The 288,358-nt window shown below is 42.4% G+C and overlaps 1 protein-coding gene across 1 annotated transcript; it reads left to right on the forward strand.

Moving 5' to 3' along the window:
- Window positions 1–2,147: 2,147 nt before the first annotated feature.
- Window positions 2,148–163,036, forward strand: MLIP (muscular LMNA interacting protein). Its single transcript, XM_065402009.1, has 15 exons — window positions 2,148–2,210; window positions 43,150–43,233; window positions 59,465–59,623; window positions 62,309–62,695; window positions 71,001–72,635; window positions 85,756–85,827; window positions 95,648–95,713; window positions 95,803–95,886; window positions 95,984–96,043; window positions 98,255–98,299; window positions 103,342–103,386; window positions 122,702–122,827; window positions 137,695–137,883; window positions 159,322–159,375; window positions 162,878–163,036. The coding sequence occupies exons 1-15, from the start codon at window positions 2,148–2,150 to the stop codon at window positions 163,034–163,036; spliced, it is 3,228 nt and encodes a 1,075-aa protein (XP_065258081.1).
- Window positions 163,037–288,358: the final 125,322 nt, after the last annotated feature.

A 288,358-nucleotide genomic window follows, 5' to 3' on the forward strand; every position in this document is an offset into this window, starting at 1 on the left:
TTACAATACGAGGGCAGACTATTTTGACTTGGGACCGTTTTTACTTTCTGTAAATCTGAAATTACTTCAAAGTGCCACATTAATAGTAATAGAGATTTCAGTTTTTCATATGTGCTATGGGAATTTTCAGAAAGCAGATGGTACAATTTTCTAATCCACCTGGCTCTGGCATACTCAAATTAGAAAATGTCTGGAAGAGAACAAGGAACATCGTTGTGCTTCTGTGGCACTGCTCCATGGAAGGATTAATGACTTTGGGTGACATTCACCCCTTTGCAACAATGTAATATAAGCTGCTGTTTAAATCCCACTTAAGCACTATTTTGATGGCATAAGTGGTGCATAGGCCTTGTGCTAGTCCCTCTGCCCAGGGAGGAATTTCATCCTCACAGAAGAGAGGTGAGTCGTCTTAGTACTTTTCTCATTCCTGACCAAGAGAGAGGCGATGCTATTTTTTCCCTGTGTTTATGCCACTTATTTGTGTTTTTTCTGCCCCAGCTTTTTCAGAAGAATCAATGAGGGTATTTTTTTTTTTTAGCCTCCCAATTTTAAGTAAATTTATATATATATATTTTTCTACTAGTCCTACCTTGTAAATGTGTGTGGTTCTTTAATTTCCCTTCCGTCACTCTTCCAGCCATGGTCTTGTACTTCTATAAAGCAAAGATAAAAGAGAGACTAAAAGATAACTATAGAAAGAACTTTTTCTTTGTTATGAACAAAGAAGGAAAAATGTGAGTTTTGGCAACTTTTTCTTTGCCAGTTTTATTTAATATCCTCTCATAATTTTTCTCCACTCTTTCCTTCCCATCTGAAGCTCTGAAGATCATGTGGGTACAGTTCTCAACAAAAAGTAAGCAATGCAGGAAGAAATATGTGTTTAGCTTTGACTGTCACATCTACAGTGGCACGCAAGTTAACAATTCCATGAAGCCAAAACTAGGTTTTTACTAGATAAGAACCAGAAGCAGGTTTCAGAGTGCTTCAGGCAAAAGAGGATGGTCCTCTAGTAGTAATTGAAATTCTCTTAATATAATCTGAGCATGTGACATCTACATTGCCAATTTCATGAAGGAAAGTTTAATTTTTCTGATATGTCTCAGAACCATCAAAGAATCTATTCTGATTCAGTAGCAAAGTATTTTTTTTTTTACAAGACTGTGTTTGCAATTGGACTTTTCCCTATTAGTTACTAGGAATTGCAGAACAAACTGTGCATGCGAATCACTCAGAAGATATCAGCATTGACCTAGTTGATGTAGCAACCAGCGGTTGTGTTGTAAACCTTGGAATCTACAGCACAGCCAAGGAGAGAACCTCCTCCCACCACAGTTTCTAATATTGGACTCCTGACTTTATCATCATGAACCCAAGCCAGGTTATTCTTCTATAGTTAACTCACTTTAAAAGCCCATCTCCCTTGATATGTAATGGGCTTTAAATACAGTGATATTTTATATCTACACTGACCAGTTCTTGAGTGTATTAACACTTGTAGCACAGATACAATGTTCTGATTTTGTTTTTGCATTTCAGAAGATCAAGAAGACATTTAATATAGCATGTCCTATTATTAGAAGGACACGAGGAGAATACATCTCTACATTAAATTCTAATGGGACTGCTCAACAGCACACTCTGGTAACTGAGAAAGATCAATAGACAAACGTATGTATCCTTTTTCAAATGTTGCTCTGGTTACTCTGTGTCTATGTAACATCATATCATACAAGCTAATCATATTTGTCATTTTAGTTGGCTAATAAACTGTGCATTCAAGAATAAAGTTCTACTGCGATCTAGCTATTACTTTCCGGTTCCTTTTCAGGGAGTCTTTAAACACAAGCTTATTTTGTGTGTGTGGGGGTCCAGGTAACAAAAAACCTGCTACAACAGTACTCACGTTAAACAGTTTGCTTTGATGCCAAAATAATATTTATTGTTATCTGAGGCCAGCTGCCTGCCTTCTCTCTAGGATTCTATTTGTGAAGTTTCTACGTCTATAAATGGAAACACTAGCTAACCAGAAATTATCACCAGCACTGCCTGATAGAGTTCTGTCTCACAACTTGTAAAGTACAGTGATATCTAATATGTAGTCAGATTAAATCACTTCTACCCAGGATCTGAGCCTCTTTTTCTGGGACATGGAGTTAGAAAAGCACGAAAAAGAAATCTCAGCAAAACACACCTTAAAGGAGAAGCTGACGGTAAGACATGTTGAGGTTTACTCTACAAACATTTTAAACTTAATGGTGAGGAGGAAAGGCAAAGCAACTGTTGAACCTTAGAAAGATTCCAGTAATATTTCTATGCTTCCTCTAGCCAGTGACCTTGAAGATTAGCAGGCTTAGTGGTGCATGTTGAAATGAATTATGAATGATATCTTTCAGTGGAAATGATGGAATTTCATTAGTGACATTTGTGTAGTTGCAGAGTGAAAAACTAATTCAGTACAATTATATAATCCAAACCCAGGCCGATTACTCAGTTTTCTTCCAGGATTTCTGTATCAGAGTGTTTTCATGTTCTTGCAGTTTATTTTACATCAATAAAGGGCAGGTTGATTAGAAAATCTTGTCAGCTCCTTCATTGGAAACTTGAAAATGAATTTAAACCAAAATAGGTGACCACAAGAAAAAAGAATGGTCAAAAATGCAATTTTATATTTGAGTAACATAGTATTTAAATACAGCTCTACATTGCAAAATAGAATTTGTTAATACTAAAGGTCATTTCCCAGACATCACCAAAGTGTCATGTTATTCTTGACTTTATTAACTGATAAGCTGTACTTAGTGCAAGTGATTGCTGATTTGTTTCTTAAAGAAAGATGACAATGTACTCTGATCCTGAGAGCAAGGTAATGCTATTATTGTTATTATTATTATCTATTATTTCACTTCACAGTGGGCAAGAGTTTACTCATGTTTGGCAGTAACTTATTCCTCAAGTAACCCCATTTAAATGAGACTACATGTGGGGTGATGTGTTACTCAGTGAGAATATGGGTATCCAGAATCTGACCCTAAACTGGTAATTACACATAGAGCCTGATTGAGACAGAGGGTAGGTTGGCTAGTGAGTCTAGGAGATCTTGAAACAAAATGTTAACTAATTTCTCTGTCTCAACTACTATGAATTTTTCAGGTAGAAAATTGTTTCTTTAAACAGTATTATCTGAAGGAGTTTTCAGATATTAGTGTTAGTATTTTGTAAGAAAGCTAGTCAATCATTATTAACACTTCAGACTATGCAAGAAATACTGCATCTTTCTTATCTTCATGGCAAGATCCATAAAATGTAAAGAAAAAATATCAAAGGTTAAATCACTTAGATAATTCATACAAGCTGCAGGAAAAAAATATGCCTTGAAGTTCTTGTTTTGTATAGATCCTGTGGGAAAAAATAATATAAACATGTAATTAAAGATTGTATCATAATGCATACACACAAGGGGGCCCAATTAAGTTTGCCCAGGCAACTTTAATTCTGGCATTTCCTCACTTTTAAGACTTGATTTTGCAACCTTAATGTTCTTCTAATGTAGTTTTTAAAAAATCTTACTGAGAAAAACAAATTCCCTTATGTTGAATCATGTTGACATCCACATGGGTCAGCCACAGGGTTGGATCCACAATACAGACCTCTGCCACTTGAGCTAACAAAGTAACTGATAGAGGACAACAACCTACTATTTCTGTGTGGACCAGACACTAGAGAAGGATGTGAGTGTGAGAGATTTTCCCAGTGAGTTTCATAAATATTTGGTGACAGCAGAAGAATGGTGAGACTCAGGAATCTTGGACTCTATTTGAGTTCTGGAGGGAATTGTGCTGAAGTTGTCACAGACCCTTCTGCCTGTTCCCTCTAAAACTGACCCTTTCTGCTCCTGTCTTCTCAAGCCTATCCCAGGCCTGTCCCTTCTCTCTCATCCTCCACCTCTTCATTCATAGGTGCCGATTCCGTGGGTGCTGTGGGGCTGGAGCACCCACGGAGAAAAATTAGTGGGTGCTCCGCACCCACCGGCAGCCAAGCTCCCCCCACCCGCACCCCCTCTTCACCTCCTCCTCCCCTGAGCATGCCGCGTCCCCGCTCTTCTCCCTCCCAGTGCTTCCCGCCCACTGCCTAACAGCTGTTTGGCGGCGTTTGGGACTTTCTGGGATGGAGGGGGAGGAGTGGGGATGCAGTGTGCTCCGGGGAGGAGGCAGTAAAGCGGTGAGTCAGGGCGGGGCCTTGGCGGAAGGGGATGGGGCGAGGGTGGGGCAAGGACGGGGCCAGGGGTGGGGGTGGGGTCGAGCACCCACGGGGCGGAGGGGAAGTTGGCGCCTATGTTTTCATTCCAGTCCCAATCTCCTTGCCCACCCAGTTCCCATCTCCCAGACAGGACACCCCCACCTGAGTCCCATTCTTCCCCACACAATGGTTCCCAGTCCAAATCTCCACTTCTTGTAATCCACCCTGGGCTTCTCATCTGATCTGAGTCTCTCCTCTTTGAAACAAGCAGATCAGCTCAATGTTCAAACATAATTTAAGAATCTGTCAGTTTTTAATCCAGATATCCTGTATAAACATTACTGTTGGTGTTTCCACGTATTTGTATTCAGTGTGTAGTGAATGTGTGAACTAAGATAAATGCTGTATGAGATAACAATTCTATATTTTAAACCCTATGAATTAGATTACACTGCAATATTTTAAATTCTGGTTTATACTTTGCTGATTGTTCCAAATATTTCCACCCTTTTGTTCACTAGAACAAAGATCTGATCACAGGTTTCTACAGTTCTTAGAAATGTTCAGCGACTACCCAGAGACCAGTTCATACTCAAGATACTGTATGTCTCCAAAGTGGGACAGCCTCACTGTACATAAAGGAGTCATTGCCTTCTGACTCTTTGATAAACAGAAATTATTGTCCTCCTAAATTTCTGCAATCTGGCTCTGTAGCTCATTCAAACCATACTGTGGACCAGATCCTCAGCTAGTGTAAATCAGTTTTTATTGAAAGTGTGGATGATTTACTCTGACCAGTGAGGATCTGGTCCTACATATCCCCACACATCCTGAAAAGTTCTCTTTGTACACATCTCATAAATATATGGCACTCTCTACCATCTCACTTAATAATGTCCAGACTTGACTTTAAAGAGCTCCCCTTATCTTGGCTCGTGGGAGCAAGTATTTCTGTTGTCAGGGTCTCTGGGAGAATTTTTTAAAAGTGACTGTGGAAATGGAAGGTTATACTGGATCTATTTTGTGAACAGTAAAGTCAAATGAGATGGATACAGATATTCTAAAAACCCCTCTATCTCTGTTAATCTTCAATAGATCAGCCTAACCTGACTCATGGAGCTATCCTTTTGCACTTGTGACTTTGTTATACACACACAAGGCAGAGGCATTTCTGGAACAGCCCTATTGATATGAAGGTAGATGCTGAGTTCAAAATAATCTTCCTGATTCTATTCCTGATTTCTCACCCACTGATACAGGAAGAATTCTCCTCCCAGCCACTTGTAAGGCTTTTATTATATTTCACATTTTATCTATTTCCTATTTGAACAATTGTAGCAAATTGACACTGGCATCCTTAACAGAGAACATTCAATCTTTGCACTACCATTTTTCAGGTTTATAAAACACAATTGACTTTTAGGGTAAATTAAATAATGGTAAAGAAGGAAAAGCCACAGAGGGACAACAAATTAAGCCAAACCAATCTGTAGAGTGGAAAAAAATAGCATGTGTTGCTCGAAGAGGCATTAGGATTATGCTTTGAATGAATACGTGTGCTCTATATAAGAAAGGACTGAAGGATTTAGACTAGAGAATCATTATTTGCTTTTCACAAGTCATATCTGGATCCAGCTAGTCCTGAACCAAATGATTTAAATCAAATCCCCCAAAGTCAAAAGTTGTTGTTCTGTGCTGGTGTGAAGTGGAGCTTGTCACAACTCTCTTGTACAGATTTCTACAATTGTCTAAAAGACACTTACATTGCCTGTGCATCTGCCTGAAAAACAATGGAGGTCCCTGAACTGATAGCTGTCTATGCACCCCCCTATTAGCAAAATGATTGCTCCCACTTGGATGTCTCAGGGACAGTGGGGATCAGGAAGGTCTGGCTAAGTGTGCGGGAGTGAGAAAACGGGGATATTTTCTTGATAGTCTAATGTGCTGTGGCCTTACTGATGAACCTTTTTACTTCTTCCCTCCAAACAAATTTCACCCACTCCTACTCTTCAGATTGCTTCACTGACTCCTCAGAGCACTGAGCTACCTATTCTGTAAATTGTAATTGTAAATTGACAGGTGAGTACCCAGTGCATAAATCCTCATGGAAACTGGAGGCAAAATGCAAAAAAATAAAATAAAACAAAAAAATAAAAAGCCACCATTCGTGAATGACCCTGATCCTGTTGCCAGTGAACAGAGGACAATCTCCCTATGGAGTGGACCAAAGAAGAGCCAGGGGCCCTCATACATAAAAGCAAGTGCCACACCTACTGGAATAGTGGTTACAATTCTGTAGCATTTGTCCATTGTTTGCCCCATCCTTTTTCCCTCTCAATACCAGACACACTCTTCCTGCACTCCCCACTGGTCCCTTCTTCTTCCCTTCAAAATCCCTCTTACCCTCCCTATTCCCTTACACATTCACACTCCCACTACTGCCATTCCTTTTAACCTTCCTCTACCCCCAGTCAAAACAAACAGCAAAGTAAGTTGAAACTTGTACCAGTGATCATCTATATATTCTATCCCCTCCATCCTCCACTCCTCATCTGGTACTGGATCCTTGAGACTTCAAAAGCTTCAGGCTGTGGTCTGTCTCTTCCTATGTATTTGTACAGTGCTTAGCACATGAGGCCCTGATCCTGATGGGTCTTTCTTTTGCGGCTACCATCACATAACCAGTAAATGATAAATAATCCTAACCTATGCTACAGGCCTTAGGCTGTGTACTCCATCAGTGCAAGTCCCATCACCTGAACTTCTCTTCCAACGTATCTAAATGTAAATAGTGTAACAGAGTTGCTGTGCTGGCTGGGGCTGTGTGTGTGCCACATCCACAGGCAGCCCCTAAAAGACGTGATGTCCTCCCAGACGGGAAGGACCCCTTACTCAGAGAATAACCCTGGGAAGAAGTTCAGGGTGGGGCATGGTTTCTGCCCCGGGAAAGAAGTGTTTTGGAGTCAGGAACAGGAGGGGAGCTGCCTCTGTCCCCTCTTCCAGGATTAAATAGATTCTGTGCTTACTGAGCTCGTGTCTGTGTCGTCATTCTGGGGACTGCTTGTTTATGCTAACCCACCAAGAGGGAGATTGAGGTCATGCAGCAGGGCAGCCCTCACCCCAATGGGATATCCTCTCGTCTTTTGGCAGATCGGACACAGTTTCCATCTACTAGAATGCTACTGCATCAGTGAGCTGGTACAGCAGGCAGCTTGGGTGGAGGGAATCGTGCTGTGGAATCCTTGTCCTCTGCATTTGTTCTTCTCTCTCCTGCCTGCAGAGGGAGATCACTTTGGTTCAGGAGTGGTGGTGGTGGTGAACAGACAGCTCTGCCAAAAACTCTTATTTGTTCTGTTTTCTGAGCAGGTCTCTCCTTTGACTTTTCTCTCACTCTGTTCTAGTTGGGTGAGACCTAAGCGGGAGCTTGTAGAAATATGTTGTGTGTCCCCCACACTTTGCAGTCTCAGCTTTTCTTTACTAGATTCCCTACTGAGAAGGATACATTGTTTTCAGAGCTGTTAGTGAACCCCCTTCCACAGTGAGAACTGCAGCGCTGTACTGTCAAAGTGCACAATGCATATAATGTATTTCCCATTCAGTACCAGGGCATCGCTAAATTTTTCACCCTTCTTTTAGGGGGCTGCCAAGTCAGTATTGAATCAGTTCAGATCTCCAAACACTCCGAGAGTTTTTATCCAACAAAAATGCACTTGGATTTTGAACTAGAGACTTTTGTTGAGGATCATGTTTCCACAACTATTGCAATGTTATTTATGTTAACACAGGCAAGTCCCACATGCCTTGAAAGGAGTCCCATTAAAGTCCATGGAGCTGCTCTGAGGACTAAAGTGAGCAGTGTTTGACCCTTAGAAAATTAGGTTAAACTTCCTATATATCAACTCTCCAGGGTCAAAGTGTGACACTAAGTTACTGTTGCATAACAAAGCATGAGCTCATAAAGGGAATTATGATGCAGAAGAATTAACCTAAAATCATTTTGGATTTTTTTGGTAACAGTTTCAAGCTAATCCATGGTCAGATACAAAACTGCAAAGAGAAAAGAAGCCTGAGCACAGTATAAAATGCACAATCAATTTTATCGTCAATTTGACAGATACAATATATAACAAAAGTTGACAGTACCAGTAAGCAAATATGCTCTGGAAAACTGGAGAAAATACTGGTGTCAATTAAGTAGAACATTACATTTAAAGGAGATTGAATTAAAGATTTTATTTCTATTATAGTTCAAGTCTCTTTGTTCCCCTGACTTTCATTGTCTAGTGGGTTAACAATGGAGTTATTCTCAGCAGTGTATATCAAACACAGTACATCCCATATGCAGTTAGTGCAGCTTTGTGTGTGTGTGAATAGATTATCCCAGTTTATCAGAGGGGAATGAGTTACAGCCTTCTCTAACCCTGGTCAGACTCCACATCAGTCTGACTTTATCCGGGAGCTTGTCATAGCTGAGTGCCCCTCATTCGGGGATGTGTTATCTGCAGTTCCTATGTACTTTGGGGGGTTCTGAGATGCCTTGTCCCAAAGAAGTGCAATTGTCCTGGTGGATCATAAAGGGAGACCGGGTCACTGCAGTACCTGGTCCATACCTCTGAATGGCTTTGAAGATCAGGACCAAAGGCTTGACCTGGCAATGGGAGTGGACGGAGAGTCCAGGAGGGAGCTGAGCCACCCAGGTGGCATGCTTTAAATGTCCTGCCTGGCCAGCGGGGTGGGCTGCTGCACTGCACAAACCGGAGCTTCTGCATTGCTGCCCCGTAGAGCCCCAGACATAGTGAGATACAACAATCCTGCCTGGAGGTGCTGAATGTGTGGGTCATCTAGGAAAGTTCACTCTCAGCAAGCTGCAGGTGCCAGAATGCTTGTCACCACTGATACTGGTTGCCTAGGATCAGTGATGAATCAAACAGGACCAGAGCTGTGCACCATTTTGACAAATGAGGGGGAGATTCCTTTGATGAAAGGGGGAGGAGAGAGAGTCCTGGCAAGTCCTTGAAGTGTTTCCCCTTTCTAATCAGCATCACTTTACTCTTGCCTGAGTTGGGTTAAAGCCAGCTGCTCTTCATCCAGATGCTAGTCACCTGCAGGCATTGTGAAATCCTTGTGGTTGCATCGGTGGGAAAGGAGAGCTACGGATGGTATCATCAGCATAGTCTTGGCAGCAGGTTCCTTGAATTGTCACCAAGTGGTCTCATGGAGATGTTGAAGAGGAGGGGGAAAGGGCCATATCCTAAGGACCCTGCAGCTGAGGCATTTCAGGGATGATCTGCAGTTGTATATTTGTATATTTACTCTCTGGATCTTCTTGGTGAGGAATGACTGGAACCTTTGTAATCCTGCACCATCTACTGTAGCAAAGTCATGCAAGTGGATCAGGGACACCTTGTGAGCCACTGTAGTGATGGCTGCAGATACCTTGAGTATCATTAGCACTGAAACATAGCCTAGGCTATGTGCTTGTCTGAAGCCTGATTGTGAAGCATGCAGAATGTTGACAACTGTCATGTGTTTCCAAAAGATTTCCCCTAGTTATGTGAAATTGGAGATAGGGTGATGTTTTCTGTACGCAGTGCTGGCTTTTTGAGCGTTGTGCAACAAACAATTGAATTTTTTTTAAATGGTAGTTTTCATAGATTCATAGATTCCAAGGCTGGAAGAGACCGCTGTGAACATCTAGCCTGACCTTCTATATAGTACAGGCCTTAGAACTTCCCCAAAATAATTCCCCAGCATATCTTTTAGAAAAACATCCAATCTTGATTTTTAAAATGGCCAGTGTTGAAGTATCCACCATGACGCTTAGTAAGTTGTTCCAATGGTTAATTACCTTCTTCTGTTCCCAAGCCCTCTTTAGCCATAGATAATAAAACTGCACCTGTCATAAAGACAACCCCTCAGTATAGCTCCTGCATAAACCGATTTTAAAAGCACTTAGCGTTACAGCAGCAGTTGCTGCAAGTCTGTCAGTGATACATGTTGCTGAAATGAACTTTTGGAAATAGCCTTATGACAGTAAATGAGAGAAGAGAAGGGAGATGATTAATGAGAAGGGAAGATGCAATGGGGACCGTCAGAGTACTGTGCTTTCACCATAACATTTATTACATACAGTACATGTGGCAAAAATATTTTCCATATTCTCTTTGCAGCAATTGTCAAATACCTAAATATGTCGAATCATTTTGCCAATATTATCCCCATTGGGAGAGGTTTTAAATAGAGTGGTATTTAGGATAAAGTTAGTTTTAAAGGTTTTAAAGACTAGTTTTAAAGGTTCTAAACTACTTTAGAAACTTTACAGAGCTGTATAGCTATTTTTCACATTTCACCGCCTGTCTCTTGATGTTTGTCCCAAGGTAATTTTTAGACAGCAGTGCTCCCAAACTTCCTCCCTAGAAATGGATTGAAACTGATTCAGAAAGATAGGACAGAGATGGACAGAAATGAAGACATTTTTATTTTTATTTTTGTCAAACTCAGTTTTTCCCTTCTCCACATCTGTGGTAACCTTCTTTATTCTCTCTGGATTAGAAAGGATAGCACTGACTGCTGAGGTACGTACCCTGCTGCCACCCTTGTCTCTCTGGGGGCCCCAGTACCATCAATCCAAGTGGGGAGCAGATCAAAATTAGGAGTGGCATGATGGGCATGGAGCCAACGAGGGTCCCCATGGCTTGGTGTAACCAGGGTCTCAGATTGCCTTAATCCAGTTTTGCAAACATCATCACACTGTAACACAATGTCACCCAACCAAATCTGATGACCCTGTGTTTGTTCATCAGACTCAAGCAGGGTTTGTCTGGATCAGAATGAATTTCCACCAGAAGCATTTGTCCAAACTGAATTTTTTATTGTGCTTTATCGTGGTACAGCTCAGAAACTGACATGCTTGTTGTCTGATAACAAGCACTGGAGTATTGGATTTATTATAAACATAGCTGGTCATGTCAACTCTAAGGATGCCGAAGACTTTCTATTATAAGATCCAGTTTTCAGTTGCTTATAACTTTGCCAGACTTTAAGTGTTTGGACTAAAATGTTGCATGCTGATTGTCTGCCTCAGGCTGTTCTTTTGTTTTTTGTTTTTTGTTTTAAAGTTTCAGCCAAAATAACACTGGTCTACAATTTTTGAGAAGTTGTCTGCTTCAGAGATAAAATGTGCTATTTATTTGTATTTTGATGTGCTGAATTCAAATATGACAATTAAAACAACTGATTGGCTACTGTTTCTAAGATATTTAAGTTTTTACATTTTATGTCTATGTATATTGTGTAGATAGTAGAGTTTTAATCATAAATTGTAAACCTAGGTCTTTTCATGTGTTTATGGTTGCTTTACATGATAATATTTCACCTGTCCTGTTTATGTAACACTTTAAAAATCAGCAAAAGAGTTATATAAATAAAATTTATTATGAAACAAAAGGCAAAAAACTATTATGTACATAGTTTAGTCCTATTCAGTGTCTACTCGGTGCTTCTTGGCTTGTCTCTTGTATTCATTAAATGGAGCATCTCTTGTCACTGTCCAGCAATAGTCTGCAAGCATTGATGGGCTCCATTTGCCCTGATAGCGTTTCTCCATTGTTGCAATGTCCTGGTGAAATCGCTCGCTGTGCTCATCGCTCACTGCTCCGCAGTTCGGTGGAAAAAAATCTAGATGAGAGTGCAAAAAATGTATCTTTAGTGACATGTTGCAACCAAGGCTTTTGTATGCCTTGAGGAGGTTTTCCACCAACAACCTATAGTTGTCTGCCTTGTTGTTTTCGAGAAAATTTATTGCCACTAACTGGAAGGCTTTCCAGGCCGTCTTTTCCTTGCCACGCAGTGCATGGTCAAATGCATCATCTCGAAGAAGTTCACGAATCTGAGGACCAACAAAGACACCTTCCTTTATCTTAGCTTCACTTAACCTTGGAAATTTTCCACGGAGGTACTTGAAAGCTGCTTGTGTTTTGTCAAGGGCCTTGACAAAGTTCTTCATCAGACCCAGCTTGATGTGTAAGGGTGGTAACAAAATCTTTCTTGATTCAACAAGTGGTGGATGCTGAACACTTTTCCTCCCAGGCTCCAATGGCTGTCGGAGTGGCCAATCTTTCTTGATGTAGTGGGAATCTCTTGCACGACTATCCCATTCACAGAGAAAACAGCAGTACTTTGTGTATCCAGTCTGCAGACCAAGCAAGAGAGCAACAATCTTCAAATTGCCACAAAGCTGCCACTGATGTTGGTCATAGTTTATGCACCTCAAAAGTTGTTTCATGTTGTCATAGGTTTCCTTCATATGGACTGCATGACCAACTGGAATTGATGGCAAAACATTGCCATTATGCAGTAAAACAGCTTTAAGACTCGTCTTCGATGAATCAATGAACAGTCTCCACTCATCTGGATCGTGAACAATGTTGAGGGCTGCCATCACACCATCGATGTTGTTGCAGGCTACAAGATCACCTTCTATGAAGAAGAATGGGACAAGATCCTTTTGACGGTCACGGAACATGGAAACCCTAACATCACCTGCCAGGAGATTCCACTGCTGTAGTCTGGAGCCCAACAGCTCTGCCTTACTCTTGGGTAGTTCCAAATCCCTGACAAGGTCATTCAGTTCACCTTGTGTTATGAGGTGTGGTTCAGAGGAGGAGGATGGGAGAAAATGTGGATCCTGTGACATTGATGGTTCAGGACCAGAAGTTTCATCCTCTTCCTCTTCCTCGTCTGACTCAAGTGAGAATGATTTTGGTGCATCAGGAACCGGCAGTCCTTCTCCGTGGGGTACTGGGCGTATAGCTGATGGAATGTTTGGATAATGCACAGTCCACTTTTTCTTCTTTGACACACCTTTCCCAACTGGAGGCACCATGCAGAAGTAACAATTGCTGGTATGATCTGTTGGCTCTCTCCAAATCATTGGCACTGCAAAAGGCATAGATTTCCTATTCCTGTTCAACCACTGGCGAAGATTTGTTGCACAAGTGTTGCAGCATATGTGTGGGGCCCACCTCTTGTCCTGATCTCCAATTTTGCAGCCAAAATAAAGGTGATAGGCTTTCTTAACCATAGTGGTTATACTGCGCTTTTGTGATGCAAAAGTCACTTCACCACAAACATAGCAGAAGTTATCTGCATTGTTCACACAAGTACGAGGCATCTCTGCTCACTTTGGCTAAACAGAAATGTGTCCCTTTGCAAAATCAAACACTGACAAATAAGAGAGCACGACACTGTATGATTTCTAGAGCTGATATAGGGCAATTTGTTCAGCAGAGTAATGTAAGCTTCGTTATGATTGCATCATCCATGACTTCTAGGAATAACATGATGCAATTCATATCATGTATGACGCAATACCAGCTTCAGATTGCATCATTCATTGTTTTGCCTAAAAAGCAAGTACTGTCCAAACCCAGTCATAGATTTATTCATAGATTCAGTCAAAGATGTATTTTAGTCATTTCTGGTTTAAATTGAGATCCCCTCCCTTTATAACTCACTTATCCTCCGTCATTCCCAAGTCAAGGGTCGTATATACTGACCCAATAGCATATCTTGAAAACTAGAGCCAATCAACAATTTTAAGCATCATTTTTGTTCTCAGTGACCCAGAATTAGTAACGTTTGACTACATTTATTTCAGAAGCATTTTGGCTGTAGAGCAGTGTAATTAAGCCATTTCAGAGAATAGAGTTAGGGAAAAATACATTGTTTTGGACACGCTATAAAATCCAAAATACTCTGAAAAATTAGTCTCTAGAGCCTGGAATCAAAAGATACTTAGAAGCCTCTCTGCCTCTTGTGCCTTAGCCTACCATTTAGGCACCACTGTCATTCTCAAAGCCTCTGCTCAGCTGCTGCGTAACCCCCGATGGTGCCTAAGTCTCCATGGTGACAAAGTTTCTGCTGGTCGGCATTTGCAAAGCCACATAAGCTCTGATGCCACCCCACAGCTAAGAAGCAGCTCAGAGCCCTAGCTCAAACCAGAGGCCAGGGGCATCATTTCAGAAAAATTCTATGGGCAGGTGGGGGGAACGGACACATAGAACATTGTGTGTGATTGTATTATATCCTGCAAAGTCTGGGGGAATAGGAGGCAAAAAGTGGAAGACATAATGGAGCATATAGACCTAAGAAAAGTCAGTGGGGGCAACTGCCCTCTTTGTCCCATAGCAAATGATGCCTCTGCCGGAGGCCCTAAAGCAGGATCCTCAAACTAGGTGAGGGAATACTATCTTGGCTGTGGGGCCTGATCCTGTTGGCGTGCTCTTGAGGTACCTTCCGATTCTATGATTCTATCTTCTTTTGAAGTGTATCAAATCTTTTTGAAGTGATCAAAGCAAATAATCCTATGAAGCAGTTACATGCAATGAATATTAATAGATTATTGGGCTGCACACAACATGTCAGCAGCCCGGGGTTGTTTAGAAAGTCTACTAATGAAAGCATAGGTGAAACAATGGATACAGAATGAAGATACACACCCTCACCATTTAAAAAAAAAACACATGCTAATGTAAAAACACTGGAAGGGGAAAAGAGTGGGAGAGAGATACAGGGATCTAAAAACAACCTAGAGAAAACCAACTCAGAATTATTTTGGGGAAGTTCTATCACCTATAGGCGTGTGAGACTATGATTATAGTGGTCCCTTCTGGCCTGGGAATCTCTGAATCTATTAGGAAAGAGATGAAAAGCACAGCAATACTGAAAACTATAAATGCAATCCGTCAATAAGCCGGAGATTTCAGAAAGATATTGAAGAACAGGGAGGGAAAAGAGAGAACAAAAAGGAGGGGACACGATGGGTTGGACTTTCCATCTTGCACCTTGTGTAGCCATTTACATCTGTGCAAAGTGCTCAATAAGGGTTTTTGATTAATTTAGTACAGTCACACTTTATTCCATTTATAAATCGTTTACAGAGAGTTAATAAATAATTACTAGATTTTTTTAAAAATGGGAAATCAATTATTAGACTCCAACAGATCAATAGATTGCTTATAAATGTGGCGTATACCCATCTATAACACCTTCTACTGATGTGTTTACAACTGTCTGACACACAGATCATGTCAGTAACATGCATTAACATCTATTAATCATTAAATATTTATAAACCAATCACAAGTCCTTATTGTAAAATGTGACCTCCCGCATTGTGTCCTATATGGCATAGGTAGGATGTTTAGATATATGGAGTGAAATCCTGGCCTTATTGGAGTCAATGGAAGTTTTGTCATTGACTTCCTTAGGGCCAGGAGTTGCCTCATCATTGGGAGTGATTCTGGAGAATTACTCTTACTTACCATTAACAAGCTTGCTGTTGAGTTCCACACAGTCTTCTCCAAACTGAGTTTTACACAGGACTTACCTCTCAACCTCTCTGGCATACCAAACATGGAACTTGGCTGCATTATTTACTCGTCTTTCAGACTGTCTTCAGGCATTAATAGTTTTTTTTAAAATGGCACCTCTCCTTGCAGAGATTCTAAGGGTAGCTATGTATCCAGCAATAAAACTTTCCCTCATGCCCTCGAGTAACTGTCTGAGTACAACCTTGCTCTGTGTGAAGGAAAAATGTCAGCATAAGAAAGGAGCAAGAGATGTGCTGCAGTAAAGAATCCATTCCATAAATGCATAGGCACTTTGCTCGATTTACTTTACTATTATTATTTCCATAGTTAGTTTCCCTTTAATTTTAGGTTATGTCCGTCCTTGGCTGCTGTTACTTCAGTGTTGAAGTAGCCTTCTTACTCATCATCACGTTGTCCCAAAGCAATACATCACATTTTCGTGTGATCTCTCAACCTTCCGTTTCTTCTGAAGTGATTACAGAAGTTTGTAGCACCATAGTTCACCGCACACCTCCAGAGATGTGAGACAACCGATACATTCCAGCCTGACTTTAGTCTTGGGCCTAGGAACGATATTGCCCTTTGCAGCATGCTGATTCAGGGGTATGTTCTATATTAGTAACCAGTCATTTCAGCATAAATGACCATGGAGCAATACTGGATGATATAAATATAATGGTGGGATTGCCTTTGTTTGCAACACGTTGAACTACATCATTGCCAGTTTATTTCCATACTCATTCTGATAAATGTTTGGTTGGTTCTCCAGGAGCTAGGCAACTAAACCAAGTTAATTTCCCCCTCTGCCTGATGAGGAGCAGGGTCACAAATTTGGGTCTCTCACCTCCTATGAGAGTGTCCTAACCATTGGACTATGGGGCATTGTGAGGGAGGGCTTTCTTAGCCTCTCTTGTTGAAGCTGTTCCACTGTGTATAAATAATTAAATGTTTTCTGGGTCAGAGAGACTGTTGTAGAATGCCTCTTTAACCTAGTGGTTAGAGCATTCAGCTAGGAGGTAGAATACCGAAGTTCAAATTCCTGTTTCCTGTCAAGCAGATGGTGTAATTGGACCGTGGTCTTTCATGTCGTGTGTGAGTGCTGGTAACCACTGGGCTAAAGGTTGTAAGGGGGCACCACCTTTTCATCCTCCCCTTGCCATTTTGTGTTGGTTAAGATGTGCTCAGAACACATCTACTGGATCAGACTCCAAAAGCAAGATAGATGGGGAATGCCTAGCTTTGTGAAACCCATTGGGATTTAGCCGTAAATTGGGGCCAAAGTACGGCATTAGATGCATTGGGGACTTTAAAGGTGGATACTTAGGCACCAACTGAGAAGAGGGTTTGTGAATGCCAATGACTCCTAAATGTTGGACTTAGAAACCTAAAGTGCCATCACTGAATCCCACCCCTAGTTTTCCCTGCTGCTTCTGTTTTTCGGTCATTAATAGAGCCTCTATAAGGCTTGGTAAGGTGGAGAGTGAGCAAAAGGGTCCATTTTCAGTCTGTCACAAGAGTTCACTCTTATTATACATCTCATGTAACAGATGTTGTAATACAACAGTTCAACTTATGGCTGACATTGCAAATAAGGAGGCTGAGCAAGACATGAAATACTTTTTGACACAAATGGCTCCGAGATGTCCATCCAAGCTCGAGTGCTGCTTTGGTTGTGCCTAAAGCTGACCTCTGAGCTTCGGTTTAGAAAAAACATGCTTATACATTTAAACAAATAACCTATGTTTTAGTGCATGAAAGCAATTAATTCTGATGGAAGCTGCATGGCTAACTGACATCACTGCTTTGAAATGGAGGGGATAGGGCCGGTTTCTAGCACATATTAAACATTTTAAAGAGCACTTCTTCCCTTACTGTCCCCCTCCTTTCTTAATAGTAGGGCTGCAGCAATTCAGTCACCAGAGTGAGTCACACAAGATTTTAGTATACCCCAGCAAAATAGTCTGTAGTCAAGTTCTGCCGCTATTCTTAGCAGTGCCCCAAAAGAGGAAAGATGAGCCTATTGATGATGAGTCATATTGGTGACAAACAGACTGGATAGTATCAAGTAGATGTTTGGCTTCTACACCAACTACCCTTATGAGTAAACAGCTCTACTAAAATAACGTACAGGGAGCAGGGAACCAGACCAATGTAAGGGAAGCTGTAACACTAAGCCAGATCATGGCTTTCACCGTGACTACTTTTGTGTCATTCCATCAGTGCAAAACTGGCTTAGTTTAATTCAGTGATGCCCAACCTTATTACACAGGAGGGCCACATAAACCTAAGCACAATCTTGTGTGGGTCAAACACATTCTACATATTTTACTAAGATTTAAAGTTACCTGTATTGATCTATTATTTTAGGTTCAGCTTGTTTTGGTCATATTTAGATAGGTTGTTTCTATGTACTGTACTGTCCATTTACACACTTGTGTAAACTAAAATGATGTAAACATGATGACAAAATGCTAATGAATCGACCATTAGTATATTGTGTTGAAGCAGGTCTCGGGCCTTATGAAATGCTCTAGGGGGCCATAGGTTGGGCTCCCCTGGTTTAATTGATTACCTGAGGATTAACTCAGAGTAGGGGAATCCCTGGGTGGAGTAGGGCAGACATAGCAGGCTTTATGCTGCTCCATCCTGGACTATTCCCATGTAAGCATGTTGTGGGGCTCCTGTGGGACAGCCACCTTTCTTCTCTCTGGGTCCTACACCAAGCCTGTTTTGGACAGATCTGAGTGTTGAGCCCAGTCTCTTTAACTCACCTGTGTTTTGCATGAGTGTTGCAGCAGGTATAGCCCTGTTTTGGGGAGTTTGGGCTCAGACCACTGTGGAATCTTACACACTATGGTCCAAGTTGTGGCATGTAATCACTGGCCCTCTTTGGGAGCTGCATCGCTCCAGGAAGCAATTATGCCTCAGGAAGTCAACCCCTCACCAGGCAGCCTGGAGAGCAGATGGTGCAGCCCACATGAGGAGAAGCCCATTTTATGAAAAAAAGCTTTGGTGTGGCCTGTTTTTCCTTGTTGGTCTCATTTGCCGGTTTCTTGAGTGTGTGGAATTGGTGCTATATATTCTCTCAAAGGCTTAGTCCTCCCATGCAGCAGAGAGAGAGAACTCACAGTGAAAACTCATCCATCTTAAAGCAGTGGATATGGAACTAGATGGGTTTTACTCCCTGCTTAAAAATATTGTTGCCCCTTTTTGACCTGAGCAACAGACAGGACCTTCTGTCCCAGAGGAAGACCTCAATCTTTAGGGAAGGGTTGGAAGGACTGACACTGACCAGAGCCCTTGTTAGGGATGGGAGAGTGTGATCTTTGGTAAGTGTGCATATAGATTCTTTTGTTTTTAATATATTATCTCTGTAATGCTTTCACCTTGAGAATAAATGTGCTTGCTTAGGAAGAGTGGAGTGGTAACTTAAAACCATGGGCAATTACAACTGTTCATAGCTTTTGAGGAGAAAGCAAAGCAGAGTTTGGCCTTTTGGTTGGCCTTACTCATAGGAGAATTCACAGGGCAGGCAGGGAACTGTGAAGTCTGGAAATATCATGGCCAGGAGGAAGAGACATGCAGGTCTCAACCCAAGAGAGTGGACATATAGGGAGCCAGAATCATAAGAGCTGGTGTCCTTGTTGGACCATGAAGGGGGAATATAGGTGCAGTTGCCCTGAATTGTGACACCAAGAACAAAAGGAGCAGTTTCTTAGCTTATAGTCCCAAGTCTTTTTAGCTAACAGACCCAAAAGCATGTGTTCTAGCTATTTCCAGGGTCAAATTGTGTATACAGGTGCTTGGCTCTCTTCCTGCTTCTTAGCCTCCCCTAGTTTCCAGCTTGTCTTTCTCACCCCTCTTCCCCCCGCCCCCAGCCTGCTCACAATACCCAGCTGAATGAACATGCATACACAAGCAACTTCTCCCCCATCCCCTATCTGGTCACAGTACCCAGTCAAAGGTTATGTCTATGCTATGAACCTTACAGCAGCACAGCTCTACTGCTATACCTATAAGGTCTCCCATGTAGCTGCTCTTTGCCAGTGGGAGAGATCTCTCCTGCCGGTGTGTGCTGTCCACAGCAGCACTTTTGTTAGTGAAATTTATGTTGGAAATTTAGTGGTTTTTTTCACACCCCTTACCGACAAAAGTGCTAGAGTAGACAAAGACAAACCCTTAGCCCGCATGGTGCTAGTTTATGGGCAGATATTATTAGGCCTGGTTTTAGGTGTGGCTCCGTAAATGTTCCTTTCAACTACCTTAAGTGAAGGGTTAACATCCATTTCAACAAAGTTTTAACTCAACCCATAAGAAGGTTTCACCCAACTCATAACAATACTTTTCAAATGACTTTAAGTTTTTTTTCCACTAATCACAGACAACCCATTTCTGGGAAGATTTAAATGTTTAATTAGGAATTTAAAGAAGGTTCTAAGTACAGCTGCTCTAAAGGTCACAGAGAACTTTTTTGATTAATGCTTCCTCCTTTGTGTGTGTTCTCCCTCCTTCCTTTTAATTTTTCTATTTTTGTCCCTATTGTTGGCAGCTATTCTGCCCCTTACTCTTCAGCGGGATGGCAGGTGAACATTATCCACAGAGGCAGATGCTGCTGATGGATCAGTGAGGAAAGGTTACTGTGAGAATAAAAACAAGGCCAGTCTCTGCCTCTGAGAGTGTGAACATTAGCTTGTAAAACCCATGGTGGCATGCTCTTGGCTCTGAGCTTGACAACGCAAATCCATTCCAAAACTTTTCTCTCTCTAATGGCAGAAGAATTAATTGCTTCAGTGATGGGGTGGCAGAAAGTGCTACTTACTGCTTTGCAAATGAATTTACACTTTGATGTCAAGTCTTTACCGAGCCTGAGCTATTTGATTTCTTCTAGGTTATTAGGAATGATATTTTCACTTTAATTAGTTCAAAGTGCAGAAACGGTAGAGGAAAAAATGATTTAAGTACATAACAAGTCATCCCATGTTCAGCTGAGTCAGTCAGCAAGCATCCAAGAATCTCCAGCATTAGAAGCATTCTTGTTTTGCGGAGTGTCAGTTTGTGCAGCTACTAGGGCAAGGGCGGGCAAACTTTTTGGCCTGAGGGCCACATCGGGTTTTGGAAATTGTATGGAGGGCCGATTAGTGGAGGCTGTGCCTCCCCAAACAGCCAGGCATGGCCCGGCCCCCCATCCCCTATCCAACCCCCCTTGCTTCTCGCCCCCTGATGTCCCCCCTGGGACCCCGACACATCCAACTCCCCCTGCTCCTGTCCCCTGACACCCCCAGAACCCCTGTCCCTGACTGCCCTCCGCCCCGCCATCCAACCCCCCTTCCTTCCTGACTGCTTCCCCGGGACCCCTGCCCCCATTCAACCCCTGTTCCCCGCCCTCTGACTGCCCTGACCCCTATCCACACCCCCGTCTCCTGACCACCACCCCAAACTCCCCTGCCCCCTTACCGCGCTGCCTGGAGCACCGGTGGCTGGCGGCGCTACAACTGCGCCGCCCGGCTGGAGCCAGCCATGCCACCGCGCAGCACAGAGCACCGGGTCAGGCCGGGCTCTGTAGCTGCGCTGCCCCAGGACCTCACAGCCACAGGACCTCACAGCCCCACCACCCTATTCCCGGGCCAAGAGCTCAGGGGCCAGGCAGGAGGGGCCCACAGGCCATGTAGTTTGCCCACCTCTGTACTAGGGTGTTGGCAGCCTCTTGAGCAGCTAATGAGGAAGTCAGTTTTACTTCTGGTAGAATATTCTGGTGTCCCAAGGATGTCCCACCTCCAAAAAGAGGAGAGAGAAATTATTTATTCATACCCATTTCTATACAATGACTGTGTCAGAGCATTCATTGCCACAGTAAAGCATTCATTGCCACATGAAGTTCAGATCTAGAACTGTATCCAAACTACCAGAGTTCCTGTTTGGCTCCATCATATAGAGAAGGGTCTGTACCATGAAGTCCAGATCTAGATCACAAGTTGAAGATAGTTTAGAACTACTGTTCTGGTTTGGGGTCTTGTCTAACTTTCAATAAATCATCATGATACAAGTGTTTTGTACTTGTCCTCTCAATCATACCACTAATGAGAAGATAATAGCGTAAATATATATAGTGCCTTTCCTCTCCAAGGATTCCAAAGTACTTTTCAACTTGTGCTGTCTAATGGTCTAGAGGAATAAGCAAAGGGTTGGGGGTCATGAGTCCTAATCCTGTTCCTATTACTAACTTAGGGCATAGCTTTGTACAAATCACTTCCCCTTTCTGTACAGTGAAATACTTCACAAAGATCTTATTAATGATTAGATAGTAAATGTATGTAGAGTGCTTTGAACACATTAAATAAAGCTGCACTGATTAATGCCAGCAGAGAATTTGGCCCATAAATAGCTATTATCAATGCTCACTTTTATTGCCTGTTTATAAAAGGATTTAATTCACCACTGAAATACAGCTACCTTTGGGTTAGAATGTGGGTGGCAGCTGTTTAATAGTGCATGTGCGCAACCTTTTAGGTGGGAAGTTAAGGCTACTATAGACAAATGAAGCTTCAGGGAAAATTTAGATTGAAATATGGCCAGCGTCCCAGGGGAAATATTGTGAATATAGATTGAAATATGGCCAGCGTCCCAGGGGAAATATCATGGCCAGGAGGATAGCACTGTTGTGAAAAGTGCTAACATTTTCAATGGGCACGATTTTTAATGGTGAGCACTGTGGTTTTAAAATGGTTCTGAAAGAGCTGAAACTGTGACACCCCAGTAGGTACATCAATGGCATGTAATAATTTACATACATTTTCCCTGATGCCTTTTATCCTTTTCTATTTGTTTTCATATTTGTTATTTCTTTCTTTCATAATTTTATTATAATTTATATTTAGATTTGCCTATTTATGCACCTCACATTTTTGAATAATTCATGCTGATAGTTGTTTTTTCTCAAATAACCTGATTTCATATTGTACCATGTCCTGATTCATAGATTATAAGGCCAGAAGGGACCAGCTGGTCTCACTTCCCGCATAACACAAGCCATGGGACTTCCCTGGATTAATTGCCATTTAAACTATTTTAGAGGAAAACATCCAATCTTGATTTAAAAATTGCCAGGGATGGAGAATCCATCACAGCCTTTGGTAAATTGTTCCTTGCAGTGCAAAAATGGGGCGTTATTTCTAGTCTGAATTTCCACTTCTAGCCCTTGGATCTTGTTACACCTTTATCTGCTAGACTGAGAAGCCCTTTACCATCAAACGTCTGTTCCCCATGTAGGTACTTACAGACTGGGATCAAGTCACCCCTTAACCATCTCTTTGCTAAGCTAAATAGATTGAGTTCCTGGAGTTGATCACTATAAGACATGTTTTCTAAACCTTTAATCATTCTCCTAGCTATTCAATAAACCTGCCCCAATTTATCAACATCCTTCATCAATTGTGGATACCAGAACTGGACACAGCATTCCAGCAGTGATTGCACCAGTAGCATATACAAACATAATACAACCTCTCTGCTCCTATTCGAGATTCCCCTGTTTACACATACAAGGATCTCATTAACCCCTTTGGCCACAGAGTTTGCACTGGGAGCTGATTATCCACCATGATCCCCAAATTTTTTTCAGAGTCACTGCTTCCCAGGATAGAGTCCCCCATCCTGTGAGAATGGCCTACATTCTTTGTTCTTTAGATATATGACTTTACATTTGGCATATTATTTGCTTGCACCTAGGTTTCCAAGTGATAAAGTCAGTAGTGTTGATATAATATACTTAGACTTCTGTAAGGCATTTGTCTTGGGGCCGAATGACATTTTGATTTAAAAAAAAAAAAAAGATGATACAAAATCAACATGGGACATATTACATGGATTAAAAACTGGCCAGCTCCTGGCTTTCATGGAAACCTGGGCCCCTTTGTCTGACATGGTCTGTGCAGCTGTCCTCTCCTTCGCTCACACTCCCTGCCCTGATCAGACTCTGGTGGGGTGTTGGGCTTCTCTCCTGTTCCTGCCACTTCCAACCCCCCCTCTCTCCCCATTCTTTCCCCTCTTTGTAACGACATCCAAATCTCCGCTCCCCCTCCTTGTTGCTGTCATCTACCGTCTCCCATCTCCTCCTCCCTCCTTCCTCTCTGATTTCAAATCCTGGTTCTCTCGCTTCTCCTCTCCTCACTATCTCACACACTCATTTTTAGTAACTTTAGCTTCCATGTTGATGACCCATCTGATGCCTTAGCTGCATGTTTCCTTGCCCTCATGTCTTCACTAATTTTTAGTTTTGTGCTCATTTCTTCTTTATCTGTCAAGAGGGGGTCTAATACTGAATTCCCCCATGTTGGATGCAACACTTTTTGAGTAAGAAAATTATCATCTATAACACTTATAAATTCTGGAGCATGAGACCTCCAGCATCTGTCCCTATAATAACACAGCTTTTTTCCCTACACAATATAAATAGGTACTTAAGGAGCCAGTCATCCTCGAACCTAGTGTGATTTGGTGGTCTGTAGCAGACACCAACTAATACCCTGTCCTGTACTTTATCTTTTTGGACATTGGTCCATAAGTGTTAAAGATAATTTTCTTCGGATTACCGGTTTCAGAGTTACTGACAAATGTCATTTATGAAATGGAGTGCCACTCCCCATCTCCTTTTGTCCTCTCGATCCTTCCTAAATAGGTTATAACTGTTGATTTTACATTCCTATCACATAAATCTTCCCACCAAGTTTCAGTAATACCAACTGGATCAAATTTGTGCTCATAACTGATCAATTACAGTTCCTCTTATTACACAGGCTCCTAGCATTGGTGCACATGCAACTGAAGAATTTCTTCTCTTCACGTCCTTTAGTATTGCGATAAATTTAGTTAACTTTTTGATTTTTTGCTAAATAAATGTTCATTTCACCCTCCCCTTTTATTATTAGTTTTAATGCCCTCTACCCAGTCTGTCCCCTGGCTTCTCTTTTGCTGAGGTGAAGGCCACCCAAACTATAGAAGGTGGACCAGTGTTTCACAAAATCAAAACCCTCCACCACTTACCTAGCCAGTGGTTCACTTCCAAAATCTTCTGCCCATTTTCCTTTGCTCATGGGACAAGTAGGATCTCTGAGAAGATCATCTGGATTTTTTTTTCTTCAGAACACTTTTGAGTTCCCTGAAGTAATCTGTTATATGTGAGTATCCCGTGACATTGACAGTGCCAAGATGTATCCCATGACAATGTCATCAGTGCCGATATGTACCACTGCCAGTGGATCTTTGCCCATTGACTTCAGAAGCTTGTCCAGTTTTAGAGTGATGTCTCATGCCTTGGCTCCAGGAAGACAGCACATCGTCCTGTTGTCTGCCTGTCCCTTGCAGAAGGTTTTTTTTTAAATTCTTCTGAGCAGTGAATCCCCAGCAAGGATGGTGTTCCTTGGAGAGTTGTAGATCTTTATGGACACACTTGATTTTCTTGCAGGTTGGGCCAAACAGCCATTCACAGGTGTGTCCCATGCACTTCTCCATTTAATTTGGCCAGCTAGATCTTCAGATGTCTTCCTCATTTTCCATTATGAAGACCTAGTAAGGATTGGAAATTCATTCTGTGAGCAATTCATCCCTGTGCTCTTCTGTTTGGTAGTCACAACCTGTCCATTCTCATCTGTTTCCAGCCGTGCAGAATGCAGCCTCATCTTCTTGCCTCTGGTGGCTAGGAATTGCCAAACCTCCTTTCTGATTTCCTCTGATTCCTTCGAGACCAGTTCCTTTCTCTCTGGAATCTGGTGTAGTAATGCTTCTTGAATCTACTTGTCTAAGAATTCCTCAGCTTCTTTGCAGTGCTGTAGAGTCTGTACTTGTCCTTCCAATTCAAGAATCTTTTCCTTCAGCACAGCCACCAGCTTGCATTTTAGACACAGGAAGTCTCTCCTGGCTCCAGGCAGGAAAGAAAACATGGCATGTTTGTTGCAGGTCACAACCACTGATCTACCGCTGGCTATCACACTATTGAGGGTATCACTGAACCTAGGAGGAGAGCATCTCACATGCTATTCAAAACTCCCAGTTTGCCGCATGAGTTCACCAGGCAAATGACTTATACAGTAAGCTAAGCTCAGCTCCATTCCCTTGCTAATGGAGAGCAGTTAAGCACGCAGACTTCAAACAGCAGGTATGATCGAAGAGCCATGGGTCATGGTCCTACAGTCCTTACCAAGACACACAACGACCTGACTGAAAGGGCTGTATCACATGTACTGGTATATCTGACAAATGCACAAAATCCTATTTCTATTCCTCATTAGCGTGATAAGGGATACAATGGCCGAGAAGAATAACATAGGGGTATATACTGCAGTTTGCAGAGGTAAGAGATAGAGAGTAGGGAGCTTGTTTTTGACACCTGTTGGTGAACAGGGAGAAAAACAGCCCAGAGCTGCATCAGAACTGCATGCAAACAGATGTTCCATAAGGGAAAGAGCTCACTGATGCCATCTGTTGGTGAACAAGGGGAAATGACTGAATGGGCCAGTCCTCATTTGCATTTCAATTCTGTGACAGTTTTGGGCATGTTGGTAAAAATTCAGTTCAATTTTAAGCTTGGGGATAATAAAACATTATGATCCCTTTTGGAAAATCAAAGTACAAGTGAACTGCACCAAATATGCCTGGGGTGAGGGTGACTCTACCTGAAAGCACAGTCTGGCATGGTTGGGTACTGCACTCTGAACATAGTTAAAGAGGGGACTTCATGTAGTGCCCCTCTACCCAGAAATCAATAAAAGCTGTAATCATTACACCTGGGATATTTGGTAGAGCACCAGAGCAGACTAGGCAGCACTTCTCTGTGGAGCTGGAGCTGGTTGTGTCTAAACTCTGGAATTTCCATCCCTGGACAATAAAGTGCGGTTGCATGGCAGGCAGGGGAGGAAGCGATTAAAAAAATTAATCGCGATTAATTGCACAGTTAAACAATAATAGAATACTATTTATTTAAATATTTTTGAAAGTTTTCTACATTTTCAAATATATTGATTTCAATTACAACACAGAATATATATATGCGTCCATGCTGATGATGGGTTCTGCTCGATAACGATCCAAAGCAGACAGACCGACACATGTTCATTTCCATCATCTGAGTCAGATGCCACCAGCAGAAGGTTAATTTTCTTTTTTTTGGTGGTTCCAGTAATAATGAATCAAGATTTTTATATTTCATATAGTTTAAATCGCTTGAGTTTAAGGCTATTGCAGAGACACCCTGGGAGTGAGAGGAGCCTCACTTAATAGCTTTATACTGACATTGCTGATTAATTATTACTGATTTTTCTCAAGTTTATGCTGGGCCCCCTCCCTTCACGCCTCCCCCCAAAAATTTATTTGTCTGTACAACAGACTCAGTACTTGAGCAGGAGCAGTGTTACCTATCAAGGTTTCCAGGGGAGGGTTTATTTTTCCCAGGTTTGTGGGTGGGGACTTGAGCTGCTGCTGTTTAAGTTTGTAGAAGGAACACCTGAATAATTGAACCCAGTTTTTTGCTGCTGACAACATCTGGCAGAAGGGTTACACACATGTAATAATTATTTCCTTCTTCAGAGGCAATTTAGTCATCAGTGTGTCAATCCTGCAAAGGGGTCCATTTGTGCAGTCCCTCCCATCAGGGCCGGCTCCAGGCACCAGCTTAACAAGCAGGTGCTTGGGGCGGCCAAGGGAGAGGGGCGGCATGTGCGGCAATTCGGGGGCAGCAGGTCCCTCGCTCCCTCTCGGAGCGAAGGACCTGCCGCTGAACTGCCGCGCCGATTGCGGCTTTTTTTTTTTCCAGTTGCTGCCGCCGATCGCAATTGGGCTTCCTTTTTTTTTTTTTTTTGCTTGGGGTTTCTGCAGCCGGCCCTGCCTCCCATCCATATGTTGTCCCACTGAAGTAAACTAGCTGATCCCTTTGCAAGGTCTAGGCCACGGAATGGTCACTTATGCTAAAATGTTTTGGGTATTCAGGATGTCGAGCACAACTAAATGCCAACCTGACAGCGAAAAGAGGAAAAAATTGTGCAGCGAAGAGCGGTACTTTTGAGATTATGCAATCACATTTTCAACTCTTTTTCCTAAACGTTTCTGTTATGTGGCTGAGGGAGCTATCTGCTTCCTGCTTGGTACTTGGGAATTACATTCTGTTTTTAGAAGATGGAAAGAGAGATGTAGAGAAGAAATCCTAATGCTAATGACAAGTGTTTCATACAGTTTATATACAATTCTTTCTCAGTAATAATTTTTCATAGGGAATATGTAAGTAGTTAACTGCTTATCAAAGTAGTTAACTAAAGTATGGTCCTGTCCTGGATTAGATCAGTTGCTCTGTTTTTCTTGGAAGTAGACTGTGCATATCAAATACTCCATGTGGGCTGCACTGAAGAATCCAGTAGTACATTCATAAACGCGGGGAGCAGAAATATGTGGTATTTAGAGGCTTCTGGCTCTTAATACTAAATTAAATAATAACTTTATATCTCAAGCCCAATAGTGAAATGAAAAACCCAGGCACTGGAAGCCAAATCTCAGTTGGAGTCAATGCAATTAACCTAGAAGAAAATCTGGCCTATTATTCTTGGTTTATTTTCCATTTCTGTTATATAAACGGAATGCAGAACAATTCAACAGTTACAGAAAGAAACATGTGAAAACGAAAATCATTCTGGCAGACAGGATGCCTTTGATAAAAGATGTTTTTGTTGCACATAGGGTACTTGGGTTACAAATAATATACAAGAGAGGGAGGGCACCTGGGGCAAATGAGTAAATGTGTTGCATGTCTCCTGATGCAGTAATGGCTCTCATCAGAGCACCTAGCTAAACAGTGCTGTGCATACACAGCACCTTTCAAGATCTCTCAGTGCCATACCAATATTAATTAATTCTCCAAGCACACACACATTATTAAACACGTTTTCCTAAGGGATAAATGTGGGCATTGAGCGGGTGTGATTAGCCTTTGGTTATACCATGAGTCAGTGACAAAGGCAGGAATAAAATCCAGGAATCTTGACTCCTCGTCCCTTGCTCCAGGATCTGAACCACACACCTTCATATGACAGGTTTCAGAGTAGCAGCCGTGTTAGTCTGTATCCGCAAAAAGAACAGGAGTACTTGTGGCACCTTAGAGACTAACAAATTTATTAGAGCATAAGCTTTCGTGGGCTACAGATATGCATCCGAAGAAGTGGGCTGTAGCCCACGAAAGCTTATGCTCTAATAAATTTGTTAGTCTCTAAGGTGCCACAAGTACTCCTGTTCTTTTTACACCTTCATATGTTACCATAGCAGATGAATCCATTTAGCAACAACATAACATACCTACCTCATTCTCTGCATCAGTGCATCTGTCCTAGAACTTGTCTGTTTTGCTCTACAGTTAATTCTGATGTGGGAAAATCAAGAGTCTTTGGTTGTACTCGCTTGTATATTGAGTTGATATATACCCAACCAAACATTGGTTAGTTGCAATTTGCCACTTTTGGTATTTGTGAAATTTTTATCTGGTGCTGCTGTGGAGGTGTAAGGCCTCTACACTGATGGTCTTATGTCTCCAGTGGATCCACAAGGTCTTCAGGGATCTTGGTAGACCTGTGGGACTCAGATGCTGGACCCCTGACTTCTTTTGTGGGGAAAGAAGGAGCCCCATTTACCCAATGCAAGAATTTGAAGGGAGCTTCTCCAGAGGAATGTGAGTTTTCTCTTCTCCTCTACTCCCTCCCCAGAGGAAGGCACAATCTGGCCCATTTTTTATTTGGCGTATGCAATCCATTCAAGCCAAGACACAGCGTTCTTATCAACAATGTTCAAAGCATGAAGACCTCCAGGAAGTTGTCATTTTGCAGTCTTCAAAATGTGTTGTGGTTTGTGGCTGCCCACAGTGATATAGTGGACTGTCTTTGGCCCATTTAGCCCAGTCTTATAGTCCAAATCTCTCATTGGTTTCATTATGTAATAATGCTTCTGGTTGAAGCTCATCTGCAGGGGCTGAACCCCCGAGTCCAAAGGCATGAGCCTCTACTGCTCAAGCTAATGCTCCCTTGGCTTGCAGATAGTAACAGACTCACAGACTGCTCTATATGTGGTCTAAGCACTTGGAGGAGACAAAGAACCACAATGTGTTAACATGAATTCTAATGAGTTTTATCTGGGTGAGGACAGAGGCCACAGCTGTACAAAAACAAAACAAACCAAATTATAGAAGGAAAGGAACTAAATTGCATATAGATCCTGCCCCTTTAGTCTTTATTCAGTGGACTACGTATCCACCCTCTCATCCCATGGGCATCAATAGGGCTGTTTGTGAGAGTAACTTCTCATCAGTGTGAGTAAGGCGCTCACAGCCTGGCTCTATGTGAGTAAGGATGACACGATCAGAGCCTTACTAAGTGAAACTTCTCTCATTAAATTCAACACTCAGATTTCAGAAGTAGAAACAAAATACTCACATGCAAAAGGCGAAGAAAGGTCAGGATATAAAACATGCTGTAGATGACCACCGGGAACAGTGAGCTCTGCCACCTTTTGTGATGGGAGGCTCATAGGATTGTGATCTGGTTATTGCAGGAGGAAAATCTCCTGTCGATGTTTTAATGCATCTCCAATGCCATTCATTAGCCTATTTTTTTACTACACTATTTCACAGCCTTTGTACAGTCTAGTGAGAATAATTGGGTATCAGACAGGGACCTATTATCATTATCTCAATGTGTTTTCCAAAACAATGGGCCCAAGGTTAGAGCTGCTGAAGGCCTTCAATTCCCATGAGTTTATTAGCAGATGGGGGTACTTAATGCCTCTCTCCTCATGCCATATGTTCATAGAATGATTTGCTTAAGGGGATCATGTTAGTTTCCATTTTTTCTATTATGAAAGAAGTCCCTGAGAGGATCCCACAAATTCTAGGATAAAGTATGAGCAATATATCAAAACATCACACATAGCATCATGATACACGGATTATTTTAGGATATTTATTCTAAAATAAATCTAGTTTCTTCCTGTTTATTTTCAAGGTTTATATGGTTTATATTACATTACTTTAGTCGCAGTGGCAAAATGGCCAGGGACAAAAAAATTAAACAGCTATAACACACACACAGTAGCAAGCTGGGTCACTGAACAAGGTAAGGCCCACTTTAGTCCTAGTGTTAATGCTAGCCATACACGATATACACTGGCTACAAAAAATCTTGCATTTACTCTGCCTTTGCACAGTGTGCAAAGTGGGTGTAAAACATTACCAAATTGGAATTCTCTATTCTCACGAGTGGGACCTATTATCACCCTGCTTTAAAATCACCCTGCACAAGGCGATACATGGTGCAAAACAGTGGGAAGTCAAGGTCTAGTCTTAGAATCAAATCCAGGAAGTTGGCATTTCTGCTGTCACATTCTAGTCAACAGGCTTGCATGTGTGTAACTGTACAGGACTGGCGATGATGGATTGCATCCCCTTCGGGGTGCTACCTGATGTACTGGGGTACCACTGAGCCTGCCTGTTCCACCAGCCTGGACTCCCTTACACTGTCCTGCTGAGCCAGGCCCTCAAGCCTCCTCCAGCACACACATACGCACAGGTGCAGAAAGACACAGGCACTGAAATCAGCTCTGTGTGGGAAGACTCAGCTCGGGAATTGTCCAGCAGTCAAGTGCACACCCCCTCTGGAGTGTTTACCCAAAATTGTATTGTCTTGCGCTGCACAGAAATCTGTACAGCGTAAGCTCATGAAAATCGCCCTCTCCCTCAATGTGGAGGAAGATATGCACAGCTTTTTGCCCCCCAGTTATGAGTTGCACAAATTGGTTTAAAGAAAACAAAACAAAGTTTATTAACTATAAGGATAGATTTTAAATGATTATAAGGGATAGCAAACAGAGCAAAGCAGATTACTAAGCAAATAAAGCAAACACACAAACTAAACTTAATATAGTATGCTAAAAGAAACTGCCTACAAGTAGTAATTTCTCACCCTAAATGTTGTTTTAAGCAGATCACAGAGATTCTTGAAGACAAACTGCTCTTGCTTGCAGCTTAGAACTCCGGATATTCCTTTCAAAGGCCAGACACCTTCTAGCCTGGGTTCAGTCCTTTCTTCCCCAGTTTAGTCTTACGTGTTTTCAGCAGTCATCTTGGGCGGGGATTCAGTGAAGAACCGACCCTGATTAACTCCATTCTCTGCCTTAAATAGGATTTACATATGGCAGGAATCCTTTGTTTCCCAGTTTGATCCCCACCCCCCTTGGGGAAAAATACTAGCAGTCCAAGATGGAGTCCAGTACCAGGTGACATGATCACATGCCCCTGCAGTGTCAAAGCAGCATCCCAGGAAGCTTCTCAGGAAGGTGGGCATCTTCAAAGTCCTATTGTTCTCCTGAATGACCCATTGACTAACTAGCCAGACTGATTGCATTTTGTCTGGCGGGTGTTCCCCAGGTGCAAACCCACTTGTAATTGTTACATCAGATACAGAAATGACATATGCATACAAATAGGATAATCACATTCAGTAAATCATAACCTTTCCAGTGATACCTCATATGACCCATCTTGCATAAAATACAACTTAGTTATGCCATATTCATATCACAGCAATAGATCTATGAAGAATATGGGGCATAGCGTCACACTGGCCATATAACTTTAATTCAGTGTTGTCAGATGCAAAGTCATTCAGAAATACTGCAAATAAAACAACACTCTGCATTAAACTCCAAACACAAAAAGCAAGAAAATATCAGCTGTAACTGTTGAGCTATGTTATCTTTACCTACCTTTGTACTGAAAACCTCACCACTTGTGGGGCAGAAAGAGTAATTCAGCTCTACAAATGCCGGTAGAATCAAGCCATAAATATTATGCATACTACAATAATGAAATGTGATGGCAAAATCTCAGATACCAGCAGTGTTTAGAAAGGGAATATGGGCTAAATCAAAATGTTTAAAGAAAGAAATATAAGCCATAGCTATAGATTTATGGTAATTAGAGATGGAAAATATCTGTTAGGTCCTTATCTACTTTCCTCCGCCACTGAAGGATTGCTCTTGCCCATGGATTATTGAGTACTCTCTCCAGTTTTAAATGACTCTAGCATAAAGCTTTCATCATGCTCCTTGGCATCTAATAGATGCCACTGTTTGGAAATGTTTCCTGATAGCCAGCCTGTAAACACATACTCTCCTCCCCACATTCATTCAGCCATATTGTAAAGTTTTAGTTCTGTTAAGCTTCCCCCATAAATTAAGCCCATCAAAGTTAACAATGTTCATTGTTCTCCTCTGAATTCCCCCTAATTGGAACAATTTCAGGTTTATTTTAAGATTGGTACTATTGATATAACTTGAGACCATAAAAAAGAAGACAGTATTATGGCATAAATAGTAAATGAGCCCAACATTGCACCACAGTATTCCTGTAACAGCTGGTTTAATAGTCATAAAATATGGTTGTTCTAGAAGCAATGATCTTCAACCCAGTATATCACCGTAGCCTGGGGGAGAGCAAACAGCTAAACCCTGATGCTGGTATTCAGCTGCTGGTGTCACTTGTTTAACACGGACTCAATGATTTGTGCTAATGAAAGCAGTGTGGGTTTACCTATCCCAAAGGGTTTAATTATTGGGATCATGTCTCAGCTAGACATTCCAAAGCAGGGTTAATGGCTTATCTTGTTAGCTGCATCAAATGTTTGACATATAATTTAGAAGACAAAGAATACTTACAAATCAGGGTGAATAGGGCAGAGAATCAGGTGTTATTTCCTTTTCCTTTCTTTCCTTTCTTTATACAGCAATTTGTATAGTGGGGGGTGCTGAGAGCCATTGAACCAAACTGTGCATCTGTATATGGTGGAAACCACTTCAAATCAGGGGGTGCGGCAGCACTCCCATCACCCCTAGTTCCAGCACCTATGCAGTTACATAGATTAATCTATCAGTTCTGATGCGATTAGGTTTACTTTTTAGACCAGTTTCCACAAAATGGTTATTTTATGGAGCAAATACATTTTCTGGGATATATTTTGAAGTCTGTTACAAAATATAATTCGACTAAGTGTGTTAATTTTTTTTTGCACGATTTTTAGTGTGAGATTGGTTATGTTTGGAGATAATGAACTAAATGTATCTCTGAGGCTACTCCCCTGATGTCAGTGTAGGTAAAACCAGGAATGAATCTCTACTGCAATGAGGGAAATGTAATTGGCTTTGTAGTACAGCAGAACATTCTGCATGGGGACTGGCCTGCGAATATGTTTTGCTACTGTTTACAGATAATTGCCTGGGATGACCTTATAATAATGATCACTATAAACCTGAAGCCTCATTTTAAAGGTAAATAAAGATGGCAAAGGTCACACTTTACATTAAGGTTAATTAGTTTAGTTTATAATGGGTTAATAAATGATTGATGTTTTAGTGGTTAATAAAATGGTTATAGAGTCTTACAGGTCATAGCTTATCCCCATCTATAACACTCTCTCTAGTACTGTGCTTATAACTATCTATAGCATATATTATTCCCATCTGTAACATGCTCATGGCATCTATTAATTATTAATCTTATAAACTATTTATGAAGGTACCTTAATATAAAAACATGAACAAAGTCCCTAGAAGTATTTATAACTTATTACCAGGGCTGGCTCTGGCTTTTTTGCCGCCCCAGGCAAAAAAGCCTCCCGCCGCCCCTCCCCCCCCCCCCCCCCCGCGGGGAGCGTGGCAGGGGAGGGCGCCGAGCCTGGCCGCGGGCCCGCTCTCTCCAACCGGCTGGAGTGCCAGGGGGAGGGGGGCGAGCCTGCCGCGGCTCCGCTGGCGGCCGGAGCGCCGGGAGGAGGGCGGAGAGCCCGGCCGGGGCCCCGCTCTCCCTGACCGTCCAGAGCGCCGCCCTCCAGGTGCTGCCCCAAGCACATGCTTGGTGGGCTGGTGCCTGGAGCCGGACCTGCTTATTACCTTTCCCTTAGAGTTCTGCATATGGTTATAAAAACATACCACCTTTCTCTGCTCTACTCCTGTGGCACTCATCTCAGCCGTAGGGAAAGTTCTCACCCCTACCTAGGGTAGGATTGGGGTGTGTGTACATAAATAAAGGAACAAAAGATAAGGAAAATAAATAAAATAAGGGAAAACATGGAACAGAATCACAACAAGGCAGAAAACTGAAGGAGTAATGCAGAGATGGTTGCAACTGTGCCAGGTGCTTCACCGAAGCAAATCATATAAAAGGTCCAAAACAACTTGACAAAGTAAGCAAAGCAGATGTCACAGTTGCAAGTGCTTTGGAGGGTAGGATAAAATTCAAAATGATCTGGACAAACTGGAGAAATGGTCAGAAGTAAACAGGCTGCAGTTCAGTAAGGACAATGCAAAGTACTCCATTTAAGAAATAACAATCGATTGCACACATACAAAATGGGAACTGACTGCCTAGGAAGGAGTACGGCGGAAAGGGATTTGGAGGTCATAGAGGATCACAAACTAAATATGAGTCAACTGTATAACACTGTTGCAAAAAAAGTGAAGATCATTCTGGGATGTATTAGCAGGAATATTGTAAGCAAAACACAAGAAGTAATTCTTCGCTCTACTCTGCGCTGATTTAGGCCTCAACTAGAGTATTGTGTCCGGTTCTGGGCACCACATTTCAGGAAATATGTGGACAAATTGGAGAAAGTCCAGAGAAGAGCAACAAAAATGATTAAAGGTCTAAAAAACATGACGTATGAGGGAAGACTGAAAAAAAAAGGGGGGGGGGTTGTTTAGTCTGAAGAAGAGAAGACTGAAAGGGAACAAAACAGTTTTCAAGTACATAAAAGGTTGTTACAAGGAGGAGGGAGAAAAATTGTTCTCCTTAAACTCTGAGGATAGGACAAGAAGCAATGGGTTTAAATTGCAGCAACGGCGGTTTAGGTTGGGAATAAGGAAACACTTCCTAACTCTCAGGGTGGTTAAGCACTAGAATAAATTGCCTAGGGAGGTTTTAGAATCTCCATCATTAGAGATTATTAAGAGCAGTTTAGACAAACCCCTGTTGGGAATGGTCTAGATAATATTTACTCAACATCAAAGAGACCTATTCGCCTATTGTTTTACCTATGTTTGGCATTCCCTACAAGCCTCTAGGTTGACATGACTTTAGCCTTGGTGTTCCCTTTCTCTCTGGGCACAGTTACAGCTAACGTGGCTGCAGATCCTGGCTCCAAAGTCAGTCAGTCAGTATGTGCGTCAACCTCACTGCATGCTCACTGTGGCCCTGTCAGCGTCCAGCTGAGCTGACTGCTTCTCCCCTCCCATTCTGCCAGGGGTACCTATTAATTCCATATGGTCTTCTGATCTCAGTCTGAGGAAGAGAAAAACATCCTAATCTGGATGGTACGAGCCAGGTAGGTTCTTCCCACAATCCTTGGCTCAGTGATTGCTGTCTTAGCTCCTTTGAAGCAGCTATTTGAGAGGCTTATCTGGGTCATTGTTCTACCCTTCCTGGGTTCCTTAACAACCCCCATGTATAGCCTCTTTTGATTTGACTACATGCATTCAGTCAGGCAGCAATATAAAATTGAACAGGGAAACCAGCCATACATAATGTTCCTAAAATGTAATTCAGACATTTTCCCAGTTTGTCGCAAGAGGTGTAAAGTTAGCTGTTAAAACAAAACCAAAATCAAAAACCATCATTCAGAATGTCACTCTTTAGTGTTCTAGCCTTTCAGTGGCAATTTTTCTGAATTCCTTTAATATAATTCTCTGAATATAGTGCAGTATTTTACCTTTAACAAAAAGATATAATTATAATCTCAAAGAGAAGAAAATATTTTTTAATGTGCTAATGGAATTTTGTGTTGCTTTTCTCCAGATAGGAATGGTGCTTTCTGTGCATTTCAATATAAAAGTACAATTAGTACCCAAATAAACCCATGTAGCTATTACAAAGCAGGTCTTGGGTAATTTTGGCAAAGATTTTGCAACTGGCTGCATTTGCTTTTTGAAAAGCATCAGATTCTCTAGGTAATAGTGCAATTAGCACCTGTTACCAATGATACTGTACCTCAAATCTTGAGACACCTATCCTCTTACCTTTTGTCATAAAGTTATATAGTCGGAAGCACTCATGAAAACAAGAAATACATAACCAAAGCCCACTCGTTACCACCCTGGTGTCTTCAGTAATTTGTAGACCACAATATTTTCCTGTGTCTTTGTATGATCAGTGTCAAATGTCAAATAGTACAAATGTGTAGCATTACTTGGACTTTACAGTAGCTCCCAGCAATGTGATCTTGTTTCATAATCCATACAAACTCTGCTCTGGAAGAGAGCTGTTAAGGTTTTCTGGATGCTTCTAGTGGAGATTTTATACTTCAAAGTGGGAAAACAAAATATGTATGTGGATATAAATTATTCCCAGTACACACAACCCAAATCCAACCTGTGGGTTTTTGCTCACTGCAGAAAGCATTATCCCTGCCTCATTTAATAGAAATACTTTCATGAAAACACTTAGGGTAAAATTCTAGGGTAAAGTCTTTTTCTCATTGAAATCTCCTACCGACTTCAATGGGCTACAATATCTACCCTTACTCTCCATTACATCCATATAAATTCAGAACACCATTGGTTTCATCTAATTTTTTAGCATCCATGTATCTGAGATCAGAATACAGGCCTTAGTTGTGTTACACTTCAGAGCTTCTAGGACCTGAGCACCCTCAGCTTCCACTGAAGTCAACTCTCGCTGAAGTTTGCTTCAGTGAGGGTTAAGAGTGCTCAATACCTTGCAGGATCAGATCCTTAATCTGGAAATTATACATTTTAACAGCAGAGGGACCTTTCTTTAATTCATGTGATTTTTGTATGCAGAAAAACTGTCATCGCTCAAAGTGGTTCTCATTTAGGAGGCTGCATTATTTGAAGCACCATATAAAATACATAATTCAAAAAGCTGATATTACAGACATTTCAGTGTATTCTTACATCATTTTGTGGCCGTCTCCTGTAGAAAGCAATAACATTAGCCAGAAAGATAGCACAATGCACAGTGTCTCCTTTATTTATCATACATTCAGGGAAGTGTGCAGAAAGTGGTGTAACAAAGTATAAAAATGAAATATGTGCCATCTGCATGTCCCTTTCTGAATGCTTCCACTCTTATGAATCCCATATTGGGACCAACACTCACTTTGAAACTTATGTAATATATTTTCAGGGTTCTTGTATAGATAGTCAAACATTCTAACACTGCAGTTTTGAATTTTACAGTACAATTGGATGATACAGATGTTAGTGCAGACCTGAGATATTTTTTCAAACAGCAAAAGTTTTTTATGTATCATCCATTCTTTGCTAGTATTTTATGGTCATACACTGAGATTCCTCCAAATATGTATTTGTAATACTTGAAGATTTAGGCAAGTGAACCTTTCTCATCATTTACTGATAATGTGCAGAGCCTTGATTCCTTCACTTTCTATTAAGAAAGCATACTGACAGCTAGTATGGTCCAGAAGAGATTGACATAAATTATGTTTTTCTAATCACTGGTTTGATACTTGTGGCGAAAAGTGTGTCATGTACACAGTACATTATCACTAGTGAATCTTAACTGTTGATGTTCACACACAGGCAAATTGCCATTAATGCTTCTTGATAATTGACACTGTTATTATAAGTATCACTTTTTACATGAACTAGTCAAAACTTTGCCCTAGGACTCTTGATTTTAATGTGTATGCATGTACATATCACATTGACATCCTCATGACATATCCCTTAACATTACTGTGATTATTATAGACTGCTTTTGCTGCTGCTCATTTGCTGATATTGACCTGTCTGTTTCAGAGGACAAGGCTCTTCTTCATAACAGTGGCAGGTAGCGCATGTTGATTTAAACATAGAATCATAGGACTGGAAGGGACCTTGACTAAGTATTATCTAGACCATCCCTGACAGGTGTTTGTCTAACCTGCTCTTAAAAATCTCCAGTGATGGAGATTCCACAACCTCCCTAGGCAACATGGGCTGTCTCAGGGCTGACTGATCAGTTATTATACTACGAAAGGTTGTAATACAACTTCACCACCTCATTACAAGCAGCTCAAGATATTACATACAGGATTTGGCATTGGTGTGTGGCTATTTTTTTGCCAAGAACCACTGAAACAATTTTGAACATTTCCATCAACGTGAGCTCTAAATGTGTGAAAAAGTATATATTTACAATTGAAAGTGAAATCCTGATACTATTAATAAAATAATATATTTTGTAATGCATCTTAAAACATCTTAGTCACCCAGTATCAGTTTGAAGTTACTTTGGAATACTAACTTCGGCAGTCTGATCCATCCATTCAGAATCAAAATGTTAAGTTGATTTGATGTTGATATGTGGGAAAAATACCTTGCAAATTGCTTGAGGCTACAGTGTCAGTAGAGAAATTCCTCTCAGATGGAGTTGGCACATAATCTGAAGGTGGTATTGAGAAGTTGAGTACTTTTGTATGCACAGTTGTATTGGTGTAATTTACACAAGACCAAGATATACTATAATTGTGCCTTCTTGGGCCACAACCGAGAGTGCCAAATTCAGGACAAACTGCTGAGAAATAGGGCAGATACACCCCAAGATTGGTGGTTAATCCCCCATAGGATATACCAAACCAGCAACAAAAGTAAACTCCTGTTTTACCACACTGGCTAACAAGAAGTCATAAAAGCCTAAAGTTTCCTTAGACATACCGGTCCTTGTATTATCACTGAAAACACTAGACTTAGAGATGAGTGGTTCTTTAAAACCAGTCTCTTCAAATAAACGGTTCTTCTGATCCCAAAGGACCAGCCACACACCCAGGTCAATATATAACTTAGATCTTACCCAAAAATCATGCTGATGCCAATCCTTTAGTATCTAAAATCTAAAGGTTTATTCATAGAACGAAAGAAAGAAAGAAAGAAAAGTGAGAGTTAAAATTGGTTAAAGGAATCAAATACATACAGTAATTGCAAAGTTCTTGGTTCAAGAAGAATTTGGCATTCTCAGCTGTGTCCCACAAAGGCACGGTTACAGACCCCTACAGGAAGGGCCGACGAGAGGGGGGGGAAGCCGGTACAAATTACCGGGGGCTGGCTGTCCGGAAGGGGGCCCAGGGTCTGGCTTCCCCCCCGTCTCATTGGCCCTGTTTAGCCGGTCCGCTCTTACTGGGGGGCCCCAAAAATTTTTTTCACCGGGGCCCGAACCCGCTCTTGGCGGCACTGCCTACAGGTTTGGCCAGCAGCTAAGCAGGGGTTTACAGGATTTAAAGTTTGGATTTCGGCACGTAAAGTGGGAGTGAGGCACTTAAAGCTCTTTGTGGATCTAGTCCTTAGTTGCTTTTGATAATTCTACCCTAGATGCTTTGTAACTGCACATTTCTAGTAGGCATTTCCGTTATTTTGTCAAGTGAACACACTAGTGCAGCACCATTAATGTGAACTTATTTCAGAATGTATCCCTCCTTGCTTCCTCAGTAAGTGTTCTTAATTTGAGTTCTCTTACTCTAGAGGCTTATTACTCATCAGAATGCTTTACTTTTAATGGTCTTCGGGTTGTTAAGATATTAAATATTTTTAACAGAAATAGGTACTGTACAAACTCCTTTGAAAAAAATGAATTATAGGTGATGGAAAGAACAAATATTGATTGCTACATTGACTAGCTCTGTTTCCCTTCCCTATCCATCACTCTATTCAGATAGATTGTAACATTTACTCTCACATGAAATGCTTGGCCTACTATTGGATGCTCCTCAGAGCCATTCTGAATCTTTATACTCTCTTTTTTAGAGTCACATACCATTAGTCACTAGGGGTGAAATTCACTCCTGTGCAGAAGACAAGCATGAGAAGACAAATAAGTCCTTGAAGCTCTGCTTTTGCAGATTTAAGTTTCATAGATCTCATGCTGACCTTCTGCATAAGGATGAATTTCAGCTTGAAATAATTAAGCAAGGTGAGGAGTCTGATCAGAGAGTTGAAAGCATCTATCTGTGCCTATATATCAGATACAACACAAGACAGTATTAGCAAAAATAGACTTTTTAAGTGTGCCCCTGTGTGGCAGGTATTCTAACATGGACCTCAAAAGGATAGAGATTTAAAGTTTATGCAGCTACTTGATGCTGAATCAAATCCACTGTAGCATATTGCTGAATGACATAGTTACCTTTGATTTTCTTTTCTTTTGTTATTTTACATTGCAACCTTTGTTCTAGACTTGCAACATGTAGTGTGTGGGTGGACTGCTGTGCCCAGACAGAGCCCCATTGAAGTCATGGGGCAAGGGCAGTACTGGGGCTCTTCTAGTTATTGAAATGCAATTTAATTTGGCTTCCTGGAGAGAAAGCAAGCTTTATAAGGCACCGTTATTGAAGACTCTTAAAAATGATTACCATGTGAATGCATTACTGTGTACAGAATGAAATTCTGATCCCATTGACATAGATGTCAAAACTCCCATTGATGTTGGCAGAGCCAGGATTTCACCCATAGTATTTAAGAATGCACAATTTCAGGGCTGAGCAATAAGCCTGGTTCTGCAAGAGAATCCGAAGTGAGACAGCATGTTCTTGTGGTATTTGTGGTCTGACTGGAAGTAAGAAGAGTAGGAAATCTTGCAAGGAAGCCTTTTGCTTCTTGAACATCTAAAAGATTTAGATAGCTTGGCTAAACTTCAGCTAAAAATCCAAACCTTTGGGGGCTTATTCAGAATTAGACTAAATGTCCAAAACGTTGAGGTTGCTCATTCACAGAAGTGCAAGGGTTGGAGAAGGATCAGTCATTTAGTATCTGGTCTATTGACATGAATTGGTATTTTACTTGCAGGATCAAGGTCTTAATTTGTATTTATAGGAAGTAACATCTTTTTCATGTATTCCGTTATAATAAGTTTGCAAACTGGGTAGGATCCATTTAGGGGTCATATGTATTTGACATAATGGTGGGAGGTATTACTAGACGTGGAGAGATTTGTGGACAAAAATAGGACAAAAAAGAGAAGACAGATGTAGATGAGGGACAGAAGAGACACAGAGAGTAGTAAGGGTTGTATAAAAAGGAGGGGGAAAGGAGAGAGAGGTTGGCCAGGTGACAAACTAGCTGACTTGGGAATTTGAGGCCAACCAATCAGGAGAGGACAGAAAGGAGGAAAACCTGACTGCTAAGATAAGTAACATAATTCATATTTCAGTCTTGCCAGGGACATGGCTTGCCTTAAGGAGCATTCCCTGGCAGAGGGGCATAGATGGAGCTTAATATGGATTGCCCAATGGAAAAGTGGCAACCTTAATTGGATCCTTCTAATTCTCAAAACCTCTCCATTTTGTTCAAATGGGAATTCTGCCTAAGTAAACTATTGTAGTTAAGAATTAGGAATGCAGAGAGATTTGAGTTCTTCCGATCCTTTTAGATAAAACTGAAGCGATTCACCAACATTTTTATCTGATTTCCTAGGGAGAACTAATAGCACTATTGCAGCTGTTATGCTAGCACTTGACTGCACAGTCACTGGGATATATGACATGCTGTCATCTTCAGAGCAAGTGCAGTCACTACAACAGTGTGAATACATGTGTACCGTTGCAAACAATTTTGCCGGTGGATACCTAGTGAATTATATGCATGCTAGAGAGTTACAATTATACCAGCATAGACAAAATACTCTAAGGTAGATAAGGGTCCAGTGACTTGCCCAGGGTCACACAGGAAGTCTATGGTGGAGCTGGGAATAGAATCCCACTTGCCTGGTGCCCAGTTTTGTAGCTACACAACCTTCCACTACTAATTATATTGTTTTTCTCAGTACAAAATATACAAACAGCTTCTTGAAACTCTATTTCTGTTCTCTCTCCCACACTCTAAAACATTTGGGGAATGGAGAATGACTATGTTTAGTGGACTGATTGAAGCAGTTTGCAAAACAGAAAATATATCTTTTCCAATGAGGCAAAGTGAAGTTTGGAATAAACAACTGAAAATTTCAAACACGATCACTTTCCTATTAAAGGAACATTTAGTAGAATGATGCCATCACAACATGTACAGCTGTTCCTGTAAATAAGTAAATCCATAACCCAAATGAATCCATTCGGGATGTATTACTTCTGTGGTGGCACTGATACACATAGAGTATATTTGGCATGTAGGGACATTAACTTTACAATTCAAGTGAAATATCAAATGTTTAAAAATCAACTACTTTTAATGATTAGCCCAATCAAAGAAGAAATGGAAATTATATGCTAACACCCTCAGCTCCGTGTAAATGTATTAAAGAAGCAAACAATAATTTCATCTTTACCATGTTACATTTTAGTAGTTGGGTGCTTGAACAATGTCTCTTTGTATCCAAAATTCTTTTTGGCCCACACACACCTATTCAGAAAATATCTTGCTAGAAGTCCCTCTAGAAATCATTGCTGAACAGTAAAAAAATATCATCTCTCCTTCAATCGATCATACATATCCATATTGTTTAAAACCGGTCCTTTTTCCCCACCGCAAGCGGCATCCTACACATCATGGACAGCAATTTGGAAAAAGAGACATACAAGTCACCAGTACACTGAGTTTCCTTAGCACAGAACGGGTAAGAAGATTTTTTTTTTCTTTTTTAGACCATGCTACATTGCATCTTTGTAAAATACCTTGTAGAGACAACTGAAGGATTGATATTGGGTTTTGTTATGTGGTAAATATTTTGAGATGATTGTTTTTAATGTGAAAAATCTGGCTTTAAATCTATTGTTAATTACATCTGGCTGCAGTCCTTAATAGAACAAAGTCCCAATTTACTTCATTTGTGCTCAGTTAAGAACCAAAAAATTTAATCTCTGATATTTTTCATTAGTCTGAAATAGTGTTAATGAGAACACCTTTAGGGCTCAGTTGTACTTTGTAATATATGGATTTCTGTTTTGTAAGACCAAGCATCTGTGGTAGATGGTTGTATCAGACACTCATAGCTGCCTGGTTGTGTGGTAGAAGGCTGGGCAGACCCTTAGACTCTGATCACACAATTGATGCTTTGCCTAATCCACTGAATTAAGATAATTTGGAATAAATTACTCTTATTCTGGACGAATCATGGGTTTAATCATGAATAACTCACCCTGTAGGGAGGGATAGCTCAGTGGTTTGAGCATTGGCCTGTTAAACCCAGTTCAATCCTTGAGGGGGCCACTTAGGGATCTGAGGCAAAATCAGTACTTGGTCCTGCTAGTGAAGGCAGGGGGCTGGACTCGATGACCTTTCAGGGTTCCTTCCAGTTCTATGAGATAGGTATACAAGCCTTGAGACTCCTTTGAAAATCCAAGCCGTAGTGCTGTAAATGTATACAGCTCTTTATACACATTGGTTCCCTGCCCCATGAATTTGCAATCTTAAAAAGATGCCCAAATATAAGGCATGGCACAGGTCTGCAGTTCAGAAGAAAAGAGGAGATAAGAGGAGATATCTGTTGAAAAGCTGATGTTTTAAGGAGGGATTGAAAGAAGTGTAAACGAGTAGTTTGTAGATGAGGACAGGGAGAAAGTCTGAAGCATAGGAGTGGCAGAACGCGGAATATTTTTATCTGCTTTTTGGGGGCAAAAAGTTACTTTTTGAGGAAACAGAAACTTGTCCACATTTTTCAAGTTTTCATCAAAGCCCCCAAATCCTCAAACCATTTTTTTTTTGCTTTTGAAAACTTTTAAACCAAAATACGAAAAATTCCACATAAATAAATAAATCTACCTTATTATATCAGCTGTAGTGAAAGTAAATTAAAAAAGCAAATGGGAGCAGTGGGTTGACAGAATTAGGGATGTTCATAGGGAAGACTAAAATGAGAGCAGAGGTGCAGGTGGGGGACAAATGAAAGTAGTGCCTACGGTGTAGACAGTAAAAACCAACTTGTGTGTGGCTGTACCCTTTCTCTTTTATGTACAATTTGCCTTTTAACTTCAGCAAAACAGTATAGGTGAGAATGAATTTGGGGCCTGAGTCAGCAGTTCTTAACGAGGGGCAAAACTGCCTTTGTTTTGATGGGAATTTTGCCTGAGTAAGATATACAGGACAAGGCAATCTGTGATGTCATCCTTCTGACGAACCATGCCTGGTTCATCCTGCCTAATGGTTGGAGCAGGACGCAAGCCAAGGATTGGAGCAAGACTCACCAGAACAGGAAGACTGGGGCAGGACAGGAATACAGCTGAAGCAAGGCTAGAACAAGGCAGGCACAGAAGCAATCACAGCTGCAGGCATAAGTATCGAGCAGCCACTGGGCTTAAGCACAGGCCTGGTGACACCAACCAGCCAGTCAGGGAGTCTCGCTGATCAGGATGTTCCGCTGCAGGTCAGCTAACTGGTCCCAGGTCCATCTGCAGGCCCAAAGTCCTGACAATCTTACCCTTCCTTTGTTGGCACAATTCAACATGATCATTAACTTCTTGCTGACAAGAGGCTGAGGCCTGGACATTCGGGATGTTTTAAGTCAGTACTGAGATGTCTTGGATAGAGTTATATTTTAGGGAGTTTGCAGTACCTGCCCACCCTGTGTCATACTTTCAACAATACTATTAGTGCTTCACTTTCAGCAACAAGTTCACTCAAATATAAGAAGAGGAAAAAATATTGTCTACTCAGGGCAGGTCTACACTACCGGTTAAGTCGATCGAACTTACCTCACTCAGAGGTGTGAAAAACCCTCCCGCCCGAGCAACACAAGCTCTGTGCTGTCCACACTGGTGCTACGTAGGTGGGAGACACTATCCTGCTGACATAGCTTATGCTTCTAGCTGAGATGGAGTAATTATGCCAATGGAAGAGCGCTCTCTCATTGTCATAGCGTGGCTTCACCAGATGCGCTACAGCAATGCAGCTGCATCAGTGCAGCTGTGCCGATGTAGAGCTGTGGTGTAGTCTTGCCCTCCGACTAGTATTTCTACCCCCCTTGGACAATGACAATCATTTGACACAATTCATTGCCTTGGTTTCATTAGCAGACTGTAGATTGTGGGGCCTGAGTGGTGGAAAGTCCAAAAGGAGCAGGATAGAGTAGTGCAGAGCACCCATGGCCCCACTCCAAGCTGGTCAACCCACAGAGTGGGTAGAGCTGGACAGGACCAGGAGGGAGTTGGGAACTGGGAGGTGCACTAATTAGGTGCTGTTCTGCCCCAGCCCTAGATGTTATTTAAAGCTGCCCTCCTCCAGTAAAATTCCTAGTGCAGTGAAATTGCTGTCTGCCCTCCCCCAGGGATGACTCCTCTTCTGCTGCAGATGTTTCCACAGGTGGAGGAAGAATACACTTTGCACTTCCTGGGGCTGAGGGATGATTTTGGCCCAATACTTACAGCAAACGTTCAAATCCCAAATAAAGGATAGCGCTAGTTAGCTAGAGTTTCCTGTGCCTCACACGTCTAGTGAGATTACTTTTAACTTATAAATGTAACAGTTCACATAGTATTTCCTGTCAAATGGAAAATTGAAAAGATGTTACATGAGACCACTGTTGGGAATGCCTGGTATAGCCAGTGCCTAGCATTGTTGTTACAGCGACCTAACCCCCTCTTTTCCACACATGCACATGTGCACTTACCAAAGCCAGTGTTGGGCTTCACATAGAGAGTGGGGAGTTGGATCCAGTTGGAGCTGGCTGCTTAAAAAATGGGGTCCTTTCCCATTTTTAAAAAATTACCATTGCATTTTTAATAATATCACCAATAATCAATAGAAAAGTAATCCTTGAAAAATAAACTCAAAATTTTTCCTCAGCTGGGTATCAAACCGCTCAACCTCCCTCAGAAGAAGTGCTCCTCCCTACTGGGAGCATCATGCTGGTATCTCTAATGCTGATCCTCCAGGGACCCTAGTATTGAAGCACAGGAAACATCATGATATTAGTTCTGATGGGAGTTGAATATGTGTGGAAGCTGTGGCACATTAGGTAACCATTGTGAAATGACTGGCAGTGAGAATATCACAGCAGGCCATGTTGGGAGATCAGTGCTCAGGTGCATGCAGGTCTGGTACTGACTTCACTGAAAAGAGAAGCAATTATGGTGAACTCCCTCTGGCACCCAATCATCTAGACATGTTTAGAAACTAAAGTGCAAATGACTGATGCATGCTGACGTAAAATTAAATTAAAGTTCCTCATTAACATCATCCCGGAGGACTGATCTCTCGACCATGACAGATATAAGCAGAGATTTATTTCTGTTCTCTATGCTTGACTTGATAATTATGTCTCCTTAAGAGATACTAGGTGTAGCTTTTAGAATAGGAAAATAAGAAAAATTATGTCATGGAAAATTATTAGAGAGCACTCCTAGAACATTGTGTGACTTACCCTGGGAGAGGACAGGTGGAACTACAGCACTACGTTGTAGGAGTGTAATGCAGTTTTCTCACAGGCAAACTTCCAGTTGAAGTTAATTTTGAAACTCTCACTGCTATAGCACTAAGTATCAGAGGGGTAGCCATGTTAGTCTGTAGCCACAAAAACAACGAGGAGTCCGGTGGCACCTTACTCCTCGTTCTTTTTGCTATAGCACTGTTAGCAGAATGAAGGCCAGTTCAAAGCCCTCGGGGCTCCTGCTTGCAGCACAATACAATATTATATATATAAGTCTCCTCACTGCAACTGAAACAAGAGGCTTTGGATTATCTAGTGCAGAAGTTTTCAAACTTTTTTTGCTGGGAACTCTTTGGAAAGTATTTCAGGCTCTGATGACCTCTGCCTCCCAAATAGTGATGACTCCCCCCATATCATGATACCCTTATTTCTGTTCTGCTGCTAGTGGTGAAGCTGCCTTCAGAGCTGGGCACCTGGCCAGCAGCCACCACTCTCATGACTCCCCTACAATAGTCTTTTGTCATCCTTTTGGGTCGGGACTCCCCGTTTGAGAAATGCTGATCTAATGGGTGCAAAAATAATACTTCACACTTATAGAGCATTTTACAGTGAAGGATCTCAGTGCCTGATGAACACTGAGTTAAACATCACAATCCCACTGTTTATCTCCATTTTACAAGAAGGAAAGTGAATCACAGAAGTAAGTGACTTGCCCAAGGTGTCACAGCAAGTCTTCGGCAGAGACAGGAGAAGAGTCCTATTGCTTTTTTATATATCCTGCGCTTTAGCCATAAACCTATCTTTACCCTTTGAGTGCATTGCTTGCTTCAACCCATGTCGACAAGTCTGAAACAACAGCTACAGTTGTATGAAATGTACTAGCAAAATCTAATTTAAATATTTTATTGTTGAAAGGAACTATTTCACCTGCACGTCAAATAACAGATTGCAATTCTAGAACACCTTTTATCCAACTATTTTCTAGCTCTTTAGAGACATTAATTTTCACAACACTTTTGTACTGAGGTAAGTTTTATTATATCCCTCTTATTATTAATTACATCCTTCTGGCACCAAAGCTGGTGCACAGAGCCGAAAGGAATGTTTTCCATCCCTCCCTGTCATTGGCTGTTGCTTCTTTCTGCTCTATGCTGTTGAGATTGACTGACTGTTCTGCCCTCCCTGCTAAGGGTTCTTCCTAAGGTTTCTCTTGAGCACCCTTGTTTCCTCACACAGTTGATTTCCATTTGACAGCTTCATGAGTGAATCTGTATGTTGGCATCTGGAGTACATGCCCCAAACCTGTCCAACACTTCCTTCTATTCCTGTGGAGATGAGCTGCTGGTTTGTAATTTCTTGAATCTCTTCATTGGCAATAGTGTCTCCATTCAATGCCCAGAATCTTTTGTAGGCACTTGTTTACAAAAGCATCTAGTTTCTATCTAACATTTAATAGATTTCCAGCTCTCACAGCCGTATGTTAGCACTGAGATTACGTTTGAGTTACAAAATCTCAGTTTTGTTTTGGTACTGAGTATATCTTTGATTTCCATATATTGCTGAATTTAGTGAATGTTGTGGATACCTTTCCTATCCTTGATGTCACTGCTTTTTTGAGGTCTCTGTTGGCTAGTATGGTGCTTCCTAGGTAAACCAACTGTTCTACTTTCTTGAAGTTTTTGCCTTCTAATATGACATCACTGCCTGATGTTTGGGTTTGCTTTGGTGTAACTGATTTGAGCCCTGCTTGGCCTGCTATTTTCGCCAAGGTGATTTATAGATACCCATTAATGGCTATTAGCCAGGATGGGTAAGGAATGGTGTCCCTAGCCTCTGTTTGTCAGAGGGTGGTGATGGACGGCAGGAGAGAGATTTACTCAATCATTACCTGTTAGGTTCACTCCCTCTGGGACACCTGGCATTGGCCACTGTCGGTAGACAGGATACTGGGCTGGATGGACCTTTGGTCTGACCCCGTACGGCCATTCTTATGTTCTTAATATTGCTGTAGATTTCTTCTCTCTCACTTTACCCAGTAAAAGCTAACTATCTGGAAGATGAGACATCAGTATTTGCATCTGTAATAATAGGTGAGCTTAGTATTTTGTCTACAAAAGGTACAAGATTGATTCTGAGGTATGCCTTCGACTAAAATAACTACTGCTTCCCCCCTATACTCTAGGCCAGTAGAACTGTCAGAGAAAGAAATTAGGTTGATTTGGCATGATTTGTTCTTGACAAATCTACACTGGCTATTACTTATTACCCTATTATCCTCTAGGTACTTACAAACTGATTGTTTACTAATCTGTTCCAGTAGCTTTCAAGGTATTGAAGTTAGGCTGACTGGTCCTCTTTGTTCCCCTTTTTGAAGATAGGCACTATGTTTGCCCTTCTCCAGTCCTCTGAGGTCTCAGCCATCCTCCGTGAGTTCTTAAAGATAATTGCTAATGATTCTGAGATTGCTTCAGCTAGTCCCTTAAATATCCTAGCATGAATTTCATCAGGTTGTGCCAACTTGAATACATCTAACTTATTTAAATTTACTTTAACCTGTTCTTTCCATATTCTGGCTTGTGTTCCTTCCCCCTTTTTCTTAATATTAATTGTGTTACGTGTTTGGTCACAGTTAACCTTTCTAGTGAAGACTGAAGCAAAATAAGCATTAAACACCTCCTCCCTTTTTTCCCTGCCTGTTCTTCTGAACAAGCTATACTCCTTTATACCAATATCCTAATCATGAGATTTATACCACCAAATATCAGTGATATCATTTGTCATAATTTAACTTGCATACTATCATAACGAGCACTATGCCATCTGAGTGTACATTATCACTTCTTGTTTATTCCCCATACACCTTGCATTTATGTATAGACATAAAAATGCTCAGATTCCCCTACTGTTTCCCTCTAGTTGCTTCCCATCCCTCCCCCAACATCTAACCCTCTGTTAAGGTCACATTTTTTTATACCTTCCAGTCAACTTTGTCACATGCCCCCTTGGAACGTAGTTTAAAGCCCTCCTCACTAGGTTGGTGAGTCAGTGTCTAAAGATGCTTTTCCCCTTCTTTGTCAAGTGGACCCCATCTCTTCCCAGCAGTCCTCTTTCCTGAAACAGCATGCCATGGTTGAGGAAGCCAAAGCGCTCCCATCAACACCATCTGTGCATTCAACTCCAGGATGCGTCTGTCCCTGCCTGGGCCCTTACCCCCAACTGGGAGGATGGATGAGAATACCACCTATGCCCTGACTCCTTCACCTTTGCTCCCAGGGCCATACCTGACAGTATCATTAGTGCCCACAGTGATGAGCACTATGGGATGGTCATCTGAGGGATAGACGAGCCTCAGCAACCTTTCCATGATGTCGCAGATGCAGGCTTCAGGAAGGCAGCTCACATCTTGTAACAGATGTCAGATCAGCAGATGGATGCCTTTGTCTCCCTTAGAAGAGGGTTCCTGAACACCACCACCATATGTCTCTTCCTCTTGGGTGTAGTTACCTAAGCCTCTCATCCTTGGAGGGATGTCCAAGTTCCCTCTAAGCTGCGCAGCCATGCAGCAGGCTATCAAGGGCCACTCAGGTGGGGAGAGGTGCCTCTCCCCTGGTCCCAGCCCCGGAGCTGCTGCGGCTGGGGAGAGGCACATCTCCCCTGGCCTCAGGCTGCTGCAGTGAGGAGGGCGGGGCGGGGGGAGGGTGGTCCTCTCTCCCCAGCGCAGCCCCAGCGCAGTTTACACCCCAAACCGCCTCATCCCCGGCCCCACCCTAGAGCCCGCACCACCCCCCCTGCACCCCAACCCTCTTCCCCAGCCCTGAGACCCCTCCTGCACCATGAATCCCTCATCCCCAGCCCCACCCCAGAGCCCTCACTCCCAGCTGGAGACCTTACTCCCCACACCCCAATGCTCTGTCCCAGCCCTGAGCCCCCTCCAGCACCCCAACCCCCTCATCCCTAGCCCCACACTAAAGCGCACACCCCCAGCCAGAGCCCTCCCCCCACCCCAATGCTATACCCCAGCCTTGAGACCCCTCCCACATTCCGAACCCCTCAACCCCACCCCCACCACACATCACCTCTATATTGGTGCACATAACAAAATTCATGCTGCACATGGATGTAAAAAATTAGAGGGAACATTGGGGGGATGTGCCTCCTCTTCCTCAGCCTTTGAGGTCTTGTCCTCACTTGAGGACTGGGGTGAGTGGGTTCAGCACTGTCTACTGCCTGAGGGGGCCAGAAGCCAGTCTCCTCCCTGCAGAGCAGCCAATTCTCCTTCATCCTCTGGTCTCGCTGCAGTCATCTGTAGCTGGCTAGCATCCTCTATGTTGGATGTCTCCATATACATCCGGTTGGTGAAGTGCTTATGCTACTGGATGCTATGCAGATGTTCTGAGGGACTCCACTAACAGACACCTTTCACACTGGGTGGTTCCCTGTGCCTGGCTTTCATCAGCAGGGATATGCAGACTGAATTCCCACCAAGTTAGGACCAGGGTCTGGGTAGAAGCTTCCAGGGTCAGGATGGCTGTCTGGTCAGGACCCCTCACAGATGCAGGCAGAAGAAGAGCTAACTGTGGTGTGGACAGCATACCATTTTCTTCCCATTGCAGGTACTTCATTATACAATAACTCCCTGCTTTCCTTCGCTGGTGAACTCAGCTGGCTAACTCTCTTCATTTTACCAGCCACTGAGAGCCTGTGTGCTTTTTGTAACATGGCCCCCACCACAGCTGGAATAGTGACTCATCCTGTCTCACTCAGCTGCCTCTAATCGTTGCCCTATTCAAAAAGCCCTGAAATGCTCTCATATTAACCATGAGGAGTCCAGTGGCACCTTAAAGACTAACCGATTTATTTGGGCATAAGCTTTCGTGGGTAAAAAACCCACTTCTTCAGATGTATGGAGTGAAAATTACAGATGCAAGCATTATTATACTGATACATGAAGAGAAGGGAGTTACCTTACAAGTGGAGAACCAGTGTTGACAGGGCCAATTCAATCAGGTTGGATGTGGTCCACTCCCAATAATTGATGAGGAGGTGTCAATACCAAGAGAGGGAAAGTTGCTTTTGTAGTGTGCCAGCCACTCCCAGTCCCTATTCAAGCCCAAATTAATGGTGTTAAATTTGCAAATGAATTTTAGTTCTGCAGTTTCTCTTTGAAGTCTGTTTTTGAAGTTTTTTTATTGAAGGATGGCTACTTTTAAGTCTGTTATAGAATGTCCAGGGAGATTGAAGTGTTCTCCGACTGGCTTTGTCTCTTACTGTTCCTGGTGTCTGATTTGTGTCCATTTATTCTTTTACGTAGAGACTGTCCAGTTTGGCCAATGTACGTGGCAGAGGGGCATTGCTGGCACATGATGGCATATATCGCATTAGTAGATGTGCAGGTGAATGAGCACCTGATGGTGTGGCTCATGTGGTTGGGTCCTCTGATGGTGTCGCTAGAGTAGATATGGGGACAGAGTTGGCAACAGGGTTTGTTACAGGGAATGGTTCCTGGGTTAGTGTTTCTATGGCGTGGTGTGTGGTTGCTGGTGAGTATTTGCTTCAGGTTGGGGGGCTGTCTGTAAGCGAGGACTGGCCTGCCTCCCAAGGTCTGAGAGTGAGGGATTTTCCAGGATAGGTTGTAGATCGTTGATGATATAAAGATCATATTAAAGATCCCTGAAAGGAAGCAGGCATTAACACACCTAATTGCAGGGCAACTTAGCATTGACAGTTAGCAACAAAGCATAGGTTTCAAACACGGCAAACCAGTAAACCAGCCCAGAGTCCTGTCAAATTCGATGGCAAGTTCTCAGCACAGAAAAGTGCTCTGTTTTTGTCCCCCAACATTAATCAATAGCAATAAGACAGAAGTGCTCCAGAAATACTCACCAGCTGACTAACTCCCATATTTGTTATTTGTTACTTTCCCCATCAGGATAATAAATTAATCTCTGTGTTATCTTTCTCTCTCTCCTTAATTTCTTCAAATTGCATTGTTGTGAATTAAATTTACTCTGTGATTTCTTTCATGACTAAAGATTGTTAATATGAAATTCATTACTGTTGTTAATGTAACCATCTTTTCCAGCTGTTTGCTAATGTAATCAATTTCAATAATAGCAGAATGGCAGTTCACTGCTCAGGGCCAGCTCCAGGCACCAGCTTAACAAGCAGGTGCTTGGGGCGGCCAAGGGAGAGGGACGGCACCTGCGGCAATTTGGGGGCGGCAGGTCCCTCACTCACTCCCTCTAGGAGCGAAGGACCTGCCCCTGAACTGCCGCTGCCGATCGTGGCTTTTTTTTTTCCCCCAATTGCCGCCACCGATCGTGATCGCGGCTTTTTTTTTTTTTTTTTTTTTTGCTTGGGGCGGCAGAAATGCTACTGTGTCAGGAAGTCTAACTATTTTAATAGCTAACATTTCTTCTTATGGGTTTTAATGTATATATCTAACATATCCATACATATGAATGTATCTAATAACATATCTTTTATATTTGTTACATTATTAGACATTGAGGTATTTCTGTCTCTTTCCTTTAATTAAATAAATTAAAACCAAGAAAGGAAATATTTGCTATTAAAATAGTTAGACTTGCTGACAGTGGCAGTGAACTGCCATTCTGCTAATTTTGAACTTGATTACTTTAACAAATAGCTGGAAAAGATTGTTACTTCAACTACAGTGGTCAATTTCATACTAACAGTCTTCAGTCATGAAGGAAATCTAAAGGAACTAGTCACTGAGATTAAATTTAATTCACAACAATGCAATTTGAAGACATTATAAAGGAGAAAGGGACATTTAATACAGAGATTCATTTATTATCCTCAGGCTCATGGGAAACAGAACATGTTAATTATGCATTACTGCGGGCAAAGAAAGGAAACCCTGGAAATCATTTACCATAAATTTCTTGTATAACTACTAAGCACTGTGTTATGTTGCAGCCTGGGTCCTTCCAGCAGAAATACTACATGGAAAAAAATATTCAGATTATGCTAAATGTTGATATTCTTCAAAGGCCTAAATCAGATAAAAAGGCACAATTAAAGCTAGGCAATTATTTCATTGTTAATAGAGCGGGACAGATAAATACAAAAAGTGATTGTTTAATGTTTTCTTGAATAAACATTGTGGGCCAAATTCTTTGCTGCCATAACTCCTGGGTTCCAATGGAGTTAGGCCAGCTGGATGTGTGGGCCACTGAATTCATTCTGCTATTATTTTTGGGCTCTGGAATCTAGACCCCAGTCTGCTGCAGGTTTTTGTATGTACTCTGATGAAATTCAGGCTATTTTCTCTTTCTCAGATTTGTAACCTATAGAATCCAGAGACGCTAGTAACAGAAATATTATGTAAGTGCGAACAATAGCCATTCTATCCATTTCCTTCAAACTTTCAGAGATCTGGAATGTCTGCTAGGAAAGTGTAGCAAAGTAAGGAAGTATAAATAAGTTAATTACATTCACTTCCTAAAAGTGATGTCTTATTTTATGTATGCCCTGCTCACATTTCTTCACCCTTTTTCCCCTCTCCTTCCATGTCTTACCATTCTGTCCATCCCATTATTTTATTTCTGTATTATTTCTTGATTTTTACTCTTTTTCTTTCTATTACTCTGAAAAGCAACATCTCACTTCCTCTTGTTATTGCTTTTTTTTGTAGTCACCCCCATTATTTTGAATGAAAATAGAAAATAAAAGTTAGACAACATTTGATTTTCCTTTTCCAGGATCAGTTTGATCTAAACTGAAGCCACATTTTAACGCAAATAGAAATGAAAATATTCATTTTAAAATGTGTTTTGAAAAATAAATGAAGTGACGTTTTTCACTGTGCTTTGAAAATTCCCATGGAAAACCCATTTTTCAGTTGAAAAGGGGATTTTTCCAATGAAAAACATTGGGTTTCTGACCAGCTCTGTTTATCATGTATCTTCTAGTTCTGTTGCTAGTATAACTTAGCCTGATTTGCATGATCATGGTTGTATTCGCTACACGTTCCTGTGTCTGTTTGCAAGTCTGAGTGAATCAACAGGAAGTGTGGCACAGCATACTGTCCTATGCAATATGTGACAACTTGAAACTTCCTGTATTAGCCTGAGGCTATACAACATAGGAAGAAATTCTATGTGGAGGTCGACACAATCTAATTTTTAACAAAATTAAAATATGTTGAATTCAAACAAGCGTCAATTTAATGCCATCCTCCAAAGAAGAAAACTATGGTGAATGGACATCATGGAGTAGTTGGTGGATGATGCTGTCTAGTCTATAACGCAAACATCTTGCACAAACCTCTTAAATTTAATTTTTCAAATATAATTTTATCTTTCTATTAATTGTGATGGTTAATTCCATCATGTATTTAAGTTAAACAGGCCTTCACCAGTGTTTTAGTCCAGTTTTGCACCAAAACAATGAAGATATACTGGTGGTATACCAGTGGCAAATCAGGCCCAGGGAATCTGAGCTGGGCTATATTCAATATCAGAAGGATGCCATAGTATAATGCACTAGTCCTTATATTCCTACTTCTTGCTTGCATTCCCACTTTGGAAGTCTGCACATAAATGATTGTGAGCTTAGTTGTACAAAATGTTTTTTAATTTTTAAAAAAATTCTATAAATGTTGGCTCTTTGTGTACTTGGTATTCTCTCTCTGCTTCGTTGAGCCTTTAAAAATTATTAGTTTGAAAACTAACTAATAACCCCTATTAAATATTAATGTTACCTCCATGTCTGATCATACAATATATCTGATATCAAGTGTCAAACAACTGCATTACAAGTGGGAGGTAACAAGGGAAAGCATTAGCAACTGTGTCAGGTAGCTAGGGTGCTGCAGTACCTTCACTTCTTAACTAGAGGTGGAAGGGTAAAGAACAATCACAGATCCATAAAAAATCCATGTGTGTTTTAAAAGAGGTTTTGAAAGGCTGCCTGCAGCAGTTTGCAGTGAAGAGCCAGGTGCTCTAAAGACTGTGATGGATGGTGTCAGCTTTACAAAGCTTACTCAACAGCTAGCTAATATGATTCATGTCCCAGCTTGAGCGAAGGTGATCGCAAATACCATCATAAATATTTGCTCAGGAAAGTCCCTGGTGATAACAGTCTTTCTGTAAGTTTCTATAAATCATTTTACACATTTATCCTTTCACTCCTTGAAATGTTATTCACGGAGATTGTGGAACAAAGAAGATTTAAGGAAATGCAATCTGCATGCATGATAGTGCTCGTTCTGAAAAGTACCAGTGGTCTTTGGAGTGGAGATTACAGACCAGACTGCATTCTAGTCACTGGATCCTGAAAACAAATATGCGCATGCTTAACTTTATGCACATGTGTCAGGGTTCCCTCCCCAGTCTGAATGCTGGGGTACAGATGTGGGGACCCGCATGAAAGACCCCCTAAGCTTATTTCTACCAGCGTAGGTTAAAAACTTCCCCAAGGCACAAATTCCTTCCTTGCCCTTAGTATCGCTGCCATCACCAAGTGATTTAAACAAACATTCAGGGAGGGCCACTTGGAGCCCTACCTCCCCCAAAATATCCCCCCAAACTCCTACACCTGCTTTCCTGGGGAGGCTTGAGAATAATATCCTAACCAATTGGTTACAAAGTGAGCACAGATCAACCCCCCTGGGTCTTTAGGACACTGAAAAACAATCAGGTTCTTAAAAGAAGTTTATTTTTTTTAAAAAAAGATAAAGGAATCACCTCTGTAAAATCAGGATGGAAGATAACTTTACAGGGTAACAAAAAGATTCAAAACACAGAGGATTCCCCTCTAGGCAAAACTTTAAAGTTACAAAAAAACCAGGAATAAACCTCCCTCTTAACCTAGGGAAAATTCACAAGCTAAAACAAAAGATAATCTAATGCATTTCCTTGCTATTACTTACTATTTCTGTAATATTAGATGTATCATTTCAGTAGGAGCTGGATTACTTGTTTGGTCTCTCTCTTTGTCTCAGAGAGAACAACAACACAGAGCACAAAGCAAAAACCTTCCCCCACAGATCTGAAAGTATCTTCTCCCCTTATTGGTCCTTTTGGTCAGGTGCCAACCAGGTTATTTGAGCTTCTTAACCCTTTACAGGTTAAGGAGGGATTTTATGCTACCCTTAGCTGTATGGTCATGACAACATGAGTAGTCCCAAAATCAACAGGATAGTTTGCAAGTGTCCCTGTTTGCAGGAGCAAGAACTAAGTATTCTATTGCGTGCAAACTAATTGCCAAGCTGCCTAGCTGATAATTGCATCTCTGATTCATAAAGACCAAGGGCCAGATTGAAACACAGCCCCCCCCCCCACTGGGGAATGCAGAGCTGCCTTGTTGCAGGGCATGCTGAAAGAAGCATTGTGGCTCCTTGAAGCAAAATACCACCCAGAGCTCCCCATGAAAAGGAATATCTAGCATTCACTCCCCTCTGCAGGAGCCTATAGGTCATGTGCCTTGTTCTTCCATGCATTGCCAGTCAGCCCTGCTCGCTGAGGCTGGGGCTCAGGCTCTCTCTTTCCCCCATCCCTTTGTATCCTGCATCTGGAAGCAATGAGTAATTCTAGAATGTATAGCACATTCACCTGAGTTTGTGAACAAAAGGGCCCAGTTCGACTTGTGAGGTCATACTGTTCATAAGCATTGTGGTGACTGCCATGTGTTCAGTGCTTTTACCTTATGAAGATCTTAAAACGTTGCTCATTAGATCTGATGAAATATAAAATTGTTCTTGACTGTGTCTTGGAGAATAAGGCTCTTATCGTAAACTGCAAAACAAACTCCAGTGGGCTATGGCTGTGTAAATAATCTGATTGCTTTGTGTAGGTCATGTAGGAGGCAGTTTTCTGATAATGAAATCAACATCTACTTAAATTGTTTTAGCTGAAAATCTGTGTTTATCATTTTTAACATCCTGGCAGCTACAAGGCTAGTCTTGCTTTGAGTTATATTAGTGTTTTTCGTCTCTATGTCCTAAAATTGCTACTTGCTTACAGATGCAAATTACAAAGGAGTATAACGAGTAGCACGTTGCTCAAATTTCTCTTTCGTTGTAAATGAGAAAACCACAGGGGAAAAAACTCATAGATTGCTGCTATTATGCTACAGCATAATTCAATTCAGTTTAGTCCCGTATTACTTTGTCTGAAAATTAGATTAACTGCTACAATCCTGAAGTCAGATTTTAGAGATAACTTCCATGAATTCCTTCCATATTCTTCCATCGGGGGGATGGGCTTGCACCCTTTATCCACCCATGGAAGAATCAATGGAATCTGATCCATAGTTGTCCCCAGATCTGCTATGAGGTCCTGTTGAGGCTCCACACTAGAGGGGCTGTTTGCAGCTCCTCTCACCAATCTCTGCTGGCAAGACAGCTTTATTCCAGCTTCATTACAAGGGCTTCTTCTGCCAGCACTTGCCTCCCAGGACCTCCTATGAAGGGGGATTTCACTGATTGGAGGGGACTGTGGAAAGTCTTGTGCTGTCTTTTAGGTGGAATTCCCATTATGTGCTGAGGTGAAAATTGTACAGCCCCACCCTCTTGACCCCAGCCTGCACTCTTCCTTCCCAGACTTTTTGTGGTACCCCAAATGGGCAGGAAAGGATGAGAAGGAGGTGGGGCCATGGCTTACTCTGACACCTTCCCATATACCTAGACAATTGGCCTCTGGGACTGGATGGCCCTGATGTGGAGGTGAGGGAGGAAGTATACTGTAACCTCTATTTGCCTGGGACTCTCCTGGAGGCAGAATTCATCCCCAAACTCATCCATGATTGGCATTGGCTCCATGCCAACTTTTACTCTAGGAAGTGTGTCATTTGCACATACTAGTGGTGTGGCAAAAACAATGAAGCAAGTTTGGGTTTTCTTCTATTTCTCAAATTATTTTCACAGGTAAACCACTTGGGTGCGTTGATTTTAGTTAGGATGTAATTGTTTTAAGAGAAAGCCGTGATAAATGATTGTGGTTCCATTAAGCTGCCAGCTCTATTCCTACGTCGTTTGCTACAGTTAAAGGTCTCTTGTTTCTAAAACAACTGTTTCAATTTATGGTCCATTCATAAGTAAAAGGCTTTTTGGCCATAGCCTGTGTTCAGGCTGGTGTAAATCTGCTGAACGCAGTGGAGTTGCACAGTGGCACATGCAGACTAGTGGAGTGCTGATGCAGGAGAATTATGGAACATCAAACTGTGGGCCAAACTCACCGCTGAGATACCCACAATGCAACTGTACCGATTCAATATGGTGGCACTAGGTGTGAGCCAGGACAAAATTTTGTCATTTATGAAAATAATTTTTCAGATTCGATTAGAAAATACATGTATTGCTAGGACACAAAACCCATCCATCAGTAAAGCTAGTGTAATGAGCATAAGGCATGAGGATGTATATTGGATCATTCATAAGAATTAAACAGACTCTTTCTTCTTTGGTAAAAATAATCTTCATCAAGATTAAAAGCTGCATTCATTATGTATCTTGTAGGTCCCCTCTGGAGAATCCGGAACCAGACCTTTGACCGTCACATTTGTTCCATCTATCGGACGACTTCCAACTCACTTTCAGGTTGTAGATGTCTGTAAACTCCTGGTCAGAACTTCAGAGGAGCCAAACAATGAAAGCAGTCAAGAAATTATAAATAGGGTAGGATTTTATATTGACATAGTTTTACATTTACTTGAAAGGTATGGTAAAGTCTTCCTGACCATCACTGAACTAGCTTATGTTCCTCCTTAACCTTTTCCCTGTTGGAGTTTGATTGTAAATTCCAGGACCATCAGAGAAGCAGCCATGCAATATACATAGAAACATGGGAGTTGCTATAATGGAGCAGACTGATGGTCTGCCTAATAAGGTATTTTGCCTTTGGCAGAGTTTATACCTGAAGTAAACCACTCCCCATCTCCATAATGTGTTCTGCCAATTATGTAATGATATATCATGATGATGTGATGAGGGTGGAAAGGGGACATGAATAGGTACATTCAAATTATCATAGTGGAATACACCAATAGTAAGTCACAGAATCCTGATTTCAGCAATGGCCACCATTGGATGCTCCATATGAAGATGCCAGTTCCCATAATTATTCAAATTCTGCAAAAATACTGCAGTAAAATTTATGTTTCTTCTGTTTTGAAACTTCCTATGAGTTTGAGATGGGTGCTCTACACTTGAAATGGGGAGTACCACAGGAAGCAGGTATCCTTTGCTAATTGGGACAGTCTTTGAAGTGCCACTGCTGAACAGCATAGAGGACATGTCTTACTGACTTCAGCTGGTGATCATCTTATCTCCTGCAGACCAATATCCTGTGTAACTTTTGAATTTAGCTAGTATAACTACAACTGTTCCTCTTGATCATATATAAATAATTTTAAAAAATGCTGCTAAACCATTTGCCTCAGTGATTTCCCATGCTAGTGAATTCCCTAGGCTCACATTACGCTGCATAGGGAAATATTTCCTTTGCTTTTCATTTATTCTTGTGTTATTTAAAAGCATAAATATGATCCTCTGATTAATTTCCACACTCCTTTTGGTCTTGGCCCTTCAAGTCCTTGTATGCTACGTAACTGGCACTCCAGTTTAAGTAAACATAAGCTACACATGAGGGCAAGTAGTGCGCAGCGCTAGGAATAGTTCCTGAACTGAATGGAAGGCTCAAGCACTTTGAACATCCTCTCCCCAGGGCACAGCATTAAAAAAAACAGTTGAATGTGGGCAGAGAATGGGCATGTCTGAGGAGGTTGAGTTTAAATGTAATCCTCATGTTGCAAATACACCTCTACCCCTATATAACGCTGTCCTCGGGAGCCAAAAAATCTTACCGCGTTATAGGTGAAACCGCGTTATATTGAACTTGCTTTGATCCGCCAGAGTGCGCAGCCCCGCCCCCCCGGAGCGCTGCTTTACCACGTTGTATCCGAATTCGTGTTATATTGGGTCACGTTATATTGGGGTAGAGGTGTAGTCACTTAGTTACTTGCTCCTTCCTTTGACCGTGTAGCTGCTACTAGCAGCAGGAGTGCCAGAAACTCCCTAGAAGTGTGTGTGTGGGGCACCGGCACCCGAACCATGCCCCCATACATGCTCCGCCCCTTCTCCCGAGGCCCCACCATCACCTCACCTTGCTCCACCCCTTTCTCCCAAGGTCCTTGCTCTGCCTTTTCCCCTGAGGCTCCCACTTTTAAAAGTGATGGGACTATGGCCCCATGACCTCTCCACCCCCCACCCCCCGTTTCAGCACCCCTGACTAGCAGTGCTCTCAGTATGCAGAATCAGGTTTCCCTGAGTTCTGTGTCCATCCATCACGTTTCAATATGCTCTAATACAGGCAGCACTCACGTATGCTGAGCAGCATTAGGACCTTCATATTCTCCTTTCCAAACTGAGCATGGCCAAGTCACCCAAGCTCATATTTAGATATCTAAATAAGTGGTCTGATTTTCGAAAGAACTTATTTCCCTGTAACTCCCATTGCAACCAATGGGAATCTAATTCTGTAGCATGCCCCTGGCAGAGCATGTATATGTAAGCCCTATTGGTTATTTATTTCATACATCTATTCCTCTGCCTGATCCCTTCTTCTAGGGAAACAAAATACATCAATAGTTTCAAATATTGGGTGACTCAGCAATGCATAAGACATATGCAAAGGATAACACTACTGCTGCACTTGTCGGGTTAAATACTAGAAACTGAAAAAGCAGAATATTATCTGCTGTAAAAAGAACAATTGTGCTTTGTGCTAAAATGCTTACCCTTAAATGTACAATAAAGCGCCCTGATCTCAGATTCTTTGTTTCCTCTTTCCAAAGAATGCCCTGGATTCTAGTCCTTTGTTCCTTTGTTGCTATGTATGGGTTTTGCCCCAGATTTCTCTGTCAGATAGTTGTGAGCAGTATTGTCTGCTCTTGTGGATCCCACAGTCAGAATTCCATCCCCATCATGTCTGCTTTAGGCTGGCCTCACAGCTCATTCTGCTTGACTGCACCCTATCTTCCCTCCCAATTGCAATGTTATTCCCAACATCAAATCCAATCTATCGTTTTGACTTGAGTCTCCCATTTCAGTGCTATGTAGCTAGAAAGGCAAGTGTCTCCCATTATAACAGACTTAATGTATGGGCCAGTGTGTTGGTGGGAGAGAAGGTGCTGGGAGTGGGAAAGCATGCTAGTGGAACAATAGAACAGCCAACTTCTGTCTCTCGGACACACCCAGCCTAGGCTGGAGCCTGAGATCTTGGCTTATCTTCTGGGAGATTGGTAGCATAGTGCCAGCTAGTGCTGCAAGCTAAATTAGAATTTATTTTAATGTGTTTTGCAGTCTACCGTAGTCTCTGATGACCTGGCCTTAAAAAGTGGAATCAGGCAAGACAGTGAATCCACCTATCACGCAGGCACCAGCCAAAAGATTTTCCGGCCAAACGGGTGTAAGACGAGCAAAGGAGAAATGCAGGAGAGTGACCTTTTCAAGGCTGAGTTTGTCTTTATTACGGACTCTGATGAAGGAGATGAAGAGACCATTTCCAGAAACAATGTTCAGCAGCCTTCCGTAGGTCATGGCACTGGGCATGCGAGATGCCAGTTATTGGCTACCTCCCACATTTCTTCTGGTGGTGAGTCAAGCAAACCTCATGGTGACCTGAATGTTCCTGAGACACAATGTGCTGTGCTGTTGCACAGTGCTACCCGTTCCCCAAAACACCACCAGGTATGTTATTATTTTAACTCTCCTGTGTGGGTGGGGATGTGCATGTCAACTTTTACTTGCCATCTCTTTCGGGATGTGGTCATCCAATTCAGCTCGGGATGGATGTCGATTACTGGCTGCTTTTTGTGGATTATTAGTAACTTCTCTCTTTTGCCACGGTCAATAGTTCTACATTTCTAGCTAAAAGTGGGTATGTGTCTCACAACAGAGAGGATGTATAAAGGGAGCTGTTAGGAGGGGTGGAGGTGAGTAGCTGGTGCAGATCTGTTAATCTTTTTCTTCTTGCCTCTCTGATCTACTCATCATAACACAATCTAAAGGTGTAGGGCTAGATTCTCAGCTTGTGAAAACTGGCATAGCTCCATTGAAATCAATGGATCTTGGAGCTAAGCTGATTTACTGCTGAGGATCTGGTTTGTGAATTTTCCCTTCTTTGAACCTTATGCAGTCATTTACTTCTGTGAAAAGAGGGTGTAAAATGCTTCTGTTCTATTTTAGTGTCATTTTTCATTGTCTTTGCACGGGTGTAAATGACAACTCAAAGGGCAAGGCCCATTCTGTGGGCTTGTCTTTGCTGCAACAGTTAGTACACTTGAGTTACTGCACTTAACTAACTCAAGTGAGAGTGAGCCCACTTCAAAATCACACTTGCAGTTACAAATAGTGATTGGATTAGCAGCAGAGAGTGACTGCTTTAGCAGAATGATTAGATTGGATTAGTTGATGATCAGTTGCTGTAACTTGAGCTGCAACACACCCTCCTCCCACTCCCCTCCCCACCCCAACTGGCCAGGGAGTTTGAGTTCAAAGCACCACTTAACTCAAACTACAGATTGTTTTGTGTGGATGGGAGTCGAGTTAAGGGTAACCCTTGAGTTATAATTCAAGCTAACTGTGCTGTGAAGACACACCCTCTGTTATCCTATACATGGCACATGATTTTATATCAGGCAAAATTTAGGACTCTAAAGAAAATATTAACAAATGGTGCTCAGAGTTTATTTTATTTGGAAATGGATGAATTTAAACCAGAGGGTAAATAAATTGTGAATACATTCAGAAACTTGACTTCTGATGTTTCTGGAAGGAGCACAGATAGTCTCCAGGGAATTGTAGATGGGGAAATAATTTTCTTCTTTTTTTAACATAATTGGCCAGATCCTCAATTGGTGTAAATTGATGTAAATCCCTTCACTTCAATAGAGCTATGCTAGTCCAAAAATCCAGTCCTTCAGTGTTTTTAAAGAGAAAATAAGACCTGTTGCTTTCTCTGTCTAACAAAATGAATAATTCTTGATGTCCAAGGCTCAACTCCTGATTTCCTTATTCAGTTTTTATTCAAGTTCCCAGTGATCTCAATGTTCTCATGTGACTTTGTGACTGAGTAAAACTGAACAAGAAAGGACCTTAGGATACAACCTCCTAACACGAGGAATTATTCATTTGGATGTGCTCAGTCCCAGTGAAGTCAATGGAAGTATGATGGGATATACAAACCCCACACTGGGCAGCACAGGGCTAAGGAGCTAATGTGGGCTTAGGCAGGTCTGCCCCCTCCACATCTGGGAGAGATGTCAGTATTGGAGAGAGGAGCTTAAAAGGGAGAAGCCCAGCTCAGCCGGTGGCACATCAGTCAGGAGAGCAGGTCTCCAGTCCTCAGGTCCTGGAGCAAAGACTGGCTAAAGGCAAGAAGTCCTCAGCTGAGCACTGCCTGGAGACCCCTCCCTGAAAGAAGGAAGGAAGCACAGATCTGTTGTGGATCCACCAGGGATGCGACTATTGTTTTATACTACTGGTGACCTTCGTTTGGCCCACAGCTTTGCAGAAGCATTCTGGATGAGAGCTTTACCACATCTGTGGGATGACTTGTTGGTGTGGGTTTGTTGACAACCACCAGGAGGGTGGACTATCTGGGGCTCAGTCTGAGGACAGAGCCTCGTGAGACTGGACTGGCATACAGGAACACCTGGACACTGCAGAGCAGAGGCCTGGGTGAGTGCTGGGGCCTGGTCCAGGGCCTAGGGGGTGCCCTGGGATAGGAACCCTGGTGACAGGAAGTTTTGCCTGAGTAAGAAACAAAAGATTTGGTCCTTGATGAGGCAGCTTACAAGAAATGAAAGATCTAGAAAATGAAAATTTAATTGTGGTACTTTGAGTCCACACAGATCATGGAAGGGTTAGTTAGGAATTTTCTCCAATAGCTGCTATCAAATATATGGCAAAGTTTTTATAAGGGAAACAGAGAGTAATATACATGCCATAGTTTCTTAATGAGTTTTTGATGGTCTGACAAGCAATAGGAGACTTGATTGGCAGTGCATGAAAAAAATGTAGCCTCTGGCCTTCTATGCAGAGTTTGGAAGAATTCAAATAAAGTCTGTTCAACTGTATTAATCCTATACCTAAGTTTATATAGGGTAAATGTGTATTATGCCTGATATGTATGCCTCAAGTGTATACCTTCCTAGGTCATTGTTCTAAAGACACATGGCTGACAGATCAACAACTTTATGTACTCTTCCCATCTTTTTTATTTTCTAAATAATATCTGTTACCCTGTGTGTGAAAAATAGAATACATTTTGACTAAGCTGCTTTTTTCTGGTGTTCAAAGTCCATCTCTACTGAGCCCCTCTCAATATTTCTATGGTAACTCTCTTACTCTGAGTAGTTTAGTATTTAGTGTAGTGGTCAACCCTAAAACAAAAGGAAAGTATGAAAATGTAAAATGGCTACATTACTTATACCGGGTGTGGTGGCACGCGCCTGTAATCCCAGCTACTTGGGAGGCTAAGGCTGGCTGATCACTTGAGCTCAGGGGTTCTGGGCTGCAGTGTGCTATGCCGATCGGGTGTCCGGTGCCACTGACAGCCTGGCCAGTGGGTGGCTGAAGGACCGGCTAACAACATGAACGATGCGCTGTGATCAGCACTCTCTTTGGGAGGACTGATCGGACAAGGTGATATTACTTATCTGCTAGTAAATTTACCGGTATTATTCACAGAGGCTTCTCTTACATAGGAGTCTACATTGTAAAAGGATCTTGGTTACAAAATCAACATCATGGTCAACTTTGGTGATTGTACATATACTACAACATTTGTTTAAAAGAATCATTAACCTCTTCATTTCCTGTCGGTGGGGGAAGGAGAACAATGACGGACACTGAAGTAAATAGATGTTCCAACCACCCTTGGAGGCTTAACTTGCTTGACCGTTGCTGCAAAAAAATTGTCATATTCAAAGTATGAAAAGCAGCTCAGTATTTCAAATTTACTAACTTATTAGTTATCACTTCTTCTGCTCCCCTCACTTCTTGTAAGCCAGCAGTGTTTGTTGAAGTAGCCGGGAATCATGTAGCAGGCAGTGCTCATAAAGCAGCCAGTTCTCTCCCTTTTCTCTTCCATAATGCTCATGCTCCACCCACATGGCATAATGGAGCACCAGTTGCCCCAGAAGCGAGAAGCCATTAGATCAACTCATGTGTTAATGAATTACTAACAGATCAAATGTTTAGTGAATAGGGAGGAGCAAACAAATAATGTTCCATGTTAAAACATGGCAGATGTGAGTTTAGATTCAGCTGATAAATGATGGCAGATGCACATAAGGCTGCAGGGTGGCCCATCCTTTGTAGTTGTGTAGGAGGGCATGGAGAGGACATTCCCTCATTTTCCCCCTTGTGCCCCTATGCAAACCCAGACACCTTGTGACTGGAGGGTATAGGTTCTCTCCAACTCCTTCTGCATCTGCCAGTGAAGCTGGTCATCCATAGATGGGAGTGAATGGTGCACCCACTCTTTGTATAGGCTCTCGCTTTAGGCTGTAATCTAGCCCTTATTAGACAAAATAAACTACAATAATCTGTAGTTTATCAGCATTCTGGATTCTGCTCTCATGCAGGGGCGGCTCTAGGCACCAGCAAAGCAAGCACGTGCTTGGGGCAGCCCATTTGCAGGGGCGGCAGGGATCCAGCATGGGAGCTGAGAACCAACAGGGGGCCCTGGGAGCTGTAGTTCCTTGGTTAGCTCCCTGCCTATAGAGCCAGCCCTGGAGCAGGGAAAGAACTACATTTCCCAGCATTCCCTTGGCCACTACCAACAGAAAAGAGGGGGAGGGAGTGGGGAAGCTGAGACCTCACGCTGCAGCCTGCTATGAATGGAGAGCTGCACTGTGAGTAGGGATACCATATTTTAACATTCAAAGAATAGGACACTCCACAGGGAGGGAGGGTAGCCCCACCCTGCCACCATCCACCCCCTCCGACTGCCCCCCACAGAAACCCCAACCCATCCAACCCCCCTGCTCCCTGTCCCCTGATCACCCGCTCCTGGGACCCCTGCCCCTAACTGCCCCCCAGGATCCCACCCCCTATCTAAGCCTCCCTTCTCCTTGTCCCCAACTGCCCCCTCCTGAGACCGCCCCAACTTCCCCCCTAGGATCCCCCCCCACCTGTCCCCTGACAAATCCCCAGGACTCCCATGCCTATCCAACTGCTGCCTGTCCCCTGACTGCCCCCCCCTGAACCCCTGACCCATCTACCCCCCCCTTCTCCCTGCCCCTGACTGCCCTCCCGAACCTCCGCCCCATCCAACCCCCCAGTCCCCTTACTGTGCCACTCAGACCAGCATGTCTGGCTCCGCGCAGCGCCAGACACGCTGCTGCATACATGCTGCCGTGCTCCCCCATGGAGCCACAGCCCCCTCCCCTGCCCATCACCTGCCTTCCAGATTTGAACACCTCAAAATTCAGGAGTGCTCAAGCTCAGTTTGGGCAGCTGTTACTTCATTTCTCCCAAACCAAATATACTGATCCACTGTAACTTGCTGTAGAAAAAGTAGGATAAAATTGAGCAAGAAATGCTTCCCAGTGGTTATTAGGACTGGAATTGCTATTTTCAACAGTGTATGTTTGTTTGTTTGTTTAAAACGAAGACAGTGATATTGCATTGGCAAATTCTCCATAGAAAGAAAGAGTGGATGAAAAGAATAATAAAGGCACCTCAACTTTTCCTCATTTATGTAGGACAGTCTTATAATATGCATCCAGATATCCTCCAATCACACAAGCTGAAAATTGTTCCACTTTACTGCAGTTCTGTAACCATATGGGAACCAATCCTGTCTGTGTTCTGTGCACATCTAAAATTCATGCTGAATGACCTGCCGTGGGAGCGAGTTACCAGTGACCCGGTGCTGCAGGTGGGGGAGAGGGGGAGAGAGCCCAGGGCTGGGGCGGCAGGAGATGTGTGTGTGGGGCAATGGTGGGGGGGGGGAATGAGGGAGCCCAGAGCTGGGGCGGCAGGGGGTGTGGGTGGGTGGGGAGAGCCCAGGGCTGGGGCAGCAGGGGGGTGCGGCGAGGAGCCCAGGGCTGGGACTGGGGGCAGCCAAAATTTTTTTTTGCTTGGGGCGGCAAAAAACCTAGAGCCGGCCCTGCTCTCATGTATCTTTGAGAGTCTGCTTTTCATATTGGCTTCCACTTCACAGACACAATGAAATTTACAAGAACACTCACTTTTTAAAGGAAATGTAAGAGTTTCAATATCAGATCTCTGTGTTTGTCTTTGGGTTACCTACATGGAAATCCCAGGTTATAAAGCAGGATGTCCCAGATGTTCTTTTTCTGACCCTATTATGACCGGAGATTCCATGAAATAGCTAATAGGAAAGCTATCCATTAAAACTTTAAAAACGTATTAACCTTTTGATGAATCCAGCCCAATGTTTCTTGTCCTTACTGATCATAAGCAGAAGTAGTAGAAGAAATACAGTCTGTTTACATACCTCTTACATGCCCCACACTGTATAAGCACCTCACAGAAACAAACACCTAAAATAAAAGACTAATTCTTATTATGGCATTGGATTTCAGGTTTGGTAGTCTCGCCAATAGTTTTGTAAGGTCATAGTTTGTCTGGTGCAATCTTTCTTTAAAGGTGTATGTGTATATATATAAAATATAATATATATGTATATACATGTATATACCATATATATGTGTAGGTGTGCGTATTTAAAACTCAGTTATAAACATAATTATGAGAAACCTAAAAAACAAGGTGCCCATCAAAGAGTTCAGTGTTGCTTCAGCTAGACTGTAAGACCCTTGAAGCAGGGGACATACTGTTTTATGTTTGTAAACTGCCAAGTCCATTGCTCAATAGATAAAAATAGTAAGAAGCAAACAGAATGCCAGATGACATTCTTCCCTCTAAACTGCCACTGAACTAATTCCTTATCCTGGTGATAGCACAGTGCTGCAGGAGGTGCTGGTTTTAGCATGAGACATTAAAAATTAGGACCTAACCACTTCTAGCATCTGATTCTTGTTTATACAAAGGCACTTTCTACAGCTCTGGCACTGTAGAGAGGCACTGAAGTGGGAGCAAATTACATCTACCCCCACTTTCAGGCCAGTGGTGAAAAGAGGCTATAAAGAAATGGGAATCAGGCTCCTAATCTTTAAATGTCCAAATATACTTTCTGTAAGACAGCAGATCTCCACCAGGGGTCCGGGGCCGCAAGCAGGTTTCAGGGGGTTTGCAAGCAGGGCTGGTGTTAGACTTGCTGGGGTCCAGGGCAGAAAGCCAAAGCCGGGAGGTGCGGTGCTAAAGCCTGGGGGCCCAAGCCCTGCCACCTGGGGGTGAAGCCAAAGCCTGAGCAACTTAGCTTAATGGGGCCCCCTGTGGCATGGGACCCCAAGTAATTTCCCTGCTTGCGACACCCCCCCCCCCAATGCTAGCCCTGGCTTTTATATGCATTAAAAGAGTTGTTGTGGCACAGCTGGGCTGTGGAATTTTTATGGGGGGGGGGGAAAGGGGGCTCAGAAAGAAAAAGGTTGAGAACCCCTGCTGTAAGCAATAGGGTCTTAGCCCTAGCGCCCTGAGCAAATTCCATTTTCCTGCAGGTACTTGTATTCTCTCGTTCTATGCGTCCTCCACAGACTCTGCTCTTCCTTGCAATCCTTATGTGTTGGTTGGCAGCTGATGCAGTCAACCTGAGATGAAGCTGCATTTCAGCAGAGTGTGACTTGATCTATATACACATTCAGTGGTCACCTTTTAAAAGGTGAACAATCGTGACCACACACTGTCACAGTTTCTCCCTGTACTAAACACAGGAAATACAATAATGGTTAGAAATTGCTGACTTGGTTTTAACCATTATGTTTTCATTTAATTCTTTTCTGCAATAACAATAGAAAATAGAAATGGTGCTCACTGTAGATCAAGGGCCTAGTCTCACTCCTATGGAAGCTAGTGGCAGTTGTTCCATTGACTTCAGTGGAAGCAAGATCAGGCCGAAAGTTTTTTAAATGGTTCAGGATTGTCTGGAATTAAAGATGTTCTATCAACCTCAGATAATAATATTATTTAGAAGTATTGGTTAAAATTTGAAAGTAGATGAGTAATGTGTAGAAATTGTTTTGTTATAAAAACTGAACAAGAACCTACAAACCTCCTCCTCCTTATTTGTCTGACACAAATGTAATACAGTAGTAGTTATTCAAGTGTGGTATGATGCAAAGACTAGTTTTTATTTTAATTGCAAACCCAGCAACATATCAGCTAATTATCTGACAAATTCTAAACCATATGGATTAAATCTTGAAGTACTTACTCAGGAAAATCATTGCCTGACTAAGGACATCCATACGTAGTCATATAAACTGTAGTGGGTTTCTACTGTATTTTCAATGGATGGAGATATCTTTCCATGTAATTATGACATTACAAGAGGTAATCCTTTTGATAACAGAAGGTCTGAATTCTATCACCCTTATTCATATTGAGTAGGACCTTATTTCATGAGGAACAGAATTGGACAGTAAATATATTATAGATATTTAGGGCCACATTCTGCTCTCACATCAATGTATCAATGTAACTGTTATTGTGATCACTGATCACAATGTGTGTGTGTGTGTGTGTAAAATAAAATGTACACTGTTGGGGTACCATAACTTCTAGTTGCATCATATGCTTACTGACAGCATAATTACTTCAGTTTTTTGCTTAGATGGGAAATACAATAGCCTTGAACCTAGAGAAGTGGTAACTTGTTTATATAAGCAAAACAAAATCTCCATCAAAATAATTCATGTGCACGAGTTGTTTGTTCTAAATCATGTCTCATTAGAAAGGAGCCCACCAGGCTGTATCACTGACAGTTAAGATATCCCTGTGCTGTTAGCCCACAATAAAGTGCTAATATAATACTTTACGCATGATCATGCAACTGATATGTAAGATTTTAACAGTTTCCCTCATCTCACCCTATTTTAACACTTCTTTCTTTTTTCCCCAGTTAACTTCTTCTACTTTTGATCATCTTTCTCATAAACCACCTGCTGCCTGCTTAATTTCTCCAACTAAACTGAAAGTAAAATGTGACATTGTTAATCCGAAACAAGTCTCTTCTCTGGAAGAATCCTATAACAAGTGGCAGTCTGCAGCTAGGTCTTCTAAACAAGATTCATCTACGTGTTTTCAGGCTACTGCTCACAGTTCACCTCTTTACATGCCCCAGAGATCACCATCTGTATTAAACAGCCCTTCTTCCAGTACTCAATTCTCCAATAACCTTCAAATGCCAAATATTGCTATGCCTAACTATGTTTACAAAATGTCTGAATTCACAGCATCATCCGTTCCAAGCAAGAGTCCAACTCCAGTTTCATATTTTCCCAATTCAGCAGGAACACCAGGTTCTCCAGATCAGCCCGTATCTCCCTGTTCTTCTAATAGATTGAACACATTTTTTGCCACCCCTGTCCATATCACAGCACATTCATTATCACCTAGTCGTAAACCACTGTCCTCCCCATTTTATGGTTCCTCCTCAACCATATGTAGTGTAAATGAGCCTGGTAGCAGGATGTCCTCTAGTGGAAATCTGATGAAGTCCGGAATTAGATCCCCTCTGCCAACCAGACTCTCTCTTTTAACTGCTATTCTGAAGTCAGGCCGGTCTCAGCAAAGACCACTCTCCTCTGCATCCTGTCCTCCTACCTTTTCTCCTAACTCCCTTTGCTCCTCAACACTCACAATAGATCAAAAGTTTAAAACAAGTCCCCCTACCCCTAAGAAATCTGCCTCAAGCTTTTCTATTAGGTCAAACTCTCCAAGCCAAGAGGAACATTGGCCTTCACTATTTTCTCACTCGCCCATTCACGTGCCTTTGTCCTCAAAGCCTGTTTCTACTCCTCGGGCTAGATCCCTTTCCCCTAAAAAGCACCTTCATGCCAGAACACTTTCTCCTGACTCATTATATCCTCTGTCATCCACCATTTCTTCCTATAGGAAAACAGTTGTATCCCCCCTATTACAACCTAAATCATCTTCAGTGCCGCCCCCTGTCCCAAGACACTCTTCTTCCCTTAACCCTGCACTTTCTCCTACAAAACTGTTGCCTTACCCTGTCCACAAACCGCAAAGGCCTGAAAAGTCTAGGAGAGTCCACACCTACTCACCCACTTTCACTTGTAAATCATACCCTTTGTCCTCTCCTGCCAATGAAAAAGGCACATTCTCCCCTATCCTAGAAAAATGTTCTTCCTCTTCTCCAAATCTTTTGCATCCAACCTATAAATCAAAAGCAGGTTCATCCCAGCTGTCTGCTCAGGAACTGAATCCTGTCTCCCCTACCCCTTCAAATGTCTCAACCCATTGGTCTTCCTCACCTGCTAATTCTACATCACCTATTTGCCCACCCTATAATATTCATTCCCACTCCCCACAACTTAATTCCTCCTCACTGCACCCAAAACATAGTTTATATTCCTCAGCTGCAAGACCTAAGCAGTTGCCCACTATATCAGTAACACCATGTAGATCTCCTGTCCCAGGCCAGTCACCTTGTACACCGTTGTCAAGATCCAGGGAGCTGCGTTCACCAAAGTCTTTTTCCCAGCCTCCTGATCATGAAAGCCTGAAACCCAAGGTACTTGTCTTGCATGCTTATTTTCTAATAGACCTTTGTCTTCATACAAAAATTACACCCATTTTGAATGGTGATAGTAAAATTATGCAACTGGGTAAATTTTTTTAAAAGAGAAAAACTTACTATATTAATGGTGTAAATGCAAAATCATAACATCACATGTTGCTAACACCTTTTTTTACATTATGGAAGCAGCCACATCAAGAGTTTGTTGAGTAAAAAGATATTGTCAATGGGTGGGAGGAGGAGCTGGTGGAGATTGACTTGTTGGTCGTTGTTTGGCAATAGAGTTGATTATCTTTAATTTTTATAAAACTCAGGTAAAACAGTGCTGGATATAATATTAATAACTAAACATATTCTGTGCAAGTTAAGAGAGCAGATCCTCAACGGATGTAAGTCAGCATAGTTCCCCATTGAAAACAATGGAAGTGCACTGATTTATATCAGCTTAGGAGTGGCAGAGAAAGAATCTGTCTGTTCTCTCAGTTTTCACTCTTGATCTCTGCTGCTGTTATGCCCAGTCCTGGCAGCCTGCTACAGTTTTTGCTCAAATCCCAGCTCTTCTGCAGCTCTGTCCTTATCCTTTTGCCTCATTCTGCTGTGTCCACATGCTGAAGAAGAGCACTGTGTAGCTTGAAAGCTTGTCTCTCTCACCAACAGAAGTTGGTCCAATAAAAGATATTCCCTCACTCCACTTGTCTCTCTGCTACACTGTAGATACGCCATCTCCACTAACTTGGTTGGTAAAGTGCTGACTTGATTCTTGTGCAGCTTCTGTGTCCTTGTTGTAAATTCTGTATTACAAAAAAAGAAACCTCCCAAGTGCATTTGCTGCTTCAAATACATTTGCCCTGCATTCTGCTGAATCAGCTGTGCCTCCCGCTTTTTGTCCCTCATAAGAAGAGGGGGAGAGTCCCAGCAGAGGGAGGACAAGCAGTAAAGGCAATTGCTGTAAGAGGATTTTGACATCAGTGACTTTTAAAATGCTTAATGTAGAGTGTGGAGTAAGAAAGAAGGAATGGGAGGGGGAAAGAAAGGGAAAGTGGGTGGGCCAAAAAGGATGCAACAGATGTGTACATGTGAGAACAAAGGGAGCTAGAAAACACAAAAGAAAAGATGATGACAGAAGTAAATAGAGTTCATGGTTTTCTGTCCTCCTTAGCCAGGATTATACACTCTCCATTTTACTTTATTCCTCTTCTTTCTTACCCCTCAGCTTTCCTCTTACAGCTGAAGTACAGTTACGATCTTAGGAACGATGTCCTACTTTATTGAATTATTCACAATCCAGCTACAATATGGTTTCCTGGATCAAGTTGCGTCAGGTAGAAGCTCCTAACAACCTTTAGCGTGTCCAAGAAGTTGTGACAATTATAACTAGCTCAAGCTAGTCAAATTCAGACTAGAAATACAGCACAATTTTATCAGTAATATTTACCAATAATTAGGGGGGGGGATAGCTCAGTGGTTTGAGCATTGGCCTGCTAAACTCAGGGTTATGAGTTCAATCCTTGAAGGGGCCACTTCGGGATCTGGGGCAAAATCAGTACTTGGTCCTGCTAGTGAAGGCAGGGGGCTGGACTCAATGACCTTTCAAGGTCCCGTCCAGTTCTAGGAGATAGGATATCTCCATTAATTTATTTTTATTTATTTAACCATTGGACCAACTTCCCCAGAGATATGGTGGATTCTCCATCTCTTGAACTCTTTAAATCAAGATTGAATGTTTTTCCAAAAGAAATGATCTTATGCAGCCATAAGTTACAGGCCTGATGCAGGAATCTCTGAGTGAAATTCTATGGCCTGTCATTATACAGCAGGTCATCACAGATGATCATAAGGTTCCCTTCTGGCTTTAACATCTATGAATTCATTAACGGTTGATAACAGTATCCATTCAAAACCTCCCTCCCCTGTTTTCATGAAGTTGGTCCAAGAGCTCCACAAGCTCACTGGTTTGGTAGGCCTTTGCTCATTTGTTGATGCTAGTTACCACTCTGTCTCAAATATTCCCTTTTTTTGGAAGGCTTGAGGTGAGACAACTCCAGCAATATATGGAGTCCACAGGTCTCTTTGAATCATAGAATCATAGAGTATCAGGGTTGGAAGGGACCTCAGGAGGTCATCTAGTCCAACCCCCTGCTCAAAGCAGGACCAATTCCCAACTAAATCATCCCAGCCAGGGCTTTGTCAAGCCTGACCTTAAAAACCTTTAAGGAAGGAGATTCCACCACCTCCCTAGGTAACCCGTTCCAGTGCTTCACCACCATCCTAGTGAAAAAGTTTTTCCTAATATCCAACCTAAACCTCCCCCACTGCAACTTGAGACCATTACTCCTTGTTCTGTCATCAGGTACCACTGAGAACAGTCTAGCTCCATCCTCTTTGGAACCCCCTTTCAGGTAGTTGAAAGCAGCTATCAAATCCCCCCTCATTCTTCTCTTCTGCAGACTAAACAATCCCAGTTCCTTCAGCCTCTCCTCATAAGTCATGTGCTCCAGCCCCCTAATTATTTTTGTTGCCCTCTGCTAGACTCTTTCCAATTTTTCCACATCCTTCTTGTAGTGTGGGGCCCAAAACTGGACACAGTACTCCAGATGAGGCCTCACCAATGTCGAATAGAGGGGAATGATCACGTCCCTCGATCTGCTGGCAATGCCCCTACTTATACAGCCCAACATGCCGTTAGCCTTCTTGGCAACAAGGGCACACTGTTGACTCATATCCAGCTTCTCGTCCACTGTAACCCCTAGGTCCTTTTCTGCAGAACTGCTTCCTAGCCATTCAGTCCCTAGTGTGTAACAGTGAATGGGATTCTTCTGTCCTAAGTGCAGGACTCTGCACTTGTCCTTGTTGAACCTCATCAGGTTTCTTTTGGCCCAATCTTCCAATTTGTCTAGGTCCCTCTGTATCCTATCCCTACCCTCCAGCATATCTACCACTCCTCCCAGTTTAGTGTCATCTGCAAACTTGCTGAGAGTGCAGTCCACACCATCCTCCAGATCATTAATGGAGATATTGAACAAAACCGGCCCCAGGACCGACCCTTGGGGCACTCCGCTTGAAACCGGCTGCCAACTAGACATGGAGCCGTTGATCACTGGAGTCGTTGAGTCCGACGATCTAGGCAGCTTTCTATCCACCTTATAGTCCATTCATCCAGCCCATACTTCTTTAACTTGCTGGCAAGAATACTGTGGGAATCAGTTTGATTTTAGCACTAAGTACTGCATAGAGACTGTAGTGGCTGATTATTACTGCATGGTGTAACAAACTGTATATTTGAGTATGTACAATGTGGCTAAGCTAACACTGAAGGAAAAACCTTAACTTTTGGAATGTGTTGACTTTTGAGTGCTGATTTTGCAGCCTTATTGCTGCATCATCACTAGTTTTGCATTTATTAAAATGACTCTTTACTAACTGACGTGCTTTCTGCAATCCCGTCCAAACTGTTTCGGTAACACAAAATCAAAGTAATAATGCTTTCTCATCAGCAGAGTATGGTTTACAGGAGAAGTGTCTTAACGTAATATGACAGTTTGGGTGATGAGCCATTTGTGCTGCTATTAATTCAACAAAGATTTGCTACAAAGAGGACAGGAATTATACAGAACATATTGATCAGATTTAATTTTTACTGAGGGGAAATGTCAATTTTAATGCAAAATGTTGATTAAAACATTCAGCTGCCAGCTCTGCTTTTCTTTTCTTTCTGATTGTAAGGAATGTACCATGCTAGTTTTATATATATACACCCCCTTTGTACCCACGGAGGAGAGGGCAGGATTTGCCATGCAGAGTGTAATTGAGGGGCCTCTTGCTCAGTCACAGATACAGTGGAGTACAATTATTATGGGGCTCATGTTGAAAACATATATTTCAATGTCAAAATATAAATGAGAATATACAGAAAAATATTTTTAGCTTCCACGCAATGACAAATTTCAATAAAAATGCTGTCTATTTTTAAATAAGTTTGAGAAAAGTCAGTAGCGACTTTATGACCTCTCATGCCTATTGATTGACAAAAACTAGGTCAGACCCAGCTTTGCAGTGGGTCTAACATTCTCTGTCTTATTCTCTCCTTGCTTAGAAAACACTTCTTTACCAAGATCTCTAAAGCCTGGAAAACTCACAGAATAGCAGCTTTCTCAAATTTAGGGATGTCTGAGCTTGTCTAGTCCAATTTAAATCACACTCAAATATCCCGAGTTTGAAAGTTTGACTTGAACATTAAAGAGATCATATTCTGCTTACATGAGAATGTGAGTTGAAGAAGAGCTCTATGTAAGCTCAAGAGCTTGTCTTTCACCAACAGAAGTTGGTCCAATGAAAGATATTACCTCACTCACCTAGTCTCTGTGAGAAAAAGGGCAGAGAAAGGGGGAGAGAATATCTCAGATGGAAAAATTAAAACAATATCTAAACCATGTTACAGCATGTTATATGTGTTGTGAAGTGTGCAGCTCATTTTGGGGGACCATGTAATAATAAATATAATGAATTAGTGTTTGAATCAAAAGGAAAATGACTCCCTCTATAGCAGTTCAGCCCTTCTCTGGATATCTTTAAATCATCCCTGCCAGTGGCACTTCTGTCCTAGTCTCTTAAAAGATATGATTCAGCAAAACACTTACACATGAATATGACTTAAACATGTGAGTGGTTCCATTGACTTGCTGGTCTCATATCCTTCACCTGAGTGCTTGACTTCAACAGAACTGCTCGTGTGCTTAAAATTACATATGTGCTTAAGTGTGTTGCTGGATGTGGCCACAGATTCTCCTGAAGACCATATTTTTTTACCTATGGTACAGACCATCCTTCGTGTATTTCCCACAAAATTTCTTGGGGGATAATAATCCCAATCCTGTATATCCCCATTCTGGAAATAAAACTAGTCTTTCACCTCTAAAGACCTAGGGTGAAACCCTGGACCCGCTGAAGTGAATGGGAGTTTTGCCATTGAATCCAGCTGAGCTAGGACTTCACTCCTGGAGTCAAATTTTTCCGTAGGTCACAGATGACAAGTAGGCCTCAGTGCTGCAGGCATCATTCATGTGAGTAGTCCCACTGAAGTCAGTAGAAGTATTCATGGAAAGGCTGCAGAATCATACCCTCAGTGTGTTGGGCTCAGCTGAATTGCCAGTTGTCCATATTACAAAGAACAGCACGTAATTTAGTAGTTGGCAGGCTCTACTTATGCGTAGCTGAGGACTGGGATAGGAGAGGGATGTAAATCAGGATTTACTGCAGGTGCATTGACACAGCAATGTAGGGCTGCACACAGTGCACCTGTCTGCACTGTGGACCTGATCCAAAGTTAATTGATGTCCTTGGAAAGACTCTGGTTGACACCAGATCAGGTCCTATACCTGCTTGAAGTCAATCCTGTTAGTTTAATGGATACCATATTCATCCATTAAAAGAAAAAAAACCATATATTTTAATTTTCACAAGCACCTGCTACCTGTAAAAAACAAAACAAAACAAAACCCCAGTTCTTTCTATTGTCTGTTTTTTATAGTGGCCCTCACTGTACAATCTAAACACTTTTGTCAGGTTTTAATAACTGTGGAATGGCAAGTAATAATTGAACCTGCAACTCGCAGGCACTAACTGGATTATTTTCTTTCAACCCTCTAATACATGTGTTCCTAATTTTAATCACTTGCAGATTAACACATTTTCTCATCCCATGCAAGTTAAACATTTTCTCGTGTTTATATCTGGATGGTATATGACCTGTTCTTGAACCGTGCTTTCACAGGTGAATCATCATTCTATTTCAGAAACAGGTCTCAGTAGCACTGTTTGCACCCGGCCCTCTTCTTGTTTTGTGATCACAGCCTGTGAGAATAAGAGCTTGCAAAAACACATGGCCCCATCCTGAGCGGTGCTGAGCACTTGCAACTCCCACTGAAGTCACAGGTATTCAGCTCCTCTCAGCATCAGCCCTGCAGAAAGAAAAGTCTTGTGCAACTATCACCTTGCCTCAGTGGGTCACAGCTGAGGATACCAAATTCAGGACAAACTGCTGAGAAATAGGGCAAGATGACCCCAAACTGGGCATTACTCATTATGTTATACCAAGCCAGTAACAAAAGTAAACATCCGTCTCACCACAGTGGTTAACAAGAAGTCAAAAATGCAGTCTCCTTAGGCATTCCAGCCCTGGTTCTACCACCCAGACACTGGATTATATGATAAGTATTTGCTGAAAACTATTTTAATCAACTATAGGGTCCTTCTAATCCAAAGAGATCAGCCACTTAGCCAGGTCAATATATAACTCAGATTTTACCCAATAATCACACTGATGCCAATCCTTTAGTAACTAAAGCTAAAGGTTTAATAATAAAAGAAAAGAAGAAGAGAGTTAATAATGGTTAATAGATCATATACATACAAGTGATTGCAAACTCCTTATATCAGGCTTGTAGCAGTGATGGAATAGACTGCTGGCTTGTAAAGTCTCTCTGGTGACTTCCAAAAGGTTGGAAGCTCCTCAGTCCATAGTTCAAAAATGCTCCTTTTAGTTGTAACTCCACAGTCCAGAGAATCAGGGCAGGAAACATGCACAATGGCGATATCTCAGGGGTCTTTTGTATTTTCTGCCATGTGCCTGGAAATTTACTATCTCAAACAAAGCTCATAGCTCAGTGCATGGAAAGTTACTGGTCCAAGATGGAGTCCAGGGTCACATGAGCATATCACATGTCCTTACATGCTTTGATGACTCAGAGGGGCAGCCATTGCCCATATTCTGGCTGAGGCATCCACAGGAAAGGTTTACTGGGCAGGATGAGTTTCTTCTATGACCCATTGGTAGGGTGAAGTGCCCTTAATGGGCCATCAACACATAGCTTTCTGGGTCTAATGTAAATTCTAGCCAGGAATACAACACATGTATAAGTTTCAGAGTAGCAGCCGTGTTAGTCTGTATCCGCAAAAATAACAGGAGTACTTGTGGCACCTTAGAGACTAACAAATTTATTAGAGCATAAGCTTTCGTGGGCTACAACCCACTTCTTCGGATGCATAACACATGTATAAGATACCAATGCATAGCCAATATTCATAACTTTAGCTACAAAGATGCATATAAATAGGATAATCATGCTTAGAAACAGGGCCGGCTCCAGCATTTCTGCCGCCCCAAGCAAAAAAAAAAAAAAAAAGCCGCGATCGCGATCGGTGGCGGCAATTGGGAAAAAAAAAAAAAAAGCCGTGATCGGCGTCGGCAGCTCAGCGGCAGGTCCTTCGCTCCTAGAGGGAGCGAGGGACCTGCCGCCCCCAAATTGCCGCAGGTGCCGCCCCTCTCCCTTGGCCGCCCCAAGCACCTGCTTGTTAAGCTGGTGCCTGGAGCCGGCCCTGCTTAGAAAATCATAACTTTTCCATTAACACCTTACGTGACATACTCGGTACAAGATTTGTTGTAATTGTATAACAGTGGTAATTTCAATGATATAAATGGTCATATTTAATTATACAGCCTCACAGCAACTACTTGTGCTTAAATTTAAATACATATATAAGTACTTTGCGGGACAGAGGCTTGTATTATTGGAAATTACACCTGTGACATTACTCGGGGTACAATCTGGACTGTTGAACAGCTGTGTCCCCTCAATTCTTCATCCCGGGTGCCTTTTACACTGCTTCACTGTGAAAGCAACCACTCCTAGTCTGCCCACACACAGCCTCCAGCATGTAAATCACTCCCGGCTATACTGTATGAGTGCTATGGCCAGCCACTCTTGAATTACACTGCAGAGCAACACCAGCAAATTCCCAGTCCCAGACTTTCCCCAGAAGTGTGCGACTTGTACTGCCCAGCCCTCTCCTAGACAACTCAAGCTCATATAAAGGCTGTCATTTTTTAAATAGAAAATGATGTGCACAAATCCTGTTATTTCAAATGGAGTTTCCCAAACACTTCAATCCAAGCACACTGGTCTAGATAAAACAATAAAACATGTTTATTAATGACAGAAAAAAATGAAGTGATTACGAGTAATGAGGCATAAAAATTCAAATTTGGTTACAAGAAAATAAAGGTAAAACACAACTAACTTAACAAACTACGTGAATTCAAAGCAAAAGTCTCTCTCACCAAGTGCTTCAGAGTCTTACTGGCTGAATTCCTTTCAGACAGGATCCCTCCCTCAGTCCAAATCTGTTTCTTTGTTCCTCAGGTGTTGTGGCTGCCATGGGTAGAGAGAAAGGGAGGAATAACTTGGGTGTCTGTTCCCCATTCTTATACTTTTTCCTCTTCTCTGAGAATCATCTCCAGCTGGGGTACAGGAGACAGAAAGTCTGTGGGGCTGGGAACCGCCTGCTGTTTCTTTTCCAAGATGTAAATTTCTTGTTTGCCTCTTTTTTTCCTGCCAAAGAATGGCCGATTAACTAGGTGATGGTTGATTTCATTTTGTTGACACCTGGCTGAGGCATCAGTTGGCCTTTTGTCTCTGAGGAACTGGTTTGTGGCTGCTTCCCCAGATTTGGAATATGTCTTAGTAACATCATACATAGAATCTTATAACTTTACATACAATGTTGCCACACATATTTTACCAGGACAGTAATGATCAAATTACGAGTTTTCGAATGGTACCTCACAAGGCATACTTTACACAGTACAAAATTTATCATAGTCTTGTAAAATGACTAAACCTGGGTACAGACTGGCACAACACCTACTTTTAGTTATCACCTGGGCTAGTCCAAATTTTCCATAATTTTTTTCATGGAAAATTGGGTTTTCAATTACATGATTTTTGTGTGTGTGGCAGTTGTCTGCTTTCTTTTAAGTTTTGATTTTTCATTTGAAAACAAAAACAAAAAACAAACAACCCCATTAGCATTTTTGGCCAAAAATTCAAGTTTAACAAAAAGACAAAACTTTCCATAGCAAACAAATCCATTTCTCAATGAACTCTAGTTATCACCCTTGCCAGTGAAAAATTGTTACATATCTAGCAAGTAAGAAAAATATTGTTAACACAATACTAGTTAAAATTCAACATTAGGAGATTAGGAAACATTGCTTCTTCTGTTGCGCATTTGCATTCAGAAACTGTTGAGCTTTCTTGTCTCCCTTTTTATTTCTCTCTTTTCCTTGCTCTTCCTTGTTTTGCTGTAGTGTTGAAAACACTGTACTCAATGCCTCAATTACAGGGTAAGAGAAGCATTCAATACCAGTACATTGTCTTAAACATGTCTTTTTTATTTCTATGCCTCCTACACATTTGGCTCTCAGTGTAATGTCCCCAGCATGTGTTCTGATGAGGACATCACTCCGCCATTGAACGGCAGTCAGGCATGTAGGCTTGTAAAGAATGTCATGAATTTTTCTGTGCTTCATAATGTTTCCAATTTTCCTGTCTAATAATCTTGATGTCGGTTCCTTGTTCCCCATATCAACTAAGTGGATAAAACCCCTCCCATATTTTCCTTTTCTCCATTCTCCATGTTGCTCCCCATCACTCTTTTCTTTCCCACATGCCCTAGCCTCCTCATTTGTCTTAATCTTCTCCTTATTTGTCTTCTGGCTGTGTAATGTCTTTCCACAGGCTGTGTTCCTGGGAAAATGTCCCAGACAACAGACACTTCTTTCAGCCTTTCTAAAGTTGGACTTCTGGAGTGAAATCCTGGCAAAACTCTCACTGACTTCAATGGGGCCAGAATTTCACCCCTGAAGTGTTGAATTTTCTGACTTGGACAACTTGTTCCTGCAGTGAAAATTCTTGAAGACGTTGTGTCTCCCCTGAAATGTGGGAGGGGACGACCTCCCTATGCATAAATCTGTATATGCCTAAGACTTGCACATTTTTGTTTTTACGTAGAACAATTCAAAGATTGCATGGGCTTTGAAGAAGCCATTATGATCTCAGGGGAATCATAATTTTAATGAAAGAGCAATTGGTCAAAAAGGAATGCTACAATTTCTAGGAACAGTGTCTGCACAATTTTTACCAGAGCTTTTAAGCTTTAGTGATTTTGTGTGTGTGTGTGTGTGTGTAGATTATATATATAAAATATTAAACACAACAAAAATACTGTGCTTTATAATAACATTAAAGGCCGAAGTTTCAAGGAATGAAATTAGCTTTCCCACAAAATCCACATATGTTTACACACAACCTATGCTTATGTGAGAATATCAAATAATTGAACATTCAAATAGGCATGCAATTATTCCATTTGCTCCTGGATTTTTACAGTTCTAATGAGTATGCCCACTCTTGAAATCCACCCCCCCCCAAATGTTATAAGATCTAAACCCAGTAATTTAAAATTAAGATCTCTCACTCTGCCTTTCATTTACTTTACTGTGCCCAAGTATTGCAGAAAGCTGAGAACAATGTGTAAGTGTCAGGAATAATGAGATAAAGGTGAATGAAGAATATTTAACTCTGAGTATCTTCTCTTTGGCAGTTTGTCACAATACATTACATGATTATTACGTATACTTAATTATAGATTTTCCCTTTACAAATCTATTTTCCTTACTTTACATATTTTTTTCAATCTGAATCTGTTACCATTGAGGTCAACAGCAAAATGCTACTTGCTTCAATAGAAGGAGGACTGCAGCCTTTTTTAATGTGTTTGTGCTTCGTTGTATATTATGCCGCTGACTGTTTCTTGGCCTCATATCAACTTTCAGTATTGTGCATACAATTGTGCACATGCAATTAAATGTGAGCACAATTAGACCTTCAGATGCACCTATTTAGATGCCCCTATCAGACTTGCAAGTGCATTCAGATCATTAGGCACCAAAACACGTGCAATTGCTGATACAAAAAGATGTGCCTATAATACTGAAGGATTTTGTTTTGTTTCGAATATTTAGCTTTTTATATATTTATATACCAATATGTATATATGTAAGCTTGTTCCACCTCCATCCCTGGAAACCCTGACTGGTGAGCTCTCCTTGTGATTCAACAGCACACACACTCCACGAGGTACCTTCACCAAGTGTCTTTATTATTATTTCTTGCCCAGTGCTTTAGCTACAGCACAATGTAGCTCAGCCTTTTATACTGCTTGCTTTCTTTTCTGAGCTATCCAATTGGTGAGCTAATTACTCCAGTAGCTTATCAGATTCCCTACAGGTGCAAGTGATTCCCATAAACTAGCTAACTCCCTCCTACTCTAACTACCCAGTGCCCTGCATGTCCTAAGTGATGAGGGTGCTGGCTGCCCAAAGGGGCTCTATTTATTGCTGCTAACAGCCCCCCATCACAGTATATGGTTTGTATTTTTAAAAGCACTATACAGACATTGGAGAAAATCTCCAAAACCACTCAAATGATGCAGGAGCCTAACTCCCATTTTCAAAAGTGACTTAGGTGCCTAGGAATTTCAGTGGGAGTTAGGAATGTAGGAGCTTTTGAAAATCCCACTAGGCACCTATCTCGATCCTTAGGTACCTTAATACCTTTACAAATCTGGTCCATAGCTGTCTAAAGTTAATTGAAAATCAATGAGTTAGGCTCTTAAGTCTCTTATGAAAATGGGATGTAGGCTCTTAAGTCACTTAAATGCTTTTGAAAATTTTACCATTAACGAATATAGGCCCTGATCTTGCAATTTCCCGCTTGTGGATGTAGCAAACTGCAGGATCAAGGCCATATAGAACAGCTGTGACAAACCTAAGCAAAGATCATGACAAAAGAGAGTAATTTTTTCTTCCATTTTTTTTCTTCCATCAGTCTGTTAAAAAAATTCCTGGTTAGGGAGCAAATGTTACAACATTTGTGTACAATAGTATTCTTGTTGGAAGAGGCGGATTAAGAAAAACCTTATTATTAGAAATAAATTATGTAGAAATTAGATACTCATGAAGCCAGGAAAAAGTATTAACTGAAGAACCCAATAGTAAAGCTTATTATACAATCTTTAATCTAATAATTGACTTGCCTCCAGTACAACACAGTGAAAAAAGCAAAGTAGATAATGTTGTTACTTTATTTCTAGAACTGGATGAACACAGCAGAAAAGTATTCATTAATATTTGTTCACATGAAAACTGACCATTCACTTTGGTGCTATTTGTGACAATTTTTTATTTACTTTTTTTTTTTTGACGATTCATGTGAGTGCAAATTTGTTCATCAGAGTATTTGTGAGAGGGAAAATGTCACAAATAGTCATACACACAAATAATTATGTGAACAGTGGTGCCACCCCTCACACTATGGTATTTTTGCTAAAAGCCCCAGGTCTTGAAATCATGTAATTATATGAGAATCTGAGCTTTAATTTTTTTTTTAAAAGTAAGTTTCAAGCTCTCATAGTTGCAGAGAAAAGCTTGAAAGTATGAACCTAAAGGCTCATAAACCAAAAGATAAATTAAAAAAAAATCTAAAATGTATGATTTTAAAAAACCTCATGCTTTTAAACCCAATCTCATGATTTTGGCGGGCCTGATTTATGATTTTTTGGAGGCGTGAGGTTGGCAAAACTGTGAATATTGCACGACTATTTACAAGGGAAGGGTCCACAGAGACATCTTGAAAGGTCTTCTTGGGTTTGGAGTTACCAGGACAGGGATCAAAACAATACCACATGTTAGTTGACCAATCCACACAGCACAAATAGCAAATATCCAGGCCATAGAGGCCTGAGTCTGCCTCATTAAAATCAATGACAAAACTTCCATTAGCTTCCATGTGGACCACTGAGGAAGCCACAGTTGAAGTGAACAGTTCATGAGAAATAGATAGGCAGGAATAGGTTTGCGCAGTCCTTCCACTAAGTCATTGCAAATAAAAAGAAAACTTGTAAAATAAAAACCTCAACAGCTTTCTTTATGGATACTTTTCCAAGTTAATTGAAGAAATTGTGTGCTGCTAACAGTTCCCCAGCTGTATTTATGTCTTATATATAAAATATTCATATGATTGTTTTTTAATAATATTTATAAAACCATGAAAATAGCACCATGAAGTGAAGCCCATGTAGTTCTTCTGTAAGAAAAAACTTTTTCAAACCAAATGTAATCACTTTATTATTGATAACTTGTCAATGAGATTGGTAGAATTAGCTTTAATTCTATCATACCTTTTTTTTCATTCCCATTCCTGCTTACCCCTTCTAGCAATACAAGATCAAGACAAGCTACAAGGCCTTTGCAGCAATCCCTACAAACACCTTGCTTATGGAGCAGAAGGTTAGTGTTTGCTCAAGAGCATGAAAATTGCCTCATGTATTCAAGCACATTCTACTTAAGAACTTTTCATAATTAAGATTTTCCTGACATTAATGCTGGGAATATTTCAAAACATAAATACTTTGGGCTGACTATTCAGGATTATATATGCTACTATTCTTCAGGGCCAATAGTGTTTTATAAGACTTTCCTATTCTGAGTTTCTACAAAAATATTTCTTCCCATGGGAGTTGCAGTTTACATCACACTGTCTAAAATGTTCTTTGGCAAGCTTCAAAGGGCTAGATTTTCACAGTTCTAAAACAGTGACAAATGTCTGGTGTTAAATTTTGATTATACAGTGAAGGCCAAATTGTGCAGTTCTTACTTGTACAAAACAACCATTGAAGACAATGGTGCAATTGACAACTTTAATTTTGAATGAAGGGTTAAATTTTCAAATCACCTGTGACTTAGAAGTACCTTTGACTCTCACCTTTTGAAAATTTTGTCCAGTATCATTCTTGCTTGTATTAAAGTCACTAAAAAGATTCCCATTGATTTCAGTGGGAGTTAGCACCTAACCTGCTTAGAGATTTTTGTAAATCTCTCCCTGAGGCACCTAAATACCTTTGAAAAATTGGTTTGTAGGAGCCTAAATCCCATTAACTTTCAATAAGACTTGGGGTCCTAAGGGCCTAAGTCGCCTTTGAAAATGGGATTTAGGCTTATATGCCACTTAAGATAAGTCTACGCTGCATTGTAAACCTGTGCTTGTGGACTCAGTGTTTCCAAGACCGTATTTGAGCATCCACACTGCATTATAAATTATTGGACCAGAGGATCTCACAGCCATATTAATGTCTTCATACTGCACTGACCAGACCTTCTCTCTTGGGTCTGAGGCTTGAACAGCATCCACACTGCAAAATGACAGCGCTCGGACACAAGTCATAGCAGGAAGTGGGCTCTGACCCACATCAACTAGCAAGGTCCTAGGACCCAGGTCCTGAGTTCTGCTGACCTGTGTCAGACTGATTTGTGTGTGGATGGAAGCAGGGCTTGGTCTCAACCTGATTCTGAGCATGGGCTTAGTATGTAGTGTAGACATACCCATAGGTCCTTTTTAGAGTTTTACCCCTGGTCAAGTATTATTAATTGTAGGCTAGCTGATAATAGTTGGCATATTTGAAAGTCACACCATGTTTAACAGATACAAACTGGATTTTTTTCTTCAAACCATTTAATACATTTGTTTTTTAAACTCTTTAATGCTCGATTGAAGTTTTTCATTTATTGCAGGTTATATCTTCTTTTATTGAAGACTTGGATGCCCAGCTTTTTCTTGAACATTGATTTCATATATTACAAATCAAGGGTGATTCCATTTTAGGAATGGATCTTGGTAACACTCTTTGGAATTTCTACCTTTTTCTAGTTCTATGCACCTTATTCCCAATATATAAAATTGAGTTTGTAGAAAATGATGATAAGGTCATCAGAAAACGATGGTATTGTCTGAAATGGCACTAGCATTGAGAGAGAAGCCCTTAGTTATCACCCTTTCTATTGAAAATACTAACCTTGGCACATTCTGAAAGAGAGAAAGCAAGTTCATATAATATCAGTAGAAATTAGATTTTCTAAGGCAGGATTTGGGTCTCATGCTCAGATAATTTAGACTACAATGTACTAGATTATGCCTTAAGGCACAGCCTGATCAAGTGTGATGTGTAAGTTGTACCCCAAATAGTCATGATAAGTATTATGACTCAAGCACCACTCTAAGGTACAGTTCCCTCCCTGCTTCTCCCTCATTTTGGGGAGAGGAAGAGAGTAATTTGCTACTGGCCTTTACCAGCAACTAACTACAACATCCTCCTGTACCAGCTCAACTGGGTTGGCTGACACACATTCTCCGCCTACCAGCTCCAGGAGGGAGTAAGTAGGCACACAGCACCTACAAAGCCCAGGGCACCCAGTCCTGGTAGCCCACACAAAGGAAAGGGGGGTTATTACTCATGTGAAGGTTTGTAGTTCAAGTCACAGTCTAGCCCAAAGATATTTATTGCTATTGCCAATAATTTTATTCCAGCTATCATTATTTAAATTTTGGAACCTAATGTTTTTATAAGGAGAGGTGCAAGAGAACTAGGTTTTAATTATATAAATCACTTTTTTTTAGCATATAATTCTTGATAAGATCAGGCCAGTTTAGGTGAAAAGTCCTGGGGCACGTCTGCCCATTGAGCTGAAGGTATGATTTCCAGCTTGAGGAGACATAGTCGACCTAAGTGTGATTGAGCTGGCACCCTAAAAACAAAGTGTTTCTGTGGTGGTGCACATGGTGGGACGGGCTAGCTGCCTTTAGTACAAGCCCATCGGGGACACTAGGTACATATGTTGGCTAGCTGCGCCATCGTGGCTACACTTCTATTTTTAGCACATTAGCCTGATCGGAGCTAATGCAGGGATGTCTCCTTGACCTGGAAATTGCACCTCCAGCTTGAAGTTTAGACATACCCTTACAGCTACACTTCTTGCACCAAGAAATGCTGTTCTGCAATATCCAACACAGACATTCATTTGTCATGATAGTCACTATTGAACACAAGCTGAGCAAGTCTCATCTGCTTATAATTATAATCACTGCTTAGGAGGTGAAACAAGGATTGTCTGACTTTTCTGAAAGGCATTTTTAGAAAAATAAGACAACCCTTGTTTCACTTCTTAAGCAGTGACATTTAATTGTTCGAGGGGTCAAGAGAAATGTGCTTGCCCAGGCCCTTGAAGTCTATGATCTAGTCACAGTTCATACCATGTACCAGATCACATGATATAAAGGTGATAGTGATTTTGTTTCTATTGCTGATATGTTTCTCTCCCTGTATCTAACTTTTATTTGTTTAATCAATCCACCTCTCTCTCTAATCTCTTTCTCTCTCTCTCTGTACATATAACATTTGGGAGGGTATCCTTTTTAAACTTCCTTTTATGGATTCCCAATGTACTATTGTCATTTTAACACCGAAGGGCCAAGAAAGACAGTAATTCTAATGCTTTTTTTCTCCTCCAAGTGTGCTGGCTGAAGTGGGGTCTTTAACTTTTCCCCCATTGCTAGATAAGTGGTTCATTGTTTTTTTCATCTGGTGGTCAGACACTCCAATTGGTCAATTAATGGAGCTCCTTACTCCATGGGATTGATTTAAATTGGGGCACTCTTGGGCCAGATGCAGAAGCTCTGCAAGGTGAGCTAAAGGGAAGACCCTTTGTGATCTGGACAGTAAGAGTAACTCAATTTCTTTTCACATAGACAATGCATCATGCTACATCATATGCTCTTTCCTTCCCTTAGCAATGCAAACATATACAATCCTACTCTCATTCCCAACTGTTATGTTGCTATCTGTTGTCAAGCCAGCCCAAGCAAGGTGTATCTAACTGGTGGAATACTCCATTCAGTGGTTGAACTTTGCTTGTGAAGCTGAAATTCCAAACCAGGACCTCTGTAATCCAAAGGTGTTAGCTCTACTGGGGAGTGAGCCAAAATAAAATGTGCCATTTCCCCCCCCTCCACTGAAAGTTACTTTCACAAGCTTAGCTTATTTCCTTAGTCCTTCAGTAAGCGAGTTTACATTATTGCCTCCTCCCTTCTGCTCTACACTTACCCCATGCAGTCAGAAATCAGTTTGTTTCAAAATTCCACCTAGATCAGTGGAATTCAATCCACCTCTTTATCCCCACCACGGTCCAGTGGCAGTGTGACTCTAGTGGGCTACCTACCAATCTGCTACGGGCAGTCATCAAAGTGATTCTAGCGATGTGTGACAGTAAAAATGTGTATTTTGAAATGTTAAAGGGTTGTGTCTTCATAAACTTACTACATTATAATATTTGGCACAATTAATTCTCAAAATCTTTTTTGGAACACGTGTTTCCTTATTACTTATGTGCTGTGCTGAACATATACCCCACACTGGTATCTTTTTCATTACTGAGGCATTTCCTTTTCCCTTGTATCACAGCATACAGTGTCAGATAATGACAGGACCAACCCTTCAATCACTGTGCAGAAGGGATGGGGCCTCATAACATCGAGTAACATATTACCTTTGTTCAGCAAGTGTAAGAAAAGATAGGTCATCTACTGTAACTGTAGGTTGTTTTGTATTCTAAATTATCCCGTGGGCCTTGATCCTTATCCTCCATTATTTAAATATTATGAGGTTAGATTCTAATTCAAAAATTCCAGCTCCGGGACAGATTATTTCTTTTTCAGACATAACACATCAATTATTTAGAGATTTCATTTATCAAATGTGCCGTAAAGGTGTCTTTCACTCAAAATGGATCATGAGAGAGGGCTTTATTTCAAAGAATACTGAGCAAACTGACTCAAAGCTACCTATAGTAGAAGTCTCCTTAAAGCTACTCTCAAGACTGTATTAATACAATGTTTCCCCTGAATAGAAGGGATTTTTAAAATAGAGCCTTGAGTAGATAATCCTTTAAATAAAACCTTCTTCAGACTCAACAACATTTGTTTGGTTTTCAAATATTCTAGAATCAAATTGTACAAATCATTAATGCAAAACCTCCAGTTATACCTTTCTTAACTCTGGAGTCCCAAGCCAAAAAAGTCCTGCCCTACACTACACAGCTGATCTTCAGCTCTCAAGAGGGAATATTTATCATATCTACGGTACAGTTACATATAACTGTTTCTTACAAGTTAAAGTGCTGTTTGTTTCTGTGACTTCCTATTCTGATCTTCCCAAACAGCATACAAATATGGTATCATATTTTGGTTTGAAATACTGAGAATGATTTTATATGATTTGGATTTAGCATTCAGGGATATGCTTTGCGATCCCCATTAAAACAATATCATTTGACTAACATCATATGGGTCAAAACAACATTTTCAAGAGGATTTACACACCTAGGAAAAACAAAACAATCCAGGAAACCCACCTAATCACACATTTGCCAGATGAAAATCTTGCATCAAAGAGTCATGCTAAAAAAACATTTACTTCTAGTTAGAGACCCATTGCTAGGTGTAAAATGGGAAATAAATGATTGATCAGTTTGTGTGATTATTAAAATGGCAGAGCTCATCTGTCAACATACAATTTTGCAAAGCAGGCTCTGGAGCTCCCTCTTTCTTTTTAAAAGCCATTGCAGACTTTTGAGTTAGAACTGTATCAAAGTTTCATGGTAGTCAATCCTTTCAGAGTCATTTCCCGGGATCTTTAAGAAATAATATAATTATACGAGGAGCCGATGATAGTTGAAGCTCCCTCATGTGGAAAGGATTTTTTGTACATGCTAAGGCTTTAGAAATGTATTGATAAGGAAAAATGTGCTAGAAAGATGAAGATAAACTGCTCCCCCCCCCCCGCAAAACAAACAACCAAAACCAAAACCCCTTCACTTGCTTTGCTCAACACAAGATTCTGAAAATTCATATGATAAGAAGACAATTTTTATGGAGTGTGGCTGGTACCGAACAGAGTATAGGCCTTGAGCCATTTGAAAATTAATTACACTAGTGGGTGAAGTGATTGATTTCTGTACAATCTATACTGTAAAGTGCCTTGATTCTTCTAATAAAATATCCAGGCTCAAAATCAGATTGTTCATCCATTTCCTTTCTGCTTTACCACTAGTTTAGCAATCACAGGAATTCTGGAGGGCCATACTGTCAACATTGATCTCAATGAGATGCATACATTACACCCACACAAATCTCACATGTGTAAGGACAAATGAGCAGTTAAATTAATGGAGATATCCCATCTCCTAGAACTGGAAGGGACCTTGAAAGGTCATCGAGTCCAGTCCCCTGCCTTCACTAGCAGGACCAAGTACTGATTTTGCCCCAGATCCCTAAGTGGCCCCCTCAAGGAGTGAACTCACAACCCTGGGTTTAGCAGGCCAATGCTCAAACCACTGAGCTATCCCTTAAATGTGTAATTATCTGATTTACACACTCAAATGCACTTAGCACCTTATTTACGCTCTCTGTTACACTTCACCTTGAAAATATTGCTTCTTCTGTTTAATATTTGAACAAAAGGTGAAGGATTTAAGCAGGAATGTTGTTTTTCATACTGTTAAACCGGCAGACCAGGATGACAAGCTTGGCTTGTTCTCTCCATATTGCTGATAGCAATAATGCTGCAAAGTAAGATTATTATATGACACGACCAGTGGCTGGTTGAGAAATGACAGTTTTAATTTTAAAAAATTGTACTTTTCAAATAATTTACAGCACTTGCATGCTGTTTGTTTCAACCATGTGAAAATTCAAAATATTGCACTGATCAAAAAGAGATTCAGCTATATTTTGATACACTATTAGTATGTAAGGGGACCGTTGCCCCCTTACTAACACTCAGTGGGGGTGTTTTGGTTGGCTAGCTCACAGCACTAAAAGGGGAAGGGTCGATGGCAAATCAGGAGCCTGAGACTGACAGTCCCCAGGAACAATGGGGAGAGGCCAATGCTCCAGGTCAGCCTGATTGACAGGGCGGGCAGGCTAATCAGAGAATCAGGAGGCCAGGGGGGTCCTGTCCTCCGTGTGAGCTGGAATGGCCTGAGTAAGACAGAGTGGGGCCGAGCTAAGGAGAGAGCAGTGGCCCGAGCTGAGCTGGGGAGCAGAGCTGCAGCCCCAAAGCCAGAGCACACCCCAGAGGGAGCAGACCTGCAGCAACCAGAGCCAGAGGGGCCAGACAAGCAGCCAGGAAGCAGGTCAGAGCTGGGAGCAGAGTCACAGAAGCAGCCTGCAGAGCAGACCTGTCCTGGGGGCAGAGCTGTAGCAACCAGAGCCAGAGAGGCCAGAGAAGCAGCCCAGGGAGCTGAAGGCAGAGCAGCAGCAGCTGCCGTGCTGAGGCAGAGTGGAGCTGGGGCTGGAGCAGTCCGGAACTGGGTGCGGTGAGCAGCTGGGGAGAGGAGGGGGACCCTGGGCAGCGGGCCCAGCACAGGGAGACGCCTCAACCAAGAGGCTCTGCAGGCCAGACTTGGAGGGATCATAACCCTGACAGGGCGGGGGGCGACGCTGGGAAGAAGGGTCCTGCCACCTAGAGCCTGAGAGCGTGTGGCCACCGCCAGAGCAAGTGTCCAACCCGCAGCGTCTCTGCAGCACAGCCAGGGCCCGAGAAGGAGCCTGGGACCTACAAGGAACAGACTGTGAAGTGCCCTGACGTTCCAGAGACACTGCTTGTGATGTTCCCTGCCACAGAGCAGGGTGATGGGTTTTCCTTTAACCTTTCCCATTTTTCCTTATTCTTTTTTAAAAGTAATTGTTAATTAAACAACTTGTATTTGCTTTAAATTGTATGAAATGATCAGTGGGTCAGGGAGGTGCCCAGTGCAGAGAGAGTACCCCGGAGTGGGGACACCCTAGCCCCTGTCCTAGGTGACCACAGCAGGGTTGGGGGTCAAGCCCCCCAGGAATCCTGGGCCCAGCCTTGTCGGGGTTTACGAGGACTCTGCCAGACAGGAGAGTGGAAGGGGAGTCCTCAAGGGCAGGGAGGCCTCTGGGTAAAGGAAGTGGGAGCGAGGACTCGGATCCTTTCGCTAGCCCACTTCACCGGGGTAGTGCAGAAGCCAGGAAAGTTCCCCACAATAGCGGGACCATTTCCCCGCTTACAAGTATATTAAAATTAACCCATTTGGGTACAGGCACTGAGTACCCATAAATCAATTTCCTCTTATCGCTTCCACTGCTTTGGGGGAATCTAGCTGTCCATTCCAAAGGAAGGAGAGCGAAAATAAAAGGGATTGAAAAGTGGTGAAACTCATTAGTGTGTGTGGTTCTTTTTTCTCAGTAGTGAAGTAGTGCTTGGGAAAGGCTGTAGATAAATGGCCTTGAAAATTTAAATTATCCATCTCTCCAGGTTCAACAAGGGCAACAAGCAGCACAAATTTCCCGATCGTGGCTATCATACCATGACGGCATTCCGAAGGGATTAGCCATATGTTTTTTCAAACTGCCCAGTGTAGTATTTTGCATATGTGGTACCTTGTGGAAAGACTAGTCAGATGCTGCTAAGTAATAGTTTCCTCATCTCAGAGTGTGTTCAGCCACTGGGAGCATTCTGATCATGTAAAGCTTTTTTTTTTTCTCAGTGATTTACTGTGCTCAGTATCCTAATGGAGGTGGAATTCTTTGAGAAGCTTAGCAGAGTCTCCATTCTGAGGGTTTATTTGATTTATGTATCTAAATAAAACAGTTTGTTTTTCTAATTTATATCCAGGTACATTACCATTACTCTACTTCCGTTTTTGTGAAGAGTTTTGAGATCTCAGAATTTGTTTTCAGTTTGACTTGGAATGAAACCCAGATATTTAAACATTTTCAATGAAAGTTCTGTTTTAAAAAAAAATCACTTCAGATTGATGGAAGCCTTTCATTTTGAGTTAAATTTTTAAAGGATATGTTATATACAATACAGCAGACAATAATTGAAAGAGCAGCAAAAGTAAAATACCAGGAACTTTACAATTTTGTATTGAATGCCCTCAATAGCTGGGTAAAGAGGGGTATTCCACGCCTCACTACGTAAACACATGCTTATTTTGCAACCACACTGTCTTGTGTGATGAGGAGTCCTGACATGTACAATGCTGAGATGTCACTGTTCCCACAGAACCCCACTGAAGCAGGGAGCATGCAGCGGGCAGGTGACTAACTTTAAATAAATATATTTTGCTCTTTTCATATTTTTTTAAATTAAATAATAAAAAGGAAACTGAAAAAGCACAATGTATTTAAAAATCCACAGATCCTGACCCCTGCAGTCTAGCATCATTCTCCAGCAGATTCGAGGGTAATTATGGTATCTCAGCATGGCATCTCCTTGGAAGTCACTTCAAAGCAGGAGCCGGGTAACAGCAACTAGACTGTAGGTCAGAACCTAGAAGAAGAAAGGAAAAGAGGAATTATGTTCTGAATTCTCCTCTAAGCCTGGCTTTTGTGGTTATTCAGCACTTACTGGTAGAATTAGAGATGGGCAAATCATTTTTACTAATTTAAAGCTGATACCAACTTTGTGGGATTGAAAGTTTGATCTGTATTCAAAGCACATTGGGTTTGTGTTCTGCTTTGGAGAGATTGTGATGAGAGGAAGAGAGAAAACAATTGAATGAAAATCTAAACAGATACTTATAAATAAGGCACCCACTTCAGCCATTAAGGCTTTAGGGAGTTTTCCTTTTACTAATGTATAGCAAAAGTTTTCCTTTATCTATACAATTTTTTGTTTAGAACCTCCCCCCTCCCCAAAAAACCCCCTACTGCATCCTTTGTCAAGTTACATGGAATCTCAGTGCTTCTTAAACAGGAGTCCTTTATTAAAGAAAGCAGCCACAGACACAAACCAAGAGGCTTCTGCAGAGATTGGGTCCCAGTCTTATTCTCTTGTTTACCATGGACCACACCTTGTCTGGAATACTATACAGCACATAGAGACATCTAGTGCCTAAATAACATACTGCAAGTAAATAGTGGTGGGGAGACAATGGGTTTAGATTACATGTGGAAAATTTTTCATCTTAACTACTGTTCTGAACTCCAAGAATAATCAGGCTCCAAAGAATGAAATTCACCAGGAGGTTCACCCCTCTCTAATATCACTGGAATTTGGTGCTCTGTCTGTGCAGAACATCTTTAATGTTTCAAGATATGGTCACTTTCATTTGACGAAGCTTAGTACAGAGCTATCTTCTTTCCCAGCTGATACGGGGAAGTACCAAGTAAGGAAACTTTCACACTGAAAAACTTGTTTTTATTTTCCGCCAATCTAACATCAGAACATTTTTTATTTATCTCTAGGCATTAGAAGAGCCAATTAAAACAGAAAAAGTGACTGAAGACACTACTTTGGACACACATTCGGAGGTAGGTAATCACAATAAATCTCTCCAGCCAGTGTTTCAGTTGGACTCACAAAGCCAAAGCTAGTTCAACTGTTGCTTTTACTTTTCCAGATGTGCTCCCCTGCCCAGTTCAGGCAACAAACTGAAGAACTCTGTGCTGCCATTGATCAAGTCCTACAGGATCCCTTGCCTATGGTAATACAGCACTAATGTGGAATTTAAATGTTTTCTCTCTTTTCCTTCTTCTCTTGTTATTAACAAAGTCTGTGTACTTTCAAATCCCATTTTTCAGCACCGGTGTGAATCTTCTCCATCTTCCCTGCACACATCAATGGATTCAGACGTAGGCAAAGTAAGTGAGTAAGCTTGGCCACATACCATAGATACAAAACATGTAACAGTAGAAAGCTACATATAATCTTAAAAGATGCAAGATCAATATAGATCCTCCCGTTAGTGTCCAAAAAGACACAGAAGAGAGAGGGAGGAATAGAGCAGCTACAGCTTTTGAGCCATTTCCTCTCCACTGCAACATATCTACTTGGAGGCAGGAGTAGTTGCAGTGTATGAAGAAAGGGAATTTGTCCTTTGAAGGTCCAGTAGTCACGGAAGAATCCAGAGATACCTGGCCTTCCAGAAGGCAGGATGTCTGAGTGAATGGCCAACAGGCTGGTTACTGAATCCAGCTGTAGGTGCTGAGTACCCCACTCCTCTGGCCACTTACTGCTGAGCCTCAGCAAGCTTTCTACACTCCCTCAACCCAGACAATATAGAGAGGGCAAGCAGATGGGCAATGAGGAAAAACTAGAGGCATGGAAAGACTTACATTTTAGGAGAAGTCATAAAGACTGTGACTGTTTAGTTCAGAGGGGAGACTCTGAATCTTTTGGTCCACTTGCACCAGATTATTTGTATTTGGGGGGAAGCTGGCAGTACAGGTATTCCTTCTGTAGGGTTGCTGGAGCCTCCTCAGGCAGTCCCTGCTGCTCCATCTCTTCCTGTCCCTTTGATGTAGCAGTGTACCTGGCAAAGGGGAGGGAACTTATTGGGTTATTACAACAATCTGTAACCAACTAACCCCTTTTTTTGCCCTATGACTGCAGGGGTGTTAACAGGCCGCTTCAGTCTGAATGGTCCCATAGAATATGCATAACTACTTATGCTAAACAATCTGTTCAATCACGTATTTAGCTGTGACACTCTCAGTACTTTTCCCAGACCTGAAAGAGAGCTCTGTGGAGCTCGAAAGCTTGTCTCTCACCAATAGAAGTTGGTCCAGTCAAAGATACTACCTCTCCCCACTTGTATCTCTAACATCCTGGGACTGACATGGCTACAACAATGCTGCATACAATTAGTGGCCTTGGTCAAGGCAAGTTTGGTGGAGTGGAGAGAGCAAAAGCAGACTGGAGGATGGAGAAGAGGACATCTTGGCAGTGGGTCCAAAGCCCATTGATGCCAATGGGTCCACTATGAGTGGACAATACTCGCTGTTGCTCTGCACATTGTCTGGTCATTTACACTAGTGCAAAGTGGAGGTAATACATTACCATACTGGAATGGGAGTATTCCACACCCACTCTGTACTGACTTTTCACTGGTGTAAGAGATTTCATGAGTAGCAGGGCAATGATGAAGCGAGTCCTAGGCCTCATAAGAGAAAGAGGAGGGGGGGGAAATGGGACAGTAGTTAGAGAAGCAGGTGGGATTAAGGGAAGGTTGTTTTATTTTCATTTTTTTGATAAAGTAAAGTGACTGAAAAATGTTACTACAGGTGAGTGAGATTTCTGCTGTGATAGCTATTTATACCACTTTGTACAGGTGTATATAATTACACCAGGTGCAAGACAGTGGAGAATTGGACCCCGAAGGAAAGAAGCCAGAGTAAAGAGTAATGATAAGGGAAATAGAAGGAGCGGGAGGAGAGATACAACAGATATCTTAGTCTGAGTGCCTTAGAAATGCCATGGATTAGACAGACAGCAGAAGACAATCAGATGAAAGAAGACAGTTCTTGCTGGATAATAGCACAGAACCGAAGATAATTCCAATACATTTCCTATGCAAATAGAAATGAAATCCTGTTTGGGGGTTGGATATGTCCCCTTCTGTCTGTTAACAGATTCATTCTGAGAGTTCCCAGAGATTACATTAGGGAGACCAGATAGCAAGTGTGAAAAACTGGGATGGGGTGTGTGGGGGTGTAACAGGTGTCTATATAAGAAAAAGCCCCAAATATTGGGACTGTCCCTATAAAATTGGGACATCTGGTCACCCTAGATTACGTGGTCACAATACTAAGGGCACCTATAACACTATGAGGTCAGATGCTGGAGTCACATCTTTATGACACATAATAATATAGTAATTCAAACAATTACTCAACACTGAGAGCTAAACATTAATGAATCACGTCTCACCTCTCTGATGAATGTTTCATAATGGTTGCAGAGTGATGGTTTCTTAGACTTTTAGCAGTTAATATCTTGCTACAAAGTTAAAAGTTCGTGGAATTGTCAGATTACTGTTGGTTGCATGTTATATCAATTTATCTTGTGTACAGATGTCTGCAACACTGCAGAGAGCAGCTGGACGGGAAACCAGATATGTAAGTCCCTTTATAATTACTCCGTGTTTTAGCTACAGAAATGTCTTATTTTGTAGGATTAAGCATCCTTCTTGCAATAATAGCTGTGTCTGCCTTAGGGAAGGGAGTAAATCCATCTAAGACATGAAAAGTTCTTTACAGTGGTAGGGGAAGTGAATAGTTCAAGGCTTTGGAAATGAGACTTGACACCTCTCACCACTATTTCAATTCCACCTCAAGCCTTACCATCCAGTGGCTCTTCAGTGTGGTGTGAGCTTGTGATCTCAGTCTAATTCCTTTGTAGACAACGGTCCGTATCACCCAAATACATCCTTACAATTATGCCTTGGTTGCCATCTACAGTTGCACAGGTTAGGGTGAAAAGATGCCCAAACCTCTCCTTCCTTATGCACCTCTGTACAGGAATGGTCACCAAAGTCTGCTTGAAGTTAATGCCTGCAGAGGGGCAGGTCACCCCAAGGAGGGGCATGGAGGACCGGAGTGAACCCTGGCTGCATACACAGGGTTAACACATGTGATGTTCTTTAAAAGATGAAGCAAAGGCCACTCTGGCTCACACCCCTCCAGAACTCCCAAAGGTACTGTGCCAACCTGAGGCAAAATGTCTCACCAAGAGCACTTGCTTGGCATGACATTCCTATCCTCTCATATTGAAAAACCTCAATTTAGTCCTGAATGGGCACAAAATATCCTGACACCTCTAGAACTGGTCCCCATAGAATGGGGCTAAGAAGTATTTTTTTGAAGAAAATAGGACAATTGTTAGAGAGGCTGGGGAAACTGAGGGAAGGATTTTTGATTTTTCTGTTAAGTTAGGGGATACACAGCATGCTTGCAGGCAGGCCTAATTCTCTTCTGATGATAATTGCACTTCCACTGCCCCATGCTGTTCTTGTCTTATGTGTACTGTGACTGGAAAAGTTGACTCTTTGTTATCCTCCCTCTGCTATCCACCTTAAATACACACACGTGTGCACTCTCACACACAATTAATTCTCTTGTCATTTGTTTTATTAATTATTAAACATATTAAACTCAATCAACATGTTTATTCTCCTTAGGATAAACAGTTAAGGAAGGTACCTTATTTTACTTATGACCCATTTTTTCATATGCTGCCATATGTCTGCTCATTATTCACCAATCTATCTTTCTACTCAATCACAGATCAGGTGCAGTGCAGGCAAAAGCAATAAAGACTTTCCAGCTTGTTCCCAGCACACTGCTTGATCAATGCAATTTTGTTTCCTGAGCAAGTAGCTACAGAAGTGATTTTTTTTTAATTGCATGCAGTTATGTATTTTTATTGCATACTACGGAATGTGAATTTTACATGACAGAGTGTGCTAGTTTGTGCTAAATAGAAGGAGATTTTCATTTTTAGTGAAATGCAAAAACAAGCTGACACGTTGCATGGTGACGATGATAATGCATTTTGTTCACCATTTCAGTGTAATTCTTATAATCTCTAAACTGTGCCTGAAGTATTTCTTTAAGTAGAATTATCCTTACAAGACATACAGTGACTAGAATGTCTGGCTGAGATATTATTTTGGAGCTCACCTGTGTGTGACTCTTTTAATAGGGTAGGATTACAGTCAGGTTCATTTTCTTTGATCTTTACAAATGCACTGACATTTTAAAGTCTCACGTCAACTCAGATATATATGTCTTCTTGCCTGTGTTTAATTTTTTATATTTTGTTCCCAAATGTGAAATTGTTGGAGCTGTTTATTTGTGGGGTTTGGGGAGCAGGTGAATACCCTAGGCTGGTGGAAACATGAATCTAGAATAATGCACATGAAAGTCCTGAGATGGCTGCTCCTCAAGAGTGCAGGAGGCCAAGGCTGCTGCCACCTGCAGGGCTTCCCCAGAAGACAGAAGAACTGCTGCCTCAAGGAAATCTATCAGGGGTTGAGGAGGCTTTAGGCCTGGAGAAATGCCAACAAAATCCTGTGTATCTAGAGCAGGGATCAGCAACCTTTGCTACGCGGCCCGCCAGAGTAAGCACCCTGGTGGGCCGGGCCAGTTTGTTTACCTGCCGCGTCCGTAGGTTCGGCCGATCGCGGCTCTCACTGGCTGCGGTTCACTGCTCCAGGCCAATGGGGGCTGCGGGAAGCGTCACTGGCTGAGGTTACCCTGGCGAGCTGCGTGCCAAAGGTTGCCGATCCCTGATCTAGAGGCTTAGTTTCCTGTATGTTCAGCCCTCAAATATTGTGTGTCCAGGGGAGTCTCCAAATTCCTTTTTGTCTGGACCTCCCTATGATCACTTATCCTGCAGGCTGCTCTAACTTACACTCTGAGGCCATGGCCTCCAAGGAACCACGGGGGCAGCTGGGAATAGCCAGGTCACATTACACTTAGTACACCACCTATAACAGGGTCTGTGGAAAGAGCCAGTTTCGAACCATTAACACAGCTCTATACCACCCAAGCAATCACCATTTATTGGGGTTATTCTCTGGTAGCTTGCTTTGGCTGTTTTGTGCCATATAAAGGGGCTACAAAATAACATACAATTAGGTCCAAGGTTCCTATTTTGCACTAGTAAGAAAGCCATGTCTCTTCTTAATGAATTCAAAAGCTAGGAACTTCTGCGATGGACCTGCTGAGACTGAATTTGCCACCCATTGTAAGGACATATATTGTATTAATATCAAACTGTGAGTTCATCCAGTATGCTCACTACCTCATGACTAGTGATCTTGCCTGGAGCAATGATTTTTTAATTTAATTTAATTTTTTTTTTACAGGGAAGTTGCACTATGTTTCTTTTATCTGAAATAGCTATTAATTTGTTCAACTGAAATTCAATTTACTTTGAAAGATTAGCATGATATTTTGACAATATAATTATCATTATTTATATGCATAATTTCTGTTATTGGCTGCTTGTTGAGAAGCTGTCTTAAATGTGCCATTGGTTACAGAAGAAAAATAGATGATTTTTGCATACTAATTTGTTTTAGTTAATCAGACACAGCAAAAGCTGTCATCCTGCTAAGCCAATTTACATATTTTCTTTACATTATATTAGTGTATGTATACACAGATTAGTTAGAATTATTGTAATCTGCCTCTTGGCAACAGTCTGTACAAATCGTTTGGGTCATAGCTTGATATTTTCTCAAGGGTGTTTAAAAATTAAAGGGCTGAATTCTCAACTACCAGTATTCCTCCTTGCATAGCACTTGATACCCATTTTGCACTCACTTTCCACAGATGTAAATGACTTCACAAAGTACATGGCAGTGGAAACTCAGGCCTGAAAGTGCTGTGGCTGGCCCCGTGCAGGCATAAGAAGGTGGGAGAGGGAACCAGGAGAGTTCCTTCATTGTGCCAAGTGCAGGAACTAGCAACAATGTACCGGGGAGCTCTGTGCTGGTGTATGACCAGTGGTGGCACTATTCACCCACTGGGTTAGTGAATGTGTGTCCCTGGTCCCACCCCCAGACAACACCAGCCTGTGGAGTTTGGTAGGAGCAAGGGGTATGCATGTTCTACCCTCTCCCAGGGTGATGGAGCTACTCTGCTACTGGAAACCACTAGGAGGAATTGTGGTTGAGTCAGTCAGTATCCCTCCTTTGGGATGCTGCTGTAATACCATCCAGTGCAGGCTGTAGGCGTATGCCACAATCTGGCCCTTAATATGCTGCAGCTGTAACAACAAAGCCCAACTATTATAGATGAAGAGTTTTTAATTAACCAAAGAATGCTCTAAGTTTAGTGACCTGAGGTAGGGTGACCAGATGTCCCCCCCCCCCACCCCCCGACCTGACCTGACCCGACCCGCGACCCTAGGATCCAGAGGGACCAGCCTGCCGGATGCTTCCCGGGACGGGAGCTGCCCCAGGTGAGCACCGCCAGGACTCCTCACCTCACCCCCTGGCAGGTCCCTTTAACTAGTAGGGTCTGGTCGGGTCAGGTGGGGAGGGGGCAGAGGGCTCTCTGCGTGCTGCCGGCGCCTGCAAGCCCCGCTCCACGGCTCTGGCGCTTTTCCCGGCCAATGGGAGCCACGGAGCTCACACTTGTGGTGGGTGCAGCAGTCTGGAGACTCCCCTCGCCACTCTCACCCTAGGAGCCAGAGACCTCCCGGCAGGGCTGGTGACTGCAGCCAGGGAAGGGGGCAGGGTGTGATGGAGTGAGTGTCTGGGAGGTGTGTGGGGGGTGCTGGCCTGTGAGGGTGTGGAGGGCGCTGGGCAGTGGGGGAGGTTTGTGTGTTTTGGGGTGCTAGACAGTGGGGGCCTGTTGGGGGGTGCTGGGCAGTGGGGGAGTTCTGTGTGTGTCAGGGCACTGGGCAGTGCGAGTCTGTGTGGGGCATTGTGTAGTTGTGGTGGTGGGGCTGTGGGGAAGGGCACTGGGAGGAAGGGAGGGAGGGGAAATCTGTGTGTATTGGGAAACTAGTGAGTGGGGGGTTCTGTGTGGGGTGCTGGGCAGCTGTGGTGGGGCTGTGGGCAGGGGGGCACTGAGCGGGGTGTGTGTGCACAGCACTGTGCATTTGTGGTGGAAAGGTTGTAGGGGGGGCTCTGGGCATAGTTGATCCAGGGGGCGCTGGGCAGGGGAGCTGTGTGGTGCAGCATGGGCCCACCCTCAACAGGAAGGGGCACGCTGGTAGCACAGAGCCAGGTGGACCAGTGTGCCTCTGGCTCAGGTCGGGGCTGTGCGCCTGTGTCTGTCTGTCTCCCCTCCCCCCCTTCACGTGGGGGCTATAAATAGAAATACATGTTCATGATTGTTGTTTTAATTGTCCACCCTGCAGAGGCAAACTTTTACATCTCATATAAAGACTTCTTCAGGGGAATATACTCTTGCTCAAATGCCTTTCTTCCATTAGGAACACAAAAATACCTACAAGTGACATGATAAAATGTAAATGTTGTACTCCTTCCATCATCCAGGAACCACTGATAATCTCTGGAAATATTCCTCTTCCTGGTTTCCCCTCTGTAGTGAATAAGCATTCCTTCTCATCCCAGATCGTGTGACTGTTATAATGGATTATGCTAGTTCATGTAACACTGTATATATTTACTCTTTTGCAGGCTAATCTTTATTTACCAACGCCTTCAGTGACAGAGAGCCAACTGGTATGTATCATGTGTCTGAACTATGCAGGTTTTCAAATTACAAGCATAAAAACTGAAGAAATTATTGGGTCTCTCTTTAGTCCTTGGAAGGAAGCTGCGGTCCCTGCTTCTAGATGAAAGTAATAAGCAGTAAATTACTCCTTCCATTCTGAACATGAATTTGAATGCAAAAGTGTGCCAATACCTACAAGTGAGGTGGAATCATAGGACAAACTGCAGGTCTTTGACAGAGGCCTCAGAGACTGGGTAACTTGGTGGCCCACTGCCTCTTAGTGGCCATTTAAAAATCTTTCAGTTTTGTTTGAAAACTTGTTTAAATAGAGGCAAAATTCTGGGGCCCTATTCTCCTTGCTTCTACCTGTTTAAATCAAGAACAGCTAAACTGGTGAAAAGTGAGATGAAAACCAGGCCCTAGGAAGCATTTTAAGACTAAAACATAACTTTCATGTAGAGCAACTTCATTTTGTCCTCACAGCAGCCTAGTGAGGTAGGGAAATCTTATTATTCCCCGTTACAGATAAGGAACTGTGCCATATAGTCAGGGCCAGACTGTCAGTATAGCTCGAATCCCATTCAGGCACCTAGGACCAGATTTTCAAAAGTGCTCAGCACCCAGAACTTCCCTTTATAGCACTTATTGCTGCACTCCTCTGAAAATCTGGCATAAGTGACTAGGTCATGATGACACAGGAAGTTAGTGATTATGTCAACTTCCTCCATATCTCTGGAGCACTAGTCCAGTGCCTTAACCACAAGACCAGCATTGCACATGTGTGTGCAAGGGCAGAATATGACAGATGGATATTCAGATTCTCCAAACAATAGAAGAGCAGTCAGTGTTTATAACCATAGGCACCGACTCCTTGGGTGATCCAGGGCTGGGGCACCCACAGAAAAAAAAATAGTGGGTGCTCAGCACCCACCAGTGGCCCCGCTAATCAGCTCCTCCTCCTCTCCCCCAGTGCCTCCTGCCCACCAGTGATCAGCTGTTCTACGGTGTGCAGGAGGTGCTGGGGAGGAGAGGGAGAAGCGGGGGCAGGAAGAGGTGGAGGGAGGGAGGGCGGGACGGACCCATTCAGGGGAGGGTTCGGAACAGGGTGGGAAGAGGAGGGGTGGGGACGGAGCAGGGGCAGGAAGAGGTGTGGCAGGGGTGGGGCCTTGGGGGAAGGGGTGGAGTGGGAGAGGGGGCCTGTGGCGGAGTGAGGGTTGAGTAGCCTCAGGCAGGGCCGGCTCCAGGCACCAGCCTAGCAAGCAGGTGCCTGGGGCGGCCAATGAAGAGGGAGGAAGCACGTCCGGCTGTTTGGCGGTGAGGCCGTCACTCCCTCTTGGAGCTAAGGACCTACTGCCGAATTGCCGCCCTATAATGAAACGGCGGTAGAGCTGCCACCGCTTGTGATCGCGGCTTTTTTTTTTTTTTTCCTGCTTGGGGCGGCAAAAACGCTAAAGCCGGCCCTGCCCTCAGGGAAACCAGAAAGTCGGTGCCTCTTTCTAACCATCTAAAACAGAGAGCATTGAACTCAGGCCCGCAGGTTAGTGATATTAACAGGAATTCTATATGTGGGCTGAAGAGAAGGCTAAATATATTTCATACATATTTTAAAAAGTGAGAGAAACCTAGATAATGCACGGCATGATACAGCTCACGTGGAAGGGTGTAGCTTAACTCCTAGGTATGTGCATAGCAGTTCTGAGGCATACTGCCAGGTGATTTAACAGCTTGAAGTGATTTTTCTATAATTCATTCATTAGGAGAAATATATATATCATGCAGCTCACTGACTTTCCTAAGTTTAAAGCTGCTTAGCACTAAGTCTGTGAAGTAAATTAAACTGTGACTGAGCAGAGTAGCAGTTAAACCTTGAGAATTACGGCATTATAACTCCCTTTGGTATAAAGCAATCTGAACTTAATTCAGCAATCACTTGCCACCAAATCCTGGCCAGGGCAGCATCCAGCGTGGAACACTTAGCAGTTCCAGGGTACAGCCAGAGTCTGCTGCTCCAGATTCTTCTTCTGGGCCATTAATTGCATGGCATTTGGGCACTGGGGAATGACATCTGAGGAAGCAGCATTTACCTCTATACAAGATTGCTTTCCGTCACTGAATTGTAGCCATCTCTAGGGTGAAATGTAGCCATTACTTTTAAGAACACTATACAACAGTTCAGGAAAGACAATAAAGAAAGCCCTAGACTGTTGAAACTGCAGCAGGAAATGTAGGTAGGCAGAATATAAATGCCTTAAGTGGAATAACACAAAGGTTTCCATTATATGCTGGAGTCCCTTGATGTGTACTAAGGAATGTACCCTAGAGTCCTCTTTCTGAATTGTGTATGGAGGCTAAGTGGCTTCAGGTCTTGCATATTCCCTTAAGCAGGAGTTAGCTGAAAGTGTCATTTGCATTTCATACGTTTCTTGACATTCAAATATTTGTATGTAAATAGAAATAACAACCTGCATTACAAAGAGATGCCTATCCAGCTCTATGAGCTCTCGGATATGTCCTGCTGCTCTGTCAGCACAGCAGCATACAAAATAATTGTCCTTCCGCCAGATGTCCTTCCTCCTTACAGAGATCTGTGAATAATTAGTCAGAGGGGCATAAATCATTTTTTTGCCCCAGGCATTTGCCTTCAGACTTCAAGTGCACCTGGGAAGAACTCTATTAGACCCTCATTCATATCATGGAATGTTTTACTGCATTTCTAAACTTAAGATTTGGATAACAAAAATAAATAAATGAATGAATAGTTTTAATTACATATCTTATCCCCAGTTCATGGCAAAAAGCAATGGCAGGGGAAAATATTTTAAAATAATTTAAAACTCAACTAAGCAAAGCACTTGAGATTGTACTTGTAGTGATCAAAACACATCCTTTTGGTATATGCAGAACTGAAGTATCATTATAGGGAGCTCAGCCCAACCAATGCCTAGGGCGCCAATACCCACAAACTTGGTGTGTGTGTGGCTTCATCCTTTTCAGTGGGACGTACAAAGTGACCTAAGGTTTCTTCCCTCCCTAGGGCTCAATGCTCAACTATGCCTGACAATAGCTGAGCATAAAACAGACATTTGTGGCTCCCTTATCTTGGGGCCATTTTCTTTACCAAATCCATCAGCCGTGTTGTTTAGAGCAGCCTCAGGGCTTCTTTAACCTGCTCTGGATTGTAAAGGCCCCCAGTTGATCACTGCAGTAGCTGGGGATTCCCCAAGCATGCTGAGCTCCATGAGAGACAGAAACTAACTCTCTTCTTTTGTTAAATATCATTGCATCTGATGACGTGGGAGTGTTGGTTAAGGAGACAAATTGACAAAAAGCAACAATGAACAGAAAGCATTCAAAATGCAATCCTCTGTGAAGCATCAGGAAACAAAATTTTTGCTTACAGGAAGACTGCTGTAAAATAAAGGGGTTTAATAACTGTGATGAGCAGTGCACACCCTTTGGAACCATAGAAAAGCCCAACATAGCTATTATAAGCCTGATTCCTAACATCCCAAATAAAGGGAAGAAGCAGTGATCTAGATAGTGGAAGAAGAGCACTCCAGAGGAAGGTGGGACCTGGGAGAGCTCATCCCTCAGCTCAAGAGAATTGAGAGAGGACAACTAGAGCCCCTCTGGAGCCTGCTTCACTAATGGTAGCCCCACTTCATTACTAATGAATTGGCAACCTCTAAGCAAAGAAGGCAACTGGGGGAACTGCTCTGCATTTCACCAGGAGCTTGGGGTTTCTGCCTGGGTGGTTTCTGGAAACCAAGCTCCAGAGCTCATTTGCTTTTGGTTTATTTGGGTGTTTAGCCATCAGACATTGAGGGATCTCCCAGGCCTCATCTACTCTAATCTTTCAGCTGATTAGCAAGTGTTCCTGTGTACATTCTAAACAGACAAATTGAGCAGTAGGTTTCTTTGGGGAGTGTGTGAGAGGTAGAGTGGGGCTGAGAGGCTGGTTTTTGGGAAAAGAATGTTTCAACAAAATTTATCATTGAATACATCAATTTTTGTCAAAAATAATGTGCAGTGACAGCCTAGCACCTCTGCATTTGTTCAGAGCCACCCAGGTTTGGACTCAAGGATAAAACTGATACCTCTTAGGCCTGGTCCACACTACCCCCCCACTTCGGACTAAGGTACGCAAATTCAGCTACGTTAATAACGTAGCTGAATTCGAAGTACCTTAGTCCGAACTTACCGCGGGTCCAGACGCGGCAGGCAGGCTCCCCCGTCGATGCCGCGTACTCCTCTCGCTGAGCTGGAGTACCGGCGTCGACGGCGAGCACTTCCGGGGTCGATCCGGGATCGATTTATCGCGTCTAGACAAGACGCGATAAATCGATCCCAGAACATCGATTGCCTGCCGTCGGACCCGGAGGTAAGTGTAGACGTACCCTTAGTGAGTGGGGCCCTGTCTACGCTCAAAATTCTGACAGGTGGTTGTTCTGATTCTGTTGTCTAAATTAATAAATGGTGTGTCTCTAGGAAGGGTTTTCTATTTGTTGTCCTTTAGAGGAGTGGCTGTGAGCTCCAGTAGGCTGCACGGTTATATCAGGCATTGTGGACATGATGGTGAACTGTACAGGCCAAATCCTGAGCAGTTCTGAGTACCAGCTGTGTGTGTGCAGCCCCGTTGTGATTATGCAAGTGGTGTGTGCTCAGTGGCTATTCAGAACCTCTCTGGAATTGGCCCAGGTTGAGTACATACTGTAATGGCCAGACACCAGGCAAAGCACAAGAATGTGACTCAGTTTAAACTATAGCAATAATCGCACTTGATATTTGTTAGTAATGACAGAAAGTTTTATAGGGAGATGACTGCATAAGACTAATTCATACCTAATTCAGTCCTTTCTTGATGGTTTTTTTAAAGAGAGGAGAATATAGAGATAGACAAAGACAGAGTGCATGCGGACAAGAGAAAAGATTAGGTAGGAATCAGAGTCTCAGGGAGAGAGAGATTTTAAAAAGGACCTAGACTTAATCAAAGGTTTAGGGAGTTAGTAGGGAAGTAGGAAGTAAAAAAAATCTGAAAATTACCCAGCCTTTGGGCAAGTAAGGAGGGTGGCACCCAACCCCCAGATAGGGCTGGCCTTACCATGAGGTGAACTGAGGCAGCCGCCTCAGGTGCCAGACTGTGGGGGATGGGGGTGGGGGGCACCACTAGGACCCAGAGTGTAGAAAATTGTGTCTGCTGCTGGTGTATATGTATTCTCTCTGCTCTAGATGCACAGAGATGGTGGAGTGCTATGCTGGAGGAAGGAGGGCAGAAGAGACATAACAGGCAGGCAGGAGAAACGGTGAGAGGGAATAACAGAAAGCAGCAGGAGTTGCAGGGAGAGAGAGGAGGAGGAGCCTCTTATGTACCTCTCTAGCACCCCCAGGAGCCTGGGCTGATTAACACCAGCTTCTCAGGGAGCTTCCTGTTTCCTGCTGCTTCCCTGAACCCACTTGAGGAGAACAGGCAGTGAACTGAAGTAGTAGGATCCAGTTAGGCCCTTAAGACGCTGATATCTTCCCTCAGTCAGGCCCTGCTACCAGCCTGCTTATTTGTCCCCTTCAACTGAGTGTTGAGAGCCACTATAACTGGCACAGAACAGCAGTCATGAGTGAAAGAAGAAAACGCCCCTCGGGGGCAGCATTCAGAAAAAGAAAGAAAGCAAAGGAAGCTTTTCTATCTAAGCAGGAAGGAGCTCTCCTGAGATACACAGACACAAATGTTCACGGTGAGCCTTCCGGCCCCAGTGAGGATGTGGGTGGTGAGATGCCTGATCTTCCAGTTACAGTGCAGCATCCATATCTCCATCTCAAATGGATGTAACCATGCACATTCTTGAAGAAAAGTGCACATCAGAGAAGAGTGTGGTAGAGGCGCAAGAAACAGCTGCTGCTGAGTTTAGTTCCTTAATTCTAAATGATCCAGGACTGTGGACCCATTTGAGCAGTAGCCTGAGGGACTTCCTTGTACCCTTGTACCTGAGGGACTTACTTGCCACAGCAAGTGAAAAACTTCATATTCCCCAAAGACAATGAAAATAAAAGTTTCTATCTAACACATTACTGGCGTGAAATCCCCAATGGTGACAAAGTGGAGAGGCCATGTACTCAAAAACCCAGAATGCTGCATACTGTTTTTGTTGCAAACTCTTCCAGTCTAATGTTCCAGTCACATTGGATTCTACAGGAACAAAGGACTGGAAAAATCTGGCTGGAAATCTGGCATGCCATGAGAAGGCAGCAAATCACCAGAGAGCACTCCATAGGTGGAAAGAGCTTGAGATGAGACTAAGGTTAAAGGCCACCATAGATGATCAGCATCAAGAGAAGATTGCATCAGAGTCTCTTTACTGGCAAAATGTTCTGAAAAGGCTCATTGCCATTGTGAGAATGCTTGCTACCCAAAACCTAGCACTGGGTGGCACTTCAGATCAGCTGTATGTGCCAAACAATGGAAACGTCCTTAAAATTGTGGAGCTGATGGCTGAGTTTGATGCTGTACTCCAGGAGCATCTAAGAAGAGTCATCACCCAAGAAATGTACACACACCACTACCTTGGAAAAACAATTCAAAATGAGATCATACAGTTACTGGCAACAAAAGTCAAACAGAAGATTGTGGCAGATCTGAAGTCAGCAAGATATTACTCTGTTATTCTGGACTGCACACCTGACATCAGCCATATGGAACAAATGACTTTAATGGTGTGTTTTGTAACAACAGAACCTAGTGAAAATGTCCCTGCAATGGTGACTGTCAGAGAGCATTTTCTAGAATTTATTGACATTGATGATACTACAGGAGCTGGTATAACAAATGTGCTTCTTAAAAAGCTGGAAGATACGGGAATTGCGATAGCTGACATGAGAGGTCAGGGCTACGATAATGGTGCCAACATGAGAGGAAAGAACAGAGGAGTGTAGACATGGATCCAAGAGCTAAACCCTCGAGCTTTTTTTGTCCCATGCAGTTCTCATTCATTGAACTTGGTGGTCAGTGATGCAGCATCAGCTTCTAGCGAGGCTGCTGAATTTTTTAATGTATTTCAAAGCATCTATGTATTTTTCTCTGCATCAACTCATCGATGGCAAATTTTGAAGCAACATCTGGGAACATGCTCTCTGACACTGAATCCACTGAGTGCCACATGATGGGAAAGTCAAGTGGAGACAATAAAGCCTATCAAACACTAAATTGGGAAGATAGATGATGCCATCGTTGCCATTATGGAGGATAATGCTATGACGGGAACTGTTCGTGGGAGAACAGTGGCAGAGGGAAATGGAATCACCAGAAACGTACATAACTTCAAATTTCAGTGTGGCTTAGTGTTGTGGCATGACATACTGTTTGAAATAAATGTTGTAAGCAAGAGACTCCAAGGTGTTGACCTTGATATATCTGGAGCAATGGAACAACTGGACAAAGCAAAGTTATACCTACAATCTTACCGGTCAGATGAAGGATTTCAAAATGTTCTGAAGAGTGCACAGAAGTTGGCAGAGGAACTTCACACTGAAGCTATTTTTCCCACCCATTCAAGAATACAAGAGTCACCAAAGAAGAAGACATTTTTATTATAAGGCACGGGATAATCCCATAAGAGACCCCAAACAATAATTCAAAGTTGAATTCTTTAACCAGATGCTAGATTGTGCAATACAGTCAGTTGAAGAACATTTCATGCGGCTCAAGGAACACAGCAGTATATTTGGGATGTTGTATGATATTCCAAAACTCCTCACTATACCTGAAGAAGACCTACACCAGCAATGCAAGGCACTAGAGACAGTGTTGACACATGATGACATGCGCGATATTGATGCGAGTGATTTAGGTGATGAACTGAAAGCCCTTTCAAGATACATTTCAGCAGGATCAACTCCAAAGGCTGTTCTGGAATATATATGCATAAATAAGATGACCACCCTCTTTCCAAATGCTTTTGTTGCTCTGCACATACTTCTAACACTTCCTGTAACAGTTGCCAGTGGAGAACGCAGCTTCTCCAAGCTGAAGTTAATAAAAACACATCTACGCTCCACAATGACACAGGAGAGGCTGGTTGGCCTTGCAACCATCTCAATAGAGCATGAGCTGGCCCAGACTGTGGACCTTCAGGAAGCAGTTCAAATCTTTGCAATCAAAAAGGCACGGAAAGCACCACTTTGATTATTCAAACAGATAAAAACACCAGTGTTTACTATGCAGACAAGAAAAGTTACATTTGCTGTTCAGGCATTTGAAAGTAAAGTGTTACTTAAAATTTTTGAACAAGGCATTTTAAGTTGTTAGTTCTCCTTTATTGGGATAGGTAGCAGAGCAGTACCATGAGAGGAGTAGAACAGGAAGAAGGCAGAATTGAGACCTTTCAAAGTTTTTGCCCAAGTGAGAGGTCATGGGGGCATCATTTGAGCTCCCCACCTCAGGTGCCAAAATGTTGTGGGCCGTCCCTGCCCCCAGATCTAATTTCCTTGGCTTTTTTATCTTTCTGCAGCCCCTTACCCCCAAACAGCATTTTCAGTAGCCACCAGTGCCTGGAACAGACTAATTTCTCATCTTACCTACGCTCAGAAATACTGCCTGAACCTTTAGGTGTATGTATAACTTTATAGAGCCCCATTTACTGTAATGTGGGATAATATGATCTAGTGTGGTTATTTAAACAATGTAACATCTGTAAAATGAGGATAATGATGCTGCCCTCCATTGTAAAGTGCTTTGAGATTTATTGGTGAAAAGGACTATATCAGAGCTAGGTATTATTATTTATTAATAATAATAGAAAAAGCAAGAGGTGAATATGTGCCTGCATCCACTCCTTTTAGAGTACACCAGTCACGTATAATCCCTGTCCATTACTGTAACTTTTAAAATTTTGGGGTGATGGTATTGTGACTCAGCCCTGCATGGCAAAGGAAAATCTCAGCTTGCTTATGGGCACTCTACCTATTGTCAGTTGTGCTGTCTGCTAGCAAAGAAAGAGCTCAGGCTTCTGTTTTTGAACCAATGATTTTGTTAGAACTTGGTAGGTAGCTAATGATGTATTTCAAATTCTGATTGCTGGTTGATGTGTGTCAGACTGGCACTGTATGACTCATCTCACTGTGGGCACTTGACATCAATGTTCTTTAGAAAATACAGCCCTAAAAGCATTTTCTACAATCTGCTTTTGAAGGCAATGCTTCATCTGTAAAGACAGCTTATTCTTGACAATTTCAGGTAGCTCAATAAACTTTTAATTACATAGTTGTGTAAGACCATTAGGAGGCGAAGGGTACTTCTGTCAGTACAGTAATTTGATAATAACTATGCCATCCCAATCCTGTATTTTAATTAATTTTTTATATATAACTTTTTGTTGGAAAGTAGAGAAAAACACTCCTTGGCAAATCTTCCACAGCCATTTTGAGTGGGGAGAAAACCATGGAGTGCTAAATTCCCTCTTGACCCTCCAGAAAGAATGGACATTTACTCCCAAGCATAAACTAACTAATCAGCTAAATGGGTGTTGGATCAGGCACTAACTTGTTAAATTCCATAATCAAAACATCTTATTTGAAATGCAATTTGACTATTCATCACTCTTCCAGTAAAACTAACGTCACCTGAAATTCTTTTTATTTATAGTCCATCTTAACTGAAACAAGAGATGGATCTGAAAGGGGTACGAAGCTAGGAGTGGGGTAGACATGAGTAGTATTAGTTCAAGACCATCCATAACTTAAATTTATATCCCCCAAATCAATAATCTCAAAAACCACATTTAATTTCAAAACCCATCTCTATTTTAAACACTTCAGTCATATTACTTTCTGATGGAAGATGATTTAGATTAAATCAGTTCAGTTTTGTCAAGCTCTGCTCATATGTGAAATCTCTGGATTTTATTTATCAGCTTTGTGGCCCTACATTCTACTTTCTCTAACTTAGTTGTATCTTTTTTTCAAATAAGTAGCCTACCAATCATTTATAATGTTCTTTATAAAGGGATACTTTAGAAAGTACTACTTCACGCAATGTCCAGTCAACCCGGGGAACTAGGTGTCAGTACTTTCCCCAGGAATTTAAATTAGAGGTGGTGTTTGAATTTACGGGGGGAAGGGGAGAATAAACTATTGACTAAACTGGCAACACTGTGGTAACTAATTGACTACTGGGGGGGAGGTATGGGAGGTATAGAAGAGTTCACGGTTCATCGTACCTATGCTCAAAAAGACAGCCTGAACCTTTAGGTGTTTGACTAACTTTATAGTGCCCCATTTACTGTACTGTGGGCTAATATGATCTAGTGAGGTTATTTTAACAATGTAGCATCTGTAAAATGTAGGGAAATGTTGTGAAGGCCAAAAGCATAAATGGGTTAAAAAAGAATTAGATAAATTCATGGAGAATAAATCCATCAATGGCTATTAGCCAAGATGGTCAGGGATGAAACCCCATGCTCCATGTGTCCCTAAGCCTCTGACTGTCAAAAGCTGGGACTGGATGACAGAGGTGGGTCACTCAATAATTGCCCTGTTCTGTTCATTCCCTCTGAAGCATCCGGTGCCAACCACTTTCGGAAAACAATATATTGGGTTAGATGGACCATTGGTCTGAACCAGTTTGGCCATTTTTATGTTCTTATGATAGCACAATGTCCTTAAGCATATACTATGTAAGCCTCTTGAGCAAATCAACCGTCATATTGGCTTTCTTTACTGCATTTGCACAGGCTGCTAGCCAGGACATAAGATATTGAGAGCCATAGCTCCACATACTTCTTGCTCCCATTTTGGTAAGTTATTCCCATGTAGAGCTGGATGAATTTTTTTATTCAAGCAGTAAATTCTCCAAAAAAATGCAGTTTTAGGGGAAACAAAACGATGTGTATTTGGGTTGAATTTGGAGCATAATTTTGGCTGGATAAAAAATTAGGTTTTTTTTTTTTTTTTTTTTTTTAAAGTTGAAACGATTTGGTTCAACATTTTCAAAGTGAATTGCTTTGACATTTTGTTTTGAATTATCATATCATGGCAACACTTAGCTTCCAAACTAGCCATTTTATTTTGAAATGTTGTTTGGTTTTGGTATGCCATTTGATATATTTTGTTCAAGCTGAATGACATTTTTTCAGTTTTTTTGTTTCGGCAAGAAAGTTTGAAAAAAAATCAGTTTTGACTATAGAAATAAACTATTTTATTTTTTATTGTTTTGGTTTGACCACCAAACCAAAAAATCAATTCTTTACTTAGCTCTGCTCCCATGGGCTGTACCTGTGACAGAGGTGGTGCTTTAGAAGCATGGAATATTTAAAGACTATTATGTTGAGATGTGACAGATGCTGTGGACACATGAATTATGTAAAGACTATATTGTATCAACCTTCTAAATCTTATATATGGTTTTCCTGCAGGAACTATAGTCACTGGGGTGGGGATAATTAATGAGAATTCCTAATGCTGAAACAATGCAAGTAACCAGCCTTTTGAAGTGCGGACTGTCTGGGGAAATAACATATATTGGTGTGACATTATTCAAGGGGCCTGGCAGACAAAAAATGTGAAACTGTGTAAAGTGATTGCCCTGAACTGAAAGAGAACTTGCTCACACCCAATCCAAGAACTGACCTGAGACAGTGACAATAAGAGACAAGCTCTACAGACATGGCCCAAAGTATTTTAGTCCTACCAGAGTCTTCATGTGGCAGATGGGTGACCGCCTGGTAATCTAGATCTAGTTTACTGTTTTTATGATATGTTTTCTTGGTAATGTTTTTGTTCGGAATAAATAGAACTTTGCTTTTAGAGAGCAGGCTGGTCACTGGTCAACACTGTCATCGCCCTGAGAGAACAGAACTGCAGGTGCTGAACTAAAGTCAGATCTGCTGAGATAATCACAGTGAATTACAGGAGTCTACAGTCTAAAGTCCCTGGTCTAGAGGGAGGGGATCAGAGGTTCCTACACCCAGAAAGGTGATGGTTAGAGGTCAGAGATCTAAGTAGGATGCCCTCAAGGAGGCCACTAAGGGGTCAGAGATGCAGTTACCTTGGGAACTGATAGAACCCAATGAAGCAGCTCAGTAGCAGCCTTGCAGTTATTTATGTAGAATGTGCAAAATGTTCCTTACTCTCTACCATGTGGACATGTTAGAGAGGCCTACTGCCTAGTTATTTAAGAGTTTGTCTCAGCCTCACAGAACTCCAGTGCTCATAGTTTCCATCAAAAATACACACATTTACCTCCATTTTTGTTTTCTGCCTACAGATCAGTTCTTTGTCTGTCTTAACAAATTATTCCTTAGCCCATGCTTAGAGTTTATACAACAACCTGTCATGTCAAACTCTATAGTAAGAATTCTGAAAATCTAGATCATATTAAATTTACAATGTGCCACTATCTAGACCAGTAGTTTTTTAAATTAAAAAGTAAATAGATTTATCTGACGATATATATTTTGCAAATCCATGATAACTCAACTATTAAATTGTACCTGTCCAAATATGTCTGTAAGGATATATATCAAAATCTTTTACTAATACAGATGCTAGATTTATAGGTTCAACATTTCCAACTTTATTTCTGGAACCTCTCTTTTTAAATAATGGAACCAATTTCACTATTTTTCAGTTACCAGGTACTTTTCTATACCACATAAAATAATGGTTCAATTATTTGATCTCAATCTTATATAAACCATTGTTGCCCAGGACTGTGTCTACCTTTATCTTATCCAAATACTTGTTTTTCCCATGGCTTTGGTAATTGACAGATGTATAGACTTGTGGTTAAGGGACTTGCCTGGGACTCAAGCAATGGCTTAAATTGATATCCTAGCCACATACACCTTGGAAAGCATTCAGGCTCTCTGTGATGCCTCAGTTCCCTATCTGACAAATGGATCTCTGGTCTCCCCCTTTGTCTGGCTTGTCTATTTAGATTGTAAGGTATTGAGGACAGAATGTCCCTTAAATTTCTGATCAAAGGGGGGGGGGGAAGGAGATGACATGAAAAACACCAATATTCACATAACATTACATCAAAAATATTTAAAAATGTTTTCTATTACAATATAGACACAAAAAGATATGAATAAAATAAAGCAAACACATCGTAAGCGAACATTAAACATAGACCACTAAAGCACCATCATCACCAAGTTCACTCAAAATATTGTTATCACCCCAAGTCAAAGGAAAAGTGTCCAGATTACAAGTCAATTTATGAAAGGTGTAATCAGTTATTCTGTTCTGGGGAGATTTCAAAATGGCTAGTTTTGCCTAACCCAGCAAAATGTTCGCCAGTCAGGAAACTGTCTGAATATGAGCCCTGTATCTCACGCCGAGAACAAACAGGGGGTTGGAGAAAACCAATCCCAAACTGCTGAAAAGCTGCTGCAAAAATAACCAAAAAGAGGAATCAAATGGGGGCAATGTAGGAAAAAATGAAACACCATGTTTGAAGCCAAACAGAAGGGGCCTTCTGCAGACACCGTAGGAGTAATATGGTGTACAAAATGATTGGTTGCTACGATGCTATGCTGGACCCTCTGCTGTAAGTCGCTGGAGTGCTTAGGAAGAGGAGGTTTGAACAATGTCTTACAAGCCAGGGACATAGTCACCCAGGGACAGGGGACATCCTCCAGGATGTATCAGAGAGATCAGAGAGGGTGGCATAATGCCTCACCTTGACACTCATTCCATAGAGCAGCTGCTTGATCATGGTTGCAAAAGGAAGATTCACCAAACCCTTCCAGGACAACGCTCCGCCTGGTTGCACAAGGATCTCATCCATAGGAGGGGAGACAGCTAGCGAGGGGAACATTCCTCCTGGAAGAATAATTCCTGCAAAACTCTCTGCAAATACCAAGCAGCCCACTGAGTGAGTGCCACCTGGAATTCAGAAAGGGCCTTATTCAAAAGACATACAGACTGGATTCTTGTCTGAACAGCAAGAGCTGTCCTGACTTCCAGCTTGACCAACTAGGAACAAGCATGTGGAACATCTAGGTCAACCCAGCCTGTTTAATGGCAGAAAACAGCTCCTGGAGGAGAGCGGGGAAAAGTGGGTTAAAATACAGCGACTGTTCCAAAAGCCATAAACTGGAAAACAACTGGTCCGGCTGTGCACTTTGCAAAAGTCGCCAGGCTTTAAAAAGACCTTTATAAAATAGGGGCAAATCTAGACTCCATAATCGACCAGGTGCCAACAAAAATAGGTGAGACTCAAAGCCCATCTCCCCAGCATGATAGAGGAGAGAAACAGCAAGGGATCTGTAGGCCCATGGGCAGTCAGAGTAAAGTAACCATTGAACAGACTGGCGATGAAAGGCCACCACCCTGCTGGCTAAATCAGTGAGTCCCTGGCTCCCTTTATCTAATGGCAGGAACAGCAAAGCAGGGCACAGTCAGTGGTAATTATTTAAAAAAAAAAAAGATTTATATACCACTGAATCTAGTCCAAAAGGCCCAGGGGAGGGTGCAGAGACACAGTCCGGTGCCATAAGATTAAGGCCACAAGATTTTGGCAATCAAAACCCATCCCTGAAAAGAGAATCCAGGAAGGAGCCAGGCCATTTCTGCAGGTGGCCTTGCACTTTCTCCTCAGCCCCCTCCCAGTTCCTTAGCAGGGCCGACTTTAGGCCTATTCCCCCCGAATTGGGCCCCGTGCCTAAGAGGGCCCCGCGCCCTAAAGAAGAGCGCCTAACTTAGGCACCTTTTTAATGTTTTTACCCACCCAGCGGCGGTCCGGGTCTTCGGTGGCACGGCGGCGGCGGGTCCTTCACTCGCTCCGGGTCTTCGGCGGCATTTTGCCGGCGGGTCCTTCAGTGCCGCGGAAGACCTGGAGTGAGTGAAGGACCCGCCGCCGAAGTGCCGCCGAAGACCCAGACCGCTGCCGGGTATTCGAATTGGGCCCCGCACTTCCTAAAGCTGACCCTGTTCCTTAGCATATAGCATTCACATCCAACAAAGACCTGCAACACCTTAATCTCAGAGGTGCCCCATTGGAATTGCTGGGGCCACAAAGGGGGACCGCTACACTGTCAAGGACTCTGTAAGATCGAATTGCTCTGAGCCCTGTTAATGCAGGTAGAAGGTGCTTGTTCATACGCTTGTAAACAAGTGCAAAATGCCTGCTTGTCACAGTGATAAAAACTTTGATATCATCAGCTTAGGCTGACAGACAAACTGGGGAAGCATCCAGCACCCCGGCATGGAAAGGCCAGTCAGACAGCTTCTATAGAGGTGCAGGAATGGCTCCAAACTAAGAGCATACAGCATCCCAGACAGAGGACACCCCTGATGAATGCCTCTGCGAACTAGAAAGCAGTGGCTAAGACCCCCCCCCCCATTAATCTTTAAGACACTAAAAACTTTATGGTACAATAAAGAAACATATGAAGAGAACACTGGCCCAATCTCAAAAGCTTCTAATGTTTTGAAAAGCTAACTATGGTTAACTAAAGGCCTTCTTTTGTTCCATTGAAATAAGCCCCACATCCAGACTACAACGTTTGTTCACATTAAAAATATAATGAATTAAAAACAAATTATCCAAAATACAGTGTTTAGGAATACAATATGTTTGATCAGCATGTATCAGAGTCCAGATTTGGTCGGTTGGCTAAGGCCTTGGATAAAATCTTATAATCAGAACAGAGAAAAGAAATAGGTCTCCAGTTCCATAAGTCACAAAGGTCCCCTTTTTTGTGCAGCAGGTTGATCACTGCCCTGTGGCAACTGAGGGGCAGTGCTATCTCCTGGGCACACTCCAGCACCACTAGAAAAATGTCAGGACCAATAAAATGCCAGAAATGCTTGTAAAATTAAGATGGCAGCCTACTGATGCCTGAGGCCTTGGCTGTAGGGGGCTGCTGGACTGCACCAGAGAGCTCCTGTAGCGACAGCGAGGTGTCCAGGCACTGCTTTTCCTCACTAGTCAGATGGGGCAACCCCTGGTGCAGCTCTTCCATTGCCAGGACATCACAGGCTTCAGGCGAATACAGAGTATTATAAAAAGCAAAAGCTGCTTTCCAGATCTCAGCAGGGTCAGCTGTCAGATGACCATTCGGCAGCCAGAGGCAAAAATCCTGCCCATGATCTGTAGACTTTTTCTCTAACCTGAAACAGAACCTTGGAGGGAGCATCATGTTCATGGAACTGAGTAAAACGGACCTTAACCAGGGTTCCTTGCTCCTTCCAAGCTCCTCAGGAGCTGGTACTTCTCAGTTAAGGTTTGGGGCATCTGCACTGGGTTTCCCACATCAACATTGCCAAAAAGGTGCAAGACGTCTCATTCCAGGGCACTCATGATACAAGGACCACATGGCAGGCTGGGTATACTGCTGGCAGAACATTTGTATCTGGGCCTTCCCGACATTCCACTACTGTCTCAAGGACTCAGACAGCATTGTGCTGCTGCCAATGCTTCCAAAACACAGCAAATAACTGGGTGAAATTCAGGTTCTGTAACAATTTGGTATTAAAGCACCAGCGGGAAGCACAGGCAGGATGAGGGAGAGAAATACTGAGAGGCATCATGATGACCAGACAAGTGAGTGGGAGACATGGAAGACTGAACATCCATATTCATGCTGGCCTTCGTGTTATAAAAGTGATCCAGTCTACCCCCTAGCAGCACCATGGAGACTAGAAGGAGAGAGCCAAGCAGCAGAGCGACAGTGAAAAGTGGGATGGAAAGTATTTTGAACAAAACAAGCCACGGGGAGACATATATATATCTTGAACAATCCCTGCATGCTTCCTCACCTTTCTCAACAACTTCTTAAGATGGGAGTGTGTCCTATCGTCAACCAGGATATCTCTCAAGACAAGGGCAGCTGAGTAAACAAAGTGTGGTAAATCAGGGAAATAGGCTTCAACCTCAACTCCCTGCTTCCCTTTGGTGCTATCCAAAATATCACTAATCTCCTCCACATAGTGCCCACCTTTCATATCTAGCTGATGGACTGGAACATCAGGAACCAGTAAGGAGTCACGGAGATCATCATCATCCTCTTCAGCTTCCTCAGACTCCTCCAGCTCAGAAGAACATTGAGCAATTGCAATACTCTCATCATTCATGAAGGAGAGAGATTCAGTGTGGGCAGCTGGTATATCTATTTTCCCAAGAGGGGTAGGCCACCCCGCCCCAGGCTGGACCCAGCATCATCACTGCAGCATGCAGGATTGGGGGTTTGAGGACTCACCATACCACGGGAAGACAGCAGCGCACTGGGAGCTCCAGGCACGGAGCTACCACCAAACACAATGTTATCCTCCTTCTCAGGGCACACTGCTCCATCCTCAGCCACTACCAGCAGCTCAGGGGCCTCCAAAGTCTTAGCTCTTTTAAACCCAGTCCCGCATAAATCCATCTCATCAGTCTGTTCTTCACCCCCATCTCTAGAACCCCTCTACTTGCTCTGCAGGGAGGTGCTCCTCAACCTCCAGGACTTGCTTCTGTACAAGCACAGGTTATGGAGTCACAACAGAGGGTTCTTCTGGGGAAGGGGGGGTCTGCTGTCTGGCAAGGGAGGGGGAGATGAAATCTGGCAGTGCAGATGCAGGCGGTCCCTTGATGTCCCAGCCCTCTCCCTACTATCCTGGGGTCCCACATTCTTCCCAGTGACCCCCAAGCCAGCAATGTGTGGGCTGGAACCCCTCAAATGACAGGAAACATTTAATGTTTTTAGAGGTAGCAAACACTGTATAATCCACCCTATCCATGTGGTGCTTTAAAACCAGGTTCAGGGGCTGTTCAGAGTTATTTAACATCATAAAATGCCTCACATCTGGGTTATTCCAGGCTAGCAGAATCATTCCACCAGCAGAAACTATCCTTCACATAATGGGGGAAATCAGACACTCACGTCTCATTGTGAAGGAAGGGGATGACACTGGAAAAAACTACTTTATTAGCAGGAGTAAACAAGAGAAATACTTGAACAAAAGACTCCTTGACCCAGAGTCCCTCGTGGACCAAACAATTCACAAACTGCTCCTCGGCCAGGAAAATCACTATGGATTTGCTCATTCGAGAGGCAGATTTTATAGGAGCACAGCCAATAACCTTACCTACACTCAGCAACACGTCCTCCACAGTGCAGGAGGCAGCAGGCACACACAAAACCCCATGCTTGCAGATCAAATCACTAAATCCATCTGAAGTGGACTCTATGGAGAAAACCTCCTCAGCCCCAAGGAAAAAGGGGAGGGAACCAATAACACCCATAAAAGAAAGGAACCGCAAGTAACAAAAGAAAAAAAACAAACATAGACTAACAGAAACCCAGCTAGTGCACACAGCACCCAACAAACAGCCTCACTTGAGGCAGGGGAAGGATAAGGAAGAGACAGACAGATTCCACAATAGCCCACAATAGGTAAGTCCTCTGGAACGTGGCCAACCCAGGTTTAAAGCCTTGCTCTGAATCAGACAGATCAGGGACTTAAACCAGGGTCCCCTACATCCAGGGTGAATGCTCTTCATGGAGAGAGTGAATCTTTTTCTCCCAACCACTGACATAGAACAAATTTTGAAAATGTTCACAAACTGGAAATATTGTTTTTCAGCCAGCTGTACTTTGTAGAGTAAACAATTATTCTTTTCCATTCATTTCTTCCTTTATTGCTCTCCAGTGACTGAAGGATGAATAAGTTGAGATGTTAGTACTGTAAAGCCTAATTGTATTTGTGCAAATGGTTGTTTGCTGCCACTGTTCATAGTGTGTTTCAAGTTCTTGGCTAGTATGCTGGGAAAGCTCATATGATATTTGGCCAGAGTTTAAGTCTGGCCTTTCTAAAAAGTGCTTTCTTACCATGCATTGGTGAAAGTTATTAGTTAATATACTTGCATCATCTGTTGCCCTTCTTTATTGTGTGGGTTTTTTTTCATTTTGCGGTGTCCTTTTGAAAAGTTCATGCTGGAATTTGCTGTCTGTAAACAGATGTGGTTATACATAATCCATGACTTGATGAAGTTATTAGGATGCAGTTGAGCAGCTAGCAAGAGGTGGCAGAAACAACAGTTTGATAGGCAGGCTAGTTTCTATCCTTTGAGTTGATAACAAATAGATCTTAATTAAGAGCTTCCTGTGACTGCAAAATCACAACTGGTGTTACCTTTCTCCATATTATGAAACAAAAACAGGCTAGTCAATGAGGAATTGAATTATTTTGGTCCTTGTATATTTTTTAAATGTCATCTTTTGAAATATGGTAACTTCAATAAAACTGGAATTAAAATGTCCAAAAATAAATATCGTTTTCTATAATCTGTTACTACTTCAGGTTTTTAAATGTCTATTCTTTTTCCCCCTGTGCTTGCTATGGATCTAGACAAAGCCTGGTGTTATTCGTCCAGGGCCAGTGAAAACAAAAACCTTATTAAAAACGGAGGAGCCCTATCAACCAAACCCTTTCAAAAAATACCTTGAAGAAACCAGAGATCCAGATATTGAGCAGGTGAGTGCTTTATTTAAACATCACCCCCGCCTCCCTGAATTTGTAGTGGTTGTCAGCTTCCTAAGAAGCTGATGAAGTTGAATCTTGGATTCTTGTTTATTTATGTGCATATATATTAAATAGCAGCAATATATACACCACCCTCCCATTTTATATTTAAATACTTTACTATTAAAATTGTATCAGCCCAGATGATGTTCCATTTCGTATTATCCAGTGGCTTAGCTCCTTCTCTCTGGCTTTTACAAGAGGGGAAAATAGCCTGTATATGAATATACAGCCTGTATATTAATGAATTATGATCATGGTCATTTTGTAGCATCTATATGTAATTTTTTAAGACATGGACTCATTAGGACTAGAAGGCTTTGTAACCTTATACAGAACCATCTACTGGCAAGTTAATGTGTCCTGATACAAAGCATAACATAAACAAGAACTGCCTGATTAGATAACCAGCCCTTATTTTTGATAATTTGTTACCCATGTCAATTTAAAATCAAACTTTGCTTCCAGTATCAAACATGCCACTTTGTGTAATGTCTTTAGGAACATCTTGTAGGGTCATTAAGAGCACCTTGTAGTGATAATATAGTATTTTTCATTTCTGAGCTACTTACTGACTTGGGTCGGCCACTGTCTCAAAGCAACTATATTTGTGTGAATCTATCAATCTATATAGGTAAATACGTGTTTGTGTGTATTACTTTGAATTAAAACCTTTACCACAATATGTAATTAAATTCCTGGAGAAGCTTCCAATTAACGTACACAGTATGCTGTGAATCATCCATCTGGTAGGTTGTAGAGGATCACAATGCTGAGCAGTTCTCTTGCCAGACGAAATGGGAACAAGGCACCTTTATAATTAAATTTTCCCTAGCTTTAGGGCCTTCTAATCACATTTTAATCACTCTAGCAACAAAACAGTATTAATTAAAAAGCTTTGTTGTTAAAAACACTTAAAAAAGAAAGAATTTTATTTTAACTGTCTCCCTCCCCACAATGGGACAAATTCTACTCTCATTTGTCCTAGATTGGCTCCATTGACTTTCTCAATAGAGTTGCACTGGTGTAAATCAGAGCTAAGTCTGGCCTATTGTCTGTAATATACCAATGGGCTCCAACATCCTCTGCATGTTTTTTCATAAATGCTTCTTTATAAAATATCGGGTTTGTCTCTAGAGCTGGATGTCCATGGGAAATAACAATACTTGGAACTTGAATCAACAATGTGATGCTGTTGCAAAAAAAGCAAATGTAGTTTTGTATTGCTTTAACAGAGGCATAGCATGCAAGTCACGGAAATGATAGTACTGCAGTAGTCAACGCTGCTTAGAACTCAGCTGGAGTACTGTGTCCAATTTTGGTCACCGCTATATAGAAAGGATGTAGAGAAACTGGAAAGGATCCAGAAGCAAGCAACAAAGATGATCAAATGGATGAAATGCAAGCCATATGAGCAAAGGCTGAAGGAACTGGGTATGTTTAGTATGGAAAAGAGGAGATTAAGGGGGGGGACATGATAGCGGTCTTCAAATACTTGAAAGACTGTCATAAAAAAGATGGAGCAAAATTGTTCTCTTTTGCCACAGAAGGCAGGACAAGAGGCAATAGGTTCAAACTACAGCATAGCAGATTTAAATTCAATCTCAGGAAAAACATCCTAACTGTAAGAACAGTAGGACAATAGAGCAGACTGCCCAGGAAAATCATGGAATCTCCAAAGAGAGTTTGGCTAGCCATCCATCTTGGATGGTTTAGACACAACAAATCCTGCCTCTTGACAGAGGGTTAGACTAGATGACCCTTGCTGTCCTTTCTAAGCCCATGTTTCTATGATTCTAGATCTGAGTAAGAAACGGTTTTCCTTACCCACAAACATTTTTGAGATTTCAAAAATTTTCCTGTTCCACAACGGGATGAAATTGAGTCCTTTGAAAAAGTTTAATAAAAATGAGAGAAAGTGGGAGAGGCAGATCCACCCTAGAATAGTCAGGTGGTTAGCCTCTCACATAGGATGTGGGAGATCCAGTTTCAGATCTCTCTGTCTAACCACATACAAGGTGAGTGCCCTAACCACAGGGCTATAGAGTCAAGTTTCTCTCACTGGCCCACTGAATATTTAAAAATGTATATGTAGTAGAACAGGTCCAACAAGAGAGATTGAGAGAGATCCATCTGTGACGCTCTGTACCTCGGGGGAACACCCTACACCCCCATGTTCATCTTTATAAAATGATTGTGTGGTATCCAATGCAAAGTTTGTCATATTGGGTGTCTTCGGAAGCTCATAATGCACTGAGCATGGTTGTTATAGTGATGTTATAGTAATTGTTACAGTAATATTATAGTAAGGTTATAGGTTACAATTTCATGTATATAGTTATGAGGCTGAAAATGTATCCTCATGGCTTAAAGGAAGCCCATGCAAAAACTCTCCAAGAACAGAGAGGCAGTTCACACCTCGTCAGGGCATGGATGGGACAAACCCAGCCCAGCCTCACAGGAACAATGGACACTGGCTTAGGCAGCAACAAAATAATGTGTTAGACCCTCGTGGGAGTCACCCCCTTCCTTTGGTCAGTGTGGGTCTGTGATGCGGTAATGCTCACCTGACTCTGAAGGGGGGGGGCAAAGTCAAGAGGAAAGACAGGACATGATAAAAGGGAGAGACATTTTGCCATACTGTCTCTCTTCCACCTACATCTACAGACACCACCACCACCAAGCAACTGAAACGCTGAACAAAGGGGAGACCTTGACTGAAAAGTAACCAGCCAGCCTGTGGTGAGAAGCATCTAAGTTTTTAAGGACATCGAAAGTGTTAAGATCAGCTTAGAATACGTTTTGCTTTTATTTAATTTGACCAAATCTGACTTGTTATGCTTTGACTTATAATCACTTAAAATCGATCTTTATAGTTAATAAATCTGTTTATTCTACCTGAAGCAGTGTGTTTGGTTTGAAGTGTGTCATTGGCTCCCCTTGGGATAACAAGTCTGGTACATATCAATTTCTTTGTTAAACTGATGAACTCATATAAGCTTGCAGCATCCAGCGGGTATAACTGGACACTGCAAGATGGAGGTTCCTAGGGTTGTGTCTGAGACCGGAGATATTGGCTAGTGTCATTTGCTTGCAAGTAGCTGGGAGCAGCTTACATGCCAGAGGCTGTGCATGAACAGCCCAGGAGTGGGGGTTCTCACAGCAGAGCGGGGTAAGGCTGGCTCCCAGAGTCAAGGATTGGAGAGACTTAGTAGGTCAACAGTCCAGATAAAATCAGAGGGGAACGTCACAGTGGCGCAGCAAGCAAGGTGTATGTACGGCTTGTTAGTCCAAGTGAAGTTCACACTTTAAGCACTGATATTTGTGATTTTAAGTGAGTCTTAAGTTCAGTGGCTAAGAACAGTCAGGAGGAGGTCACAGTTTTGTTATTTTCTGTTTGCTTATTTCGGGAAAGGGAAGTAGGAACAGAAAAGCAGGAAAATGTGTGAAAGCAGTGAAGCGATTGCGAAGTTGGAGCTTTTTAGGCTGCAATCTGCAGAAAAGGAGCAGGAGCACCAGAGATTACTGCAACTGAAAGAACTGTAGATAAAAGAAAAAGAAAGAGTCAGCCAGAGAAGAAACTGCACACAGAAGGGCTATGGAAGAAAAAGAGAAAGAGAAGAAAGAGAAAGAGTAAGAGAGCGGGAAGAAAGAGAAAGAGAGTGAAAAAAACAACTGGAACTGCTACAGAAGCAGAACCAGAACCCCCCGACCCCAACGACTCCCATCAAGTAGCTGGGAGCAGCTTACATGCCAGAGGCTGTGCGTGAACAGCTCAGGAGTGGGGGTTCTCACAGCCGAGCAGGGTAAAGCTGGCTCTCAGAGTCAAAGATTGGAGAGGCCTAGTAGATCACTGGTCCAGATAACACCAGAGGGGAACGTCACACCATCCCAGAATAGTCTGATGGTAAGGGCACTCACCTGGAATATGAGAGAATCAGGCAGAATAGTGACATGAACTTGGTTCTCCCAGATAAGTGCCCTAACCACCTCGCTACTCTGGAATATGTCTCTCTCTCTCTCTCTCTCTCTCTCTCACTCTCTCTCTCTCCCACCCCTCCCTCTCCCCCTCCGCCACCCGATCTCCATTCCTCCCCTCCACCCATGCTGGTTTTGACCAGAAATTTCATCTTGGACCTGAAAAGATATCAATTAAACTTTCATATTTCTGCAAAAAGCTCATTTTGATGAATTAGTGTTTTCTGACAAAAAACTGTTGTGTTATAAAATTTCCAACAAGCTCTTCTCAGCACGATATCCTTTGCAGTGACTAGCTGAATGTTCCTGACTGCTTTATTACTATTTATTTAAAAGGCCGAGTGCCCTTATGTATAGGAGTAAGTTTGTAGGATCCGAATCTGCCTAGTTTCTCTGTGGGCATCAATTGATGTCAATGGCAAAACTCTCAATTTAAATGTATTACTCTGCAGCTTATCCTTTAATCTACTTTCTTTACTCTACATTAAACCTTAACCAACCATTTTGAACTTAATATTAGAATTATTTTATATATGTACATAAGCTCTATTGTGCCTAGAGGCACAGGCCCATTGGATGCTGAGATGGTTAGTTGCAGAGAGGAACACATGCTTCCCTTTACTGGTTGACCTTAGGGTTGACCACAACCAACTACCACAATTTTAAACACCACAATCTCTGCCATCCCTCGGTGCTAAGTGGTGTTTTAAACATGTTAATGAACATATGTTGGCAAACATGTTTGCAAACCACACTTCATTTTCCTAGGCTGGACAGGGCCTTAGTATCACCATGAGATGTGATGGCTTTGTCAGACTAGGAGGAGTGGGGAGGATTAGCTAACCTAACCTTCACTACTTTTCCTAGTCTAAGGCAGTGGCTCTCAACCTTTTCAGATTGGCTACTCCTTATTCAAAGTCAAAAATTTTCCTGGTCCCCTTACATTTTCTATCAAAGCAAGAGTAAAAATTGTACCAATGATAACAATAAGCACATATAATTTATTTGTGTGTGTTTTGAGAGTTTGACAGAGAAGATTTGACCTTGAATAAAAAAGGTGTGTGGGGAGTCAGTTTACTTTAGATTGTACTAAAATATTCAGCACCCCATGTCTCCCTTGATTGCCTTTGTTACCCCTCAGCAAGCCACTGATTGAGAAATACCACTCTAAACAAAGCAAAGGGGACTTTGCTGAACAAGAGGTGTAATTTACCCTTCCCCTTATCTGATTAATTAATTTGACCCAGTGCAGTGGGTGTTTTGTTGATGAAGTAACAATGCAGTCTCCAAGCTCTGTAACTTGAAATAAAGACAAATTGGACTTTATATCTCTGTTCAGCAGTCTTCCTTATATTTGAGGTTTATTATGGAGATAAACTAATTTATGTCATTTAAGGGAATTATATATGGACATAAGTCCTATTTGTGATGATGTATTCTTTGGTGTGTACTAGGGCTGTCAAGCGATTAAAAAAAATAATTGCGATTAATCGCAATGTTAAACAATAATAGATTACCTTTTATTTAAAATATTTTGGATGGTTTTTACATTTTCAAATATATTGATTTGAATTATAACAGAATACAAAGTATACAGGCTCACTTTATATTTATTTTTTATTACAAATATTTGCACTGAAAAAAACAAAAGATATAGTATTTTTCAATTCACTAATACAAGTACTGTAGTGCAATCTCTTTATTGTGAAAGTTGAACTTTCAAAATGTGTCCATGTTTATGACAGGTTCTGCTTGATAACAATCCAAAGCAGTGAGTACCGACACATGTTCATTTTCATCATCTGAGTCAGATGCCACCAGGAGAAGGTTGATTTTCTTTTTTGATGGTTCGGGTTCTGTAGTTTCCGCATCGGAGTATTGCTCTTTTAAGACTTCTGAAAGCATGCTGCACACTCGTCCCTCTGAGATTTTGGAAGGCACTTCAGATTCTTAAACCTTGGGTCGAGTGCTGTAGCTATCTTTAGAAATCTAACATTGGTACCTTCTTTGTGTTTTGTCAAATCTGCAGTGAAAGTGTTCTTAAAACGAACATGTGCTGAGTCATCATCTGAGACTACTATAAAATGAAATATATGACAGAGTGCAGGTAAAACAGTCGGAGACATATGATTCTCCCCCAAGGAGTTCAGTCACAAATGCAATTAACACATTATTTTTTTTAACAAACATCATCTGCATGGAAGCATGTTCTCTGGAATGGTGGCCAAAGCATGAAGGGGCGTACGAATGTTTAGCACATCTGGCATGTAAATATTTTGAAATGCTGGCTACAAAAGTCTCATGTGAACACTTGCTCTCACTTTATGGTGACATTGTAAATAAGAAGTGGGCAGCATTATCCCCCATAAATGTAAACAAAATTGTTTGTCTCAGTGATTGGCTGAATGAGAAGTAGGACTGAGTGGACTTGTAGGCTCTAAAGTTTTGCATTGTTTTGTTTTTGTGTGCAGTTATGTAATAAAAAAAAATCTACATTTGTAAGTTGTACTTTCACGATAAAGAGATTGCACTACAGTAATTGTATGAGGTGAATTGAAAAATATTGTTTCTTTTGTTTAACATTTTTACAGTGCAAATATTTATAATCAAAATAATAATATAAAGTGAGCCATGTACACTTTGTACTCTGTGTTGTAATTGAAATCAATATATTTGAAAATGTAGAAAAACATCCAAAATATTTTTTTTTCATAGGTTCATAGATTCTAGGACTGGAAGGGACTTCGAGAGGTCATCGAGTCCAGTCCCCTGCCCTCATGGCAGGACCAAATACTGTCTAGACTATCCCTGATAGACATTTATCTAACCTACTCTTAAATATCTCCAGAGATGGAGATTCCACAACCTCCCTAGGCAATTTATTCCAGTGTTTAACCACCCTGACAGTTAGGAACTTTTTCCTAATGTCCAACCTAAACCTCCCTTGCTGCAGTTTAAGCCCGTTGCTTCTTGTTTTATCCTTAGAGGCTAAGGTGAACAAGTTTTTTCCCTCCTCCTTATGACACCCTTTTAGATACCTGAAAACTGCTATCATGTCCCCTCTCAGTCTTCTCTTTTCCAAACTAAACAAACCCAATTCTTTCAGCCTTCCTTCATAGGCCATGTTCTCAAGACCTTTAATCATTCTTGTTGCTCTTCTCTGGACCCTCTCCAATTTCTCCACATCTTTCTTGAAATGCGGTGCCCAGAACTGGACACAATACTCCAGTTGAGGCCTAACCAGCTCAGAGTAGAGCGGAAGAATGACTTCTTGTGTCTTGCTCACAACACACCTGTTAATACATCCCAGAATCATGTTTGCTTTTTTTGCAACAGCATCACACTGTTGACTCATATTTAGCTTGTGGTCCACTATAACCCGTAGATCCCTTTCTGCCGTACTCCTTCCTAAACAGTCTCTTCTTCTGTATGTGTGAAACTGATTTTTCCTTCCTAAGTGGAGCACTTTGCATTTGTCTTTGTTAAACTTCATCCTGTTTACCTCAGACCATTTCTCCAATTTGTCCAGATCATTTTGAATTATGACCCTGTCCTCCAAAGCAGTTGCAATCCCTCTCAGTTTGGTATCATCTGCAAACTTAATAAGCGTACTTTCTATGCCAATATCTACGTCGTTAATGAAGATATTGAACAGAGCTGGTCCCAAAACAGACCCCTGCGGAACCCCACTCGTTATGCCTTTCCAGCAGGATTGGGAACCATTAATAACAACTCTCTGAGTACGGTTATCCAGCCAGTTATGCACCCACCTTATAGTAGCCCCATCTAAATTGCATTTGCCTAGTTTATCGATAAGAATATCATGCGAGACCGTATCAAATGCCTTACTAAAGTCTAGGTATACCACATCCACAGCTTCTCCCTTATCCACAAGACTTGTTATCCTATCAAAGAAAGCTATCAGATTGGTTTGACACGATTTGTTCTTTGCAAATCCATGCTGGCTATTCCCTATCACCTTACCACGTGTTTGCAGATGATTTCCTTAATTACTTGCTCCATTATCTTCCCTGGCACAAAAGTTAAACTAACTGGTCTGTAGTTTCCTGGGTTGTTTTTATTTCCCTTTTTATAGATGGCACTATATTTGCCCTTTTCCAGTCTTCTGGAATCTCTCCCATCTCCCATGATTTTCCAAAGATAATAGCTAGAGGCTCAGATACCTCCTCTATTAGCTCCTTGAGTATTCTAGGATGCATTTCATCAGGCCCTGGTGACTTGCAGGCATCTAACTTTTCTAAGTGATTTTTAACTTGTTCTTTTTTTATTTTATCTGCTAAACCTACCCCCTTCCCATTAGCAGTCACTATGTTAGGCATTCCTTCAGACTTCTCGGTGAAGACCGAAACAAAGAAGTCATTAAGCATCTCTGCCATTTCCAAGTTTCCTGTTACTGTTTCTCCCTCTTCACTGAGCAGTGGGCCTACCCTGTCTTTGGTCTTCCTCTTGCTTCTAATGTATTGATAAAAAGTCTTCTTGTTTCCCTTTATTCCTTTAGCTAGTTTGAGCTCATTTTGTGCCTTTGCCTTTCTAATCTTGCCCCTGCATTCCTGTGTTGTTTGCTTATATTCATCCTTTGTAATCTGTCCTAGTTTCCATTTTTTATATGACTCCTTTTTATTTAATAAATTTCAATTGGTATTCTATTTAAAAAATGTGATTTAAAACTGCGATTTAATTGTGATTGATTAATTTTTTTTAGTTAATCGCGTGAGTTAACTGCAATTAATCGAAAGCCCTAGTGTGTACATATGCTTGCTGTTGTGTATAGGCATATCTTAAATGAAAATAAGTACGTTTAAAATATAGAATAATTTTTATTGAATTTTTGTTTTATTTACAAAATTATTAACAGTTACCCAGATTTAAGCTACATCAGTCAAATGTTCATAAGCTTTCAGCTTTCACCTAACTTTCAATAGGAGTTTTACTGTTGCCTTCAATAGGAGCAAAGTTAGGCTAATGCTTAGCATATTTGAAAATCCTACCCTTTATATAGAATATATTTGTAGGCCTTCTGAGTCATCAATTTATGTGATGGCTGGCTGAATCTGGTTCCAAAAGTTATTTTGCCCGATGTAGAGTCGTTCAATATCATTAATGCATCTCTGTTATATCACTAAGTTGGGAAATTTTTAGTTGTTTTTAAAAAATAATAAACAGAATTTTAGAGAGACGTTTAGGATTCTCTGATCCTACATCACAGAAACCAAACTATATCTGTGTGCAGTGTTTTGCAGTTCACTAAGTAATATATGTTTGCAGTAATATTACAAAAGTTTGGGGAAACTAACAAAACTGTATAGAAATATGGTTGTTTGACAAAAACCAAAATAAAACTAAAGCAAAACCCAATTATCAAAGTTCTCTTCTAACAAATAGCCTACTGAATTCGCCAGAAGGAAAAGGCTATATTTCATGATGAATGTTAAATTCTGCTTTCTCTATATAAAAGTAAATTTAAGTTTATTTTAATGGGTGATAAAATGAACATGTTAATCGTGACATATGGAATACCATAAGTCTACTGTAAAAGACTTGTAATTTTATAGGGATCTTTAATTGTGAAGTGTTTATCACCTGAAATGGGGAGGGGGTTGGTGGTGGTATGTGTAAAGGAAGCATAATTCAGGGATGTCATAGTATAGTGAATAAGTACCCGATCCTCACCTGGTGTCAACTGACATATCTCTACTGGAGTTCCTGAATGAATCAGGAGAACACCTCTTATCCAGTATGAATTTTCAGACAAATAGTCACTTGAGCCAAAATTTGTAATTTTGGGGGGATTTACAGATATTTTCTTGAAAATCCAGAGTTGGCTGAATACATATGAATAAGTTTCACCCCTGAAACGTAGTGAACTGAACTTAGTACATTTATTCAATAAAATATTTGAGATTTTATTTTTAATATTCAACCACTGCTACTTGTACAGATTCACTGGATTACTCTTTGATGTAAGCAGCTCATCTAGCTGTAAAACTTGACCATCTCACCTTTTTATTTCCCCATGGCTGCTAAAATATGATCTCACATTTTTTCATGCATGGTACTTCTCTTAATGTCCTTACCAGTGGAGCCTTTGATTCATTTCACTTTTTTACTTGCTGTCACAATAGTTAAATAGCTTTTTACACAGTGATGTTGATGATCATTTTTGCTTGCTCAAATCTTTGACTCACTATAGAATTTCTTAGATGAGACAGACAGAATCCTGCAACATTATGTCTGATGTAATTGAAAACAAAGATTTTTTTTTATTGTCTCCATCTTTCCCCCTTTTCCACGGAAATTGGGGCTTTGGAAATCTTTAACTTCCTTTTTTAAAAGGTTCATCATTCTGTTCTTTCTCTTTTTGTATTCCTTCCCTGTCCTTACAATATCACAGTCTCCCCACATTTCCCTTTCCAAGTCATGTTGCTAACATTCTCCTTCACATACATGAGACAGAGAGAGGAATTCCTTGACATGATAGAACTTAAGAGCAGATAGAGTAGGTGATGTTCTAAATAGTCAACTGTATTTACTCTTCTCTTCTGATTTTTCTTAGAAATCTGCACTACCTCCTTCCCTTTCCTGTCACGCCTCCCCGTTTGACAATGAGCCCTGGTGATCATGTGGGTGACATTCAGTTTGAGACCTAGTGATGCAGCCAGCTGTATTTGGTGATCTTCAGCTCCACCACTTCCTGTGTGGATCTCATAATTTGCATGGCAGAGAGTAGTTTTTCACTTATAATGGGACAGGCAAAACTGCTCCATATGGAAAATATCTTTGTCCTTACAACAAAAATATTAAAATTTGCTTTTAAGTTCAGCATTTTTCATGCAGTTCTTCACATATGTGTTTTTGCATTATTCATCTTCTACCTTTACCCGAATGTCTTCATTTGTAGGATCTTATTATGTAAAGTAGGAAAATAATATTTTGTTGTGCTTTGAATGAACTTGCATTTTGGCAATGTTGAAATGGTGTGCTGATCATTTTTTGAGGCTAAATTAAATGGAGTTCCTTAATTTGTTAAAATTCCCCTGGAAAAGATGTAGAATTATACAAATAGGTGGAGCTCTTTTTATCAATGTTTTGGTCCTGCCTATATGCCCATGTGCCAATAAAATGTATATATTCAGGGAAAACATTGATTTTATTTTGGCTTTTTCTTGTAATTACATACTGATTTGCTGTTTTTCAGAAGAGAAGTGTAGCTTTTAGCAGTGACCATTCACTGAAGTTACTATCATCATTTACCTATTTAATCAATTAATGTACCATGAAGTTACCTTTCCCTTCTGAAAACACAGTTATATTTTCAGCAATAAAGATATATATTAATATTTTTATGGGGCTGGTTAATTATGGAAACATTGAGGTTCAGTGCCTACATTTTCTGAGCCTTTAAGCATTTAAGAATTCTATATGTCCATTAAATGGATGAGTAAGTTTTTGATGGTTCAATAGAATACCATAATTTTTAGCATTTTCCTCATCATGGGAATAGACTTTGTTCTTTGGCTGGTACATTTTAATGATGATTCTGCAAGGATGCTTTAAAGGATATATTTGCTAGTGGAGAGTGTGCATTATTTATAAATGCTAATGAATGACTGACAGACTCAATTTTCATGAAAGTATCAAAATGATAGATTTTGTGTCTTGTGGATGCTAAGACCTTTATGGGCATAACGAGTTGGTTAACACCATGTCTTATGCAGCTGTTCAAGGACTCCCTGTATTTTTTTCATCTGTGGATATGTATTATACACTTGCATGATTTAGAATTAGGGCTGTCGATTAATCGTAGTTAACTCATGTGATTAATTCAAAATTAATCGTGATTAAAAAAAATAATCACAATTAATCGCAGCTTTAATCACACTGTTAAACAATAGAATACCAATTGAAATGTATTACATATTTGTGGATGTTTTTCTACATTTTCAAATATATTGATTTCAGTTACAGCACAGAATGCAAAGTGCACAGTGCTTCCTTTATATTATTTTTTATTACAAATGTTTGCACTGTAAAAATGATAAAAGAAATAGTATTTTTCAATTCACCTCATATAATGACTGTAGTACATTCTCTTTATCATGAAAGTGCAACTTACAAATGTAGATTTTTTTGTTGTTACATAACTGCACTCCAAAACAAAACAATGTAAAACTGTAGAGCCTACAAGTTCACTGAGTCCTACTTCTTGTTCAGCCAATTGCTAAGACAAACAAGTTTGTTTACATTTATGGGCGATAATGCTGCCTCCTTATATACAATGTCACCTGCAAGTGAGAACGGGTGTTTTCATGGCACTTTTGTAGCCAGTATTGCAAGGTATTTATGTGCCAGATATGCTAAACATCTGTATACTCCTTTATGCTTTGGACACCATTCCAGAGGACATGCTTCCAATTAAATTTGTTACTGAACTCCTTTGGGGAGAATTGTATGTCTCCTGCTGTGTTTTACCTGCATTCTGCCATATATTTCATGTTATATCTGTCTTGAATTATGAGCTAGCACATGTTGTTCATTTTAAGAACACTTTCACTGCAGATTTGACAAAACGCAAAGAAGTTACCAATGTGAAATTTCTAAAGATACAGCACTCGACCCAAGGTTTAAGAATCTGAAGTGCCTTCCAAAATCTGAGAAGGATGAGGTGTGGACCATGCTTTCAGAACTCTAAAAAGACCAACACCCTGATGTGGAAACTATAGAACTCGAACCACCAAAAAAGAAAACTAACCATCTGCTGGTGGCATCTGACTCAGATGATGAAAATGAACATGCGTCGGTCCGTACTGCTTTGGATCATTATCGAGCAGAACCTGTCATCAGCATGGATACGTCCTCTGGAATGGTGGTTGAAGCATGAAGGGACATATGAATCTTTAGCACACCTGGCATGTAAATATCTTGCAACACTGGCTATAGCAGTGCCATGTGAATGCCTGTTCTGACTTTCAGGTGACATTGTAAACAAGAAGTGGGCAGCATTATCTCCTGCAAATGTGAATACACTTGTTTATCTGAGCGATTGGCTGTACAAGAAGTAGGACTGAGGGGACTTGTAGGGTCTAAAGTTTGACATTGTTTTGTGTTTGAATGCAGTTATTTTTGTACATAATTCTACGTTTGTAAGTTCAACTTTCATGATAAAGAGATTGTACTACAGTTGTAATGGGGGAATTGAAAAATACTATTTATTTTATCATTTTTACAGTGCAAACATTTGTAAAAAATATATAAAGTGAGCAGTGTACACTTTGTATTCTGTGTTGTAATTGAAATCAATATATTTGAAAATGTAGAAAACATCCAAAAATTTAAATAAACGGTATTCTATTATTGTTTGACAGCACGATTAATTGCAATTTTTTTAATCATGCGATTAATTTTTTTAATCGCTCGACAGCCCTATTTAGAATGAAAACAGGATAGAGCAGTTTTCTTTTCTTCCATACAGAAGCTATGAAATGGAACATGATCTCATAATAACACATCCCCCATTGAAAACCATAAAATAAAACACCATAAAATAAAAATAAATTATTTTAAATTAGGTTGAAAATTTGAATGAATAATATAATTTTTGTACAACTCCTAACATGCTGGCTTCACCATAGGCTCCACTGGAGGATTGAATTCTGATGGTTTTTCTTTTGAAAATATAATGTACCAACAACAATTAATAATGGGGTCCTAGAGAACTGCGAGCATTTACAGCTCTTTATAAGTAAGAGTATTAAGAATAAGAGCAGTCCTATTCTTTATCTTTAAAAGTAAACCCATTTGTAACCATGCTGAACCAGAGAGGAATAAAACTTAATTTGAAACAAAGCCAAAAGGAACTTTGTCCAAACTTTGTGTCACTGATGGAATAGGGATTATTCTGAAGAACAGCAGCATGCAGTGTTGGTGAACACTGATATTTGTCAGGTGTCTATTTCCTTCTACCTTTCTGACTGGGTTTTTTTTCTATTGGGTTCAACAGCCACTTGTTTTCTATACTCAGTATATCCATGGCCTTATATTATGTATGTGAATAGTATATTCTCTCACCCTGGAGCTGATTGCTACAATTACAAAGAATCCTATTATATGGCATCTCCAGGCACTATAAATGGGAGGGCTTTGGTGGCCAAATCGAACTCCCAGCTCATTAACTAGACTGGAAGTGGAGGAGAGAAGCTGAAGAGATTTGGATTTATCGAAGCAGTGGCAAAACATGATTGAGATTTTGCCAGAAAAGCATAGGCCCCCTGCATCCATCTCTAACCTTTATTAAAAATGTTTGGAGAATCATTTTAAGTGATCTTAAATGTGTCAGCTGCAAAGAGCTTGTAAAATCCATTTTCTGTCTTATTGATTACTCTAAAAAGCTGAAAGCATTGAGAAGGGAAGTTTCATATGCATGTACCTTCCCTAATGTAATTACTAAACATTCAGAATAAAATGGATGGAAAGTTTTTGTGTATGTTTTAAATTTATTATATTACCTAATATAAATTTGGTTAACTCTAACTTTTCTCTTGTATAATAAATCAGTCACATTTAGAAATAAAAACATCACAGTATTTGTCAAATATTGTTTGTTTTCTGAGCACTTCTGCTACCAAGGCATCCCACCTCAAAAAGTCTCCAGACTATTTAGGCTTTGTATTCTGGCCCAAACTCCCCCCTTGGTTACACTGATGCAATCATATTAACATCAGTGGAGTTGCAGTGGAGTAACCAAGAAGACAATTTGCTTTTCTGCACAAGGCTTCTTTTTTTGTCCACTAATCAAACTCTTTATATGCTTTTCTTCTCTCTAGGACAACACTCCCCTCCATCCTCTGTATCCGACTAAATTGATCCCCGCAACTAAGTCCCCATTACATCCACAGTCTATCTGCCATGCTGACTGTCTAACCCCCGGGCCCTTCAGTCATTTGTCTTCCATCTTATGCGATGTTCATGACAGTTCTTATAGGCCTTACAGTCACAACGCTTTGTATAATAAGGTGAGCCTTCGGTGCTGCTATTGTCTTGTGTCAAGTCTGATGTAATTCAGCATTTTTCTGCTGGACTGGAAAATAAATTTTACAAGTGGATGGAGTTCAGCTGTGGCTTTAGACCACACCACTATGTTGGGACAGGTGAGCTGCCCAGGAGATGCTCTGGGAGACGTTGTGCCACAGACAGACATAATATCTCCTGGAGCTTCAGGAAATAATGGCTGTATCATCACCCTTTCACAATGCAGAACTTGTGCTCCACTCCCCCTCCCTTCCATCCCCCACAAGAACTTATTTTGCCAACCTTCATGAGTGTGTGGTGGGAGATCCTGACTTCCCCTCTCCATCCCGAGTTCTGCTGTAGGAGCAAGGCTCACACTATCCTTGCACTCAGGGACTATGACCTTATAAACATTTACTGGTGCTTAACTTTCCTTAATCGAGGAGTCCCATTAAAGCCAATGAATTTAAAGCTAACTAGATGTGTAAGTGTTTGCTGCATTGGCACTTACGATTGTGCCCAGCTACTGTTTGGGGGCATTTATGTGGAAAGAAAGTCCCAGGTCCTCAAAGGTATTTAGGTGCTTAACCCTCATTGAAATCAATGGCAGTTAAGTGTCTAAATACCTCTGAATATCTAAACTGAAGCTTCTTACTCCCTCTCACTTTCTCATTTACCTTGAAGGAATTAGACAAAATCTGGCCAAAAGGCTTAACCCAATATGACATGAAAGTTAATCCTATCCTTGCCCTGAGACATACAGTCTGCATTTCTTTAAAAGTGATTTGATTAAAAGAGCATGTGGGGGCTGTTTCTTTATGCTGTATCACAGTTTCTTCTTCAGGGGAAACTAAAATCTTGAGATTCCCATAAAGATTATTGGTGATTGTTTGTTCACTTAGTTAGATTTATACAGGCTTTATGAAAATGTGCTAATCTACATTTTGCTAAACTTTCCAGACATTTTTACTTACTCAGTAATTTACAGTGAGATATTTTCAATTTTGCTGCTTCATAAGGGGACAATTTTAATGACCAGTTCACACAGCCAAAAGGATTTTGGAGGATTGGGCCAAAAGAAATTTGATGAGGTTCAACAAGGTCAAGTGCATAGTCCTGCACTTAGGACAGAAGAATCCCATGCACTGCTACCGGCTGGGGACCGACTAGCTAAGCAGCAGTTCTGCAGAAAAGGACCTGGGATTACAGTGGATGAGAAGCTGGATATGAGTCAACAGTGTACCCTTGTTGCCAAGAAAGCTAACGACATATTGAGCTGCATTAGTAGGAGCATTGCCAGCAGATCGAGGGAAGTGATTATTCACCTCTATTCGGCACTGGTGAGGCCACATCTGGAGTATTGCATTCAGTTTTGGGCCCCCACTACAGAAAGGATGTGGACAAATTGGAAAGAGTCCAGCGGAGGGCAACGAAAATGATTAGGGGGCTGGGGCACATGACTTATGAGGAGAGGCTGAGGGAACTGGGCTTATTTAGTCTGCAGAAGAGAAGAGTGAGGGGGGATTTGATAGCAGCCTTCAACTACCTGAAAGGGGGTTCCAAAGAGGATAAAGCTAGGCTGTTCTCAGTGTTGGCAGATGGCAGAACAAGGAGCAATGGTCTCAAGTTGCAATGGGGGAGGTCTAGGTTGGATATTAGGAAAAACTATTTCACTAGGAGGGTGGTGAAGCACTGGAATGGGTTACTTAAGGAGGTGGTGGAATCTCCTTAAAAAATCTTGAAGGTTTTTAAGGCCCAGCTTGACAAAGCCCTGGCTGGGATGATTTAGTTGGGGTTGGTCCTGCTTTGAGCAGGGGGTTGGACTAGATGACCTCCTGAGGTCCAGGGCCGGCTCCAGGCACCAGCGCAGTAAGCAGGTGCTTGGGGCGGCCAAGGGGAAGGGGCGGCACATCCGGCTCTTAGGCGGCAATTCGGCGGTGGGTCCCTCGGTCCCTGTCGGAGGGAAGGACCTGCCGCCGAAGAAGAAAGTAGCGCAGTGGAGCTGCCGCCGAAGTGTCACCGATTGCGATCACGGCTTCTTTTTTTTTTTTTGCCCCCGCTGCTTGGGGCGGCAAAAACCCTGGAGCCGGCCCTGCTGAGGTCTCTTCCAACCCTAATCTTCTATGATACTATGATTCTATGATACGGACATAGCAGAAGAATGAATCTTTTGTTCTAAAGTGGGAATTTGCCACCACTTATCAACAGCAAAGGCATTTCTAGAGAGTGTAAGACACCCTGTGCTTGAAAAGAAAGAGGGATGTTCCAGAGACTTAGGTAATCAACTCAGAATCCTTATTAATATTGTGATACAGCAGGTTCAGGGGGCAGTAGAAGAGGGGAGATATATAAGCCCTAGGCTAATAAAGGCATTGTTCCCTATAGACTAGGAAAGGTTACTACAGGTTAATTGGAGCATCTGTAGCCAAATAAGGCCCTGTCAGGAACCTAATAAAAAAAAACCTGCTTCAGGCAGACAGGGTGGAGCAAGGAAGGAGAGAGGACTGGAGCGTGGAGGAGTGTTGCTGAGAATTGAAAGACCAGAGAACCGGAGGAAGGGATAGCTTAGTGGTTTGAGCATTGGCCTCCTAAACCCAGGGTTGTGAGTTCAATCCTTGAGTGAGCTATTTAGGGATCTGGGGCAAAAATCTGTCTGGGGATTGGTCCTGCTTTGAGCAGGGGGTTAGACTAGATGACCTCCTGAGGTTCCTTCCAACCCTGATATTCTATCCCTGTGCAGCTAGTCCTAAATAAAAACAGGTTTACCCCATTAGATAAATTGATTCTGATCTAGCTGGACTCTGTGCCCTCCAGCATTGTTGCTCTTATCACTGCTCCTGGATCTTAAAAGACCACAAGTTAAGATAAGATTATTGCTATTCCTACTTGTAATGTCTCCTTCTCTTTTCTTCTTCTTTCCCTCCTAAGTGATATCAGGTCTCCAAATCCAGGAGTCATGTGATTACATCAGAATTTCAGCTTTCATTTAAAACCCCCCACCACGTTTCTGGTCCTTGTGATTGTGGGGGAAAAAGGTCATATGTGTGACCAGAGTGTAACCAATGCAGTGATGCCTGGTCAGAGCCTGAAACAGCTCTGAGAGGCGGCGTGAGCTGTCCTTGCTCCCTGCTCTGGGGGTCCCCGCCACCCAAGAGAGGACTCTGTGCATGGCTGGAGAAGAATAGTGAGCTGGCTCAGCCCACCCATATAAGCAGATGCAATCCAGTTACTAGACCAAGTAATGGAGAATCCCCTACAGTCACCCAGGCCTCTGGGTGGCAGTGGAACATCTGCTCTATTGCTTCTGGAAGGGAAAAGGGGGCCCATTCTGCTGCTCCTCTAGAGAAGGCTGTTGGAGTAGAGTCATCGGTGGCCGTATGTCCTGGTGAGCCTAGGACATTAGATTGCCTTTATTCAGTCTGGGGTGACACCCCTTTTTTAATACAAGAGAGGTAATCCTCTGCTATGCAAAGTAACTGGTGAATCAAGAAGCCAAGGAGAGATGCTACCAGATCAGCATTTTGCTGCTGATCCTTCTTCTGTAAGTGAAAACCCTCCTCCTGTAGATCCTCCCTTGGGTTCCACTGTGATTTTACATCCTCTAAAATTGTTTCTACTCCTGATATATTATACATGAGTCAATCCACTACTTTCCAGGTCCCAGGTTAAAAGGGGGATTCCATTAGTAGTTCTGTCAACAGACTCATTCTGCTCCTATTCATATGGAGACAATATTGGATTAAATATTGGTGGAGAAAACGATGAAATATCAATTGGAGTGTGCGTGTGGCAGGGGAGATTTTCACAGGCACAAACGAGACATAGGTGGCAAACTCTCACTGACTCTCAAATTCTCTTTTGAATTTTTGTCCATGTGATTTGGGCACTTAACTCCCATTTGTACCTGTGAAAATCTCCCTTTCAATTAATATCTTTACTAGCAAAATCCCAACATTTGATTTGGGATAATGTTGCTCTTCAAAGACATGTAGAGAATTTGAAAAAGGGTTTGCCCCAATCCTACAAACCCTTTTCAGACAAACAGCCTTTACACAGATATTATTTATGTGAGTGAAGGTTGCAGGGTCAACATATAATACAAACCTTCAGACTGTGAATTTTCTCTGCTTTGATTATAGTCAGATGGCATGTGTGAGACTTCAATCCTGCAACTTGCTTCACACACCCTGGACCTGACTAGAGCCCCTTCAAAGTCATTGAGTGTCTGCATGGACACAGGGATCTGTCTGGCATAACTAATTGCAGGATTGAGACCTTAGTTTGTATGGAGACTATTTAAAGGAATCTTTAAGTGTTTTTCACACTGCACCACTGTGATAATGTAATGAACTCAGCAGTGTTTACCCACTACAGCTTAAATTCTGATTCACGGCATCATAACAGGAATTGACATCCTATTTGCTAACGTCATCTTTGCTATGAATGGAAACTGCATTTCAAGGTTGCCATGGAAAAGTATTTCTTTTTTTTCCTGACATCACACAAGTTACTTGTTGTCCTAGGTGAGAGTTTCTCTCTTTTGAACGTTGATATTTAAATGTTGAATTTTAACTTCTGGACTCTGGTAGGCATGTATTTTTATCAATATTATTTTTTCTATAATCCAGCAAAATTACTTTGGAGGTAACAAAGAAACTAAGTCTATGTCTATACTGGCAGAGTTTTTTCACCGAGAGTTTGGTTGCTGATAAAAAAGCGTTTAAAGAAAATCACTGTTGTTTGTTCATATTGTCTTCCACTGGCGGCATAGCGTATTCACACTTGTGGCACTTGCATCGGCAATGAGAACAGTGCACTGTGGGTAGCCATCCCACAGTGCAGCTCTCCCCCTTCTGCCGCTAGGTCTTGTGTGAAGGTGCAGGGGATTGTGGCGCATCATGGGTCTGGGCTCAGTGCCCCATGATGCACTGCTTTCTGTCCCAGCATTCCATGTGCTTTTGTCTTCAGTTCATGGTATTTTTCAACATCCCTTGTTTTCTGCTTGCCTCGCCACATCTATCTGCAGGAATGGATCCCATGCTGATTTCCACTGCTCTGCTAGCTATCACTAGCATATCGTGAATAGCAGTGGAGTTAATCTTGAAGTTATAAAGGCAACCGCAGTCACAGTTGCCTGACGCAGGGTCTGACATGGAAAGCAGCAACATTAAATTGCTTTTGGCATTCACAAAACAGCTGAACACAGTGGAACGTCACTTTTGGGCTTGGGAAACTAGCACAGAGTGGTGGGATCACATAATTATGCAGGTCTGGGATGATGAGCAGTGGCTACAGAACTTTCAGATGCAGAAAGCCACCTTCCTGGAACTGTGTGCTGAACTCATCCCAGCCCTGCAGCGCAAGGTCACCCAAATAAGAGCTACCCTTTTAGTGGAGAAGCATGTGGCAATCACAGTGTGGAAGCTGGCGACTCCAGACTGCTACCGGTCGGTTGCGAACCAGTTTGGAGTGGGGAAGTCGACTCTTGGGGCTATGTTAACGCAAGTGTGCAAGGCCATTGATCACATCCTGCTGCGAAAGACCATGACTCTTGGCAGCGTGCGTGAAATTGTGGAAGGCTTTGCAGAAATGGATTTCCCTAACTGCAGTGGGGTGATAGATGGCAAGCATATTCCAATCTGGCACTGGACTACCTTGCAATGGAGTACATCAATCGGAAGGGGTACTTCTCCATGATTTTGCAGGCACTTATGGATCACCATGGGCATTTCACTGACATCAGTGCAGGGTGGTCCAGAAAAGTGCATGATGCCAATATCTTTAGGACACTGTCCTGTACAGAAAGCTACAAGCAGGGACTTTCTTTCCAGACCAGAGGATCACCATAGGGGAAGTCAAAATGCCCATAGTGATCCTGAGAGACCCAGTGTACCCCTTAATGCCATGGCTCATGAAGCCATACATGGATGAGCAGTAAGGAGCAGTTCAACAATTGTGGATAGCTTTGCAGAAAGGGATAGCAGTAAGGAGCAGTTCAACAACAGGCTGAGTAGGGGCAGAATGACCATTGAATGTGTGTTTGGCTGGTTAAAGGCACGCTGGCAATGCCTGTATGGCAGGTTAGACTTTAATAAGAAAAATGTTCCCATGGTTATAACCGCGTGTTGCACGCAGCATAATATTTGTGAAGGGAAGGGCGAAAAATTTACTCAGGGGTGGACTGCCGAGGCAGAACACCTGGCTGCTGATTTTGCTCTTGGATAAGAGCCTAGGATAGTCTCCAACTCCTTATAAAACCAGCAGGTCTGGGAAGTAGCACTGAAGCGATGGTTTGCCTCCCTTGCCTTCTGGTACGTATTCCTCAGCTCCTTCACCTTTGCTCTGCACTGCAGCGTGTCCCACTCATATCCCTTGTCATGCAAGGTACACGCGATCTGGCCGTAGGTATAGAAATTCCTATGGCTAGAGGGCAGCTGGGACTGCACAGCCTCCTCTTTCCAAACACTCATCAGATCCATTAGCTTCGCAGTGGTCCAAGCAGGAGATTGTTTGCTGCGTGGAGCCTCCATGGTCACCTGGAAGGGAGGATGCAATATGAGCTGTTCACGCCGAGCAAACAGGAAGGAGAATTTCAAAATTCCCAGGGCTTTAAAGGGGGAGGGGTGGAAGGTTGTTTACCTGGCAGCAGAGCAGCAGAGTTGAAACTGCTGACCAGAGTGGTCAGGATGGGCATTGTGGGACACCTTCCGGAGGCCAATAACAGTGCTAAAATCAAGCATGGTGTCTACACTAGCACTACGGCGATAAAACCTTAGCACAAAAAGCCTTATGACTCTCGTTGAGGTGGTTTTTTTACAGCGCTGCAACTGAGGAGTTTGTTGCAAAAAGTGGCTTTGCAGTGTGTACACCTCTGCTGTTTCATTGCCAAAAGCTGCCTTATGGTGAAAAAACTTAGCAGTATAGACCAGCCCTACGATAGAGATAAAGCTGGGAAAATTGTTAGTGAAGTCTCCTCTACATGTAGAGGATGTTAAAGCTTACTATTATGGTATCTCCTGTGTGCGTTTCTCTCTGGCACTGCTTGGAATTTGTGGGCAAACAAACAGCAGGCAGTTTCCTTGCTTAGAAATCCAACCTTACCTGTCCAGTGAGTTCTGTGCCCAAAAGAAGCTGTCTCTCTGCTTCCCAGGGCCACATTCATGAATGCTTCCCCCGTTTATTGCCTCTCATGCATACATACACACACAGTGGTAAACAATCCATCTCCTAGCCCTTGTGTTTTCAGTCAGTCCCAGGGAACTCCCTAAAATCACAGGCTTTGTGAAAAGGCTCTGTGATTTCCTATTGTTTCCAGTTAGCACTGCATACTGGGAGTTAAATCTCTCCTTTCATTTGGCATGAGTAGTTAGCACACCTATCAACCTTAATGAGATCAGAGATTATCTCTAGATTAATGTCCCATATGATGGTGCCCATTAACATCTTCTGCCATAACAATCCCATTCCAGGAAGCAAAACCATTCATATTTAACAGCACCAGAGATAACAGGAAATATGATTCCAACTGATAATTTGCTTTTAGTCTACGGCCTTGGCTACACTTGCGAGTTACAGCGCTGTAAAGGCTCCCCCAGCACTGTAACTCACTCCCCGTCCACACTGGCAAGGCATTTGCAGCGCTGCATGTATTCCACCTCTCCGAGAGGAATAGCGAGTATTGCGCTGCCGCTGCAGTGCTGCGGCGCCAGTGTGGCTGCCCAATGCGCTGTGAATGGCCTCCAGAATTATTCGGCAGTATCCCACAATGCCTGTTCTAGCCACTCTGGTCATCAGTTCAAACTCTACTGCCCTGGCCTCAGGTAACCAACCATGTGACCCACCCTTTTCATTCCCCGGGAATTTTAAAAATCCCCTTCCTGTTTGCTCAGCCCGGCGTGGTGTGGAGTGCTATCAGCTAATCTTTCTAGGTGACCATGCCTCCACGCGCCAAGCGAGCCCCAGCATGGAGCAATGGCGAGTTGCTGGACCTCATCAGTGTTTGGGGGGAGGAAGCTGTACAGTCCCAGCTGTGCTCCAGCCGTGGGAATTACGATACCTTTGGGAAGGTATCAAAGGACATGATGGAAAGGGGCCATGACCGGGACACCCTGCAGTGCAGGATTAAAGTGAAGGAGCTGCGGAGTGCCTACCACAAAGCCCGCGACGCAAACGGCCGCTCGGGTGCTCCCCCCGCGACCTGCTGATTCTACAAAGAGCTGGATGCGATACTTGGGGTTAACCCCACCTCCACTCCGAGCACCACCATGGACACTTCAGAGCCAGTGGGGGGGGGGAGGAGGAGGAGGAGGAAAACGAGAGTGATGGTGGTGGGCCGGATGGAGACACCCTGGAATCCCTGGAGCCATGCAGCCAGGAGCTCTTCTCGAGCCAGGAGGAAGGTAGCCAGTCGCAGCGGCCGGTACTTGGTGGAGGACAAACAGAAGAGCAGGTTCCCGGTAAGCGGTTTTTTTTTTCGGGAAGGAATTTTTTCGGTGCGGGCTCTTTGGGAGAGGAGGGTTAGGCATGCATGCCTAGATGCAGAATAGTGCATTGATGTGGTTTATCACATTGTGGTAATCGGCCTCGGTAATCTCCTCGAATGTCTCATCCAGAACGTGTGCAATGCACTTGTGCAGGTTTATCGGGAGAGCCACCGTGGTCCTGGCCAGGCTAACGTGTCCACGCCACTGTGCCGTGAGGGGCGGGGGAACCATTGCTGCACACAGGCAAGCTGCATATGGGCCAGGGCGGAAGCCGCATTGCAGTAGAAGACCCTCCCCTTGCTTCCCAGGTCACCCTCAGCAGCGAGATATCGTCCAGGACGAACTCCTGTGGAAAATGTTGGGACAGTGTTCAGTGTAGGTGCCCCCTGAAGCTGTTGGCTCTCCCCAAGGCACAGAAACCCAGAGGACAGTGCAGCCCTGAAACAATCAGTCCCCCTTACTCACCATTTTGAGGCTCCCGTGGGATATGTGTGCTCTGTTTCGGATGGGAAAATTATGCTATTGTGTAGACCCTGTGTGTTTTCTACTCCTTAAGTGCGGGGGGAATCATTACTCTGTCTGGTATAAACAATGCTGCCTCTGTTAAATGTTGCATTTTGCCTATACAGCTGCATCAACCTTGAGACCTCAGCCGTCCCTCTTATCGCCTACTCAGATACTGCAAAGACTCAGGAAGAGACCGCGAAAAAGCAAAGAAGACATGCTGCAAGAAGTGATGCGGCAATCTATTAAAGAGAATGAGAAAGCACAGGACTGGAGGGAGAGAGAAAGCAGGATCCGCCAGGAAAACGCAGCGCACCGGCGGCAGCGCACCGCGCACCGGCAGCAAAGCACTGATAGGCTCATAAGCATCCTGGAGCGCCAAGCAGACGCTATCCAGGAGCTGGTAGCCATGCAGAAAGAGGAGCAGTACCGCAAACGCCACCCCCCCACAGCCCTTGTCCCAAAACTCTTTCCGTTGTGCCCCACTGTCACCTCCAACCCACTTTCCCCAACTTCCGTGTTCTTCACGCCACCCATTGCCTCCAACACCAGTATCTTCACCACTCAGCCCTGAAAACCACGACCCTTACCCTCTGCACTCAACCCCCATCACCATGCAGTATAGCTGTTCTGAAGTGCAGCACTCACTGCACAGCACACTAGACAGGACATACGCGAATCTGTGATTGTACTGTTCCCCACTTCACCCCCTTGTTTCTTTTCAATAAATGGATTCTTTGGCTTTGAAAACATTCTTTATTATTGCATAAAGTAAAAGACTCCTTAGCCCAGGAAATAAACAGGCACTGCAAGTCTGCTTGTCTGCTTAGCAAACACTGATTCCTAAAGATTGGAACTACAGCACTTCACTCCCGTGCAGGGCACCAGATATCACTGCTGGTTTTCAGCCTCAAATTGCTCCCTCAAGGCATCCCTAATCCTTGCAGCCCCGCGCTGGGCCCCTGTAATAGCCCTGCTCGCTGGCTGTGCAAATTCAGCCTCCAGGTGTTGAAACTCGGAGGTCCATGCCTGAGTGAAACTTTCACCCTTCCCTTCACAAATATTATGGAGGGCACAGCACACGGATATAACCGCGGGGATGCTGTTTTCGGCCAAGTCCAGCTTCCCATACAGAGATCGCCAACGGCCCTTTAAACGGCCAAAGGCACACTCCACAGTCATTCGGCACTGGCTCAGCCTGTAATTGAACCGTTCCTTGCTGCTGTCAAGGCTCCCTGTGTAGGGTTTCATGAGCCACGGCATTAACGGGTAAGCGGGATCTCCAAGGATCACAATAGGCATTTCAACTTCCCCTACCGTGATCTGCCGCTCTGGGAAAAAAGTCTCGGCCTGCATCTTCCTGAACAGCCAAGTGTTCCGAAAGATGTGTGCGTCATGCACCTTTCCGGGCCAGCCTGTGTTAATGTCAATGAAACGCCCACGGTGATCCACAAGTGCCTGGAGAACCATGGAGAAATACCCCTTCCAATTAACGTACTCGGATCCTAGGGATGGTGCCAAAATAGGAATGTGCATCCCATCTATCGCCCCTCCACAGTTAGGGAACCCCATTTGTGCAAAGCCATCCACTATTTCCTGCATGTTACCCAGAGTCACGGTTCTTCTGAGTAGGGTGCGATTAATGGCCTTGCAAAGTTGCATCAACACGATTCCAACGGTCGACTTTCCCACTCCAAACTGGTTTGCGACTGACCGGTAGCTGTCTGGAGTTGCCAGCTTCCAGATTGCAATAGCCACCCGCTTCTCCACTGGCAGGGCAGCTCTCAATCTCGTGTCCTTGCGCCGCAGGGTGGGGGCGAGCTCCTCACACAGTCCCATGAAAGTGGCTTTTCTCATCTGAAAGTTCTGCAGCCACTGCTCGTCATCCCAGACTTCCATGACGATGTGATCCCACCACTCAGTGCTTGTTTCCCGAGCCCAAAAGCGGCGTTCCACGGTGCTGAGCATGTCCGTGAATGCCACAAGCAATTTCGTGTCGTACGCGTTATACGGCTCGATAGCATCATCGGACTCCTCACCCTCACTCTCACTGTCACTTTGGATCTTAAGGAATAGTTCGACAGCCAAACGTGACGTGCTGTCAAGACTCGTCAGCATACGCCTCAGCAGTTCGGACTCCATTTCCTGCAGACAGATTGCGCTGCACAGAAACCGTTGAAAGATGGCGCCAAAGGTGGACGGAAACAAAGGGATTTCTGGGATGCGAAGCGATGCATCACGGGGCATTGGGACAGGACCCAGAATCCCCCACACCCACGCCCCCTTCCCACAACCCACGGTGCCAGAATGGGAAAAGGTGCTCTGTGGTATAGCTGCCCATAATGCACCGCTCCCAATAGCGCTGCAATTGCCGCAAATGTGGCCACGACAGTGCGTTGGGCAGCTGTCAATGTGGACAGACTGCAGCGCTTTCCCTACTCAGCTGCACGAAGTCAGGTTTAACTCACAGTGCTGTACATCTGCAAGTGTAGCCAAGGCCTACGAGCTAACCTTAGAATCATAGAAAATGTATGGCTTGAGAAGTCATCTAGTCCAGCCCCCTGCAAGTCTATGTTCATTCCCACTTTTTCTACAACCTCCCTTGAAAGCCTATCCCGGTGCTTAACTAGCCTTATAGTTAGAAAGTTTTTCCTAATATCCAACCTAAATCTCCCTTGCTGCAGATTAAGGTCACATTACTTTTTGTCCTATCGTCAGTGGACATGGAAAACAATAGATCACTGTCCTCTTGATAACAACTCTTAACATTATTTATGAGACTGTCATGTGGGACTGTGTCAAAAGCCTTACTAAAATCAAGATATATCATATCTACAGCTCCCCCCATCCACTAGGTCAGTAATCCTGTAAAAGAAGGAATTTAGATTGGTTTAGCATTATTTGTTCTTGAGAGATTCATGTTGGCTCTATTTTATAATCCTATTATTCTCTAGGTGCTCGCAAATTGATTGTTTAATGATTTGTTCCAGTATCTTTCCAGGTATTGAAGTTAGGCTGACTGGTCTATAAGTCTCCATTTCCAATTTGTTCCCCTTTTTAAAGATGGGCACTCTGTTTACCCTCCTCCAGTCCTCTGGGACCTCACCCATCCTCTGAGTTCTCAGAGATAATCCTTAACAGTTCTGAGATTGCTTGAGTTAGTTCCTTAAATACCTTAGGGTGAATTTCATCAGGCCCTGCAGACTTGAATACATCTAAATAATCTTTAACCTTTTCTTTCCCTATTTGGGGTTGCACTCCTTCCCCCTTAATTTTAATTGTGTAAAGTATTTGTTCACAATTAATTTTTTTTAGTGAAGACTGAAGTAAAATAGGCATTGAACACCTCAGCCTTCTTGATGTCATCCATTATTAGCAATGCTTTCTCACTAAGTAGAGGATCTACACTTTCCTTCATCTTTATTTTGCTCCTAATATACTTACAGAACCTCTTCTTATTGCCTTTTATATCCCTTTCTAGGTATAACTCATGTGCTTTTAGCCTTTCTGATTTTGTTCTTACATACTTGTGCTATTCTTTTGTATTCCTCCTTAGCAATTTGTCCATGTTTTAATTGTTTGTAGGATTCCTTTTTAATTTTCAGGTCATTAAAGAGTTCTGGGTGGAGCCATATTGGCCTTTTACTATTCTTTTCTATCTTTACTTCGCATAGGGATAGTTTGCTGTGGTGCCTTTAATATCACATTTATTTATTTATTTATTTATTTATTTATTTATTTATACCCTGATTATCATGTGATATCTGAGCACTTGGTTCAAGGAGGAAAGCCAAAAGAAAAACAAACACAAACACTACACCTGTCCTAATACCTGCTTTTGTTCCTCAATTTTAATTCTTCAGACAATGTGATGTGTCTCCAATTCTATTTCCATTAAACCCTGGAAGCTAAAGTATGTATAGAAAATGGGAAACAAAACCCAGTCTCTAGTAGAAATGGTTCTGTAGTTTGGAACTCCAGCACAGGACAATATTTTCCTTAGTCAGACAAAGAAAAATTGGAAGTGACCACAGGAATTATTTTGCTGATTATAAAGCCGTTGAGCAGGAAAATAGAAATAAATGCCTTGAATGAGGACAATCAAGCAAACTTTGGTGGGCAAGAGAGCTACAAAGGAAACAAATATGATACTTTGATTTTTCTTTGTTGAAAAGATGGGCCTGAATCAACCCCACAGATTCAAACACTCCCAAACTCTGGAAAAACACAGGATGTTTCAGAACATCATAGAGCAGGGGTAGGCAACCTATGACACGCGTGGCAAAGGCGGCACGCAAGCTGATTTTCAGTGGCACTCACACTGCCCGGGTCCTGGCCACCGGTTCGGGGGGCTCTGCATTTTAATTTAATTTTAAATGAAGCTTCTTAAACATTTTTAAAACCTTATTTACTTTACATACAACAATAGTTTATTTATATATTATAGACTTATAGAAAGAGACCTTCTAAAAACGTTAAAATGTATTACTGGCACGCAGAACCTTAAATTAGAGTGAATAAATGAAGACTCGGCACACCACTTCTGAAAGGTTGCCGACCCCTGTCATAGATGCTCTCTCTATCGAAACTGAACTGAGCCAAAGCCCCAGAACAAACAACCATGAGCTCTAGGGAAGCTTAGCTTTAGGTGCATATATAAACTTTGCATCTTTGGCCTATTGAATGTAGAAGCTTCCAAAGAATTCCCCACTATTATTTGGAGTATAAATAAATCTTCAGGGGTTCTAAGAAAAGGACAACAGCAGAGAAACCTGAGACACCTTTGGAAACTTCACATTTCAAGGAACAAATGGGTACAATTAAAATTCACTTTAGTTTATTAGTAGTATTGATGTAATTTGGACTCTGAAATGTGGTCTTAATTATCTCTACTTTCAACTACAATTAAAAAGCTCATAAAATACAACTAGTCCTGGCCAAATTCCAAGTATGTAATTGTAGCCTGATTTTAAGGAGAAGAAGATTAATTCCCTACCTCACAAGGGGGGTTCTGAGGCTTAATTAATTTTTAAAAAAAAATTTGGAAAGCGCTTTGAGTTCCTCTGATGAGAAGACCTATATGCTGTAAATGGAAAGCACTGTGTTATTTTGTAACTACTGACCTTCTCTCTGTGCTGTTAGCTGGTGAGGCTCCATTTCAGTGGGGAGTGAAGTGAGATCTTATTGTAAATAATAGGTGCAGAAGGTGATGGTCAGATATGGATCCTGATTAAACTTAGGCTCAGATGTGGTGTTCAGGAATGAGGCCCAGTCAGGATTGTGGTTATGGTTCAGATTTGATTAAAGTTTTGGGCTGCATTAGAACCTGAACTGGAAAACTAGCCCTATCATTCTAGAACCAAGAATACGAAAGAAAATTCAGCTCTGCTGACTTGAATCTATCCCTCACTCCCTTTCTAAAATTTCAAGGCATTTGAGGTCCCAGGAGCGTTTGTGATCTAGCAGATAGAGCACAGGCCTGGGAGTCAGGAGATTTAGATTATAGTCCAGACTATGCCACTGTCTCTTTGTGTATGTTGGTCAATGTCAATATAGACTCGCTTGTATCTGTCACAGTTACCAGGCTAGCTGCACCCCCAGGCCCTCTTGATCTCACTGGGTGCACCCCCGCTAGATCTCAGGTCTCGAGCCATCATCTGTCTCTTGGAATGGAATCAGGCAATTCTCCCACTCTCAGACAGGCCTTGGGTAACAGTGCCATGTGTATCAATTGTGATTTACCTCAGTAGGTCTAATTTATGTCCATACCCTGCAATTCTGTTCCCTCTGAGAGCAATGAAAGAAAAGTATCATTTATTTCAAACAAAAGTATTTCAGAGAAAATGTTTCTTAAAAAAATCAAGCAGACTGTACACATACCTAGCTTTTCCCTACATCTTACCATTCCTAGATGTGGCAAGGCCCCATTTCTTTAGACTCTCTCTGCAGCCCGTGTCCCTAGACAGCTCCTGACAAGTGATCCCCTTTTACCCAACAGAAAGGTTTTTAACTTTTTAATCTTCTTTTGATCGCTTGCCTCCCAACCTAGCAAAACAAGGTTTGCAACCCATTGGAGACAGGATCCTTGAAGTTAACAGCTTGCACTCTTGTCCTGCAAGTACACGCTTGGGGCTACTTATCTAGAACTGTTGTGTGGCTTTCCTGTTTGCTCCCCTCACAGTCCCCTATTAAGCTAGATCAACACATTCATAGAGGAAATTCTAATACCTCTCCATAGTTATATAGCAGCCTCACTTCGCTGACCAAATCACTTACAGTATTCATACCATTGTTACCTATTATTCATAGATTAATAGATAGCAGCTCTACAATCCTCAGAGTGTGTATTAAGAAAAGTCTTGCACTAGAACTGGTATGAAGCCTCACGCATTGCTCACAGCAGAATCATTCCTCCTGGAGTTTCTTGGTGCACAGGGGAAACAGGCCCTAACTCTTTATGTGGTGCACTATATGTCCCACACCTTGTGTACTTATCCCATGTTGCTGTGTGCCAGATGGAGTCAAGGCCCACCTCATTCCTAACCCAAGGAGTGCAACTCCTACAGACCCTTGCATTGGGCATGCAAGGAAGAGACATCCCTTACACACTTCTGTGTGCTCATGTAAAAGTCCCTGTCAGAGTCTCACTCTTAACTCCTCTAGGCCTCAGTTACCCCATCTGTAAAAATGGGGAGACAATTCTTACCTACCTTTGTAGAGGGTTTTGAGTTTTATGGATAAAGAACTGCTAATAAGTGCAAAGCAGCAGCAGTCTATACAATAGATTACAAATCATTGATACGCTTTGTAGTGTGTGTCGGCTAAAAGGCACAATATATATATGATGATCATCATTTACGTATTACACTTACTTTTGCAGAGACATGATGGCCAAAGAACTGGGTGATTAACTGAATGAATATTTTAAATTAATTTATATAACATGCAATTTCAGAGAGTCAACATCTGTCATAATTATACAACTTCTGTTTCCACTTGATTTTTTGGTCTCCCTCTAATTAGAAATAGTCTTCACACTGTTGCTGTGCGTATTTTATAATTCATGCCGTTCTTGTATCCTTTACCAGTTTATACTAGGAAAAGGTAGGTATCTATAAAATAGTTTTAGACAAATGCCAGTCAATACAGAAAAACATTTTATATGCTATTATAAACTTTTCCCTGTCTTTGAACTAACAAAAGATTAGTAAGGCCATTCTTTATCCTTCTCATAAAGAAGGAATAACTCTGCATTTCATAAGTGCCTAGAAAATCTAATTTAATTTTCAAAATGGATTAAAGATTTAATGAAGTATTTTAAAAGAATAGTGTGCATGTGATTTCTGTTGCTATAGTTGCAACATTCTTATTTTTTAAGTACATCATCTCCCATTGGTTGTGGGAAGTCATAAACCTCTGTTTCAATTAGCAAAGGTTACAGCACCCTTCTAGACAGTGAATTAGGGCTTGTCTACATGGTGCATTAGTCTGCCTCAGGGGAAATAAATTCTAGTGTGCACTAGTGTGTTGTGCACTAACTGCCCCATTTGGACCCTGCTGGTGTGCAGTAAAAGTTCCCTAAAGCATGTTTAATGTAGTACTGTTTTAAAGAGAACTACATTAATGTGCACTAGGGGACTTTTAGTGCACACTAGCAGGGTCCACATGGACCAGTTAATGCACTCTAGAATTTACACCCATCTGGTATGCACTGTGTAGACATGCCTTTGGTTTATGAAACGGCCACATACTGCTAAGACTTTAGACAGCTTTGTATTAGTTCAGTGGCAGCTGTGAATTACAGTGCAATCATGATAAACGGACCTTTTTAAGGCAAGCCTAGCCTGTTGATTATTCCATGACACTAAGTGAGCAAAGGTCTAATTAAGCTATTTTATAATCTTCTCTATTCTGAGCCTCAGTCAAGGCTATATGAAGTCTTTTTGGCATTTTTTCCCTTTGAACTTATGTGACTGTGCATTCTGTAATTGTCAGAATAGTTTGCAGTCATAAATAGTACTTATTTTCCATTTTGCTCTTCTGTCATCCTTAGAAATAGGCAAAAAACCCATCTTGTTTACAAGATTGCTGTGCAAACCTAGGAAATTCCAAGGTCATCATTGTAGTAACCTAATTAAATTAACCTAGTTAAAGACAACGGAGAATTTTATAGTCAGCAAAGCAAACAAGGACAGAAATTAGAGGAGTGATTACCTCCTCCCTGCTCCCCCGTCTTCTCCTGCAGACATGAGAATAATCTGTCTAAATCACTGTAAAAGAGAGAGTCTTACTGCCAGCCATGTGGACATGGGGATGCAGGTATGCCAAGGACAGAACTATATGGTGACTCTAATAAGACTACATCTATTAACAAGAAATATGGAGCCTATTCACTTGCACTCCAACATCAGAGCTAACAGATATAGGTCACAGTCTTACATGAGTCAGAGGTCAGAATGTCCAGTGATAAATTGTCCAGCAAGGGAAAGCTGGGTTTCTTATCTTTCCAGAGAAATCACTCCCCGAGCCCCCACTGTTCATTTAGAACGACGAGGAGGACCTGGAAAGTGTAGGAAAAACAGGGCAGCATGTTCATTTGATCAGGCTTATTCTTTCTCAAAATGAAATAGATACATCCATTCTCCCCCCCCCACCCCCAACACCTTATATTTGTCATTATGGAAGGAGCTGGTCAGGTTTGATTATATTTTGGTTTTCAAATATTTTTACTTATATTGTGGTAGCACCTAAAAGCCTCACCTGAGATTGGAGCCCCATTGTACTAGGTGCTGTCATGACACACAGTAAGCAACCCCTGCCAAAATGACTTGCAGTCTAAATAGGCAAGACACACAAAGGAAGCATTTTACAGATGGGGAACTGAGGTACAGAGACAGATTGGGTATGTCTCCACTTGACACAAAATCCAGGGTCTGGCTCTGGTTTGAGCCCAAGCCACCCTCCCATCCACACACAAATCAGTCTGACTTGGGTCCGCAAGCTCTCAGGTCCTAGGACCCTGCAGGGAGGGGGTGCTGGGAGGGGTCAGAGCCTGGGTCCTGCTATAACTCAGGTCCAAGCCCTATCATTCTGTACTGTGGACTCAGCTCAATCCACAGACCCGTCAGAAGGTCTGTGCAGTGCAGTATGGAGACTTGAGCACAGCTGTGAGACCTGAGTCCAGCAACTGTAAGCCCAGGTTTACAATGCCGTGTGAAAGCTCAAGCATGGGCTCGGAAACACCAAGTCCACAAGCCCAGGTCCCACAGACCTGGGTTTACAATGCAGTGTAGACATACCCTAAGTGACTTGCCCAAAGTCAGTGAATCTCTGACAACGAGGAATTGAACTTAGATCTCCTAAATCCTGGTCCAGCACCTTAAACACAAGTATCTGATCCCTGATAGGGCCCATTGTGTTTGAAAATGATAAGGCAGAATATTATTCTAATAATTAACTATTGATCTGCTGTGGTGCCTAGAGTCCCCACTCAGGATCAGGACCCCTTGTCCTAGGTGCTATACAAATGCATAGGAAAACACAGTCACTTCCCCAAAGAGCTTGCAATCTGACCAAAGCCACAGTGCAACAAGTGTAACAAATACCAGGAAGGATAGCAGTGATAAGTCAGTTACATAGGTTAGCTACGTGCCCACCTTGACGGTTCTGAATCATTTTAAAGTGCTGTAGTATGTTACATTCCCTTTTGCCATACTTAATTGGTTGGTTTCTTAGAGGCATCACAACAGAAGTGGGTACTGAAGAGGGATTTGAAAGAAGAGACGGTGAGACCAAGAGGCTTGCATGAGCCCACAGTGAGACACAATCCGTGCCCCTGCTCTGAAGTTTACAGTCTAAATGCACAAGACGGATAAAGGATAGGAGGGCAAAGAGAGACTTAGACAAGGGACGTGACTCCCCATAGTGAGACAGCACATTAGTGGCCAAGTCAGGTCTCTGGATTTCAAATCCAATGCCATAGCCACTAGACCACAAGGGGTCTCCAGTGACAGTGCTTAAGGCTTTTTATACTCCAGAAATTGGAAATAGGGCACTATTATTGGACACACAGTCCACTGAAGTTTCAATACCATATTATCATTATTTCCTTAATTAATATTTCAGTGAAAGAATAAAGTCTTTGTTCATTCCCACTTTTCCTCACCTGCTTCCTTTAAATAAAAGCCATGGGTAGAGAATATGCACTGGTAATACGTATAGAAAGCTCAGGGATAAGTGCTGGAGTGTATTCCTTCCCTGTTTGAGTCCCTCATGCACTGTGGCTTTTTACTTTTACAAGAAGGCACACGAATGGGAGTAAGAGAAGGAGACAAAGATGGGTGTGGGTGACGGGAGATTGGGATTATTGTGGGAGCCAAGGAGAAACATAGGGGATGAGATTTACAGAGTAGAACAGGGCAGATTTGTGCCTGGGCTTGGAGAAGAAACTTAAAGATGAGTGGGCAATAAGTAATGAGAAGAGAAGGTAGGACAAGGAAATAGTAATAAAAGCTCATTTTTCATAGGTTAGCTATGTGCACAGTTGGTACATAGTGTTTTTTTTCTTAATGGAGACAAATGATAGCCACAGTCTCAGCTCTCCACCTTCCTAGTCAACTACTTTTTTTGCACAAGCTGTAGGCGTTTCATACCTCCCGGAGTACTTAATTGCTGTCTGGTAGGTAAATAGAAAGCAATCCATCTTCAGCAACCACCTACATTGATTGCACATTCCTTGCAAAATAACATATGATTTTGTGTTAGGGCAAATAATGAATTTGCAGCATCCCAGTAACTCATAAGCAGCATGTTAGCGGCCAAATTGGTACAACTGTACTAGTGCACTAACTGTGGAGCTAACTGTAGCTCACACCACCTGCTTATTTACTTGGAATAGAACAGGAGAGTGAGCCCTCAGCCAATGGAATTGGATGAGTCTGCAGTGTGTATATCTTCTTGGTGCCAACATTTTTAGTGCCTGTATTGCCAGCAATGAATTCTCAACTGTGAGAGTTAACGTATTCTCTCCCGTCCTTATTTAACTTCTCTCCCTGTTGAAACAATACTTGATCTACCTTCATTATTGGAACAGTTTACCAAACTAGGCTTATGCTTCTATGAGTAACGATTCAAAACTCTTTTTTTTTTTAAGTGCAGGACCAGGGCATTCTGATGTGATTTATAAATTCAATTAATGATTTGTGCTAATTACTGACACAGAGCAGTGATTTTGACATACTGAAAACTAGGTTTCTGTAAAGCTAAATCCATAAAATCAATCCATTCAGAGAACTTTATTAACTACATTAAAAATATGAGATCTGTATTTCATCTGATTATTAAAACATTGCAGTCCTATGAACCTACTATTATCTCTGTATGGTTTGGTTTATGTATTCACTTTGGGCGTGCTCCAAAGCCCAGTGAAGTCACTGGGAGTCTTTACATTGATTTAAATAGAGTTCAGATCAGGTCTTCAGTACTCAGATACAAATCACACAATGTTAAAGAATCACCATGACACAAACCCTCCCTCTGAATGTACTAGTAATTGTTCAATGGCATTTTTAGTTAAAGAATTATAAGACTGGTGTCTTTGAAAGCCAAGGTTAAGGAGAGCTCTCTTGGGAGCTGTTTAGGAAGGTATACATGCTGAGTGTTGGAAATACAATGATTAGAGTTCTAAGTACTTATATGTGCATTGTCTCATACTAAACCTTCCCTTTACATAGGCATTTGTCCTTGCTAGGATTCTGACTGAGTCATTTCAGAGTGACGAGTGCTTTTTAAAATTGTATGTCAATTTGATTAGATGGAAACTAGCCTATATCTTGGGCCAGGGATTTTCAAAGGAACAAAGGGTACCTCTGCACAGAGAGTGAAGGTGTGATTGTAGCACAGATAGGCATACCCCATGCTAGCTGTAATGTAGCTAGCATAGATAACAATAGTGATACAGACACAGTGACACAAGCTGGCTAGCACGCTCCCCCCATGGCTTATACTCAGGCAGCTAGCCCATGCTGAAACCTGTACCACCATTTTAGTCTACTACTAGTACCTATGCTTTAATCTAGCTAGTATGGGTATGGAAGGGTAACCAGAGGTCCCGATTTCATAGGGACAGTCCCGATATTTGGGGATTTTTCTTATATAGGCGCCTATTACCCCCCACCCCGTCCTGATTTTTCACACTTACTATCTCGTCACCTTATGGTACGCCCATCCATGCTACAATCACACCTTCACTTGCAGTGTAGACATACCCTAAGAGCAGTTAGGTGCCCAGCTCCCACTGAAAGTCAATGGGAACTGCGCGCTTAGCTGCCCTGTGCACGTTAGTTGTTGAGGCGCTTTGATCATGTTGTTCTGATGGCTACTAAAATTTAACTCATAACTGCATATTTTTTCACTTACTCTCTCTCTCATGACATCCTTGGCATCTCGGCTCTGCAGCCCAGTCATCCCATAGTGCCTATTCCAGAAAACGAAGCACTCAGCTCCAAGGAGGTAACTGAATGACATTTGCATTTTATAACTACAGGCATGCTATCTATGAGCCCCAGCTCAGAATGGCTTTTGCAGTTAAACATAACATATGGTGGCCTCAGAGGTACAGAAAGTGTACCTGCAGAAAGGATTTTGGCCCAACACATGGACTGTGTAAATGGTTGTGTTTCACTGCTATTAACAAACAAATATAGTGTGGTTTTGGATCCTGTGTTCTTCAAGAAGCTCAGGTAGCATTGTGTTCCATGTTTCTGATTTGTGCTTGTGGAAGGTTAAATGACTTGGAATGGGAACTAGTAAAACATATACAGTGAGCTTCATTTGAAAACCCAGGAGTTCACACTCTGCAGTGACTATGGTAAAGTAGTAGCTCCTGTTCTAAATACCAGAAGATATTGCTTTTACAGCAGCTCCTTGGGGGTGTGAACATGTTGAATATGGGAGAACACCTACCGTACCCTCTTTTAAAATACAGGGGACAACAGACAGCTCACTACAGCATGTGTTGCCCAGCACCATTTCCTTAGCTAAGGTAAAATTCAGTAACAGTGTAGTATAAGTATTGGGTGGACTAGGTCTTGAATTTGCTGGGGAATGGATTTAATTAACTAATATAGGTCTCTTCCCTCTCTAAGTTGTGTGAACCTAATGCCTACCATCCCAGATTATACACACTTCAAATAAGAGCTGATGCTATCCTCTGCATGCTGCTCTTGGGACAGAGCATAATAATAATACCTAGCTCTTATATAGTGCATTTCATCAGTAGATCTCAAAGCACGTTAAAAAGGAGATCAGGATCATTATTCCCATTTTATAGATAGAGAAACAGAGGCACAGAGAGGGGAAGTAACTGACCCAAGGTCACCCGGGGGCCAGTGGCTGAGCTGGGAATAGAAACCAGGTATCCTGAGACCCAGTCTAGTGGTCTATCCACTAGGCCACACTGCCCAAAGAGATCAGCTTGTTTGTAACAGGGTTGTCAACATGAATTTAAAATCACAGTCTTGATGTTGAAATAAATCTGTATAATCTAATTAAATACCAGATGTAAGCTGTAAGCTTTGAAATGAAACTGAATACCAGATGTAATATAAACTTTGAAATGAAACTGAACATTCTTAATTAAGAAGGAAAGTTGGAGGTCTTAGTGTTGTTTTAGAAATTCACATAAAGCATAACTAACTTTGAGGAATAGCTAAATATTCACTGCAGTATGAAGTCAATGACAGTAGATGAATGGATATTGACTACTGAGGCCTCATTATATTATCCACACAATTTTGGTAATTATACCAAACCCTTTTAGATAAGTCTTATAACAGAAACAGGATCATCCCTGGCTGTTGTTTGTAAATCGATTAACCCAGTTCATTTAATTTATCAGTGAAGAAAGAAAATTCTAGTCTATTAGAAAGTGCTAAAGATGAGCTGGGAATAAAATGAATGAGATGGCACTTGCCTATAATTACCACCAAATACATGGCTTCCTTACCTCCAATACATCAATGTTTCATCTCCATCAACCACCCAATATGTTTCAAACTGGTATCACCTGAGGGCTTGCATGATCACTTGTTTTGTTAACAGAACCTAGCTTCGGAGCATATGATGGAGCATCTTAGTTTCCATTTAATCCCTGGACTCTACATTTCCCAGCCTCCTGGAGCAGAAGTAAAGACCCCTCCCTCTCACTTGTACTCACACTTTCATGGAAAATGAGTCAATGACATTTGGGGCTGTGTATGCCAAATATTATCTCGCTAGTTCTCCCCCAGATTGTCAAGCCAGCCGTATGCAGAGAGATGTGATAATGGTGGACAGCAACCTTACGGCTTGGGAGGAGAGAGGGTGCACAAAATATTGTTTCTCAGGCCAGCCCAAAAATGCAAAGGCCGGCTCTGCTTAGGTTATATCTACACAGCCCACAGTATGGATGGGTGAACTGCAGCACACACTAGCCTGCTGTGCTGTAATTCCCCCATGTGGATGCTGCAGGTGGGAACTGAAAAGTAGCTAGTTTGTGTTAATGTAGTCCTCTTTAAACAGGATCTAGGTACCATTTAGTTCATGCAGGCGAGCACATGCAGTATGCCAGTGCACACTGCAGTTCACACCCTGAAATCTGAACTGTGGGGTTTTGTAGACAAGCCCTTACTAAAATTTTCAACCTTCGCTAAGGCTGCTACTGAGCCATTCTTGCTGCTGCAAGACTGGGTCCTTTACTTTACATTACCTATCTCCCCTAACAATGCCACTAGGAGCACATGACCTGCAAATTCCCTTCTCCTTCTTGCCATAATCTTCAGCAGTGTAAGAGGAGGAGGAGAGCAGGGTGGGCTAAACTGCTGCTGCACTGAGTCCTGCAAGCTGAATTTTTTCCCACCAGTGCTGTCTGTCCAGCCCCAGATTGGAGTTTGAGCAGCCAGTCCAAGGAGGGAACAAGGGGCCCCCTGTCTCTCAGCTCTCCCAGGGTCAACCCACTCAGCGCCCCAGCCCCAATTTGATTTTCTCTCACTTGTTAATAAATCTTATTTTTAACACAATGATGTGACTTGTGGACTGGCTAACTTCACAAAGGCCCTCCTGGGAGAGAGCAAAGTTCTTCAATCCCTAGGAAGAAGTAGAAAGAGTACAAGGTGTGCCTAGAGTCCTCCCATTCAGCCTCAGTCAGAAGGATATGGACAGAGGTGTCCTCTTCCATAAGGTGCCTTGCCAGGGACCAAGAAAGTGATAGAAGTTGGTGGTGGTGCAGGAGATAGTCCCTTTATCCCACCTTTAGGACCCCAATCCTGCAGCTGGCCAGGACCTGGCCCTGGTGCAACTTAGAGCAACCTAAGCACTCTTTTAAGTTGCACTGACTGGTAATGGCTCCCTTGGGACATTCTGCTGGATGGCATCTTTCTGGAATGCAGCAGCACTGTGGCCTTGCCTCCTATTACCTGGAGACTCACCCTACCCTGGGAAATCCCCATCTGGAGAGTTATGCGGCTTTCTGCCTCCTTTTCACTGCAGTGAGAAAGAGGAGCCAGGACCTGGACCAGCATGTTTAAAGTTGCAGGAATTAAGCATCTGTTTTACTACTACTTTTTTAGAAAGTAAGAAATACACCACCAACCTTTCCTAATAGTATAGGCTAATTATGGGTGTGTGTCAGTCAACTGACAAGGCCAACATTGCTCTTTCTGCTGTAATGAGCACCCCAGACCCTGCTGTCTGCCGTCTCTGCTCTCAGCAATATGGTTCTCTATATCTAAAATCATCTATAACTACATACTTAAAAAAAAAAGACACATGATATGATGAGAAGAAATCAATTGTATCAGCATGAGAATAAGGAAGTTTGAATAGTCTGGTGCTGTAGGAAAGGGGCAGATTGTGCGTGGTTGCCAGCCCCTCATTTTGTAACGCATTTTATTTTCCCCAAAGAGAAGTATTAATTTAAAAAAAGGTTCCAAGCTCAATTCAGAATAACTGTGTTCTATTTTTCATGCAACTTTAGTTTCATTCTGTAGCAGCACCAAGTAAATCAGCTCTGCCTCCCACCTGTAAAAGCAAAAAGACAAGCAAAGGAAAACTTCCAGACAGCGAAAGCCCTCTCTGCAGTGAGCGCTTTTCACTCAGAGTGGACATGAGGGATACTCCTGCGAAAACCAGCTAAGAGGTACACCAGTAATGCTAATTAGTTATCATATGTTACTGTGCCCCAATGTATAGTGTGCCAGGGTTATGATGCACATATTATATTATAGTTAGTCTAATAATACCTTGAATTGAGTCTGGCTATTGAGTCTCTGAAAACCATATCCACATGGAATTATAAAGCTTCTGCAGGCGTTGAGCACGTGTGCTTATTATCATCATATTAAAACATATAAGGCCTTGGAATTCTGTTATAATTAAGTCCTTTAACCAATTTCCATCATAAAGACACCTTAGGTACTTATGATCTTTCCTGAGTTAATGCATTTGTTATTCTGTCTGTGATCTCAATGGATATGTCTACACTGTGATTAGACAACCGTGACTGGCCTGGGTCAGCTGACTCAGGCTCTCAGGGCTTGGACTGTGGGGTTGTATCACTGTTGTGTAGACTTCTGGGCTTGGTCTGGAGCCTGGATTCTAGGACTTTATTGGGTGGGAGGGTCCCAGAGTTCGGGCCTGAGCCCAGATGTCTACACAACAATGAAACAGCCCCACAGACTGAGCCCCATGAGCCCGAGTCAGGTGGCATAAGCCAACTGCAAGTTTTTCTTTGCTGCGTAGACAGACTCCATGAGGTCCTGGGACCGTAAGTCTGAGCTGTGGGTTGGCTGTGGGTGATTTGTGTGTAGATGGAAAGGGGATAAGGTTTGAGCCTGAGTTTGAACCTTGGGCTTACATTGCACTGTAGACATACCCTAAAGCATGTACAGTAATTATTGGACATCTGGCATCCTGTTAGATGAGGTCTCAACACACACGGACACGGACACGGAAAATCCTGGCTACATTGACTTCTCTGGAGCCAGGATCTAACCCAGCATGTCAGTCATTCATGAGGCTTTAAAAAAGGAGGCCCAGTCCTGCTCCCATTGGAGCCACTGACAGCATTTCATGACTGAATTTAATGTGAAAAGCTGTGTAATGTATAAAACCTATGAAAGTGTGAATACAGGCCACAGTGCATTACTCTTAGGACATGCCTACAGGGTACTTTACCGGTATAGGAATACCAGTATACTATACCAGCAAAGCGCTTCTAGTGCAGATGTAACTATACTGGTAAAGCTGCACTATGTATCGGTATAACTTATTTCAACCCCACATGAGCAAAACACGCCATAAGTGGTAAAAGCGCAGCTTTGATGGTGCAGATGCATCTTCACTACAGACTTCTGCCAGCACAGCTATTTCGGTCAGGGATGTGAAAGGTATGACTGACATCTAACCAACGTAGTGGTACTACCGGAAGTCTGTAATGTAGACATAGCCTCAATCTTTATTTACCTAAGGGATGTTCCAGGTCAAAGACCAGCATTAATTATTCATAATAATCAATAGGTTCTATATATATGGAATTTTACAAAGCGTAAGATGTGCCCATCATATAATAGACGTAATATGGACCAAGTTTTTTAAATTTTCAAATTTTTAACCCAAACTCCAGTTTTAGAGGTGTAGTGTTTTCTAACAATTAACGGTGGGTACAAATGATAGCAGTTCCACCCCTAATTACCTACGTTGTCGGAAAAATCCAAGAGTTAGGCAAAAACTATCACTCTAGAGTGCCTAATTTCAGTGCCAAAGTATAGATTTAAGAGACCTTTTTTTTTTGTCTCCAGCTGACCTCTCTTGCACTTGAGGCTAGGCTGGAATAGCTACTACTCCTACATCCTGTACAAGCCTAGGTTTGTGGTGAAATGAGTAGCCAGGGGGCAGACAAGATGAGTGAGCACTGGCCCTGCAGTATCAACAAACTGGGTTTCCATGACGCAGGCCAGCTCAGATGCCTTTTTTGTGTTGATAAAGGCTACTGCAGTAGACTCTATATAGCCGTGTGCTGGGGTCTCCCCTCTCCACCAGGTTGTTCCCAACTCTGTCTAGCGAGGCAGGAATTCACCCAGGAATCGTTCCAACACCCAGATTTATGCCAGCGTCTCTCTTAGCGTGTAGAAACCCTCGGTGTCATTGCAGAGAGGCAATGGGAGTATAGCATACATTTCAAATGCCTAAAAGGAACTCTGCTTCCACCAGTCACAATCTTGGCTGCCTCTTCCACCTCAGCTCTTTAGTTCTGGGTTAATTTGCTTTGGACTCTGTCTGATTCTTATGTGCAAAGCAGGCTCATAAGCCCACACATTCAGACAGGTTCCCCGGACCTGTCCCCAGCCCCAAGCTCAGCCCCTCAGCCTGCTGCAGCACAGCACATGCCCTCTTCTGTAGTCTACACTTTCCAAAAAGGCAATCTCACCCACCAGACAGAGGAGAGTTGGCAGCAGGAATTAGGGGTGGGATTTTCTGCCTGCTCTATAGCCAGCCAGGGTTCCTGGATGGCATGTGAGGTCAGCATCTCCTACTGAGGATCTGGGGGTAGGGCAGCCTTCATAGCACTGCTGCTGCTGATCTGTGGAGTTTGGGCTCCACAGCGGTATATAAGGGACTAGTAAGCAGTAAGGTGTTCATAGATAGTATTGTGGAGACCACAATAATGGATTTAGGCAATATGTGGTATCAGACAGCGGGACAAAGAGTAGCTGTAATACACCCCCACAAAACACAACCCAATGCAACAAACAAACCTGCCCTCAACCCCATGAGATACTTTTTAAAGTACAGAGACCCCTGAGCACAATGGTCTCCAGAATGTGAACTGTATTTTTTTTACTCCTTATTTTGATAAAATATTGTTATGAACTGGGTGAAACCTTGTTATGGGGTGAGTTGAAACTTCATTTAGAATAATGGGTGCATGAACGCATCCTTCAATTAACCTAAATGTAAGGATAAATTAATCCCAATCTCACACCTAAAACAAAAGGGTTATGTGCACCTGCCCAGGAGTTTTGGACTGTGTGGGTGGAGGGGCTTTGGCTTTCTGTGGCTGAGTGGCGCGGGAGGGAAGGTGGAACACAGAACCAGAGAGAGACAGAGACAGCCTGACGAAATCCAAGCAGAAGCCTTTAAGCATGATGCAACCCTGAGAGAAACCTAGAGAGAGGTTCTAGGTCGGGGATGCTGGCTGAAGAGAAACATGGGCCTGTAAGCTAAGAAACTGCTCCTTTTGCCTTTGGTTCCTCCTGCGTTCTCAGAAGCAGGATTTTGTACATTCCTTGTAAATAAACAAGATTGTATCCAAGTAAATTCTAGGCTCCATCATCAATTTCTATTCCCAACTGGAACATTCCAAGGCACCGAACGTTTGACTAGCTGCTCGGGTCAAAAAGGGGTAACACTATTTTGGGTCAAACTGTATCATTCCTCCCTGAAGCAAAACTTCCATTGACACCAGTGAGTTCTGACTGAGCAATGCCTGCAGCACTAGGTCCACTCAACATTTCTGTAACAATTTAGCTAAATGAAAACATAATGAACCTTTAAATGAACACTAAAAGTATGAGCCTCCACCACTTAAGCTAAAGGACTAAGACTCCCGAGTGTTAACTGTAGCAGGCTCGTTATCTTTTTAAATGGACCAGCCTCTAGAGTGGGACAATGACCTACATTCTCCTAGTGTGCATTAAAAAAGCAAGTAGGAACAAATTATGTTCATTTGCATCCATGTAAATCTCAAATAAATCCACTGAGATCAATGGAATTACTCTGTATCTACAAGAATGTAATAGAGCAGAATTTGGTCAATACTCTTTGCCAGCTTCAATGACATTTGTGCATGCTTTAGGGAAGCAGAAAATTAGTTATCGTTATTAGTACATTGTGATGCAAGGCTATTATTAGGACATCATAATATTAGAGGAAAAAATAAGTATTGCTTTATACTTCTGTATTTTTATATTTTTGTATTCCTAAAATATTTTCTAGATTAAAAATTACAGGGAAGACGTTACTTAGCCACTTTCCACAGTCAGTTCAAATGCAAAATCTCTGAAAAGATAGTAATGCATATACCATGTAAATTTGACATAGATTAAGTGTGAAACAACAGCATGTTATTTTAACTGCCATACCCCTGAATTCTGTCTGTTTCTCATAGATGGATTTTGTACTGGTTTGATTTAAATAATAATAGGACTATTTTATACTGCTCTCAGAAGAGGGAAACTGCTCTGAAACAGGTATTTTAAATGATAGCATAAAACCTTCACCAAAGAAAGTGAATAGTATACTGATGTATAACTAATTAGACTTCACACTAATTTGTATCTGCCCATGTGTTCTCTGAGTTCATAATCACTGTATCTATTGAAATTGATTTCTACTCTAAAAGGCATGATCCTGCAAACACACAGGGAGTAACTTTACTCACTTGAATAATCCTATTTAAGTCAATAGGTGTAATTAATAGTTTGGTGATCATGAGTGCAGAGAACTTTGTTTTTAAAAAGATGAGATTAAGGGGAGTCCTCCTATGGGTAAAGTTATCCACGAATAAAGTGTTTGTAAGATTAGGCCTATATACCATACTGCAGCTTCTGTTCTTTTCTGCACATCATTTTCTCTCTTCCCCTTTTTTGTCTCCTACAGACTGCCAATGAGAGAGGTTCTGTCTAGCTGCCAGGGCAAGTATTATTATTTTTTTTTAAACTGTCTTGGTTACAATCTGACCACTAAAATGTACCCACAACTAAAGCTAGGCAAAATGTTTCAGCTGAATCTTTTTTCCAGAAAAAAAATGAAGATACTTAGATCAACTGAAACATTTTGCAAATTCGTGTCAATTTCATTGAATAATTCTTATTCTTATTGTTATTATTTGATTAGCCACATGCTGAAAAACTTTTGTGTGGGGTTGAACCCAGATTTTTTTCCAGGTTTTTGGAACTGTCAGCATCCTGAAAAAAATGAGTTATACTAACAGCTCTACTACCCACAACTTCAACTTCACTTTAAGAAAGTTTTTCTGTGCTCACATAATATAATAGAATGTTTTAGCTGTATATTTTTGCCTTAAACTTAATTAGTTTAATTTGGGTATGTTCCATCTATGACTGATCTTTCCAACAGTAACCATTAACATATCATTCTACTTAGTGGCACTATACAGTTAAATTTATATTCTAAAGTGACTATTTTTAAAGGTAACTTGGTAAATCAGTTGCATAATTAAAACAGATGCTTTTTGAATTATTATTTATTTTTACAGCTTTTATTTCAAATTTTACAGCTAAAAGTGAGCTAGGCACTAGTATTTATTCAAAGACATGGTCCCTTCCCCAAAGATCTTACAATATACTTTTAGGTGTGACATGAGTAGGAGCAAGCAATAGGGAAGATGAGGTGAAGAATGACAAAGGTTATAGTATTTACTCTGTTATGGTTATGCACACATCAGGATAGTTCCATTAAAGTTAATGATTTATTATGGTAAATTAACATAGTTCTTGCAGACAGTACATTATGCTTGTGTGTAGATACAGAACATTGTGTATTTATCAGCCAGACTCTCAGGTGGTGTATGTTGGGGTGGCTCTGTTGTTGTCAGAGGAGCTATACTTATTTATACCACCTAAGGATCTGGTCCTATATAGTTTTTGTGTTCTAGTTACCGGTACATGCATGTGAAAATTCTTCTTTTCTTTTGCAGCTGTAAATTAGGATCAGAAGCTAAAACTGTAGAGTATTTTGAAGCCTGTTGCAATGCTGAAATGAAATCAGTGCCTCAAGTGGATTTAAATGTTGTTGTTTTTTTAAATGTTGCTTCTTTTTGTATTAACTGCAGTGCAGCAGTAGCACTCAGAGCTATTTTTAAGAGATAATCTAGAAAGTACCAGCAAAAAGAGCCCCACAGATACAGAAATGAATGTGGCAAATCTACATATAGTGTCTTGAAATGTTTGCTGTAGTTTTAATGTATGCCACAAAGCACACATCACGTTTTCTTTAGAAAACAAGTTATATTTTGAAATTAAATAAACTTGGTGTGTGTGTGTATATATATATATACACTGAAAAGTGTTTGTTGTGATTCATTTTCTGCATAAATCCATTTCCAAACATTAACTAATGAAGACTTACCAGCTCTCCAGGAAATTCTGCTCCCCCATCCTAAAACCTTTTCCCCCAACTGATTTGTAATATTTTACACTAAAGTCTAAACAACAGGAAATTTGGAGCAAAAAGGACACCAGTAGTTAGGCGAAAGAGGTGTCACAGTTCAGGGCAACTGCACCTGTATTCCCCTTCTATGGTCTAGCAAAGGCACCCACTTATCAGCTCTCAGCTCCTCAGCCATCACCTCTCTTGAGCAGAGACCAGCAGGGTTCCCTGCCTACACTGTGAGTTCCCCAGCTGCCTTAGCAGGCCTGCCTTGTTTTCTCCCCAGGGGCTATAAACAGCATAATTGCCCGAAGTTAGAAGTTACCATACAGTCTTTCTAAGCAAGTACATTATTTTTAAGGTTAAAACATTACAGAAAAAATATTAAACATAGCAAAAACCTACACACATGCTAGTAAGCTTATCAGAGATCACCCCAATTCCCTCCAGGGTTCTGGCAGGTGATCACACAGCGGTTTTTCTGTGGTTACAAGTTCATAACAGCTTTTGCTCACAACAAGAATCCTCATGAATCTGTGAGTCACTCCTTTTTATACAGTTTGCCCTTTGATCTTGGGACCCTGTGAACAGGTAATCACCAGACAATGGATTTCTCCTCAGGACATAGCTTCAAAATGTTGGATTTACATTCCCTTCCTCCCGAGTATTTCCTAGGAAACCCACTTACCTAAAAGTTCATTCTTGTCTGGCACCATTGTTTAAAAGTCCTCTGATGCACCAGGATTTACATTAGTCATGTCTCCTCCCTTGAGACAGTGCATACAATCCCAGAAAATACATACATTTTGCATTTATAACACTCTGGACTCCAAAGTTAATTAAATTTGATTCAATAAAGTTTGTCCAGGATATTGCAGGAAATTGCCATTTCTGTAACAGGGATTGGTGGAGATATCAGGAACTATTACACTGAATTCTTTTCTCAAGAGACTAATGGTAACAGGTGTTAAGAGCATACCTCTTGAGAAAAATACAGCCATCAAATAGATGGCAAAAATGACTGAGGAGAGCACTTCAGTGAGTTCAAGAGGCTGTTTCAGAATATAGATTAAGAAATAGGTATAGGAGTGAATACATTGACAAAAAGAAGCAAGAAATGCAAAAATAAGTGGGTATAATGGGTCAATCTCATTCTAAAGAGTTCTTAGGTTTGTTTTCATTCAGCCACTGAACGAAAACAAATTAGATCATACAGATTTTTATATTTATTTTTAAAATAGTGCTTACTGTGAACGTCAATGCAAAAGAACAAATAGCCTCTATGCTCCATTTCTGAGAACAATGACTCTTAAGTTTCTGGACTTTTAGTAACTCTTCTTTCCCATTCTCCTAAGGCTTCACTTTTCTTGTGAGATTCTTCAGAGACTGATTTCTTTTTTATGTTTGGATTTTATGTTTGTAAATCCCAAATCCCACGGGGCTGATCTGCATATCTAGCAGAGATTATTATTCTATCAGCATGTTTTAAACTTTAAATAAGTGAATCTTTGTAGACTGAAGCTCATAAGTGGAGGGAATGCAAAGAAGATAAAAAGCTCTTGGAGGAACAGTAAGTTACAAGAATCAATTTTTTTCACTATCTCCTTGTTTTGTGAGTTTCTTTATCCATGTATATTTAAAAAAAAAACATTTTCTATGGCTGTGGAAATGGCTTCTTTCAACCAATGAAAAGGGAGAGTATATTGGTAATTACAGTCTCATGATCCTATCCCTAATAAAAGAATAGAAAAATATTTATTTTAAGGAAAGCTTATGAATAGCAACTCCCACCAGAAGAAACTGGATTGCTTTTTCAATAGAACTATAAAATTAATGGGTGGAGAGTATAACATATTTGGTCCAGGTTTTGTGGTCTTTACACAGTGTTTATTCAGTCTTTGCTCAGGTAAACACCCATTGATCCTAGTGAGGATACTTTCTTTCACTGTCACAAACACACAGTAAATGCAATTTCTGTATTGTGCTGAAGCAACCACACCTTAAACACACTTCTGCTGCCCTGTGGCTGCTTTGAGCCACACCACTGGCACAAACCAGTCTTAAAGGTGGTCAAAGTGGCCAGCTGGGGACTTTACAAGCACAAGGAAATCCCTTGGTGTTATAGAGGCTTAGGGGAGACTAGGGATGTTTTGAAAGGTGCAGTTAGGGATCTGGTCAGAGTTCTGTGTTCTAGCAATTCCTGGCTGCTGCATCAGACTGAAGTCTCGAACCAACACGTACGAGGTAATGGGTGGCACCCAAATATGTTAGAGGGTGGCACCTAGATACATCGGGGTAATATGTAATTTGCTTGTATCTGTGTATAAAGATGTATCTCAGAGGAAGTGTCTTTGTCTGGCCTAGGGGATAGTGGAAAGTCCCACCAGTAACTGAGCTAGTCCATTGTAAGAGGCATACATGTGTTCGTGTACCTGTGACGATTGACCCAGGGCATTAGGACCGTGCTTTGTCGACAATAAACTTGACCAAGTTCTTTTGCTACGAATCGAGTCTGTGGATTTATTAGGTTGTTCGATTGGAGCCTGCTATCTCCACTATTTGCGCAGAGCTGGGACAGCATGCTGAAAGAACACACACACAGCCAAACATCTGACCACAGTGCTAGCCCCTATCATTGGAGAATTTAAGTACACTATGAGCAAATATGGGGGGGAGAGGGGAAGAGAGGGAAGGTCTCTACCTGATACACTGAAAGCTCTTACATGAGTCAGCAGTGTGTAATGGCTAAGGTGCTGGACTGGGAGCCATAGACCTGGATTCTATTCTTGGCTTCTGACATGTGATGTTAGACAGGTCACTTCACCTCCCTGGACTTCTATTTTTCTTTTCACCCTTTGACTGCCTTGCCTAACTGCGTTGTCAGTTCTTCAGGGCAGGGACTGTCTCTCATTGTATGTTTGTACAGTGCTCAGCACAATGAAGCCCTGAGCTGAGTTGGGGCCTCTAGGTACTACTGTGCAAATAAATTTAACAATAACAGCCACATCAGAACTTGGGCTAAGATCAGGTAGAAAATGAATAACTTTCTGAAAAATTAACCTTGCTAATGACACTCTTCTCAAGCACCGCTGACAGCTGCCTGGTGGAACCTTGGTGGCAGTTCAGCTTGTGTGCCTGTGATAATGGGATGAATTTTCAGAGTGCCTGCAATGTCTATTTTCAGCTCTGAAAATTCTCCCAAGTATGAGAACATCAAAAACTGAGCACGCCCCTTCTGGATTGTTTCCTAATGGCACCATCTGCTGTGTCTCCTTTAACAACTGTAATTCTTTGCTTCCAATGTGCCTCTTTTGGAGTGTGAATTGTAGGCAGGCGCTAACCACGCTGTCACTTTCTAGCTGTAATGCCATGATGTACTTCTGAAGGGGTCTAGATAGTGAGGCCTTAATGGAGGTGACCAGGTGATTAGAAATGAGATTTTAAAGGTGGCCAGGATGATGGTTCAAATATGTCAAATGCCGTTTTGAAATAATACGCCATGGAAAATCCCATCAATATAATCATGCTTGAGTTGGGTAATTTCAATGGTCACTCACTGTACGTCTCTAAGGAAAATGCTGAGTAATATGGCAAATACTTAAGTACCCAATAAATCTGCACTGCATTTTTAATCTCTAGGGCCTGGTCCAAAGCCCATTGAAATCTTTCCATTGACTTCAGTGCATTTGAATCTGGCTCAACTGCCAAGATATTGTGCTTAATTGTAAAGGAGGAGAACTGTGTCCTGAATCTTAGCAAGAATTTTCATATTTTCACTAGATCAATCTCCAAGGGAAGATTAATACAGGAACTGTATTAAACACTTACTGTAAGCACTTACTGTAAGTGAACTTTTTGCCTGTGGGATCTCACAGCATGAGTGGGAGTTGGACAGATTTTTACTTACAAAGAAAACAGTTGAACTCTCCAAAAAAGTATGCTGAACCACATTAAATGATGCTCAGGTATTGTTCAGGATTACACATAAACCAACCAAGGGCAGGAAAATCAGCTTATGCTGACTACAGTACCATAGCCTGTGTTGCAAAACAAAGGTGTTTGGAATGTTTTCATTTGTACACTCCTTTAAAAGACATTCCTTTTTAATATTTGCAAGCCAGTTCACCTTCATCCCAAACAGTCTTCACCCTGAGCAACTCTGTCAAGTTTCATCCTTGAGCATCTGTCAACAGTTGACTATGGATCTTTAAAAACAGAAGTTCGTAATTGGAAATACAAACATGTCTTTTCTGTGCTGGCTGGTATCACTATAACATATAACAACTTTGGAAGCTTGCTTTTCTTCTCATGCTTATTCAGAGAAAAGTAGTAACTCTGCAAGGTTTTTTCCCCAAGAAGGCATAGGAAAAGATCAAAGACCTGATTCTCGCTAACATCAGTGTAAACCAGGAGTAATTTTTACTGATGTGAGGGAATCAGGACCATTATCTCTAGGAAGCAGCTCACTGCAATTCCTGTGAACATATCTTTTCTGAGCTCCAGTGCAAAATGTATACACAATGAATCATTGCATTTTAACAATAGAATCTTAAAAAAATGTCCAGATGTTAATATTAGAAGGGCAAAGGTTTCAAGTCTAAAGTCATGTCTACACTACAAAGTTAAGTCAACTTCATGTAAGTCAACATCGAGCCTCCAATTTAAGCAAGTTGATCTTGCATGTAGCTGTCCCACAGTGCATGTAGCTGAGTGTAATTTTGGGTTGGGCTTGCAATGACCTATGGGACCAAAACATTGGTGCGGGTGGTTATGGGAGCATGGTGTTAGCCTCCCATGATGCACTTACCTCTCTCCGTGAAATCAACAGCAAACAAACCAAGCCTTTTTCGTGCCTTTTTTTGTAAGCCTGGGTTACCCATGTGGATGCCATAGCATGATAAGCATGGCCCGCGGTCAGCGGTACACTGTTGTGCTGAGCATTACAAACACCTCATGCCTTATCCTGCAGTATTTACACAGCCGATACAGGAGCTGCCGCACGGAACAATGTGATGCCATGCAAGCAACCCTGCTGGAAGACATAGAGTGGAGCAATTCGCAGTTGCTGGCTACTCTCATGCATCACCTTGACATGGTTGAGTAACGTTTCTGGGCCCAGGAAACAAGCACTGACTGGTGGGACCAAATCGTTATGCAGCTATGGGATGACGATCAGTGGCTGCAGATCTTTCAAATGCATAAGGCCACTTTCCAGTACAGTGTGAAGAGCTTTCCCCAGCCTTGAAGCACAGCAATACTAAAATGGGAGCTGCGCTGACTGTGGAGAAGCGAGTGGAGATAGCTCTGTGGAAGCTTGCAACGCCAGACTGCTACCAATCAGTGGGGCATCAATTGGAGTGAGTAAATCTACCATGGGATTTGCTGTGATCCAAGTTTGCAGGGCCATCAACAGACTTCTGCTAAGAAGGGTAGTGACTCTGGGCAACGTGCAGGACATAGTGGATGGTTTTGCCACAATGGGGTTCCCTAACTGCAGTTGGGTGATAGATGGAATGCATATCCCTATCTTGGCACCAGACCACCTTGGCAAAGAGTACATAAACCAAAAGGCGTACTTCTCAATGGTGTTGCAAGCGCTGGTGGATCACGGGCTGTTTCACCAACATCAACGTGGGATGGTTGGGAAAGGTGCATGACGCGCACATCTTTAGGAACACAGGTCTGTTCAGAAAGCTACAAGCAGGAACTTTCTTTCCAGACCACAAAATAACCATTGGTGATGTTGAAATGCCAATCATGATCTTGGGAGACCCAGCCTACCCCTTGCTCCCATGGCTCACAAAGCCGTACACCGGCAGTTCAACCATAGGCTGAGCAAGTGCAGAACGGTGGTGGAATGTGCCTTTGGACGTTTAAAAGGTCACTGGTGTAGTTTGCTTACTAGGTTAGACCTCAGTGAAAGCAATATCCTCATTGTTATTGCTGCCTGCTGTGTGCTCCATAATATCTGTGAAACAAAGGGAGAAAAGTTTCCTCTGGGGTGGGAAGTTGAGGCTTATTGTCTGGCAGCCAATTTTGAGCAGCCGGACACCAGGGCAATAAGAAGAGCACATTGAGGGCCTCTGCGTCTGTATGAGGCTTTGAAAACCATCTTCAGCAACGAGCCAGAGTAATGTGACACCTATGTGTGTTGTTCCTTACCAAACTGTCCCCTCCATTGTATTTTCTCCCCTGTAAACTCCACCTCCACCAACCACCATGTGTTGAATGAATAAAGAACCTTTTCTCCGCAATCTATTAAGAGACACTGAGACAGCAAAGAAAAGTAAGATAACCTGGGGAAAAAGGGTTGATAACACTGGGGGTGGGGGGAGAAACAAGGAAAGCTTGCTTACAGATGCACTGCAATCAAAGGTGTGGGAATGGGCGCCTTCTGGTCCTTGTACCCTTCTCTTGAGTGCAAGGGATACCAAACTTTTTCCTTCCCTCCCCCCACCCCCGTTATAGGATATTTGGGGGAGGAGAATGTAGAACTGGGCAATGATGGCAGCAGGTTCAGCATAGGCTGCAGAGGAACTCTAGCATATGGCTGCCTTTCTTGAACCTCAACCAGACACCTCAACATGTCTGATTGCTCCTTCATAATCCACACCATATCTTCTTGTGTGGCACGCTCTTGTTCCCTGCATGCTCTCCTGTCCTCCCTGTCCATGTCCAGGTTCTCGGACAGTGTAATTCGTCATGCTCTGAGCTCTGTCTTGTCATACTCGGAGGCGCACATTAACTCATTGAACATGTTCTCCCGAGTCTTATTTTTCTGCCTTCTAATCTGGGGAAGTCTCTGTCCCAATGTGGAGGATGTGCTGATGGACAAGGTTTCAGCTGCAAAGAATGCAAAGCACGAGGGTAGCATTGACAGTGCATACATTGTTTCTGGTGCAAGGTTACTTCTTTTTATTAAAAAAAACACCCCTCAATACACGTCACTGCAAGCCACAATGTAATCACAACCGCTGGCTATTGCAAGAGTCAGTTTGCTGCTCCAGCCATGGTGAGTAAAGCCACGAGGTATGGGCGAGAGGTCTTGTGCTGTAGCTTTTGTGAAGACATCCTTCGGATCACGGGTTGGAACTTGAGAAAAGGCCCCTTTCCCCTACAACCTGGATGGTGCCTGAGGACAGGCACCAGGTAAAGTCCCCCAAATAGTTTGTTTTTTACAAAAGCAGTACCAGGTTTGGGGGAAGGGAGACAAACAGGAAGCCACCCTTTACAGGCCACTTAGGTTGGCAGAAGGGACTCGGTAGTGTAGACACATTATTAGATCGACTTAATGCGGCTTATGTCGACCTAAATTTGTCGTGTAGACCAGGCCTAAGATTTATTCTCTGGAATACAGGAACACAATGCTGAGTGCTTGCACGCTGCTGATTCTGGCCCATTTACTCCCTTCAGGGATTTAGAATGAAGAAAAGAATTCAACTAATACATTTTCTTTATTAGTTTCCTTCTCTCCATGTGCTTTTTTGCACTTGCACTAGTAGACATGTAGAGAGGGTCCAGCAAAAGCAATCCTGGCCAGGCAGCCATGGGTATTCATAGATTCTAAGACCAGAAGGGATCAAAAGTCTAGTCTAATCTCCTGTATAACACTGACCATAAAACTCCCCCAAAATAATTGCTAGAGAAGATCTTTTAGAAAAAAACCACCCCATCTTGATTTAAACACGGTCAGTGATGGAGAATCCACCATGGCCCTTGGTAAATTGTTCCAATAGTTAATTACTCTCACCATTAAAAATTTACACCTTGTTTCCAGTCTGAATTAGTCTAGCTTCAATTTCCAGCCATTGGATTATGTTTTAACTCTCTCGCTAAAGTGAAGAGCCCATTATTGCATATTTGTTCCCCAATAGATTGTAATCAAGTCACCCCTTAATCATCTATTTGCTAAACTAAATAGATAGAGCTCCTTGAGTCTATTGCTCTAAGGCATGTTTTCTAATTCTTAATCATTTCCATGGCTTTTCTCTGAAACATCTCCAATTAATCAACATCCCTCTTGAGTTGTGGACACCAGAACTGACACAGCAGTAGTGGTCACACCAGTGCAAAATACAGAGATAAAATAACCTCTCTACTCCTTCTCGAGATTCCCCTATTTATGCATCCCAGGATCACATTAGATCTTTTAGCCAGTGTCACACTGGGAGTTCATGTTCAGTGATTATCCACCATAATCCCCAAATCTTTTTCAGAATCAATGCTTCCCAGAATCCCCCATCGTGTACATCTGGCTTACATTCTTTGTTACTAGATGTATACATTTACATTTAGCTGTATTAAACTGCATATTGTTTACTTGACCCAAGCTTACCAAGCCATCATGATTGCTCAGTATCAGCGACTGATTCCTCTTCATTAGTTAACTGTTCCCCCAATTATTGTCAGCTGCATATTTTATCATGATGTTTTTATGTTTTCTTCAAGGTTATTAATAAAAATGTTAATTAGCATAGGGCCAAGAACTGATCTCTGTGGGTACCCACTGGAAATACACCCACTCAATGCCTGTGAGACATATCAGTTAGCGAGCTTTTAATCCATTTAATATGTTCCATTTTAATTTTATATACAATGCAGGTACAGTTCATCTGTTCTTTTGAACAAACATCATTCTTTAGCTCTCACATAGTGGTAGTGTTTTGGTTGCTTGGAACAAAACTGAAGAAGGAGCTTAATATTCTAATGAAAATCAATGGTCCAAAGACCTGGATTACATGAGAGAGACAGAGCAGAGTGCAACCTAAATTTGATGCAATTTCCAATCATAAAGAGAACATATTGGTTAGACATGGAATAGCTGGCAATAAGTGTTGCAGAGATATTAACAGGCAGAACGAATGGTAACTTCACTTGCATCATTTGAGCTCAAGATATTTTAATTTTGGAAGTTAAAAAGTGTAGAATAAAAAATGGTTGGATCATCTATTTCCCCCTTAAGAGTACTTATCTGTACTACAATCCTTCTCAGTTGCTAAAGAATGCATTAAACAACCAACAATTTAAACAGATGGATATTTATCCTCTCAGGATAAATAGATATGCTCTGTTTCCAACAGACTTTTTTAAAATCTTGGGTAAACAATGCAGTTTATAGCAATTCCGACTAATGGTTAATACATAAAGATTCTGCCCTTCAAAAAAAATGCTAGTTTGTAAATTTCTGTTCAGCCTTCTTTCTGAATAACAACAGGAGATTCTTGCACTTATACTAACCCATCAGACATTTAAAGGATTTGAACTCACTGACATATAAAACTCAACATATAGACTCAAGAATGTAGCACAAAGGCCAGATCTTGATTGCAATAGAAGTTTGGATGGAGAAACAATTTGTCTTTAGAAGTAATTTGCCATTAGAAGTTTATTCCACTGAAGACCACAATAATTCAGGGTGCAGTAGACCCAACAGGAGTTACAGTAGGATATGAAGCTGTTATCCTGGAAGACATGATGACCGCAAATTACATTACTTTTCCAAAAAGCTGTTTGTTATTTTGATGAGTTCTGTACCTTGTATCCTCCTGGTCCTATAGATTGTTACCCTGATTTCTGGACTGTCTATCATAGACAGCCTTCTTACTCACCCACATCAGAACGTACAAGGACTACTCCCTTGGAACTACCAGGTAGGTACTAAGAATGTGTTCAAATGGCATTATTACAGCATAGTGGAAACATAACCAGAAGAAAAGCTACTGATTGAATTTTAGTATGTTATCATTTAAAAGTTGTAGAATCTACATAAGCACTGGAAAAGTTGGTGTTTCACAAATGTAATAAAAGCAGAATCTAGCTCCCTATTACTTCTTTTCTTTAGACTTAATTAAATAAAAGTCCTTTTGTTCTTCCTTTAGCCTAACCTACTCATATCCAATTTTTTTCTAGAGCTAAAGGGAGAGATCCTCATCTGGTGTGAATTGGATACTCCATCAAGTTACACTGATTAAAACTAGCGGAGGATCTACTCCCAGGTCTTGAGGCCATAAAGCTAGATTAACTCAGTGTGATGGGGACCTCTGGTGTATAGATCCAGTGCAGCAACACGTGGCATGCTTCCTTCCAAAACCCAAGACTAACCTAACTATTTCAATGATTGTTTTTAAATTAGATGTTCTCTTGCAACATCGCCAAGATACGCATAGCATAATACCGAAATCTCAGGAGCTCACAAACTCCTCAGGACTCTATGTTCTTTATAGAGCCTGACCTATTGTCAGTGCTTAATAAATGATAATAATAGGGACTCAACAACGCGTATCAACAGTGTAACATACATTTGGTTTATAAAAGTATTCTTAGTAATCTAGAGTTTTAGTATTAACATAATTAAAGACATTTGTTTATTATTTATTTATTGTGCAGCATTGCCTATTGGCCTCATGGAGGTCAGGGTCTAATTGTAGTCAGCTCCTCACAAACATATACGACTGAGAGTCTCTGCTCCTCTGCCCTGATCCTGCAACTTGTTTCGCACAGGTAGACTCCTGTGTCCATGAGAAGCTTCATTGACTTCAGGGAGACTCTGCACAGGTGCAAGGATCTGAAGAAGTGGAACAAATTATTGGATCGAGGTCTAAATGGCAAAATATAACAGGTGGGTGACGCAAGCAGGGAAGAGGGAGAGGACTTTTAACCTCCCCCCAAATCCAATTATTATAAACATTTTCACCCTTCCATAGTTATTGTACTGTATATTCATGTATCATCTGGAAAACAGTTGATCCTGCCTGACTGGCAAACCGGCATTATTACACCACCGTACAGGCAGCATATGAAATTACTGCAGCTCTCATGGCATTACTGTTCTGTACATCCTGGGGCACGTTTTTGCTTCTGTCCTGTTGGCCTGAGATGCTGATATCTAAAGGAGCAAGAGAAGACCACAAGAAGCTGGCTTTATTCCTGGTCATTCCATGACAGAGCAAATCTTCATAGTGCACCAGCTCTATTGAGAAGGCGCAAGAATTCAACCACCCTGTTTACATAGCATTTGTGGATATCAAGGCTGCGATTGACTCTGACAGGGAATCCTTTTGGCTGAGCTTGAAATGCACAGGCCTCCTTAACAAACTCTGTAGCATGCTTTGTCTCCCAGATGCTGACTCCTTAAGCTGCGTTCTTGTAAATAGGAAAACAACCACCTTCTTCTGAATTAGGCTGGGTGCTCAACAAGGATGCATTGCCTCCCCAGAATTCTTCAGTGTCATCATAGACTATGTACTTGACCAGACACTACGTAAATGCTTTTTAGGCATACGCTTTAATAATAAAAACCTCACCAATATCAGTTTTTGCTGATGACATAGTACGAGTTGTGTAATCAATGGATGAGCTAGTTGTGGCACTAAAAGCCCTGGAAATCTCAGTGGCAAAAGTTGGCCTGAAAATTAATTGGGGGTTAAACCAAAATGTTTCCAGTCAGCAATTTTGAACATGCTGCAGACTGTAGTATCTTACTGGGTGACCACCAAGTTGAGATTGTTGGTGATTTCACCTACCTCAGCTCTGTTGTTCTTAGCATGGGTGGCATCAGGAAGGAACTTGAAGCCCACACTGCAAAAGCATAATCAGCAAGGGGTACCTCATGGAGCACATCATTTGCAATCCAAACCAGCTGATAAGTAGAGAGATGGTGCTGAAGATCTATAATGTTTTGATTATAGATCTATAATGTCAGTATTCTGACATATGGGACTGTCAAGATCGAAAAGAAGTTGGAAACCATTCGGATGAAGCATCTCCAAATGATTTAAAACATCAAATGGCATGTAGAATGAGATTAGTTTTCTAACTAAACTGGTCTTGCTTTCTCATACTGTTGCCCAATGCTCTTTGTTCCAAATGCCTACAGAATTCCCTGAAAGAATTACCTTGACCCAAAGAAAGCAGTCTGAAAAAGACCCCCAGAAGACCTAAAACATCAACAGAAACTCGTGCCTCATAGGCAACCTACTCCGTAATGTGCCAGATTTGGTTCAGGACAGAACATCATGCATAATCCATTTGGTGGCCTCTTCACTGTCTGAATAACTGCATGAGAACTAGACAATTATCAACCAACCAACTACTTGTATGTCCCAAGTAGTGATTTTCAACCTATTCTTCCTGTTCTATTCATCCTATTGATGAGCTTGAAGTTTATCTTCTGACCTCACAATAAGTTCCTGATATTTCTGATTGACCCATGGAAAGTCAGCAACTTTTTATTTGTCTTTTGTGTGTTTTTTTAGTCATATACAAGTTTAAAGTGTAGTGTAGCGGGATGGCCACCCTGCTCCGGCCCTGAAAGGGTTAAAAGCTAGCCCTTGGAGAGGGCTGGGGTGGAGAGCCAATCAGAAAAGGCTGGGAGGCAGCCAATCAGGGCCAGGCTGGGCCCTATAAAAGGGCTGCAGGGCCAGAAGGCAGTCAGTCTCTCTCCAGCTCTGGAGAGAGATGGACCTGGCTGCCTGAAGGAGAAAAGGGTACCTTGGACAGCGCAGTGCTGGGGAAGGGCAGGAGGAGCTGGGGGAGTGCCAGCCTGGAAAATCCCCAGGCTAAGGCCTTGTTGTCAGGGCCGGAGGAGGTACTAGGGCTGTGGGGAAGCAGCAAGGGGAGGAAGAGGCAACAGGTCCAACCCCCTTGCCGATGATGAGTGGCCACTTCAGACTGCAGTTTGCCCCTGAGGGAAGGGGCTAGATGAAGACTGGCAGTGGGTCACTGAGGCGAGGTGGGTTTAGGGGATTGCGGTTCCCCAGGGAGGGGAGGACCATGAGTGTGGGTGTACTGCCGTGGGGCAGTACCCAGGAGAAGGGGCACCGCAGGCTGGGAGGGACTCGGGGCCTGAAGTATAGTGGTGGAGATTGATAATGAAAGACAAGTAGCGACAGCAGAAGAGACACTGGCCAGTGGGAGGTGCTCCGAGGCTGGGATGAGCTAATTCCTGGACTAACCAGCAGGAGGTGCCGCGGCAGCGAGTGTGCACCATGCTACATGTAGAAAGAGAATAATAAAACAACAAAAACACAATGGGGAAAATGTAAACATATTCAAAAGGAACTTGTGGAATTGAAAGGACTTCAGAACAACAACAAAAAAGAATTAAAGTAGGGAAGAAAAAATAAATGAATGCCTGGAACAGCTTTTAAAAACAATAATACAGCTAACATAGCATAAAGTCTGGCAAGTAAAGTGTAAAAGCATAATTAGGCAGGCAAAAAATAAATAGAATTTGAAGAGCAATGAGCAAAAGACAACAATTTACAGCATTTTTTTGAAGCACATAAGAAGCAGGAAGACTGCCAAACAATTAGTGGGGCCACTGGATGACACAGGTGCTAAAGGAACACTCAATGAAGACAAGATCATTGCAGAGATGCTAAATGAATTCTTTCCATCAGCCTTCACTGCAGAGGATGTCAGGGAGAGGTCCACATCTGAGACATTCTTTTAGAACTGTCCCAGATTGAGGTGTCAATAGAGAAGGTTTTGGAAAAAAATGATAAATTAAATAGTAATAAGTCACTAGGATCAGATGGTATTCACCCAAGAGTTCTGAAGGAATTGAAATATTAAATTGCTGAACTACTAACTGTGATATGTAACATATTGCTTAAATAAGACTCCATACCGGATAGTTAATGTAATGTTGATTTTTTAAAAAAGGCTTTACTGGTGATCCTGGTGATCCATGCTGGTAAGTCTAACTTCCAGACAAATTGGTTGAAACTATAGTAAAGAACGTAATTATCAGACACCTAGATGAACACAATATGTTGGGCGGAGAGTCAACACAGCTTTTGTAAAGAGAAATCATGCCTCACCAATCTACTAGAATTATTTTAAGAGGTCAACAAATATGTGGACAAGGGTGATCCAGTGACCTTAGTGTACTTGGACTTTCAGAAAGCTTTTAACAAGGTCCCTCACCAAAGGTTCTTAAGCAATATAAGGAGTCATGGGATAAGTGGGAAGGTCCTCTTGTGGATCAGTAACTGGTTAAAAGACAAGAAACAAAGGGTAGGAATAAACAGTCAGTTTTCACAGTGAAGAGAAGTAAATCACATGGTTCTCCAAGGATCTATACTGGGACCAGTGCTGTTCAATGTATTAATATATGATCTGGAAAAGGGGGTAAGCAATGAGGTGATGAAGGTTGCACGTGATACAAAATTACTCAAGACAGTTAAGACCAAAGCTGACTGTGAAGAACTACAAAGGGTCACAAAACTGGGGGATTGAACAACAAAATGGCAGATGAAATATAGTGTTGATAAATTCAAACTAATGCACATTAGAAAACATAATCCCAATTATACATACAAAATGATAGGGTCTAAATTAGCTGTTACCACTCATGACAGAGATCATGGATAGTCCTCTGAAAACAACTGCTCAATGTGAAATGGCAGTCAAAATAACAGAAAATTAGGAACCATTAAGAAACGGATGGATAATATGACGGAAAATGTCAAATGCCACTATATAAATCCATGGTATGCCTAAACCTTGAATACTATATGCAGTTCTGGTTGACCCATCTCAAAAAAGATATATTAGAATTGGAAAAAAGTACAGCAAAGGCCAACAAAAAATATTAGGGGTATGGAACAGCTTCCATATGAGGAGAGATTAAAGACTAGGACTGTTTATCTTAGAAAAGAGATGATTAGGAGGGAGGGTTGTATGATAGAGGCCTATAAAAATCACAAATGATGTGGAGAAAGTGAATAGGAAAGTGTTATTTACCCCTTCACATAACACGAGGCCCAGGGGGCACCCAATGAAATTAATAGGCAGCAGGCTTAAAACAAACCAAAAAAAGTACTTATTCATACAACACACTGTTAACCTGTGGCACTTGTTTCCTGGGGATGTTGTGAAGACCAACAGTAAAACGGGTTAAAAAAAGAATTGGATAAGTTCATGGAGGATAGAGCCAGCAACGGCTATTAGCCAAGATGGTCAGGGAAGCAACCTCATGCTCTATGAGTCCCTAAAGCTCTGATTGCCAGAAGCTGGGACTGGATGACAGGGGATATATCACTTGATAACTGCCCTGTTCTGTTCACTCCATCTGAAGCATCTGGCCCTAGTCACTCTTGGAAGACAGGATACTTGGAAGATGGTCTATTGGTCTGACCCAATATGGCCATTCATATGTTCTTATGCTTCACTAAATGACATCACCTCTAAATAACTTAGCATTAGTCAAGTCCTAGCTGAACTGCTTTTCACAAAGAGTACTTTTGATCTCTTGGTTGGCTGCTATATTCTTCCAAATAACCCTACAAACTGAAGTATTTTAGATGACATGGAATGTAGAGCACTTAAACAGCCAAATGTTTTATTTAAAACTGACTATTCAATAATGTAGGATGTGGCAATAATAGGTGCTGCTTTATTCTTTTTTCCATTAGCATTCAGCATTCTCAGGGCCAAATTCACTCCTGTTTAAGTAGGTACAGCTTCATTGACTTCATCAGTACATAATTTATCCCAGAGTCTTTGTGCATAGGACAGTTTTCCCAGTGATAATGGAAGTGATGGGTTTTATACTGCCATAAAGGAGGTAGTTGGCAGTTAAGTTTATACTGTAGGCCAGCTTCAGATCTCAATTAGATGTGTGTAAATCTGGTGTACTTCCACTGACCACAAATCATTGTGGATTTATATTGGAGCAATTGAGATAAAAATTCATTTGCAATTATTGTCCAGTATTGATTTGGTGGCAGACTGTCACATACAGTGAGGCTGTTCTGAAGTGTCTCTTACAGATCTGAAAACTAAGCCCTGGAGCGATTAAGTAAATTTCTTGGGTGTATTGCTGATTAGGTGTCACGATATCTGGATTCTTCTAATCCTGGCTGTTACACTAAAGTGATCAATTTAAACCTCAGTTCCTGTCTTTAAAATGAGGGACAACAATCATAATGGTGTTTAAAGGCCCATGAAATAATGTTAGTACAGTGCCTTAAGCAAGTATAAATACAGGATATTGTTAAAGTTAGTTGAGGGTAGAGGTGGAAATAGAACTTGAGAGTTCTTGGACTTGAGCACTGTATTGACTCCTGGAGACCTTTAAGAAGATTCCTCCTTACTTTTAAGTGGTTGAGAAAGCCTGCATCTTCAGGCTGCAAGTTGTCCTAAGTCAGTGGGGAAAGCATTAGCAAAAATTAAAAACAATGCTCTGCGGCATGTTGTGAGCAGAATTAATAGTATTATGTGCCTGATCCAATGCAGTCTTTCCATAAACTGTAATGGGCTTGGATCAGGCTCTCTATTAACCACTTTCCAGCCATTTTGAAGGCAATGTGTTGTTGCGGACTCATTTTATGTAGGACACTTTATACTCTGAGGAAGGACTATGTGTTGGCCTCAGAGAATTGGTCAGGACAATTTTCAGTCCTAATGAACTGGAGTAAAGTAGAAAGTATTTTGGGAGAAGCTTGTGTGTTAGAAGCACAATGTTTGGTATCTCTTTTCTACTGAGTCTTGGAAAGCTCATGAAACCTGCATTCACATCACATCATAACTTCAGTATATTTAGTGCTGTGAGAATTAAATAATTGTCTATGGAAAACTTCCCCTGTAAGTAATAAATTACAACTGATTCTGAATAGCTGTTAGAACTCCTTAAAAAGAAAAATCTGAATGATATTCCATTTTATTAATGGAATTAATTATCATCTATCAGAAAATATGAATTATTTTGTTTGAAGGAGAATGATTCACAATTAGCCCATATGATGGTCTTTTTTCGGCATGAAGTATGAAATCCATTCCCAATCTTATTCATTACAAATAATAATGTTTTTAATAGAGAAAATTAAAATTCATCATATGGTCTTTGTTATTTGGCACAAACTGGAAATAGATGTTGTCATCTTTGATTGAAATAATTTATGCATATGACATACAAGCAATTAATTGACTAATAGCAAGAAGTTTGAGCTAATTCACTTCAACAAATTATTCCCGTTTCCACACATCCTATTTATTATGCTGGCAGGTTGTTACAAAGATGGTCAACATTATGGAGAAGCAGCAATAATTAAAGACAACTGCAATTACTGGTAGTGTCTGAGAGAACAGCAAACTGAATTTATTTTATCATATTTTAAGAAACCAAAGTTTGATCCTGTGAGGTAGCAAGTATCCTTACCTCACATTAAATGTGCAACTCCCACTGAAGTCAAAGTGACTAGAAGATCTGTCTCCATGTTATCATGCTCAAAGAATCAGATTAACCACTGAAGTGAATTGAAAGACAGACATCAATGGGCTTTTGATCAAAGCCTAAAGGGTGGAATTTTCAAAAGCCCTCCATGCTGCTTTATCTCTGCTTCCACTGAAGTTAATTCCATTGGCTTTGACTTCAATGGAAGAGACTTCAGTGAGAGCAGAATTAAGACAATGCTGAGTGCTTTTGAAACTCTCATTCTAAGAAATTTGGGGCTCAATCCTGCAAAGTGGTTTGCAACACGTGGAAGTATTGCACTGAACTTCCATAAGTATTTACCCCCTTGTATGATTGTACCCCTATAGATTTGAACATAAAAAGACAGAATAAAAATCCCTAAAGATTTAAAAGATATCTTATAATTTCCTCCTTCTGTCCCTTAGGCACTAATGAAGCATCCAGGGTTTTAGATACTTACACAGGCAAAAAATCCACAAATCCTGCAGAAGCCGAACATAATATAGTGTTAGGCAAAAAGATTCTTACAGATATCCGGTGGGTTGTGAAGGGAGGGTTTGTTCTGTTCTAAGAGCTGAGTTACTGGGTGGGCATTGACCATATAAGTCTATCAATTGTTTATAGTTGTCAGTGTCCTTGGGCTGCTGAAGCATTCCTGCTTGATCTGTAGTTTCTGTCTTAGCTGTTAGCTAAATTTTAACTCTTGTCTGACAATAGCATATTGAATAAATAAAAGTTTTAAAAGGTCATTCCTCCACTTTAAAAGCCTGAGGCTTTGTTGCGGGGGGGAAAAAATGGAAATTTCTTCTTGGAGAGCAAATAATTTTGGCAAAGATATTGAGCCAGATTCTGGCTGGTCCTGGCATGGGAACGCAAAGAAGAGGTCTGTGAAAGGAATCTCTCTTCTTTTTCCTTTGCACTCCTTGTGTCAGGGACAGGCACATTTGAGCTCATGGACCATGCCATGATTTCAGTGGGAGTTAGGTGCCTAAATACCTTTGAGGATCTGAGCCTAAGGCCCTGCACCCACTCCACACTGACCAGGGGAGGTGGCAAGTTATAGAAGGCAGGACCATGCTGAATCTTCCTAAAAGGGGTCACAGAAGAGAGCTCCCCAGTGCAATGAAGAGATCCCTAAGGCCCAAGCCCTGATGTTCTTGCTGGGGAGGAGCCCCTTTGCACCACCTGCAGCACAGGCCTGTGCCTTAAAGATACAATCCATCTGTTATGTTTGTTTTCTCTCTCTGCCCACCCCATGATTCTTGTCTCATAGTTTGCAATGTAAGATTCCACCCAAAAGTAAAACAGTATTGCAAGTGAAATTATTTTCATATTAGAGAGAGTAAAATTTAATTCATTCATGAGGTCTAGGAAGCCAACAGCCATTATAACTCTTATTAAAATCTATTTACACAATGCTGGATGTGTGTACTCTGCCCTGTAAGTGCATTGGGTCAGATCCTGTACTCCTTGCCCTCCCAAGCTCCCACTGAATTCAGTGGGAGTTCCGTGTATGCAGGGAATACTGGGTCTGCACACAGAAGACAAGGGGCTTACAGTCTTTGGGCCTGACACCGAGCGTTGCTGAATGCTCATGTCTCCCGTGGATGTTGCAGTGGTCAACTATCTCAGCTCGGGAACATGGTATACACCAAATGAAGGACACCCTTTGGTTTGGAAATGTTAGCCAGGGAGGTAGCATTAAACAGGAAAATTTTCTCATTAATAATATACTATTTTTTTTACATATTTTGTTTTAAAATATCTTTTGTTATTTGTCTGAATATTTGTCTTTTGTCACTGTATTCTGTGCTCACTAATTGTCTCGTCCTTTCAGCACATGCACCAATAGTGAGTGGGAATGCTCAGCAGACACATGCCTTGTTCGCCCATCAATATTGGAGATTATGGGTGAGAATACTCCTGTTTTAAGGGCCTCTTCAAGGTAATCATCTTTCTCAGGGTACATATGTGCAAGTTACAAATTATGGTTTTTTCCCCTCTTGAAATCCCATAAAGAGAATAGCTTCATAGATTCTAAGGCCAGAAGGGACCATTGTGATCCTCAAGTCTGACCACCTGTATAACACAGACCATAGAGCAGGGGTGGGCAAACTTTTTGACCTGAGGGCCACATTGGGGTTGTGAAACTATATGGAGGGCCAGGTAGGGAAGGCTGTGCCTCCCCAAACAGTCTGCTCCCTGCCCCCATCCACCCCTCCCACTTCCCACCCCCGACTGCCCCCCTCAGAATCCCTGACCCATCCAACCCCCCCTGCTCCTTGTCCTCTGACTGCCCCCTCCAGGGACCCCTGCCCCTAATTGCCCTCCGGGACCCCACCCCCATCCAACCTCCCCTGCTCCCTGTCCCCTGACTGGCCCGACCCCTATCCACACCCACACCCCCTGACAGCCCCCCCCGGGACTCCCATGCCTATCCAACCCCCCCTGTTCCCCATCCCCTGACTCACCCCCAGACTCACCCTGACTCACCTCCGCCCCATCCAACCTCCCCCTGCTCCCTGTCCCCTGACTGCCCCGCCCCCTATCCACACCCCCGCCCATAACCGCCCCCCCGGACCTCACCCCCTATCCAACCGCCCTGCTCCCTGTCCCAACTGCCCTGACCCCTATCCATACCCCCGCCCCCTGACAGGCCCCCTGGGACTCCCACGCCTATCCAACCGCTCCCCGTCCCCTGACTGCCAGCCCAGAACCTCTGCCCCATCCAACCGCTCCCTGCTCCCTGTCCCCTTACTGCGCCCGGGACCCGTTGCCCCTTATCCAACCCCCCCCCCGCTCCCCTCCCCTTTACCACGCTGCTCAGAGCAGCAGGAGCTCGCAGCCCCGCCGCCTGGCCGGAGCCAGCCACACCGTCCACACTGCGCGGCAGGACCGGCGGGCCAGAGCGCTGGCTGCGGGAGAGAGGGGACAGCGGGGGAGAGGCTAGCCTCCCCGGCTGGGAGCTCAGGGGCCGGGCAGGACAGTCCCGCGGGCCGGAGTTTGCCCACCTCTGCCATAGAGCTTCCCCAAAATAATTCCCAGAGCAGATCTTTTAGAAAAACATCCAATCTTGATTTTAAAATTGTCGCTGATGGAGAATCCACCATGACCCTTGGTAAATTTACCAAGAGTCGTGGTGGCTTCTCCATCACAGACAATCTTTCAATCAGGATTGGATGTTTTATTAAAATATACACTCTAGGAGTTATTTTGGGGAAGTTCTATGGCCTGTTTCATACAGGCGGTCAGACTAGATGATTACTTTGGTCCCTTCTGGCCTTCAAATCTATGAAGCTATTAAAATTGTTTCAATGGGTTACTCTCACCATTAAAAATTTATACCTTATTTCCAGACTGAACTTATCTAGCTTCAGGTTCCAGGCATTGTATCCTATTATACCTTTCTCTGCTAGACTGAAGAACCCATTATTAAATATTTATTCCCCATGTAGATACTTATAGATTGTAATCAAGTCACCCTGTAACCATTCTTTGTTAAGCTAAATAGATAGCTCCTGGAGCCTATCACTATAAGGCATATTTTTTATTCCTTTAATCATTCCCGTGGCTCTTTTCTGAACAAGACAGTAGAACAAGATAAAATCATGTTTGGTAGAAAATGTAAAGCGGCAGAAAAGTTTCCCCAGGGTATGGCAGCTTGCATTTACAGCTCCAAATAAGGAAGATGCTGAACAATGAAAATTTGTTACCTTTGTGTCTTTTTGTCCCCTTATACTAGACATTCTCGACACCTTCTGAGTGCTTTTCCCCACTGTTTATATTGCTGATAAAACTGCTACATATGTCATCTTCCCTCCCACCCCCAATTTTGTTAGCATACATACCTAAACTGTGCCCACAAAATTTGCACCTGCACTCACTATATATGCCAAATGTATACTGCATAAGCAAACTGAGATTTGGGCATGTAAATATATGATTTGGGGCATGCAAATCCTTCTCTGCAGGGACTGATTGCAGAACAGATGCATGCACACATTTTGCGAGTGAAATTTAGGTGTCCATGTGTTAAGCTGTGACACAGTGCTACATCATTCTGCACCTTGTAATCATATCTATGATTTCTAACACTTCTGTAGGTGAAGAATTCAATGTAATACAGAGAATTCTAATCAATCCTCTCCCTTGAGAACTGTGGCCCAATATTTTTAAAGGAATAACTCTCTGATTTAAATGTGTTTCAAGTTTGGATTGCTGTACAGATGTCTTTATTTGTGAAGTTTAAATGTTTTTATTTGTGAAGTTTTATGTTTCAGACACTATATACTGATTTTGTGCTAAATTCTGGCTACTCCTACTTAGGTGCTTTAGGGACACAGTGGGTAAAGAGCATGCAGGGAACCTTTTCTCTCACCCTTGTTACTTGCACAAAACCCAGGCAGAATGTAGCCACAGTGCTTTCTGAAAGGTGCAGGAGTGTCACACCCAGTGGTGTGCCACAGCCTCAAGGCAATAGGGCCCATGGTATGTGGCCCTTACTTCTCTACTGGCATCTGGTTTGAAGCGTAGTTTAAACATAACTTCAAGGTAACAGTAATTGCTACAGCTGGACATCTGTCTCCAGCACCCCTCTGTGGCATGGTGCCTGCAATCTGCCCAGTGCAAACAGAATGTCGCCCTCAGGACTCTTCCATTCATCCACTGCCATGCTGCTCCACCCTAGTGCTGCTCACGGTGCAAAAGCCAGAATTTGGCCCGTACTGTATATATCATTTCAATACAGTATTTAATAAAATGTGTTAAAAACAGTTTTCAAACAAAACATTTGAATCAAAATCTTTGCAGCTGAATTTGTTGTTAGTGGTGGAATAATAAGAAAAGCAATATGTTATTTATAGGAGCAGCATCTTAATCATGCACTCAAGTTTTTTTGTTTGTGAGGCAGATGGGAAGCTAACAAGTAAAGGCAGTTCTGGGGAATGACGCTGGAAGAAGGTTTCAATTATTGCCTTGGCACATTACATCCATCACCTACCCTGCTGGGCATGAATGAAACTGCAGTATGTCCAGTACAATTGTTTCATTTTGTTTATTGGTCACAGGACAAAAATATGAATTTTCACAATTATAGGGATATGCCTTAGGGATTTAACAGTCTCTTCCCCAACTGTATATGACATTGAAACAATGGGTCACCTAGAAATGGACAATTTGCTGGTATTGGTGGATACAATCAAGTGAAACTTAACATGTGCAAAAGGAAGAGCTCTTCCATGAGATGGATGCTACATACCAGTGATGGCTAGGAATTATTGATATTTAGGAATCATTTATCATTTAGGACTTTTAAATCACCTCTTTCTGTTCTGTACACACATTCTTAGCTGTAGCTTGTATAGAGATTAATTGACTTAAAATACCACACAGGGGCGTTATGAGTATAAATGCAATAAAGACTATAAAATGCTTTGAGATCTACTGATGAAAAGTGCTACATAAGAGTTAGGCATTTAATAATAAATAATTATAATATTAATAAATACTACCTAAAGCCCCATTTCAGCATGTGCTTGAATGCTTTCCTGAATAGGGGTATTTTCCTCAATCAGGGATTTAAATTGTTTTGTTAAATGTATTTTGCACCAATATGAACTCTAAAAATTCTTGCCATATTTCATTATGCTTCCCCTGAAAAAGCTCTTTCAAAGCAGTCTGACATTCCTGAAGAATAAACTGAGGTGCCTGGCTTTGAAAAGATACAAAGACTGGAAACAGGGAGGAATCTTGGGGCCCAACAAAAGGAAAAGATCTGGGGAGTAAGAGGAACTGAGAGCATGATTCCATAGTTTTAACTCTATAAGCTTTTTGGAGGGACAGGGACAGTTCTGAAACATTGGCAGGCAAGTTAAGTTGTCTATTGCACATGGGCGTGCTTAACTCAACTCTGACACAAAGTAAAGTACATTTTAAATTATGGGGACAGACCAAACATTTTAGTAGAGAAATGCAGTTATTGGAACTAAATTAATGACAGGGACAGTAGCCTGAAAAGAAGAAACTGGAAAGGAGTTAGCAAAATGTCTTTCAAAAGGGACTGGATAGTTCTGTGGATTGGCAACAGGACACCGGGCATATCACTTCTAGATCTTTGGCTTCAGTACAGTTCAGACTGGCAATAACCCGGAGTTTCATACCACTTGCAGGCTGTTCAGTAGCCTATTTGAATTGATTTGTTGATGCTGGTGATATATATCATGGTGGATGGGTTTCCTCATTGTGGAAGCCCATAAAGGGGTAACGATGCAGTCACACCACGTGATAGGGAGTTCTGAGCAGGGTTGTGCTTTAACAGCAGTTTTAATAGCCATAAACCTTTTGGATGGTGTAGATGGGTTCCTTCCAATGTGCCTGTTCAACTCCATGGCCCAGTGTGGAGAGACGGGGATAGCAGGCCCTTAGCCCAGAGAGATGAAATGATAATGCTCAAAACCACACAATAAATAAATGTCAGAGTGAGAACTGGAACTCTGCAGTGCCATTCTCATACTTATTGTGCTAGACAGCATTGCCACAGACACAGGGGAGTCTCTTCAAGTTCACGAGGAGACTAGTAAACAAGAAAATCAGGGAAAACATTTTTATGCCGTGACTAGTTGATATCTGATACAAATGGCTAGAGTTAGTGATGAACTAAATGGAGGACAGTTCAGGAGGGAGAGTGGTAGATTTTTGTAGAATACAGTATTATGTCTACTAGACAGACTTTTAAGATTAACTTAATGTTATTTACCTGGATTTGTAGTAAGAGGACTTGGGAATGAACAGACACAGACAGAAAGACACAAACAAAATACTTCAGCAGGTATGAAATTAGCACCTTTTTGTTATTTAACTTATACTGCTGTGGGTAGTTACTTAGAGCCAGGAAAACTCAGAAACCTATTTTTATACTCCAGTCAAAATTAAGGTTGAGACATTTTACAATTTTTGATGAATTTGTTCCAGGAACTACCTGAGGCCAGGTAAGTTATTAAAGATTCATTGGCTCCAATAAATCTGAAGCAGTCTTTTTTTTTTTTAACTGAAGCCAAAAATAACTTTATGCTGAAATTCCAGGTTTTATGTTGTTAGATTGACACTGTTTACAAATAATGTATGAGACACTGAATTCTCATCAATAGCATAATTTATTTATTTATTTATTTACTATGTGTATTACAGTAGCATGTAGGAGCCCCAGTCATGGATCAGGACTCCATTGTGCTAGGTGCTGTACAAATGCAGAACAAAAAAGGTGGTCTCTGCTCCCAAAAGTAAAACTAGTTGTAAAAACAAGAGACAAAAGATGGGTACACACAGATGGGGACTGATAAGGAAACAATGAGACCATACTAGTTAGCATGAAAAGCACTCACCTAACTGTTGTCAGGTTTTTGTAGGCATCACAGCAAAGGAGAGTTTGAAAGAAGGATTTGAAGGAGGCAGCTTTGCAGATATTTACGGGAGCACCTTCAAAGTGTGAGAGGCAGCATAGGAGAAAGCACAAAGGTGCTTATTTGAAAATTTAACAAGTAGGCGATAGAGGCTAGCACCATGGGCGGATCAGAGGTAGGAGCTGACATCTCAGATGATAGCTAGGGTCAGGACAGGCTGTGAAGAGCCTTGCAAGTCAAAACAAGAAACTTATGTTTGATGAGATGGAGAAAAAAAGGAACTAGTAGAGGGATGCGAAGAGAGGGGTGACATGGTTAAAGTGACAAGCTAGGAAAACAGCCTTTGAAGTATCATTCTGAATGTATATGAGCAGGGCAAAATTGTGTTTGTGAAGAGGATGTTGCAGTAGATTGGAGATGATGAATGCCTAGAAGAGAGTTTTAGCTGGGTGTGGATGGATAAGAAAGACCATATCTTAGAGATGTTATGGAAGAAGAATTGGCAAGATTTTTAGACAACCTTGATGTGAGGATCTAAAGAAAGGTCCGAGTTGAAGATGACACCTAGGTTATGGGCCTGAGTGGCAGGCAGGATGGTGGCGTAGTTTAAAGTGATTGTGGAAGGAGGGAAAGATTTGTGCGGAAATATTTGGAGTTTGGTGGTGGTCATATTGAGCTTAAGCAACCCACTCTACTATGCTACACTATAAAATTACTTACATTGCAGTATAATAGTTAATAATACTGTCATTTATCAGTGTATAACTGTAAATGTTTGACTGCAAAATTACACAATAAATATTCTACTACAAAGTAGAGACCAGAATCTGTGCCTCTCTTTCCTTCTCTTCCCACATCTCCCCCCCCCCCCCACGATTTCTCCTCCCATTATTTTGAAGTGCCTATGCCATAGTTTTTCTAGGTCTGTTGGTACTGTACTGTGCTCCTGAGCATTAGTGCTACTCTGACAAAGTGCTCTTTTTAAAAGTTTGATCTCTCTAAAGTTTTCTAATACAACCTAAGGGCCCAAAATAAAAAATAAAATTGTCAGACGCATAGAGGAACATAAATTCTTGGGCAAAAGTCAACATGGTTTCTGTAAAGGGAAATCATGTCTTACTAATCTATTAGAGTTCTTTGAAGGGGTCAGCAAACATGTGGACAAGGGGGATCTAGTGGACATAGTGTACTTAGATTTCCAGAAAGCCTTTGACAAGGTCCCTCACCAAAGGCGCTTATGTAAATTAAGTTGTCATGGGATAAGAGGGACGATCCTTTCATGGATTAACAACTGGTTAAAAGATAGGGAACAAAGGGTAGGAATAAATGGTAAATTTTCAGAATAGAGAGGGGTAACTAGTGGTGTTTCCCAAGGTCAGACCTAGGACCATCCTATTCAACTTATTCATAAATGATCTGGAGAAAGGGGTAAACAGTGAGGTGGAAAAGTTTGCAGACTATACTAAACTGCTCAAGATAGTTAAGACCAAAGCAGACTATGAAGAACTTCAAAAAGATCTCACTAAGTGATTGGGCAACAAAATGGCAAATGAAATTTCATGTGGATAAATGTAAAGTAATGCACATTGGAAAAAATAACCCCAACTATACATACAATATGATGGGGGCTAATTTAGCTACAACTAACCAGGAAAGAGATCCTGGAGTCATTGTGGATAGTTCTCTGAAGACGTCCATGCAGTGTGCCGTGGCAGTCAAAAAAGCAAACAGGATGTTAGGAATCATTAAAAAAGGGATAGAGAATAAGACAAAGAATATCTTATTGCCCATATATAAATCCATGGTACGCCCACATCTTGAATACTGCGTACAAATGTGGTCTCCTCATCTCAAAAAGATATACTGGCATTAGAAAAGGTTCAGAGAAAGGCAACTAAAATGATTAGGGGTTTGGAATGGGTCCCATATGAAGAGAGATTAAAGAGGATAGGACTTTTCAGCTTGGAAAAGAGGAGACTAATGGGGGATATGATAGAGGTCTATAAAATCATGACTGATATGGAGAAAGTGAATAAGGAAAAGTTATTTACTTGTTCCCATAATATAAAAAGTAGGGGCCACCAAATGAAATTAATGGGCAGCAGGTTTAAAACAAATACAAGGAAGTTCTTCTTCACACAACGCGCAGTCAATCTGTGGAACTCCTTGCCTGGGATGATTTAGTTGGGGATTGGTCCTGCTTTGAGCAGGTGGTTGGACTAGATGACCTCCTGAGGTCCCTTCCAACCCGGATAGTCTATGATTCTATGAGGAGGTTGTGAAGGCTAGGACTATAACAGGGTTTAAAAGAGAACTAGATAAATTCATGGAGGTTAAGTCCATTAATGGGTATTACCCAGGATGGGTAAGGAATGGTGTCCCTAGCCTCTGTTTGTCAGAGGGTGGAGATGGATGGCAGGAGAGAGATCACTTGATCATTACCTGTTAGGTTCACTCCCTCTGGGGCACCTGGCATTGGCCACTGTCGGCAGACAGGATACTGGGCTGGATGGATCTTTGGTCTGACCCAGTATGGCCATTCTTATGTTCTTAATATGTTCTAAATGGGAATTTTGCCACTGAGCTCCATGGGAGCAGGAGTAGGCTCAGAGTGACAAGAAAGCTGAGGACACGAGATTTTCTCTACAATACTTTCTATCTGTAGCTAACTTCCAGCAGCTTTTTCAAACAAGTAGCTTTTCAACTTTCCACAGAAAACTGCCTCTTTGCCTGCCTCCCTGAGAATAATTTTCAGCTTCCCTGATATTTTGTGAGTCATGCAAAATCATTTCCCGAAGAACTGGTAAAAGAAAATCATATGAATTTTCATGTAATTATTTTCACCAGCTTCACCCATCTCTAGCATACATCCCAGAAGGAAAATATACACTATAAGGGAACTTGAAATACAACAGAGGGAAGGAGTTCTGTACAAGAGACTAAGAACTATAGACTGAAAGAGACAAATGATATTTAGCGCTTTCAAGGCATTCTACTTTTTTGAAAGCACTGTACAAACATTATTAATTACTTGATTCTCCCACCATTTTGTTGACAAGTACCTGAATAGCAGGCCAAGGCATAACTCCTCATCCGCAAAAGTGGTAGAACTGGCCCTATCTAGATATTAATACATTCCTTGTGACATAAATGGGGATGACAATGCTTATCCCTTTTGTAGATGAGGAAACTGTGTGTGACTTGGTCAAAGCTATAAAGCAGGTGGGTGGAATGGGTTGGGATTAGAACGCAATGTAAGTCCAAACTTCCCCCAAACTGGGGGTACCTCTAGATTTATTTGGATCTATCACCTTTAAAAGGTTAGTTGATGTTTAAATCTGACCACGGTAATAGAACATTATGATATATTAGCATTTTCCAGAAGAGCTAACGGGGTTGTAATACAGTCACAGCAGGAACTAAGGGCTAAATCTTGGCTCTAGAGTAGTGATTCTCAACCCATGGCCCACGGGCTGCTTGCAGCCCAATCAACACACAACTGTGGCCCATGTGACATCCTCAGGGCCATACAGGCAGTATATATATTGTGGGGATGCGGCCCACATAACACATAGAGAGCTCCATATGTGGCCCACAATGGTAAATAGGTTGAGAACCACTGCTCTAGAGCCTCTGCTGAAAAGCCTGGCTGGACATGACTGTAAATTGACAACTAAATATGTAGACAAAAACTTTCTATCTCCTAACAAAGTTGAAAATACCCAAGCATGATCACTGCACTTTATTGAAGAAGGTGTTTCTGAACTCTGTATTCAAGAATTTTCATATTTCCTCTCAATGTGGAAATTATTCCCACATACAATTTGCTATAGTCCAGGCGTGGCCAAACTGGGGCTCGTGAACCTTGTGTAGCTCTTTTACAGTTAAAGTGTGGCTCGCGGAGCTCCCCATGCACATACCCCCCCCCATTCTCCACCTACCAGACTGGGCGTGGGGAGCTTGGGACTTTTGCCCTCCAGCAGGGTGGTGGGGCTAGGGGCTTTTGCCATGCAGCAGGGTGGTGGGACTAGGGGCATTGGGGCAGAAGCCCCACGTCCCGGTAGGCGCTGCCCTGTGGGGTAGGTTGTGCATGTCTTGCATCTCTCCAACTTCTGAAGATTATTGTATGTGGTTCAGCGGGTCAGTAAGTTTGGCCACTCCTGCTATGGTCCAATAAGTCTGGCTTCTATTCCATCTCTTGCTCGAATCCATATGGTAAAATGGAGGATAGTTGTGCTAGTTTTGACTTTAAAAAGCAAGGTGTCAAGAGAGCAAGTTGTATATTATTATTTAAATCTGTAAATTACAAATTTGGCTACTGCTTTCCCTTGGAAAAAGTTTTGTCTACTCTTGTCTAGATCTCTTCTTTGCCATATGGTGGCAGTATTTATGAATATCAGAGCAACTTTTTAATGGGCAACAGTTTAGGTTTCTTCTGGCTCTTAGTCAGTGCTATATTTTTCAACTGATAAGAGCTGAGTGTTAGTGAGGGGTCTTTGCTTTGACTTGAGGCTATTAGAGACATTGGCAGCAGTTTAGGAACATGGAAATTGCCCTACTGAATCAGACCACTGGTCCAGTAAGTTCTTTATCCTGTCTTCAGTTGGATAATTTGCAGTGTTGTGCATGATCATTGTCTATGTAGGCATGTTAAATAAGCCTTGCCAAATTCTACTTAACCATTTGTCCACCGTGCACAATTTTTATCAAGCAAATACAATACTATTTTTTATTTTTCAGTATCATAAGTCTTCATGATGAAACTGCCTGCTTGGGCTGGTTAATTTTAATGATAATTTTGCAAGGTAGTGTTCAAATCCAACAGCTGATTTGTTTGTGCCATTGGGAGTTGTCAACCAGGCATTTCTGACAGATCTTTGAGGAAATTAGCCTTTGCGACTAATAGATATTACTGGGATTAATGGCTTATCAGGAGTCAAAAGAGATTTGGACTATTATGGATAGGGATATATCTTTCATTATCAAAAGTGACATAGGCATTTAGACCTTAAATCCCAGGTGCCGAAGGCCCAGATTCACTGATTTCAATAGGAGTTAGGAACCTAAATACTTTTGAGAATCTGGATCTGAGTCACTTTTGAAAATGGGGCGTAGGTGCTTTTAAAAATTTACCCACCAAGAATATCCAGAATGGTAAGAGTAAGGATTAAAAATACCCTAAGTTTTGGAATGGATAGAAACCCTTATGCTTCAGGGCATAAGTCAACTTTGTAGGATATGTCTACACTGCACTCTCCTTATGCCAGCATCTAGCATATATGCATATATGCACTGCATGCCCCCCAGCACAGGTATAAATAGCAGTGTAGACAGTGAGATACTGCTTAGACGAGCAAAGATGCCAGAACCCTGTAGGCATGTGTACCGTTGGCAGTCTGCGGTCATCATCAGCTGGGATCAAACCTGGGACCTCTGGAGCTTGGTGTATGAGCTAAAAGATGCCTGTCTCTTAGCCAAGGCTGTAGCAGGCTCATCAAGCTCTAGCTGCCACTAGAGGGGAACAAAGTGCCACACCAAGCAGGCATGGATCATATATGTACCTTCCATGGCTACACACCTAAGCAGTGCCTCCCTAGTCTACACTGCTTCCCCACTGCCAGAGTCTTTCCCTACTGCAGGGAAAGGCTCTGGCAGAGGAAAAGCTCTGGTAGCAGGAAAAGGCTCCAATGGCTCCATGCTGCTGGAGCCTTTCCCCGCTGCCTCCCCACTGCCAGAGCCTTTCACTGACACATCTCACACGTGGACACAGCCTGCTTTTCACTGCAGTGCGTAACTACACATGCCGCCAGTGATGTGCAGTGTAGACGTGCCCTAAATGGAGCTAGAAAAAGACTTTTCTTGGAGGGAGTGGGGAGAGTAGGTTATCCCATAAGTGCCTACTGCAGGCTTTCTTGTACTTTCCTCTTAAGCAGCTGCTCCTGACTACAGTTTAAGACAGAATACAAGACTGATCTGATTCTATATGGCAATTCCTATGTTCCTACAAAAAATTGTTACATAAATGTCAACATAAAAGTGAAATGGATCAATAGCTTAGATATTTCAAACATAGTTATCCAGAGTGGATTACAAGCAGCTGTACCAGATGTATTGCATATGTGAATATTTAAACAAACCTCGGAGGAAGCAAATTAAGACAGTACTCAAGATGCCATCCCAGGTGTGCCAAAAAGGGGCATCATGCAGGCACTGAATTCTCATCAGCTTAGCATCACATCATGAAGCAGGAGAAAAATACCAGATTCCATTCAGAAACAAGGGCCACAGGTTGAAAAATCTTAATGAAGGATGAGTGGATAATCATAAAATCATAGGACTGGAAGGGACATTGAAAGGCCTCCTAGTCCAGTTCCCCGCACACAAGGCAGGACTAAGTATTATCTAGACCATGCCTGACAGGTGTTTGTCTAACCTGCTCTTAAAAATCTCCAATGATGGAGATTCCACAACCTCCCTAGGCAATTTATTCTAGTGCTTAACCATCCTGACAGTTAGGAAGTTTTTCCTAATGTCCAACCTAAACCACCCAAGTTGCAATTTAAGCCCATTGCTTCTTGTCCTATCCTCAGAGGTTAAAGAGAACAATTTTTCTCCCTTCTCCTTGTAACAGCCTTTTATGTACTTGAAAACTGTTATCATGTCCCCTCTCACTCTTCTCTAGACTAAACAAACCCAGTTTTTTCAATCTTCCCTCATAGGTCATGTTTTCTAGACCTTTAATAATTTTTGTTGCTCTTCTCTGGACTTTCTCCAATTTGTCCACATCTTTCCTGAAATGTGGTGCCTAGAATTGGACACAGTACTCCATTTGAGACCTAATCAGTGCAGAGTAGAGCAGAAGAATTACTTCTTGCATCTTGCTTACAACACTTATGCTAATACAGCCCAGAATAATGTCTGGGTTTTTTTGCAACAGTGTTACATAGTTGACTCATATTTAGGTTGTGGTCCACTATGACCCTCAAATCCCTTTCTGCAGTACTCCTTTCTAGGTAATCGTTTCCCATTTTGTATGTGTGCAACTGATCGTTCCTTCTGAGTGGAGTACTTTGCATTCGTCCTTATTTAATTTCATTCTATTTACTTCAGACCATTTTTCCAGTTTGTTCAGATCATTTTGAATTGTAATCCTATCCTCCAAAGCACTTGCAACCCCTCCCAGCTTGGTATCATCTGTAAACTTTATAAGTGTACTTTCTATGCCATTATCTAAATCATTGATGAAAGTATTGAACAGAATTGAACCGGGACCGATCCCTGAGGGACCCCCACTCAATATGTCCGTCCATCTTGACTGCGAACCATTGATAACTACTCTCTGGGAATGGTTTGCCAACCAGTTACACATCCACCTTACAGTAGCTCCATCTAGGTTCTATTTCCCTAGTTTGTTTATGAGAAGGTCATGTGAGACAGAATCAAAAACCTTACTAAAGTCAAGATATACCACCATCTACTACTTCTCCCTATCCAGAAGGCTTATTGCCAAAGCTATTACATTGGTTTGACACAATTTGTTCTTGACAAATCCATGACTGTTACTTATCACCTTATTATCTTCTAGGTGTCTGCAAATTGATTGCTTAATTATTTGCTGCATTATCTTTCTGGGTACTAAAGTTAGGATGACTGGTCTTTAATTCCATGGATTTTCCTTATCCCCCTTTTTATAGATTGGCAAATATAGTGCCATTTTCCAGTCTTCTGGAATCTCTCCGGTCTTTCATGACTTTTTGAAGATAGTTGCTGATGGCTCAGATATCTCCACAGTCAGCTCCTTGAGTATACTAGGATGTATTTCATCAGACCCCAGTGACTTGAAAATATTTTACTTAAGTAATTTTTAACTTTCCCTATTTTAGCCTCTGATCCTACCTCATTTTCACTGGCATTCATTAAGTTAGATGTCCAATTGCTACTAAACTTTTTGGTGAAAACGGAAACAAAAATGTCATTTAGCACTTCTGCCAGTTCCACATTTTCAGTTATAGTTTCATTCCTTCATTGAATAACAGGTCTACCCTGTCCTTGGTCTTTCTCTTGTTTCTAATGTAGCTGTAGAAAGTTTTCTTGTTACCCTTTATATTGTACTAATATTGTGTTAACTTTTGCATATAGTAATTTGTAAGTATACACATCTGTGGCCATATGGAAAGACATATATTTCATACCGAAAGTGTCTTACACAACACCATAACATATGCCCAACAGTAGAGCTGGTTGGAAATTTTCTTACAGAATGTTTTTCCTTTGGAAAATACCAATTCAAAAAATCAAAACATTCCAAGGGAGCCTGTTGGATTTGATTAAATTTTGATGGACACCGGGTAGGTTTCCAATGCAACCCTGTCTGCCAGGCAGGTGTTGAAACAGTCCTGGCTTCTTGCCAGCTCGCTCCCTCCCTGTGCTCATTGGCAGCCTGCCAGATAGACTGCTGGGAAGGCTGGCTTCCAGGCTCCCATCTCCTTGGTAGCTGTCCCAACAAGCTGTTGGGGAGCTAGGAGCCTGGAAGCCATGGCCCCCACTTCTGCAGCAGCTCAGGCTTCCTGGTTCCTCAGCAACTCAAGCTCCCATGTCTCTCAGTGTTTCTAGGTCCCTGGGTCTGGGGCAGCCCACAAGAGGAATTTTACATCAACAATGGCTCTCAGAGCCTCCAGACTCCCAGCTGCCCAGAGCCCTGGGTGCTTAGACTCCAAGGTTCCCCACCTTGTGGACTGCTGGGGCTTCAGGCAATTCTGGGAGACTTGAAAATGAAATATTAAAAAAGTCATTTTCAATATTTATTTATTTATTGGAATTCCTGTTCTGCAGGGAATGTTGAAACATTTTATATTCCTCGTTGGAATTATTATTTTTTTAATTTCAAAAATTCCCATAGACTGGGAATTTCAATGTCCACCATCTCTACCCAACCGTGTGAGGCCTATCATACATGAAAGGGACTATATACATTATTAGTTCAGATATTAGTCCAGTAATATAAAATATACTGCTTATATGCTATGAAGCTACATATCTTTTTGTTCCATGTGGTTGACTTCAAGATGACAGGAGGATTAGGTTTGCTGCAGTTGAATCAGAGCTGTATCACATATATAGCAAAGTAAGTATTAGCACAGGAAACTGTCTCAATACATTTCCTCAGTATGGAAATAAGTCAGACACTTGTCTATGTGCTTTGTTTAGGTGAACACAGTTACAGAACAAGACTTTTCTGAGTTTTTTGCCATCATTTATGAGTGGCCTGGGTGGACTCATGACCCTTTGGATCAGAGACTGTGTGATGCATCCTGGGCTTTTTCAACTGCAAGTAATGTTATTTTTATTCTCCTCCTTGCAACATTGCTGCACTGTACAAACGCGACAGAAACTGACTGTGCTTGTATTGCAGCAGTTTCAGCTAGCTGTTTGCTTTTTTAACAGCAAATGATAATATTTTTTTACAAAGACTACACCTTGTCCTGTAAGAGGTCCCAAAGGACTTTTAGAACAATTTGTATTCCAGAGCTTTTTCTTCGCCCTTTGCAGCCTACATAAGGAGGGAAAGGAGACTTTGTGGTGAAAGAGGTAAGATGAAGTGAAAGGCAATGAAATGGCTATGGCACCTTACAGAAATTGGTACAGCATATTAAAAAACTGCTCTGGATGCTTGAACATTGCAACAACTGGCATTGTGTTCTCATATATTTGGTCACTCAGCATTATATGACCCCCTTTATTGAAGTAGGTTACAAATATTTACAGGCATTTTATTAGAAAATATATCTGAGGGGGGGAGGGATAGCTCAGTGGTTTGAGCATTAGCCTGCTAAACCCAGGGTTGTGAGCTCAATCCTTGAGGGGACCACTTGGGGATCTGAGGCAAAATCAGTACTTGGTCCTGCTAGTGAAGGCAGGGGGCTGGACTCAATGACCTTTCAAGGTCCCTTCCAGTTCTAGGAGATACGATATCTCTATTCATTAGTTAAAATTATTATTTTTGATATTACTGAAATTACATGAACAAAGGGGAGTCAGAGGTTTAAATTAAAATTGGTCTCATCTTCTACACAGGTCCAGTGACAAACTCGCTCTGAAGAAAATAAAAAGGCTCTGGAATTACCATTTAAATATATGCTCATTTGTTTATGCTGCTATAAATCACACCAGGTGTTAGGATACATAGAGACTAAAGGAAAACAAGGCATGATCCTTAGCTGTTGATTCCTCCTCATGGGTGCAGGTTTCTCCATTGTATCTTTAAATCACAGAGTGAAGAGAGGGAAAAGAATGCTTGGATCAGCCAGTCCATCTCTCTGCCAGTGCAGGATTGCTCCCTCTATGGTTTCATCAGTGTTTTGCCCAGTCTTGTTTTAAATGGCACAGATGATGGAGCTTTTACTACTTCTCTTGGGACCATCTTCTGGATGCTAATAGAGCTTGCTGTGAGGAAGACATCAGATATTCAGCCTAACTTTTCCTTTTCTTACTTTGGTCCCTTTACTTCTACGTCTACCCTTATTCATTATGCTAAGTAATAGTTCTCCCTTTTAGGTATTTATATGCTTTAAATGTCTTCCATCTGAATTCTTAAATCCTTCTATCTACATAACTAATAATAAAATAAAATTCTCATTCCAGTACTACACCACAATATGCTACACTCTGTCTTCCTCTTATGTGTCATTAATATTAAACAATCCCAAGCCCTCTAATATAAACATCCATGGCCACAAAAAGTGTTTTGGTATTATGTAACACCACATGGCTACATAGTACACAAATATTGTTGTTGCCAGCTTCTTACATGTATATGGACTTGAACTCAGCCTTACTCTCCAAAAGCCTTGTCCAAAGTCCATTGAAGTCGACATTGACATCAGCAGGCCTTATGATCAGGCCTCAGAAAATGAGTGTTATACTAAAGCTGAAGGAGAACATCATTTACGTTAGTCATTTGGCTAATTATGATAATAGATAGTATGATACATAACGTAATTTCAGTCTTGCAACTAGAGGGAGAGACCAGACCAAAGTGATAAATAGGTGAGCAAATCTAACCTATTCCTCTCTGCAGAGAGCAGATACATATAAGCCAATGCATACTTTCAACCTTGAGCTTCAGCTCTTTATGTTAAATTTTTTTTGCCAAAGAAGGCAAGTGGGGAGGGTGGTGATGCTGTCTATTTGAGTACCAGCTCAGGTCAGAGCCATAAGCCAATTCACTTGTGCATGAATATCAAAGAAGTGTTAATATGTGTTCCGACTAATTCACTCGTATGCTAATTAGCATCTCTTTTAATCTCTGTGTTATTGTATTAACTTATCTGTAACTGGTTGTCTGTTTTTACGTTACATTTGCATTGCATATACCCCATAATTACGTTTACATTATGTATAGCCCAGTAATTAAATAACCCTAGATCAAAGGTGTGTTTAGATAAGAATGTACTTGATGTGGAAACGTCATGAAAACTAATTAAATGATATGTGTATTGTTCTCACTTATCTATTCACATGTAATGGCAGGCATTTGCATTATGTATATCTCTATAGCTAAATTACTCATCAAAGAAGAGTGTTAACTTCAAAGCAAGGGTGATTGAATTCACAATGGGAATTTACAGACTCAATTTGCATTCCTTACACACAGCCAACAAAGGAAGGCCCAGGTGGGTACAGAAGTTGTCAGCTAGCTATGTGAAGAAGATGGATTTAGGGAAAGATCCTTCATCTCTGAACTTTTTGGACATGCACAAGGAAGCAGTCCAGATGCAAGACAGAGATCCGCAACGTCATTTTGGGTAACCCTGAGAGACTTATGGAAAACTAGCAGATTACTATATCTTTGCTATCATTTTTGACTTACAAACTTCGACTCACCTGTTAATATATTTTAACTGCTTTAACCTCTCAATAACTCTTGTTTCCTTTTCTTAGCTAATAAACCTTTACGTAGTTTACTAGAGAAATTGACTGCCAGAGTTGGCTTTGGTGTAAGATCTAGAGTATCCATTGACCTGGGGTAAGTGATTGACCCTTTGGGGTTGGGAGTAACCTAATGTGATGTAATATTTGGTATAGCAACCAGTATCATCAAGTCCAGTTTGTCTGGGTGGCAATGTAGACTGGAGAGCCTAAAGAAACTGTCTGTGACTCCATGGTAAAACTAATATAGTAATCCAGGAATGCACATTTGTTACTGGCTTGGTGAAATCTAATTATAGAATATACCACCAATTTAGGTTGTCTGCCCTATTTTCTGACAGTCTGGCATTCACAATTGTGAGCCACTCCAGGCAGCATAACAGGGGGAAGAGAAAGGGATGTTGAAGATAAAAGGAACATATAGACCCAAATCTAAAGAGGTGGTGAGCACGTGTCTCTTCTGTTAAAGTCATACGGAGAGGAAGGTGCTGAGCCCCTTTCCTGACCTGACCCAAACATGGGAGCTCAGACTACATGACCAAAATAGTCTCTCTTGACCTGAAGCTCTATGATAAACAAGAGTTATAGCAGACCCATCCATGGTTTTCTGTGCTTGTACAATACTGAAAATTTCCTCCAAAACCCAATAAATTCCTTCAAGATGTTTTAAAGAAGCCTATGCAGTCAGAAAAATTCTGTGATTGTGTTTTGGTGCATCTGTAACAATAATCAGAGATGAGTTATAAGACTAAACATAGATTTATTTTTATAAACAAATTATTTCTTTCCAAACAGGTGTTGCAGCTGATAGAATAGCAATTCATTCCAATGATCAGTTCACTGACAACCTTTCACCACAGAATTTGATCTCTTGCAATATCAGGCATCATTATGGATGCAAAGGGGTTAGCATTGAGGGTGCTTGGTGGTACCTGAAAAAACATGGCTAAATATTTTAAGCTATATGTTTAGACTTTAAAAAATGCACCTAACAATTTACTTGAAGTACATGTACAGGAAATCCAATTTTAAACCCTTCAAAATAGATCAATGAAAAAATTCAACTCTGCCTTACCCAAATTAATTCATCAAGGCTTTCAACAACACCCCAACTCCCTCAGATGTCTAAGAAATACTTGCAGTGTGGCATGAAGTTTAACATACTAGGACTGACTCTCCTCTGAGAGGAAATTCCAGAACTAAGAGCTCTTGCTGAGAATGCCATGCCAACACTTCTTTCCTATTTAAACCTGGAAACTACTGGCTTGGGAGCCTTAGGTGACCAGAGCTACCATGACACTATATGAGGAGAGAGGTGGTGTCTCAGATAGCTGGGACCTAAACCATTACGAATTTTGTAGGTCAAGGACAGCACCTTAAGTGTCACCCAGAGATGGACTGCAACCCCTTTTAGAACTTGGAACACAGGTGTAATTTGCTCTTTGTGTTAAGCACCACTGTATAAGTAGCTAGCTGAATCGTGTTGTATCCAAATATTCTGTCTTCAGGTGTAACGATTAGGTAAAGCACATTATTGCAATCCAATCTGAAGGTGACAGAGGTATGGAATATTGTAACAAGGAACATGTCCAAGGCTAGACTGACATGAATAGTAGGGTACCCAACTGTTAACACCTTGCAGTCCTGAGAAAGAAAATGTTCAGATAAATCCAGTAGAAGTGATCTAGCAGATGCCCAATAAAGGGTTTCTTACTTCCTAGCTTTTCCCTGCCTACTACAATAAGGAAAAGAACAAAGGAATTGCCATACTGGATCAGATCGAAGGTCCATCTAGTTCAGTGTCCTTTCTCTGACCAGTGGCCTGTATCATATATTTCAGACAAAGGAGAATCCAAGATCAGGTAGATATGGGATAATCTGCTCCCCACATTAAGCCTTATCATGATCTCTAATAGTAAGGCCCTGTCTACACTAAAAAGTTGTACTATTTTATCTATACTGGTATAGTGAAAGTGGTACAATTGACTAGTGTGGATACAGTTATGTTATTATGAAGATGCTTATACTGGTAAGAAAATAAGCTATAACAGTATACGGCACCTTTGTACCAGTATAACCATATCCACACTAGGGCATATAGTAGTATAATTATTTCAATAAAAAAAAAAATCATGTACCTGAAGTGAAATAGTTATACCAGCACAAAAATCTGTGTGTCTAGACCAGGTCTTAAAAGCAGCTTAAACCCTGAAGCACGAAGGACTGAAGGGCCCAAATCAGTACAGCTGATCCTCAACCTTTTCTAGTCTTCGATTTAAGCAGTATTGCTCAGTCATCCAGGATGGCCATCAAAGGGGTGCGGCTGAATGCATGGCAGGCTCTAAAGCCCATCGTAAAGATAACACTTTCCAATTTCCAGATGCCAATACCATCCACAATCCAAGAACTCATTCAGTCATCCAATCATCCAGCTGTCACTGGCCTCTCACCCACATAAGTCCATATATTTAAATTCCTTACCATGACCTACTCCCTTTATCTCCCACAGGTGCAACACTATCCCTACATTCACATACTTCTTACCTTCATTGATTGTAATAATTACCATCCTTCTCTATCCCACCAAATGACCAGGCACCCACCTATTGATCAAACATCAGATCACCACTACATGTCTACATTAAAATATCTTTCCAGCCCTGTAACCAATTCAGCCCCCTCTTCTATGACTAAATCTCCTAAATCCTGTCCTCTCCTCCCCCACAAAGTGATCCTTCTTTCACCCGTACCATTTCCTTTCCAACCACAAATAAAGCAACACCACTCCAACAAGGACACCAGAAAGAGCTGTCCTAGCTACATTTTCAGGCTTATTGTGAGACGTATTGAATATCAGGATGTTGGATGCCACATTAACCATAAAAAACCCAAACATATTTACTTGTATCATTCACTCAGACTGTTAGCAGAGCTATCGTGGTACTATAATTCCTATGAAGAATGAACAGCTGGGGACAGGGGGAGAGGGGGAATATCTGAAGTATCTTTTAAACCACCCTTGCAAAAATTTACTTTCCTGCTCATCCAGTGGGAGTAACTTCTACCATTAGTTTTTGCAGTATCCATGGTAAAGGGGGCAAGCAAGCCGATTTCCTGCTTGGGCTTGTGCTTTTTCATGACAGTTTTGCAAGGCTATTTTAAAGATTGTGCTATTGATTTTCAAAAGTAGCCTCTAATTTGGGGTTGCTCGGCTTTTGATGGTGGAGTTTTCAGGAGCATTCAGAGCTGCCCTAACTCTGCTCCTGTTGAAGTGAATGGTAGAACTCCCATTGACCTTAATGGGAACAGAGCCAGGCCAATGTTGCATGCTCTGGAAACTCCCACCCCAATTTGAGACTCTGTGGCCCTGATTTTTCAGAAGTGCTGAGCCCCCATTGCTCCTACTGACTTTGCTTGAAGGGACTCGGTTGTAGGCAGAGATGATAGATTAGATTCAATTATGTACATTATTTTAAAAACCTCACTCTACACCATGTGTCTATTGAGGTAGAGATTAATACTTCACTGAATATTCAGCCAGAAAAAGCTTACATGTAGTTTTGTACATTTATTTTTTTTATAGCTGTTTTCTGGACCATGAGAAGTTTTGCCAATCAGCACCAAGTTAATAACAAAAATATAATATTAACCATTACAAAATTGAACTTACCTCTTTTTTTAATGAGACATATTATGCAACAATACAGTTTCTATTTGACCAGGTAAAGCACATTTCAGGATCATCCCCTCTAACACAGGAGAAGCAAACCATTTCAGTCATAGCCTTTAGTATGAGTGACAAAAGTGTGTATTCTTAAATGTAAATTCTATATGCCACCATGCCCCCAAATGCTAGCAACAGCCTTCAGCAGGTGCATGGAAATACAAAGCATATGTTCTGTTCTGTTATTAATGTAGGGTGACTTGTTATTAATGTAGACTAAGAGTATGAAACTCGGGTGTTTAGGTGTCTGAATATAGAGTTTGGGGCCTAATTTTAAATGAAAGGCTTTCAGAAGGCTGAGCTCCAGAAAAGGATTTCAGTTGAGTACCACAAGAGCAACAGGGATATCACACGGACTTGTCTGAATAGCAAAGTCCATCCCTCTGCATAAGACTTGCTTCTGGATCTCTCTCTGTATGTAGGTGTGCATGTCTGTCTATTCTCTCCTGTCTGCGACTCTGCCTGTGAGTCCTCCTCCTCTGCCAGCCTGGAAGTGGTTCCGGTGCTTACTGTCATTCTGAGGCTTCTGAACATAAGCACAATGAACGGGTATCAGCCAAGCGCTGATAACGTAATTTAACATAAAGGTAGTGGTTTTTCCAGTGATACTTCCTCAGCTGATGTATTTTAAAAATACACATTCACTCAGAGTACCAGGAGCTATTCAGGATCTAGACTGAAGCATATTCAGTGTTCCAACACCAAACTTTACATTAGTTGATGTAAGGATTAAAAAAAAAAAAAAAACCTCCTCCTCACCCACCCCGCAGAAAACCTCTCCATCAAACACAGGAGTTCAGTGCCATGGTTAGTGGCCAGCAGCACCTCTGTCTCCTCTCAGGTCTCTGAGTGCACGCCCCTAGTCAGGTGGCAGGCCTCATGCCTTTACCTCTCCTTGGGTGAAATCATGCAATTCTCCCACTTTTAGATCAGTATCCTCCATATCAACAGTGGTTACCCCAGCGGGTCTGACTGGGCTCAGCACCTAAGGCCTGGTCTACACTAGGAGGTTATGTCGAATTTAGCAGCGTTAAATCGAATTAACCCTGCACCCGTCCACACAACGAAGCTATTTAGTTCGACATAAAGGTCTCTTAAATTCGACTTCTGTACTCCTCCCCAACAAGGGGAGTAGCGCTAAATTCGACATGGCCATGTCGAATTAGGCTAGGTGGATGGAAATCGACGGTAATAGCTCCGGGAGCTATCCCACAGTGCACCACTCTGTTGACGCTCTGGACAGCAGTCCGAGCTCGGATGCTCTGACCAGCCACACAGGAAAAGCCCCGGGAAAATTTGAATTCCTTTTCCTGTCTGGGCAGTTTGAATCTCATTTCCTGTTTGGACATTGTGGCGATCTCAGCAGCACTGGCAACGATGCAGAGCTCTCCAGCAGAGATGGCCATGCAATCTCAGAATAGAAAGAGGGCCCCAGCATGGACTGATCGGGAAGTCTTGGATCTGATTGCTGTGTGGGGCGATGAGTCCGTGCTTTCCGAGCTGCGATCGAAAAGACGGAATGCAAAGATCTACGAGAAGATCTCTAAAGCCATGGCAGAGAGAGGATACAGCCGGGATGCAACGCAGTGCCGCGTGAAAATCAAGGAGCTGAGACAAGGCTACCAGAAGACCAAAGAGGCAACCGGACGCTCCGGATCCCAGCCCCAGACATCCCGTTTCTACGAGGCCCTGCATTCCATCCTAGGTGCGGCCGCCACCATTACCCCACCACTGACCGTGGACTCTGAGGATGGGATATTGTCGACGGCCGGTTCCTCGGAGATGTTAGCGGACGGGGAAGATGAGGAAGGAGATGAGGAGGACGAGGCAGTCGACAGCGCTTACAACGCTGATTTCCCCGACAGCCAGGATCTCTTCATCACCCTTACAGAGATCCCCTACCAACCGTCCCCAGGCGTTAACCCGGACACAGAATCAGGGGAAGGATCAGTCAGTAAGTGTTTTAAACATGTAAACATTTATTTTTAACAGAACAGGAATATTAACAATATTAACAATGGCTTTTTCATGATTACTTTGCCCTAGGCTCTTAACGTTTCAGTCCTTGGCAGTGCAACTACTGAAAAAAAATCTAACAATGTCCGGTTTAGCATGATTGTTTTGCCCTAGGCGCTCTACTGTTTAGTCCCTGCCAGTGCAGCTACAGTAAAATCCGGTCTATATGTCCGGGGATAGAGCAGAAATCCTCCTGGGACATCTCCACGAAGCTCTCCTGGAGGTAATTGGAAAGCCTTTGCATCAGGTTCCTGGGGAGAGCGGCCTTATTGGGTCCTCTGTGGTAGGAAACGTTTCCGCGCCAGGAGACAAGCAAGTATTCGGGGATCAATGCCTTGCAGAGCATGGCGGCATACGGCCCTGGTCTTTGCAGGCTTTCCCGAAGCATCCGTTCTTTCTCCGTCTCTGAAATCCTCATCAGAGTGATGTCGCTTATGGTGACCTGCTTTGAATTAGGTAGAGGAATGTTAGTATTGGGACTGCTTGCCTGTTCTTTTACAGAACTGTAACCGGCGGTTTAGAGCCACGCGGTGGAGGCGGGAGAGGAGCAGCATACAGGGAACTTTCCGTGGGACAGCCACGAGGGGGTGGGACAGGGGCAGAGTTCATGCTTGCCGGATTGCTGGCAGCAGGGACTGGCATCGCTTTGAACGTGAAAGGAGGCCAGTGCTATTATTAAAGTTTTAAACAGCCACAAGTCTACGGCTTACCATGTCAGCCTGTTACCCAAATTCCGCTGTCCTGTCCCGCTTGTTTGATCTGCACTGCAAGACCCCAGGCACTGAATGCGAAGGCCGAAAATTCGACCTTGTCCTGAGTGCGCATGTGATAGGTGCTGTGCATGGTCTTGTTCACAGAGAAAGACTATGTTCTTTGTTCACAACAAAATTTATCTTTCTGAGGAATTCACTGCCTTTTTCCCATCCCACAGCTGCGACTGTCTCCCGAACTACCCTGGCATCACACTCCCAGAGGCTAGCGCAGATTAGGCGTAGGAAGAAGAGGACACGGGAGGACATGTTCTCGGAACTTATGGGCTGCTCCCGAGCCCAGGCAGCCCAGCAGACCCAGTGGAGGGAGAACTTGTCCCAAATGCACCGATCACACATGGAACGGGAGGAGAGGTGGCGGCAGGAAGACCAGCAGGCGACTCAAACGCTGCTTGGACTAATGAGGGAGCAAACGGACACGCTCCGGCACCTTGTGGATGTTCTGCAGGACCGGAGGCAGGAGGACAGAGCCCCGCTGCAGTCTATCTCTAACCGCCCTCCCCCGCCACAAAGTCCCATACCCCCCTCACCCAAAGTCCCAAGAAGAAGGGGCGGCAGAGTCCGTGAAAACTGTCACTCCACCCCTGCAGACTGCTCAAGTACCAGAAGGCTCACTCCACCACCATTCTGCACTTGCTCAGCCGGTAGTTGAAGAGTTCTTTTTCAGTGTCCAGGGCGCCTGTATAGGGCTTCATGAGCCAGGGCATTAGCGGGTAGGCTGGGTCCCCGAGGATGACTATAGGCATCTCCACATCCCCAAGAGTTATTTTGTGGTCCGGGAAGTAAATACCTTCCTGCAGCCGTCTAAACAGACCAGTGTTCCTGAAAACACGAGCGTCATGAACCTTGCCCGGCCATCTGACGTTGATGTTTGTAAAACGTCCCCTATGGTCCACCAGTGCTTGCAGCACCATTGAAAAGTAGCCCTTTCGGTTAATGTACTGGCTGGCCTGGTGGTCCGGTCCCAGGATAGGGATGTGAGTTCCATCTATAGCCCCACCGCAGTTTGGGAATCCCATCGCGGCGAAGCCATCTATGATGACCTCCACGTTTCCCAGGGTCACTACCTTTGAGAGCAGTAGCTCAACGATTGCGTTGGCTACTTGCATCACAACAACCCCCACAGTAGATTTGCCCACGCCAAAGTGGTTCGCGACTGACCGGTAGCTGTCTGGCGTTGCAAGCTTCCAGAGGGCTATGGCCACTCGCTTCTGGACAGTCAGGGCCGCTCGCATCCGGGTGTCCTTGCGCTTCAGGGCAGGGGACAGCAACTCACAAAGTTCAAGGAAAGTTCCCTTATGCATGCGAAAGTTTCGCAGCCACTGTGATTCATCCCAGACCTGGAGCACTATGCGGTCCCACCAGTCCGTGCTTGTTTCCCAGGCCCAGAATCGCCGTTCCAAAACATCAACATGACCCATTGCCACCATGATGTCCACGGCGCGGGGTCCCGTGCTTTGTGACAGGTCTGTGCCACTCCCAGACTTCAGGTCCTCACCACGCTGCCGTAGCCTCCTCGCCCGATTTCTCAGCATCTGCCTCTGGGAAAGGTGGATGATAAGCTGCGAGGTGTTGACAATGGCCATAACTGCAGCGATGGTCGCAGCGGGCTCCATGCTCGCAGTGCTGTGGCGTCCACGCTGTCACTGACCAGAAAAGTGCGCGAACTGATTTCCCGCCGGCGCTTTCAGGGAGGGAGGGCGGTAGTGACGGTTGGATGACGACAGTTACCCAAAACCACCCTCGACACATTTTTTTCCCCAGAAGGCATTGGGGGCTCGACCCAGAATTCCAATGGGCAGCGGGGACTGCGGGAACTGTGGGATAGCTGCCCACAGTGCACCGCTTCCAATGTCGACGCTTGCCCCATTAGTGTGGACTCACAAAGTCGAATTACTGTCCTTAGTGTGGACACACACGTTCGACTTTGTAATATCGATTCCACATATTCGATTTAAGTAAAATCGAACTACTCTCGTAGTGTAGACATACCCTAAGAGTCTTCCCCTTTGGCAGTCTGAGAGCAGCGGTGACTAGGGTGACCAGACAACCTTCATAAAACAAAGTACTGACTCATCTTAACAGTAGGAATAATAAAGCATAACTTAAGAGGAAAGGTTTACCTAAAGGCTTACCATCCGCTGATGGAACTCTAGGAAGCCTAGCAGGTGTCTGCGTGTCAGTCTGAATGGCTTCTTAGCAATAACTGCCCCCCTTGTAAAACTGCCTTCCTCCTCTAGAGAATCACTTTTTAGCCAGCCAGATTTCTTTGTTCTCTCAGTTCCTGGGCTGTGTGGCCTGGTTAGTCCAGTTTGATGGGCATATGGGAGGTCAAGCCATTCTCCTCAGGCTCAGTTGCTCTACTATTGATTGTCCCTGTTGGATTAACCAGGTATAGCCATTGGCTAAGCTTGCGAAGGCCTTACACTCAAATCTATGGTATTTGTCTGTATTTAATGTGATAACTTTTGAATGCTGCATCCACTCAATTTTAAGAAGTGTTCTAGTCATCAATGGCCATTACAGTGTTCCCTCTAATTTTTCCCACCCATGTGCGGAATGAATTTTGTTATGTGCACCAATATGGAGGTGATGTGTGATGCATCATCTCCATATTGGTGCACATAACAAAATTCATGTGGTGGGGCCAAGGAGTTTGGAGTGTGGGAGGGGGCTTAGGGCTGGGGAGAGGGTTGGTGTGCAGGGGGAGGGTGTGAGGGCTCTGGCTGGGGGTGCAACTCTGGGGTGGGCCAGGATGAGGGGTTTGGGATGTGGGAGGGGGCTCAGAGCTAGGGCAGAAGATTGGGCTTGGGGTGCAGGGGGAGGGTGTGAGGGCTCTGGCTGGGGGTGCAACTCTGGGGTGGGCCAGGATGAGGGGTTTGGGGTGCAAGAAGGGGCTCAGGGCTGGGGCAGAGGGTTGGGGTGTGGAGGGATGAGTGCTCCGGCTAGGGTTGTGGGGCTGGGAATGAGGGGCTCAAGGCTGGGGCAGAGGGTTGGGGGAGGCTCTGGGGCAGAACAGGGGAGGAGGGGTTTGGGGTACAGGCTGCCCCAGTGCTATGGGGGGAGAAAGGACTCCCCCCAGCTCTCTCCCCCCACAGCAGCACCTGGGCTAGGGCGCCTCTCCCGCAGCCGCGGCATGTCCGGGGCGGGCTGGGTTGGGGCCGGCGGAGTGGCACCTCTCCCCCAGCCACGGCAGGTCAGGGCCGGGGCTGGACTGGGGCTGGGGGAGGGGCACGTCTCCCCCGACTGCAGCACGTCTGTGGCTGGGCTGGGTTGGGTCCAGGGCTGGGGGAGAGGAATCTCTCCCCACCACAGCCCTGAGAGCCTCCGCACGGCCATGCAGCTTAGAGGGAACTTAGGCTAGAACCCTATTGATTTGGGGGAAATTGGAAAAACAAAAGGGTGGATGACTGTGTGCCCACAGTCCCTGACATTGGGGAGAATAGAGGACACTGGTATGGGGGAGGACGGAAGGGAGCACAAAGGGAGCTTGTGGGAGGAGAAAGGAATGGAGGGATGCAAGGAGCCTCTGCTATGTGCAATAAATTCAGCCAACAGAAGCTACTGAAGTCTGCAACACTGTAGTACTGTAAACATCCTAAACAGACAGCATTCATAAATTACACATAGCTACTCCACATCCATCACATTCAGAAAGCTCACTACAATTTGTGAACTGATTAGAAATATGTATGTCCTTTTAAGAATGCTATTTTGAAATAGTTTGCTTCAGTGAATTATTCTGTTCTGTTTATCTAAAAGGCTCTTCTATCACGTCTTTCTAGCATCATACAATGTATTCATCAGTTGTTTGGACAACATCAAGAACCACAAGCTACAGATCTGGGGGTCTTGTTACCTCTCAGAGTATAACTGTAAAAAACCCTAGGAAAACCTTACAAAGTATATTTTAAATTGCCATTCAGTTTGTTTAAAATATATACAGTATGCATTTTTATTGTACCAAAAAGAAGTGTTGGAATGTTCAGGCAGTCAAGCAATCACTGTGACTGAACAGTCTGAGGTATTTTATGTGAAGGAAAACAAATACTGTACATAGTTTTAAGATTCAGCCTGTTCAAATGAGTTTTTGATGCTTCCATGAGGAATCTCTGCATCAATCAGGTAGAAAACAGTCAACCCACTTCTTACCTCTACTTTAAGCCACTTCCTGTTTCCTTAACCCTCTTTCTTGTATGTGGTAATGGAGCCTCAGTGTCGCGGCCTTCAAAGTGCCTTTGATACAAAAACATTTGAGGTTTGCAAATTCAGAAACCAAGGTGGTTTAAACCTCAGGTGAATTGCTGCAGCTCCTCCACAGCTTGGTGAAACTGTCAGTTTTAAATGTCTTCAGTCTTCTCAGTATGATAGGAAGGGGTTTCTGATGAATTGCGCACTGTTCGTTATTCTCAGAGTCCGCAGCATTTGTTGAGCGCTTTTAAAAGATTTGCTGTGATTCAGAGGTTTCCAAGTGATTTCCCCAGTATCTTGTCTTAGGTAGGGTTACCATATTTCTACAAGCAAAAAAGAGGACACTGGGGGGGGGAGGAGCCCCGCTCTAGCCCCGCCCCTGGCCTGCCCCCATCCACTCCCTCCCACTTCCCACCCCCTGATTGCCCCCCTCAGAACCCCCAACCCCGCCCTGTTCCTTGTCCCCTGTTCCTTGTCCCCTGACTGCCCCCTCCTCGGACCCCTGCCACTAACTGCCCCCTAGGACCCCACCCCCTATCTAAGCCGCCCTGCTTCTTGTCCCCTGACTGCCCCCTCCTGAGAACCCCCTACGACCCTACCTGTCCCCTGACTGCCCCGACCCTTATCCACACCCCCACCCCATATTCACACCCCCGCCCCCAGACAGACCCCCGGGGACTCCCATGCCCTATCCAACTGCTCCACGCCCCCTGACAGGACCCCCAGAACTCCTGACCCATCCAACCCCCTCTGCTACCTGCCTGCTTCGACCCCTCTCCACACCCCTGCCCCCTGACAGCCCCCCCCAGAACCCCCGACCTATCTAAGCCCCCCGCTCCCTGTCCCTGACTGTCCCAACTCCTCTCCACACCCCTGCCCTCCTGACAGCCCCCCCAGAACCCCCGACCCATCTAACCCCCCCTGCTCCCTGTCCCTGACTGTCCCAACCCCTCTCCACACCCCTGCCCCCCTGACAGCCCCCCCAGAACCCCAGACCCATCTAACCCCCCCTGCTTCCTGTCCCTGACTGTCCCAACCCCTCTCCACACCCCTGCCCCCCTGACAGCCCTCCCAGAACCCCAGACCCATCTAACCCCCCCCTCCTTGTCCCCTGACCAGGGCCGGCTTTAAAGAGCCCAGGAATCGGGCTGCACTCCAGCCGGAGCTCCGGCCGGGGTTGTGGGGCTTGGGGCCGGGCCGGAGATGCTCGGCCAGGGCTGGGCCGGCGCGCTCGGCCAGAACCGGGGTCGCCGCCCTGGGGCCGGAACCGGGGCCGGAACTGGGGCCAGAGCCGCTGGGGCCCGAGCTGGGCCGGAGCCGCTGGGGCCGCCGGGCGCCGCTCGGCCCGGGCCATGCCTCCCCGGAGCTCTCCTCCTTGCGCCTCCCCGCCCCAGCTTACCTGCTGCTGCCTCCCACTTGCCCCTGCTTCTTTTCAGACTTCCCGCGAAGATCTGATTCGCGGGAAGCAGGGGAGGGGGAGGAGCAGGTGGGCGGAGCGTTCAGGGGAGTGGAGGAGGGGAAAGACAGCTGTGGTCCGGACAGCATGGTAAGGCTGCAGGGGATGGGGGGAGCCGGGAAGGGGCTTTGGGTGCCCAGCGGCGCTTGGCCGCCAGTTTTCTGTCTATAAATAGCCGACCGGGGGGAAATCCCGGACATTTTTAGATTTTTAAAAATCCCCCCCGGACGGCTATTTATAGACCGAAAAGCCGGACATGTCCGGGGAAATCCGGACATATGGTAGCCTTAGTCTTAGGTACAGTTTTGTGGTTTTGGAATCTTTATTAGAATAGCAACTGCCTCATAGTAATGGCTTAATAAATCCATTATCTTGCTGGTGAAATGTAGTCATTAAAAATGGGCTAAGAAACAGTCATAGTTCTTATTCCCAAACAGTAAAAATCTTGGGAATACTTTTTAAAAAACCTGTTAAATGATACAGCTAACATGTACATTACTACAAGTAAGAGCAATTGAACTTAAAATATGGGCATTACAATATGTGGCAGCATATACAGAGTTTTGAAGTAGACGCTCTTAAATAGAACTGGATGTAAAATATTACAGTCAAACAGTTTTTCATTGCAATTTTCTGATTGGTTGAAATTGAAATGTTCTATGGAGATGGTTTGATTTTTGACAAAGATTGTCTGAAAACCAGGCTGGGAACATCCCGGACTTCCAGGGTTCATGGCTCTGGGATTGCCCACTGGTGGCCTGGGTCTGGAGGGCTTCTGGAGCCCATGGCAGTCTACCATGAGGATTGCCTTGGAGCCAGAGACCCAGTCTTTGCCCTGGGGCAGCTTGCCTAGTGTGCTGGAGAGGAGCCAGGAACCTGGATTACCAGTTCTGAAGTGCCGAGACTCCCAAACTCCATTTTTATTTTTTAAAACCAATTTCTGTTTCACAGAGAATTTTGATTTTTTTTCTTTTTGTCCCAAATTGGAATGTAAATAAATATCAAACCGCCATGAAACTGAATTATTGTTCTCTGCCCACCTTTACTTTTAAAGGAGTTCCCAGAATGTTTACTAGAGATGAAGATGCAGGCCAGAAACATTTTCCTTTGATTTCATTACATGATCTGTAATTTTATTTTCCTGGTGTGGCTCTATACTGTGCGACTGGAATGGAACGTACCTACATTCCCTGTGTTACAACCTGACCCAGTCCCCCTCTGGACAGTGAAGTCTATTGAGATTGGACCCAAATGCTTCTAAGTCAACTGGGTTTGGGTAGAGTCTAGTCATTGTTTCTACCTCTGGGTTTTTAGGGTGTACTCCCACTTTCATACCTCTTATCTGAGCCCTTCCTTGGGACCCGGGACTCTGCAGTCCAGCTGCCCCAGAATCTGGAACTAGTAACTCAGACCTCTTGAGCCTGCCCAGTTGCTTACAGATGCTCCCTCAGAGTTCCACATCGATGCACCCCACTCTTCCTCAGCCCGATCTCACCCCTTCTGTGAGTATGAGGTCTTGTCTGCATGTCAGACTAGGAGGAATCCCTCCCACCTTCTCTCTCACTAACCAGTTCCTCTTTCTATCACCCCCTCCACAAGAGTGCCCCCTCCACATCTCTGTCCCTTCCCTCCAGCCCTCTCCCCTTGTCAGACTTCTACCTAGAAAGTCCATTGGGGTTGGGCCAGCAGTTAAGAGAAAATCCAAGATGATGGACCTAGATTACTCTGTGATGGCTTCTCAGTTATAGCCTTTGAACAAGGTGTCAAACACCTTACCTGGGTAGGTGGCTGTCAGGATACATCATAATGGTTAGACGTAAGTTCAGCCCCTAATCCAAAATGGTGGTTACAATACAAAATGTAGTTCACAAGTTGACCCAGACATATCCCACTCTGTCACATCCTGCTCCCTTGTTTGTATGCCTATGATTCTAGTTAGGTTAAAACAAATACCTTCTATTTTCCCCTTGTTAAAACAACTCTTGGCAAAAGGAGAAGGACCATGAGAGGGCCATGGCCAAGGGAGACAAGGGACATGCTTCCAGTGCCATGAGAAGGGTCATATAAAAAGGCATTGCCCCCAGAGGAGAAGGAGGGGGAAGCCTGAGCACCAGGCTTGGCCAGAGACTGCTCAGAGTGAGGGGGCAGTGAGGATTGTGGCCCTGATAGACAGCCATCTCCCACACCCAGCAGGGGGAGGTAGGGTGATGATGGGTAAATTGAGTGGGGCAGAGAGGACCTAGAGAAAGAGGAGAAACCACGCAGGTGTAGGACAAACTACGGTGGGAGCCCAGACAGACAGGGGAACCCACATAGGAGCGGGACAGTCTATGCTGGGGACCCAGACCCTGGAAGAGGGAGACAGGCTGCTCCTCTTGGTGGAGAGCCTGAGGCAGGAGAGAGACGCCCTGTGAGCTCAGCTGCAAGGGAATCTGGGAAGATAGAACCCGCTCCTTTGCCTTGGGTGTGTGGTCTTAAGGGGGAGAGTGTGTGATGGGGTGGCTGCCCCTCACTGGTATGTAAGGGGTTAAAGCAACCCTGGGGAGGCTGTGCGGGAGGCAGCCAATAAAGAAAAGGCTTGTAGTGCCAGCCAATTAGGGGAAGGTTAATTGTAGGAGCCAATCAGGGCCAGGTTGGGCTGCTGAGCAAAGCAGAGGCAGTAACTCCCTGGAATTTGTGGGAGGAGGACCATGGACTGCAGTCTGCTACTGAGATGAGTGGCTAAAACCTGGACTGCATATTGCCACTGAGGCAAGTGGTTGGACTGAGGACTGTCAGTCCCCCAGAAGGGAGGAAAGAACTGAGTGGGGCACAGCTGGAGGGCTGTGTACTGAAGAGGACAATGTGGTCCGGGGAGCGATGCGGGTCCTGGATGCAGAGACAGGAGTGACAACAGGCGAGACACCACCTGAGGAGGGTGCACTGGCAACCCCAAGCTAATTCCCAGGATGGCTAGTTGGAGGCACCATGGTGGTGAGTCAAACCCCATCACAGGGGAGATAAGGAATTGTTTATCTTATAATGCTCTGGTGTCTTTTTCTATGAATATTTCATACTGTATTGTTGTTAAATCCATACTCCTGCTGTGTTTGCATTGTCATTGAAGTGAATTGAACTGTCATTATCAATGAATATGTCTGTATGGATATGTTACCATTTCTAGAAGGAAAAAAAAAAAAAAAAAAAAAGGAAAAAGCAGATGCTGCTGGGCACCAGAGGCTTGGATTCCTGAATGGAACAGTGTGGTGGGGCGGTGGTGGTATGAATGTGAAGGGCCATTGGTTGGAGAGAGAACAGGATCACAGAGGGGATTGGAATACTAGACTGTTATTAGCAAGGGAAGCACTACCGGGTTTTTGTAAGATTAGGCTTTCCCTAGTGGAGTAAGAAGTAGAAAGGTTATTGAACTCTATTGTTTATGTTTGTTATGTTTAGCTCTGGTTAAACAACATTTAGAGGTTTTACAAAAATCAGAGTTGTGGTAAATCAGTGGGGTTTGAGATCTTTAGGGCCCTTGAAATAGTGTTAGGAAAAGCAGCTAGGATTGCCTGATCTCTATAGGTAAGCATAGGTGCTAGAACTGGGGGTGTGTGGGGTGCTGCAGCACCCCCTGTCTTGAAATGGTTTCAATTATATACAGGGTTTACAGTTTGGTTCAAAAACTCTCAGCACCCCCCACTATAAAAATTATTCCAGCACTCTTTTAGACAAGTTTCCTGAGAGTTACCTTGGAGGAGTAAAAGGGCTGTGCTAGTGACCCAGAGACACCAATGTTGAACAAGGTATATGCCCAGGAAGGAGCAGGTCATGACAAACAGCAAACCCATACATTTACTGCTTTACATAATAAAATATTATGCTGAATATTTAAAAATACACCATGTACAAAGTATCTAATAAATACACCAATCTATATTCCAGTCTAGCATGTAAACAAATTGAAACAATTACATCCAAACATGCAAACATACAGAATGCAAAATGAAATTTTAAAATTGCTGATATCCCTATGAATTACCAAATAATAGCCTCTTCTTTGCACACCACAGGCTTATCCCTATACGCCTTGCACATCTGATTTCAAAGGGAATTTGGGGTGTGCAAGGAATGCAGGCCCAAGGTCTACCTCTTAAATCTTGATTTGAAGGCTTAAGCAGAACTTACGTGGCACGTAGCCTTGTATGACCCATGGGTGAACTCTCCCTGAAATGTGTAATAGTAGCATTATGTCACTGTATGATTACAAATAGCTGATAATATACATAGTAAACCTCAACTTGCTTAATAATTTAACATAAGGAAATTCTTTTACCCATCACTTTTAGGAAGCGTGTGACCAAACAGTAAATAGAATTGCCCATCCTATCACTGTTTAATGCTTAACTGTTTAGAACCCTTAACATAGATCATGCCACATAAAAAGCATCTTCCTATTATGAGAACCAGAGAAAGGCTATAGCTCCCAACTTTAAATCCAGTGTTTGAACACATCCAGGTCTGGTGATATTTGGTTTGGTTGGTTCCATTTGTAATCAAGGTGTATCATAGGCAGTATAAAGATCTGATCCTGCACCACACAACCTAAAGACAGATTTACCATAGTCTTCAATGAGAGTGGGATCAGGCAGTCAGTTTTTCAGATCATTAACTCTGCATGTAATTTGTATGTAAAATATGTGGCCCAAATTTAATCCATCTATATCTGAAGATTATCTTTTTGATTAAGGGGTAAAATGAACTTGCTTCACCCTACATTCAAATCCATTTGAACCTCATGGGTTTGAAAGCTGGACTCAAAGTCTAACACGACTGAGATTGTTTGCATTCTGCTTAGCAGAGACTGGTGGGAGTGGAGTGGAGGGGAGCAAAGAGAAAAATCCAGTGATGCACAGGGTGAAAAAAGCAGTTGCTGCAGATGTTTATTGTATTTTGGTTTTTATTTATAACTCTCACTGTAAAATGGATTTAATATTTGTAAAAGAGTCACCCTAACAAGTGACCACATTTGTAATCTGTGACAAACGTAGACAATGTTTCAAATAGCCCATGCATTGTATTAGGTATAAGGTGATGGAGTGGTACAAAATGTAAATAACTTTAGAGCAGCTTTACAAAGCTATTTGTACAAAAGAACAAAATGCACGTATACAATGTTTAGTGGATTGCTGAATCATAACCAGACTTTTATTAGGATTGTAAAGCACAAGATTTAATGCAGTTGTTTTGTTAAGGAAGCTGTTAGCTATTTTCAATAATTGGAGAGCTTTTTATTTCTACAACTAGTCCTGCTAAGACTATAAATCTATTTCTCTATTTGCCTACAGAAGGTACCAAGGATTTGTGTTCACTTTAGGCTTAAGGTAGGTCTTAGAGCAGAGAAGCTGCTGCATTTCATGGAAGAATTGAAGGGAAATATAGGGCAGCAATTGTGTGCCTGTAGATCATTTAGATGTCATTAGGGTCACCATGTCTAGAAAAATAAGGCCATGTCTATACTACAAACTTTGGTTGCTGCAAGTTATGTTGACATTAAGCTGCTGCAGTTAGTATGTCACTTATGCATGTGCATACTTGTCTCTTTGCATTGACACTGAGTTCTCACCAAGAGTGCTTGTATTGATGCACAGTGCAGTGCACCATGGTAGGTATCCCAGTGTGCAACCCACCACCATCCAGTGCACTGTCTTTTGGGAAGTTTTGGCAATGCATGGTGGGCAGAAACAAGTTGCATAGGAGTGACTGGAAGCAAGGGGTCAACTTCCCAGCGTGCAACTATCTCCATCCCATAACGTCATCAATTTTCACACCTTTTTTCAAAATTCACTGATCCTGTGCAGCCCTTCTTCCTATCCACTATCTCTCACAGAAGCATAGATCCCTGCACAGCTCTGCACTATTGTCATAAGTATTGCAAGCACAGGATTCACAATCCTTCAGTATTTTCACAGCCACAAGAACAGGGGTTCTCAAACTGGGGTTGGGACCCCTCAAGGGGTAATGAGGTTATTACATGGGGGGTCACAAGCTGTCAACCTCCAACCTAAACCCCGCTTTGCCTCCAGCATTTATAACGGTGTTAAATATATAAAAAAAGTGTTTTTAATTTATAAGGGGGGGTCGCACTCAGAGTCTTGCTATATGAAAGGGGTCACCAGTACAAAAGTTTGAGAGCCACTGCACAAGAATAACCAAATCAGCATGGAACATGATGATTTCTTGAAGGACAGATTGTCGTGGGACATCATGGCAAGAATCAATTCAAGGTGGTTGGTGGTGTTCATGGTGCAGCTAGAGATAGTGGAGTGCCAGTTCTGAGCCCGATAAATGAGCACTGACTGGTGGGATTGCATCATAATGCAGGTATGGGATGATGAACATGAGTTGTTGCACTGCTTTGGATTGTTGTTGAGCAGAACCTGTCATCAGCATGGACACATCCTCTGGAATGGTGGTTGAAGCACGAAGGGACATATGAATCTTTAGTGCATCTGGCACATAAATATCTTGCAACGCTGGCTACAACAGGTGATATTGTAAACAAGAAGCGGGCAGCATTATCTCCTGCAAATGTAAACAAACCTGTTTGTCTAAACGATTGGCTGAACAAGAAGTAGGATGAGTGGACTTGTATACTCTAAAGTTTTACACTTTTGTTTTTGAATGCAATTTCCCCCCCCATAATTCTACATTTGTAAGTTCAACTTTCATGATAAAGAGATTGCACTACAGTACTTGTATTGGGTGAATTGAAAAATACTATTTTGTTTTTTACAGTGCAAATATTTGTAATAAAAAATATAAAGTGAACACTGTATACTTTGTATTCTGTGTTTGTAATTGAAATCAATATATTTGAAAATGTAGAAAAACATACATAAATACTTAAAATAAATTTCAGGTATTCGCTTCTCTGAAAGCTTTAAAATGGGAGACTTCAGCAGATTAGATGTGTTCTGAGGAAAGCATTGGATATAGGTTGAATTAGCTGCTGCTTAATACAAATGGACATACAATCTGAAATGCTGCACTGGTTTTCTTGCAGAGGGTGCAGCCAGAAAGAGTGACACACTAGCACTTAAGGAAATATAAATGTAATGCAAAAATAGATGACTCTCTGCAACCCCCAGGTTCAATGATTTAAAAAGTTATTTATTTACCAGTAATTATTGTTCATGAAGTTCCTTTCTTTACCTCTGAAAACACTGCTGTCTCCCTCATTGTGCTCACTTGTTCTCTTCAAACTCAAAATAGCAATTAATAAACAGTATCTTGAACCACAGAAAATCCTGACCTGAATTATTTTCTTCCTTTACACAGAAACCTTGAAATGCTCTTTTTCAACTATTACATCGTGTGACGGGGTTGGGACTCACCACCTGGTGCCTCCTACTGGTTGTCTCGGGAATTAGCTCTGTCCAGTGGAGCGCCTCCTCCTGGTGGTGTCCCATCCGTCGTCTCGCCCTCGGTTGGCGTGTCCGGACCCACGTTGCTCCCACGCTCGCGGCGTCCTCTTCGAGCCACTGCCCTCCGGCAGTGCCCCTTAGTCCATCCTCGCCCCCTTCCGAGGGGGTGGGGGGTCAATCAGCTGCCTCTCTGCGTCCTGGCCGATGTGGCCAACTGCACCCTCAAGTCACTCCCCTCTTGGCAGGTGGTTGGTGCAGCTCTAGATGACCGCTCCGTCGGCCAGGTGTAAGGCAAGGGGGAAAAGAGGGGGACCCAGGCCCACCCAGTACTCTGGGTCCTAACCCAGGGACCCTCTAGTAGCAGCCGTCCTGCCCTCCTTCTCTTCCTCCGTCTGTCCATGTCCCTGGGCCGCTTCCCCTTCGGCCCCTAGCACCGGCTAGGCCCTTCCCTTCAGGGCCTGCAGCCTGACAAACTCTGGGCTGGAGTTACCTTCTGCTCCCCCGGGCCTGCCCTGCCCTGCACTGTCCCAGGTGCTAGTCTCCCAGCCTGGAGACAGACCTTCCCCTGTCAAAGGCCTGGGACAGACTGCCTGCTCCTTTCCTGAGCAGCTTTCTTATAGGGCTGAGCCTGGCCCTGATTGGCTCCCTCCAATCTGGGCCCTGATTGGCTCCCTATAAGGCCTTCCCTGATTGGCTCCCTGTCTGCACAGGCCCACTGGCTTGCTGCAGCCCAAATTCAGGGAGTGGGGCAGCCGCCCCACTACACATGGTATAAAAGACAGTACTCACATGACACAACTAAGTCATACAGTTCATGGTGGATTGCAGCATGGGAAAGTCACTACAGGACCTATGCTCTTTAATATTTTTTATTTTCTAAACAAACGTCAGTCATCACACACACACGCATGCACACACAATCCCGTCACTACACAAAAATACCCCTCAGAAAAGAAAAATACAACAAGGGACTGCAGAGAAAAAAATACAAACAACAACCAAAAAAACCCAACAGTATTTGGTGTCTCACTGTAAAATCTACAAGCATGTCTCCCCTACAATTTTGTATTGTGGTCCTGTGGGGTATCTCTTAGGTGCTGACTCTCACTGATAATTTCATACATCTTGCTTAGGCTGAAAAGCCCAGACAAAACTGTTCTGTCAGATTCCAGGCACCATTCTCAAAGCAGATTTATCTGGAAAAAAGGATACCGAGCAGTCTCTTTGACTCTTCTTTTTTTAAATAAAAGATGAAGATTAAGTACTTCTCTCCTTTCTAATCTACTAGTTAAAAGTCCTAATCCTGAGGAAGATTCATTGTATTTGGTTATCCTGGTGGGAATGGCGTTCTTCATACACTGGCTAAGTGCTTTTGTTGTGCAGAAATACTATGAGAATAGTGAGAAGGGCAAATCTATATCCATTGAGTATATATCTTCCCACAGCTTGGTGCGTTCCAGCTCCTCCTCCTCCCCCTCCCTCACCCTGCCGGCGATGGCCTTTGCGAGGGGGAGGGGGAGCGGAGCAGAGCCGAGCGGCAGCGTGCTCCCTGCTCCGTAGAGCAGGCAGAGAGAGGTAGGGACAGAGCCTGGGGGAAGGGGGTGGAACAGGGCATATCATTCCCAGCCCCCTGCCATGAGCCGCTCAGGGCACGGGGCTGGGAGCACCCCCATGAGCCGAGCACCCCAGCCTTTTGCCCTGCACCTCCACACACCCCCAGCCCTCTGCCCTGACCTCGAGTCGCCCCCAACACCCAGCCTTCTGCCCTGCATCTCCACACACACCCCAGCCCTCTGCCCTGACCTCGAGTTGCCCCCAACACCCAGCCTTCTGCCCTGCACCCCACACACACCCCCAGCCCTCTGCCCTGACCTCGAGTTGCCCCCAACACCCAACCTTCTGCCCTGCACCTCCACACACACCCAGCCCTCTGCCCTGATCTCAAGTTGCCCCCAACACCCAGCCTTCCGTCCTGCACCTCCACACACCCCCCAGCACTCTGCCCTGAACCCCCCCCACACCCAGCCTTCTGCCCTGCACCTCCACATACCCCCAGCCCTCTGCCCTGACCTCGAGTCCCCCCCAACACCCAGCCTTCTGCCCTGTACCCCCACACACCCCCAGCCCTCTGCCCTTACCCCTGAACCCCCCACACATCCTGCCTTCTTCCCTGCACCCCCACACCCGCCAGCCTTCTGCCCTGACCCCTGAATTCCCCCACACCCCTGGCCTTCTGCCCTGAACCCCCCACATCCCCACTGCCTTCTGCCCTGACCTCTGACCCCCCCCACACACCCAGCCTTCTGCCCTGCACCCTCTGCCCTGACCCCTGAATCCCCCCCCCAGGTCTGGGGTCCCAGCTGCCGGCCCCTTGCCAGCCAGCGTTCCGGCCACAGGCCCTGCTCAGCCCGCTGCAGGCCTAGGTGAACAGAACCCCAGGCTGGAAGCGGGCTGAGCAGGCTGGCGACATAAGATCAGCATTTTAATTTAATTTTAAATGAAGCTTCTTAAACATTTTGAAAACCTTGTTTACTTTACAAACAACAATAGTTAAGTTATATAATATAGATTTAGAGAGAGACACCTTCTAAAAAACGTTAACATGTATTACTGGCACGCAAAACCTTAAATTAAAGTGAATAAATGAAGACTCGGCACACCACTTCTGAAAGGTTGCCTACCCCTGGCCTAGGCGATAATACGCCGCTGGTTCTATAGCCATATAAATAAGAAGAAAACAAAGAAAGAAGTGGGACCGCTAAACACTGAGGATGGAGTGGAGGTTAAGGATAATCTAGGCATGGCCCAATATCTAAACAAATAGTTTGCTTCAGTCTTTAATGAGGAGCTTAGGCATAATGGTAGGATGACAAATGTCAATGAGGATATGCAGGTAGATATTACCACATCCGAGGTAGAAGCCAAACTCGAACAGCTTAATGGGACTAAATCGGGGGGCCCAGATAATCTTCATCCAAGAATATTAAAGGAACTGGCACATGAAATTGCAAGCCCATTAGCAAGAATTTTTAATGAATCTGTAAACTCAGGGGTTGTACCGTGTGACTGGAGAATTGCTAATATAGTTCCTATTTTTAAGAAAGGGGTGGGGGGGAAAGTGATTCGGGTAACTACAGGTCTTTTAGTTTGACATCTGTAGTATGTAAGGTCTTGGAAAAATTTTTGAAGGAGAAAGTAGTTAAGGACATTGAGGTCAATGGTAACTGGGACAAAATACAACATGGTTTTACAAAACATAGATTGTGCCAAACCAACCTGATCACCTTCTCAAAGAAGGTGAACAGATTTTTTAGACAAAGGAAAGCAGTGGATCTAATTTACCTTGATTTCAGTAAGGCATTTGATACGGTTCCACATGGGGAATTATTAGCTAAATTGGAAAAGATGGGGATCAATATGAAAATTGAAAGGTGGTTAAAGGGGAGACTACAACGACTCGTACTGAAAGGTGAACTGTCAGGCTGGAGGGAGGTTACTAGTGGAGTTCCTTAGGGTTCGGTTTTGGGACCAATCTTATTTAATCTTTTTATTACTGACCTTGGCACAAAAAGTGGGAATGTGCTAATAAAGTTTGCGGATGACACAAAGCTCGAAGGTATTGCCAATACAGAGAAGGACTGGGATATCATACAGGAAGATGGGGGCTAATTTAGCTACAACAAATCAGGAAAAAGATCTTGGATGCATCGTGGATAGTTCTCTGAAGATGTCCACGCAGTGTGCAGAGGTGGTCAAAAAAGCAAACAGGATGTTAGGAATCATTAAAAAGGGGATAGAGAATAAGACGGAGAATATATTATTGCCCTTATATAAATTGATGGTACGCCCGCATCTTGAATACTGCATACAGATGTGGTCTCCTCATCTCAAAAAAGATATACTGGCACTAGAAAAGGTTCAGAGAAGGGCAACTAAAATGATTAGGGGTTTGGAGAGAGTCCCATATGAGGAGAGATTAAAGAGGCTAGGACTTTTCAGCTTGGAAAAGAGGAGACTAAGGAGGGATATGATAGAGATATATAAAATTATGGGTGATGTGGAGAAAGTAGATAAGGAAAAGTTATTTACTTATTCCCATAATACAAGAACTAGGGGTCACCAAATGAAATTAATAGGCAGCAGGTTTAAAACAAATAAAAGGAAGTTCTTCTTCACACAGCGCACAGTCAACTTGTGGAACTCCTTACCTGAGGAGGTTGTGAAGGCTAGGACTATAACAGCGTTTAAAAGAGAACTGGATAAATTCATGGAGGTTAAGTCCATTAGTGGCTATTACCCAGGATGGGTAAGGAATGGTGTCCCTAGCCTCTGTTTGTCAGAGGGTGGCGATGGATGGCAGGAGAGAGATCACTTGATCATTACCTGTTAGGTTCACTCCCTCTGGGGCACCTGGCATTGGCCACTGTCGGTAGACAGGATACTGGGCTAGATGGACCTTTGGTCTGACCCAGTACGGCCGTTCTTATGTTCTTATGTAAGATCTGGATGACCTTGTAAACTGGACTAATAGTAATAGGATGAAATTTAATAGTGAAAAGTGCAAGGTCATTCATTTAGGGATTAATAACAAGAATTTTTTTTCTAAGCTGGGGACGCATCAGTTGGAAGTAACAGAGGAGAAGGACCTCCGAGTATTGGTTGATCACAGGATGATTATGAGCCGCCAATGTGATATGGCTGTGAAAAAAGCTAATACAGTCTTGGGATGCATCAGGCGAGGTATTTCCAGTAGAGATAAGGAGGTGTTAGTATCGTTATACAAGGCACTGGTGAGACCTCATCTGGAATACTGTGTGCAGTTCTGGTCTCCCATGTTTAAGAAGGATGAATTCAGACTGCAACAGGTACAGAGAAGGGTTACTAGGATGATCCAAGGAATGGAAAACCTGTCTTATGAAAGGAGCCTCAAAGAGCTTGGCTTGTTTAGCCTAAACAAAAGAAGGCTGAGGGGAGATATGATTGCTCTCTATAAATATATCAGAGGGATAAATACCAGGGAGGTAGAGGAATTATTTAAGCTCAGTACCAATGTGGACACAAGAACAAATGGATATAAACTGGCCATCGGGAAGTTTAGACTTGAAATTAAACGAAGGTTTCTAACCATTAGAGGAGTGAAGTTCTGGAACAGCCTTCCAAGGGGAGCAGTGGGGGCAAAAGACATATCCGGCTTCAAGAGTAAGCTTGATAAGTTTATGGAGGAAATGGTATGATGGGATAGCCTAATTTTGGCAATTAATTGGTCTTTGACTATTAGCAGTAAATATGCCCAATGGCCTGTGATGGGATGTTAGATGGGGTAGGTTCTGAGTTACTGGGGGGGAGGGATAGCTCAGTGGTTTGAGCATTGGCCTGCTAAACCCAGGGTTGTGAGTTCAATCCTTGAGGGGGCCACTTAGGGATCTAGGGCAAAATCAGTACTTGGTCCTGCTAGTGAAGGCAGGGGGCTGGACTCAATGACCTTTCAAGGTCCCTTCCAGTTCTAGGAGATAGGATATCTCCATTAATTTTTTTTTTTTAATTTATTTACTACAGAGAATTCTTTCCTGGTTGTCTGGCTGGTGAGTCTTGCCCACATGTTGAGGGTTTAGCTGATCGCCATATTTGGGGTTGGGAAAGAATTTTCCTTCAGGGCAGATTGGCAGAGGCCCTGGGGGTTTTTCACCTTCCTCTGCAGCGTGGGGCATGGGTCACTTGCTGTAGGATTCTCTGCACTTTGAAGTCTTTAAACCACGATTTGAGGACTTCAATAGCTCAGAAGGGGTTTGATATAGGAGTGGGTGGTTGAGATTCTGTGGCCTGCACTGTGCAGGAGGTCAGACTAGACGATCATAATGGTCCCTTGTGACCTTAAAGTCTGAGTCTATGAGTTTAAGGCCAGAAAGGTCTACCACATTATCAGTTCTGACTTCCTGGGTACCACAGACGACCACCACCAGCCAGCACTCGCACACTAACCCCAACAACCAAAATTAAACCAAAGCAATAATGGTTAGCTGTTAGTCATATGGATAGAGGTCTATAGTCACAGTATTGATACCCGTCAGACTATTGAATGGGGTCCTCTTTGTTCCCTTTTTCTAAGATTGCTTTATAAAAAAAGAAAATGGCAATGGTATTTACCCCTGCACTACATCATTTTCGTATACAGCAGCTAACACAATGGGGTCCTGGTCCACGGCTAGGGCTCCTAGGTGCTACAATAATATAAGTAATAATTAATATTCTCTTTCCTTATCTTTATCCATTATTATCTGCCCTCAGCCATTTCTTCATCCACTCAACAATGGCACATTCAATATAATATTGACTAGCTTTATGACCTTGTTTACCAAGCAGTCCTGTTTCATTTTCTTTTTTAAAAAATTGAAAGTGCACTTTCTACTAGTTCCCCAGTCTTCTTTGTGTTACCTCATGAAAACCTTATAGATCAAGAATTCTGGAAAGGAGTTCAGGAGAACTGGATGTATTTTAAAGAAGCCTTATTGAGGGTGCAGGAACAAACCATCCTGATGTGCAGAAAGAATAGCAAATATGGCAGGCAATCAGCTTGACTTAACAGAGAAATCTTTGAGCTTAAACACAAAAAGGAAGCTAAGAAGTGAAAACTTGGACAGATGACTAGGGAGGAGTATAAAAATGCTGCTCGAGCATGCAGTGGTGTAATCAGGGCCGACGAGAGGTGGGGGGAAGCCGGTACAAATTACCGGGGCCCAGCGGTCTGGAAGGGGGCCCGGCTTCCCCGGCTCTCTCCTCCTCCCCCCCGTCAGCCCTGTTTAGCCAGTCCGCCCTTGCTCGGGGGCCCGAAAAAAATGTTTCACCGGGGCCCGAACCCGCTCTCGGCGGCCCTGGGTGTAATCAGGAAGGCCAAAGCACAACTGGAGTTGCAGATAGCAAGGGATGTGAAGGGTAACAAGAATGGTTTCTACAAGTATGTTAGCAACAAGAAGGTCAGAGAAAGTGTGGGATCCTTACTGAATGGGGAAGGCAACCTACTGACAGATGATGTGGAAAAAGCTGAAGTACTCAATGCTTTTTTGGCCTCAGTCTTCACAGACAAGGTCAGCTCCCAGACTGCTGTACTGGGCAGCCCAGTATGGGGAGAAGGTAAGCAGCCCTCAGTGGTGAAAGATTAGGTTAAGGACTATTTAGAAAAGCTGGACATGCATAAGTCCATGGGGCCGGATCTAATGCATCCGAGGGGGGGAGGTCCCAGATGATTGGGAAAAGGCAAATATAGTGCCCATCTTTAAAAAAGGGAAGAAGGAGAATCTGGGGATCTACAGACCGGTCAGCCTCACCTCAGTCCCTGGAAAAATCATGGAGCAGGTCCTCAAGGAATCCATTTTGAAGCACTTGGTGAATCCATGTTGACTTTGCTGATCACCTTCATCTCCTCCAAGGGCAAGTCATGCCTGACCAACCTGATTGCCTTCTATGATGAGATAACTGACTCTGTGGATATGGGGAAAGTGGTGAACATGATATATCTTGACTTTAGCAAGCTTTTGATATGGTGTCCGACAGTATTCTTGCAGCAAGTTAAAAAAAGTATGGATTGGATGAATGGACTATAAGGTGGATAGAAAGCTGGTTAGATCATCGGACTCAATGGATAATGATCAACGGTTTTATGTCTAGTTGGCAGCTAGTGTCAAGCGGAGTGCGCCAGGGGTCGGTCCTGGGGCTGGTTTTGTTCAATATCTTCATTAATGATCTGGAGGATGGCATGGACTGCACCCTCAGCAAGTTCGCAGATGACACTAAGCTTGAGGGAGAGGTAGATTAGCTGGAGGGTAGGGATAGGGTCCAGAGTGACCAAGACAAATTGGAGGATTGGGCCAAAAGAAATCTGATGAGGTTCAACAAGGACAAGTGCAGAGTCCTGCACTTAGGATGGAAGAATCCCATGCACTGCCACAGACTAGGGACCGAATGGCTAGGCAGCAGTTCTGCAGAAAAGGAGGTAGGGGTTACAGTGGATGAGAAGCCGGATATGAGTCGACAGTGTGCCCTTGTTGCCAAGAAGACTAACGGCATTTTGGGCTGTATAAGTAGGGGCATTGCCAGCAGATCAAGAGACGTGATCATTCCCCTCTATTCAACATTGGTGAGGCCTCATCTGGAGTAGTGTGTCCAGTTTTGGGCCCCCCACTACAGAAAGGATGTGGACAAATTGGAGAGAGTCCAGCAGAGGGGAACAAAAATGGTTAGAGGGCTGAGGCACATGACTTATGAGGAGAGGCTGAGGGAACTGGGCTTATTTAGTCTGCAGAAGAGAAGAGTGAGGGGCTATTTGATAGCAGCCTTCAATTACCTGAAGGGGGGGTTCCAAAGAGGATGGAGCTTGGCTGTTCTCAGTGATGGCAAATGACAGAACAAGAAGCAATGGTCTCAAGTTGGAGTGGGGGAGGTCTAGGTTGGCTATTAGGAAAAACTATGTCACTAGGAGGATGGTGAAGCACTGGAATGGGTTACCTAGGGAGGTGGTGGAATCTCCATCCTTAGAGGTTTTTAAGGCCCAGCTTGACAAAGCCCTGGCTGGGATGATTTAGTTGGTGTTGGTCCTGCTTTGAGTAGGGGGTTGGACTAGATGACCTCCTGAGGTCTCTTCCAACCCTAATCTTCTATGATTCTATGATAATCCTAACGTTGACCATCGTCATTCTGTATTTCTCACAATATGTTGATCTTGTCCCTGGTGTTTTAATGTCTACAGAACCTGATTTTCCATTCATTTTTTTTTTCTGAAAGCATATGTTACACTTATGTAACTTCAGTCTCTGGTACTTTCTGTTTTTCCACTGACCAGATAAGGATCTCTGTTTAAAAAGTAATTGTTTTTTCCAGCTTTCAGAATACCAAGGTGAAATCTAACTATAGTTTTATCTGTCTTTAAAAAAATCATTTTAAATGGGACTTATAGTAATTTTTATTGCTTTTATGTTTTCCCAGTGTAGATAAATATATTATTTTTCCATTTTCTGCTACTTCTCTTAATCCTCAAATACAGATTTCATTTTTCTGATATATCCTGTTTATACATTTTGAAATGTATTTTGCTATTCTTCAGTGATCAGATTTGTTTTTTGTTTTCTTTTTACACATTTAAATAATATTGGAGTTTGGAGATTTTAAACAACATTTTTAATTTTCTTATTGTTATAGTAGCAGGTCAATGACAGAGTCAGGAATGGAACCCCAGGCTCCTAGTATTTTATCCACTGAACCATACTGTTTCTCTACTTCTTGCATATAAACTAATCAGTTTTTAGTTGTTTCTTTTGTTTCAGACTCATCCTTCAGCAAATTCAGTTTTTGTTTTATTGTCTGAGAATGGAACTGTGATTCAGGAGTTCCTGTGTTCTAATTACAGCTCTGACAATGACTCTACTTCAGTTTTCCAATCTTTATCTCGGGATAATATACTGTAACTACTGTATCTCATAGGGAAATATAGACTGAAACAGCTACAGTTGTTACCACACTTTTCAAGTACTTGTAATGCAAGTACTAAGTATTCTATTTTTCTTTTATAAGGTTCCACTTATCCACAACATCCATAGCAACAATTTTACTTTTTAAATAGCTTCCTCATTCTCCAGGGAGACTTCAGTAAGAACTGCAGAGCAGTCAGCATTTTTGAAAACCAGGCCACTTGTTTAGAATTTAGTTTCAATAAGGTTTTAGCAGCATAACTTTGGGCACTCAAGTTTTTAAAACCTTTCTTCCAAAGCTTTGGAAGATCATCCAACACTTTCTTTGGAATACTAATCTCCAAAGAAAATAATCTGGAATACTAGCTTTTAGCATTATTATTGTTAATAAAATAATGCTTTTCATTTCTATAGTGCCTATTTTCCAAGGTGCTTTATAATTTATTATTGAACTAAATGTTGTAAAGTAAGAATTATCCCCATTTTCAGAAAAGGAAACTGAAGCACAATGACCCTGATTCAGGAAAACACTTCAGGAAATAAACTCAAGGATTTGTTTAAATTTAAGCACCTGCTGAAAGTAAAGCACGTGCTTAAGTGCTGAACTGGGGCCTGGAAGATAGAGGGATTTGCAACCCTAAGGTCACTCAGTGGCAGAGGTAGGGCTGGAACCCAGCACTACAGATGCCCTGTGCTGCTTTCTCAATTCTGGACAGTGGCCCCTCCAGTTTGAGAGAACTGTTTCATAAAAATGAAATATTATGGTTTTAAAAACAATGTTTTTACTAATCTATTAATTGCCACGTGAATTAATTCTGCTTGCATTAACTAGGGCATCTATAACTTGATTTCAATAAAGTTTATGGGGTGGGCAAACATTTCAGTGGTTTTTTGTGTAACCAGAACCAGTCTGTCAACCACTAAATATAATTTGATCTCAGGAGGCGCTTGTTCACGCTCTGAGGAGCAGTTGGTATAGCAGTGAATACAAGAGCAGTCAAAATGTAAGCTGAATTTATTACTATTAATTTATATTACGTATTTCTTTATAACAGAAAATTCACAGGCACCTTCAGATGACTGGCTTTAGCACTAGCAAGAATACTTGGGAATTTGTTGTCCTCGGTGAAATTAAATCAGCTAAAGAGGAAGCTGTGACTCTTTATCCTTGCAGCTTACATTTGACAGCTGCAACTGAAGGATACAACAGAGAATAATTTATAATGTCAGTGAAGATGGATTCATGAAAGCTGCTTCTTACTCAGATATCACAACATAGGCTGGGAAAGGGACTTCTTGGAATGCACATTTATGGACATTTTAGAAGACCAAACGACCTAGTCTATATTTACCTTATGAAATGTATGTAATATCTCTGATTCATATTTAGAAAACAGTCTGTCAGTAAAATATTTATTTATAACAGCCTTGTCACAGAAACTCCTGCAAAAAATGTGTAAACTAACTGATCAGGAGCCAGGATGGGTTATGGTTTTGTTTTATTTATCTGGAAATGTTTTGGACTTTTTGAAATTGCATTCCCTTTGGAAGGTATATTCTTATGGGCCCAGATGTTAAAGTTCCAGAAATGCTGATTCCCTGAAGATCTCCATTATATCCAGATGTAACATGAATGATGTCATGTTGAGCTGGTACAAACACTGTCATTAGACAAATAATACATGTATAGAACATTTCACAGGACAACAGAAGCTTTCAGCTAAAATGTAAACAGCTGGGATTTGGCTAAACATACTAGTTTGGGCTAAATAAGAACTGGGCTAAATCTTAGCTCATGCCTTGAACCAAACCTGGACTAAAAGACTGTTAAGGTTTGGCAAAGGTTGCTGATTTTCTGATTATTATTTTTTGAACAGCAGCAGCAGTTACAGATCTGGCAAAGTCATTTGCCCACCCATTATCCATTATCATATCGTTTTTTACTTGACATGATAACTCAGTATAATGAGCATGTACTACAAAACACTACAGGAAGGGAATGGTCACATTTAATAATTACTGTACTTTCATTTAGGAAAATGAAACAAATAGTAGTGGGAATGGATTACTGAGTCAGCATAGAATCTTTTACAATCACAAGAAAGATGGGCCATGGAATATGTTTTAGTGTAAGCATAATTGCACCTGGATGCATGGGCAAGGACCCAGACCAGAAAAGATAATTTCACAACTATCTATGGGGGGAAATAAAATCTGTATTTCAGAGATACATAAATGCATTATGTATAGTGCTTGGCCAAACATGGTTTTCCCATGATTATTTGAAAATCCTGTCCTCTATGTACAGATGTCTGTGTGGCTTCTCATTTTTCTGCCATTGCAAAATCTACATTTAGTAGTAACAAAATAATGACATTTCAGCATAGGTAGTGGGTTTAAATGACTCCTTGAATCCTTTGAATTTCAGCCAAGTAATCTGACTGTTCCTTAGTGACAAGCATTTCTCACCAATAAATTCTGTTTGCATTTGAATATATATTTTAGGATTTTCAAAGCTGGCTAGAGCATTTAGTTACATAACTCCTCTTAATATTAATTGAAATTGAGCATCTTAATCCTTTGTCTTTGAAAATCTTAAGAAAAGTGTTTAATCACAATTATGAGTATACAAGTGGGGGTCATCATCCGACACACAAATATAAATTCATTTATAATAGAGGACATGTGGGCGTTCATGTAAAAAGTGTCTAAACCAGTTTTCACCTGCCTTTCAAATTAGTGTAACGATCAGAGTGTGTTATGGAAGATGGTCCCTGAAAGGAACATTGCACCTTTACTTGTCAACTTTGCCTACCAATTTTCAGCTGTCACCAGTCACTTCTCTCATATTGGGATTCCACACTGACATTGTGTCAAGTGATGTGATTTTTGAGTAAACTGGCCACCACTGCAAGAAGTAGATCTGGATTTGATATGAAAATAGATGTTTTATATTAATTTTTTGTTCGTGATTATGAACTGCTTATATATGAAAAATGATTTTAATAATCTCTGAACTTTTACATTGCTGTGCAAAGGAAAAGAAAGAAGGGGTAGGTTTTTAATGAGAGATTTTATACAATGATCTGGATCACCAATTTAGTTTTATGATTCATTACATTTAATGAACTGCAACATATAATAAGCAGCTTGACACTATGATCAAAACTTCTTGTTGCTGTTCACTTGTCACAAGATATTGATTTTCAGAGTAGATTTTTTTTTCTATTTAATTGCTCTTTTGTTTTACTCAATACTTCTGCCTGGATAATTGACTTCGGTGACCAGGGCTGGCAGTATCCATGAGGCAAACAGCGGACCAGAAATATAGAATCATAGGACTGGAAGGGACCTCGAGAGGCCTTCTAGTTCAGTCCCCTGCATTCATGGCAGGACTAAGTATTATCTAGACCATGCCTGACAGGTGTTTGTCTAACCTGCTCTTAAAAATATCCAATGATGGAGATTCCACAAGCTCCCTAGGCAATTTATTCCAGTGCTTAACCGCCGTGACAGTTAGGAAGTTTTTCCTAATGTCCAACCTAAACCTCCCTTGTTGCAATTTAAGCCCATTGCTTCTTGTCCTACCCTCAGAGGTTAAGAAGAACAATTTTTATCCCTCCTCCTTGTAACAACCTTTTATGTACTTGAAAACTGTTGTCATGTTCCCTTCTCTTTTCAAGACTAAACAAACCCCATTTTTTCAATCTTCCCTCATAGATCATGTTTTCTAGACCTTTAATCATTTTTGTTGCTCTTCTCTGGACTTTCTCCAATTTGTGCACATCTTTCTTGAAATGCGACACCCAGAACTGGACACAATACTCCAGTTGAGGCCTAAGTAGCATGGAGTAGAGTGCAAGAATTACTTCTCATGTCTTACTTACAACATTCCTGCTAATACATCTCAGAATGATGTTCGCTTTTTTTGCGACAGTGTTATACTGTTGACTCATATTTAGCTTATGGGACCCCCAGATCCCTTTCCACAATATCCTTCCTAGGCAGTCATTTCCCATTTTGTATGTGTGCAACTGATTGTTCCTTCCTAAATGGAGTACTTTGCATTTGTCCTTATTGAATTTCATCCTATTTACTTCAGACTATTTCTCCAGTTTGTCCAGATCATTTTGAATTGTAATCCTATCCTCCAAAACACTTGCAACCCCTCCCAGCTTGGTACCATCCGCACACGTTATAAGTGTACTCTCTATGTCATTATCTAAATCATTGATGAAGATATTGAACAGAACCAGACCCAGAACTGATCCCTGCAGGACCCCACTCATTATGCCCTTCCAACATGACTGTGAACCACTGATGATTAATCTCTGGGAATGGTTTTCCAACCAGTTTTGCACCCACATTATAGTAGCTACATCCAGGTTGCATTTCCCTAGTTTGTTTATGAGGAGGTCATGCGAGATGGTATCAAAAGCTTTACTAAAGTCAAGATATAACATGTCTACCGCTTCCCCCACCCCCCGCCAATCCACAGAGCTTGTTTCCTTGTCAAAGAAAGCTATCAGGTTGGTTTGACATGATTTGTTCTTGACAAATCCATGCTGACTCTTACTTATCACCTTATTATCTTCTAGATGTTTGCAAATTGATTGCTTAATTATTTGCTCCATTTTCTTTCTGGGTACAGAAGTTAAGCTGACTGGACTGTAATTCCCCAGGTTGTCCTTATTTCCCTTTTTATAGATTGGCACTATATTTGCCCTTTTTCAGTCATCTGGAAGCTCTCCCATCTTCCATGACTTTTCAAAGATAATCGCTAATGGCTCAGCTATCTCCTCAGTCAGCTCCTTGAGTATTCTAGAATGCATTTCATCAGGCCTTGGTGACTTGAAGACATCTAACTTGTCTAATTTTTAACTTGTTCTTTTCCTATTTTAGCCTCTGATTCTACCTCATTTTCACTGACATTCACTATGTTAGATGTCCAATCACCACTAACCTTCTTGGTGAAAACTGAAACAAAGAAGTCATTAAGCACCTTTGCCATTTCCACATGTTCTGTAGTTATTTTTACTCCCTCATTGAGTAACAGGCCTACCCTGTCCTTGGTCTTCCTCTTGCTTCTAATGTAATTTGTAGAACGTTTTCTTGTTACCGCTTATGTCTCTAGCTAGTTTGATCTTGTTTTGTGCCTTGGCCTTTCTAATTTCTCTCTACATACTTGTGTTATTTGTTTATATTCATCCTTTGTCATTTGACCTAGTTTCCACTTTTTCTAGGACTCTTTTTTGATTTTTAGATCATTGAAGATCTCCTGATTAAGCCAGGGTGGTCTCTTGCCATACTTCCTGTCTTTCCTACACAGTGGGATAGTTTGCTCTTGTGCCCTTAATAATGTCTCTTTGAAAAACTGCCAACTGTCTTCAATTGTTTTCCCCCTTAGACTTGCTTCCAATGGGATCTTACTTACCAACTCCCTGAGTTTGCTAAAGTCTGCCTTCTTGAAAGCCATTGTCTAATTTTGTCAATCATTGTCATGATTTATCTATACTATTCATGTGAGTATTTGGGAAAAAAAAAAATGAAAAAATCCAACAACCAACCAATCAAAAACCTCCATGCATGTACTCACCCAAATCCTGCAAGAGAGAGGATTCAGTTTCCTAAGCTGCTAGAAAAGTTGGTAGTTAAGATTTTAATATTTGATTTTATTCTCTCTCAATGCAGTTATACTACCCCATCCCTATGGTATGTAGGTGCCAGACTTTCCTTCTTAACAACCTTAAAATTAATTAAAAGTTTACACAGACATTTCTTTATTAATGTATTTTGTCTAGCAGACAATTCCCCCCCCCCACTGGATCTGAAATGCATATGACTTTCTTGTTTAATTGCTTTTCTGTTTGTTTAGCAGTAGCAGAATCACCAGAGATTTCATAATCTCTGTGTTAAAGTCAACACATCCACTGAAGTTGCATATATTTTACAAATGAAGCCATTAAAGTCTTCATATTCATGGCTCACAGTAATTACATTTTCCAAGGTATTTCTGGTATTCCACTTTCTAAATATAGGAAATGCCACAAATATAGCCCAGTCCCATGAGGAGATGACATCAGTGGCAGATGAGGGTGCTAAGCAACTTGTTGGTGATATTCTACCTGTGTGAAGATTGACCCCATACTGCGGTGCCAGAAAGTATCATGCTGCAGTAAATGGCAAGAACCTGGAGTGCTCTGCTTATTTGTCGTCACTCCTCCTGATACTGAGACACCGTACACCAAGATTAAAAGTTAGGTCTACCTTCTTTGCCTGAGCACAATGAACAAAACAAGGTTTGTTCGGAGACTAGCACAAATATTCTCCATTCAGATGTCCATTACAACTTTTGTTGACTGAACTACCACCAGACGCTGACCCTGGAATGTCAACTGCCCTGTTGATTTCTGTTTATGTGTAAGGATGAGCTCAAATGTCAGAGTACAGTGATGATAGCAAAATAATGAGAGGACTATGAACCAGTTAGTAGAGAATATTTTGTACCCGGTATGTGAATATTTTCACAGCATTTACAATGCCAGCAAAGATTTGGCTCTAGACAATGTCACAAGTCTTTCCTCACACTCTACAGTAATGTACAGATAGGACTGTGAGCAATTTACTCTGAGCTGGGAATATCTGGGATCCTAAGTGGTACCAACTCTGTCAACTATTTTTTGTAAATGTGAAATGTAGATGGGGGTGGGTCCTTCAACTGAACCTCTGGAGAAATATGTTCATATATATTTAAAAACTCCCATACACTTCAGGTCAGCTGGCAGCCTTTCCTGAGGATGGACCCTGTCAAGGAAAAGATTAGTTTATTGCAGTGACAGGCTAGAGATGCAGTTATGTTTGGAAGTTTTTATAGTCCCTGGTGGCAAGTTGTTTGTAGTCAGCAGAACACTGGGCACACTTTCATCAGCACCAGAGTTTACCAACAACGTTTAAAACACGTCTGTCTGCTAGTTATGTTTTGTGTTTGAGAAAAGCTTCTAACAAAAGCTCTTCCTTTCAAGCTATGCAATGTAAACATATATGTAAGATGTCTCACTAATACCATCTCTTTTAATGGGTGGGGTGCACTAAAAGGTGCAAGTAGACAGAAGCAATAATTTGGGGTAAGTGAACCCTTATCATTATGCCACGTAAAGAATACAGGATAGAATATTCAAATCACTCAAGTGACCTATCAACTGAAGCTTTCCTCCTCTAGTTCCCTCTTCCCCACCACATCTAGTTCTTGCTTCAGCTTCAAGGCCCTGCATAACTATTCCCCGTCTAATTATCTGACAATCTTTTATCACTGCAGCCCCTCCACTCTGCTATTAATACCTGTCTCAAATCCTATTTCTCCTCTTCTCCCATCTATATTTTTGCTTTTATCCACATCACCCTATACCTTCCCAATCATGCTCTATCAAGCCACTACCCTCTCCTCATTCAAATTCCTTCTTAAGACTCACTTCTTCCACAGTTCTTACAAAAGCAAGTCAATAATATTTACTATCAATGGTTAAAAACAAAAAGATGAGCTATGTTTGTTTCAGCAAAGTGGACTGTGTTTTGTTATCCAAATGTGGAAAAAAATAGGCAGTAGCTTTTGTTATTTTGAATGTCAATTTTTATCACTTTGATTAAAATAAGTGGTCTACACTATTATCCTTATGGCCAGCAGGAGGTGATCTGCAGCTTACACAGCTCATGGGAGTGCTTACAGAATTAAATCCTAGTCTTCCTAAAATCCATGGCAAAACTCCTATTGGCTTCAGTAGAATTAAGATTTGGCTCACCATGTCAATAGGGACCTGAATTACGCATCATTTATTTGCAGTCCTTCTTTTATTATGCTAGGTCTCTCCCTGAGGTCATTGATTTCATTCAGAATTTTGACTGTTGTTGTTTAAATGAATTATCTAATGATTCCTGCTTAAAAAGTTATCAAATCATCTGGTGGAAGTAGCATTAGATATTATTACCAGTGGTTGGTTGGGATCCTGAGGGTTTGATCAAATTAGAGAGGGTCAAGCTAGCAGGGATCAGAGTAAGGGGGTGAGACTGTACTATGCACATTGTAAATTTCCAGCATCAGTGCTATGTGCTTCTTGAAAAACAGCACCATATGTTTACTTTACTCATTTACCCTTTGTACCTTTAAAATTAACTTAAATCATACAACTGGGATTTTTTCCCTTTTTTGTTTTCCTCTAGATTCCTGCAAATATTTGGGGAGCGTCTTGGGGAGAAAATAGTTATTTCAGGATTTTACTTGGACAAAATAAGTGTGATATCAAAAAAGTGATTATAATTACTTTGGGACAGCTGTAGCCAATATGCAAGTGACTAAACATTTAAAAACAAAATTCATAAGTCTCCTACATTAATGGAATGTATAGGATGTAGCCTTGTATGTCAGCCTGTACCTCGATTACCTTATCTCTGCTGCATATTGCTGCTTTCTAGATAAATAAAAACACTAGAAATATGATGCTTAAAGCATTTTAAGGTTCTCTGTAACTTGCCTTTCTTCTTGTTACATGGTTACTGACCCTCTGGTGCCTTTAAATACATCACCACTTGCATTAAATATGCATTTAAAGCCTCAAATGATGCAACCACCCTTTTGTCCAAATGCAGATTATCTCTGAGACTATTGAAGAACATAGAAGCTTTCAACAAAGCAAAAATCTCCTTCCCTCCTATTGGTTGACCAAGATGTTAATATAGTGATAGAAAGCCACTGATGCTACTACATGTAAAGTAATGGAATTATATTGGTAATAGAGTTCACTCAGCAATATGGACTGTGTCAAATCCTTACCTTGGGTTCTAATGCATTTTGATGTGGAAGAAGAGAGATGGTCGTGCTGGATAAAGACTCTCCACAAGAAATATAACATGAGCTCTTCTCTTTTTTACAGCATAACTATCCAAAGACCTGGTCTACACACCATTTTTGTACTGGTATAACTAGTTGAGTTAGGAGTTTATTTTTTTAACAAGAATAATTATACTGGTAGAGCACCTAGTGTGGATGCAGTTATACCAGTATTAAGGTGCTTTTAACTAGATAGATTCGTTCTCTTCCCTCATGGGAATATGTTAAATACTGACATAAGCACCTTCATAGTAATGTAATTGAGACCCCATGGCCGGGTGTGTGTATGTGTTGAACTGCTTTCACTGTATTGGTATAGATAAAACAGTACAACTTGTGTGTGTAGAAATGACCTAATAAGAAATCAAGGAGGAAGGTGACAAATCCCAGAAAAATCAAAAGTAGGGCTACTTCGCTTGCAAGCCAGTGACTTGTAAAGATATTTTTGAAACAAGTGTGATCCCATGAAAATCAAAGAGAACAAATATCCTATTTGTGCATCAGTAATAGCCAGGAGCGGCGCCAGGGTTTTTGCCGCCCTAGGCGGCAGTGCTCCTCCTCTGAGCATTCGGCGGCGGGGGTCCTTCCGTTCCGCGTCTTCAGGGCGCTTCGGCGGTGGGTCCCGGAGCGAGTGAAGGACCCACCACTGAATTTCTGCCGAAGATCCGGAGCGGAAGGACTCCCCACCACCGAATTTCCGCCGAGGGCGGCAAAATGCCGCCCCCCAAATCCTGCCACCCTAGGCGACCGCCTGGGGTCGCCTAGTGGAAGTGCTGGCCCTGGTAATAGCTATGTTAGGTCTGTCCCTGAACCATTCCCCCAGTCCCAACCAATGTTTGTCTTGGGGGTGGAATGGCGACAAGAAAGGGTATGTGCCACTCCCAGCTTGGTTTCTTCTGCCAGAGTTCCTTCCGCTCACTAACTTTCAGGCCCGCTCTGTGGATATCAGTGTGACAATAATAGACTGAATTTGGTTATGTTTTGCAGGGGCAAGCAGCGAAAAATTCTCTCTCAACCCATCCTCAAATGCTAACGCTGGGTCTGCTTGTTAATATTTTCAGTCCTCTCTGAATACACCTGCTACTATTGCTGTGGCTAAGCAGCTGGTGAATGAGGAACTCCAGCCTGAATCCACAAAGGGACTTAGATGTTGCAATGCCTAACTTTTAGGTGCTTTGAAAATCGACAGCCAGAAAACCTGGATTAGGCACCTAGATTCCATACTCAGTGCATGGGGAGGTGCCTCTGAATGGGAGTCACAAAAGCCAGCCCCTCTCAGGTGAGTGCCCTAATCACTGGACTAGAGTCACTCTTTGCTCTGAGCATGCCGACTGGATTGGGGCCCACAGGCAAGATAGACAGGGCAACCTCTATTTCCTCCTGGTTAGGGGATTGTGTTGGGGCTTCAGTGTGAGACATGCATCTAGGCATCTGCCTGGGGCAGCACTGTGCATGACCAGAGGCAGAAATGTAAGTACGTAGGGAACTTTTACAGCAGAAATTTAAGTGCCTACCCAGAAAGAGAGCAGCTGAGTGAGGGTTTTGTGGATTGCAGCAGTGTCTAACTTTAGGATTTAGGCACCTATGGTCATGGGCGGTGGGTGAACATGCCCTTGGGGGGAGGCTAGCTCCCAGCCCCTCCCTCTTTGCCCGAGGCCCTGTCCGTTCTGTCACTCCTCCCCCGCCAGAGCCCAGAGCACACACCTTACCCTGTGGCCACCAGCCCCCTCCCCACACCCTCAGCACGCTGGGCCGGCGGTGCGGGAGGCGCAGCCGGAGCGCCCCTAATCCCAACACTGGTTGGGCAGGCAGGCAGCATGGCCAGAGTGCCCCCAGCCCCAGCACGCTGGGTGGGCAGCACAGCTTGAGTTCTCCCAGCCCCAATGCTGGGCAGGCGGGCAGGCAGAGCGGCTGGAATGCCCCCAGCCTTGGAGCGCTGGGCGGGCAGCACAGTGCCAGTGCCGGGAGGACGGGTGGCATGGCGTGGCCCCAGCCCGGGGGTCTTGTGCACACCATGGCCCCCAGCCCCAGCCTGTGGGCCACAGAAGGGAACAGCGGGCAGGAGGGAATCTGGTGGTGGAGCGTGGTTGGGGCCACTCCAGGCTGTTTGGGGAGGCAAAGCCTTCCCCTGCCTCTGATACCTGCCCACCCATGCCTATGGTCCTTTGTAGATCTGGGCCTCCCTTCAGTGCCTCTTGGTGTATTTGGAAGTGTAGAAGAGTGGGCTGCATTTGTGCACACTCTTGCGGGCGGAGTGCCTCTGCTCTGCCCTTTATTCTCCCTTTTCTGGACCCTTTTATAGAGACTCCACACACTTGCTTGTCCAATCATGCTCCAGCATATGAAGACATATTAAAAATGTAAAGTATTTATTCATCTGATTTCTATAATTATTGTTCCAAATTGAAATAATTTTTCGGTGCGACTGACAGGAGCTGGCATTATAGTTATCCTTCTTGAGCTCCTGGGTACATTCATCCAGAGGCCCAGAAGACCTATCATGTAATTTACATTGCATCCTTTTCCCAAGAATTATGCAATAAATAAATGAAATGTTACCTCTAGAAACCGAGTTTCATGGGGATTCAAGTTTTGCTTCAAGCATTTTTCTGTCTTTCTAGCTCATACCATTTGTCTCTGATTAGTGCCACCTGTTGCCATGCTTGTTAACTCTGTCCATGAATATGGTATGCACAGTCTCCTTAAATCAGTATTGTCATTGACACTCTGGGGGTATTTCAACAGGAGTTGTACAAAAAAAAAAAAAACATAGGCCAATGCAAACCTGCCAAAGACCATTGCTCCACAGTCAGTCCTATACTATTTCTGACTCTGCACCACTCTGATTTTGTTAGATAGAATGAAGGTGGGTAGCATTATTTTTCTGGCTAACAAAAAATAAAACCCCACACAAAATAAGCAGCATAATTGTCCTTGTTTTTAACATGTTGGGCCTAATTAGCTGTCACTCTGACTCTTGGTACTTTTAAGACTGGATACAGAAAAATCCTCTCTCCCCTGCCTACAAGAACTTGTGTCCCAGGGCCTAATGGCTGACAGACTTCACAACTGATGCAAAGTTCAGCTTCCCAACTCCTGCACTGTGTATTTACACTAACATTGGGCCCCAAATAAATCTCTAGATGGAAACGCCCCTAATCTTTGGAGAGGTATGAATCAGTTCAGTGCAGAGGATGAAGATACAGCTATCAGTGCCAATTCTTGAACTGCCATTTTTATCAAATGGAAGCACAGTTTGATAACACACCAAGAAACAATTTCATCAAAGGAACTAATCTCAGTTCGAAATACTGTTGCCTTTTTTTCTGACACCAGTGTCCTGATCTGATACCTCTCTTCTAAGAGAGTAGTTGCAGATGCCTGGGCCTTGCAGATTGGCTTCCCAGGGGAGGATAATTCTGTGATGTGGAGTCTCTGTACATTCCCAAGCATAACTTGTTTCATTTACACATAGACACCAATCCTGGAACTGAGATGGTCAAACAGCACACAGGCAATAATTTCTTTCACAGAGCGCAGTCCAACACCACTGCTCAGTTCTCAGGGAGCAACTTTGCCTCAATGATTGATTCCCTCTACAGGCCCTACTACACAGAATCTTGCATAACCAAGTTTTGCAAAGACTTAACACTTTCCCCCATGCTGAGAAAAAAACAAAACTTGGAAGGCTGTGCCTGCTGACACCTGCCAGACCAAGTCTTCATTTCATATCACTATTTCAGAATGCTTTGTCTGAGGGAACTGTGTACACCAACTGTGAGACGTTCCTGCAGCGGGGTATGTGAAATGCCTCTCAGGGGAGACATCCTCAGCATGAAAATATTCCAGTGGAGGCAGCAGATACTCAGAAGTATGTCTCCCCTAATGAGTGCACTGTCTGGTGTAAAGTATCAGAGGGGTAGCCGTGTTAGTCTGAATCTGTAAAAAGCAACAGAGGGTCCTGTGGCACCTTTAAGACTAACAGAAGTATTGGGAGCATAAGCTTTCGTGGGTAAGAACCTCACTTCTTCAGATGAAGTGAGGTTCTTACCCACGAAAGCTTATGCTCCCAATACTTCTGTTAGTCTTAAAGGTGCCACAGGACCCTCTGTTGCTTTTGTCTGGTGCACACATCCAGTGTGGCAATACAGGACCAGATGTCCCCTTCTCCTTCATGTCTGGGGGACTATGGAAAATGCAGAGCCTTCACTGCATGCTGTCTCCTCAGACATTTGAAGAAACCCCCCATGCAAACTGTAGGTGGATAGAGCTGTGTGGGTTTTCTGAGAAAGCCCAAATGGGAGATGTCATTTGTTACAAAGACCAAAATGGAGGAACACAAAACATTATTCATGAAGGAGACTTAAAATACTAAAAGATTGATTCTTTTAATGTAAACAACTCTTTTTATAACCTGTTGACCTTGGGTTGGTCCAAGTGGAGTTCAAAGTGAAAATTCAAACAGTGGAGAGGGATTATTTCTGCTCCTTTGCTTTTATCTTCCAGGAGAAAGGGTGCTGCACAGTTGCAGCAAAGTAACCAATGGGAAGCCAACTGTTAAAACAGCATTGCTGCTCTAGAGGGAAGATGATTGCAGAGAACAACAGCATGGGGAAAGCTTCAGATATGTGAGATCATTTTCTACTTCCCCACAGATGTTCTGGCCCCATATAGTTTGGTTGTGGGTCCCCAAAATACTTTCCAGCTTCTTTTTTGAAGGGAATATGAGGTACTGTCACTGCAAAGTGAACATGGGGCAGTACAAGAGTAATTCTGGGTGTTGTTCAACTGTGACAGTGATGACAGTGATAAGCAGATAGATAGGAAGCTATGCATAATTGCAGTTCTTAATTGGCATCACAAAGACATGGTGGAGTAAATCTCATGACTGCAATATTGGTATAGTGGGATATAAGCTTGCTCAGGAAGGACAGGCAGGGAGGAGATGTTGCATTATACATAAAAATATATACACTTGTTCTGATCTCCAGAAAGAGGTGTGAGGCAGACCAGCTGAAAGTCTCTGGCAAAGGTAAAATGGGAAAACATAGGGGTGATGTCATGGCAAGGGTCTGCTACAGACTAGCAAACCAGAGGAATAGTAAAAGACCAACGTGGCTCCATCAGGAATGCTTTAGTGACCTGAAAATCAAAAAGGAATCCTAAAAAAAGTGGAAACATGTACTCCTCCATAGCTTGTGCTATTCTTTTGAACAACTTCCTAACAGAAAGGTTAAGGTACAAAATGAGTTACATCTAACAATGGACATAAAAGGTAAAAAGAAGAGGTTCTTTAACTACATTAGAAACAAGAGACAGATTAAGGAAAGTGTAGGTTCTCTACTTAGTGGGAAAGGAGAGCTAATAATGGATGATATCAAGAAAGCTGAGGGGTTTAATGCTTATTTGGTCTCAGTCTTAAAATGGTTAATGGTGACCAGATACCCAACACAATTAATATTAACAACATGGGGGAAGGAACACGAGCCCAAATAGGGAAAGAACAGGTTAAAGAATATTTAGATGAGTTAGATGTTTCAAATCAGCAGAGCCTGATGAAATATACTTAAGGAACTGTCATGACCAGGGTGTGGGCAGTCTGACCTAGTGGTTGGAGCAGGAGTCAGACCAGGAGGTCAGATTGAGAGCAGGCTAGAGGGCAGACCAAGAGTCAGATGTCAGGAGAAAGGCAAGATCTGGTAATCAGGAGATTGGAGTTGGGTGCCACGTTACAGACAGCAATCAGAAAGAAATGGCAAGGACAAACCAGGGTTGGGAGCCAGAATCTAGGGTCTGTCGTTAGCAGGGTCTGGAGCAGAAGCAGGCAGGAAGTGTGTGTTGATGCTCAGACAGTTCTTCATCATGGCTTCCTGATTTTAATACTGGTATTAGCAAATCAGGGGGCTGTGAGGGGCTGCCACTTCGGCCCTGAGGGGTGCTACTTCCTGCTAGCCTAGCTTTGCAGGGTCCTCCTGGGACACCAGCCTAAGCCTGTAGTGGTGATGCAGAGGTGTCAGTGATGCAGATCCCCAATACTCCCAGCTTCTAGCTTTGCAGGTTCATACAGGAACTAGCTGACACAATCTCAGAACTGTTAGCAATTATCTTTGAGAATTTACGGAGGATGGCTGAGGTCCCAGAGGACTGGAGAAGGGCAAACGTAGTACCTATATTTAAAAAGGGGAATAAAGAGAATCCGTGGATTTAAAGACCAATTAGCCTAACTTTGATATCAGGAAAGATACTAGAACAAAGTCTTAAACAATCAGTTTGTAAGCACCTGCAGGATAATAGGGTTATAAAGAATAACCAGCATGGATTTGTCGAGAACCAGTCATGCCACACCAACCTAATTTCCTTTTTTTGTCAGGTTTACTGGCCTAGTCAATGGTGGGAAACAGTAGATATATCTTGATTTTAATAAGGCTTTTGGCTCAGTCCCACATGACATTCTCCTAAACAAACTAGGGAATTATGGTCTAGATGAAATTACTATAAGGTGGGTGCACAACTGGTTGAAAGACTGTACTCAAGGAGTAGTTATCAATAGTTCACAGTCAAATTGGGAGGATGTATGTAGTGGGGTTTCACAGGGTCAGTCCTGGGTATGGTACTAATTAATATTTTCATTAATGATTTAGATAATGGAGTGGAGAATACACTTATAAACTTTGTGGATAACAACATCAAGCTGGGAGGGGGTTGCAAGCACTTTGGAGGACAGGATTAGAATTCAAAATGCCCTTGATAAATTAGAAAATTGATCTGAAATGAGCAAGATGATACTACACTTAGGCGGGGGAAAAAATGCACAATTGCAAAATGGGGAATAACTGGCTAAGTGATAGTACTGCTAAAGCAGATCTGGGGATTATAGTGGATTACAAATGGAATATAGTCAGCAGTGTGATGCAGTTGTGAAAAAGGCTGCTATTATTCAGAGGTGTATTAATAGGAGTGTCATGTTTAAAACATGGGAGGTAACTGTTCCACTCTACACAGCACTGGTCAGATCTCAGCTCGAGTACTGTGACCAATTCTAGGCACCACACTTTAGAAAAGATGTGGACAAATTGGAGGGAGAAGAACAAAAACAATGAAAGGTTTATAAAACTTGATCTATGAGGACGGGTTAAAAAAATTGGGCATGTTTAGTCTTGAGAAAAGAAGACTGAGGGGGCACCTGATAATAGTCTTCAAATATGGTAAGAGTTGGTATAAAAAGGGCAGTTCTCCATGTACACTGAAGGTTGGTCAAAAAGGTATTGGCTTAATCTGCAGCAAAGGCAGTTTACGTTAGATTTTAGGAAAAACTTTCTAACTATAAGGCTAGTTACACTCTGTAGTAGGCTTCTAAGGGAGGTTGTGGAGAACCTGCCACTAGAGGTTTTTAAGAACAGGTTGGGCAAACACCTCTCAGGGACAGTCTAAGTTTACTTGGTCCTGCCTCAGCACAGCGGGCTTGACTTCAAGGTCCCTTCCAGCCCTACATCTCTGTTTTTATTGTAAATCTGTGAAATCTTCCACATTTCTTTACATGTGGTCAGGGCCGCCGAGAGCGGGTTCGGGCCCCGGTGAAAAATTTTTTTGGGGCCCCCCAGCAAGGGCGGACTGGCTAAACAGGGCCAACGAGGGGGGAGGGGAAGCCGGGCCCCGGGCCCCCTTCCAGACCACCGGACCCCGGTAATTTGTACCGGCTTCCCCCCCTCTCGGTGGCCCTGCATGTGGTATAAACAGCAGAAAAGTGCTGATTTCATGCCATAAATTTTTCAGATCATGATGCAACCACACAACTTATTTTTATCTCAATAAATCTTCAGCTAAATTATGTACAAAATGCAAATGTACTGTCCCAGTACAGTATACTGTCTGGTAGTATTAAGATTTACCTAGGGGCCAAATTCTGACCCGGTCGCAATACTGTCATTGACTTCAATGGAACTGCAGTATGGACCTAGCAAAGTGGCACACCTGTCAGCTTATCAGACTGGTGGGTAGCTTGTGTTCTGTTGTAATACCTGGGCCTACAAATGAACCCCAATTCTGAGCTTAACCTTTGTGAAAACTGAGTAAAAATTTATACAATGTTACAAAAAGCCTATAATTTTGAGTGATAGGGAAAAGAGTGTAAAAAAAAGTGTGGAATTAAAAATTAGTTGACCCAATTAGTGTGTCAGAATTAGGCCTAATTAGTAAATAAAAGTAATGAGCGGATGGGCTATTTATATTACTTCCTCTTAGGGTTTTTTTTAAATACACTTTTTTGGGAAAAATACAAATAAGCAAACAAGGGCTGCTGCTTTACTAACTGGAAAAGAAAAAAAAAGGGGGGAGGTAATTATCTACTAAATCAAACGTTACCATTATGGCAGCCATCCCGCCATCTCTTCGGACTCCAGACCTTTGCTTTAATTTTAAAAATGTCTCAATAAGACTGAGTCAGAGAAAGGAACCCAAATAACACTGCCACCTTCAACGGCTTTAGCTAAATCTTCAAATGTCACTTAGAATGTGAAATTTTGGTTCCTCCTCCACTCCAATGTGTTCTTTTTCTTCCCAACCTTATTTGTTTACATTTTTTCCAAACAGTTGTATACAACAGGTTATTGTGACAATTTATGAACCTTTACCTGCTCTTCACCAGTTTGGCTAACAATTAAAGTAGGCCCGCTAGACCTCAATTATTACAACTTCTCCCTTTTTTTATGATTCAGTTCCACCTAGGATTGGATATTGGTTCATACCATTACAAATACAAAACTAAACAAAAACTTAATAATTACATATTAACTTTATACTTATTACACATTTATAAGGCCCTACCAAATTCACGGTCCTTTTTGGTCAATTTCACAGTCATAATTTTGGCTATTTAAAGCTGAAATTTCACGATGTTTTAATTGTAGGGGTCCTGACCCAAAAAGGAGTTGTGAGGTAGTCACAAAGTTATTGTAGGGAGGGTTTGCGATACTGCTACTCTTACTTCTGCGCTGCTGCTGGTGGCGGTGCAGCCTTCAGAGCTGGGCACCTGGAGAGCAACAGTTGCTGGCCAGGAGCCCAGCTTCAAAGGCAGAGCTGCCGCCAGCAGCAGCACAGAAATAAGGATGGCATGGTATGATATTGCCACCCTTACTTCTGCGCTGCTGCCTGCAGAACTGGGTCCTCAGTCAGCAGCCACCTCTCTCCAGCTGCCCAGCTCTGAAGGCAGCAGTGTAGAAATAAGGATGGCATGGTATGGTATTGCTATCCTTACTTCTGTGCTGCAGCTGACGGAATGCTGCCTTCAGAGCTGGGTGCCTGGCCAACAGCCGCCGCTCTCCGGCTGCCCAGTTCTGAAGGCAGCGCAGAAGTAAGGATGGCAATACCGTGACCCCTCCCTAAAATAAACTTGTGACTCCCCCTGCAACTCTCTTTTGGGTCAGGATCCCCAATTTGAGAAACGCTGGTCTCCCTTGTAAAATCTGTGTAGTATAGGGTAAAAGCACACAAGACCAGATTTCACGGGGGAAGACTAGATTTCACAGTCCATGACGCGTTTTTCGTGGCCGTGAATTTGATAGGGCCCTACACGTTAATTATACAAATTGGCATTGGTTTTAACATTATTTTATTAAATATGAAAGTTATATTGGTTTAAATACTCACATTTTGGCAAAAAAGTGGCTGTAAAAGAAAATTATATTGTTGCTACTTTTTACAGCCTTTGAGAGTTGCAAATGGTTTATAAATGCAAAAGTGGTGCCAAAAGATCATCTTTTCACTTCTTTGTAAGAGAAAGAAATACACTTAGGTAAAAATGCCATCAGGGCTAAAGTTTGTTCTTCAAGTAAGCAAGTTTAATCACCTGCATGTATAACTTTCATGGTTTGTGTAAATGAACAGCTTTACCTATATAAGCAATAAAACAGGAAAGTTTCTTCTATCTTTACCCATTTGGGGAGGATATCCAAAGAAGTAATAAAAGCTGGTTTGTTTTTAAACCTATTACAAACATTTACAAATAAAACTTAAAACTGCAGCTGTTAAATGTTTGTAATAAGTTCTTAGCTTTGTTAACATCTGAAAGGTTTAACTGTAATTTTTGTAACATCAAACCAAATAAGATTTGTAAATCCCAATTGCAGCACAATTTTAGGGGCAGCATTCTGGGTGCTCTTGGAGGGGTTCTTTTGGGGTTTTTTGCTTCGGCGGTTGCGCTCTCGGAGGTGTGGTTTTTTTTTTTTTTTTTTTTGCTTGGGGTGGCAAAAAACCTAGAGCTGGCCCTGTTTGGAATAAGGAATTTGCAAACCTTAAAATATAAGGTTATATAATATAAGTACCCTTTTCATTCCTTTTTTTCTCTATATGCTTAACATGAAATAAGGATTTTTGTCTGTAACTGTAATTTAACAACATGAAATTTTGCCCTCATCCCTCACTACTATATGTCCTTTCTTCCCCCACCTTATTTCTTCTCTTTCCTATCCCTTTTGTTTTTCCTTCTGCCTAACAAAAGTCTGACTTAGCCCACCAAGACCGCGTATTTTACAACACTGCTGTAAGCCTATAACCAAAGACGCAACTAAGAGCAGTGTCCTAAACTACCCAATGCTGGTACAAGTTTGGCAGGTCTCTGCTTCCTGGTTTCAGCTGATTGAACTTGTAATGAATACCAAAACTGGGTGAGTTGGGCCTGGTTTCAGGTTTCATTACAAAACAAAAATTCAGGCCAGGTTCACAAGCCTTTCAGCAAGGATGGGCCAAGTTTCAAGCAAACCTGCACAGAGTGACAATTTTTACTGGAAACCACTTGAAAGGTCATTTTAAACACTCAAAACTCAAACCCATCCAAACTTCATCCAAATTCCACTTCAATTTTTTTGGTTTGTACTAAGCTGAAACTAAAAGGAGCTCAGGGGATGGGACCCAAGTGCATTAAATTGGAAGAATGTTTTTTAAATAAAAAGGTTTGCTTGAAGTCTGGTGAATGGATACTGCCAAGTTTCAGACATCTTTACTAGAAGCATAAATTGTGAAACACCCTGAGGGTCGCTATTCTTGTGGCATTTTCAGTCCAGTCAGAATTACATGGTGATTCATCCAGTTCACAAGCCTAGATAGAAAAACAGAATTACCACCAATCTCTCATGTTTCTAAACCAAAAGAATTAATTATTCCACATTGAATCAGACCTCTTTACTTTTAGAATTTTAGACTAACAGCTGGTGTTTCACTAATTGGCTTTACCAGGATTTTCATTCATTGTGCATGTGATCCTCCACCTCTTTGTGAAATGTTGCCTTTGATTACGTCTGTGGTGGTCTCTTTCCTTTGGCATTATTGACATACTTTTATATTTTGAACAGTAAAGGATATTAAAATGAAATTTTAGGCATACCAGCTGTGTATGCTTGAAAGATTCCCTCTTGCATATTTTTCCATGGTGTTTTGGGGGAGAGACTGATTTGAATTCAGTCCAACAGAGCAGGAAAACAAGAGAATTTATAATAATTTGTAGGTACTGAATTTTTCCAGTGGGCAGACCATCCACAGGGCCATTACAGTAGATTGGGAAAAAAAGTGAATATTGGCAGTTTAACAGTTTGAATTTACAATATTGATTTTGATCCTGGCATGTTCTTCAGATGAAAAAAATAAGGTTTAGGCTTGGTCCAGTTACAAGATGGGCCACAGAATTACTGTGATAGGCTCAGGCTGCAAAATTCAGATTTCAACAACCCTCCACCCCACCCCCAGTGACTGACTGGGGTTGTCCAGATCTGGGGGTTTCGAGTCACCCATTGAAATGGGGGCCAGGTGTCTGATTCAAATCCCGATCCAAGCTCTGATTCTGAATTTCTGCCCCCACCCCAAATTTCAGGGATATCTGGACCTGGGATTTTGGCCCAGGTCCAGATTCCAGCCCACTAATTATTACTAATTAGAAGTGTACATATTCTTAAGAAATATCAAATATTAAAGCAATAAGTAGTCCAAACTGTAGTGTTTCTGCCTGCTGTCAATCTCATTTGTATGAATACAGTTGCTTTATGAAAGGGGCATTTCAAATACTTTACTGTGTTTTCCAAAGCAGCAGTTAGAAGGGTTTTTTTGTTTTCCCCAGTTTGCTTCTCTGAAAGAACATATACGGTTGCTTTTTATTGTTTGACTAGAGGTGAGGGGGGGAAATACTTAGCATTTACATCTTCAAGGCATGGAATTGTGATGAGATGTGTCAGCCCCATCCCTGACAGGAAAGTGTTAACCAGCAGTCAGACTTAATTAGCCACACCTGGTTACATCTGGGTTGATGTATATTTATGCAGTAACCATACAAGCAACAACCTAGGAGGAACATAATAAAAGGAATCACAGCAGGAGCTGATCTGGCCATCTACAAAACATCAAATTGTCTGATTTAAAAATCTTGTTCCCTGATGGAATGATGATTTTGCAAATTAGCAATCAAGGAAAGAAATAAGGCATACAAGCAAGAAAAAACATACGATCAATAGTAAAGACTTAATGAATTATAAACGATGTGAATCAATTGCAAAAAGGATTATCAAAAAGACAAAAAAAAATTGGAGTAATGTCTGTGGGAAACTGAGCAAAGATTCAAAGCTTCCGGAAATATATAAGCAGATTCAAAGAATAACAGTCTTCCTGGACAGTTAAAAAGCATATGGAGGGAAGGCCTCCTATACAAAATAGCCAAAACTAAGATAAAAGGGGGACTGTTCTGGTGGATGAGGGGCTTTTTAAGTGACAGAACTATAAAAGTCAAAGCTGGAACAACTTTATCAAAAACATAAAAGCTTACAAATGGAACTGGACAAGGGAGTATTATCAGCTGAACTTTGTTTTCCATTATGATAAATGATCTCCCAGAAAGTGTGCAGATGGGAATAGATACTTCCCCTTTTGCAGGCAACTGGATTCAGCATAAAAGACTTAAAGTAGCCATGGACAAGACAAATGAGACACTCCTGAGAATTTCCAAGTGGGGAAATGATTGGGGATTTAAAGTCTAGCTTGCAAAAAAACAGGAAGAAAATTAGGGAAGATTGGGACTTATTCTTTTATGGTTAAAAAAAAAAAAATCCAGGTAGTTCAAAAGTGGATGTTTCTAGGAGTAATGTTTGATAATAAATGAACTTGGAGAGATCACATAGATAATGTCACACAAGTATAAAAGTAGGATGAACCTACGTAAAAGTGTAGCTGGAAACAAATGGGGTGCAGATAAGAAGGTGATGAGGATGTATCGAGCATTGTTAAGACCAGATGTGGACTACTCATGCCAAGCTTTTCGTTCAGCCTCAAAAACAACTCTTAGAACTGCTTCAGGCCCAAGCTCTGTGATTGGTATGTGTCACAATAACACCAGTGTATGTGCTGCAAATAGCCACTGGAGAAGGATCTGTACATTTAAGGATGAAACTATTAGAGCTAACCTTTTGGACAAAGATAAAAGGGAACTGTGAACATAGAAGTAAACAACAGATTTATGAGGACTGCTGGGAGCTCAGTAGACAAAATGATATGGATTGCCACAGACTTCTTCAGATTATCAGGGTCAAAATGGGTAAAGGAGACGTGTAAAAAAGAAAAATTGAGAGAACTAAAAATTTTTAGTCATGGGAAATCAAATTACAGCTGGACAGTTATTCCGCCATTTGTGGATATGGAATTGTATGGAAAAAAAACAAGGGAAGGAAGAAAGCACACATTACCACTAAATGAAATTTCAGAATTTATTTAATGAAAAATGGGGTCAGCTTTACCAAGTCTATACGGACGGATGAAAAGATGGAAGCACTGGTAGAGCAGGAACAGCATTCTGAATTCCTAGTTTTGGAATCCAGTAATCTAAAAGGCTATTGAATTATGTGACCATTCTGAACTAATGGGGATAATGTTGGCACTAACCTGGAGAAGAGATGTGTGACTGCAGCTGTAACTTTGCCATTATTTCTGACAAGGAATCAGATCATCAGAACAGGGACTTCAGAAGGCAGAAATGACATAAGTGAAATAACGTTCCTAACTATGAAAATAATGCAGATATCTGTGTAACAATAGCGTGGATTCCAGAGCATATCAGAATACTTGAAAATGAGATGGCTGACAAAGCAGCAAAACATGCCCCCCAAAATGAGGAGGTGGCTATTAATATTCTCTTAAGGAGACAAGAATTTAAAATAAGGTTGTGAAGGAATGACAAGGTTGAAGGTTCTATGATACAAGTTCAAAAATTAAAGATAATACTATACTTCACAGTCATGATAGAAAAGGAAAAGTAGTCCTTTTTAGAGTGTTAGGTGGTCTCTGTGCCCTAAGTATGTTAAACTTACTAAAAAGACAAAGACCGACTATATAATATGCGCAAAGAAACGATTGATCATATTCTATGGCATTGTGGGCAATAGTTTATGGGAGGAAAGTTTCTTTCTGAAAAAATTGAGTTGGCCTTGAATCAAAGATGATCTTTTCCCTAAAGGGACTACTGAGAATGTCAGGGAAATGGGATAGTGCAAAAAAAAAAAAAAGCCTTGTTGTGATTCCTTCAGGATATAACACTGATTGTACAGAAGTCAAAAAAAAATTAGGCTAAAAAGGAATAAAGAAAGTAGCAGTCATAGCCCCATATTATGAAACTGCTCTGCCAAAAACAAAGACAAAGCTGGAGGCTGGTAAGGAAACAGATCAGACAGCTGTCCTGGGTAAGGATCTGAGACAGGGACTGCAGCTTGCCTGAAAACCTCAATTAAGGGGTAGAGTGGGCCAACCTCTAGGTGGTGAGATTGAAGCCCAGGAGTTGGTGTTGGGACAGTTTATTGCAGCTGGGGCTAGCCTGCAAGTAAGAAGGCTAACAGCTGAGCCTGGCTGGGCTGAAGATTTATCCTTTTGCTATTTTCTGATGGATTTTAAGTAGAAGACTGTGAGGCCCCGAAAGGGGTTGGACTCTATGTGGGTTGGCTAGAAGGCCAGATCACTCTGATAGACAAAATGGGGCAGAAAAGACAGTACAGAAATTGAGGCAGATTGTTGTGCCTTGATATTGTCAAGGCAAACTGGGAAAAGGATAGGTGACTATAGAATATGAGTATTTTAACAAAAATGTTATTTTAAGAAAATAAAGGAAAACTGGCCCTTTATCAAGGCTATAAACCAGGGATCGGGAACCACTGGCACGCAGCCCGCCAGGGTAAGGACCCTGGTGGGCCGGGCCTGTTTGTTTACCTACCGCGTCCAGAGGTTTGGCCGATCGCGGCTCCCACTGGCTGCGGTTCGCCGCTCCAGGCCAATCGGGCTGCAGGAAGCGGCGGGCAACACATCCCTCGGCCCGGGCCACTTCCCTCAGCCCCCATTGGCCTGGAGCAGTGAACTGCGGCCAGTGGGAGCTGCGATCGGCCGAACCTGCGGACGCGGCAGGTAAACAAACCGGCCCGGCCCACCAGCGTGCTTACCCTGGTGGGCCGTGTGCCAAAGGTTGCCGATCCCTGCTATAAACCCTACGTTTGTTCCCTTTGAACTACTCAAAAGAGTTATTACACCTCTAGTACTATGGAACACCTATATGCTGCATAGTCTCAGGCTAGGTCTACACTACCCGCCTGAATCGGCGGGTAGAAATCGACCTCTTGGGGATCGATTTATCGCGTCCCATCGGGACGCGACAATTGATCCCCGAATCGACGCTCTTACTCCACCAGCGAAGGTGGGAGTAAGCGCCGTCGACGGGAAGCCGCAGAGGTCGATTTTGCCACCGTCCCTACAGCGGGGTAAGTCGGCTGCGATACGTCGAATTCAGCTACGCTATTCGCGTAGCTGAATTTGCGTATCTTAAATCGACCCCCCCCTGTAGTGAAGACGTAGCCTCAGTAGCAGGGAAGGTGGAGGGAAGATGAAGGGATGATGGGGAAGTGGATTCATCATAGGGAGTTATGAAACATGGGAAATTAGGAGCTCTCCTTCCTAAAGCTGTTACACAAATCCTTAGAATTTAGCTAAAAATGTTGGAAGATTATACCCTTTATGTGATAGGAGAACTTTAAGCTAGTTTAGATGCTACTAGGCCAATCCCTGAGGCTTGCATGGCCCTGAAGGCTACAGATATTTTTCAGATATATCCAGAATTGTCAGACCCACCTCTTGAATTAAAACACTCATATTCCGAAGATTTGTGCACTACTGAAAACTGGAAGAAACTAGCCAAAATAAACTTCATTACATTTTTTTCCTCTTCAAATGAACAACCAAGTGTCCAAAACATAATGACTGTGATTTAGAATGGCCAGAAGGGAATTCTAAATCTGATTGACAGGAGGGGGAAATGAGGTAATTCAGATCTGTGTAAAGAGGGAAAAATGTAGTAAAATCATTTTTTATTCAAAAGACAGCTTGCTCAATTAGTTCAATAACTATGAATTTTCATGTAAATGTCAAGTTAACTTGCTGAGCTGAGAACACTGATTAGACAAGATGTGCCATTGGTTCTTTCTGTACAGCATTTCCCGGGGAACAGAGTATTATAAATGAACTAATATAAGGTTGGAATCCAAGGACTTTTCCCTTTTTTACCACAGGGACAATCCCTCAAGAATATCATGTTCCTCTGCATAGAGGATAATACGATAGCACACGAGGGAAAGTAGACCTCCACACATACAAAAGGAGTTTGGGAGAAAGGGGAGGGGAGTGGCAGCTATTGTATTTTTGCACATTTACAATCAACCCCAAAGGTTTAGGGGTTTGTGATATTTTAATGAGAAATGAAAATGTTTGACTTTTGCAGTGTCACTTGTTGATGCGTTCTTTCCTGCCATACAAGTCTGTGCACAAGCATACGTAACACTAACAAACCCAAGTTGGGGGCAGGTGGGATTGAACTTGGGACCTCTGAAACTTTGTGCATGAGCCTCTACTGCATGAGCTAAAAGTCTCATGGCCCTTAGCCACGGCTGTTGCAGACTCAATCGCTATATAGTCTAGATGCCACAAGAGGGGGACAGAGCACCCTCCGAAGCAGGCATGGGTTACACATAGTTGCACACACAAGTGAGTATTGTGATGACAGTATTAGAAAATTGTCCTGCAAGGACTGAACATTAGAACTTGAAAGACAAGGGAAAATATATTGTGAACTTTCCCACTTTTCTTCAAAATTTTGAAATGAAATAGGAAGTTCAACCTACCTTTACTTTTCATGGAAATAGCTCAGTACGTGTCCAATCATGCTACCACTGAAGCCATTGAGAGTTTAGCCCTCCTCGTCAATGAGGGCAAGTTTTGGCCATAGCATAGCATCAACTGGAGCAAGAATTGCCTTACTAATTATTCAAAGGTGCCTAATACTCAGCTGTAGTGGAAGTAAGTGCAGCATTACAGTCTTTAGCCCCTGGTTTTCCAGCTGCTTATGCATATGAGTAATCCCATCAAATTCAATGGGATTACTCATCTGCATAAAGTTAACATATGCATAAATGTTTGCAGAATTGGGGCCACTGACACCTTTGTTTACTCAATGCATCTGATCAAAAAATGACCATACTTAGGCTTGCATACTATATGAAACGAAGAGGAGACCATACAGACTGTCAACACCCTTGTAGTTCCCTACCATTGTGATGCATCTTACACTAAAAGATAGATGAGCCAATGGAGAAAACCACTGGATGTGTAGAGCCCAACAAGATTCCATATATTTATAAATTACCAGAATCCAGTACTGATACGGTTTTCTTGCGTGTTGCCTGATCTTCATAGCTCTGTCTCCATCTCAAAGCTCTTTTGGTGTCTACTAGTGCTTAACCTGTTTGGTTTTGGTTGTTTTGTTTTATCCTAGAAATATACAAACTGTTGTATAAGGCCACTACCATGTCCTTCAAATCTTTCCTTACCACCATCCTTTGCCCTAATCAATAAGCCAATTGATGGCGGTTTGAGGGGCACATTGGGTTAATTGGCAATTACTATATTTATAATTATAGGGAAAAAATGTGTCAGTTTTGACAAAATTTTGTTTAGGTGGATTTTGATAACACCAAATATGAAGGATTTTGATAACACCAAAATATCCTATTTTGACATGATCAGAATGTAATGTTACAATTTTTTATTTCAAAATAATTTATCAAAATGAAATTGATTGTTTTATTTATTTATTTTTTAAAAGTTAAAGGTTGAAATCAATTAAATGCTTTGATTTTATTGAAACAAAATATTTCAATAAACCCAAAATGAATTATTTTGTCATTTTGTTTCATGGGAAACTTCTAACTGTTTTGGTTCTTGTTCCATTTTGAAATGGGAAAACATTGGAATCACAGAATTTCCTATGAAACAGCAAATCTAGTTCCTGCCCAGCTCTAGTTTTTGTCTCTTTTCATCTCTCATCTAACTCAAAATGATGAAATATATGCTTAATGAATGTTCATAAACATTATAGTACAGTAGATTAATGGATAAAATGATGTCTTTTTAAAAGCAATTTTTCCTACATTTCTCTTCCCTTTTGAACACAGACATAGAACTGGGATGTCAGGCTGTGAAACATTGCGGTTTTTCTAAAAATAGTAAAATCTTACCAGCCTGGATATAATTCTACTTGGTTGGTATGAGGCTATTAGGCTGTAAATATCAGCCTGTGTATGGAGTCTTCATTCATTCACTAGTTTCTTTAGACCAGATGTCCCGATTTTATAGGGACAGTCTCAATTTTGGGGTCTTTTTCTTATATAGGCTCCTATTACCCCCCCAACCCCTGTCTTGCTGTCTGGTCACCCTAAGACACGCATTGTAAGAAACCACATTAGTTTCTTAAATTTGATTTAATCGGACTAAAGATTGCAGTGGATCCTCTTAATAACATGTATTAAATTCTTTTGCAGTATAAAAGCATCATGCTGATCTTAGACCCATTGCATTCCTTTGATTGAACATTATTGCCAACCTCAAGAATTCACAAATTTTGAGTGAGGCCTCTAAATAAATTATTTTATTTATTTATTTAATCTGCAATTAGCTTAAAATTCATGATATTTTTAAATAATAATAATAATAAATTTGGGGTCATTTATGTTTGCTGTCAGATTTCTGAGCTTTTAGGGAACACTCTGGTCATGTTTCCAAGCTTTTCTCCATAAATAAATAAACAGAACTAAGTTTCACATGATCACCTGACTCCAGGAGCTGAGGCTTTAAAAATATCCCAAATCTCATAAGACTCGCAATAACTTCATGAAAGTTTGCCACACTGGGTGAACTTTTGTAAAGGTAAATTAATATTCTTTTATACTATCTATCAAGGAAAAACAGAATTCTGAAGACAGGACTTGACATCTAATTAGAAGAAGAAATGGCTTTCTTATTTCTGTGAATGTCGTATATTCAGTAGTATTAATAGTAACCATTATACTTAGCAATTATATTGTCCTTCTCATCTTCAAAGTGCTTTACTAACCCTTTGTTAATGTGAATTTTAGGCCACATTAGGCAGCTAATTTAGACCTCCCCAGGCAAATATAGGGATGATCTGTATCATCCTGGAACACTGGAGCAGACCAATGGTCTGCCTACTTCTGTATCCTGTCACCATCTGAGGCCAGTTTCAGAAGAAGATGCAAGAAACTCCCAAATGGAATATTAGAGAATAACCTTTATATAAGGAAAGCTTCTTCCTAATCCCACAGAATTAGGGGTTATTTTGTGCCCTCAAGGAAAAGGATTTTTCCCCTTATTTTTAAAATCCTATTATATCTAATGGAATTATGCATATTATTCATAGAAAGAGTCTGTTCTTTTGTTGAATCATACTAAGATGTTAGTCTTAATAACCTTTGGTGTCAGCGAGTTTCACAGGTTAATTATGCAAAATATAAACAAGTATTTCCTTTTATCAGTTTTAAAAACTCATTGATTTTTATGTTTTATGTTCATTGGATTTCTCTCCTGTTCTAGTATTTTGAGTGAGGGTAAATAGGAACAGCTGATTTATTACTCTAAACAGTTCACTCTTTTGTGCACCTCTATCATGCCATGCCTTATGCAAGACCAGTCAAATATAGTGACACATAACTCTTAAGGGCCTTATACTGACGTATGTGAAAAAGACTCAGAATACAAATAGAATTATTATTTATATTTTCCTTGGAAAATGTGAACCAAAATGTATTATGATTAGGACTTCAGAAGTTGTGAGTTTCGTTCCTACTCACTCTTCTAAAAATGTGCCATAACTCCTGGCTTTAGATCACAAGCTGCTTCATATTCTGTCTTAGGAACTACGTGTATTGAGGCAGATTCTGCTCCCATGGAACCAAGCAAAATTTGGCCCACTTATTCTTATTCTGAACTCACCAAAAGACTTTTATATTGATGAGCTATACTGCCCAATGGTGCTGCACTCTAGCCAAAAACATTGTTCCCAGGTTGCACATTTTTTTTGGAAGTATAATATTCTGTAGTTTGGGTAACTGTAATGGGGTGTAGCAACACCACACTGGGTGTGAAGGAGTTAATGAGATCCGATGGGTGCAATCAGCCTCACCCTGCTACACCTGCAGTAGGTGTCAAGCCTTGAGAGAGGAGTTAAAAGGGCTGATCCTGACCCAGTTAGGCCCTGAGCAGGAAGGAGAGCATATCTCTGGCTATCTTTCAGTGAGAGACGCCTGGCTGGAGTCAGGGAACTGGTTGGGAACAGCAGTCAATGGGAGCTGCGGGGGCAGTGCACGGAGCTACCTGGCTGTGCCTCCACGTGGGAGCCAGAGGGAGGACATGCTGCTGCTTCCCAGAGCTCCTTGAGATAAGAGCCGCTGGAAGCCTGCACCCCCTCTTGCACACTAACCTCCTCCTGGGCCCCAACCCCCTGCCTCAGCCCAGCCCCCTCCCATACTCCAAACCCCTCAGCTCCACCCCCCAGCCTGGAGCCCCCCTCCTGCACCTCAAGCCCCTCATCCCTGGACCCACCCAAGAGCCCACACCCCCATCCTGACCCCTTACTCCCCTCTCGCATCCCAATCCACTACCTCAACCTAGAGTCCCCTCCTGCACTCTGAACTCCTAATTTCTGGCCCCACCCTGGAGCTCTCACCCCCCTCACACTCCAGCCCCCTGAGCCAGCCTGGTGAAAATAAGCAAGTGAGTGACGATGGGGAGAGCGAGCGACAGAGGGAGGGTGGGGGGATGGAGTGAGTGGGGGCGGGGCCTCAGAGAAGGGGCAGGGCAAGGGTGTTCAGTGTTGTGCGAGTAGAAAGTTGGCAACCCTACCTTTTGAACTGGGAGTTATCTGAATATTGATGTGATTTTTTTTGGTGTAAGAAACCATCTATCACAAAGTCCAGCTTGCCTAGGCAGCAAGATAGACTGGGATGCCCAAGGGGACTGTCTGTGACTCCCTCGTAAGACTGTTATAGTGCTTTAGGAGTTCACACTTGTTACTGGTGATATCTAATAATAGAACATACAACGAGTTTGGGGGTTTTGCCCTGCTTCTTGACAGTCTGCCCCGAGCTTGGCACTCACGTCCGTGAGCCATTCCAGACAGCGTGACACCAGGATTCTGCGCACTGGTAGAGAGGCCTGCAAGGAGCAGGCAGAGTCCTGCTGGGTCAGGGAAACAAAGAAAACCATTCTACAGCAGAACCAGCTGGGTGGTGGGAAGTGCTAAGCTCTGCAGTGAGCCTGTGGAAGAGGCTTAGAGAGGGTGTTGATACACTGGGAGCCCAGGAAGATGCTGGGGTGAAGCCCAAGGCAGGGCTTGTTTTCCCCTAGCAGCCCACTGAGAAAAGTGGAGCAGAAAACCCTCCTGACAAGGGGTAAGGGCTACTGAAAACCCCTGGCATTAGGGATAAGCACTAGTGAGTCCTGATTCAGACTGAAGGTACAATGTGAGGTTGACAGACTATTGTTTAGTGGATTATTGGTTTACCCTGGAAGGGGTAGGACTATGTGTGACCCAGCCTGTAGGCCAAGTCACAAGAAGTAGACCACCGCAGGGCCAAAAAGGCTGTCAGCAGGGGGCAATAAGGGGGAGAGGATGCAATGTCACACCCAGCCACCAGAAGGAATGCTGGTCAGTGAGTCATGCTTACAGTAACATGAAATTAAGTGATATTTCAAGAGTGTTGCCTTTCTATACTTTGGGAATATGCACATTAGCTATATAATTCAGGGTGGGATTTTCAAAACCATAAGTGATTTAGAAGCACAGACTTCCTTTGATTGTCAATGAGATTTGTAATACTGATACACTTTTGAATATCCCACCTTTAGTTTCCAATAAAATCTACCAAATTTGCAAAAAAAAAAAAAAAAATTAGTCAGGCCATGTGACTGGTGGCTACAGGGAACAAATTTTGATCTGAGCCTTGCTCCTAGTAAACAGAAGTCAATAATAAATTATAATTGACATACTTGGCAGGGTAGTATGGACATTGACCTATATACTCTCATACATAGATGTGATACCTCAAGAACAGAACTGGTTGAAAGATGCTTTCACTGCTGCTGTCCTGCACTGTAGATAAAGGATTTCAGTTTCTAAAAAAGCTTGTCTCATCTTTGTTTTTTACCCAATGGATTACAGTTCAGATTGAAATTTCAAATTTAAATATCTGAAATCATGAAATTTATGATTTTTAAAATTCTATGACCATGAAATTGACCAAAATGGACCGTGAATTTGGTAGGGCCCTAAATATCAGACATTGCTTGGAGCATACACCATTTACAGCAAGAATTCAGCGTTGTAATTGTAGGGATCCTTACCCAAAAAGGAGTTGAGGGGAGAGGGGGAAGGAAATCTCAAGGTTATTGTGTTTGGGGGGGGGGGGTTGCAGTACTGCTACCCATACTTCTGCACTGCTGCTGGTGGTGACACTGCCTTCAGAGCTGGGCGGACGGAGAGCGGCGGCTGCTGGCCAGATGCCCAACTCTGAAGGCAGCACCACCAGCAGTGCAGGAGTAAGGATGGCATGGTATGGTATTGCCACCCGTACTTCTGTGCTGCTACTAGCAGGACACTGCTTTTAGAGCTGGGCACGCGGCCAACAGCCACCGCTCTCTGGCCACCCAGCTCTGTAGGCAGCACAGAAGGAAGGGTGGCAATACCACGACCTGCCTAAAATAACCTTGTGAGCCCTCTGCACCCCCTTTTGTGTTTGAGAAATGCTGGTCTCCGCCATGAAATCTGTAAATGTAGTGGGGCAGTTGTCCCACTTTGGCAGACAAAGGGTTAATAGTACCCCACAAAAGGCTTAGAAGCAGCCAATCAGGGCCAGGCTGGGCCCTATATAAAGGCTGCAAAGCAAGGGAGGAGCACTGGCTCCCAGGGATAGCACCTTAGATAGAGCAGGGCTGGGCAGGCTCAGGGGAGCAGAGGGAAAGCGCCAGCCTGATACCTGCCAGGCTGAGGCCCCTGAAAGAAAGGGCCAAGAAGGTGCAAGGGCCAAAGGGAAGTGGCCCAGGGAGCGCGAGCAGTAGAGAAGGAGGACAGGACAGGGCTGCTGCCAGAGGGTCCCTGGACCGGGACCCAGAGTAGTGGGCGGGACTGGGTCTCCCCCTCCCCCCTTATACATGGCCGATGAACAGGGCCGGCTCCAGGCACCAGCTTAACAAGCAGGTGCTTGGAGCGGCCAAGGGAGAGGGGCGGCACCTGCGGCAATTCGGGGGCCGCAGGTCCCTCACTCCCTCTAGGAGCGAAGCACCTGCTGCCGAACTGCCACCGCCGATCGCGGCTTTTTTTTTTTTTTCCAATTTCCGCCGCCGATCATTTCTGGTTTAAATTGAGATCCCTTCCCTTTTTTTTTTTTTTTTGCTTGGGGCAGCAGAAATGCTGGAGCCGGCCCTGCCGCTGAACCATGCCTTGTCCCTGAGGCAAGGGACTAGACTTTGGGGTGGCAGGTGGCCACAAAGGCAGGTGTAGACTGAGGACTGCTGATACCCCCGGAAGGAGAGAGGGGGGAGGAATAGAAGGGTAGAATTCTGTGAAATGCTTCCTGTAACTGGCCCTGTGCATGGAAGACAGGCAGAACTGCAGGGTCCCACTGTGTGGATGGGAAAAATGGTATAGAGAAGAAGACTTTAGGCTTATTAGGAACTGGGGAACCTTTTGGGAAAGGAGGAGCCTATACAGGAATGATGGGCTCCACCTAAACCAACATGGACCAAGATTACTGGCAAGTAAAATTTAAAAAGGTTGTAGAGGAGTTTTTAAATTAAGGGCTGGGGGAAAGCCAACAGGTGTAGAGAAGCACATGTTTCGGACAGACAAAGCCCTTGGGATAGGATTTATAAAAGAAGATACTCTATATCCTAGTAAAGAGGAGAGGATAGACGTTGATAAAGTGCAGGTAGGAACTGAACAGAAGCAGTCAAATGAAAATGAGTCCCATTTAGCTACATCACATGAAGGCAGACAACTAAATACTGCCAAATTTCACCAGTGCTTGTATACAAATGCAAGGAGTCTAGATACTAAGATGGGTGAACTTGAGTGCTTAGTATTAAATGAGGCTATTGATAGACATCAGAGAAACTTGGTGGAACAAAGATAACAGTGGTCTACAATTTTTGAGAAGTCGTCTGCTTCAGAGATAAAATGTGCTATTTATTATGTATTTTGATGTGCTGAATTCAAATATGACAATTAAAACAACTGATTCGCTACTGTTTCTAAGATATTTAAGTTTTTACATTTTATGTCTATGTATATTGTGTAAATAGTAGAGTTTTAATCATAAATTGTAAACCTAGGTCTTTTCATGTGTTTATGGTTGCTTTACATGATAATATTTCACCTGTCCTGTTTATGTAACACTTTAAAAATCAGCAAAAGGGTTATAGAAATAAAATTTATTATGAAACAAAAGGCAAAAAACTATTATGTACATAGTTTAGTCCTATTCAGTGTCTACTCGGCGCTTCTTGGCTTGTCTCTTGTATTCATTAAATGGAGCATCTCTTGTCACTGTCCAGCAGTAGTCTGCAAGCATTGATGGGCTCCATTTGCCCTGATAGCGTTTCTCCATTGTTGCAATGTCCTGGTGAAAATCGCTCGCCGTGCACGTCGCTCAGTGCTCCGCAGTTGGGTGGAAAAATAATCTAGATGAGAGTGCAAAAAATGTATCTTTAGTGACATGTTGCAACCAAGGCTTTTGTATGCCTTGAGGAGGTTTTCCACCAACAACCTGTAGTTGTCTGCCTTGCTGTTTCCGAGAAAATTTATTGCCACTAACTGGAAGGCTTTCCATGCCGTCTTTTCCTTGCCACGCAGTGCATGGTCAAATGCATCATCTCGAAGAAGTTCACGAATCTGAGGACCAACAAAGACACCTTCCTTTATCTTAGCTTTCAAGTACCTCCATGGAAAATTTCCAAGGTTAAGTGAAGCTGCTTGTGTTTTGTCAATGGCCTTGACAAAGTTCTTCATCAGACCCAGCTTGATGTGTAAGGGTGGTAACAAAATCTTCCTTGATTCAACAAGTGGTGGATGCTGAACACTTTTCCTCCCAGGCTCCAATGACTGTCGGAGTGGCCAATCTTTCTTGATGTAGTGGGAATCTCTTGCACGACTATCCCATTCACAGAGAAAACAGCAGTACCTTGTGTATCCAGTCTGCAGACCAAGCAAGAGAGCAACAACCTTCAAATCGCCACAAAGCTGCCACTGATGTTGGTCATAGTTTATGCACCTCAAAAGTTGTTTCATGTTGTCATAGGTTTCCTTCATATGGACTGCATGACCAACTGGAATTGCTGGCAAAACATTGCCATTATGCAGTAAAACAGCTTTAAGACTCGTCTTCGATGAATCAATGAACAGTCTCCACTCATCTGGATCGTAAACGATGTTGAGGGCTGCCATCACACCATCAATGTTGTTGCAGGCTACAAGATCACCTTCCATGACGAAGAATGGGACAAGATCCTTTTGACGGTCACGGAACATGGAAACCCTAAACATCACCTGCCAGGAGATTCCACTGGTGTAGTCTGGAGCCCAACAGCTCTGCCTTACTCTTGGGTAGTTCCAAATCCCTGACAAGGTCATTCAGTTCACCTTGTGTTATGAGGTGTGGTTCAGAGGAGGAGGATGGGAGAAAATGTGGGTCCTGTGACATTGATGGTTCAGGACCAGAAGTTTCATCCTCTTCCTCTTCCTCGTCTGACTCAAGTGAGAATGATTCTGGTGCATCAGGAACCGGCAGTCCTTCTCCATGGGGTACTGGGCGTATAGCTGATGGAATGTTTGGATAATGCACAGTCCACTTTTTGTTCTTTGACACACCTTTCCCAACTGGAGGCACCATGCAGAAGTAACAATTGCTGGTATGATCTGTTGGCTCTCTCCAAATCATTGGCACTGCAAAAGGCATAGATTTCCTTTTCCTGTTCAACCACTGGCGAAGTTTTCTTGCACAAGTGTTGCAGCATATGTATCTTGTCCTGATCTCCAATTTTGCAGCCAAAATAAAGGTGATAGGCTTTCTTAACCATAGTGGTTATACTGCGCTTTTGTGATGCAAAAGTCACTTCACCACAAACATAGCAGAAGTTATCTGCACTGTTCACACAAGTACGAGGCATCTCTGCTCACTTTGGCTAAACAGAAATGTGTCCCTTTGCAAAATCAAACACTGACAAATAAGAGCACGACACTGTATGATTTCTAGAGCTGATATAGGGCAATTTGTTCAGCAGAGTGATGTAAGCTTCGTTATGATTGCATCATCCATGACTTCTAGGAATAACATGATGTAATTCATATCATGTATGACGCAATACCAGCTTCAGATTGCATCATTCATTGTTTTGCCTAAAAAGCAAGTACTGTCCAAACCCAGTCATAGATTTATTCATAGATCCAGTCAAAGATGTATTTTAGTCATTTCTGGTTTAAATTGAGATCCCTTCCCTTTATAACTCACTTATCCTCCGCCATTCCCAAGTCAAGGGTCGTATATACTGACCCAATAGCATATCTTGAAAACTAGAGCCAATCAACAATTTTAAGCATCATTTTCATTCTCAGTGACCCAGAATTAGTAAAGTTTGACTACATTTATTTCAGAAGCATTTTGGCTGTAGAGCAGTGAAGGGGCATGATAATACCAGGGTACAAATCCTATAGTAAATGACAGAGTAGGTTGCACTAGCGGAAGAGTTGACCTATATCTGAAAGAAAGCATAGAGTCAAATATAGTCAAATTCTTAAATGAATCAAACAGTACCATATAATCTCTGTGGATATTAATTCCATGCTTTAATAATGAGGATAGCAGTAGGAATATACTACTACCCACACGGCCAGGATGGTGATGGTGACTGTGAAATGCTCAGGGAGATTAGAGAGGTTAGTGGGGTAATAATGGGAGATTTCAACTGTCCCCATATTGGTTGGGAAAATGTCACCTCAGGAGATAACATTTCTAGACACCATTAATCATTGCTTCTTGGAGCAGCTAGTCCTGGAACCAACAAAGACAGAGGCAATTCTTGATTTAGTCCTATGTGGCACACAGCATCTGGTCCAAGAGATGAATACAGCTGAACCAGTTGTACATGATCATAATGCAATTTAAATTCAACATCTTTGTTGGGGTGGAATTCCAAGCAAACCCACCACAGTAGCATTTAACTTAAAAAAAAAAAAAAAAAAAAGGGGAAGTACACAAAAATAAGTTAAAAGGAACAGTCACAAGACTGAAATGCCAGCAATTTGCATGGAAACTTTTTTAATATACCATAGTAGAGGCTCAAACTATATTTATTCCTGAAATAAAAATAACAGAGAACCAAACAATGCCACCATGGCTAAACAATGGAGCAAAAGAGGCAGTTAAAGACAAAAAGACATCTTTTAAAAATTAGAGGCCAAATCCTACTGAGGAAAATGGAAAGGAGCATAAATTTTATCAAGTCAAGTGTAAAAAGTATAAGTAAGCAGGCAACAAAGAATTTAAGAGAAACTAGACAAAGACACAAAAAGAGCAAACTTTTTAGGTACATTAGATGCAGGAAGCTTGCCAATCAATCAGTGGGGTGTCTGGACAACTGAGGTGCTAAAGGAACACTCAAGGAAGGCAAGGCAGTTACAGAGAAGCGAAATGAATTCTTTGCAGCGGTCTTCACTGCAGAGGGTGCGAGGGAGATTTTCATACCCGAGCCAATCATTTTAGGTGACAAATCTGAGGAACTATCTCAGACTGAGGTGTCAATAGAAGAGGTTTTGGGGAAAAAATGATAAATTAAACAGTAATAAACCACCAGGCCCAGATGGCATTCTCCCAAGACTTCTGAAGGAACTTCTATGAAATGGCAGAACTACTAACTGTGGTCCGTAACCTATCACTTAAATCAACCCCTGTACCAGATGACTGGAGGATAGCTAATGTAACACTGATTTTTAAAAAAGGTTCCAGAGGTGATCCTGGCAATTACAAGCTGGTAAGCCTAACTTCAGTACCAAGCAAATTGGCTGAAATTATAGTAAAGAACGGAATTATTGGATACACAATGATGAACACAATATGTTAGGGAAGAATCAACATCGCTTTTTAAAAGGGAAATCATGCCTCACCAATCTATCAGAATTCTTTGAGGGTGTCAACAAACGTGGACAAGGGTGATTCAGTTGATATAGTGTACTTGGATTTTCAGAAAGCCTTTGAAAAGGTCCCTCACTAAACACTCTTTAGCAAAGTAGGCAGTCATGGGCTAAGTGGGAAGGTTCTTTCATAGATCAGCAACTGGTTAAAAGATAGGAAACAAAGAGTAGGAATAAATGGTCAGTTTTGGTAGTGAAGAGAGGTAAATAATGGAGTCCCCCAGGGATCTGTACTGGAAGCAGTGCTGTTCAATGTATTCATAAATGAGCTGGAAAGAGGGCTAAACAGTGAGATGGCCAAGTCTGCAGACGATATAAAATTACTCAACATAGTTAAGTCCAAAGCTGACTGTGAACAGTTACAAAGGGATCTCCCTAAACTGGGTGACTGGGCAACAAAATGGCAGATGAAGTTCAGTGTTGATAAATGCAAAGTAATGCACATTGGAAAACATAAACCAAGCTATACATACAAAATGATGGGGTCTAAATTAGCTGTTACCACTCAAGAAAGATCTTTGAGTCCTTTTTGATAGTTCTCTGAAAACATCTGCTCAATCTGCAACGACAGTCTAAAAAAACAAACAATGTTTGGAAACTTTAGGAAAGAGAGAGATAATTTGACAGAAAATATCAAATAATCTCTATATAAATCCATGGTATGCCCACCTGAAATACTTCATGCATTTCTGGTCTTCTCATCTCAAGAAACATGTTAGAATTGGAAAAGATGCAGAGAAGGACCACAAAAATGATTAGGAGTATGGAACAGCTTCTGTATGAGGAAAGATTAAAAAGACTGCACTGTTCATCTTAGAAAAGAGATGACTGAGGGTGGATATGATAGAGGTCTATAAAATCATGAATGGTGTGGAGAAAGTGAATAGGGAAATTTTATTTACCCTTTCATGGAACGCAAGAACCAGGAGTCACTCAATAAAATTAAAAGGCAACAAGTTTAAAACAAATATTAAGTAATAGTACTTCACACAATGCACAGTCAACCTGTGGAACTCATTGGCAGGGGAGGTGAAGGCCAATAGTCTAACTCAGGGGTAGGCAACCTATGGCATGCGTGCCAAAGGCAGCACGCGAGCTGATTTTCAGTGGCACTCACGCTGCTCAGGTCCTGGCCACCAGTCTGGGGGGGCTCTGCATTTTAATTTAAAATGAAGCTTCTTAAACATTTTAAGAACCTTATTTACTTTACATACAACAATAGTTTAGTTATATATTATAGACTTATAGAAAGAGACCTTCTAAAAACATTAAAATGTATTACTGGCACACGAACTGGTGTTTAAAAAAAGAATTAGATAAGTTCAAGGAGGATAGGTCCATCAATGACTATTAGGCAATATGGCCAGGAATACACCCCATGCTCTGGGTGTCTGTAAACCTCTGACTGCCAGAAGCTCGGACTGGATGAAAGGGGATAGATCACTCGATAACTGCCCTGTCATGCTTCAGAGGTAATGAACATCTGGCACTCAGTGGCGGATTAATAATTTTGCTGCCCCTAGGCCGGGAAATAATTGCTGCCCTGGCCCCGCCCCTACTCCGCCCTTATCCCGCCCCCATTCCAACCCCCTCCCCAAAGTTTCCGCCCCCTCCCTTCCTCTATTGGATCCCTTCCCCAAATCCCCGCCCCCAGCCCTGCCTCTTCCCCCAGCGCGCGGCGTTCCCCCTCCTCCCCTCTCCCTCCCTGCCCCGCGAAACAGCTGTTTCGTGGCGCAAGCGCTGGGAGGGGAGAGAAACAGGACGCGGCGGCACACTTGCAGAGGAGGTGGAGGTGAGCTGAAGCAGGGGGGTGGGGCGCGGAGGGGAGCTTCCGCCCCTGCAAATTTGTCGGCCTAGGCAATAATACGGCGCTGCTGGCACTGGCTGCTGCTGGAAGACAGGATATTGAGCTATATGGACCATTGGTCTGATCCAGTACAGCCGTTCTCTCTTATGTAGAGAATGGAGTAGGAATTCCTGCTGAGATCAATAGGGAGGCTTCTCATGGGGTGATCTGGACAAGCAATTTTCTAGGCCAGTGATTAGCCAGAGCTGCTCAGCTACTAAGTGGGAGGGGACAGCCTGACTCAGACAAAGACAAGCTTCAATTTCAGCTTTGACTAGGGCTTTTAGTTGGGAGCTGAGGGAGAAGTAGAACAGCTCAGAGAGTCTGATTAGCTCCCACTCTCCACAAAGTGAGACTTTGAACTACTCTGAGTTCTGATGCAGGAGTCAGGCAGTTCTAACCCTGCAGAGACCAGCATCCAGAGTGGCAAAGATGTCAGCTGGCACCAGTTGCCAAGACCTCCAGAGCAGGGAGCTAGGAGAGGACCCTGCCCCCCTCCCATGGGCAAAGACACTCTAAGAGTATTATTTTGTTTAAGCCAGCCAACATTTATAGCCCTGCAGCACTCATCTCTGGACTCAGCCTCCGTGTACCATCTGCCTGGGAAGGGGCTGGGAAATTTGTTCATGTTTATTAATAAACCTTGACCCTTTCTTTCCCTAGAGCTTATTTTCCTACTCCCAGTAAAGGCCTCCTTTGTTATATTGTTTTGCGGTGCATCATTTCTTTGCTGGGGTTAGTGTTGATGTATTGTATTATTTCAGCTGTAGTGGGTTTTATACTCTTTGCCAGTAGTGGTAGCATTATTCATTTTCCCAAGGGACAGCACCTCTTATGTTTAGGAAACCAAGGCTACCTGATCCATGTTGCACACAACACAGTTAAAATTCCTTGTCCTAATAAGTACAATTGCAGTAAACTGAAACTTGGAGGATTTATTTCATTTTAAAATGCCTAAGAGTCTCCAAGAGGAGTTTAAAAATGCCAAAAGAAATATTCCTTAGCCCTAAATGACCTTGAATTAGAAAAGTGATCTTCCTAATCTTTTTTGGTTTTATAACAGCAGAAGAGGAACCCAATTTTAAAAGAGAACACTACTTCGTTACGCTTTGTTGATTCTGATATCAAAATGGTCTAGGACTCTTGGCATGGCATAGAGCCTTACTGTAGCTTTACATGGCACAAGTGTAATTCATAAAGTCAAAATAGTTGAGATGGTAACAGAGTATGAAACCCAGCGATGATTCATCCTGGTGATATTCTGAACAAAACGAGCCCTCATCCATGTCTGTAGCTGTTTTCATTGCTTCACACTGACTCGACAGCAATTCTAGGCCTTAGTGATACACAGACACATGACAACCCTGAAACCTTATTCTAATTGAGGGTGTAAGGTGATATTGGTGTATGGTTATACTTTTGTTGTGTATTATAATACATGTTGCTGCAATTCAAAATCGAGTCTAAAAATTAAAGATGGCGCATGTGGTAGGAAAGGTTTAAACTACATCTTGGTATACTTTCTTCATGGCATTTTCCTGCCGAAACTCTGTTTCCTGCCAGAACTTGAGGGACTGAGCTGGCTGGAACCGGTTGGGGGCAGTGTCTGCCAGAGCATGCCTTAGCAATTCGCACCACAGAGAGCATATAAGGAACTGTCAGCAATGACACAGGGGCTGTCCACCATCGAGGCAGCCACGTCCAGTTTCTTTATGCAGTTATCGGATCAAGACTTTGGCCACTCACACTTGCCAAGGACTTTAATACTTGCCTGATATCTGATTCCTGTATTCCATCGAAGGATCCAGTGAAGACTTTGTCATCAGCCCAGATCTGTTGATCTCCTGCTTCGGCGGTAGACAGCCAGATCCTTCGATGTTCCTGAGACTCTGAGATGGTCCATCAGTTGCTGGTAACCTCCATCTGCAGTGAAAAAGAGACAGTAATTGTTTTTTGGGCACTTAATAGTTTAACCAAGGGACGGTTTAAGGGTCTGGGCTTTATGCCCCTTGCTGGAATCTATTCTTGGGTATTTGTAGTGATCCCTTTAATGAATCTTCCTCCTCCACCCCAGTTGTAACTATCCCTTAATAAATCTTCTTTCTATTTAAGATTATATTCTCTATCCTTTATTTCAGTGCAACACAGGCGGTAGGAACACAGATTTCTAACTTTCCCAGTTGATAAATGCTGGTAGGAGTCGAACCTACTTTATATGTCACCTCCTTATTATTCTATAACAGATTTTGGGGTAACAAGGGCCTGATCCAAAGCCTACTGAAGTCAATAGAAAGACCCCCATTAACTGCAATTTGCTTTGGAGCAGACCCTTAAGACAAGAATATCATTTAATAATATAAAGTAATTAAAAATTAATAATGTTTTAAAGAAAGTATCTTGCCAGGATTTCCTTAAAGGGCTTCTAGGAGGAGAAGTGTAACTTTGACAAGCCAGCAGTGACCATGAACAGTCTTTCAGTTCCTAAAAAGAAGTGAAAAACAATATTGATATTTATTTAAAAGAAAACCTCCCAGGGTGCCATACAGCTTGCCAACTACTTTCTTTGATAAGATTATCTTTTTTATTATTATTATTATTTCATTGTCAGCAGCATTTTAAGGTCTCAGTACTTGTATCTGCGGAGTTTATTTTGCAGTGGAAAATAATTGCTGGGTCTTCTTCTATTGGCATCTGAGCCTCTCAACAATAATAACACCAGGAGACATTATCTGATGGTCTTGGCAAAAATACAGGACCAGGACTCTGGAGAGCTAGATGTTCAGAGTATGACACTGACTTGCTGCGTGAGCTTGAGAAAGGCATTCAAAATTTTCTGTGTCTATTTCTTCTGTAAAACAGGGATAATTGTATTTACACACAATTGGAGAGGCATTAGCAGGAGACATTCTCTCCCTTCCCACCCAGGGAGCCAATATCATCTCCCTTTTCCACGTGGAAGCCAAAGTAGGGGAGTGTCTTCTCCGCCACTGCCCCGACCTGGTTAGAAGAAGAGAGTTTGCCTGACCCACCTGAAAGTTCAAAGGATCCAGGGTCCTGCTGCGCAGCTAGAGAGGAAGACTGATTTGGTAGCCAAGGGACTAGGACTTAGGAACTCTTGGGTGAATTGCTTAATATCTCTAGGCCTCCATTCCCATCTGTAAAGTGAGGATAATATAACTTTCCTATGTTTTGGGCATAGATTCATAGACTCTAGGACTGGAAGGGACCTCGAGAGGTCATCGAGTCCAGTCCCCTGCCCTCATGGCAGGACCAAATACTGTCTAGACTATCCCTGATAGACATTTATCTAACCGACTCTTAAATATCTCCAGAGATGGAGATTCCACAACCTCCCTAGGCAGTCTATTCCAGTGTTTAACCACCCTGACCATTAGGAACTTTTTCCTAATGTCCAACCTAAACCTCCCTTGCTGCAGTTTAAGCCCATTGCTTCTTTTTCTATCCTTAGAGGCTAAAATGAACAAGTTTTCTCCCACCTCCTTATGACACCCTTTTAGATACCTGAAAACTGCTATCATGTCCCCTCTGTCTTCTCTTTTCCAAACTAAACAAACCCAATTGTTTCAGCCTTCCTTCATAGGTCATGTTCTCTAGACCGTTAATCATTCTTGTTGCTCTTCTCTGGACCCTCTCCAATTTCTCCACATATTTCTTGAAATGCGGTGCCCAGAACTGGACACAATACTCCAGTTGAGGCCTAACCAGCGCAGTGTAGAGCGGAAGAATGACTTCTCGTGTCTTGCTCACAACACACCCGTTAATGCATCCCAGAATCACGTTTGCTTTTTTTGCAACAGCATCACACTGTTGACTCATATTTAGCTCGTGGTCCACTATAACCCCTAGATCCCTTTCTGCCGTACTCCTTCCTAGACAGTCTCTTCCCATTCTGTATGTGTGAAACTGATTGTTCCTTCCTAAGTGGAGCACTTTGCATTTGTCTTTGTTAAACTTTATCCTGTTTACCTCAGACAATTTCTTCAATTTGTCCAGATCATTTTGAATTTTGACCCTATCCTCCAAAGCAGTTGCAATCCCTCCCAGTTTGGTATCATCCGCAAACTTAATAAGCGTACTTTCTATGCCAATATCTAAGTTGTTGATGAAGATATTGAACAGAGCTGGTCCCAAAACAGACCCCTGCAGAATCCCACTCATTATACCTTTCCAGCAGGATTGGGAACCATTAATAACAACTCTCTGAGTACGGTTATCCAGCCAGTTATGCACCCACCTTATAGTAGCCCCAGCTAAATTGTATTTGCCGAGTTTATCGATAAGAATATCATGCGAGACCGTATCAAATGCCTTACTAAAGTCTGGGTATACCACATCCACCACTTCTCCCTTATCCACAAGACTCATTATCCTATCAAAGAAAGCTATCAGATTGGTTTGACATGATTTGTTCTTTACAAATCCATGCTGGCTATTCCCTATCACCTTACCATCTTCCAAGTGTTTGCAGATGATTTCCTTAATTACTTGCTCCATTATCTTCCCTGGCACGGAAGTTAAACGAACTGGTCTGTAGTTTACTGGGTTGTTTTTATTTCCCTTTTTGTAGATGGGCACTATTTTGCTCTTTTTCAGTCTTCTGGAATCTCTCCCGTCTCCCATGATTTTCCAAAGATAATAGCTAGAGGCTCAGATACCTCCTGTTAGCTCCTTGAGTATTCTAGGATGCATTTCATCAGGCCCTGGTGACTTGCAGGCATCTAACTTTTCTAAGAGATTTTGAACTTGTTCTTTTTTTATTTTATCTTCTAAACCTACCCCCTTCCCATTAGCATTCACTATGTTAGGCATTCATTCAGTCTTCTCGGTGAAGACCGAAACAAAGAAGTCATTAAGCATCTCTGCCATTTCCAAGTTTCCTGTTACTGTATTTCCCTCCTCACTGAGCAGTGGGCCTACCCTGTCTTTGGTCTTCCTCTTGCTTCTAATGTATTGATAAAAAGTCTTCTTGTTTCCCTTTATTCCTTTAGCTAGTTTGAGCTCATTTTGTGCCTTTGCCTTTCTAATCTTGCCCCTGCATTCCTGTGCTGTTTGCCTACATTCATCCTTTGTAATTTGTCCTAGTTTCCATTTTTTATATGACTCCTTTTTATTTTTTAGATCATGCAAGATCTCATGGTTAAGCCAAGGTGGCCTTTTGCCACATTTTCTATATTTCCTACCCAGCGGAATAGCTTGCTTTTGGGCCCTTAATAGTGTCCCTTTAAAAAACTGCCAACTCTCCTCAGTCGTTTTTCCCCTCAGTCTTGATTCCCATGGGACCTTACCTATCAGCTCTCTGAGCTTACCAAAATCCGCCTTCCTGAAATCCATTGTCTCTATTTTGTTGTACTCCCTTCTACCTTTCCTTAGAATTGTGAACTCTATGATTTCATGATCACTTTCACCCAAGCTACCTTCCACTTTCAAATTCTCAACGAGTTCCTCCCTATTTGTTAAAATCAAATCTAGAACAGCTTCCCCCCTAGTAGCTTTTTCAACCTTCTGAAATAAAAAGTTGTCTGCAATGCAGTCCAAGAACTTATTGGATAGTCTGTACCCCGCTGTGTTATTTTCCCAACATATATCTGAATAGTTGAAGTCCCCCATCACCACCAGATCTTGGGCTTTGGATGATTTTGTTAGTTGTTTAAAAAAAGCCTCATCCACCTCTTCCACCTGGTTAGGTGGCCTGTAGTAGACCCCTAGCATGACATCACCCTTGCTTTTTACCCCTTTTAGCCTAACCCAGAGACTCTCAACACTTCCGTCTCCTATGTCCATCTCCACCTCAGTCCAAGTGTGTACATTTTTAATATACAAGGCAACACCTCCTCCCTTTTACCCCGTCTATCCTTCCTGAGCAAGCTGTACCCATCCACACCAACATTCCAATCATGTGTATTATCCCACCAAGTTTTGGTGATGCCAACAATGTCATAGTTGTACTTATTTATTATCACTTCCAGTTCTTCCTGCTTATTACCCATACTTCTTGCATTTGTATATCGGCATCTAAGATCCTGATTTGATCTTGCCTCCCAGTTTTTCCCTGACCCTTTCTCTCTGCCATTATAGCCCACGCTCCCTCCCATTTCCAACCCATCTCCCAGGTCTCCATGTTCTCCACTTACCTGTGGGCTTTGCTCACCTGTCCCCGTCAAACCTAGTTTAAAGCCCTTCTCACTAGGTTAGCCAGTCTGTGTCCAAATAGGGTCTTTCCCCTCCTTGAAAGGTGAACACCATCTCTGCCTAGCAGTCCTTCCTGTAATAGCATCCTGTGGTCAAGGAAGCCAAAGCCTTCCTGGCAACACCATCTTCGCAGCCAGGCATTCACCTCCACGATGCACCTGTCTCTGCCCAGGTCCCTACCATTGACAGGAAGGATGGAAGAGACTACCACCTGCGCTCCAAACTCCTTCACCCGTACTCCCAGAGCCCTGTAGTCACTCTTGATCCGCTCAGTGTCACACCTCGCAGTATCATTTGTGCCCACATGGATGAGTAGCAAGGGGTAGTAGTCAGAGGGCTGGATAATCCTCGACAATGCCTCTGTAACGTCTCAAATACGGGCCCCCGGCAGGCAGCATACCTCTCGAGATGAATTGTCAGGGTGGCAGATGGGCGTCTCTGTCCCCTGCAGAAGAGAGTCTCCGACCACCACTACTCTATGTTTCCTATTTGCAGTGGTGGCAGCAGACCTCCCAGCCTTAGGGGTATGAGGCTTCGCCTCCTCTGCTGTAGGGGGTGATTCCTTCTCCCCTGTATCAAGAAGAGCATAACGGTTACCTATTACCACCACAGGAGGGTTTGGAGCAGGGGTGGAGCACTACCTGATGCCAGAAGTAACCAGCTGCCAGTGTCCACCCTGAGCCATCTCCTCCTCCACCAGTGGTGTGTCAGCAGTCCTATGTACTGGGACAACTACCTCAGCTGTCTCCACATGGAGACTGTCCAGGAATTGCTCGTGGATTCGGATATAGGCATATAGAGCTAGGAATATTATTCAACCAGGTAGATAAGAGGAGTACTGAACAATTTGATCCGCTCTGAAGAGTGGCTGGCACTGCTTAGTTCAGTTTTTATCTCATCAGAAGCTATATATTTCTCATTCCTTAATCTAATTCAGTCAATCCAGAGAGCCAGTAAATTGAGTAATAAAAACAGCATAATCCACAATAAACCCCAGCATCCCTTCTGTGATTTATATTCAATAAGCATATTTCTGTGCTCATCATGGAGGCAGCTGGGTCCCTTACATCAATACAATTACACAATCATATCAAACTTTCAATGTATAGGCTCAGTATCAGAACAATCTATTCAAACGCACAGACTCTCCAAGCCTTGCCAGATTGGTCTGCAGACTCAGCCAAAAAATAGGAATGTGCTGTGGGATGAAGTGGAGATAGATAAAACACAGCATTAAAAGGCTTAGTTTGAAGAAGCACTTCCCACTCAGCAAACAGGTAATACAGTATCAACAATTCTCCCCTGTGGGCATTTCCCAGCACATTTCCTGGTCGTGTTAGGACATGATATCATTAGCAACAATGATTTAATATACATACATAATGACTTAATAGACTGAGGTGGATGCACTGGGCACGGACCTCACATTCATATCAGGCTGGAAACAAACCTTGGGACTACTTTGGTTTGCCTTCTGTTTTATTTAAATCTTTGATGTTGCATTTCTGTCATTTGCCAATCAGGCTTCACTTCATAGCTGGTTTAGGCACATTGCTGGCTAGCCTCTAACCAGCTGGATGAAGTCACTCAGGCCTGGATCTACAAATGGACTTGGGCATTGTACCACTTACTGTCACAGCACCTAATTGTTAGGTGCCTAGAAAATCACTGGAACAACATTGAGATCTACAAAGCCTGAGTAGATAGGCTGGATCACTATGGCCATAACTGCATCCAACAGGGAGGGCAGTGTCTTTTGACCAGCTAAAGACAGGAGAAGGCATTTCTCTTTACTAAAGCTAGGATCCCCATACAAAGAATTGGGAGAGTGGTGTGCCTTAGAACACCATCCACAAAAGCCAGCATGGTAGGTGAGGCGCTGCCTAAACTAGCCAATGGGAGATGCCGAAGAGGGGTGTGTCCTAAGCCCCTCCTTGTCAGGGAGCTAGGTGTTTAAGACTGAGCTGCAGTCTTGCCATCCACAGTTATGAACCCTTCTCCTGCTGTCAGGTGGCTTAGAAGCACCTAAGTTTCTTGTGACAATGCGTTAGGTGCCTGCTTTGCTTCACTCCGCTCAGAATGCAGAGGCCGGGTGCTCTCACCTACTATGTAGGCGACCCAGGTTCAATTCCCCCCTCTGCCTCATGGAGAGAAAGAATTTGAACAGGGGTCCACTCCCCTCTCAGGAGTGAGCGCTGACAACTGAGCTGTGGGATATTCTAAAGAGGGGCTCCCTCAGTCTCTGCTATTGAAGCTGTTCCACTGGGGATAAATAAGAAAAGGGTTATTGGAGCAGAAGGACTGGACCCTTGGTCTCCCACAGAGGTTCCTTTACTGCCAGGCTGTAAAGTTATATTTTCTCTCTGGCCCAATGACTAGCTAAGTATTTATCAAAGTGGAACAGCTTCAACAGGAGAGAACCTGACATCAAAATAGGATTAAAACTAGCATTAAAAGAGGCAGAAACTGAGGTGCCTAGGGAAGTCTCATAGTGCAGATGTAGGTGCCATCTGAATGAGTTTAGGTATCGACAATGTTAGGCAGCAGTGGGAGTTTTGTGGATGACAGTAGCACCTAGAACTGGGACTTAGACTCCTAAGTCTGAAGTTTATGCACCCAAGTACCTTTGTAGATCTGGGCCCTAGTGCTCCCAAACTGGAAAATTCTTTGGTATCCCCAATATATTTTGTTTACTATATATCTCACAAATTGAAGGGATTCAGGGACACATGATGAAAATTATAAGAGCCATGGGAAGACTTTCATATGAAGAGTGGAAAGATTTTCAGTGAAATCCTGGCCCCACTGAACTTGCACTAAGGAGAATAAGCACAGGATTTCACTTACTGATTTTATAGAGGAGATGAATAAGAGGGGACACAATAAGTATTTATAAAATAGTAGTGAATGGCATAAAGAAGGTAAATCGTACACTGTATGGTTTACTGTTGTATAATACAGGAACCAGGGGCATTCCATGAAACTGAAAGGAAGCAAATGTAAAGCAGATGAAAGAAAATAGTTTTTACACCATGCATGATTAATCTGTTGGAACACGCACCCACAATATATCATTGAGGTGAAGAACTTAGAAAGAGCGAGCTTTATCTGATGAAGAAAATAAGGCTGGAACTGCAAGTTAAGGTCATAGAGATTTGTGGTCAATAAAAAGTTATAAATGTCTGTCTATCAATGCAAGAAACTAAAACACAAAAATAGATGAGCTAGACCAGTGGTCCCCAAACGTTTTTGATCGCGCACACACCCCTATCAGTAAAAAAATTTTGAGCACGCACCCCCTGCCGTGCCAGCTCTACCATTTTTGCTGAAGCAAAAAAAAAAGCCGCTCTGACTCCCACCTGAACTGACGAAGCAAAAAAAAAAAAAAAAAAAAGCGCTCCTCCTACCGCACACCCCCCCAAGGATCCTCTTGCACACCCCACTTTGGAGACCACTGAGCTAGACTATACAGACACAGCTGTGGAGGAGGACCTAGATGTAATTAAGCATTTCTGAAACATAGGAAGATAACAGTATTGTAATACTTGGTGACTATTCAAGCATGACAGCTTAGGTCATAAAGAAGGAAGAGTAAGACTATACCAAAGATATTCTGTAGAGTCTATTGAAATAAAATTTGAATGAGAATGTCAGGAAACAGAATCTGCAGGAATAATCCTTCTAAATCACAAGTATATAAATATAACAGGTAAGTAGTGGTGAGCAACATTTTTCAATTTTACTGTCAAAAAATTGAAAGTTTGTAGTGAAAATTATTTGCAGATTTTTGACCAGCTTGTAGAGCTTGTCAAATTTTGCCCAAAATTGAAAATTTCATTCAAAATATTTCATACAAAAATATTGAAAATTTTATCATTTTGAAACAAGTTTGAGTTGAAAGTCATTAATACGGGAAGAAAATCTACTAAACAGCAATAATAGCTTATTGCAATTACTTAAACAGTAACTCTCTAACAGTTTCTGTGGTCCTCTTAGAGATCAGCTGTTGGATTTATTTTATACTGGCAGGGGAAAAAGGAAACTGTTCCTGTATTTATATTTATTTGTATTTGAGCAACTGAAATGATTGTCCATATTGACTGCATTAATACTTGCTGTTGCCATGAGTCATTCTGTAAGCAAGAGCAGGTAATAAGAATTTATTTAAACACTTTGGACCTGATTCTGGACTCCCATTGACTTCCATAAGAGCAGGACTGGGTCCATTGTGTAAATAAATAACCTTTGATTAACTTTAAGGGTATTTGGTTTTTAGTAACATGGACACTGATAAGGTAGAGGAGGACTGTGGTGGCTCATGGGAGTTCGTTGTTAACAGCGTCACTCTTTGGGCCCTGTCAATGAGATCCTTAGCTTTCATTTTGAAAACAAAGTAGCTACTCTTTCCCTTGTGAAAATAACCTTGCAAATGTGAACTGATACAAGTCAATCACTTGACCGAAAGGAACATGCAGTTGGACTCCACCTCTGCAGCATGAGATTTTGGGGAAGGAGACAGAGAGAGAGCAGAGGGAGCTGCCTGCAGGAGACTTGAAGCCTGGGGCAGGCTTGCTAAATGAGTTAACCAGAGACACCTGGTGCAGGAAGGAACCCTCAAGCTACTGGTTCCTTATAAAAGAGCTGCGGGGCTGACTCTGAGAATTCTGAAAGGGAGTCAGTGCTGAGGAGAGCACTTGCAAGCTGACCCTCAGAAGGGGTCAGTGTCTAAAAATTGATGAAAAGACACTGTGAATGAACTCTCTTGCTCACCTAGGCTCTGAGGTAAGAGCTGTTCCCTAGGCCAGACTTTTGGGACTGAGTTTTACTGTTCAATTAATTTTGTCTGAAGAAAACCAGCCCTAATAAGGATGGTGATTGGATGAATAAAGTGTGTTTACCCTGTAAAAGGGCCTAGAAGAAGGAGCATAATGAGCAGGGTAGTGCAGAGGCCCCTCAGCCATGAGGGGGTGCGTGGGGTGGCCAATGTCCTTACAGAGACCTAAAGCACTCTTTCTGCACCCCTATCCAACACATATATATATACAGAGCATCCTTCACTAAATCTTACCTTGCATTATATTTGCTGTCCTGTATTGCTATTATTTATATGTGTTGTAATAGCACCCAGGTGTCCCTGTTAGGGACCAGGACCCCACTGTGCTATGCAAACACAGAACGAAAAGACAGCCCCTGCACCTCAAGAACTTCCAACCTACTTACCAGGCAAGAGACAACAGAAGGGTACAGACAGAACAATATAAATTGTAAGCTGGCCTGTACAGAAACAATGAGACAATATTGGTCCGCATGCTAGGCAGTGGTCTCTGACTAGCAGCATCCTAATGTTTGTCAACTTTTTGTAAGTATCACATCAAAGGAGAGTTTTAAGGATTTGAAGCAGAACAATGAAGTGATTTTTGTGGCTATTTATGGGATGCTTCACCCAAGTATGAGGGAGAGCATGGGAGAAAGGTGTTGACCCAAGTGGGCAATGGAGGTTGGCATCATAGGCTGATTGAAGGCAGGAATTGACCTTTCAATGCTGAATGAGAGATGACAGGTGGAGTGAAGATGATGAGCTTATTTTGATGTGATAGAGAAGGGGGACCCAATGGACATTTGAAAAGAGGGAGGTGATGTAAAGACAATGATGGGCTAGGAGAATGATCTTTGCAGAAGTATTCTGATTGGATATGAGCAGGGAAAGACTGTATTTGTCAAGACCAGAGAAAAAAATATTCGAGAGATGAGATTAGAACCTGGGCAGGAGTTTAGCTGTGGGGATGAACAGGAAGGGATGAAACTTTCTCGCTCGGGTGTGAAAAAACAATGCTTCATTATCTTACTGAGTCAGGGCCTAAATAGGTTCCCTGGCCTGCTCCTGCACAGGGGGCCTGGAATGAATGAAGCAAAACTGTCTTTTTCCTCTTCTAGATCAGATCTAATACAGGGCAGAATTTTAGTCCTCAGTACTTAAAGCTCAATTTAGGCAAGTTTTAAGTAAATACGTGTGTTTTAAAAACAACAATAAAAACCCATATTCCACTACAGAGGTAAGAGAAGCAATTTCCTAATGGAAACAGTGCTTCGTAACTGATGTTTGACTTTTTTCTGCTTGATGTTTAATGGGTTTTTCTATTTTTAAAGCATTGAGGGTACTGGTGATGGATTTAGTTAATTAGTTATCTTTGTCATTGCAAACCATGATAGCTTGTTGGCAATTTAATGTTAATAAGGAGCAATAAGAAAGTAACTTAATTCTAAACAATGTTTTAAAGTGAATTTGAAAGTCAATAACTTCACTGAAAAAGAACTAAACCATTTAAATCAAGTAGGGAAGAAAAAAAATAAATTGCAGTTTTATCACTTGCGTCAGGCCTTGATTTAGATTCATATGCCCAATGGTCATGACAGCAGCAGTTATATATGTGCATTCAATCATTGTTTTCAATCTAAGATACAAGAAACATTTTTCTTTTCAAAAAGAGAAGACAGCTGTAATTTGTCTATCCATTCTATTGTCTTTCAAATCTTTTATTCCAGTATTAACGAGATACACTTACCTCATTCCTATTAAGATATTTAGCAGCATTCACTTGCAGAGCACTGTGAGGTTTAATGTCTGTATGATGCTGATCTGTTATATGATTTTATAGATGAGGAAAATGAGAGATTGACTTGACTGAAGTCATGCAGCAAGTCAATAGAAAAACTTGAGCTTAGCAGATCCTAGCTCCAATTCCTGAGCTCAGGCCTCTATCTTATACTGCCTCCCCATGTCATTGGATGGTGCCAGCGAGGTGTGGTGGTCTTTCAGATGGGCCTCTTCTGGACTGTAAGTGCTTCATACTCTGCAAAATATGTTGCATCCTGAGGCAAAGCTGAAGAGAATGTGGAAATTGATCTTCCTTTATCTGAATGTACCATAAATACCCTGGCAGATATATTTGACTATAATGACTAGACGTGTCAGACACACCCACTCAGCCAATTAACATTTATTTTACTCTTTCCCATCTCTCCTGGTAACCTGTCCACCCATGACCTCCCAGAACACCCCTCGGAAGAACAATGGATCCCCAAAGAGGTGGAGCAGTGTGTCTGCCCCCTTTGCATGAGAGAGAGTTCAAGTGGGAATTGTGGCTTGGGTCTGTTCTTCTCAGTTCCACAGCTAAGAAGTTTAATGAATCGTTAGCTACTGTTATGCCAGCATTAGCCTATGGATATCTTCCTTATTTACAATGGTCTTGGCTCGTACACTCCTTTTCTACTGGTGCTTTCAGGCTTTGGATTTGATTACTAAGAATAGTTAGCATCCTAGTGTTCTTTATAAATGTAATTTGCTCTGAGTTGGTTGGTTTGCTTTTAATCCTTTTTCTAAGTATTAGTTCCACTGAAAGTTGATCATTTACGTCTGTTTTAGAAGGCTTTTTTATAGACCTTCATTTTCATCCTTATAATTTGGCTAGAACTATAGGAGGCGAGATACAATCTTCAGGACTCAACACTAGAACATTTAGTGGTTTTCTAATTTTAAATAAGTGTTTAACCATTCATTCAGTATGAGCTATGCTATAGAATATCATCTTCCCTATTGAAGATTTCAGGATAAAACTCAAATTTCCATAAGATTAGATCTTATCATTATAGGGCCTGATCTAGAGTAGAGTACTCCGGTTGACTTCAATGGGCTTTGGATCATGTCCATAGTTTTGATTTGCTCTATTGATCTCATGCTTTCCCCCACCAACAGGGGCGGCTCTAGGCACCAGCAAAGCAAGCACTTGGGGCAGCCCATTTGCAGGGGCGGCAGGGATCCAGCATAGGAGCTGAGAACCAACAGGGGGCCCTGGGAGCTGTAGTTCCTTGGTTAGCTCCCTGCCTATAGAGTCAGCCCTGGAGCAGGGAAAGAACTACATTTCCCAGCATTCCCTTGGCCACTACCAACAGGAAAGAGTGGGCAGGAGTGAGGTAGCTGAGACCTCATGCTGCAGCCTGCTGTGAATGGAGAGCTGCGCTGTGAGTAGGGATACCATATTTTAACATTAAAAAAATAGGACACTCCACAGGGAGGGAGGGTAGCCCCACCCTGCCCCCATCCACTCCCTCCGACTGCCCCCACAGAAACCCCAACCCATCCAACCCCCCCCTGCTCACCCCCTCCCGGGACCCCTGCCCCTAACTGCCCCCCAGGACCCTACCCCCTATCTAAGCGC

The sequence above is a fragment of the Emys orbicularis genome, chromosome 3, assembly GCF_028017835.1.
Source record: "Emys orbicularis isolate rEmyOrb1 chromosome 3, rEmyOrb1.hap1, whole genome shotgun sequence".
Taxonomy (NCBI): Eukaryota; Metazoa; Chordata; order Testudines; family Emydidae; genus Emys; species Emys orbicularis.

Bases quoted from the DNA above. Each gene is read 5' to 3' on its own strand.
- MLIP (XM_065402009.1), top strand. From the start codon at position 2,148: ATGGAGTTAGAAAAGCACGAAAAAGAAATCTCAGCAAAACACACCTTA. The intron at 95,714-95,802 runs GTAGGTAATCAC...TTACTTTTCCAG, and splicing joins CTTTGGACACACATTCGGAG to ATGTGCTCCCCTGCCCAGTT. The intron at 159,376-162,877 runs GTAACTGAATGA...ATGCAACTTTAG, and splicing joins AAGCACTCAGCTCCAAGGAG to TTTCATTCTGTAGCAGCACC.